At 41.2% G+C, this 288,358-nt stretch overlaps 4 protein-coding genes and 2 long non-coding RNA genes across 6 annotated transcripts; 3 read left to right on the top strand and 3 right to left on the bottom strand.

Annotated features, from left to right (window-relative positions):
- Positions 1 to 19,183: 19,183 nt before the first annotated feature.
- LOC109427608 (uncharacterized) lies at positions 19,184 to 28,438 on the bottom strand. The gene is made up of 4 exons (XR_009996276.1): positions 25,596 to 28,438; positions 22,865 to 25,330; positions 22,680 to 22,791; positions 19,184 to 22,622 (listed from the first exon to the last, which is right to left on the bottom strand). It is a non-coding gene; the product is annotated as an uncharacterized LOC109427608 (long non-coding RNA).
- A 61,304-nt stretch (positions 28,439 to 89,742) lies between these two features.
- On the top strand, positions 89,743 to 93,161 carry LOC134287701 (uncharacterized). Its single transcript, XM_062850268.1, has 2 exons — positions 89,743 to 90,690; positions 90,758 to 93,161. Exon 2 carries the CDS (start codon positions 91,566 to 91,568, stop codon positions 93,159 to 93,161), a length of 1,596 nt encoding a protein of 531 aa, XP_062706252.1. The 5' UTR covers positions 89,743 to 90,690; positions 90,758 to 91,565.
- Positions 93,162 to 98,127: 4,966 nt separating this feature from the next.
- On the bottom strand, positions 98,128 to 99,479 carry LOC109427619 (putative transferase CAF17 homolog, mitochondrial). Its single transcript, XM_019703195.3, has 2 exons — positions 99,336 to 99,479; positions 98,128 to 99,257 (listed from the first exon to the last, which is right to left on the bottom strand). The coding sequence occupies exons 1-2, from the start codon at positions 99,382 to 99,384 to the stop codon at positions 98,227 to 98,229; spliced, it is 1,080 nt and encodes a 359-aa protein (XP_019558740.3). The 5' UTR covers positions 99,385 to 99,479; the 3' UTR covers positions 98,128 to 98,226.
- Positions 99,480 to 115,855: 16,376 nt separating this feature from the next.
- Positions 115,856 to 121,756, top strand: LOC134289830 (uncharacterized). Its single transcript, XM_062856423.1, has 3 exons — positions 115,856 to 119,257; positions 119,564 to 121,513; positions 121,562 to 121,756. Exons 1-3 carry the CDS (start codon positions 115,856 to 115,858, stop codon positions 121,754 to 121,756), a joined length of 5,547 nt encoding a protein of 1,848 aa, XP_062712407.1.
- A 24,161-nt stretch (positions 121,757 to 145,917) lies between these two features.
- On the top strand, positions 145,918 to 252,301 carry LOC109427621 (WD repeat-containing protein 20). The gene is made up of 5 exons (XM_062849471.1): positions 145,918 to 146,518; positions 205,429 to 205,611; positions 245,483 to 246,327; positions 246,393 to 247,344; positions 247,750 to 252,301. Exons 1-5 carry the CDS (start codon positions 146,096 to 146,098, stop codon positions 247,807 to 247,809), a joined length of 2,463 nt encoding a protein of 820 aa, XP_062705455.1. The 5' UTR covers positions 145,918 to 146,095; the 3' UTR covers positions 247,810 to 252,301.
- Positions 252,302 to 273,922: 21,621 nt separating this feature from the next.
- On the bottom strand, positions 273,923 to 280,073 carry LOC115258747 (uncharacterized). The gene is made up of 2 exons (XR_003893801.2): positions 277,297 to 280,073; positions 273,923 to 277,233 (listed from the first exon to the last, which is right to left on the bottom strand). It is a non-coding gene; the product is annotated as an uncharacterized LOC115258747 (long non-coding RNA).
- Between the last annotated feature and the right edge of the window lie 8,285 nt (positions 280,074 to 288,358).

Here is a 288,358-nt window from a genome sequence, read left to right as displayed (position 1 = left end):
AAGTAGACGTTCAGCTTGACCTTCTATATATACAATTGACAAATAAAATACAAATCTCATTACCACAGCATTTCAAAGCATGCTTGTTTGAATCATGGAGTAGAACGATGCTCTTGAAAGACTGCCTTGGGGAAACATTAAATGAAACGGTTGCGCGGAACGGGGTAACAAATTTTAACAAGGAGCTTTTGAATCGCACCTTAGGTCCTTCATTGTTACACAATTTGTCATTGTGAATGCATTTTATCATAAGTGTGTCATATTTCGAGAACCATAATTGCATATTAAATTTTAATTAAAACTCCGGAGAAGCTTCATATTAGAGACTTAAACTTTCTGGTTTTGGCGTTTATGATTATGGAAAGCATGAAAACACACCCAAAATAGCAATTTAACGTGAAATAATAATGAGGGTTCATCACAGGTATACGCATTATTCTGATCTGCAATCTCGTTTATTCCCTTTTCATCCCTTGCTGCTAGCAAAACGTCCACTGATTTGTTTGAGCGTTGGTGTGATAATATAATTACCGCTCTCCTCCTTGTTGTTCACGTTTCACCTAGAGTTTAGACTCGGACTGCCTCACGTTAGTATCCTACATTCATCACTGTAGTAAGTCTAGCTGCGTTATGAGACCGCCCATTTTTGCATATCAATATGTATACTAATGAAATTTCCTTGCACTTGGATTATTGTATTGTCGGCGACGTTGAAAACCGATTTTTTTTTTCCTATATAGAAAGGAAGGGCAAGATGGGTCACACTTTGACCCTTTGACAGTTCTTTCTGCACGATTGGCTCACAATGGTCGCTTCCGCATATCCACTTATCCGCGAGCGGTAATGGCGGCGGCGGGCACAAATAACCGATTCAAATTTTGACGTTTCTTGGGGATAGCAATCGGTTGACGCCACCAAACGGTGTTAAAAATCAAAGAAAAAAATATCAGCGCGTTTTGGTAATCCATCTCTGAGTGGAATTTGTTGAGAGTCGACCCCGCTGTGCTGTCAAAAATTTTCAGGCTCAGTGAACAGTTCACTGTTCTTGTCTTGTTCTTCGTTAGACTGTATTTGTTCTTCACACTTTATCCGGCTCGAAGGACCACAATATGTTGGCTCATTGCCAACATGTATGAAACGTAGGGGTCGAGCCAGCAGAATCAGCCCTATGCCGAAATCTGCTAGCTGCGCGCACTTCACTACGGTTGGCTCACTGCCGACGACGATGACGAAATGACGATGGAATGGAGCTAGCAGTCCGTCTGCACATTGCCGACTACCGCTGCCCCAGTACACACTACGAAAACTCGGCTCACTGCCGACGATGCACTGCGGTGGCCCACTGCCACATACACACACGTACTCACCAGAACGACACACTGCCGCCGATGCGGACGACGACGCAGAGAGGTCAACGACGACGCGACTGTGGCAGTCCTATACTACCACACGCGATCACGCGGAGGACGAATGCCGACGCTGCTTGGTCGACACTAAAGACACTATATGCAAAGACACGAAATGTTCCAATTGGAATTCCAAATTTTCTGTCAATGTCATTCCAATCGAGCAGGAGACCTGTCAAACGTGCTTCAAAGCATTGCTCGTCGGCATCATCGTCATGATTGGATGATCATCATCGACAACAACAATCATCACACTTCGTATCTTTGCTTATAGTATCTTTAGTCGACACTGTGCTGGCTCACTTCCAACACATGCACACGATGACGATGATCACTGACGATGACGACCGTGCTGGCTCACTGCCAACACGACACGAGGAAGCTGTGCCTGACTGTCACACACGAAGATGACGACGACGACTCGCGGTACAGTGCCGCGCTGCGCTTGGTGCCGAAGCAAATAACTGTTTCTCGCTCACCCTGCGAGTAGCATCGCCTACCGTAACTCTCAAGTGGATGGCTCTGAAAAGAGCCTTGTGAAAATTAATTCTCGGTAGCGAGCCAAGATGCTGGGTGACGGAAACCACGACGAAATTGGACACCACGCAGCTGCGCACAAGAACTGGAACTGGCCGGGCACTCCGATGGGCAGAATCTCCGTCGAAATGAGAACACGGTTTTCACCTTAACTACACTTTACTTCTTTACTTGTCGAGGTACAAAAACTTTCTGAGCTACAGGTTGGATTACATCTACTTTTATAGCATCGTTCGAATTAACTAGATTTTTGTTATTGGCTGGAAGAGCCTTAGCCCTGATTGGTCGATTAGTTGACGGCATGACACGGTGGCTGTACTTTTCCTCTCTCGCGTTTCTCGTGACGTCCGCCGGCTGCCGGTAGACATCTCGGATGGCAAAACATGTTGTGACGTGGTGATAGCGAAGCGCGGATCAGCCGGTCTGCGTCGACGACAAATCTTCGCTGTTGCGAACAGGCATCTGTACCGTCGATAACGAAACCGGTGCTAAAAATAGATTTTTGTTATGGTTTTTTTAGTTGCACGTATCAAGCATGTGCAAATGCAAATGTACAGCACATGCATTTATGTTACTTTAGCAATGGCTGTCAGCGAGCTGCAATATGTGGCACTAATTGGATTTTAGTGGGGCCCTTTTCGACTTTAATATTGCTTCAATGAGGTGTTTAAAGTAATGCAGTATTATATTCACAATTTTAATTATCAATATATGGCAAAATTGGTGCACTTATATACGGCTTCGTGGTTACTTGGGTAGGCCGAATGGTCATCAGGACGAATTGAAAGTCAGCCGTTATGAGCCTGTAAAGGGATCTGTTGTAAATTTTGCCAAAAACTAGTTTATTAATGAAACTAGAAAGAATAGCCTATGTTTTGAAGAAGGAAAAATTTATGAATTGAATATCAGCAGTTGCAGCGCCAAAAACCATTTTAGCAATGAGACTAGAAAGAACAGCCTATGTTTAAAGTGAAACGTCAAGAAATCCCATTGCAATTTTGCATACAAACTTTAGAGGCACAAATCTGACGAATGGAGCATCGAACCAAGCCGCACTTGTTAATCCTGGCTTTGCTCATTCGCAAAAAGAGGCAGCCCCAAGTAACCACAAGCATTATATCATAACATTAATTTCATCGTATTATAGTTTAGCTAATGCAACATAACTTTTATTTTACATCTCTCAAGTAATGAAGCGTTTAATCTACATTATGGAAGCATTGAAGCATTACGAGATTTTGACAGTTCTGTATAGTTCTATAGAGCCGTTGTTAAATGCTTCATTGCATTACCATGTTAAAAGCTTTATAGCAATCAATAACGCAAGCATTTATTACTTTATATGTGCCTGTTGGCGGGCAGCCAACTCAGAATAAAGACGGTTCCAAGTTTTTGAATAACAGCAACGTATATTAAAAACTTCCTATAACAATATATAATGTTTGTTAGAAATGGGAATCATAACTATTGGAATAGACTTACGTTTAGTGCTTTATTCTGATTGTATATGGTTGTTTTATGTTGCAGCAAAGTATATAGAGCAAAATGACCTGTGAAATATACGCGATACGATAACTAAATGTTCCGGTTTTCAACAGTCTAGTTAAGGAACTTTACCATTTCTTGATAGCTACAACTCTTGCACAATTTCAACAATTTTCACCTCAGCCTTTGACGTAATCTACTAAAAAAAAGGACTTGTCGGTAACTATTTAATTTTCGCCAAATCAAGACCTATCTTACCACGAATTAAAGATAATCAATTCAAAGTTATTAATTCTGTTGATACGATTTACTGCGTGGAGGTTTATCGTGTTCTAGATTTGATTGGGAAAATAGAATATTAAATTTGGATTTCATTTAAACATCAAATATCACGCACTCGTTATCCCAAGTAAAAAAGGTAGTTTTCCTAGTTTTAGATCACTATAAACTTATTAATAATTCACTTTGACTCCGAATTCAGCATGAGCATCTGGCAAATCAAACCACCTTTTTTCCTGGTCTATTGTTCGTCGCTTTCGACGAACGTCAGTGAAGTATCTTGACATTGTTCCCCAAGCTGTTGAAGTTTCGATTTACCACAGCTGACCATAACGTTCGCTGATGTATTGTGAGATGCGCCGACCGAGGGGTCGTAACAGTGCCTTTACTAAAGCTTCCATCGTTGTAAACAGAAAAATATCGCTCAGTTCGAAAAAAAAATGTAAAACACTTTTAGAAACAGAACCATTCAAAACAAACCAAAATTTTCATGGATTGCTGCGTAGCACTTAGATTATCATGCTCTGATGTTGCTGTGTGAAAATTAAAATTATGTATGGTTTTTTGGGTTTCTGGTTGGGACATGAAAATAATCAGATGCTGAGGGAACAAAAATTATGTGGGATATCGGTTTCCTTGTTTAACCCGATTTCATAAAAGGAAGAATTGAAGCGCTGTTTGTATTGTTTCTTATTTATTGTATTTTAGGTAGAAGCAAATAATAAGAATATCAAGAATGCCCACTCCGCTGATGCTCGGGGGGACACTACCGCAGCGCTATCTGCGGATGAAAGTTCAACCTTCATGCGATAGTGTGCGTTACTGATTGTATGCGGATCAGGGATGCGAAATGTACTGGAAAAAACGGTTACCGACTGTACATTTGACATTTTTCCACACGAACATCACAAGCCCAGCCAAACTCAAACTGTTCGAAAAATAAATGACATAACATTTTTTTTCCTGCAGCCTTCTTCCTCGAAACGGTTTTCAAGCGCGAGAGCGCCAGTACTCGAGCACAACGACGACAAAAATTTCTGTCTCCCAGTTTCGCATTTTTCTGCGTTTCAAACCGCTTCTAGACAAACTTCTTTACATGCATCACAAAGCTAGGAGAGTGCTCTAGCTATTTGTGCAAATAGATTTAAATTATTTATTAAAACAAGTGAGTTATTAGCAGTTGAAAATATTTGACATTTTTCGCAATCACCCGCCTCAGCATGACTGCTCATAAATGTTTTCGTGGGGAAGCGAAAACCATCAAGCGTCTGCTTGACTGCCGTCGGCGCGGCGTCTGATGGTATTGGTGCTGCCGGTGTTTTGTTTTTATTTTACTGCCAGTATCGTTGAACGATTAACAGAAAAAAAGTCTCATTCTCATGCCTGGTTGCGACACTTGTGGACCAAGAAAATGGCAATTTTTGATTGAATGTCAGTCTTGATTCCAACCGGATAGACAATATATAACATTTATGTCTCAGTTTTACATAAAAATTAAAATTCAATCCATGGTCGAACAAAAACAAACAACTATCAAAATATTATTGTTTATTGAAACAAGACTCTGCACCACTACAGCTTATCGCTAAATATTTGTCCTTCCCCGTTCTGCTGGAAACCTGGCAACAATGATTATGCTGGAACTTCACATTCTGGCCTATATTCCGGCTGCTGGTGGAAAGGCCACAGGAGGATGTGCCGTCGTTCCAGGGAATGCTGCAAAAAGAATCCGGCGATGGGATGTAACTTATGCTGCGCATCGAGGAAGGTACAGATGTGAAACATACCGGCGCAGCCTTGGGCGCAACAACCATTGGTTTGAAATTTGATCCTGCGTGTTTGTCTATACCCAAGTAACCACAAGCATTATATCATAACATTAATTCCATCGTATTATAGTTTAGCTAATGCAACATAACTTTTATTTTACATCTGTCAAGTAATGAAGCGTTTAATCTTCATTATGAAAGCATTGAAGCATTACGAGATTTTGACAGTTCTGTATAGTTCTATAGAGCCGTTGTTAACCCGGGAGCGGTCGCGTCGTGTACTGAGTACACGCACCATGAAAAATGCACGCATGTGGTACACAGCGTGAGCGTGACGTCGCTGCAGGTAGTCAAAGACGCGACTGCTCGAGGGTTAAATGCTTCATTGCATTACCATGTTAAAAGCTTTATAGCAATCAATAATGCAAGCATTTATTATGTAAGTGTTGTATAATTCGTGTCGTAAGTACTACCGAGAAGTTAGTGTGATTTTGTGTGAACCGTGAATGTGTATATACATGGCAGGTAGTATTCGTTATGAATGTAGGTTTTTCCCAGCTAATCTCCCGACAGCCGTAGGGCTAGCTAGGATCAGGCTCCACCACCCTACGAGATGACCGCCATCATCCACCCACCGAAGTACCGAAACCCACCGCCAGATGGACGGTTACCATTCTGGGAGCGGCCATGAGGGGTGGCGTAATGGGGCCATTAAGGAATGTACATATGCCCTGAGGGGGCAATGACCGCGGAACGAGGTCAAGAACCTTGCAGTCAACCGATGTTCCAAATCCTTTTCACTTAGAAAAAGTTCTTCAGCGAAGACAGTTTGACTTTGAACGATAGTGAAAGGACGACTTTGAAAGCATAGTGAAAGGAAAGTGGATTAGTGAAAGAGGAGAGTAGTGACGAGAAGTGGATTGCAAGAAGGCGAAGTGGACATCAGGTAACCCCTGAATACTCCCGTTTTGGTTCCAAGCCTGGTATTATCTACGATGTCTTCTCCATTAAACAGAACCCCGCCGTTTTTTGGTTTAAAACCCCGTGCAGCGCCCTACGAAGCCCGTGAGTCCGTGAGCCATTCCGGCAAAAGCCGAAGACCGATCCGTTACAATATCGGTAGGACGCGGACGAGTAGTGAAAGCGCGAGTCCCAAGCCATCCCCAGAAACCGTGGAGAGCGAGCCGAGGATCCACGCCCGCACGCGAGTCACCGTTGGAGACGAGGAAGGAGAGGTGGTGGAGCAGAAGGAGAAGGGGCCCCGCAAAGAACAGGTCAGATAGAATTAAGAAAGTGGGAGTAGAAAGTGCCAGGAATAGCCTAGGAATAAAGCGTAGTTGAGCAATAAACTGGTGTAGAAAGTGTAAAAGTGCTGTGGTTTTCCTCCATTTTATGTGAGAACTACCTGCCCGCGAGTAACGTGTAGTGAACGTGCCGACCCTGAGGCCATTGAGTCGGGGAGTCTCTGTAGTACTCCCGACTGACTACCCAATACTTACACTTTGGCGCCCAACATAAAATTGATTTACTATCAGTTTCTTGTAGGCTGCAGCTGCTTAAACTCACTTGATTAAGTGTAAAATCACGTTTGTACTAGCTGACTAGGACTGAAGTCTCTGGGAAAACATCCAGGCCTTCGCGGAAGAAAGTTATTGGAACGTATTTGGAGGTGAATTCCTGGCATAGATCGTAAAATTTTTCATTGTATTCGGAGGGGTTTTGATAGTCCGAAAAGGAGTAAAAAGCGATTGATTGGAAAACGAGCCAGTACCCAAGCAACCAAAAGTTCGGATTCCACTTGAAGAACGAACTCAGAAGTTCAAGTTTGGTTCAATTTAGGTTTCGTTGAACTTGATTCTCCAAGAAGTAACTCATGTATTGTTTATGAACTTGGAAGTACATGTACAAGCTTTTGATTCTCTTCAAAACGACATTGAAGTCGATAAAAGGTTCAGGAAAAAACTTACTTTGAACTTTAGGGCAGAGTTCGATCAAATTTAAACCGAACTCATGTTGAACTTTTGCGTGCCTCTAAAGTCAGAGTTCAAATGGACATATAAAAACAACTTGAAATTTTCCGTTCCGAACTTATTTTGTACTTGTTTTGAACTTACTACTCCAAAGTTCGGATAAATATTATCCGTACCAAAAGTAAACTTCCCATGAACTTCGGAGACATGAAGTTCGGATAAATATTAACCGTACCAAAAGTGAACTTCACATGAACTTCGGAGACAGCGGAGCCAGGGAGAAGTTCACATTCAATTAAATCACTCGGCAATCGAGTTCTGCAGCCACAGCTTGTGTTAATTCCACAAGTACACTTTGTTTCACTATTATATTGCAACGTACTTACTTGAAATCCACACAAAGAATCCGGATTGTGTGGCTCAAAGACTGCCCTCGCAGCGAGCAACTGTTCCACCCAGTGTTCCGCCGGAGTTTTATTTCGGCTACGGTAAAAGACTTCCAGTTTTGCTGGATGTTTTCTATCCCGTCTCACTAGTCACACCAGCGCACCGGTAATCGACGCAATCGTAGGCTCTGAAAACTTTCATCACTTCCGAATCACCGACATTGGCACTAATTTATTGCTTCGCACTTGCCTAAACTGCGAACCAAAACAAACTGAAAATGTCAAACTGTGTAAGTTCACAAGAAGTTCCACGTAAACTTTTTCCGAACTTTCGGCTTCGAAAAGTTTGTCTCGCAGGGTATTTCAAGTTCAGAGAAAGTTCACATGCGAACCTGATTGAGCATCAATAAATGATATCAGCATATTGAGTAAAATTCCTCAGTGCTTAACAACCCAAACATGGAGTAGTGGTTAGGCGCCGGCATTCAACGAGGAGAACCCGAGTTCGAGTCTCAGTAAATAAAAAACATTATAAATGTATCTCAAGGTATTAATCAATTTGGATTCCACACATGCTAAAGTCTCTCAATAAAAAAAACTTTTGAGGACTAAGCGCCTTTTTTTCATTTTATCGAAGCTCATTTTTAAGCTGAATAGCGTTCCTTTCAGCGGCACAAGTGTACTTTTTGTGAACTCAAGTTCGGTTAACTACTTAAAAAGTGAGCTGTATAGAGCGCTATTCATCTTCCTTTGATAAGCTGATTAAGCCCAAACATGCCGTTTTATCCGAACTTTTGGTTGCTTGGGAGTAGTTCATTGAATTAAAAAGCAGAGCAGACTATTCATCCGTGTGTGGTGCGATTTCGGATTGTGTGAGTGAAACACCAAAGAGAAACGTGGTTTATTTCTGATCTCTTAAAACTAGAATTTCAAATTTTTAGGATTTTCAAATTACTAGGATTTTTAAATTGTTAGGTTTTTCAATTACTTAGGATTTTTAAATTTTCTTTTTCCAGCGTGAAAAACCGCTTACAGTGGATTTAGGTAGAACTTTTTAAATTTTTCAATTTTTTTTTCTGCGTGCAAAACCGCTCAAGCGTACATAGTTTCATTCAAATTTTCAATTTTTTGCTGCTTCATTCGTACGACGACGTTGGATGATGGATTTGTCTCAGTTGCAGGCACAGTACTTTGCGTTGAATGCCGCTCATCTGGCCGATGATGAGTTGGACCACGAATTGTTGATTCGGGATGTCGACATGAGAGACGAATCGCGTAGCAAGCAGGAGAGAGCTTTGAGGACGTTGTTGAAAGCTGAAAAAGAGAATAAAGAGAAGATTACTTACAAATACGACGAAATTGACTTAAACGACGAGTTGAAATGGTGTGATGGAAAGCTACAGGCAATAAAATGTATTTTAGAGGGGAGAAAGGTGCAAAAAGCACCCGATCAAAAATTCAAATCGAAGCTCATCCACATTTTGTTTAGAACTAAACGGTTGAAGTCGTACTTTGAAGCGGAAGAAGATTTGAACAGTGTAGCAATGATAGCAGGAGAGTGTATCAGATTGCTGGCTAAATTTTATTCTATTACATCACCTCTCACAGAAGTGAGAGAGGCGGAACTGAAAATTTTAAACGAAAGCTTAAGACAGATGCGTGAGCAAATAGGTGGACAAGATTTAGGTAATCCGTTAGCCCAGATCGCGACCGGTGAGACGAATGAATATGAGAATAATGAGCCGAATAGAGAGCAGGAGAATGAGAATGGTGATATAGAACCAGAAGGCGCGGTAGGAGGTGTTAGTAGTAGCGAGAAGGAAAAAGTGACGGAACTTGCAGAAGAAAACGCGAAATTGAAAGAATATGTGAATCAGCTGATTCAGCGGAATCACGCTTTGGAAACTTCGTCGGTTCCAAAGCCGCGCGTGGTAGAACCAAAGATCAGTACACCGGTAGAACGTAGATCGATTCAAAGTGAGGATGATGCCTGTGGGAGAGTTCATAATGAGCAGGATTTTTATGAATGGGTTAAATCAAAATACGGTTCCATAGAGAGCGTAGCTGAGAGAAGTAAACTTCCACAGTCATTCCATCAAGAGATCCAGAGAGTTAGAGAGATAGACGTAGATAGACCGAAAACCAGTCGATTACCAGTACATAAATGGTCGGTTAGGTACGATGGGATGGATAACGGGAGAAGGTTAAACGAATTTCTCAAAGAGGTAGAATTCAACGCGAGATCGGAAGGTTTTTCAGAAGCAGAGCTGTTCGTGTCGGCGCATCACCTTTTTACGCGTAAGGCTAGGTCGTGGTTCATGGAGGTTAACGGGAATAATGAGTTGCATACGTGGGGGAATCTCGTGAGAGAACTGAAAAGTGAGTTCCTACCTGTTGATATCGATTTCCAATATGAACGTCTAGCCAACGCACGGCGACAGGGTCCGAGGGAGAAATTCCAGGACTACTATCTTGACATGGTACGGATTTTTCGTAGTATGTCCAGGCAATGGGATGATGATAGGAAGTTTAACGTGCTTTTCCGCAACACGAGAGCAGACTGTAGAACTGCGATGCTTGCAGCAAACGTGAATTCCATTCCTAGAATGAGAGAGTTCGGTAAAAAATTTGATTCTATCAATTGGCAGTTCTACGTGAGAAAGGAGAGTAGATTTGAGAAACCCAAGCATAATATTGAGGAGATCAGTCAGCAGTCACAGTTTCGAGGTCGTAATGAGTCGGTTAATAGGTTCCAGTCTGGTTTCAAGCCAGGGGGATACCAAGGTCGAAATTACAATCCCAATTACAAAAAACCTCCCAACCAATATGAACCCACAACACACAGGAAAGAGGAAACGAGTAATCAACAAAAATTTCAATCGAAACCAAGAACTAGCCAGGGAAATAGTCAGTCGCAAAACAAGAGGCAAGACGATCCGAAACCTTCTTCAAGTGGTACTAGTGCTCTTCAGAGAATTGTAAAAGCATACACCCCTATCAAGCGTGGTTTATGTTTGAATTGCCATGATGAGGGGCATAATTTCCGGGACTGTCCTGAAGAAAAACGTGATTTCTGCGAGAAATGCGGATTTCCAGGCTTTCTCACAAACCTTTGCCCATTCTGCCAATCAAAAAACTTGAAAAAGACTGCTCAGTGAGGCAAAGCAGTCTAATAGTCTCCGAAAGTCCTCAGGCTGAATTGTCAGAAGAACCTACAGTCATTCTTCACCAATTGGGATATTCAAGGGTGGAAGGTGAGCCCAAAAAGCACGAAGAGATTGCTACGTTGCTCGTCAAGCTTAGCGGGGACACCAGACCATTCACGAAAATCGAATTGATGGGGATTGAACTGATCGGTCTTCTAGACAGTGGTGCCGCACGGACGGTTCTAGGCATCGGAGCTACCAAAATCATAAAACAGCTTAATTTGAAACTTGAACCCACTTTTGTCACTTTACAGACAGCGACCGGAGATGATTTGGAAGTTTTAGGTTGTGCAAACATACCAATAACTTTCAATGGCACAACGAAAATCTTGCCAGTAATAATCGCTCCGAGACTGAAGCGCAGATGTGTGCTAGGGTACGATTTCTGGGTAAAGTTCGGCATACAGCCAACGATCCAGAATGACTCTATCGAAGTGCTTGATGATGGTGTGTGTGATGAGTTAGGGAAAGAGGAAGAGCTTACCGCAGATCAGAAAGAGCAGATAGAATGCGTGAAGAGAGAGTTTTTAGTTGCCCAACCAGGAGAGTTCAACAAAACAGGTCTAATAGAGCATTTTATAGAAATCAAAGAGGAGTTCAGGGGAGCGGACCCAATAAGGAAGAATCCTTATCCGTGGAGCCCTGAAATCCAAAGAAAAATTCACATAGCGTTAGATAACATGCTTCGAGACGGAATAGTGGAGGAATCTAATTCGGACTGGGCACTCCCAGTAGTTCCAATCAAAAAGAGAGATAGCGAAGAGATTAGACTGTGCTTAGACGCGAGAAAACTAAATGAGAGAACGAAGAGAGACGCTTATCCGTTGCCCCATCAGAATAGGATTCTTAGTCACTTAGGGACAGTAAAGTATATTACCACCATCGATTTGTCGCAAGCATTTTTGCAAATTCCTTTAAGCCCGGACTCAAGAAAATTGACAGCTTTTTCGATTCCAGGTAGAGGGCTATTCCAATTTACACGGCTTCCGTTTGGGTTGGTCAATAGTCCTGCTACACTGAGCAAACTAATGGATAGAGTATTGAGTCACGGTGCCCTAGAACCGGCAATATTTGTCTATCTTGACGATATTGTTATAGTCAGCCAAACCTTTGAAGAACATGTGGAAAAGTTACGGGACCTTGCGAAGCGTTTGCGGGAAGCAAACTTGTGCATTAATATCAAAAAATCAAAATTTTGCTGCCAGGAATTGCCGTATCTTGGGTACATCCTGTCCCAAGATGGGTTTCGGCCTAATCCGGATCGCGTACAAGCGATTCTTGGATATATGGTTCCTAAATCGGTTAGACAACTTCGTCGATTCCTCGGTATGATTAATTATTACCGTAGGTTCATCGCAAACTACAGTGAAATCACTGCACCTCTCACTGACTTGACAAGCCAAAGAGGGTGCACTGGAACACGGCAGCTGATAATGCATTCAACGTCATCAAGGAGAAGCTTATTTCCGCTCCTGTGATGGCGAATCCCAACTTTACGCTTCCCTTCACGGTCCAGACGGACGCAAGCGACAACGCTATCGCAGGCGTACTTACACAGGTTCACAATGGGCTAGAAAAGGTAATAGCTTTCCACTCCGAGAAACTTAAAGGAGCAGAGTTGAACTACCATGCGGCAGAAAAGGAAGGACTTGCTGCACTTCGCTGCATAGAAAAGTTCCGTGGCTATTTAGAAGGGACAAAGTTCACCCTGGTCACGGACTCCTCCGCTCTGACCTTCATTATGAGAGCGAAATGGCGATCGTCCTCTCGGTTGAGTCGTTGGAGTCTCGAACTCCAGCAATATGACATGGAGATTCGCCACCGAAAGGGTAAAGAGAACATCGTTCCAGATGCGCTCTCCCGATCGATGGAATCTCTCGACGAGGAACCCGAAGATAGTTGGTATAAAAACCTTCTTTCTGCGGTTGAAAACGATCCTGAAACCTATCCCGATTTTAAAATCGTAGACGGATTGCTCTACAAGTTTGTAGCAGCACGATCCGACCTTCTCGATTATCGCTTCGAATGGAAACAGTGCGTACCTGCTTCCATACGTACCCGAATCCTGGAGCAAGAGCATGACTATAATCTCCACATTGGCTTTGCCAAATGTGTCGAACAAATTAAGAAGCGATATTACTGGCCACGCATGAGCGGTGACATTAAAAAGTACATCGCCAAATGCGAGCCGTGCAAAGAAAATAAGCACTCAACTGTGTCGACAGCTCCAGAAATGGGCAAGCAGAGAATCTCTACTCGACCCTTCCAAATAATTTGTATGGATTACATACAATCGCTCCCCAGAAGCAAGCAGGGCAACGCTCACTTATTGGTGGTCATGGACCTGTTTTCTAAGTATTGCCTGCTTACTCCTGTGAAGAAGATTGCTAGTACCTCCCTATGCAAATTATTAGAAGAACAGTGGTTTAGAAGATTCTCCACGCCACAGATCGTCATAACAGACAATGCAACTACGTTCTTGTCTAAAGACTTTCAGCATCTACTCGAAAAGTATGAAGTTCAGCACTGGGCTAACGCTCGACATAGAAGTCAGGCTAACCCAGCTGAGCGACTGAACCGAACTATCAACTCTATGATACGCTCCTACGTTAAACATGACCAAAAGCTATGGGATACGAAAATTTCGGAAATGGAATTTGTGCTTAACAACACAATCCATTCCACAACGAAATTCAGTCCACATTGCGTGATTTTCGGTCACGAGATAGTAAGTAAAGGTTCGGATCATAAATTAGAAGAGGATAGCGATCAAACAGAAGAGCAAAGAGTAGAAAAGCTGAGAGGAGTAAGCAAGAGAATAAGTGAATTGGTAGGAGAGCACTTGCGAAAAGCTCATGAAGAAACTAAGAAACGGTACGATCTCCGACATAAACGGTACTCACCGTCGTTTGACGTGGGTCAGCGCGTATTTAAACGTAGTTTCCGACAGTCATCGGCAGGCGATCAGTTCAACGCCAAACTAGGACCGCAGTACACACCCTGTGTCATCCTGCGAAAACTCGGCACCAGTTCGTACGAGGTGTCGGATTTGCAGGGTAAATCGTTAGGGATTTTTTCAGCAGCGGATCTAAAAGTATAGGTACCATTATTGTATGGATTCATTACACCATTCAGCAAGTCCGATAAGTTAATCAGAAATGAATAACAGAAAAGGTTTTGATAAAAACGTCGTTTCAAGTACTTAGCCTGTTCATTTCGTTAGAATCGGTCGCGCCATGGTATAGTAGCCCCGGGGTAAAACAAGTAAAAAGAAGTAGATCGATGAAGAGTCATCTGCAAGTGCATTTGGTCTCGTCCTGTAAATATTTATGTCCATGGTCAAGTAGTCGACGTCGCATCGTAGTATGTAGTTTATTCATAGTAGTCATTAAAAAGCCGCATGTTTGCCTGAAATGTTTTTAAAAGTTGTTTTTATCGCATGTTTTGATTAGATTTTATTAGTATTTGTCATTTTTAATTTGTTTAGGAAGCGTATGGAAAGTGAATGAAATGCAGAAATGCATCTCATGAGATTGACCTAGTTTCGATCTTGAATGCAAAGTTGCACACAAGTTGCATCAGAGTCAGTAGAGCAGAGAAATAGAGTCGAATGTGTATGTATTTGTGTAAGTTCGTACGTGTAGCAAAGATAGTATAAATTATAAGTCAAGTCCATTGTCCAATAAATCAGTCACTTTGTCACATTCTTCGTCGTTCATAATCCACTAAAACACAAAAGATTCACATAGTACATCACTGATTGAAGCATACCCGCCATACTTACGCTATTGTCAATAGAGATAAGATGAGCTTCTATTAAGGAATTTTAGATGAATTATTTAGCGAAAAATCAAAACCTAATGATTGTTCAATATGCTCAATACTAGTCCGAGCAATTGAAACCACGATTAAGATTTTTCCTAGCCGGCAAATCATTAAAATTCCTTATTAAAACCTCATCGGTACTTACCACATTTTTTCCGCATCTTTTCGGCATGATTAGATGTTGTTTATTCAGATCCAATCCACGCACACACATGAAGAACGATAATGTTGCCTGATGCAACGTACTAGAATGCAACTCCGACAAGCCGATGAAATATTTCACTAGAGCTTCACATGACTCTATTATTGTACAAAAATGTTCCAAGTTCAAAATTATTTCATTATTTTATATATTTTTATTGCATGTTTTATTGAAGATGATGAAAAGTAGTATTGTAATTTTTAATATGTTTTCCAATCAATTGGTGAATAATTGGCTTATTTGTTCAGAGGTTACCGGGGTAAAATCTCACGGTATTTGATCGCAGGAGACCGGAGTCTATGACGCTGATGGTCATTAGTGACAAAATGTCATGAAACTGAGTGGAGTTGACTAAAAGTCAATGATGATAACTTATGACCCCGATACTCGTCATCATTTTGTAACAAATGGCGGTTGCCACAGCTACCGTTGACTGAGGAGAGGGTCACAGAAGGTGACCCTTCCCAGCGGCTAACGAGACTCTGTATTAGGACCTCACATCTCAAGGTCGGCACGCTTATCCTTTCTATTTCGCGGATTCAGGAAAACGCTTGGATTGCCTTTTCACACTCCTGTTTATTGGCTAACGTTTGTGCACTTTCTGTCTATCTTCTAGCTATCTACTTTCACCCTACTCTACCCACTTTCTTATTCTAATCTGACCTTCTTTCTTCGGGGCCCCTTTTTCCTGCTGCCGCCATCATCCACCGATCCTCTTCTTCATCGTCCTTCCTCTTCTCCCATGTCCGTTGCGACTTTTGCCGCCCAATCGAACCGGAGTGTCTGCGACCGCTGGAGAATGGGCCTCAGGTTGGTCCTCGGCCTGGAGTAGCGAATGGCCGGATCTTCATCTGCCCAAGTCTTCGCCGGATGTCTTCACGGCGGAGGGTGACCCATTTTGGGGTTAGGGTTCACCACGGTTAACTACGGTTTATAGTAAAACCTCGGGGTTCTGTGTGAGGGGGGGGTGTGAATTCCAGGTATTATATGGTTCATGGAATTATCTAGATTCTAGATTACCTGTGTCCTTGGAATCCATCATTTACACACACAATAGGAACACATTAGACACTACAAGTACAACGGACTTCACGAGTGTCGATCACTTGGGCAAATGGCCGTTTCTTAGGTCAATTGAAGATCTCCAAGATCCTAATGGCCTCCTTTCGCTACCAACGTCTACGTCCATGATTCAGGCAAGCCAGAGGCATCTGGTGGCTAATGTTGAAGGATGATGGTAGCTGCTATCTATGGCTGCGTCCTTTTCGGGTGACTAGCAAACACAAAGAGTGGAAACAAACAACACAAACACTTTCCTGAATTTTAAATATACAAGCAGACGAAAACTACACTAGACCGCGACAAAATCTCCCCAACCTGCTGAGGGGGTACTACGAACCGTTACACTCTCCCCCAGCTCGGGTAAAAAAATATTCACAAAGTGGATATTTTTTTTGTTTCAATCACAAAATCACAAGACCAATCACACTTAACTCTGAACCACTTCACATTACACATAGCAGTCGACACTTTTATAAATTCACGCAAACTGACGGTAACACGAAACGTTCCACTCGTGACGTACTAGATTCAGTCATACAAAAGACAGTAATGAAATAGTTTGTGGATGGGTAAGTATGATTGTCGAGTATCGGGGTCATAGGTTATCATCGTTGTGTTTCCAACTCCTCACTATTTAGAGAATTACTCTTTACTGACCATCATCGCGTTTGCTCTGGTCTCCAGCGATCAAATACGCAAGCACTAGGCAAGGTAACCTCTATCATCACTCACAATTTTCCACACGATTGTTAAAAAAGCAATTATCAACTATTACAAAATTTACATATTAACACATTTTTAACAAAAATTTTTCACACAAATTTTACTTAACGGTATACTAATAATATATATACAAAAAATTACAAGTTTAAAAGTTGGAGCAAACTCACATGAAAGCACGGTAAATTATCGATTGAAATCTTTCACGGTTTGTCGGAGTTGCAATTGATCTACTACTGCGCGTTTCGAAATTGAATCGAACAATGGTCTATTGGTGTGTGTTACTACTGTGATGTATGGAGCTGTCAAACAGTTATTATTGAAAAATGATTAAAACTGATGAGATGCAGAATATGAGGTAAGTCCAATGAAATTTTATTTGAGAATTATTCTGTGCACTTTGATGAAAAATCACCGTAGTTTGATTGGCCAATAATCAAACCGGAAAAATTGAGTTAACATCATGGAAAATATTCTCAAATAGAAGTTCATTTAGTGAAAAATGATTACTATTCTTCTGTTTTAAAAGTTGGGTTATGTTTTGTTTAGCTTTTACTATTGTTTGTTTGAGTTGCATTATTTCATTGGTATTACTTTTTTGTAATTCTTGTATTCTATTGTTCATATTCTATATTTCCAATCAACTTCTAATCTATTTATAATCCTAGGACAAAATGCATCACAATATATTCACAAATTAATAAAAAATACAGTTTGAAAATTTAAAAAAAAAACTACACATGCTTAAAAATCTAATAATAAATTACGGCCGTCATGCAATTATTTACAAAATTTACAAATCGTGTTTTGGCTGCTTTAACAAAGATTTTGGAATTTACGAGCTTTTCTAGACGAATCATTTAACAGAAAAGGGTCTTCATCTAAATCTTCTACAGCACTCATTAAGCACTAATTGTACTTCATTTCAGGTACTCCGACCTGCATTCCACTGCTTACGTTCCAACGATAGCACCGACCCTGATCAAATGGGTTGTTTACGATCAGGTCAGCCGTTGGGATCGCAGACTGGGATTTGCCATCTCTCACTTCCTCAAGGGGAACTTGTGAGCAGATGTACTCTTAGTTGGGCCCATTCAGCAAATCGGCTGAAACAAACAAATTAAAAACAAATCCTAGGATCCTCAACAATCGCTGTCTCCACAGCACGAGATTCGGCATCGTGTAAACCAAGCAGGACTGGAGCATGTACGATGGCTCAACGAAATAGATCTCCAGAAGAATTATTAACGGAGGTAACTATCTACCAATCGCACTACTCATTGCCTTTCGCTTGTTTACAACTACCTATCTCTTTTAGGGACAAATTGGCCGTCGTGGACGAACCTCCCCTACAACGAACGACACAAACGTGTGTGTTCTCACTCTCGGTATGTCCAATCATACCACCTACACAATTCCACAGCTTCTCGCTGTACCTACACCTACTCCTGTACTAGGGTCAACCCGATCACTTCTCATCTGCTTCCAACCGATGAACTCTGAGAAAGATGAGATATTCACTTCGGCGATCGGTCGGTTTTCTGCATGTGTGAAGAACCGGTACACTAGTACAGCTTTTTCTGCTTTATCAGCAAATCTCCTCTCTTTTGCTCTAAATAGAGCCTGAAAAATATAGGGCCATGGTACTGGAATCCAAATTCACAGTACCAGGACTATTACCAAACAAAAAAACAGTCTGAGACACAGATGACTCAGGACAGGCTGGGGAACAACATTGTTGAAAGATCTAAGAATTCTTACCTAAAAGAATTAGACTTTCTTCATGGTTCAGTGTTAAAAACGGTCTCCAACACACAAACTAACGCTTGTATGCGGAAACCAAAACGCTCCTGCTTCCTGTTTCAAAATTCTACATTAGTGATTCTCTTTACCTACACTCTCAATGCTTGTTGAAATGTTTCAAGATTCATTCATATTTTTCATGGTTCTTTTACTATTCCAGGTTTCAGTCGTGGGTAACTCATTCATTGATGACCTCATCTTATAGAAACTACACCGTTCATCAAAACTTATCACAGAAAATAAAATTGAAAAGAACTAATTATGAGCTAATGAGATATCACATAGAAATTTGATAACCTAGTAAAATTGAAAAACCTATAAAATTGTAAAATCCTAATTGGACACGCTTCAAAAGAAGCACACATAATTTGGGTAAATAAAATCTATCATTCTTTGGCCTTTTTATTGACACATCCGAAAATATCACAGTAACACACAAAAATTGCTCCGTTTTAAATTAAAATGACTAGTTTTGCACTCCGACGTTCTTTTTGAACAATCGTTTTTCGTTCATTATGCTTTTGGACAACAGAACCCCTCCGAGTTGAATGAAAAATTTAACATGCACGTAAGTACGAGTGAATTTGGTAGATTGCTAATCAGTTCTGTGAAGTTTCGGTAGTTTTACCAGAGACTTCGGTAGTGATGGCTTACTCTCAAGTGATTCCCGAGCTGAACCCGTAAAATAGCTGGTAAGACTATTTTGTTTGGGCGCCAAGTGTAACAAATGGCGGTTGCCACAGCTACCGTTGACTGAGGAGAGGGTCACAGAAGGTGACCCTTCCCAGCGGCTAACTCTGTATTAGGACCTCACATCTCAAGGTCGGCACGCTTATCCTTTCTATTTCGCGGATTCAGGAAAACACTTGGATTGCCTTTTCACACTCCTGTTTATTGGCTAACGTTTGTGCACTTTCTGTCTATCTTCTAGCTATCTACTTTCACCCTACTCTACCCACTTTCTTATTCTAATCTGACCTTCTTTCTTCGGGGCCCCTTTTTCCTGCTGCCGCCATCATCCACCGATCCTCTTCTTCATCGTCCTTCCTCTTCTCCCATGTCCGTTGCGACTTTTGCCGCCCAATCGAACCGGAGTGTCTGCGACCGCTGGAGAATGGGCCTCAGGTTGGTCCTCGGCCTGGAGTAGCGAATGGCCGGATCTTCATCTGCCCAAGTCTTCGCCGGATGTCTTCACGGCGGAGGGTGACCCATTTTGGGGTTAGGGTTCACCACGGTTAACTACGGTTTATAGTAAAACCTCGGGGTTCTGTGTGAGGGGGGGGGTGTGAATTCCAGGTATTATATGGTTCATGGAATTATCTAGATTCTAGATTACCTGTGTCCTTGGAATCCATCATTTACACACACAATAGGAACACATTAGACACTACAAGTACAACGGACTTCACGAGTGTCGATCACTTGGGCAAATGGCCGTTTCTTAGGTCAATTGAAGATCTCCAAGATCCTAATGGCCTCCTTTCGCTACCAACGTCTACGTCCATGATTCAGGCAAGCCAGAGGCATCTGGTGGCTAATGTTGAAGGATGATGGTAGCTGCTATCTATGGCTGCGTCCTTTTCGGGTGACTAGCAAACACAAAGAGTGGAAACAAACAACACAAACACTTTCCTGAATTTTAAATATACAAGCAGACGAAAACTACACTAGACCGCGACAAAATCTCCCCAACCTGCTGAGGGGGTACTACGAACCGTTACAATTTAGTGCCAAATTCACATTTTTTACTGTTAATTGGTCTATGTTTAATCTAGTACGTCATGAGTGAAATGTTGCGTGGTCTACAGTCAAGGAAGTTAATACGGTCTAGTGATGGTTTTTCGTGTTGTGCAGGTTCAGAATTAGGTGTAGTCGGTGAAAACTAATGTGATTTGTGAGAAAGAAAAAAATATTTACTCTGTAAATATTTTTTTACCCGAGCTGGGGGAGAGTGTAAGTGTTGTATAATTCGTGTCGTAAGTACTACCGAGAAGTTAGTGTGATTTTGTGTGAACCGTGAATGTGTATATACATGGCAGGTAGTATTCGTTATGAATGTAGGTTTTTCCCAGCTAATCTCCCGACAGCCGTAGGGCTAGCTAGGATCAGGCTCCACCACCCTACGAGATGACCGCCATCATCCACCCACCGAAGTACCGAAACCCACCGCCAGATGGACGGTTACCATTCTGGGAGCGGCCATGAGGGGTGGCGTAATGGGGCCATTAAGGAATGTACATATGCCCTGAGGGGGCAATGACCGCGGAACGAGGTCAAGAACCTTGCAGTCAACCGATGTTCCAAATCCTTTTCACTTAGAAAAAGTTCTTCAGCGAAGACAGTTTGACTTTGAACGATAGTGAAAGGACGACTTTGAAAGCATAGTGAAAGGAAAGTGGATTAGTGAAAGAGGAGAGTAGTGACGAGAAGTGGATTGCAAGAAGGCGAAGTGGACATCAGGTAACCCCTGAATACTCCCGTTTTGGTTCCAAGCCTGGTATTATCTACGATGTCTTCTCCATTAAACAGAACCCCGCCGTTTTTTGGTTTAAAACCCCGTGCAGCGCCCTACGAAGCCCGTGAGTCCGTGAGCCATTCCGGCAAAAGCCGAAGACCGATCCGTTACAATATCGGTAGGACGCGGACGAGTAGTGAAAGCGCGAGTCCCAAGCCATCCCCAGAAACCGTGGAGAGCGAGCCGAGGATCCACGCCCGCACGCGAGTCACCGTTGGAGACGAGGAAGGAGAGGTGGTGGAGCAGAAGGAGAAGGGGCCCCGCAAAGAACAGGTCAGATAGAATTAAGAAAGTGGGAGTAGAAAGTGCCAGGAATAGCCTAGGAATAAAGCGTAGTTGAGCAATAAACTGGTGTAGAAAGTGTAAAAGTGCTGTGGTTTTCCTCCATTTTATGTGAGAACTACCTGCCCGCGAGTAACGTGTAGTGAACGTGCCGACCCTGAGGCCATTGAGTCGGGGAGTCTCTGTAGTACTCCCGACTGACTACCCAATACTTACAATTACTTTATATGTGCCTTTACTAAAGCTTCCATCGTTGTAAACAGAAAAATATCGCTCAGTTCGAAAAAAAAAAATGTAAAACACTTTTAGAAACAGAACCATTCAAAACAAACCAAAATTTTCATGGATTGCTGCGGAGCACTTAGATTATCATGCTCTGATGTTGCTGTGTGAAAATTTATATTATGTATGGTTTTTTGGGTTTCTGGTTGGGACATGAAAATAATCAGATGCTGAGGGAACAAAAATTATGTGGGGTATCGGTTTCCTTGTTTAACCCGATTTCATAAAAGGAAGAATTGAAGCGCTGTTTGTATTGTTTCTTATTTATTGTATTTTAGGTAGAAGTGAGCACATATGAAAACAAAAAAAAACAGAATCAACACAGACGAATTTATATTCGAGAGTAACATAACTGATGGCATTCAGACCCCGGCACATTTTTTAGAGTTGCTGAAAACACAACTCAATAAGGCACTAGCTAAGTATACTTTACTTTATGTTGCACATTTTTCCAGGTGCAAAATACATGGTATCGTAGCACACAGCATTAGCGCGTCCGAGTTTCATCGTGGTCAGTTTCAGCAGTCTAGGTTCAATTCCCGAAATACAATAAAAAGCATCAAAGTGAGAGTATCGGAAGATAAAAATAGATAGAAAAATGATAAACATACTTTTTTTCATTTTTGACATGATGCATTAAGTGTGCATTCCATGCGATTTGATTGCATTAGCTATAAGGTACAAGCATTTTATATGCTTTAGCAATCACCACAGTAAAGCTTGCTGTAAATCAACAATAGTAGCGCCACTTTCGACTTTAAACCTACTTTAATGGTGCCTATATGACAAAACAACTTTATATCGCATGTCATATAATACACTATAAAGCGAAAATAATGCTCTATATAAAGCGTCATGGTTACTTGGGTAGTTTTGGAGGACATAAAAGGATGCTGAAAATTAAATACAAATATCACTCGACGGAATGCGTAATACCAATCAATAATTACCTTCAGTTTTTACGGTGACTTTTCGGTTGATTATATTCACCGGTAATTTTCCGAGTTTCTGGTCCGGAACAGCCGGAACTCGCTTTTCCTATTACCTTTTGAAATGGTACAGCTAGAATGAATAAAAATTAAAAGTTTTAACACAAATTTCACGAAAAAAAGTAGTTAAATTTATTAATAGATACCTTCAAACGACTTAGCCGAACAATTTTCCAACGTTGCTTTTGGCGCGAAACCTGTTGTTTTGTTTCCGAACAGGAGTCCAGGTCAAATCGGTCAAACTTCGAAATTAAGTGTGGAGAAACATAATGTTTTACTATAGCAGGGCATTAATACTTTTTATGTTTGCGCTGTTATGAATAACATAAGGGGTGTGCATAAGTGTTATAGCTAACCGCATACACAGTAATAAAACGGTTATGATTTTCATGTTGGTGTATTTAAAACTAATCATTGGGGAGTCTTATAAATTGTAAATTTGTTAGTTAAATAAAATTTACGTTTGCAATTTTGTCAGTGTACGATATTTTAAAGTTGGCCGTATATCAGCCGAATAATTCGCCAAAAGTGGCTTTTGAGCAGCTCTATAAGAGGATATAGAACCAATTAGCTCTGTTAGCCAGGTTCTACATTCGACTATAGAGCCGACTTAATGCTATTTTTACGGCTTAATGGTTACTTGGGAAGTATACTTTACTTTATGTTGCACATTTTTCCAAGTGCAAAATACATGGTATCGTAGCACACAGCATTAGCGCGTCCGAGTTTCATCGTGGTCAGTTTCAGCAGTCTAGGTTCAATTCCCGAAATACAATAAAAAACATCAAAGTGAGAGTATTGGAAGATAAAAATATATAGAAAAATGATAAACATACTTTTTTTCTTTTTTGACATGATGCATTAAGTGTGCATTCCATGCGATTTGATTGCATTAGCTATAAGGTACAAGCATGTTATATGCTTTAGCAATCACCACAGTAAAGCTTGCTGTAAATCAACAATAGTAGCGCCACTTTCGACTTTAAACCTACTTTAATGGTGCCTATATGACAAAACAACTTTATATCGCATGTCATATAATAAAGCCTGTATCCGCAATAATCGGGACACAGAAATATAGCTGTTACTCTGCAATAGATAAATTAAAATTGCCTAAATTTGACCTGATGATAATATCTTAAGATGTGTTAATTTCACCGGCAAAATTTCATGTGAATCGGTGCAGTACGTTTTGTTGTAGCAATGAAACAGTAGAACGCGTGCAATTGAATTTTGTACAGCCCCTGGTTTAGCTTGTCAACGCTGTAACTTTTGAATTTGATAAAGGAAATGATTGAAATTTTGAACATAAACCTCTCAATCTACTTTACTTCCATAGACAAAATTTCAGAAAAATCGATGCACTATCAACAATTTTATAGTCGAAACATATAATGGGGCCAAACGTGATTTTAGCCCCTCAGACTACAATTAGTCAGCAGCCCGTATTGTTTTGATTATATTGTTGAAAGTACTCTACCAATAATCATCAAATTTTTCAGGCATAATACACACATAATCAACTACCTTCTGTGAAAATTTCATGAAAATTGACAGAGACATTCAAAAGTAATGAATGGGCAAACATCGCACATGAAAAACATGAAACATGTTCACTGACACTACCCCCTATCAACAGCAGTAACTACCAATCCAATTGATAAAAGTTGATGAAATTTTGACGGAAAGTGTCTCTATGAGTATCATAACTGCTTACGAAATTTCGAAATTATCCTTACAGAACTTTGAATTTTAGCCGAAAAGAACCACCTATTATGCAAATGAAATTTGGTCATGATTGTACAAAATCTTAAAAACCACGTCTGTTTGTTTCTCATCCACAGTTAAAAGTAATGCATCGATTTTTATGAAATTTTGCACAAATAATAAACATACATTGAAGAGTTCTCAGTTAATTTTTGGCCAATTTTTATCGATTCAGTATAGAGTTACTGCCGTTCTTCTGTGTCCCGATTATTGCGGATACAGGCTTTACACTATAAAGCGAAAATAATGCTCTATATAAAGTGTCATGGTTACTTGGGGCTTTTGCAAATCGAGCGCATTTGTTTACGAATTTTTAAGATTGATGCTCTTGAAAACGTGAATAGGGGTCCAAGTCGGCCATTGTGCCAGCCATATTTGTATCCTCTGATGTTTCTCCTTAAAAGAAGGAAAAAATCATGGGTAAAATATCAGTAGATTCAGCATAAAGTATCTTCGTGCCTGTCACACGATATACACATGCAAAATGGTCATTTGCAGAGGAAGCTCTCAGTTAATAACTGTGGAAGTGTTCATAGCTGAGAAGCAGGCTTTGTCTCAATGGGGACGTAACGGCAAGAAGAAGACCCAATGACCATTCGGCCTAATGACCATTCGGCCTAATGACCTTCGGCCAAATGGCCTGACACCCTTTTTGAAGTGTGCAGCAGTTTGACGTTTGCGGAACAGGTCTTCTTTGTCTTCTTCACTCCGCCAGGTTGGAAGATTTCTCTGGATAAGCAATATTAGCACCGACAAAGTGCTGTGCAAACGAATTTCGTGGACAATTCCGCAAATGACTATAGTGATGCGAAACCCGATGTGCGCGAGGTGTGTTCGGTAAACACCTAGGGGCAAGACACTGTGCAAACGAGAGCACATCTGAGAGATTCTGAGTTACTCTTTTTATCGATGATCGACGAAATATGTTGAAAGACATCCCCAAAACTGCAATTTTCATTCAGCACACGCAACACTTTGCAGTTTGACATTGGTGCCAGATCACACTTTGGCAAAAAACGGCAGAAATTCTGAGGAGCTGTGAGGAATTCTGAACAACACCTCGAACACAGATTTGCTCTAGTTAGATCTGTCTTGCCCCTAGGTAAACACCATTTCGGACAATGCGAAAATTTGGATGAAAGTGCGCGTGAACGGAGTACCGATGCGTTTCGAGGTGGACACGGGATCGCCTGTCACCATCGTGAGTGCGAACTGCTGGAAGCTAGGCTAGAAGCAAATGTTCCAGGCAGCGAAACTGCGGCAATGCGATGCGAATCTCGTGAGCTATTGCAATACGAACATTAACGTGCTCGGGATAATGGACGCTTGTGTCGAATACGGTTGATAGAACTCGCAGTTACCGTTGTACCACCGACTAAACCGACGTGCCACTCGATTCCGAGACTTGACCGAAAACATTACACGGTAAATTCATTGCAGTGATCGCTAGTATCAAATTGAAAGTGACGTTTAGCCCGTCATGACATTTATACAGCCGGCGTCGTGGCGTCTTGATCAAACGCTGTGTAAACAAAAACACGTGATGCCCAGTATAGAGATAAGTGACATTTCAACACACGAACACTAGCGCAAATTTTTCCTCAAACAAAAGTGCACGCCGATTGAAAGGCCCCAAGTAACCATTAAGCCGTAAAAATGGCATTAAGTCGGCTCTATAGTCGAATGTAGAACCTGGCTAACAGAGCTAATTGGTTCTATATCCTCTTATAGAGCTGCTCAAAAGCCACTTTTGGCGAATTATTCGGCTGATATACGGCCAACTTTAAAATATCATACCAAGTCTCTCACGGAGAAAAATGAGACCGGTTTGAAATAACAAACCTGTTTATTGATTTTACCACATGAAAAATAGTTATTATTACCCAAAATTTTGTTGGTTCAAACCTCCTTTTTCGGTTTGAAACAAACGCCTGATTTTGTTGTTTCTACTAATGGCCATATTTCTATAACAAACGAAATAAAAGTTTTTTCAAACCATCATGTTAGTTGTTTTTCAACAAACATGTAGTTTGTTTTTGCCAATTTCAAGTTTGTTCATCTCCTATGCAAGCTCCTATGAGGAATCAAACCAATCGTGTAGTTTGGTTCAACAAAACGTGCCGGTTGAATCAAACCGACATTTTATTTGTAGAAAAAACAACCGGAGTTTTGGTTCAATACAAACTAATATTTTGGTTCGTTACTACAATGTTATCGTGACATCGATGTCGTCTGTTCTAAGCTCTGTCGACGGCAACCATATTTATTCTCGTAGGTACTTTGTGCGAGTGACCACTGAATCATATTTGGCAAGATTTTAGGACATTTTGGATTTTGTAGTTCTTATGAAAGACGAGCAAGGACATTACTATCTGAACTAGCAGGTAAGTTTTATGGATGTTCTAATGTTAAAGTTAATAATGTTGCCGAACCTTTACCCCCTTTTATTTATTCCCATTAGCCCACCTTTCATTGAAGGAGAAACCCGACATAAAACCACTATGGAGCAAGCCGGGTGTTTTCAGCGTTTCCGCAGTCGAAGAGGAATCCGGATCCCGTTAGATATGACTAATTTAAGGACTGAATTTACATTGTGTAGTATCCAGAGATGACAGAGTAGAAAAAGCGATATATTCTTAGTTTTATTTTGTATTGCATTTTCTTGGCGTACACGCATGCGTTTATCTGAGCGTGCATGAATGGAATTTTATAAAAGTGCTCACGGGCTAACGCCTGTAATGCACCCTAAACGTCAGATACATTGACTCGTGCCTGATAGATGAGGATGCTTCAGTTTAGTGAATATTGTTGTGACGGACGGATGTTCGTCGTCGTGCGCGTTGAAATTTAGAAAACCAATTCGGCTGATGGCGGATCGGCCGAATGGTTTAAAAAAAAAAAGTGACCGGATACCACAATGGTGCAGCCGGTTTGGAGCCGTAGCGCTCCCACTGTATTGTAAAGTAATAATAGGTTTGTATTATTGTGAAAAGGAAAAAGATTCCCCCGGTAAAACTCCCTGACGGAAGCGCCTCGGAGTAGGCCGGGAGGAGAAAACGTAAAGATTCCCCCGGTAAGACTCCCTGACAGAAGATCAGTGGAGTAGGCCGGGAGGTATAAAGAAAAGATTCCCCCGGTAAGACTCTCTGACGGAAGATCAGTGGAGTAGGCTGGAAGGTGAAAAATAAAATATTCCCCCGGTAAGACTTCCTGACAAAAGATCAGTGGAGTAGGCCGGGAGGTAAAAAGAAAAGATTCCCCCGGTAAGACTCCCTGACGGAAGATCAGTGGAGTAGGCCGGAAGGTGAACAACAAATATTCCCCCGGTAAGACTTCCTGACGGAAGGGCAGTGGAGTAGGCCGGTAGGCAAGAACAAATGATTCCCCGGAAAGACTCCTTCCGTCTGGGAAGGAGTCTAGGGGCAAGACAGATCTAACTAGAGCAAATCTGTGTTCGAGGTGTTGTTCAGAATTCCTCACAGCTCCTCAGAATTTCTGCCGTTTTTTGCCAAAGTGTGATCTGGCACCAATGTCAAACTGCAAAGTGTTGCGTGTGCTGAATGAAAATTGCAGTTTTGGGGATGTCTTTCAACATATTTCGTCGATCATCGATATTACGCCTCTCAAGAAAAATCAGAATATGGCGATTATCTGCCTCTGGCTTCTGATATTAGCGCGACAGTCACTAATCATAACAGCGTCACCAGATTTAGAAGTATATAATTCCACTATATGGGGTTTGACAGCAAGAACACTCATTCCACTGAGCTACTCTTGCCGTTCGTCACAAATACATTCAAAAACATCTGTCACTTCGCGAAACCCACGTGCTTTTGTTTTTGGCGGGAACACTTTTTCTTTTGTTTTGCCTTGCGACTGTCATGCGGCGGTATGCATTGCGAGCGTACGACCGCCGCAGGACTCTAATAAAAGATAAGCGCGACAATAAAAAGAGTAACTCAGAATCTCTCAGATGTGCTCTCGTTCGCACAGTGTCTTGCCCCTAGGAAGGAGTAGCCCGAAAGGAAAAACAAGAAGATTCCCCGGAAAGGCTTCCTGACTAAAGGGCAGAGGGGTAGCCCGGGAGGTATGATCACAGACAAATAGACGATGTGTGATGATGATCACAGACAAACAGATGATGTGTGATGATGATCACAGACAAACAGACGATGTGTGATGATGATCACAGACAAACAGAGGATGTGTGATGATCACAGACAAACAGAGGATGCGTGATTATGACCACAGACAAACAGAGAATTTGTGATTATGATCACAGACAGAGAATGTGTGATGATGATCACAGACAAACAGAGGATGTGTGATGATGATCACAGACAAACAGAGGATGTGTGATGATGATCATAGACAAACAGAGAATTTGTGATTATGATCACAGACAAACAGAGAATGTGTGATGATGATCACAGACAAACAGAGAATGTGTGATGATGATCACAAACAGAGGATGTGTGATGATGATCACAGACAAACAGAGGACTTGTGATGATGATCACAGACAAACAGAGGATGTGTGATGATGATCACAGACAAACAGAGGATGTGTGATGATGATCATAGACAAACAGAGAATTTGTGATTATGATCACAGACAAACAGAGAATGTGTGATGATGATCACAGACAAACAGAGGATGTGTGATGATGATCACAGACAAACAGAGGATTAGTGATGATGATCACAGACAAACAGAGGATGTGTGATGATGATCACAGACAAACAGAGGATGTGTGATGATGATCATAGACAAACAGAGAATTTGTGATTATGATCACAGACAAACAGAGGATGTGTGATGATGATCACAGACAGAGGATTTGTGATGATGATCACAGACAAACAGAGGATGTGAGATGATAATCACAGACAGGATCAGTGCTTGAAATTGAGTGAACATGAATGGTACGATCAGTCATCAGCGCCAACCATCACTACGAACGAACACGCACAGGGAGCAAAGAGAAACCGAACCAAACGCGACCACTATTCCTCATCGGTCGGTTGGCTGGTGAAGAACACTGACTGGAAACCATTATTTCTCGCTTGCTGCGGTGAGGCTGAAGATGCGTAAATGATTCAGTAGATTTATTTTTTGCTCAAAACTTGTAAAAACAATCATTTTGTCCATAAGAGAATGATGGACGTGACTACTATAATCGATTTAATTCGAGTTTATGTCATTTGCACTGTTATAACGAGATAAAAATCAAGCATATTCATTGCCGTATACACCGGCGAAGAGAGAGATTCAGAGAGCCGTACGGCGCTGAATCGTCGTTCCTCACTCTCACGCATAATTTTTATTGCTCCCGCTCCCACTTGCTTCAGAAGCATGTTAGTCAATGAAGGCATATTGCTACCGCTTTGGGTTGAAAAGCGCCGGTCAAAGAAGAGCAAATTTTGATTCGTCTGAGGTAAAACGCTTCTATTTTCAAGCGCTGGACAGGATGTGTGATGATGATCACAGACAAACAGAGGATGTGTGATTATGATCACAGACAAACAGAGGATGTGTGATGATGATCACGGACATACATAGGATGTGTGATGATGATCACAGACAGAGGATGTGTGATGATGATCACAGACAAACAGAGGATGTGTGATTATGATCACAGACAAACAGAGGATGTGTGATGATGATCACGGACATACATAGGATGTGTGATGATGCTTACGGACATACATAGGATGTGTGATGATGATCACAGACAAACAGAGAATGTGTAATGATGATGATGATGATAATAATGATGATGATGATGATTTTTTCCCATAAGAGTAGAGAGGAAGGCGGATGTAGTATCCAGAGATGACAGAGTAGAAAAAGCGATATATTCTAAGTTTTATTTTGTATTGCATTTTCTTGGCGTACACGCATGCGTTTATCTGAGCGTGCATGAATGGAATTTTATAAAAGTGCTCACGGGCTAACGCCTGTAATGCACCCTAAACGTCAGATACATTGACTCGTGCCTGATAGATGAGGATGCTTCAGTTTAGTGAATATTGTTGTGACGGACGGATGTTCGTCGTCGTGCGCGTTGAAATTTAGAAAACCAATTCGGCTGATGGCGGATCGGCCGAATGGTTTAAAAAAAAAAGTGACCGGATACCACACATTGCATTGGACAAATCGTCATGATCGCCTTTCGTTGCTGCTAATGCACTCACCCGACAAAAGACAGCATCACCAGGACGAATTCTACCGGTGAAAATTATCAAACATACCTAAGGACCTATCGTTTAATGAATGTTATATTTCAATGAACTTTATGAATAAATCAATATGTAAATTTCATTTATTTATTAATTTTTTTCTTCAAATTTTGTTTTTGTACTAACAAGTAGAGGAATGAACCCCAACGTAATTTCAACAAACACGTTTTTCAATTTAACCGGCAGCATTAGTTTGTTTCAAACTAGATTTTGTTAGATACAAACTAAATCTGTTTGTTGAATCTACAAACATTTCCGTTTCTATCGAAAATTCTGACAATGAAACAACCAACAAAATAGTAAAATGAAACGGATATTTGTTGAAACTAACTCACAACTCTTCAAAACGGTTAACTGAAATTTTGGTTTGTTTTAACCACCGTGGGTAGTAAAATCAAACTACTGTTTCGTTTGTGCCAAATTCAAACCAAAATTCCGGTTGAATCAAACTAAAAAATGATTGTATCTACTAATATTTTTTTCTCCGTGAACAACTCAAAGAACGTTCAGCTGACCAGATGGACCAACGAAACGTATTCGATGCAGGATTACTTGTTGATAATATGATAATATACTTTTAAAAAAATATTAAAAAAGGGAGATGTGCCCAAGTAACCACAAGCATTATATCATAACATTAATTCCATCGTATTATAGTTTAGCTAATGCAACATAACTTTTATTTTACATCTGTCAAGTAATGAAGCGTTTAATCTTCATTATGAAAGCATTGAAGCATTACGAGATTTTGACAGTTCTGTATAGTTCTATAGAGCCGTTGTTAAATGCTTCATTGCATTACCATGTTAAAAGCTTTATAGCAATCAATAATGCAAGCATTTATTACTTTATATGTGCCTTTACTAAAGCTTCCATCGTTGTAAACAGAAAAATATCGCTCAGTTCGAAAAAAAAATGTAAAACACTTTTAGAAACAGAACCATTCAAAACAAACCAAAATTTTCATGGATTGCTGCGGAGCACTTAGATTATCATGCTCTGATGTTGCTGTGTGAAAATTTATATTATGTATGGTTTTTTGGGTTTCTGGTTGGGACATGAAAATAATCAGATGCTGAGGGAACAAAAATTATGTGGGGTATCGGTTTCCTTGTTTAACCCGATTTCATAAAAAGAAGAATTGAAGCGCTGTTTGTATTGTTTCTTATTTATTGTATTTTAGGTAGAAGTGAGCACATATGAAAACAAAAAAAAACAGAATCAACACAGACGAATTTATATTCGAGAGTAACATAACTGATGGCATTCAGACCCCGGCACATTTTTTAGAGTTGCTGAAAACACAACTCAATAAGGCACTAGCTAAGTATACTTTACTTTATGTTGCACATTTTTCCAGGTGCAAAATACATGGTATCGTAGCACACAGCATTAGCGCGTCCGAGTTTCATCGTGGTCAGTTTCAGCAGTCTAGGTTCAATTCCCGAAATACAATAAAAAACATCAAAGTGAGAGTATCGGAAGATAAAAATAGATAGAAAAATGATAAACATACTTTTTTTCATTTTTGACATGATGCATTAAGTGTGCATTCCATGCGATTTGATTGCATTAGCTATAAGGTACAAGCATTTTATATGCTTTAGCAATCACCACAGTAAAGCTTGCTGTAAATCAACAATAGTAGCGCCACTTTCGACTTTAAACCTACTTTAATGGTGCCTATATGACAAAACAACTTTATATCGCATGTCATATAATACACTATAAAGCGAAAATAATGCTCTATATAAAGCGTCATGGTTACTTGGGTGGTAATGAGATTTGTGTTATATTTGTCAATTGTATGTCTATTGTCTGTGACGCATTGGTCGTCTACTTGTCTATGAATACACTGCGGCAAAAATACTTAGGAATTTAATAAGTCACAACTTATGAAAGGACGATGTTTCTGTTTCATTACTCACTTATTGATTTCATAGCTGTCGCAAACGCATTCCATACCTACAACTTACGATTGACATAAGCAACATGGTTGTGAAAAAGCCATAATTGAAATCTATGAAAATCTTTACAATGAGGGTATGGATTCCATCTAGCTTCGTCTTAGACAAGTACGCATTACTCACAGATCTGTTTTCGGAGCTATCGGACTCTAAAAATCAAGTTGATTTTCTTTAAGTGCCCATACATTCTCTGAAATCAACAACAACAATGAAATTATACGTAAGTAAAATAATCGATTTCTCTTAATTGATCCCATCGTTTTTCGCAAAAGTGACAAGAAGCAAGTTTGACTACATTGTGTGGTTATAATAATTTGCATGCTAAATTGCATCCTTGAATGTCGAATACGCTCCTTTTCACTAAGTCCTTTTCAATAAAGTCTTTATTCCATGTTCTCGATGAAAAGAAATCGATCATTTTACTTACGCAGTAATGTAAGATACATGACATGAGTTGGAGCAGAATTATTTCATCAACAAATCTACAACATATGAATACGAATACCATTTTGCTTGCGACATGACATTCATAATTACCAATATTGATTTCTATAAGTTTCAGTAGTTGATTTCAATAAGAGCAAACATACGATAGTTATAGTTTTGATTCAATGATATTCCTAAGCAAAACTTATGATTTTGGTAAGTGTCTAGACATAAATTTTTTTCTCTCTAAATCATAAGTGAAATTTATGGCTTTCAACAATAATCGTAGTGTCGCCAAATCTTAAGGGGATCTTATGCTCTTCCCAAGCAACCAAAAGTTCGGATAAAACGGCATGTTTGGGCTTAATCAGCTTATCAAAGGAAGATGAATAGCGCTCTATACAGCTCACTTTTTAAGTAGTTAACCGAACTTGAGTTCACAAAAAGTACACTTGTGCCGCTGAAAGGAACGCTATTCAGCTTAAAAATGAGCTTCGATAAAATGAAAAAAAGGCGCTTAGTCCTCAAAAGTTTTTTTTATTGAGAGACTTTAGCATGTGTGGAATCCAAATTGATTAATACCTTGAGATACATTTATAATGTTTTTTATTTACTGAGACTCGAACTCGGGTTCTCCTCGTTGAATGCCGGCGCCTAACCACTACTCCATGTTTGGGTTGTTAAGCACTGAGGAATTTTACTCAATATGCTGATATCATTTATTGATGCTCAATCAGGTTCGCATGTGAACTTTCTCTGAACTTGAAATACCCTGCGAGACAAACTTTTCGAAGCCGAAAGTTCGGAAAAAGTTTACGTGGAACTTCTTGTGAACTTACACAGTTTGACATTTTCAGTTTGTTTTGGTTCGCAGTTTAGGCAAGTGCGAAGCAATAAATTAGTGCCAATGTCGGTGATTCGGAAGTGATGAAAGTTTTCAGAGCCTACGATTGCGTCGATTACCGGTGCGCTGGTGTGACTAGTGAGACGGGATAGAAAACATCCAGCAAAACTGGAAGTCTTTTACCGTAGCCGAAATAAAACTCCGGCGGAACACTGGGTGGAACAGTTGCTCGCTGCGAGGGCAGTCTTTGAGCCACACAATCCGGATTCTTTGTGTGGATTTCAAGTAAGTACGTTGCAATATAATAGTGAAACAAAGTGTACTTGTGGAATTAACACAAGCTGTGGCTGCAGAACTCGATTGCCGAGTGATTTAATTGAATGTGAACTTCTCCCTGGCTCCGCTGTCTCCGAAGTTCATGTGAAGTTCACTTTTGGTACGGTTAATATTTATCCGAACTTCATGTCTCCGAAGTTCATGGGAAGTTTACTTTTGGTACGGATAATATTTATCCGAACTTTGGAGTAGTAAGTTCAAAACAAGTACAAAATAAGTTCGGAACGGAAAATTTCAAGTTGTTTTTATATGTCCATTTGAACTCTGACTTTAGAGGCACGCAAAAGTTCAACATGAGTTCGGTTTAAATTTGATCGAACTCTGCCCTAAAGTTCAAAGTAAGTTTTTTCCTGAACCTTTTATCGACTTCAATGTCGTTTTGAAGAGAATCAAAAGCTTGTACATGTACTTCCAAGTTCATAAACAATACATGAGTTACTTCTTGGAGAATCAAGTTCAACGAAACCTAAATTGAACCAAACTTGAACTTCTGAGTTCGTTCTTCAAGTGGAATCCGAACTTTTGGTTGCTTGGGTTCCTAAGTTTTTGTGCCTCAGTGTATGTCAGATTGATGATGCTCATAATAAACAATAATAATAAAATGTATAGAACGTGTTACTTTATTTTGGTTATTGAAATACCACAACTCCAATTGGGAATAATTAAATTTTCGAAAAATGTACGGACAATTGTATGATACACATAATCTTTTGTTTCGGATAAACAAAAAAAACATCAGTTCACGCACCAAACTGTTTTTTAATTTTGCTCTTAATATCTAGCGGGAACATTTTAATGCATGCTAATGTACAATGCTTACAATAAGTGTTTATATAGTAAAAACTACAGTCATTACTTCTACACACGTTTTTCGAGCAAAGTTTACATTTTGCTCCTATCACGATGAAGTGTTCAACAGAAGAAGTTTGCCTAACAGATGGTGGCGAAGAGAAGGGATCTTTCATTACGTAGCAAACCTCATTAAACACGAGATTTCTCACGAATGGTGCTTCTTGGCCGTAGTAATCGAAAAACTCAGTCCATTTGCACAAACCACATGAGAATTCTCTGTTACATTGACTTTTATCCATATCTGAAATAAAAAAAACATAAGATAATAAAAAAAACTAAATGTGTTGGTCATGAACATTAGGGTGCCAATGGAATGTATGGGAAAAATTTTACCATCGAATTTCGAAAACGGGTAGCGCTCAAAAGTTTCGTCTTCCCAAAGAAAGTCACCATGCAAAATTTCAGCTCAATCGGACTTCGTTAAGGGGTGGCCCAAAGCGGTCAAAGTTTGGCTGTTTTGAAACACGAAAAAAGTCCCAAGGTAGGGATACATGAAAATTTCGAAATCGAAAAATTTTTTTTGATGCCAAATGCCTTAAAAGTGCATGAAACGTCGAGATCTGGCGTTATCTCAAAAAATTTTTTTTTTGAAAAAAATTGACTTTTTGGACTTAGAAAATTTTTGAGTTGGGGGAGTGAAATGAATTTGAAATGGAGGATTTGAATTTAGTTGCTGAAATATTCATAGCAATTGTACTGGAACATGTCTTAAATCATCGTTGGCAACTGCTTGCATATTATATATCATATATCGTTAGGGTGGTTCACTTATTTTGCATTAGGGTGGTCCTTTTTGTAGAAAAAATTAAAAAAATAAGATAATAGTATTAAAAAATCTCTTATATAACTGTAAGTCATTTTCAATGTTGAATATATATAAAATATTTCATTAGTGTGGCTCATTTATTTTTAATTAGGGTGGTTCTTTGAGATGGAAATTAAGAACAAAAAAATATTTCCAGAAAATTTACCACTCATATTTTTGTATAGTTTAAAATCATGATCCTTTATTGGCATGTAACACTTTGTTAAGATATTCCTAGACCAACATGTGGAAAGGGCGTAACAACCATTGCGAATTTCTGCTTCTCCTGTCCAGCCCGGGCGTATCCCCAATTATTCATGAAATATTTTATTTTCTTTTTTAAATTTTGAATCTGTTTATTTTTTTGGTGCTTCACTTAATTTGCATAAGGGTGGTCCTTTTTGTAGAAAAATAAATGAAAAAAAACGATAATAGTTTTTGTATTTGTATTGTATTTTCCGTTAGGGTTGCTTTTTTTGGAAATAAAGATCAAAAAATACTTCCAGAAAATTCAACCACGTAATATTTTTCGTATAGCTTCAAGCCTTGATTTCCTACAAATCTTTCGGTGACTTATCTATAATGAGATTATTATCTCTCCTCTCGTTCTATTTCATTAATCACATAGTGATTAAAACCGATTTTTATCTACAGAATTAAATATTGTGGTACGGACTACTAAAGAGAATAATTTACTAGAGAGGTTCATCTCATTGTAAGATTTTGAAAAGTTTTGTGAGACTAAATTCAAAAATTCGAGTAAACATTTATTCACCTGTTCCTATGAGGAAGAAGAGTTTAGTTTGAAGAGTAAACTGTTTTTTGAACCCCTAAGATGGGGAAGTTTTTCATTAATGCGGTATTTGCAGATATAATTTACTTTTGCAATGGTCATGAATGTCCATACTTAGCGGATGAAATTGATGCTCGCAGTTCCGCACGGAGCGTTGAAATTCACCCGAGTGAAATTCTCTCCGTGTGCTCAGTGTGGTACTGCGGTGCGGTTTTTTGACAGTTCGAAAAGACATTTAAATTATTTCAACATCCATCAATCAGTTAAGATAGGAAGATTTAATAAATACGATGATTTCGGTGGTGAAAATCAATAGAGCATAATTTTCATACGCTTAGTGCGAACAAGCCTGTTCGTAGTAAAAGGGAATATTTGGCATAAATCGTTAGTTTACATGTTAATCGACCAATTTACACTTTGATTGCTTTAAAAAATAATTTCCATGCTTAATGGCTTTCAGTCAAAAAAGCCCAAAATCACATATTTTGCCCTATAAATTGAGGTATAGCTCAAAATCCTGACGTGCTGGAGCAAATCTGAACCCGGATTCGGATTCACCGACCCAAAAACTGTCAGAGACACATAAGTTTGCTTTTGAGATAGACCAAAATTTATTTTTTTTAATAAGTTCGCTTTTAAGACAGCTGACTGCCTTGTACAAATGAGTGCAGTTCAAGTGTAGAAATGTCGTTTGATTCGATTATGGATTTACCAGATACATTTTTTGATTATATGATATCAAAATATGGCTGAAAAGATATTGCGATTACTATCCAAAAACTGCAGATTTCAAGAACCCGTTATGTACTGCTTTGGCAACTTCTTCGTCAACAGCCTTGTAGATTTTGAGCGATCCTATCAAACATGTTTGTGCCTATGAACTTCAGACATTACGTATGTCGAACATACCATTTCGGTTGGTTATCCGAAAAACATCAACATTCGAGGAGAAGAACCAGTAATACCCAAGTAACCACAAGCATTATATCATAACATTAATTCCATCGTATTATAATTTAGCTAATGCAACATAACTTTTATTTTACATCTGTCAAGTAATGAAGCGTTTAATCTTCATTATGAAAGCATTGAAGCATTACGAGATTTTGACAGTTCTGTATAGTTCTATAGAGCCGTTGTTAAATGCTTCATTGCATTACCATGTTAAAAGCTTTATAGCAATCAATAATGCAAGCATTTATTACTTTATATGTGCCTTTACTAAAGCTTCCATCGTTGTAAACAGAAAAATATCGCTCAGTTCGAAAAAAAAATGTAAAACACTTTTAGAAACAGAACCATTCAAAACAAACCAAAATTTTCATGGATTGCTGCGGAGCACTTAGATTATCATGCTCTGATGTTGCTGTGTGAAAATTTATATTATGTATGGTTTTTTGGGTTTCTGGTTGGGACATGAAAATAATCAGATGCTGAGGGAACAAAAATTATGTGGGGTATCGGTTTCCTTGTTTAACCCGATTTCATAAAAAGAAGAATTGAAGCGCTGTTTGTATTGTTTCTTATTTATTGTATTTTAGGTAGAAGTGAGCACATATGAAAACAAAAAAAAACAGAATCAACACAGACGAATTTATATTCGAGAGTAACATAACTGATGGCATTCAGACCCCGGCACATTTTTTAGAGTTGCTGAAAACACAACTCAATAAGGCACTAGCTAAGTATACTTTACTTTATGTTGCACATTTTTCCAGGTGCAAAATACATGGTATCGTAGCACACAGCATTAGCGCGTCCGAGTTTCATCGTGGTCAGTTTCAGCAGTCTAGGTTCAATTCCCGAAATACAATAAAAAACATCAAAGTGAGAGTATCGGAAGATAAAAATAGATAGAAAAATGATAAACATACTTTTTTTCATTTTTGACATGATGCATTAAGTGTGCATTCCATGCGATTTGATTGCATTAGCTATAAGGTACAAGCATTTTATATGCTTTAGCAATCACCACAGTAAAGCTTGCTGTAAATCAACAATAGTAGCGCCACTTTCGACTTTAAACCTACTTTAATGGTGCCTATATGACAAAACAACTTTATATCGCATGTCATATAATACACTATAAAGCGAAAATAATGCTCTATATAAAGCGTCATGGTTACTTGGGTAGGCTGAAAATCTCGATAATAAAGATATATAAAAAAAATCAACATTCGAGTTGATTTTATCAAATTAAGGTCATTGTTTACAGAAATTGCAGCACACGAAGACAGAAACCAGTTTTTCAATATATTTTTACAATGAATTCGATAAATCGTGCTAACTTTTTTTGAGCTGGCTTAGGTAACGCAAAAGTGTGTCAGTAATGGAACATTTTTAGTGAATAAATATTTTTTCCCATCTATCTCGTATTAAGTATGGAAAGCAGTGATCATAGAGGTCTTTCTTTTGTCATCGTGTGTTTAATTCCAACGTTAAATTATTGTATGTTTTTGTATCACGTTAGAGTTTAGGTTTACTCACCACTTCGGTATGCAATATGGTAATCTTGTAGCTAAGGTATATTTTGTTTAGATAGATAGAAAGCAACCTACTGTTGTTCTTTCCCCAGTAACGTAACTGTGTTTTCGGAAATGAAGCTGCCCAAGGCCAATAATCTTTTTAGAAAAGATAAACAAAAAACTTTTGTTGCCAATCATCATCGCCTATCAAGCTGTCATAATTTGGATACGTTTAAAATCAGTTTATTATTCCTTATTTCAAACCATAATAACAATCTGGACCAACATTTGTGTTGCGGAACAACCATTGCAAACGCTTACTTTTCTCGTCCATCCTGGGCGTATCTCAATATTTTATGCAAACTTTTCCCATTGACAGATAGAGGAGAGTCAGCTCTATCTGTTACTGGAAAAAGAATCCAGGGACATGAGAAGCAGAAATTGGCAATGGTTGTTACGTCCTTTCCGCATGTTGGTCTAGGAATATCTTAACAAAGTGTTACATGCCAATAAAGGATCATGATTTTAAATTATACAAAAATATGAGTGGTAAATTTTCTGGAAATATATTTTTGTTTTCAATTTCCATTTCAAAAGAACCATCCTAATTAAAAATAAATGAGCCACACTAATGAAATATTATATATATATATTCAACATTGAAAATGACTTACAGTTATATAAGAGATTTTTTAATACTATTATCTTATTTTTTAAATTTTTCTACAAAAAGGACCACCCTAATGCAAAATAAGTGAACCACCCTAACGATATATGATATATAAAATGCTAGCAGTTGCCAACGATGATATAAGACATGCTCCAGTACTATTGCTATGAATATTTCAGCAACTAAATTCAAATCCCCCATTTCAAATTCATTTCACTCCCCCAACTCAAAAAAGTCCAAAAAGTCAATTTTTTTCCAAAAAAAAATTTTTGAGATAACGCCAGATCTCGACGTTTCATGCACTTTTAAGGCATTTGGCATCAAAAAAAAAATTTCGATTTCGAAATTTTCATGTATCCCTACCTTGGGATATTTTTCGTGTTTCAAAACAGCCAAACTTTGACCGCTTTGGGCCACCCCTTAGCGAAGTCCGATTGATCTGAAATTTTGCATGGGGACTTTTTTTGAGGAGACGAAACTTTTGAGCACTACCCGTTTTTGAAATTCGAAAATTCGATTTTCATTGGCACCCTAATGAACATCTTATAATATGCACGATACCATGAACCATAATTTTCTATTCGGGAAGTGAAAAATGGAAAAATTGTCAATCCGAAACATTATTAAAAGTATAAGTTTTGCCTAATATATTTTCGCCATTAGGCAAAACTAGAGACTGTATATATAGAGACACGCAAAGACGACTTCTTTTGATTGTTGTTCTTCTTCTTCGCCAGACTTTGTTTTCATAATTTTGCTGGCGTGCTCGATAGGTAGCCGATTTGACAGATCGATAGGTAGATGCGGGACTGTGTTATAAACAGACTGTAGGCAAAACTTATACTCTTTAATAGAACGTGTTATACACTACATTATGTTTTGTTTTAAAGTGAATAAGGTGTCGTAATAGTGTTTATATGGTGGTGTGGAATGAAATCTATAACTCAAATCTAATAATTAAAATAATTACTTTTCTTTTCGTGTACACGGAGAGACGAAACTACCCAAAAGCCAATTTTGAGTTGATGGAATCGATGTTTTTGTTGGGTTGTTCCCGCTTGCTTCCATGTCAAAAAAAAAATACCTAATTTTAAGCTTTTTTCACCCAATCGAAATTTTGACTAGGTTTTCACTCTAGGGGCAAGACACTGTGCAATCGAGAGCAACTCTGAGAATTTCTGAGTAACTCTTTCTGTCGATGATCGACGAAACTTGTTGAAAGACATCCCTAAAACTGGAATTTTCATTCAGCACACGCAACACTTTGCAGTTTGACATTGGTGCCAGATCACACTTTGGCATAAATGGGAGAAATTCTGAGGAACTGTGAGGAATTCTGAGCAACACCTCGAACACAGATTTGCTCTCGTTAGATCTGTCCTGCCCCTAGTTTTCACTCAAATTTGAGTACTGTGCTAGAAACTCAGTGTTGGGTTGACGCACGGAACTGCAAAAGTAGGGCTGTTTCTCTCTTCACTCTCTGACAACAATAGAAAGAGCGCATGAAAGGGGAGATGAAAAAGAACTCAAAATCGAGTTTAAAAGTACCTAATTTTGAGTTTTTCAGTTTCTCCGATCTCTATAATGTAGATCTGCGGAGGCGGCCATTGTGAGCCCATCGTGCGGAGGAAGGCGTCGTTTGAACGGTATTGCAATCGAAACTAAACAAATTTTTAATATCGAGATATTGGCGGCATGTTTAGTAAAAAGATAAAAAAATATTAATTCTGCTTTCAAAAGCTCATGCCTAGGGGGAAGACAGATCTAACGAGAGCAAATCCGTGTTCGAGGTGTTGTTCAGAATTCCTCACAGTTCCTCAGAAATTTTCCCATTTATGCCAAAGTGCGATCTGGCACCAATGTCAAACTGTAAAGTGTTGCATGTGCTGAATGAAAATTGCAGTTTTAGGGATGTCTTTCAACAAATTTCGTCGATCATCGATAAAGAGAGTAACTCAGAATCTCTCAGAGTTGCTCTCGTTTGCACAGTGTCTTGCCCCTAGGCTCATGCTTACACACTAAGTTTTTTTTGCCGAATCTCAGCAAACCAATTGCCGAGATTGGCACCGCCGAGTGCTCGGCAAAAATCGAATTTGCTGGGATGCTCGGTAATCATGAAAAATCAATGTTGTCATTTTTTGCCGAGATTCTCAGCAAAATTTTTTGCTGATTCTCAGTAAATACATTTGGCTCGAAGGTTTGCCGAATTTCGGCATTTTTCTATTTGTTGTTGTTTGGTCAGAAAATAAAAAATAAAAGATAAATTACTGCTTGGTTGTTTCGAACCAATAAACTCATAAACTAAGTATATATTTCCATTCCTTTACCATATATTTTGACACAGTTTAGTAAAAAATAGAGAACACTAATATTTCGTTCTCGGAGCACTCTTGTTTTCTTGCTCCTCCAGTACGGCACCGGCCTAGGGGCAAGACACTGTGCAAACGAGAGCACATCTGAGAGATTCTGAGTTACTCTTTTTATCGATGATCGACGAAATATGTTGAAAGACATCCCCAAAACTGCAATTTTCATTCAGCACACGCAACACTTTGCAGTTTGACATTGGTGCCAGATCACACTTTGGCAAAAAACGGCAGAAATTCTGAGGAGCTGTGAGGAATTCTGAACAACACCTCGAACACAGATTTGCTCTAGTTAGATCTGTCTTGCCCCTAGGCACCGGCTTCTGGAGTTTGTTGGAGTGGTGTAGTGACAGCCCCCTGGTAAGATCGACAGAGCGAAAAAGAAGTCAACCCCCTGGTCAACATGACAATTATATGAGTGTTTGCATGTGTGTATAAATACGATGACGAAGCATAAGAGCTAATATGCAATGAATGTATTTTTTGTTTATATTTAGTCCGTACTAGTCCGTTGTTGTAAATAGACGTCGTTAAGAAGCGCAATATGTGATTTACTTTCTTTATATCACGCGAACCTCGGGGTATGCTATCTAGTCTGTTTTGTGAGTCCGTGTCCGCCCGCTGCGCCCTGGGATATCAACTGGTTATGGCCCAGTTTCTGTGAAGAAAGTGATCTGAAAATGTTTTCTGTTCGAAGAAGCATTTGTTGAACTGCGCTAGGTGAACGTTTTCGAAAAGTGATTTCTCCCCACGACGAGCAGCTGCTATCGAATTGCAGCTTTTAGAAGAAGGTGTTTTGTTTTGGTCAGGAGTAGCGCTGAAAGATTGGCTAACCACGGACGGAAAAGATTGGATTAGCTACGGGCACAAAGCAAATTGTGTTTGAGGAGGAGTTATGATAGCCATCGCGCCTTTGGTGGTGTTGTAATCAATTGAGACTGACGAAGTGAGATTGCAAAGAACACTCCACAGTAGCTCAGAAAGGTAATTTTTTGCAACAAAAAGTGAGTGATACGAAAATGACTGAAACGAAGATAGTTTTTGATCGGTTGAACGATTTCAACTGGTCAACTTGGCGATTCCGGATGGAGCTCTTATTAATGAAGGAAGATGTGTGGTCAACGGTGAAGGATCCGAAGCCAGGAGCGGCCGATATAACACCAGCCTGGTTGAGAAGAGATGAGAAGGCTCGAGCGTTGATTGGTTTAGGATTGGAGGACAATCAATTAAGTCACGTTATGGGAGTTGAAAGCGCGGCGGAAATGTGGGACATGCTCAGAGGATATCATGAGCGTGGATCTTTGTCAAACAAGATCCACATTTTGCGGAAACTGTGTTCAATGCGTCTAAATGAAAGTGGAAGTATGTCCGAACATTTAGTGGAGGCTACGGAGCTTGTTCACCGATTAGCCAGGATGGGGGAAGCTTTACAGGAGCATTTGGTTGTTGCAGTTTTGCTGTCAAGCCTGCCGAGTTCGTACGATCCACTTGTAACCGCTCTTGAAGGCCGTCCGGAAGGCGATCTTAAGCTGGTCTACGTCAAGGGCAAGCTTTTGGATGAATGGCGAAGAAGAAATGAGGAGCAAAAACAGAAAACAGAGGAAGCATTGAGGTCAACAGTTCAGTATAAAGAACCAAGAAATTGCTTGTGGACGTGTTTTTACTGTGGGAAAGCAGGTCATTTGCGAAGAAATTGTCGTGAATGGTTGGAAGCTCGGTTGGAAGAAGTTGAAACCCCGGCTAGAGAGAAGAAGCAGCAACATGGAGTGAACTCACAGTGTTCGGATGGAGAAAGTGTTGGTGTTAGCCGAAACGTATGTTTCACAACTGCAACTGGAAATGAAAGAATGAATAAGGAAAGATGGATAATTGATACTGGCTGTTCTAAGCATATGACGGGATCAGTGGCATGTTTCAGTAACAGAAGAACGTGTAGTGAGAAGGTATCGCTGCCAGATGGAAAGAGTATGTCTGCTACAGGATGTGGATCAGGAAAAATTATTGGACGTGGACTAGTAGGGGAACCTGTGGAAGTTAGACTAGAAGGCTTGTTGTTTGTTCCCGGACTTTCTGGAAATGTACTGTCAGTCAGCCGAATAACCGAAAAAGGCTACAGTGTGCTGTTTGGTCCAACAGACTGCAGGATTTTTAAAGGTGAAGAAGTTATTGCAGTTGGTGAGAAACAAAACGGACTATACTATTTGAAACAATAGTTAAACAGTGTTTCGAAGCAGGAGGGGGGAGCTACCGGTTACAGAATTTGATGTGAGCATGGGGCTTCACTAAGGAGGAGTGTTGGAGTGGTGTAGTGACAGCCCCCTGGTAAGATCGACAGAGCGAAAAAGAAGTCAACCCCCTGGTCAACATGACAATTGGGTTGTTTAGTGAATAAAATATTGCTATTTTCTGTAGCCCAATCGAAAGAGCTCATTTTTCTGAGTATAACGTGATTTTATTGGATTCCAATACCTTTATTTTGATGGTTAAATTAACAAAATAGTTTTAATTTTCGTGGATAGAATGACAGTTCAATTGATAAAATGACAGTTCGATCCGAACAAAAAAAAATCCCCATACAAACTTTAAATGCATTTTAAAAATAGTTCCCGGAATCCAAAAGTTATGAAATTTTGGATTTCGACTAATTTTTGGGCGGAGAATCCGAACCTGAAATAATCCGGATACCCCTAAAGAACCCAATTATATGAGTGTTTTCATGTGTGTATAAATACGATGACGAAGCATAAGAGCTAATATGCAATGAATGTATTTTTGTTTATATTTAGTCCGTACTAGTCCGTTGTTGTAAATAGACGTCGTTAAGAAGCGCAATATATGATTTACTTTCTTTATATCACGCGAACCTCGGGGTATGCTATCTAGTCTGTTTTGTGAGTCCGTGTCCGCCCGCTGCGCCCTGGGATATCAACAGAGTTTAAATGTATAGCGCATTTAGTTCACCACTGGACTATCGCACTAGTTTTCATGAGTGCGAAAACGCTAATAAAAGTGCGCGATTGCATCAAATCAACTCGGTGTCTTCAGAGCACTTGTTCTCCATAGATTGAAGAAATAGTGCGCCGAAGACATCAACCTGATTTGATGCAATCGCGCACTTTTATTTACGTTTTCGCACTTATAATGTCGCAGTTCGCAGTCCAGTAGTGAACTAAATGCGGTATAGAAAGAGTAGAAAATGCGACGATAAAAAAGCCACATCAAATACGCACGGAACGTCTCATCCAGCACCCGCTGCAACAAATGATCGAGTCCTCTGGAATCTGTAGTTCAAAACTCACTTTACGGTTTATTCCAGCCTGCGAAATTATACTCTTGAGAAAATCAAACGCAAAAGATTCGTTTTGATTCGCGAAACATGGCGGATGGGAAAAGTGACAGTTTTATGGATGAATGCCGAAATCTCAGCAAAATCGTTTGCTGACATCGGCATTAAACCAATTTACTGATAAGCTCAGCAAAAGTTTAAGGTAAATCTCGGAAAACATGTGTGTATTGCCGAACCGTCAGCAAAATTATGAATTGCCGTTGTAGCTCGGCTTTTTTTTTCTGCCGAGCTCGAAAACATTTTTTAAGTGTGTATGACGACACTTTTGTTGCTGAACTTGTCGAAAAAACTTCCATTGCTGCTTCTTGCTTCACTTCTGCCGATATGATTAGCGTAACACTTTTGCAATGAATTTCAGATTTCTTCGATTGCTCCTAGGATTGCTCCGCTATTTCAACAAAAATTTGAAGAAAAAATTCTACCATTATTAGAAAATGTAATCAAAACAACTTGAACCACTACGAAGTCACACACAAAGTTTGAATATCTAGCTTTGTAGCAAGTGTTGGCAGCTGTTGTAAACAAAACAAACAGCGTTGCCGAAGCGACGTATGTAACTTCCGCTCATCTCTATGTAGAGGATTTCTACTACACACTCACTGATGCCAACGTTGGTAGCTTGACAGTTCATAGCACAGATAAACGCACTAAATCAATCGCCTGCTGTGATTAATCTCATAACCACAGCTTCGTGCAGCCAAATATATATATATATATACCTCACATCCTCCCTCTACTCCAAAGAAAAAAATAGAATTATTTGAGAGAAAAGAAAAAAATATGAATTTCCTCTTTTTCAATTCCAAGCACTGCTTCAACTGCTAGTTTTTGTCTCGCTTACATCGCAATTTCAGCAATGATTTTTTTTATAATTCATAATCTATTTCAATGAGGTATCTCGGAGAACCAGACATAAGCAACAAATACAAAAGCAAAGGGAGATTCTCGGCCAATCTTCAAATGTTTGGATTGCTAAAAAAATATTTTTGTTATAATTTATTATATCATATAAACGTTGAATGCTCACTGAAGGACGTTTCTTTAAGTATCATTAAATTTTTTAAAACTTTTTTCAAAATTTCCTTTCTAATAAACAATACTTAACGCTCACTTTAAACATGAACATTGCCCATGGCTTTCTCCATTGAAAACAGCTAGAAAAACTGTTTGACATTGAAGAATTTGAATGCTCTCCCATTGTAGAGGCGCTAGGGGAGTTAAGGTGAAAATCATTTGTTTACAACAAAAGTTCATTTTTTTGTCTTCAAAACTAACTCATATTCTGCTCTTTAATTGACTATTTTGTAATTGGAATGGGTTTAAATATCATCATTCTCGATGCTCACGCCGACAGACATTGGATTAGCCAGCAAACACAAAATCCGGAGGATTGCCCGCCGGAGGTATAGCAAGAGGTCCTCAATTTAGGGGCGATTTCTTCACCCTGGCTTAAGCGTTAAACCAGGTTTAACTATATGGGTAAGCCTGGCTTACGAGTTAAGCCGAGGTGAAGAAATCGGCCCTTAATCACATAAATTGTTCGCAAGTACTCACTGGATCTAAGCGCATCTGTAAGAGAATTCAATTTTCTTTCCAAAAAGTACTCGTTTGGTTCTCTACGATACGGAATTCGATAAGAAAAAGTGAAAAACGTACATTTTGCCTATGCTGCACCCTCGGCTGCACCATGGCACTTTTTGGCGAAGTCAATCTTTTCATTGGGTTCTCATTCTTGCCACCAGATGCGGAGGGATCGTTGGCTTTCGTAAAATAAGCCTATAGGTGAATTCAGATGACTCCCAATTGTAGAGGCGCTAAGTGAGATAAGGTGAAAATCGTTTGTTTACATCAAAAATTCATTTTTTCATTTTCAAAATTAACTCATATTTTGCCTTGGTGGTTGCTATTTTCCATTGGTAATGGCTTCTATTATCATCAATCTCGATGCCTTCGGCGACAGACACCGGATTGACCAGCTAACAAAAAATCCGGAAGATTGTCCGCCGGAGGCATAGCAAGAGCTCCTCAAATTAATCACATAAGTTGTTCGTAAGTACCTACCGGATCTAAGCGCATCTGAAAGAGAATTAGATTTTCTTTCCAAAAAGTGCTCGTTTGTTTCTCTACGATGCGGAATTCGATATGAAAAAATGAAAAAAGTGCACTTTGCCTATGCTGCGCAATGGCAAATTTTGGCGGAGCCCCTCTTTTCATAGGTTTCTCATTCCTGCCACCAGATGCGGAGGGATCGTTAGCTTCCGTTGGAGTTGCCTATAGGTGAATCCAACGGAAGCTAACGATCCCTCCGCATCTGGTGGCAGGAATGAGAACCCTATGAAAAACGTGGTTCCGCCAAAATTTCACATGGCGCAGCATAGGCAAAGTGCACTTTTTTCGCTTTTTCATATCGAATTCCGCATCGTAGAGAAACAAACGAGCACTTTTTGGAAAGAAAATCTAATTCTCTTTCAGATGCGCTTAGATCCGGTAGGTACTTACGAACATTTTATGTGATAAATGTGAGGAGCTCTTGCTATGCCTCCGGCGGGCGATCTTCCGGATTATTTGTTAGCTGGCCAATCCGGTGTCTGTCGCCGTGGGCATCGAGATTGATGATAATAGAAGCCATTACCAATGGAAAATAGCAACTACCAAGGCAAAATAAATATTAGTTAATTTTGAAGACGAAAAATTGCATTTTTGATGAAAACAAACGATTTTCTCCTCATCCCACCTAGCGCCTCTACAATTGGGGGTCATCCGGATTCGCCTATAGGTGAATTTGGATGACCCCCAATTGTAGAGGCGCTAAGTGAGATAAGGTGAAAATCGTTTGTTTACATCAAAAATTCAATTTTTCGTTTTCAAAATTAACTCATATTTTGCCTTGGTGGTTGCTATTTTCCATTGGTAATGGCTTCTATTATCATTAATCTCGACGCCCACGGCGACAGACACCGGATTGGCCAGCTAACAAAAAATCCGGAAGATTGCCCGCCGGAGGCATAGCAAGAGCTCCTCAAATTAATCACATAAGTTGTTCGTAAGTACCTACCGGATCTAAGCGCATCTGAAAGAGAATTAGATTTTCTTTTCAAAAAAAAGCTCGTTTGTTTCTCTACGATGCGGAATTCGATATGAAAAAGTGAAAAAAGTGCACTTTGCCTATGCTACGCCATGTGAAATTTTGGAGGAGCCACGTTTTTCATAGGTTCTCATTTCTGCCACCAGATGCGGAGGGATCGTTAGCTTCTGTTGGATTTGTCCATTAGCATAAAGCAAACCCTAACACAAGAAACTAATATACCAAATTCATTTGTGTTGTTCTTGATGACTCTTTGACAGGATATGAATCGGCTAATGACCCAAGTAACAACAAGCATTATATCATAACATTAATTTCATCGTATTATAGTTTAGCTAATGCAACATAACTTTTATTTTACATCTGTCAAGTAATGAAGCGTTTAATCTACATTATGAAAGCATTGAAGCATTACGAGATTTTGACGGTTCTGTATAGTTCTATAGAGCCGTTGTTAAATGCTTCATTGCATTACCATGTTAAAAGCTTTGTAGCAATCAATAATGCAAGCATTTATTACTTTATATGTGCCTTTACTAAAGCTTCCATCGTTGTAAACAGAAAAATATCGCTCAGTTCGAAAAAAAACTGTGAAACACTTTTAGAAACAGAACCATTCAAAACAAACCAAAATTTTCATGGATTGCTGCGGAGCACTTAGATTATCACGCTCTGATGTGGTCGGCGTTCAGTCAGAGTGGACTACGCGATTTTTCTGGCAGTTAAAGATAAGCCGAGGAATTCGTTAAACCTGTACTTTACGACGTTATTTTGATGCAGATGTGTCATTACATACAAGAATAATAGTATTTCTAAACATAATGCCAGGGTCCGCTAGCTGAACCCCATTTGGAAACGACCAGTTATCTGTATTAGTGGTGGTGGATGGAAGGTTCACTGTGACCCTTGGAAGAACCAGAAAATCCATATCGCGCTCAACGAAGACAAACGTGACCGTACTACCGCATGTATCCTGTGCTTCACTCTTGTTCCAGTTTGTCCTATCCCAAGAACCGAGATGTCTACTCGTTCCCGGGTCACCTTCATCTGCTGACTCAATCTTTCCGTGATGAAATTGCACTCCGACCCGGAATCGAACAAAGCGCGAGCAGGTAGATGATTTCCGTTGTTATCTTCCATTATTACGACTGCCGTAGCCAACAAAACTTGAGTCGACTGTTGATGAGTCGATGCGGAAGCTGCAAACTCCGAGGATGCCATATTAGATACTTGAATGGAAGATGAACTAGATGCCTCCTGCTGATCCGAAGTAGACGGTTGGTTACCCCCAGCAACTGCCGCGACCTTGGCATCCTTTATCCTTTCCGGTTTGAAGCAGACTAGCGTATGATGACGTCCCCTACAATTTTTACAGCTGTATTTAGATGAACAATCTATCGCCTTATGTCCCGTCCTTAAGCAGTTTCGACAGAGTCCCTTTGTTTTTAGTAGATTATCTCTATCAGAAACAGCTAGTCGCTGAAACTCCGGACAGTGGAAAAGGAAATGCTCCGATGAACACACAGCACATCGAGCCTTAGATGTTTGGGCAGAGGTATAGCTGGATTTCATTGGTTGTGGTTTGGATTTAAACTGCTGTTGGATTGACGTAGCACCCTTAGTGTCAGAAGACTTCGACGGCAAACAGTCTAAAACCTGAATTCTACGCTGCAGGAATTCGCGCAAATCCTTAAGCGTCTCTGGGTCCTTCGTTGATGACACCTCTTCCCACCCCCTCCGAGTGACCGGATCCAAACGAATCGTAAGGATGTTTATCAGGAGTAGGTCCTTGTAATCGACTGGCTGAATGATTTGATCGAGTGTTTGGACGATCCTCTCGAAACCTTCCAAAAGGACTTGCAAATCCGCTCCTGATTCCTTGGACAAAGTAGGCAATTGAAAGAGGGCTTGTACCTGCCGCTTCTTCAATTGTTTGCTGTTATTGTACCGTTTCAACAGCATATCCCAGGCCACCTGGTAGTTGGCCTTGGTAATTGGGAGAGGATCTATCAACGACCTTGGTTCCCCTTGAAGGCAGCCTTTCAGATAATGGAACTTTTCCACTTCTGGTAGATCCGGTTTCCAATGGATGAGCGAGTTGAAAAGGTCCCGGAAACTCAGCCATTCATCGATGTTACCATTGAATGACTGAAGGGTGATCTGAGGCAGACGCACGTGATCCATACTGCTATGCGTTGTTCCATTACCCCCTCGGACGGAACTATCCAACTCCTGTGGTCGTTGTCGATCCTTAAGTTTGTCCGACAAAAAGGACTTCAGCTGGTAGTAACGATCGCTGAATTCCATGCGCTCCCTCTCTAACGAAGCACTTTCCGGGTTGTAATCCTCGTGTGAAAAGATGTCGACCAAAACTTCACTGAAGCCATCCCAAAACTCGCCCAACTTACCCAAGCGGATTTCAATTTCGGTAGCAGTAGTATTTTCCTTGAAAATTTGTACAAACCGGTCGATATCGCTGAAGGATAGCTGAATTTCCTTCAACCTTGCTGTCAATGCCCTCATCGTCGGTGATTTCTTAGCGTCGGGTTTCATGGTTTTCATTCGTACGTGTGAATGAAAACGGATGGTAATGTTCCAATGCCGCGGAATTTTGTTGCTAGCAAGCAGCCTCGCGATGAAACACCGAACGATCGATTCCAGCAATTACTCGAGCGAAGAGATGGCGAAGAGGAGAGAATGCGGTGTAGTAACCAAAAAACATCGGCTTCGGCCGGGCATATACTGCAGCAACTCACCTGGAGAAACCAACAGCGGTGCAAATCCCGGCGAAGTCCGAGTATCCGAGGCAAATTTCAATATTGGGTTCAGGTATCAGGTATCAGAAGGCCGGCTCCAGAGGCACGTTATCCTCCATTTGGGACATTTGTGCCATCGCCATACATACAAGCCTATTTCATCATTTACCTGAGGGAATGGGACAAGGGATGGAATGGGATTAGGAAAGGGAAAAGTGATGAAATAGGAAGGAGTGCCCTAGAAGAGGGAATGAACGCATAAGCGCAATGAGAGCTCATAGCCCATACCACAACGGGTTTAATCAGTGCCCTGAAAAGGACACCATAAAACGCATATGCGTAAAGAGAGCCTATAGCTCATTGGAGGTAGCTTGTGACGCCATGCCACTTTCAATATGACATTGAAAGGCACGTCATCGAAAGCATCCTAAATATTCAAGAAATCACCCAAGCAAAAACTACGTTTGAGCGAGTACTTTCTTGAAAACGTATACAACTTTGTGTAAAAGAGTCATCCCAAATTGGGAAGCATGTGAGTTCACATGAAAAGGCATGTCAGCCAGACGAACATCACAGATGTGATAATCGACAATGCGTTTTAAGCATTTCAGAAAGAACGAGGTAACCAGATGAATCTGGAACTCATTCCTTCTTTATACAACGCACGCACCCTTTCGGGATAAAACTATAAAGTAATTTCACGCCATGAAAATACCCAATAGCAAACTACAAGAGTTCAAAACATGTTTGAAATACTCAAATCTCTTTGGAGAAAAATAGGACAAACTCCCATTTGCACCTGGAGATTTGAAGTAAGCAGAGCTTTTTAGGGCCCACTAAGTTGATTATATAGCTATAATTCTCAAGCGGAAGCTAGAGATTCGTAACTATACAAAAGAATGGTTTATCCGAAGATATTTTGAACTTGAACAGATCAGAGTTCCATTCAGGAATATTTCTTACGGTCCGCACAGACCGCAGAGGACAAGCTCCTTTCAAAGCAATAGTTATGGTATACCACAATGGAGGGCATTGTAGGTACAAAACCACAATGAAACTCTCTTGGAGTAGCTATGGAAGCGAGTTATCCATAAAATGTGGTCGCAACCAATTAGTACAGGTTCCCTAGTTTGTTGGGCAGGATCGCCTTTTGCAAATTTTGCGAAGGAACACTTAAAAGTGCAAAGAAGGTCAAATGAAGACTCCTCATCTGACACATGCCAATCAGTCAACTCATGACAAATTCTGCTCATGCAGAGTTTGGTTAGGTGCAATTCTATGTTAAGTTAACTATGAACTGTACTACCTAAGTAATCCATCAAACTGAAGCATCTCAAATTAATGTTTGAGCTACTTCAGATGATGTAATCATCGTAGCAGTACTGCTAAATATCAACAAAAATATGCTGAATACAAGAGCTTGCTTGAAGGCATCCATAAGGAAAGGTTAAAAAATATTGTTAACGTTATTCTAAGATATAGCAGATTGTACGACATTTCCCCGAAAACCAGTTCCCCGAATGAAGTTTCCCCGAAAGTTTTTTCCCCGAATGTACCATTTCCCCGAAAAACGTTTCCCCGAATGTACCGTTTCCCCAAAAGATTATTGCATATTCCATTTAACATTGACCCAATACACAACTAGGAGCATCCGGTCTTTAGGACGAAGTACGCTTAGCCAAAGTACATCAGACCGGAGTACGTTAAGCCGAATGGGTTGCGAAGCTGAAGTTCATAGGGTAGAATGGGTCAGTAGGCCGTCTTCTTAAGTTTCTTCATGAACGATGTTAAAATTTGTTTTCGAAGGCCTAGAAGATGTTTGAGTCCCTTGAGTGTTTAACAATCCTTGAATCTAGGGAATTCTATGGATACTGGGATATACTTCCATGATTTACAAAATTCTTTTAAGCTCTTCACTTTTCTCACATACACGGTGTTCAATAAGTTCGGATACACAGTAAAATTGAATTTATTTCCCATCTGTAATTCAGATTTTTAAAGTGAATGTATTAATTGAAAGCTCACATAATACTGATCAAATACAGTATATGTTTTGAAACAAACTGTCCTTTATCCTTTTGTAATAATTGCAAATGTGTCTCAAGATCCTTTCAGCCGGCACGCACGTCTGTCATTGGTATTTCGTCTAGTTTTTATTGAGTAATGGTGTTAAGTTAAATCAAATTAGGTTGTTGTCCTCAGCATTAGTGGTAGCAACTATGGCCATACGAAATAATATATGAAATTCAGATTGGGTGAAGTACGGACTCAATTTATGTTGATCTTTAAAGTTGCTAAAATTGCTGCTGTACCTGTTTTAATGATTTTTGTTTTGTCAAAAAGCAAGGCTGCGTTATATCTCAGTTTAATCTATCATTATCTTTTCCAAAACTTGATTATATCCCTATTGTGGCAAATTTTAACCAAAATTGGCTTTATATAATGTATTTATGCCTTTTTCATAGATTTAAGCACATTTTTACTAAACTTGCAAATTTATCACCATATCATCACTGAAATAGCAGTGTAAAGCTTTTGTCTATTAATTTAGTTATTCTAATTTAGTATAGTGAGATGTAAACTCAAAAGTCAACGTTTTAGACTTCTGTAGCTTGAGCAACTTATCGGAAATTATTCCAGCGTGCCGGAACTAACAAACTTTAGATACATCTAAGGCTTATAAAAAAAAGTAGAAAAAGACTTTATTCAAAACCATATGGTATATTTGATCAGTGTTATATGACTTTTCAACAAATACATTTACTTTGAAAATCTGAATTACAGATGTGAAATTAATTCAAGTTATATGGTGTATCCGAACTTATTGAACACCCTGTAGATGATTTCATGATGTTATATGTTATACTGTTACTGAAGAGCTGATGATCAACCCAAGTAACATGTTGATAGGCAATTAGTCTTGTAGAGTTTTTGAAAACCGCCATAAATCTTTCTATCTATGATTTTGGTTTTGTTATGGTTCTAAGAACCTCTTCTAGTGAATTTGACTAAACAATGTTACTTGGGAAGTGATCACTCTGCCAACATTCCATCTGAAAATTTCGCCTCTTTTTATAACACGCAGTTGTTTTTAGTTGTAATATTGCATAGCTTATTGACGGTAGTAATTTATCAAACCATTGACTGTCCCATGACAGATTACCCTTCTTTGAGAAGTCGGCTATTCTTTTGAGTATTGGGTTATGTATGATCAAACTGGGTTTTTTCTTTGGCTTTCAACTCAATCGTAATGATGCTCGTCCAGTGTAATATGATACTTTCGGCCTAATGATTGCAGCCTAACGTACTTCGGCCTGACATACTTCTGCCTATAGATCCAGCAGCGTCTTTTTGGCTAGATGGATAATTTTTCATATAATAAAATTTCCCTTCTTTCAAACATAGGTTGTTCTTTCAAGTTGAACTGCTCAATCAATCATCAGTAATTTAACTGCTGCTATATTTATTATTATTTTATTGTGACCGACTGTTCGAGTAGGTATCTATAGGCGTTATAGTAGAAATCTTCATCAAAAATTCTCCCTTCTTTCATCATATACTGTTCTTTCAAAATATTGCCGGCGGCCTAACTACTAGTATGATCTATAGGAATGCCAATTCCAAATGCTATTTCGGTCATGATTGATCCATTGATTTACAAAAAAACTGAAGAGTGCTTAGCTTCAAATCTGTTTGTCAAACAAATTGAATTACATTGACTTTTGCTTTAAATCCTGTTAATAAACATTAAAATTGTGCTCATAGATTTCCTTCGCAAGCAGGAATACTTTAAGACTCAAAGTTGAAGTCATCTGGATCATGTGTTTTACAATGACAATGAACTTTAGCAGATTACTACCACAATGACGATTCAAAGGTATTATGCGTTTAAAGGGCGTTTTCATCGATTGAAAATTCAAAAATAAATAGAAAGAACAGCCTATGAATGAAAGAAGGGAAAATTATTATGAGCGTGTACTTAATTGAGTGCCATGTCATTTTCAATCAGTACAACAGAAAAGAACGACCCATATTAAAAAAAAATCAAACCTCTTTGAAGCATCATGAAGAACATTATATCTCGAAGAATTCATAGTAAGAGCACAGTATCAATGAGATGTGAAAGTTTCCATCGGCACACTTTGTACTCAGGTTAACTTTCCGCTACTTCGTTTCAATGACTAGTTCAGACAATGGAATTAATCAAGAAAATGTTTAGAAACCAGTACTAAAAATAGTATTATAAATATTTCAGGGAAACGGCACATTCGGGGAAACGGTACATTCGGGGAAACGGTACATTCGGGGAAACAGTTCGTTCGGGGAATCGTTTTTCGGGGAAATAACTTTCGGGGAAACTTCATTCGGGGAACTGGTTTTCGGGGAAATGTCGTACAATCATATAGCATGCTCGAGGCACGACACTTCATTTATAATGAAAGAAGCAAAACTTGGTTCACAAGGTAACATATACAGAAGTTGCCCTACGAAAATGAGCTTTTTGAAGTAGAGCCACTTGGGCCACGCACGCTTTTTACGCTAAAAATTGATCTGAGGTTTCCCAGCCGAAGCCACTACCCAAACTAGACAGGATTACACACTTCACAATCACAGCACAAAAAGGAAACATCAACGACAAACCAATCCGGTGTCAATTGAAAAACGCCAATGGCGAAAACGCATTAAGCGAACCCATATAGGTGGTAATGTAAGTTAATTTACAACATTTGAATAATCCCGCCCTTATTTAGCCTCAAATTTGAGACTTAAGAAGGGCAACTGATTATCTCGGAGAAACGCAAGGTCCGCTGCACTATTGCTCCGGTTAGCGCAGTAAGGGCGTAATACTGTGGAGGACGCCCTAATTCTCCACAGGCTCCGTTTGTGGTTACACTGAAAGACGGCTTGCGTTTATGACAACCACACAAATGTTTTCAAATTTACTATGGCAAAACATAATCATCAACCCATAAACACTTCTTGTGTGCATTCTGTTTCCTCTCATATCAGCCGGTTCGATAGCCGAGTGGTAGCGTGCGAGCTTGGTGATCTCAAGATTCTTGGTTCGAATCCGGTTGCAAACAGAAACTTTTTTTAATTGTAAATCGGGTCCATGGTAAAATTGAAAACATTAATCTGTTGAGATAAAACGAAATTCAGTCTGCACAAATCAAGTGGCGTTGTGCATTTATGTTGACCCTCAGAATAGTAATTTCAACCGCAAGCCGTCTTTCAGTGTAGGTTTTCATTAGACCCCCCTAACCATTCATTCTATGGCACGGTAAGCATAAAGCCGCATAACACCATGAATTAGGGGTCACCTGTTTAGTGGACTCTTACCACTGGATCAGGCGATCCGTAGTGTTATTCTTAGCCAATTGAGACAACCGCTACCGACACTACAAGCTATCTAGGCTGATTGGGAAAAGAAGTTAACATTGATGGTTAACTTCCGAACGAGCCCAAACAGCCGTAAAGCTGTTCTATCCAACTCCTGTGGTCGTTGTCGATCCTTAAGTTTGTCCGACAAAAAGGACTTCAGCTGGTAGTAACGATCGCTGAATTCCATGCGCTCCCTCTCTAACGAAGCACTTTCCGGGTTGTAATCCTCGTGTGAAAAGATGTCGACCAAAACTTCACTGAAGCCATCCCAAAACTCGCCCAACTTACCCAAGCGGATTTCAATTTCGGTAGCAGTAGTATTTTCCTTGAAAATTTGTACAAACCGGTCGATATCGCTGAAGGATAGCTGAATTTCCTTCAACCTTGCTGTCAATGCCCTCATCGTCGGTGATTTCTTAGCGTCGGGTTTCATGGTTTTCATTCGTACGTGTGAATGAAAACGGATGGTAATGTTCCAATGCCGCGGAATTTTGTTGCTAGCAAGCAGCCTCGCGATGAAACACCGAACGATCGATTCCAGCAATTACTCGAGCGAAGAGATGGCGAAGAGGAGAGAATGCGGTGTAGTAACCAAAAAACATCGGCTTCGGCCGGGCATATACTGCAGCAACTCACCTGGAGAAACCAACAGCGGTGCAAATCCCGGCGAAGTCCGAGTATCCAAGGCAAATTTCAATATTGGGTTGCTCAATCGAGCATTCAGGGCTCAGCAGGAAATTGGCAAAGTCGAAGAGGATGATTTTTCATTTAAAATGGTGTATTTTCTGCGTCTAGCTTCGGCAGTATACTAATTTATTCACTCACCCGAGAAAACTGTTGACTACGTTGCCTCTTCTTGCCGACGATCCTGAGTCCTAAGCGATTGCAACGAATCCGCAATCGTAGGCCACTTCCACGAATCCAAATGAGTGTTGCTTCTTCCTCACGATTGGAATGTTGAATTGTGTTCAGCATCCGTCCAACGTTCCGTCGAAAAGGCACCGGTACTGGATGACGTTGGTTGGTCAGCACCAAGGTCAGTACTAACTCAAAATTGGCGGAATGCCAAGCCACGTCAGCGTAACAATGTTCCTTGCCACGGTCGAAATATCACAGGTCCAGAGAAACAGTTTGAAATATTGGCATTAGTTTTTTGAAGGTCCATGCTTCGGCTGGACATACACTATTCTAACTTATTTACCTGAGAAAGAAAGCGTTGCGCTAGTCCAGCGTTCGTGAAGCGATCCGTATTCTAAGAAGACAGCAATCTTCCTTCGGTGATGATTTCGTAAGTCGAATCTAATGTCGAGAATTAGATAAAATGCTCCTGGAAGGGTTGATCACTGACGCAGCAAGAGAGTTTCCAACGAAGTTCAGTTCCATAATGGCTATACCAAACAAAGCCAAAGGAAAGTCAGTGCGCGATGGCGCACTGATCCAAACCGCGCCAAGTGCCGAGCGGTAAGGCTTTGTCCAGAAGTCCAATGGCAGCTCTATAGTGTTTATGAGCGAACAATGTCCTTCAGTGCAGTGACCTCCATGCACTAAGGTCCTATGATGGCGGTGTAGAGTGTTCTTCGGCGCAATATTCACGAGAAGTCCTTTCCGTGTAGGTCCAGGATCCGGCTCGAAGGACCAAAATGAACGGTTCTGTCCCCTTACCTTTCCAACTTGGCTTCGATAACTAGTGCGAGATGGGGAAACAGCCAGCCGAACATCGATGAGAGGTAGCATGGAGAGCATGCATCCAGTGCACAATGGTTAATCACCTCCAATTGTCCGAGAATCCTTTCGATAGGCAGCCATCTAAGTCCTGTGATTCTGTAGGCTCATGTTATCCGTCCTTAGGTACACCAAGCACACATTTTATCACAAAATCACATTTATTCGCGGACAAACTAACTTTATTTCAACGAGCACAAGTTTTATTCTTAATCTAACAATTGGCTTACATATCTAAACAAATTAAAATTGAACACTCGGGAGTTGCACCCATTCCGGACTGTGGCCTATATACTTCTGTCTGGGTTTCTGCTGGTAGATGAGTAGCAGACCTCCAATTACTCTCGTTCGGGAGAACTCCGACAACGCCGACCCTCCTGTTATCCTTATCACACGCATAGACGACGACGACAAGAACATCTCTCGTATAATTCCAGGTAGCCAACACATCACAATCGCTCTCTGCAGATCCACGGGATGTAGGATCGTTTGGATGGTTTGTTGATACATCTCGCTTGGTAGAAATCGAAAGTGATTTACCGCACAACGGCGATAACTCTATGTGCAACCAGGGTTGAAGTGCGCTGGGGTGTTTGCGGTTGCAATCCTATTTGTTTTTCCTTGACCTGATTTATAGGTTAATAACTGCCAGGCTTTCGTATAATTAATAAATTACAGTTACAATTACAAACAAAAGGGCGTAGTTTTGCACTAGTGATACGTGAGTAATACGTTTTAAAACGAAGCGAACAAATAATAAATATTGATTCCGTCCAGCAGATATCGCAGGAACACATCCGGCGCAGATGTCCTCACGCGACCAGTACAGTGTTTTAACCAACAAAAGAAGGGAAGGGATAGATAAGTCCGTAAGTCGCATGTCGTCAGTTGATTAAGCTGAAAATAACACACGTGATCCTCTTCAAACAGGATCCCTTCTTTTATCCACCCTTGAGGTCAGTCCCGGAAGCACCCTGAAGGCCGTTCGTCTTGGAAGTGCGTGATCGTCGGAGTCATCGAAGCCTGTTCCGGAATCACACTGAAGACCGGTATTCGTGGAGGTGCGTGATCGCGGAAGCATCCAGGTCTGTTCCGGAATCATACTGAAAGCCGGCACTCGTGGAAGTGCGTGATCGTCGGAAGCTTCGAGGCAGCGGACGTCAGGTGTTGGTTCACGTACCACGGACGCACCGCGTGAAAGTGACGATTTCCACCGTAGCTGTCGCGGCAGGCGGATAACTATGGTCACCGATGGGTAGTGGCGCTGGAGCGGATTCGGAGTAAAAGTTCGAGGTAGAACCGACGTTGGCGACTGTAGTATCTAGTTAGCATAGACTTTAAGCTTCAGGAAATAAATGTCATTCCATAATCAACTGTTGCCCTAGTCACTACATTTGGCGACGACGGAAAATTCGTTGGAGAAGAAAAAAAAGAAGAATTTGGAAATATTGCGGCAGCTCGAACTATTCTCAAGAAGGAATACCTCAAAGATCATTAGGCCGCAACAGGCGCTGATATCGGTACAGATTACGTCTTGAAAAAAAAACATGGCAGAGGAGAATAGGCATCGCCCCGGGATCGCGGTCTGCCGTGGTCGGCCAGTCAGGAAGTCAAGGAGTGCGAGAAAACCGACAAGAAATAGCTTAAGAAGTGCGAAGTGGCTCAGGCTGGGCCGCAGATCAAGATTAAATGGTTTGTGGTACGTATTGTGAAACATTAACGATAATAGAAATGACAAAGAGGAAAAATGGTGAAGTGATGTATAGCCGAAAGCCATTGATTCAAGCTAGGAGGCCCGACGTAATTGGGATGATCCTCCAGGTTTATGGTGAGACCCGGGACGCCGGGATGCGCCTCACAGAAAAACAACTGAACGGAGGCCCGTTTGACGGGATGATCCTCCAGTGAGACTCGGAAGATCCGGGATGGCTCTCACAGTGTCGCGTGTTGAGGCCCGGTAATCGGGATGGCCCTCAATATTTTCGAGAGACCCGTGTAATCGGGATGGCTCTCTCGAAAGAAGTTCAGTAAGAGGCCCGAAATCGGGATGATCCTCAAGTAAATAGAGAAACCTGAAGTGAACAGGATGAATCTCAGAAAGTTCGAATCAATGGCTGAGAAGCTTGAACATTTTACGAGTAAATGAAAATTTTCGTCAGTTTCTATTGTCACTGTTGCTATGGTGAGTAATAAGTAGTCTGCTTGGATTGATAAAAATAAATAATAATATACAGTGAGTCAGATAAACATAATCGAGCTTGAATATTAGAGGACGGGACGAAGCGCCATTAGTCGCCCTTAACCTTCCAGTAGTCGCGTAGTAGTATTTTGTGTAACGCTTTAAAAAAAAAAAGCTTGGGTGTTGTACATAGCACCAGTGCGGTGCTGGTGGTGGTAACTGATCGCACAAGTTACGGAAGGTTAATATGAACATTTTCAAGATTACCTTCGAGGCATACCATGAAAAGGATGTGTGATTGTCATATGTGATTGGGAAGTAGAAAACGTGAAACGTTGTTCAATGATATTGCAGACTTCATCTCAAATTGGACTATCACACTTTTTTTGGCACGCCTAAAAAGTGTGATAAAAGTGCACATTTGCCTCAGATCGTCTCGACGTCGTCGGTGCACTTATTCCTCCATTTACAAGGAATAAGTGCACCGAAGACCTCAACTCGATCCGACGTAACCCTGCGCTGTAATCACACTTTGAAGGTGTGTGCACACTATTGTGTCAGTCCAATTTGGGGTGCAGTCAGCAATATGTTTCTTCACTCTTTTATTGGCATTTTTTCGGGTAAATATAACGCTTTGTAAAGTACGATGGAGTAACGGAATGAGTGAATGAAACAGCCTTTATCTTGAGATGATTGATCTTATAAATGGAGTACAGTATTTTTACTAAATGTCTAACTTGTTAATGCTTTGATGAATCGATTCTCGACTTTCATAAAAATCTTCACCGCATCTAAGAAATAAGTAAATTTTATTACCACACAGTATGATTTTCACGTAGTGTGGATCGGGTATATAATAAAAATTTGTTGCATCGGTAAATCTCCGGATTCACAAGTTATTTTGAATAAAAGTCCAAATTGCTTCGAGAAATAATATGCTAGTTGTAATCAACAGAACAGAATAAACATATTTTAGTAATCAGCTATGAAAACTGAGTCTCAATTTGAATATTACTTGTTTAACAAGTCTGTAGCCAAACACTGTTCACTTGAATGTATTTTCAAGTAACAAATAAAGAAATTCAACGATATAAAAAAAAGTAATCAGTGAAACTCAGATTTGCTAATTTGCCTACATTGGTGGTTATTAGTTGCACATATTTCAAATGTGGTTTGGCTAAAGGATATTTCCCGATAAGTATAAATGAGTTTTTCCTGAGTGAACAGAAAAAGCTTACAACAGAGATTTTGTAGTGTTGACACAAATTTCAAATTCACATTGATTGTTTCACAAATTCATAGAAATGTAGGACTTTAACATATACAACTATGCAAAGGGTGTATCCCTTCATAATTGGGTTGTTTATTGCTATATCCCAATCGAAAGAGCTGAGTATAACGTGATTTTATTGCAATCGAATCCCTTTGTTTTGATGGTTGAATAAACAAAACAAATTTAATTTCTGTGGATAGAATGACAGTTCATTCGATACAATGACAGTTCACCCCGAAAAAAAAATCCCCATACAAACTTTAAATGCATTTTAAAAATAGTTCCCGACCACCAAAAATTATGAAATTTAGGATTTCGACTAATTTTTGAACGGAGAATTCGATTATGATATACAGTCAGGTCTTTTTTTACGCGGTTTTCATTTACGCGATCGCGTAAATGAAAACTCCATACAAAAAAAAATTCATCGTCTTATTTTTGCATGATTCGTCGAGAAACGGTGAGACTTTTTTTACGCGGTTTTTTGAATTTTGAACTGAGTTTTTTTTTTACGCGGTACGTATCCCCCGCGTAAAAAAAAACCTGACTGTAATCTGGATGCCCCCAAAGAACTCAATTACTATTCAAATCTTTTCAGCAAATTTAATTTGCTGAAATCAAATACATATTTATAAATGAGTTTCTAAAATGTTAGCAAAACAGTTCAAGGCATTAAAAAAAAAGTTTCAAAGTGATGCAATCACCGAAATTTAGAGAAAGGTTAGATTGATATACAATTTTGGAAAAATTAATATCAATGATATAATTTTAAAATTCTTCCGTCTACTGGTTTAAGTTAAAATGAGAATGCGACGGAGCCTATTTTGTGATCATTTGTAATTGAAAGTATATTGAACGCACTGTCACCGTGTAAGCAATTGCGGCTTCTAAAAAGACTGATCTCAACTATCTATGAAAGGGTATATATAATACTTAGCGTTAGCTCTACTTTCTTATATAATCGGTAATGAATAACCTGTTAAACGTTGGAATATAAGTATGTATAGAAATATTAGAAGATTTTCTGAAATATATAAACATGTAAAGCAGAAATCGCTTAGAGAACACTTTTAGCTTCTATGAAACGTCTAAGTGGAAATTTATAGTGATCTAGGGTGGATTGTTTGATGGAAACTTGTCGTATACACAGCTTTATGTAAGGTTGGAGGTTTATCACTAAACAATGTTCATGATCATTATTACTGAATGTTTCCCTTATTATTTATTATTATTTTAAGCCCTAGGTTGATTCACCTCGGAGGATGTTTACCTTAAGAGAAACAGGAAAGGAAAGGAAAGATTTCGCAAACCGAATTGTATTAATCATTATTCATTGATATGGTCTGTAAATGAAAATATGTACATTTTAAAACAGTCAAAATTAATACAAACAGCTGTAAGAACAACAGAGAAAGCATTCCAAAAACAAGCCGCAGAATAGCCAGACGACATTTCACAAATGAGAAGAATCTGAAAAAAAATTAATATTCAGCGAATACATCAGGAACGTCTAGTCTTCAGCTGTAAACGAACGTGGAAAATAGAGAACCAAATCAAACTTACACTGAAGTCTACACGTGAATGGAATTCGCATAAAATAAGCGTTATCAAAATATTAAAGACATTATCAGCGACGATGTGCCTCAATTCAAGCTGGTTAGAACAATAACTCTGGCATAATAAATACTGATGTCAAAATCTATAAGAATCAAAGGTTTATAATAAAAAGAAGGGAGAGAATGTAGTATCTAGTTAGCATAGACTTTAAGCTTCAGGAAATAAATGTCATTCCATAATCAACTGTTGCCCTAGTCACTACTGTAACAGCGACTGGGTGCTCGGCGCCACCCCAGTGCAAGACCCGAGCAGGGAATGAGAACTAATTGAAAACAAATTGAGTTATTTAGATATCACGAATTTTGATAACAAAGTGAGTTTTCATTTTGTATGACTTAAGTGTTAACATAACAAAAATGATAACAAAATAATGTACTGGAATATCTAATTGAAATCAGAATGAGTTCTCATTGATAACAAATTGATATCTCATTTTGTTGTCTACATTTTACGACTTGATATCATACGCAGTTCTCAGGGAGTTATCAAATCTAAAGGGTAATAACTAAAAATTAATAACAAATTTAGTATTCATTTTGATATTTTATTAGGCATTAATTTACATGAATAAGTAAAAATTTAAATTAGATTTTATTTTAAATTTAGAAGAATGTCGTGATTGATACGATATCATCAGAATATGGCATAGATATGCAGCATAACTATACCATGATTCAACTAAAAGATTAATGATAGACACTGAAGTGACAAAGAAAAGTAAATTTGAAGTCAAAAGATAACTGCCCTTAACCTTCCGTAACTCGCGCGGTTGACTACCTGCGTCAGCACCACGCTAAAGCTGAGTACAAAAAGCGAGATTTTTTCAACGTGTTGTACAAAATACAACAGCGCGATCGCTCGAGGGTTAATATTTTTGTACAGGTAATTATATTTCAGCTTTTCTTTCTGATTATATGCACTGAAGCAAAACAAATGTGGGAGATGTTCACGACATCCCAGAGCCACAGGCATCGGGACTCAAATTGAATGACATCGAGCAACGAATTGAGTCGCATTTGGCTTCTCAGCTTTTTCCCTCGTTACCCGGGGAAAATGATTACATTGAAAAAAATAAGGCATCCGATAGGAAAATATTTTACTACAATAATTCTATTGGGTATGGCAAAATGTCGTTCGGCATAGTCTTTTGGCATAATGGCCAAATGGCATAATCTGGCATAATAGTCGATTGATGAAATGGCCGTTTGGCATAACAATAAGTGAAATGGCATTCATCATTTTCATGTATGATAAATATCTGTGTTATTTTCAAAACTTCAAACATCACGAGATTCATCATTTTGGTACGGAGCTACGATGAATCCTTTTTCGCGCGAGAATACTTTATAAAGGTAAAATATGTGACCTTCAACTTTTTTTTTAAGAATGACCGTGAATTACTTCGGTTGGCCATATCTAACTTCATTTGCCTTTAATATAGAATTTAAAAATTTAAAAATGTTTGGCAATATGTTTAGATTGAAATAACTGATATCTGGGAACTTTTGTATTCTAAGTAGTTTTGTTCTCTTCGTCATGGAAGGCTTTTTGAAACCTGTTGAATTCAAAGTTGGCCTCAAATCTTTCCCAACCAAGCTATACAACCAAGTTTCAGGCAACTTGGCCGATGAATACCCCCTCATAACGAAGAGAACGAACCTGTCGATAATATCCAGTCACCCTAAAACGACTTACTAAAGTTCAAGCCAATTCAAATGAATAGCATGACCACCATTACCCAGAATCAGCAAATTATAAATTTTGTGTCAATATGTAAGTAAAATACTCTGGTAGATTTAACAAATATTTTGTGAATATAATGATTATTAATAAAGCATATTAAACCTTTTTTGGATTTTTGAAATCAAATCTGGAGCAACATTTGAAAAGGCCATACAAGCATTGGTAAACAATGACTTCACACGTCGCTCCTGAGCCCCCATCAGCTTATTCACAAAAACTAAGACCGTTATCAGATAGAGCAAACTTTGATCTTTCGGATAACGGTGTTCATTTGCGTGGGCAGGCTGCTATTATGCCCTACGGAGCGTTTTCGAAAAAAAAACAAGACCTCTTGGGCCCTTTTTAAATGTTGCTCCAGAAATCTTGTTATAGAGTTTTTTTTTTTTTTTTTTTTTTTTTTTTTTTTTTTTTTTTTTTTTTGAAGAGTGACCAGGTGGAGCTGCAGGACAGCTGATAGCAAAGCCTGGACCCTTTCCCAACTTTCCCCCTACTAGGACCAATACTCACGATGGACTAGACGATGTCGTCAACTTGAGCAAAGTGTGTAGTAATTAGCATTGGGTCGTAGTAGTTTTAAAAAATACTGTTTTTAACTTTTCCCATCGCACTAGTGTTTTGATCGAATGGAAGCTCCAAAGATGATTTGATAATTGAACAATATTTCAATAATCGAAAATCTCCGAGGTCACTGGACAACATTCAGAGATAAAAAAAAAAGGGTGTCTATGTCTATGTTAACGCCTTCAGAGTACTATTCTTAAGAAATATACAGAGAGCAAAAGAAAAAAATGTGTCGTAGCTAATTTTTGAACAATTGATATTTCTGAAAATTATTCGAAGACAGCTACCAGAGCTAGCGTCTTTAGCCGATATGGGCAACTAGTTTTTCTGACAGCTTCCCCAAACAATATTCAGATAATATCCTCAATTATTGTATAATACATTCTGAAAATTATTTCAAGCTGATTACCAATAGTGTCAATAACCGATGTTAGTCATTGACAGCACCAGCATCATCCCCAAATAACTCTCATATTAGTGTTAGATAACACTTTTTGAGCTTCCATTCGATATTGTAAAGAAATTTGTCAAACCCTATTTGTCAAAATATAGTCAATAATGTATCAAAATGTGTTCCTAATTTCGCTAGTCATCTTCTGCATATCTGTGATCATCTCAGTCCAAAGTAATATTATATCCATCGTAACCCTTTACATTGTCAACCGTCCTAAGTCCTAACTAAATTCCTGCTTTTTTTATCAGTGAAATAATACCATCTAAGATATAAAAACAAAATAGTTCAGTCAACTGAAAAATGATAATGATTATTTGTCAACTTTTATAAATTCACAAAACCCATACAAATAAGAAATACAAATATAAACAGTTTCATCTTTACCTAATCAGTCCATAATTTTCAAATTGTAATGAATCTAATCTGTAAGGCTGTAAGTCAACTTATCCTAGCGTCCCCTGTCCTGTGTACTTTCGATTTCAAGTAATGAATGATGAGTGTAACGCAGAGGCCTCCCCTACTCACTCTTGCGTTACGTTAAATTTAACAATTATTGTTAAATTGGAGAAAATTCAATGAATACAAAGATTAGGTCTATGCAAGCTGAATTATAACTTGTCTTGAACTTGTGATAAATGCACAACGGATACTCCTTTGGTTCCCATTAGCACTTACGGCCGATTCCTTCACTTGCGCTCAACTCGTAAACCAGATATATCTAGCTCAAAGTCCAAGCGGTGGTGAATAAACTGGCACTAAAGTGCTAATGGGTTAAGCCCTCCCATCGCGTCAAGATTGAATATCCAGGGGGAGGGAGAAATCTTGTTATTGAGTTTTTGAAATGATAACAAAATGATATCTCAATTTGATATTGAATAAAAACAATTCGGAAAGAAAACTTATTTTGATTTCATTTTGTTATCAATAACAAAATGAGTTATCAATTTGTTATAGGTTTGTTCTCATTCCCTGCTCGGGGATGCGGTCCCCGAAAGTGTCGCTGCGGGCCCCTGAACAAACCGCGTGAGTACTAACCATAGCAAGTAAGCAAAGAAGAGGAAGAATAATGGCCAGTTTGTAGGCCCGATGCGATAAACTGTACACCATCAATAAAGCCTTTTTGATCATGTATGTGGCAAAATTTTGGGCATTTGTTGACAGCTAGCCGAGTGTCTCAAGCTCCGAACTTCGAGTTAAGACTAATCCACAACAGAGCAGGATATAATTGAAAGAGTAAATGAGGCATCAGAATGGGTTTCTCCAATGCTCATTAAGAGGAAAACTGCTAACGAAGTTCGAATAATTCAGTGGCGATTCCCTAACCTCAAATCTACCTGTTCAACAAGTGTAAATTCTTGAATTTTCGCATCAAATTAGGTTGTAAATAACGGAACATGGCGAGATTAGCTATTTTAGCCAATTTTCAATTTGATTCTAATCCTATATTCTCCGTAATAGGAAACAATCAGTGAAGTACTAGATTGAAAGTAGTGAGCTGGATTTTTGTATGGTGAGATGAGCAGTTCTCCGTTTCTGCAATGAAATGGTGCAAACAGCGTGGGTTATATGATTTCTTGCCTAATTTGATGCTATTTGAGCAAAAGTTTGGTTTACTGTGTTGTTGTATTATTTATTTCTTACAACTTCAACAACACAGTTACCCAAACTTTTGCTCAAACAGCATCAAATTAGGCAAGAAATCACATAACCCACGCTGTTTGCACCATTTCGTTACAGAAACGGAGAATTGATCATCTCACCATACAAAAATCCAGCTCACTACTTTCAATCTAGTACTTCACTGATTGCTTCCTATTGCAAATTTTTGAGTCGTTGAACAGGTAAAAAGTGAGGTTACGAGACGCCACTGGAATAATTATTGATTTGAGAGAAGCAAACAAAGCCATTGTAAGAGAAGTGCATCCTTTGTCAACAATGGAGCAAATGATTAGTCGTCTAAAGGGAAGCAAATACTTCACCAAATTTGACATTAAGCAAGCATTTCATCAATTATTGCTTCATGAAGAATGTCGATATATAACTACATTCATTTCACCGTTAGGTTTGAATTTTGAAATATATTTATTTTTCGAATACATATTAAAATCTATTTATTTGATAGGCTTAATGAGATACAAACGTCTTGTATTTGGATTATCTGCTGCCCCCTTAAATATTTAAAAAATGCATGGAAACTATATTGGCAGATATGCCGTGGCTAATCGTTTTCATTGACGACATTTTGCTACACGCTCCTGATCGAGAGACTCTCAAATTAAGGACCGATTGTGTGAAGAAACGTTCGGCAGAAAGAAATGTACTCTTGAATGACGCAAAAACTCTTGAAAGCGTAGAGGAGATAGATTTTCTTGGTTATCACCTATCAGCCAAAGGCGCGAGAGTTTCTAGTTTGAAACTAAATGCTATAAATCAGTTTCGTCAACCCCATTCGGCGGAAGAGATGCGGAGCTTCTTAGGCTTGGTAACTTATTTGTCCACATTTGTCCACTATCGCAAGTCCTTTATACAACATAACGAAAAAAGGAATACCTTTTGTTTTGTAAAAATCTTTCGATGCCCTCAAGTCAATTTTAACACGAAACGAAACTCTTGCGTACTTTGATCCTGAACTGGAAACTTTTCTAGTAGCAGATGCGAGCCCAGTTGGTCTAGGAGCAGTACTGTACCAAAAGACAAGAGAAGGTGTTTGGTATTGGGCTTTGTCATCAGAAAATTTCCGAAACACGAACATGCGAATTTAAAATATAAACTTAGCTTTATTGCGTCCGTTTCCTTTGCCTTCGTGGACTGTACTGAAAATTTATGCTGCACGGTTGTGCGTTATTTCTCTCTTCCGCTAACGATGCGTTACTTCGCTTCCGATTTCAAAGGGTGAAGCGATGCTTTTGACTGAGCGTAGTAGGCCACACTGGTTGACCACACAAAAAAAAAAATATTTCAAATCTGACGTACAGACCATTCGGACGGAAGACCGAACATCCACCCGCCCGGAAAGAAGTGAAGCAATTTTCGATATAGATCGACGAAACACCGAATCCGCTGTTCTCAAGTCCACAACCCTCACAACACCGTCATCCCCTGGGTAAGTTTTTGTTATAACTGCGAGCTTCCAAACTTGTGGGGGTAAATTTTCTTCTCGAAGCAGGACAACCATTCCCTCCCTTACATTTGGTGCCCGGACGGACCACTTTCCTCGAGACTGAAGTTGGGTGAGATATTCAGCGGACCACCGCTTCCAGAAGTGGTCTCTGATTGATTGCAAATGCTTCCAACGGCATGATGTGCTTCGGCTGTCGTCGTACGTAGGCTCAGGGATTGCAGTCAGTTCTCTGCCGATCAAGAAATGACCAGGTGTTATCGCAGAAGGCTCAGTTGGATCGCTGCTGTCGGCAAATAAAGGCCGAGAATTCAGAATAGCTTCTATCTGGGTCAGAATCGTGGCATATTCTTCAAAGCTGAGTGGCGTTTTTCCGAGTACTCTTTTGAGGTGAGTTTTCACGTTTTTTACACCCGCTTCCCAGTATCCGCCAAAATTTGGAGCCCTAGGTGGTATGAAGCTCCAACTTATTTCACGAGGTTGACAAAATTCATTTATCCCTTTCAGTGTCTGTTGATCTTTGAAGACCCGTACCAGCTCTTTCAAATCTTTGTTTGCCCCGACGAAATTCAAACCATTGTCAGAGAAGATTCGACGAGGGTATCCTCTGCGACTCGTGAAGCGACGAAGTGCTGCTATAAAGGCCTCCGCAGTCAAGTCGGACACTAGCTCAAGATGAATCGCTCTGGTACTCATACAAATAAAAACTGATATGTACGCCTTTACAACCATGGGACGCCTTGCTCCGTACTTGATGTGCACCGGACCGGCAAAATCCACTCCTGTAGATTCAAACGGAGCTGTCGGTGAAACTCTGCATTCCGGCAAATTTCCCATTAATTGATTTAATTCAGTAGGCTTGGATCTGAAGCACGCAACACATGCACGCGTAACCTTTCTAACTGCTGACCTGCCATTTATCAGCCAGAACCGTTGACGAAGCGCTGCTAGCAACCCAGATGGCCCCACGTAAAGATTTTCCTCGTGTAGTGTTCTGATTAGGCAGTCTGTCACAGGATGCTTTGACGGTAGCATCATTGGATGTTTGCACTCATATTCCAATTTTGATTTTTGTATTCTCCCACCTACTCTCAGCACCCCGTCGTCAATGAAAGGATTAAGCGATTGGATCTGCTTGCATGGCTCACTTCGTAGAACTCGTTTGTAGTCATCTCCCAGTGTACTGGTGCGCTGCATCAAACCAACCAGAGTCCTCATCGATCGGCGAAGCTCAAGGATGGTCAAGTGATTCGAAACAACTCGATTGTTCCTGCTTTTGCAATTTTGGGCAAATCGAAGTATGTAACCAAAAATTCGTTGAAGTTTGCGGAAGTTGCTGACTTTGGAAAGAATTGGAAAGTCTTCTAACGAAACCTCAACAATTGGTGTGGCTACAACGTTTCTGAGCTCAGGGATTTCTTCATCTGCCAGCTCAGGAGGAACCTCTACCAAGTAGATATTTTGACGAAGGAAAAAAGGTCCGTGCCACCAAAGATCGTCATTCAATAGTTCGCCAGCATACTTTCCTCGTGACACCGCATCTGCTGGGTTCTCCTTGGATTTGATGTACTTCCAAGAACAGTGACTCGTTCCAGCAACAATCTCGGTAACACGATTCCGGACGAAGACCTCCAACTGATGCGGATTTCTTTTTAACCAGGCTAGTACGATTTGGCTATCTGACCAGAGCACGACATCGTCAAAGTCCATCTTCAAAGATTCCGTGGTTTTCAAGATTAAACGAGTCAGCAACTGAGCCGCACACAGTTCCAAACGGGGGATACTTAATTCCGGTCTAGGGGCGTTTCGAGATTTGCTGCACAGAAGATGCATTGTGATGGAGCCGTCAGGATATACACATCGCAGATATACACACGCACCATATGCTCGCTTAGACGCATCCGCAAACCCTTGCTGTTCCACGCGCATGGGAGCCGGGCTGCATACACTTCTCGGAATACTGATCTCGGACACACGACATAATGACGACCTGAACTCGACCCACCGTTGCAGAAGACCATTTTGTAACGGTTCGTCCCAGTCAAGACCATCTACCCAAACATCCTGGATTAGCAGTTTTCCTAGCACAATCACGGGAGAAATCAGTCCCAACGGATCAAAAATTCTGGCAATCGTGGACAGAACCACTCGTTTGGTAGGTATGACATCATCGCAGGAAGAATCAGAATTCGTGCTGAATAGAAATTGATCTTTTTCAGGCTCCCACAGTAACCCCAAAGTCTTCACGGTGTGATTGTTGTTCGAGTACGATATTTCGGCAATCTCGGTTTGTTTCTCCCATTCATCCCTCGGAACTAAATCAAGCAGCTGCTGTGTATTCGAGCACCATTTATGAATTGAAAATCCACCTTCATGCAAGATTCCTCTGAGCTCACCGATGGCCTGTGCTGCTTCTTCGAGTGTTTCAAATCCGCTGAGACAATCGTCGATATAGAAATCGTCCTTTAACCCTTTATAAGGCAGTGGCAACTATATTGCCACCTACTGTTTGTATTTTTTTCTGTTTTATATCAATTTATTTCGAACTTTTTTTTGTTTACGCAAAATTTGGACTACTAACAACGCCTGGAATTTTTTTGGTACTAAACTAAGCTTTATCAACTATTTAGGAGTCATTTGTAGTCTCAAAAATGGCTTATTTTGACCGCGTGAAGAAAATTAGCTCAAACTTATTGTAAAATTATAGATTTGGTAAATATTTTAAGAAATAATTAAATTCTGGGTTGACATGAGCTGAACTACACAGTTTATATTATGGGTTAAGCCCCAATCCACTCTAAAATCTCTTTTCCGGCTTTTTGTCGAAGTCAAAAGAAGAAAAGTACCCTAAACGGGCAGTGGCAAGAATATTGCCACCAGCGCTGGTGGCCTAAACGGGCAGTGGCAACTATATTGCCACCTCAAAAGCTCGTTTTTGGGGTTAACGGGCAGTGGCAACTATATTGCCACCAGCGTTTTTGGCCTAAACGGGCCGCGGCAACTATATTGCCACCTAGATTTTTGAGAGTTTCTTGCATACAAAAATTGTTTTGTACATGTAATCATGTATATAATCATTTCCATAATAGTATGCGTTGACAACTCTTCTAGTTTTCTCGGCCTTATAAAGGGTTAAAATTTGAGCACCAACAGGAAACCTTTCATGTTCATCCTCTGCTAACTGGACGAGAGTGCGGGTGGCCAGAAAGGGTGCGCAAGCAGTGCCATAGGTTACCGTATTCAGACCAAAAACCTTGAGCGGATCCGTGGATTTCTCTCGCCAGAAAATCCGTTGGTAATTGATGCAGTTCTGATCCATACGTATTTGTCGATACATCTTGGAGAGATCGGCACTGAAGACAAACGGGAATCGTCGGAAACGCAGCAGGATAGCGAACAAACTGTCTTGAACTGTAGGACCTACCATTAACAGCTCGTTTAGAGAGACACTAGATGACGATTTGGCAGACGCATCAAATACGACCCTTAATTTAGTCGAGGTACTTGACGGTCGCAACACCGCGTGGTGCGGCAGGTAATATGACTTGCTACCGGGTGCATCCTTCGATTCGTCCACGATTTTACAGTGACCCATATCTTCATATTCCCGCAGAAATTTCGAGTACTCATGCTTGAGCTCAGGATTTTGCTCCAACCGCCTTTCAAGTAGCAGAAATCGTCTCAAGGCCAACTCACCGTCACCATTTTTGAAAGGGAGACCAACAACATAGCGACCAGATTCATCTCGTTTATGCGACTGCTGATAGAATTCTTCACAAGAAACTTCTTCGGAGGAAAAAAGAGAACTGCTAGGTAGCTGTTCCAGCTCCCAGAACTGTTCGACGGTACTGTTGAGATCTTGGAGAGAAAGGACATTACAACTCAACGTTTGAACAGCAGAAAATCCCTTCGAACGAGTCCCGACTACCACCCAGCCAAAATGAGTTTCACGGAGCTCAGGGAATCCAACTCCATGTTTGCGTTTGCCACTCTTCATGGCACTCCAGAAATGCTTTGCCCCGAGCAAGATGTCTACCTCTCCCGGGACGTAGAACGTCGGGTCCGCCAATTGGATTCCGGATGGAAGCTCCCAGGAATCGATGTCATCCGATAAGGTCGGAAGACTGCTGGTCACTTGATCCATGACCAGACATTCCACTTTTGCTTGGAAACCGTCGTATAGGGATTTCAAAGATACGCTTACCTCGTGAGTGATGTGGCTTCGCTTAACATTTACACCGATTACCACAGTGCTCACCGGTTTCGTTGGTAGATCCAGCTTCGATGCCAGTTCAGCACGAATGGTGTTAACCTGCGAGGCGCAGTCCAAGAGAATGCGACACCGATGCGTTCCTCCGGAATTATCCATCACCTGGACGACGGCCGTCATTAGAAATACTTGCGATTCGGATGATTTTTGGTTGCATGTGCACGACGTTACTGTTGAACCACTTGCTCGCTCCTCCGAGGTAGTCGTCGATGCTGCTTCCGGCTTTAGTTCCTCGTTTATTGATTCTTCCGGAAGGGACTCCACAAGTTGGCTCGACGAATTGGACGATAGTGAGTTTTCAAAATGCAGCAACGTGTTGTGGCGTTTTCTACACTGGGCGCAGGATTTGTCTGAACCACATTCTCTGGCACTATGTCCTTTTCGGAGACAATTGAAGCATAGCCTGGATGTCTTCACCTTCTCTGTTCTCTGGCTTGTGTTCAGCTTACAGAACTCCGGGCAACTAAAGTTGATGTGGTCGCCACCACAGAAATCACACTCGAGTGGAGACTTCTCAGACGAAGTAGCCGCATGAGATTTGTAGGCAGGAATCTTTGACGAAGCGGCGGGTTTTGGTTGAATACTTTTTGTCGATTCGCTAGCGGCCTCACACCGCTCTAGAATGTTGCACTGCGTCTTGAGAAACGTAATTGTGTCGTAGTAGTTCGGTAGTTCTCCATGGTCCAGTGTTGACTCCCATTGCTTCCGCGTGTAATTATCCAATGCTCCCGTTAGAAGGTTCACCACCATGAGCTCGGATACTCCGGTTAGCGCTTGACCGTGGAATTTCAGATTTTCCACATATCGGATACACTCATCCAACAGTTCCCTCAGATCCGTGTAGGATTCCTTGGACATCCTTTTCAAATTCAACAAACCACGAATATGGTTGTCCACTATTACACGCTGGTTTTCGAATCTCTCCTCCAATATACGCCAGGCGTGGGCATAATTGTTGTCGCTGATCGTTTTTGGATCCAGCATTCCGGCGGCACCACCAATAAGAGCTTTATCCAGGTGGTATAATTTTATGGCATCGGAGTCCCGAGACCGGCTCATCAAATCCAAAAACATGGATTTGAATTTTGGCCAATTTTCATACTTTCCGTCGAAAGTTGGCATCGGGACTTTCAACGGCTGTTGTTGGATGATGATTTTGTCCTGTCGATCCGCCTGTTGGTTTGCTTCATTCCAATTCGCCGCTGGAAGGGGTTGATACTCCGAGCGAAATGGATACTTCCTCCAGCGCCGTCAGCACTTCCATGTATTTTTCCTCAAACTTGTCGCAATTATCCATGTGGTCGTGCACTACATCGTCCTCGATGAGTTCGTGTATTTGGTCGTGGTAGTAATGCCACTCGGAGTAGTATTGGTTTAGCTGCTTCTGGTAGACCACCAGCTGCGGCTTAGTGAGCTCATGTCCGGTTTCGATGATCACTTTTCTCGCTCTGGTAACTTTAGCCACCGACTGGCCGCGCTTCCGGATGAGCAGCTTCACTTTGCTTTCCACCTCCTGATTGACGTTTTCTTCGCCATCGCCTTCGCCATGGCTTTTTTTTACTTTTTTCACTTTTCTCCGACATTGCTCGAATAGAAATTCCACCACAGAAATAATGAATGCAAATGAACTTGCATTCCACCACTAGTTTACGAGCCACACCAGAAACATTTTATGATTTTGCTTCCACTTTTAGTTTTCTATTTTCAGTCACTCTAGTCCGCCATTTTGTCACCAATCACTTTTGCATCGAACACTCTTCCACCGCAGTGGCTTGTCCAACTTTTCACCACGGTTTCGGAAAAATTCCGCACAAAACCCGTGCTCACGGAGCTTATCCGGTTCGGAACGGACCAATTTGTTTGGTATTGGGCTTTGTCATCAGAAAATTTCCGAAACACGAACACGCGAATTTAAAATATAAACTTACACGGAGAACTAAAACTACCTATTTTTTGAGTTTATTTTACTCAAAACTAAGTATATCGATTAAACTTTCTACCCAAAATTAGGTTGTTTTCTCTTTCTCCCCCACCGATGTTGTCAAAAACGAAGCGAGCTGCATCGACCCACCGGGGGTACTTTGGCCCAATAAGCCAATTTTGAGTAAATGCCGTTTTTGTCAAAATTGGGTTGAAAAAACTCACGTTTAGATTAAATTTACTTACGCTTGAGTATATTTTTTTGCTGGAGTTAAAGGCAAACTACCTAGTGTGAGTTTATTCGATTTACTCAAATTTGAGTTATTGGGCCAAACTATGGGGTTGCGTCAAAAGAACTTAAATTTGGGTAGTTTGGCGGCTCCGTGTAGCTTTATTGCGTCCGTTTCCTTTGCCTTCATGGACTATACTGAAAATTTATGCTCCACGGTTGTGCGTTATTTCTCTCTTCCGCTAACGATGCGTTACTTCGCTTCCGATTTCAAAGGGTGAAGCGATGCTTTTGACTGAGCGTAGTAGGCCACACTGGTTGACCACACAAAAAAAAATATTTCAAATCTGACGTACAGACCATTCGGACGGAAGACCGAACAGAAGGTTTGTTCAAAATCATAAGCTACGCTTCAAAGCATTATCGGATGTAGAAAAGAGATATGCTCAAACTGAGCGTGAAGCCTTGGCGCTTGTATTAGCACCTGAAAAATTTCATTATTACTTGTACGGGAAGTTCTTTTGGCTTATTACCGACCACAAGCCTTTAGTAACAATTTTTGGAGACAGAGCAAAACCATGCGCTCGCATAGAAATATGGAAGCTTCGTCTCATGTCCTATGATTACAAGGTAATTTATCAGCCTGGAAAACCAAATATTGCTGATTCATTCTCACGATTATACCAAGAAATGGGAACGAACATCCAAAGTTATGACGAAGAAAGTGAGAGGATACCCTAGTAGCACACATGTCATACATGAGTCGGTATGCCTCTAATGTGACCAAATTTGGTCATATAGGAGTCATATAGACTCATCTACAACATATGTGTTGCTCGGGTAATACGGTTAGTATCGTTTGACGCATGCCCAATTGCTATACCGTTGGAAGACATTATCGCAGCTACAAGTCAGGATATTGAATTGAATGAGCTTATGCAATAGATTTCGTACCCTATCAGACATCAGAAGTATGGGAAGTGCCAGGCAGAGACGCAGAAGCGGATAGAACCGGACGAAATATCGGGAATCGGAATACGCAAAGAACTATAACAACGCGGTACTCTCAAACACGTTCGTTTATTGTTGTCTCACTTTTAGTTCTGATACAGGAAGTAGATCGGGTGACATATCAAAAATACACTGTAAAATACAATGCGCAGTTTTTCCTCTAATGTTTACACAGCCGTGTTGCTAGTATCTCTACACTCCTCCTCAACACCGGCTTTCAAATACCTACTCTAATCCGCTCAATCGTCTAAGTTGTTCAACTCGTATACGTGCCACCGGCTTGGTGAGCAGATCGGCTACCATTACCTCCGACGGACAGTACACGTATTTGATGACTCCTGTCTGACACAAGTCCTTGGCGAAATTATACCTCGTGTCAATATGCTTTGTCCTGTTACTGAACTTCTCCGACTGTAGCATTTTCAGACAGGACTGGTTGTCCTCGTTCAGCTGCACCGTAGGAACGCTTTCTCCCAGGTCGTGTAGAAGTCGCTGGAGCCAGATCGCCTCTTGAGAGGCCTCCGACAAGGCGACGAATTCGGCTTCCGCAGTTGACAGGGATACGCAGGACTGTTTGCGGCAGGCCCATGACAGGGTACCACCACAGAACTTGAACAGAAATCCGCTGTTGGATTTGCGATCCACGCGGCATTCCGCCCAATCGGCATCAGCATAACCCACCAATCCAGATCGATCTCCGTGATTGCTCAGCCGAAGCTTCAGGTTGATTGAACCCTTCAAGTATTGCTTTTTTCACTGAAAATTTTCCTTGCTTCGCTGAACAACATGACGTTTTCTTCCAGCGAAGGCTTACGCGATACAGAAAACCGCTGAATTTTACACTAACACTGCAGAAAATCTGTCAACAATAACTCAATACACATGCATTTTCAGCGAAAAGATCTATTTGCGTGACAACAATCCACTCCCATGACTACCGGGCGGCCGCCGTCAAATATCAGGATTGCCAACTGTCCGGCGACTGCTGTCAGTTTTCTTTGTCGCCGAATCTGGCGCTGGATCTTCGGCGCGGAAACCCAAAGGTGGGAATAAAATGTTGGGGTTTGCGCGCAATACCGCACAATTGGGTTCTTTAGGGGTATCCTGATTATTGCATAATCGGAATCTACGTCCAAAAATTAGTCGAAATCCAAAATTTCATCATTTTTGGTGGCCGGGAACTATTTTTAAAACGCATTTTAAGTTTGTATGGGGAAATTTTTTTGTTCGGGGCGAACTGTCACTTTATCGATTGAACTGTCATTCTAGCCACGGAAATTAAAACTGTTTTGTTTATTTAACCATCAAAACAAATGAATCGGGACGCAATAAAATCACCTTATACTCAGAAAAATGAGCTCTTTCGATTAGGCTAAAGAAAATGGCAATATTTAATTCACTAAACAACCCAATTCTTCGCAGTTCATTCCAATCACGTTGCGAAGGATTGGAAAGTTTGCGGCTTAGAATCGAAACCGGGGCCGCAATATCGGGCCGGCTATTCACGGCCACGAACAGCAACTTTCCCACTAGCTTCTGATACTCCGAGTTATCCGAGAGAGGTTTGTCTTCAGTATCCGGTTTGAAGTATCCAACGTCAATTGGTATCGCCGAAGATTTCGCGTCCTGCAATCCGGCTGACTTCACGATATCCGCAATGTATCGTCGCTGCGAAATGTGGAAGTCACCAGCACTGTCGCGTTCCACTTCGATGCCAACATAATTCCGCACTTCTCCAAGACAAACGACTTCAAAGTTACGGGCTAGCGTTTGGCTGACTGATTCAATTATCCTTTCATCCTCACTGGCGATTATCAGGTCGTCAACGTAGACCAAGACATAACAGCGCTTTCCTTTGACCACCTTGCTGTACAAACACGGATCCGCAGAACTTCTCTTAAAACCGTCTTCTTCCAGCACCTGATGAAGCTTCAAGTTCCACGAGCGTGCGCTCTGCTTCAACCCATACAAACTGCGTTTTAAACGACAGACCTTGCCTTCAGCGCCCTTGACGACGAACCCCGGAGGCTGGCGCATGAACAACTCCTCCTCAAGGTTGCCGTTGAGAAACGCCGTCTTGATGTCGTACTGTCGTACAACCATTCTCCGCTTCGCCGCAACAGACATGAGAGTTCTGAATGTGGTCTGACGCACGACAGGTGCGAAAACCTCGTCATACTCACTCCCATATTGCTGGTTGTAGCCTTGTGCTACTAATCTGGCCTTGAACCGAGCGATCTTATCATCCGCGGTACGCTTGAGTTGGAATACCCACTTACACCCTAAAACGCGTTTTCCCTGAGGGGCATCGACTAGTTCCCAAGCGTCGTTGCTTTTCATCGAATCCAGTTCATCCAGCATAGCTTTCTTCCAGTTGTGGCTATCCGGACCGGACAGCGCCTCCTTCGCCGTTTTCGGCTCCTCCTGAACCGCAGCTTCCGCCGAACAAGCATACCGAGCCGGCAGCTGCCCCCTCGTTGATCTTGTAAACCTTCTCAAAACTTCGTCATCTGCAGCAGGCGCCGCATCCTCCCAGACGTCTTCTTCTTCTTGATCCGCCGCAGGCACAACGCGTGGTGCGGTTACGACAGGATCCACGGTCGCAACATCCTTCGAAAGAGGTACCAACACTTCGCTACTCGGAGAGACACTATCAGCTTGCGTTACCGAATCGAAACTGTTCAAAAACCTTACGTCCCGACTAATCGTGATCCTTCCTGTCGAAACGTCAATCAAACGGTACGCCTTTGAAACCTCGCTGTATCCCATGAGTTTCAGCTTCCTCGCCTTTTCGTCAAGCTTGCCTCGCTTTTCTCCTGGTATGAAGCAGTACACATCCACACCGAATGGGCGAACATGACACAGATTCGGTTTTACCCCATGCCATCGTTCATACGGTGTCACCGGTATCGTACGAGAAGGGAGACGATTTTGAAGATAGGTAGCAGTTACAATGGCTTCACCCCAGAACCGGTCATCCAGCCCTGCCTGGATTAACATAAATCGAGCCATTTCTACTAGATACCGGTTTTTGCGCTCCGCTGTGCCATTTTGTTGTGGCGAATACGGCGCGGTGAACTGACCGATAATGCCATGCTGTTTCAAAAATCGTTTAAAATCTTTCCCAGTGTACTCACCTCCGTTATCCGAGCGAAGTATTTTTGGCCTCTTACCGAACTTGGTGGTTACCATCTCGACGTACTCTCGCAGCTTATCCAGTGTCTCCGATTTGCGCTTGAGGATATAGACGACCGTGTATTTGCTGAAGTCGTCTATAAACGTCAGAAAGTATCGCCTGCCGCTCAGCGTCGCAGTCCGCATAGGACCACAGATATCCGTGTGGATCAGGTCCAAAACGCCCGACGACTCGCTGTTCGACGCCTTCGGAAACGGCACACGATGCATCTTCCCACGAATACACACTTCACACTCTTCGGCACAGCTGCAAGCCTTAATCTTCATCCCGGATGCCACCAACGGGAGCTTCTTCACTGCATCACTGTCTCTATGCCCCAGCTTTCGGTGCCATTCATGAATGCACTCTTCCGTTTCATTCACCAGCGAAACACTTTCGGTGAGCAATTTCATCACGAATAAATTGTTCGAAAGCTCGGCCACAGCACCAACAAGTCCGTTCCGACTAATGGTTGCACCTTGCGAATCAAAGTTCACTTCGTAGCCCTTGCTCACTAATCGTTTCACCGACAACAAGTTCGCTTTCATTTCTGGCACCAGCAGGACGTCATCGACTGTGATCACACGACGCTTGTTCGCACTGTCCACCGTAATCAGTTTTCCGGACCCTCTTCCAACGGATCCCACTTTCACACCGTTTGCGACGCTCACATCTTCCCTTACACTGCCGTCAAACGACTCGAAAAAATCACGGCTGTTCGCAATATGGCATGTAGCACCGGAGTCGAGAATCCAAATTCCCGGCGCCAGATCACCGGCGGCGAACGCCCAGTCAACCGATTCGACGTCGTTTTGCACTACACTGTGAGCCTTATTGCCGCTTTTCTCTTCCTTCATTCTTCTTCTTATTCTCCCTCCACTTCTTCCACTTGTCACAGCTCGCTTTCTTGTGGCCCGGCTTTTTACAAAAGTAGCACTTAACCTCTTCCCTGCCGGCCGCCGCATGCAAAGCTGTTTCACCACTTTTGTCACTGTCCGCGCGATTTGCCTTTTTCATCCACTCATCAATCAATTTACCCTTCACGAGCTCTAAGGTCAAATCCGCATCAGGCCTCGCTTCCAAGGCTGTCACTACCCGGATAAAAACTAACCATAGGGTGTATGGTGAAAACCATTCCTGCACCATACAGTGTACCAGCTACAATAAAGTGTATTGTAATGAAATGGTTCGCTATACTATACATTTACATTGGATTTTTATGTAACAATATATTATACTGTTTTTCTTACGTTTGAACCATTCACTTTTCCGAAACATTATTTTTCCGTGAATTTTCAATTATTTCTGGTGTTCGATTTGAATAGATCGTATGTTTGCTGTGATTCCTATGCAGATTCGACCTATTCAAATCGAACACCAGATTTATTCAGTTTAAGATTTTATCCGTGCTTTGTTTTGTTGATGTTTGTGACTTTTTTGATGCAAAGGAAAGGAAAGAAAAAAAAGTGAATAAGTTGAAACATCAATTTAACCTTTTGGAATCGATTTTTTTCGCCGCTGTTGACGCAACGTCGCTGGTGTCGAACACATTTGTTATGCTCGGTTTCATCGCCGGGGTCATATATGACCCCTCCGGCTCCAAAGGGTTAATGCCAATAACATGTTTAAATCAGTGGTAAACTGCAGGTCCAAGCAGGGGTCCAAGAGATATGGCGGGCTCGAGGGCGGGCTAGGTGTGTAGAGTGCGATGAGAGAAATACGAATGCAATGTAGGCCAACCCGGAAAGATGCAGGTCAGATTACCGTAAATCAGTAGATGAGTTCAACACTTCAACACTATTCTTTCTGTATTTGCATTTAGGGGAGTTTTCTCCTCTTCTCTCATGTGAACTTGCCTTCGACCACAATCGAATCAAATGCGGTTGACAAACTTTATCTTTGACGTAGAGCCATCTTTAACATATGGACTGGACTGAACACTGAAATGACTTTTAATATCGGTTCGTCTGCGGGTTCGCTTTTTAACCTAACTTATATTTGAATCGAACTTGACAGTTATCTCATGAGTTGTTATGTATTTCAAACTTTAGTCAAACTGGTGCCTCAATATTGCAATAACGGTTAAGCACGCTGTAATGATACTTATGTACCTCGTCACCCACTTCATGCAACTACATTAGTGGTCTAATAACACTTAGCGCGCTCGGCATAGTTCCATCATGCCGCTCAAAGTGTTGCCACAAATAATGCTTAGTTTGCGAAACCCGGTTATCTGGCTGGTGGGGAATGGGAGCCTAAGCTTCAACTGTTAATGCATTCAGAGACTACTCAGACTTAGACGTGGGCGATCCTATATATGAAGGGTTATCCAAAACGCTCTGGGAATTCCCAAAGCGCATTCTAATAAATCTAATAAGCCTAAGATGTAAAGAAATGTAAGAAATGTAAAACAATTCAACATAACAAAAGAGAACCATTCCAAAACCATTTGATTAAATGTATAACCAGTAGTGAAATTACAATTAAAAACAATTTATTTACGGTACATTTTATTGTTTGAAACCATTCATGTACCATACAATGTACGGTATATTTAAACCCACGTATCAGTATTTTGAACAATTCATTAACAATAAAATGTATGGTTTTGCAAAAAAATATATATGGAGAAAAATATTTTTTTATATTGTTACGATACTTAACAACCTGTATAATATATTGTAAAAATCTTATTTACAATTAATGGTACACACTTGGAAAAAATCACCGACTTCGGTAATTTTTTTACCGAAATCTCAACCGTTAAGTTTTTTACCGGAAAGATCGGTGACGTTTACCGAACTTCGTTAAATTTTGACAGATAAACGATAACATTTTACCGAAATTTAGTAATTTTTACAGGATTTCGGTAAAAAACCATTACCGATCGCTCAGCTGTTGAGATTTCGGTGAAAATTACCGAACGCGACTAGCTGTGTATGGTATCCTACATTACTGTTGTAGGTTGCAGTGGGATTGAAAACCGTCTGGTTTGATTGGAAAATGAACAGAGACTGAAGAAAATTTATTTTACTAAGATAACATGATTGCTTTGATTAATTTCAAATTATTTGTAGGTTGCTTCGTTGCACGCGATTTGAATCAGCGCACAACACTCCTCCTCAACGAAGCGAACGGTTAACGCTCGGCGCCCAGGTTGCCACGGACTCCGATTGCGTCACGGTGTCGCTCCAACTTCACGCGTTCCAACGGCTTGGTCATCAGATCGGCTTCCATCTTGTCGGTCGATAGATACTGAAGGCCGATGATACCTTGCTGCTGGAGATCCCGGGTGAAGGCATGTTTGGTGTCGATGTGCTTGGACCTTTTCTGCAACCGATCCGATTCGACCATCTTGATGCAGGATTGGTTGTCCTCCCACACAACGGTCGGGGAAGCTGGATTCTCGTTGAGTTCGTCCAGAAGCTTCCGCATCCACAACATTTCCTGGCATCCCTCGGCGAGAGCCACGAACTCGGCTTCTGTGGAAGAAAGCGCAACGCAGGTTTGCTTGCGAGTGCCCCAACTTACCAGCCCGCCACCGAACTTGATCAGGAATCCGGAATTGGATTTTCGGTCCGCTTCATCACCGGCCCAATCAGCATCGACGAAACACTCCAGATCTTCGTTTCCGGACCCCAAGTGGAGACACAAGTCCTTCGTCGATTTGAGGTACCTCAATACCCGTTTCGCCTCGGTCCAGTCCCGATTGGTTGGCTTGGATACCTTTCTGCCGAGTAGCGATGTGCTGAGGCAGATGTCCGGTCGAGAGTTGACCGCAACGTATAGCAAACTACCCACCAAGCTGCGGTACGATTCGTTGGTAGGCAGCTCTTCCTCCTCCTTTTGCTTTACGTAAGCAGGGTCGAGTGGAATTTTGGACGGTTTTGCGTTTTCGTGCCCGAACCGCTCCACGATCCTGTCGATGTACCCGGCTTGATTGAGGGTGTAGTGTCCGTCTTGCTTGTCAATTCGGATTCCAAGAAACAGCCGTAGTTCTCCCAGACTTGAAAACTTGAACTGCTTCGCCAGTGCCTTGGTAATTGCTTCAAATTCACGCTTCGAATGGCAACATACCAACATGTCGTCGACGTATATTAGAATGTAGCTTACTTGCCGTTGCTTTCCTTCACGTACAGGCAGGGGTCAGACGACGACGGATGGAACCCCATTCTCTTGAACGTGTCGTCTATTTTCCGGTTCCAGACACGAGCCGACTGCTTCAGCCCGTAGATGCTGCGTTTCAACCGGCATACCTTCTCGCCCGTCTTGAGTCCTGGTGGTGGTCGCATATACACTTCTTCCTTCAGATCGGCGTACAGATAGGCGCACGCTATGTCAGAACCAGCAGATTATAAAAATCGAATGTACATCGGGTTTCTTTCCACTAAACAGCACTATTCAAGCTATATTTTCATTTGCAGAAGGTTTCAAAATATTCTGTCGGTGAAAATTTTTCCATACATTTTGTATGGGGGAGAAATTAGCCAAAAATGGGAATTTCATGCAAATTTATATGAAAAACAGCTAAAAAGATGAAAAAATCAAAATTTCCCCGATGAAATATTTTAAAAGTTTCCGCATATGATAATATAGCATGAATTCTGATATTGTGTGGAAAGAAACCCGATGTACATTCAATTTTTATAATCTGCTAGTTCAGACATAGCGTGAGGCGGTCTTGATGTCCAAGTGCTGTACCAACATGTCGTCTCGACTGGCGATGGTCAGCAGCGTGCGAAGGGTGGTTTGCCGCGCGACAGGCGCAAACACCTCATCATAGTCCGTGCCATACTGTTGGGTGAAACCTTGTGCGACCAACCTGGCCTTGTACCGCACCGTGTTTCCGCTTTCGTCCTGCTTCTTTTTGAACGTCCACTTGCATCCAACGGTCTTCCTTCCGGGTGGCAGTGGAACCAGCTCCCACGTTTGGTGCTCCTCCAACGATTGGATTTCTTCCTTCATCGCTTCCTGCCATGCTTCCTTCTCGGGACATTGGATCGCTTCGGTGTAGCTTCTGGGTTCAGCTACGGAATTACTCGTCACGCTGGTGACTTCTCGGTAACGCTCCGGCAGGATTCCCTTTGTGGTTCTTGTGGATCTTCGCGGTTCAATCGGCGTTTCAATGTCCACAGTTGCTTCGTCGTCGCTGTCAGTGAACTCATCATCTGTACCGCCAGCAGCAGTATCGTAGCCGTCGCCGTCGTCGTCTTCATTTTCATCGGGACCAGCGACCTCCTTCGCTGGTGTATTCACTACGTTGTGTTTCAGTGTCGATTGGAACTCGACCGTATTCTCCTCCTGGACGTTTTCGGCGGGCTCTTCTTGTTCGCCCCCGACAAACCTTGCATCCCGGCTGATGTACACCATCCGCGTCGTCTTGTCCAGGAACCGGTAGGCCTTGTGCTCTTGGGAATATCCGACGAATATCAGCTTCTGAGCCGTCGGGTGGAACTTCTTCCTCTTCTGCTTCGGAATGTGCACCCATGCACGGGATCCGAACACTTGGAGATGGCTTACGTCCGGCTTCCTGTTGTACCACAATTCGTACGGCGTAACAGTAACGGATCGTGATAGGGAAATGTTCTGCAGGTATACCGCAGTGCTCACCGCTTCCGCCCAGTAGCATTGTTCCAGTCCGGCATCGAATAGCAGGCACCTGCTCATCTCGACGAGGTAACGGTTCCGTCGCTCTGCTACACCGTTTTGTTGCGGACTGTAGGCCGCCGTGAATTGTGCCTTGATGCCTTCTCGTCGGTAGAATGAACGGAGTCGCTCGCTGGTGTACTCTCCTCCTTGATCGGAGCGCACCACTTTCGGTTTACGACCAAATTGGGTTTTGGCCGCCTCCACAAACTCGATGATCTTGTCCGGTACTTCCGACTTCTCCTTCAGTAGGTACAGCACGCAGAACCTCGAAAAATCGTCGATAATGGTTAGAAAATATCGTTTTCCACTTACCGACGGGACTTCCACCGGACCGCACACGTCCGTGTGCACGAGATCCAGGGGCGCCTTCGAACGAGATTTCGATTCCTTCGGGAAAGGCGTGCGGGTGCTTTTCGCCTTGCAGCAGCATTCACACGGCTCGTTCACATCGCATTGGCGGATCTGCAATCCGTCGACCAGGTTCCGTTTCTCCATTTGATCGATGGCGTGGGGATCACGGTGCCCAAGCTTCCGATGCCACTCATGCTTGCAGTCCTTTGGATGCTTTCCGTCAGCCAGGAGGATGACTTCGCTTGGTTGCTTCAGGTAGTACAGACCTTGTTTGAGCGTTGCCATGGCAGCGGTTTGGTTGCCATGCATCACCCGGCAACCGTTGATGTCGAAAATAACAGTTGCATTTTTCTGCGCCAGCGACGGAACAGACAAAAGGTTCATCGCCAACGTGGGTGTATACAACGCTTTGGACAGCCTCATCTCGGTTTGCTTACCCGTGTCATCGTAGCACTGGATCACGCCGGGACCTTCTCCTTCCACGCTCGCTTTCTTCCCGTCGGCCAACGTCACGTGCTTGACTTCGCTCTCGTGCAATTCCAGGAAGAAATCTCGGCTCGCGACGGTGTGGCTTGTCGCGCCCGAGTCCACGATCCAAGGCTTGGTTCCGTCTTCAGTTTCGCTTCCGCAGGCCAGAAACGCAAACGACACGGTGCTGTCCTGTCTCGGTGAAGGCTTCCCCGGTTTACCTGACTTCGCTTCCTTCTCGTTGTCCCGTTGGTATTGGCGGCATTCCTTCTGAATGTGGCCCACCTTCTTGCAGTAGTGGCAGGCCAGCGGCTTCTTCTTCTTCCCTGGTCCAACTTTCATTGCGGAATCCGAACCGGAACTTTGCTTCTTCGCTGCTTCGTCCAGAAGTTTCCGCTTCACAAGCTCCAGAGTGAGTTCGTCGTCCGAACGGCTTTCGAGGGCGGTAGTCAGCGTGTCGTACGAGCTTGGCAGGCTTCTCAGGATCATCGCGACCATGAGATTTTCCTCCAGCTGCTGTCCGGCATTCGCCAGGCTACTGAACAGCTCCTCCATGCCGAAGATGTGCTCCGCCATATCCTCGCCTTCCGAGAAACGTTTGTCGCAGATTCGCTTCAACAGCGAGACCTTTGACGTGAGACTGACCTTCTGGTGGTGGTTCTGGAGGGCCGTCCATGCTTCCTTTGCGGTTGTCGATGACCGGATCAACGGGTGTTGATTGTCCTCGATCAGTAACCCGATGGTTGCCCTGGCCTTGGCGTCTCCAGCGGACCAAACTGCATCCGATTCCGTTGCTGGTTTCTCACCTGGTGTCACGTAACGCCACAGCTCCTCCCGTACCAGCAAAAGTTCCACCTTGAAGCGCCAGCTTGAATAATTGGCGTTGTTTAGCTTTTGCAGGCTGAATCGGCTTCCGTCCATTTTTTCTTCTACAATTGAAAAAATTCTAATCGCAGGTCCATAACCTGTTGTAGGTTGCAGTGGGATTGAAAACCGTCTGGTTTGATTGGAAAATGAACAGAGACTGAAGAAAATTTATTTTACTAAGATAACATGATTGCTTTGATTAATTTCAAATTATTTGTAGGTTGCTTCGTTGCACGCGATTTGAATCAGCGCACAACAATTACATCTTATTGTTTTTGTATTTTTATTTTTACAGTGGTGTCTATTGTAAAAATATGGTTCTAAATAGTACTGTTACAATATATCGTTCGGTTTTTCTACTGTATTTTTTATTCGGGTAGAGTCTCATATTCTTCTGGCAGACTACTAAACAAAATTGCCACCAGCCACTGATCATCCAAAACGGCATTTTGTTGCAACCCGTTCAGCTTTTCCACCAAATCCGACAACGTCGCGATGTGTGCCTCCATGTCGCCGTTGTGATCCAAACGAAGACGACAAATCTTGCGCATCAGGGAGACTTTCGTGCTGAGGGTTCTCTTCACGTGCACTTTCTCAAGATTCTCCCACGCCTCCTTGGCAGATTTCGCTTTTCGGATGTGAATCAGCTGGCTGTCTTCGACTGCCAATCCAACCGTCGCCATGGCCTGCTAATTTTTCGTCTCCCACGCCGGCGTGACGGGCACAGGGGCCGCCGCACTGATTGCCTCCCAACATCCTTCCTTAATTAGGAGCAATTTCACTTTGAAGCTTCAATTTTCATAATTGGAAGCATTCAACTTCGCGAACGACGCCATCTTGTCACTCATCGCGACCGACCGACGAAAAAAAAAACTAAACCGCACAAAACCGACCGAAAAAAACAATTCCCGAAAATCACTCGCGATTCCGATGTGCTGGGACTACAACCTATGGGAAGTGCCAGGCAGAGACGCAGAAGCGGACAGAACCGGACGAAATATCGGGAATCGGAATACGCAAAGAACTATAACAACGCGGTACTCTCAAACACGTTCGTTTATTGTTGTCTCACTTTTAGTTCTGATACAGGAAGTAGATCGGGTGACATATCAAAAATACACTGTAAAATACAATGCGCAGTTTTTCCTCTAATGTTTACACAGCCGTGTTGCTAGTATCTCTACAAGAAGATGGCCCAAAACGTTATCGAGATACAAGACGATTGCACATGATTTATCAACAGATGGGAAACTAGTACCACAGACAAACAGACGTATCACTTGGAACAAAGTGTGATTAAAATCATCGTCACAAAAGTATAATCGCCAAATGCTAATTACGATGTATTTCGCAAACCCACTGAGTAGATGGCAGTAGTGAGCAAACGTCAAACAGGAGTAAAAACGATGCGAACACCATAAGTGAGAGATTTGCGAACTACAGAATATTGGAATAGACCGTTAAAAAGGAAAACGATGGTAAGTAGGTAGAGTGAGATGTCTGTTTGTCTGTGCTAGTACTGAAAAATGATAGAATAGTTAAACCTAGACTTTTGTAAGGAAATGTTCTACAGCTTGCTCATGAGCCACATCTAGGATGTGAATCAATGAAGAGACGTTTAAGGCAAAAAGTTTGGTGGAATCGAATGGATTTGATGGTTCAAGATTACGTGAAGCGATGTGCAGGCTGTTTGCTAGTATCTGAAGCGAATACCGAACCTATGACCAGAACACCTCTACCAGAAGGACCTTGGCGGAAATTAGCTTTGGATTTTACGGAAGTTACAAATGGAATCCATCTCTTAGTAGTCGTGGATTATTTTTCAAGATACCCAGAAATTGAAATCATGACTTCAACAACGGCAAAAACGACTATTTTCAAACTTCGAACTATTTTCTCGAGATTTGGATTTCCTGAGGAAATTGTATGTGACAACGGGCCACCATTTGCTTCTGTTGAATTTACTCAGTTTTGCAAAGTGAGTGGTATCAAAATCTCGCATTCAATTCCATACGCACCATTCCAGAACGGTTTGGTCGAACGACATAAGGCTGACACAAATTTCGATTTTCTCTTATGTCACCCCCCCCCCCTTGGAAATTTTTTGTCGGAATTCGACATTTTGAGGGGGGACACACATAAATTATTTAAGAAATCCAAAAATTTTACGGTGAATTTTGAGTCGTCGAGAAAATTTCTTAACAAATCCGATGAGTTTGACGATTTCGCCTAATTGTTTGGGTAATTTTTCATCAAATACAGGGGATAGACAAAATGATCGGGACAGGCAAAATTTTCACTTCTCAAAAAAATTTTCAAGTAGCTGTAACTTTTCAAAAAGTGCAGCAAATATTTTCAAATTTTTACTGAAAGTTGATCATTTAGTTGTGTATTAGTGGTCCAATTTTGGAAAAGATCGGGCTATTCTGCACGAAGTTATATAGATTCTAAGAAATAGGTATATTTATCTTATATCCAACTTTGAGCTGTTATATCTCCGGATTCAATGAACCGAATGAAATTAAATTTTGACCAATTATGACTTACATAATGAGCTATGAAAAACTTTTGACTTAACTTAAAATTCTTAACACGAAAGAAAATTATAACGGTTAGATTATTTTTCTAATAAAACACCAAATTATCCAAAACTTCAATATCGTTTCAAAATTCAAGATGCTAATTATAGTTCATTTAAATGCCCTCTAAATGACTTATATATAAATGTGTTTTGAAGGAAAGTAACAACATAGCTGACAATAAATTGAAAAAGTTATGGGATGCATATTAAAAATAGATCAATTTACTAAAAAGTCGTGAAATAAATTAAATCGCTATAACTTTTTCTCTTGTTAAAGATTTCAAGTTAAGTCAAAGGTTTTTAATAGTTCATGATATAAGTCATGAATGGTCAAAAATTCATTGAAATCAGTTCATTGAATACGGAGATATAACAGCTCAAAGTTGGCTATCGGATAATTTTACCTTTTTCAAGAATCTTCATAACTTCGTGGAGAATAGCCCGACCTTTTCCAAATTTGGACCACTGATACACAACTAGTTGATGAACTTACAGTAAAAATTTGAGAATATTCGATGCATTACCCCCTGTACATTTATTATTTATCATCCCCCACCTTGACGAGTCAACGAACAAAGTGACAGAAGAAGAAAATGAGATTTGTTCCGGCCTAATAGGACATTATTAAAAACTGTTAAAATAAGCATTGCAATGGGGAGAAATTGGGAAGATGATCTGCAGGTAAAATGGTCTAACATGTTTTTTTTAATCATTTAATATTTGAGGCAAACATTTTTTCTTTTCTTAGGATTTTCTTCTAGCTTATCGTAACACACCTCATTCAACAACAAACGTTACCCCAGCAAAGCTGTTATTGGGAAGAAATCTTCGAGATAAAATTCCAATGATCCGTGTATCCGAACATTCAAACCCCGAGAACAGAGTACGACAATCTGACAAAACAAAGAAAGAAAAAGGAAAGGAGTATGGAGATTCGAAAAGAAGAGCAAGAGAATCACACATTGACGTTGGAGATCATGTAGTCGTGAAAAATTTGGTGAAGCGAAACAAGTTAGAAACAAACTTCAACCCACAACCTCATGTCGTCGTTAAGAAGAATGGAACCCGGATTACTTTGAAGAACTTATTAACTGGAGTTGAATTCGATCGCCACGTGAATCATGCAAAGCTTTGAATTTCTAGTAACTCGGTCAATACCCGTGGCGGCTCGCCAGATGATGTCCTCGATAGTTGTGAAGAAAATCGTCCTTGTGAAGTCGACAATGGAAACGTTGGCCGAGATGAAACCCGAATACAGAGACGTAAACGTAAACCATGTTGTATTGTCAACCTTTTGTCATCATGAACATTTATAACCCTATTTGTAATGCACACATGAATTCAATAAAGAGTACAGTTACGACACGACACGGTCAACATCAGTAGCAAAACATGGTGTCAGAAATGGGATCAAATCGGTTATTTTTCGCGAAATTCCGATCCGAAATGAACATGGAAGCGTAGACGAGGCTATCGCCGGTCGATTCGTAGTAAAAAGTCGGTTGTAGAAGTGTTTTTCGCGCGGAAAAAGCAAATTGAGTTTTTTTGTTTACAAAATGAGCGGAATTCCAGTACCAGCGCCCCTGAAGCTGGGGTTGAACGATGAAGACGCGTTCAAAGTGTTCAAGCTACAATGGAATTATTACTCGGTTGCTACAAACGTGGCTACCAAACCAGCGAGCCAACAAGTAGCAATGTTGATGTCCATTATGGGTGCGGACGGCGTAATGTTGGTCGAAGAGCTGAATTTGACGGCGGCCGAAAAGGATAGTACCAGTACGATTCTGCAGAAAATGGAAGCTCAGTTGGTTCCGAAACGGGATAAAAGAGTGGAGCGTGCAGAATTCCAAACCATGAGCCAGCGAGAAGCAGAAGGTATTGACGATTACGTCAAGCGCTTGAAGAAGAAAGCCCAAGGATGCAGCTATGCGGCGGATGAGCTTGAGGAACATATCGAGGACAGAATCATTGCTGGGATTCGAGATAATCTGGTTCGAAGAGAACTGTTGAAAGCTGGTGACCTCAGCCTGAAGGATATGGTGAAGAAAATCAAGGATCATCAACAGATTGAAGAGTTGGCTCAGCAATATGAGAAAATGACGTCCTATAAAGAAGAGCCGTCGGTATGCACAGCAGATGCACTGAAGGTTACAGCTACAAAGAAGATAAGTCAGTGCATATATTGCGGCGGAAGACACGCCGCGGACAAAAATCAGTGTCCCGCATGGGGAAAAAAGTGCTTGAAATGCGGAAGGCTGAATCATTTTCGAAAAGTATGCCGGTCGAAGACTTCCAACAAATTTAGACGCAGAAACATTAGGCGAGTGGACGGCAGATCTACGGATTCGGACGACTGCGAGACGGAAGAGGAGTGTGAGTACGTTGACATTGCGAAGGTGGACAGCGATGGAAAGCACGGCGCTGGGAAGATTATGGTGCAACTGAAAGTTCTCGACGGGGCACTGAGCAAGCTTTTCGATGTACAGGTAGACACGGGGGCCCGTGTGAATGTAATATGCGACAACGATTTGAAGCGATTGGTCCCTAAACATGATCTGCAAGCAACCAACGTACGACTGCGATGCAACTCCGGAAAAATAATCACTCCGAAGGGCAAGGTGAAGCTGGATATACAGTTAAAGCATGGATCCAAACAGTTAACGTTTGTGGTAGTTAACAAAACTCGTCCACCACTATTGTCAGCACAATCAGCGATAGATTTGGGGATCATCAAAGTTCACGACATCTACACCATTGATGACTTGCAGGAGGACTGCACACAAACCATGCCGGTACAGCAAAAGCCACGCAGGATTCCGCTGGCGTATCTTCCGGAGCTTAAGGAAAAAATAAGTGAATTGGAGGAGAAGGGCATTGTCGAACCGGTAGATCGACATATGGAGTGGCTGTCCAACCTGGTGTTAGTGAAAAAGGGAGAGAAGCTACGCATCTGTTTGGATCCGTCGGAGCTAAACCAGGCAATAAAGAGAGTGAATCATCAGATTCCGACCATCGAGGAGATGTTACCAGACTTCACAAAGGCAAAAGTGTTTACGGTACTGGATGCGAAGAACGGGTTTTGGCACCTGCAGCTAGACGAAGAAAGCTCAGATCTCACAGCCTTCTGGACACCCATGGGCGTTTACAGATAGAAACGAATGCCTTTCGTAGTTTCGTGTGCACCGGAGATTTTTCAAAAAGCCCAACAACAAGTGGTGTCTGGGCTGAAAGGAGTGAGGTGCTTGGCGGACGATATTATTGTTTTCGGATGTGGAGAAACGGTGGAGGAAGCCATGGTGGACCATAACCAAAACCTGAGGAATGTGTTGCAAAGGTGTCGGGAACGAGGTTTGAAGCTTAATCGTTCGAAGGTGAAGATAGCCCTATCTTCGGTGCCTTTCTTTGGGCACGTGCTGACGGATCAGGGAGTGATGCCGGACCCGAACAAGGTCTCCGCTATCGCAGAAATTCAAACGCCGAAGAATAAGAAAGAACTGATGACGTTTCTTGGATTATCAACGTATCTTGCCAAGTTTTTGCCAAGGCTAGCTGACGTCAGTGCACCTCTTCGCAAGTTAACGCGTGACGAGTCGGAGTATATTTGGAACGATGAGGCCGACGAAGCATTCCAACAAATTAAGCATCTTGTAACAAAAACACCTGTGCTACGCTACTATGATCCAGACGAACAACTCACAATCCAATGTGATGCAAGCAAAATTGGCGTTGGATGCGTATTGATGCAAGATGGACGACCGGTGGCGTATGGATCGAGGACACTAACGAAGACCGAAAGCAACTATGCCCCTATCGAGAGAGAATGTTTGGCGATCGTTTTCGCTTGCAAACGGTTCGATCAATACGTTGCTGGAAAACCTCGGGTTATTGTGGAGTCCGACCACAAACCGCTCGAAGATATTTTTAAGAAGCCTATCACCAGCGCACCACTCAGACTACAACGGATGATGATGGCACTGCAACGATATGACATCGTAGTTAAATATAAGAAAGGTATCGAAATGCACATCGCAGATCTGCTTTCGAGAACAGCGATTGGCAAGGACCGACAGGCCAAGGAATCAGCATCCGCTGATGCTGAAGTACTTCAGAGGAATCGAGTTGACGCAGCCTTTGATGAGATTTCGAACGTCAACGTGATCGAGGTGATCAGTCTATCAGATGATCGATTCAAAGAGATCGCCGACGAAACGAGAAAGGATGAAACCCTGTACAAGCTGTGCCAAGTATTGACTAACGGTTGGCCGGAGAAAAAGGAAGATTTGGATGACGAGCTGCTAAGTTACCGAGCACTACAAGATGAATTGACGATGTGTCAGGGAGTCATTTTAAAGGGTGACAGAGTTCTTGTTCCGAAGCGTCTCAGAAGGCAGTTCATGGACAACTTGCACACTGCTCACCTTGGTATAGATTACAGTTTGCGTGCAGCAAGAGAGTCATTATTTTGGCCAGGTATGACGGAACAAATAACTAATTACATCCGCAATTGCGAAGTTTGCGCGGAGTTCAGCGCAAAGCAACACAAGGCTCCGATGAAATCTCATCAAATCCCAGAGTATCCATTTCAACGTGTGAACATAGACCTAGGCGAGGTCAAGGAGAAAGGAAAACGGATTTCGATGCTTGTTCTGGCGAATAGTTTTTCGGACTTCGTGGAAGTCGATTTTCTCAGCGATACCAGGACGAAGAATGTCATCCAGGTATGTAAGCGACACTTTGCAAGGCACGGAACCCCTGAGGTGGTGGTTACGGATAACGGTCCGCAGTTCGACTGTGTGGATTGGGCGAGGTTTGCAAAGGAATGGAAGTTCAAACATACGACATCGTCTCCATATCATCCCGAAGGCAACGGTAAAGCGGAATCGGCAGTAAAAGCGATGAAGCAGCTCTACTACAAATGCCAGCGAACGAGAGTAGATTTTTGGCAAGCTCTGTTGCAGCATCGGAATACACCCAACTCAGTGGGTTCGAGTCCAAATCAACGGTTGTTCTCCAGAGATACGCGAAATGCTATACCGGTAGTGACGAACAAACTGCAGCCTCCCGGTGCGAAACAAGTGAAGCAACGAATCAGTGAGAAAAGAAAACTTACGAAGGTTAGTTACGACAGGAAAGCGAGAGAACTCCCAGAGCTACAAATCGGTGGCAACGTCTTTGTTCAGCGACGACCAGACCTGGGTTCTCAGTGGGAAAAAGCTGTGGTGTTACGGAAGCTTCCTGATCAATCGTGTGAAGTTGCAACACAAGATGGTGGAGTGTACAGACGAAGTGCTGTTCACGTTAAACCACGACAAGGGAACACAACAGTCACGGCGATTAGCAGCGATAACAGACAGCAGATGGACCAATCACCCACAGCGCAACGTAGAACTGAAAAGACAAAGGTATTTGAACGTTATGACTATACGAAGAGCAGCGATGAGGCAGTTACCCCAAGAGAAACTTCGAGAAGGCCAACGTTAAGCAACGCGAGGGCGACCGATTCATCAGGTATCGACTGTTACAATTCGATGTTTGATCAATCACCGTTCCAGACTGGGGAAGTACTAGTAATCCTACATTATAGAGATCTGCGGAGGCGGCCATTGTAAGCCAATCGTGCAGAAAGAACTGTCAAAGTGTGAGCCAAATGAACAGGCTGATCGTTTGTAAGAAGGCGTCGATTGAACGGTATTGCAATCCGAACTAAATAAATTAAAATTATTTATTTTTAGTATCGAGAAATTGACGGTATATGTAAGTTTAGAAAAAAGATAGAATTTAATTAATTCTGCTTTCAAAAGCTCAAGCTTATGACGAAACTTTTGTTGCTGCACTTCTCGAAAAAACTTTCATTGCTGCTTCTTGCTTCATTTCTGCCGATATTTCATCGATTGCTCCGCTATTTTTTTTTTCAAAATTTTGAAAAAAAAATCTACCATAATTAGAAAATGTAAACAAAACAACTTGAACCACTACGAAGTCACGCACAAAGTTTGAACATCTAGCTTTGAATCAAGTGTTGGCAGCTGATGTAAACAAAATGAACAGCGTTGCCGAATCGACATATGTAACTTCCGCTTATCTCTATGTAGAGGATTTCTAGGAAGTACGACAGACAGAAGGGCGTCCTAAGAGCCGATGCACACGAGCGTTAATTGACGCTGCGTGAATTCACGCTGCGTCGCCGCAGCGTTCCTGTGGGGCATGCGTTGACATTGCGTGCCGCACACGGTGCGGCGCGGTTGCGGTGCGGTAGCGTTGCGTTCTCGTGTGCATCCTCCCATTTGATTGTGTGTAACTCAAGACGCACTTGCGTGCACGCTGCGTGGACGCGCCGCCCGTGTGCATCGGCTCTAAGCGGGAGATTAAAAAACCAGCCAGATTTGCAGAGTTTGTTACATAAACATTTATAAATTGATTCTAATTCAATTGTGAGGGGGGATGTTGTATTGTCAACCTTTTGTCATCATGAACATTTATAACCCTATTTGTAATGCACACATGAATTCAATAAAGAGTACAGTTACGACACGACACGGTCAACATCAGTAGCAAAACAAACCAGAATATTTGAATGATTATGAAATGTACAAGCTAAGCAAACGAGAAATGAATTAAATAGTTGAATAATCTAATCTAAATATATATAAAAATGAGTTTGAAGTTCCTTTGAGGCAACAAAAGTCACGAACGGCTGAACCGATCAGAATGAATCTTGCATGGTTAGATTCGTATTCATGGTGGCTGTGTTTATTATGTTTCCAGTTCAAAACTGAATTAGCGACATTTTTTCTTCGACTTCCGCTGCTTTTGCCTTGCGTTAAACACAATGTCGGAAGTGGGGCGCTGTATTGTACACCTGGTGCTCTATACAGCGCCCCACTTCCGACATTGTGTTTAACGCAAGGCAAAAGCAGCGGAAGTCGAAGAAAAAATGTCGCAAATTCGGTTTTGAACTGGAAACATAATATATGTAAAAAAAGTTAGGAAAATCAGCTAAAAAGGCATGAAAATAGTGAAAGTTGGAATTTTAATGAGCTGGGAAGAAAATCACTCCGATCGAAAATAAAACCAATCTAGAGTGCGGTGCTCCAAAAACTGAACATATGTCAAACCACATCTTGGCAAGACAAAGTTTGCCGGGACAGCTAGTCTATATATATAAAAAGGAGTTTGAAGTCCCTTTGAGGCAACAAAACTCACGAACGGCTGAACCGATCAGGATGACTCTTGCATGGTTTGATTCGCATTCATGATGGATGTGTTTATATGCGAGTTTATATGTACAAAAAGTTACAAAAATCTACTAGAAAAGTAAGAAAATTGAGAAAGTACTGATTTTTCATGAGCTGGGAAAGAAATCAACACGATCGAAATGAAATCAATCTAGAGTGCGGTGATATTTTGAGCTCAACAGTTGTCGAAACCACCACAAGACGGCAAGACAAAGTTTGCCGGGACAGCTAGTTGTTAAATAAAACCTAAACTTAAAATAAATAAACAGGAGGAGAGATGTAGTAAGCTACGACTCTGTATCAGGATTCGAAGTAGGTCATGCCAGGATACGAGACAATAAATGATCATTCTGTATTAAGCTATCACCAAGATAAGTCGTCTTATTTGGAGTTCTACACACGGAACCGCCAAACTACCCAAAATTGAGTTCTTTTGGCGCAATTCCATAGTTCGGCCAAATAAGCAAAAAATTTGAGTGAATCGATTAAACTCACGCTAGGTAGATTGCCTTTTCCCCCAGCTAAAAAATATACTCAAGAGTAGGTAAATTCAACCTAAGACCCCTCATTCAACTCAATTTTGAGTAAACCGACATTTACCCAAAATTGGCTTATTCTGGTCAAGGATCCCCTTTGGGTAGATGCATTTCTGTTTGTTTTTGACAATATCGGTGAGCCAGAGAGGGAAAACAACCTAATTTTGGGTAACGAGTTTATTCGATATACTCAATTTTGAGTAAAATCGACCCAAATATTAGATAGTTTGGATTTTTCGTGTAAGTTGAAGCGAGGCAGGACAAGTCCCAGGTGGACGTAGAGTCAAAAAAATATAATAAATAGCAGGGAATAAAGGAAAACAAATAAAAATAAAACTTGACAAAAAATTAGCAGGTCAAAATAATTTTGAACGTTTTTGTTTTAATTATTTTAGTAGTCATTTGGAATTAGAATGGCCCACATGCATTAGAATTATATACTTTATTTATTTTTTCTTCGACAGTTCCTTTGGCCACCAATTCGGTTTATATGTTTTACAGTGATACTTATCGCCTACAATTAACAGTTGATTGGAAGAAATTTTTTCAACGCGTAGTAAACCTAAACCAAAGGCTTTGTTATAGCCCCGCAATTTGCCCACGAGTTGACCTTCTTTATTTTTAATCTCGGCATCATCAGGAATAACTCCACAATCAACTGGGTGGTCGAAAACCAAAGGCATTAAGCGTTTTCGGACAACTCCCGTGTGATATGTTCGAGCAGTGAGTTCTTGACCAATGTAACATCCTTTATGGAAGCTCACGCCATGTAAGTAATCACAGTTGGCTTCCAAAGGAAAGCATTTTCCAGGGGGTAGATTGCAGACACCTTCTCCAATTCCCAAAACGTACCTGTGCTCTACATAAGACTTGATATTTGGTAAGCTTGTTTCATTGCAGAAAAGTGTTTTCAGCTCTTTAAAATCTATGCTGCTGTCAGCTAATAAACGGTAGCCGAGTTCTTGAAGACGTGCGTCCTTGTAAATCAATGTATTACTGTTACTTGATTCTTTCAAAGCAATCGTTTCATTTTGTCCCTCTGTGTTGTCTTGAGCAGTAAATGCCACCCACACTTTCATATCGGGTTTTGTTATTTCTACCTTTTTCCTTACTCGGAATAGGTTCAAATGTTTTGCAAGCAGTTTCACGACGCTCGTATCGCATTCCACGAAATAGTTTTGTCCCACATCCTTATCAATGCGATATATTAGAGAATCATACAGAACTCGACCAGAAGTGTTAAGGAACATTGTGTAGATAGACGTGGACCCGCGTTGGACGTGATTCATGTCGTTGGTAATTAATCCTTGCAAGAACGGTACAGCATCGCTTCCTTGTACAGCCAGTATAGATCGCGATTCAAGAGGTTCCAGAACAACTTTTCCCAACAATCTCTTCTGGTGTACACTATGAACCGGGCCACTCCGTGGTAATATAAACTGCAATCTAGATAAGCCATTGCGGCATAGCATTGTAACTAACAAACACATTATAATTAGCGATGCAAATGTTTAATATCTTATTATAATTCGTAACATAACACTACTATACTTACTTCTATAGATTGAACAATAATATTTAATATCTTTAATTGAAAACAACATTAATGTCGCAACTACAAAGCAAAAATCTTTTTTTTTTTAAACTGGAACTTGACGTTTGATTTGACTTAACTGTGTGTGATAGGGGTGGCTAACCTTGACGTCAAAAATCGATCACAGTTCCATCGTTAAGTTTCAAATATGGGTCCTCTCTCTCGAAGTTTGGCGCGAAGCAGACGTTGTTGGAAAATATTATATTTTAATAAATATTATAAGTGTTATAAGATTTTCGGGGCGTTTAAGATGGTTTTAGTCTATGGTTTTTAATTCAAATTTTGTTTGACCCTAGGGGCAAGACACTGTGCAAACGAGAGCACCTCTGATAGATTCTGAGTTACTCTTTTTATCGATGAGCGACGAAATATGTTGAAAAACATCCCCAAAACTGCAATTTTCATTCAGCACACGCAACACTTTGCATGCAAACTACAAACTGCAAACTGCAAACTGCAGTTTGACATTGGTGCCAGATCACACTTTGGCAAAAACGGGAGAAATTCTGAGGAGCTGTGAGGAATTCTGAACAACACCTCAAACACAGATTTGCTCTAGTTAGATCTGTCTTGCCCCTAGGTTTGACCTCACTTTTGATTTCGGTCTAAAGCGGTGGTGGATTGTTTTAACATCAGTGAAGTGTAATTATTTGACTCCATAGAATTTTCTTGGTGATCAGTGGCTGGTGGTAGGTATTTGTTTTGTTCCACGAACGATCGGATGATCCTAGGGGCAAGACACTGTACAAACGAGAGCACCTCTGAGAGATTCTGAGTTACTCTTCTTATCGATGATTGACGAACTATGTTGAAAAACATCCGCAAAACCTAGGGGGAAGACAGATCTAACGAGAGCAAATCCGTGTTCGAGGTGTTGTTCAGAATTCCTCACAGTTCCTCAGAAATTTTCCCATTTATGCCAAAGTGCGATCTGGCACCAATGTCAAACTGTAAAGTGTTGCATGTGCTGAATGAAAATTGCAGTTTTAGGGATGTCTTTCAACAAATTTCGTCGATCATCGATAAAGAGAGTAACTCAGAATCTCTCAGAGTTGCTCTCGTTTGCACAGTGTCTTGCCCCTAGCGCAAAACTGCAATTTTCATTCAGCACACGCAACACTTTGCAGTTTGACATTGGTGCCAGACCACACTTTGGCAAAAACGGGAGAAATTCTGAGGAGCTGTGAGGAATTCTGAACAACACCTCGAACACAGATTTGCTCTAGTTAGATCTGTCTTGCCCCTAGGGATGATCTTATTGAACTGGCATCACTGTTCTGACGCCGTTACGTGAATTCAGTCAGGCAGCGAGCGTTACCTTTTGTTTTGTATAACGTTATTAATAAAGTTCAGTGAAGAGAATTGTCAGACAAAAGAGGCACAAAACAAGCAACAAAGAAGGTGCGACGATTACTCTTTATCCCTACTGGTAACAGATAATGACATGATCTCGAAATTTTTTGTTGCAGACAAAACGGGAGCTGAATTTGTTGCGTACTTTTCAACTCGTGAATAATCAATTATTGCTAACCCAAAGTCGAAACTGTTTGATGATAGAGTTTCACCAGAGTTGTAGTGTTTACCGACTCGAAGTTACCGTTCGAAAATCGCAATGCAAGGCTTAAAAATCTCTTAACTCGTGGTGTACGATGTTAATCCCATTATTTTCAAGTTGGGACAAACTTATGTCGCATGGGTTTGTTTGTCGCAACAAATACAGGTTGCGACATTGTCATTATTGTTGCGCGTTGGTTGAATTTTGATTCACTGATAAAGTTACTACGCAATGTCTGAATCGGTCGTGTCGTGTTTTTATTCCGCCGAATTCCGATATATTCCGGGTTGATTAATACTCTGCGAACCGTCCGCCCACAGGTTATGGGCCCAGAGTAATCGTCGCGTAGGAAGTTCCGGTCGAAGTGTTGTTTTTTCGGGAAAATCGAACGGAAAAAGTTTCGTCGTTGATCGCCGGTGTGCGCTAGCAGCCGAAAAACAAAATGGCTGAACAGGCACGATTTCCATTTCCAAAATTGAATAACCACAATTTCCAAACGTGGAAATTCAAGATGGAGATGATGCTCGTCCGAGACGAGTTATGGTACGTCATCGATGAGGCTGAGCAGGTTCCAACAGCGGCGGCAGCTTTAGCGCAGTGGAATAAAGACGACCGGAAGGCTCGCGCTACAATTTGTTTGTGCCTTGAGGACGCCCAATTGAGTTTGGTACGGGGTGCGAATACAGCCAAAGATGTGTGAACTGCACTCAAAAAGTACCACGATAAAACATCCGACGTGTACCTACTCAAGAAGTTGACGAAGCTCGAATTGACCGACGACGGCTATATGGAAGATCACCTGCAAACTACACTCAGAAAAAATAACATATTAAATTTAAAAGTTCTGCACTTAGATTGAGACCAGTTGCTTTTACACTTGGAAAATATGTGCAGCGCAATCAAATCTTTGCCGATTCAATCATGATAGAACTAGGGGCAAGACACTGTGCAAACGAGAGCAACTCTGAGAGATTCTGAGTTACTCTCTTTATCGATGATCGACGAAATTTGTTGAAAGACATCCCTAAAACTGCAATTTTCATTCAGCACATGCAACACTTTACAGTTTGACATTGGTGCCAGATCGCACTTTGGCATAAATGGGAAAATTTCTGAGGAACTGTGAGGAATTCTGAACAACACCTCGAACCTAGGGGCAAGACAGATCTAACTAGAGCAAATCTGTGTTCGAGGTGTTGTTCAGAATTCCTCACAGCTCCTCAGAATTTCTGCCGTTTTTGCCAAAGTGTGATCTGGCACCAATGTCAAACTGCAAAGTGTTACGTGTGCTGAATGAAAATTGCAGTTTTGGGGATGTCTTTCAACATATTTCGTCGATCATCGATAAAAAAAGTAACTCAGAATCTTTCAGAGGTGCTCTCGTTTGCACAGTGTCTTGCCCCTAGCCTCGAACACGGATTTGCTCTCGTTAGATCTGTCTTCCCCCTAGTGATAGAATTAATGTGCGTCGCTATTGGTTTTCAATCGTACAATGCATAGTTTTCATTATGACGAATAACAACATGATTTCCACGTGGGATTAGCTTCGAAATGTAAATAAATAAAAATTTTACACCATTTACGACCAAGCTGATTTTATTAAACTGTATACTTAACACTAATTCATTACGAATTTTAGCATGTGAGTCGCAACTGCAAGCTTCCAGTCGCACCTGTATCCGGCAGCTCCCAAATCGTTCACGAAATCGTCCTTGGTGAGGGTGGCGAAGTGGCCAACATTGTAGTGCAATTCTCTACAGAAAATACAAAAGGGATGTGTAGTTTGAAAAAGTTTGTACAATCAGAATGTTGGCTTCTTACCTTCATAAACAGCAAGCAACTCGGTCAACGGAGCACCACGTATGAAAATGAAATTTTTCACGACAAAATGTGTTTTCTGCGCGCGCCATGTTCGTTCCATGATTGTTATGCTTGTACCGCGTGTTGTACCGTCTACCCTCGTTGGTTTGACCGCACGTAATCTGAACACTTTTTAGTTTGACCCCCTCTAATCTGCACATAGTTCAAACTAAAAATGATTCAAACGTCATTCTGCTAATGGAACGGTGTGAAACGGAACGCAGAACCAAAACAAAACACCAAATCAGGTTGCCAGTAGTGTGTTTTTCGATGCTAACAGAGTTGCTAGACGTTCAAATTAAAAATGAACCCCGTTGGTTTGCATGAGGTGTCGTTCAAACCAACGGGGGTAGACGGTATTTGGATTTTATGTTGACAGGGTTGCTTTTTATGATGCTGCACTCTAAATATATTACAGGAAGAATGAAATTTAATAATGCAACTTTTAAGTTTCATTTGTTGCACATAGAATGATTTTTCTCTCTCTCGTTCTCAACTTATGTGCTTTCTGCACTTAGATTCTATCAGTAAATTAATTTGAGTGAGGGGCAAGACCTAGGGGCAAGACACTGTGCAAACGAGAGCAACTCTGAGAGATTCTGAGTTATTCTCTTTATCGATGATCGACGAAATTTGTTGAAAGACATCCCTAAAACTGCAATTTTCATTCAGCACATGCAACACTTTACAGTTTGACATTGGTGCCAGATCGCACTTTGGCATAAATGGGAAAATTTCTGAGGAACTGTGAGGAATTCTGAACAACACCTCGAACACGGATTTGCTATCGTTAAGCTAGTATGACACTCTTTGACCAATGCCAAATATTTGACCACTTTTGACAGTTAAATTTTGACCAAGGTGTACCTGGCAAACAAAAATATTTGTCACTCTCGAAAAAGGAATAGGGACAAACAAAGCCAAACAACCTACCAAAATTTATCTGTCAAAAGTGGTCAAATATTTGGCGTCTGGGCAAAGAGTGTGTGGTAGTTTGGTGACAATAATCATAACTGAGTAGGCCACGCCGTTGGTGAAGATTATTATCATTCGATCTGTCAAGCCGGAAAGTACCACATTGGCGACGAGAAGAACCCATTTGCTGAACTCAGAAGCGGAAGTGTGGAGAACCAACAAGAAGACCAACTTGAAGAAGCGGATATTCCACTGGAAACACGGTGGCGATCTATCGGCTACACACCTCGTGAAGATCAACTAAAACAAGGAGGAAAACGACAAAAGAACAAGAGAGTGTTTTTCCTGCTGGTTGAAACTGGGTGAACCAGTTGAAGCTTTAGGTAACTATAAGTAGTCTGTTTTCCGACGGATAGCATCTGTTCGGATCAGACATGAGGGAAGTCGAAATATCTCGCCTCGAAAGAGGGAGATGCCGAAACGACGGATGAAAATCCGGCCGTAGACGGCAATAATGTCTCGCCTCAGAGAAGGGAGACGCCAAAGCGGCAGATGAAATTCTGGCCGGGGCTGGCAATAATGTCTCGCCTCAGAGAAGGGAGACGCCAAAGCGGCGGATGGAATTCCGGCCGGGGCTGGCAATAATGTCTCGCCTCAAAGGAGGGGGACGCCAAAGCGGCAGATGAAATTCTGGCCGGGGCTGGCAATAATGTCTCGCCTCAGAGAAGGGAGACGCCAAAGCGGCGCATGGAATTCCGGCCGGGGCTGGCAATAATGTCTTGCCTCCAAGGAGGGAGACGCAAAAGCAAAAACGTCGGTTGACAATTTAATCGGCTAGGCCAGGAGGTAGAAAATAAGGTTAAACTAGAAGAGGGGAGTGAAAAGTCTAATAAGATATATCTTCACTTATATGATAAAAGCAATAGAAATGCTTGTTTAATAGTAAAGATAATTGAATTAGTTATATCTTCCAACACACATGATCGACAGATGTAGTTATTTTTAAAACAAGTGATGATAAATATTATTTTGAAAGATTTTGATAAACAAATTGCAAAAACAGTGCAACTAGTTATACATACTAGAGATAAAAAATCCCATTTGACAATTGACAGATGCAGTGCAAACGGTGACAAAAGGAGATGTGGTAGTTTGGTGACAATAATCATAACTGAGTAGGCCACGCCGTTGGTCAAGATTATTATCATTCGATCTGTCAAGCCGGAAAGTACCACAGAGTGTAATAGCACCCTTAGATCTGTCTTCCCCCTACACGGAGACGAAACTACCCAAAAGTGAGTTCTTTCCACCCAACTTCGGGGTTGCGTGCGTCAAGCCAATTTTGAGTTGATGGAATCGATGTTTTTGTTGGGTTGTTCCCGCTTGCTTCCATGTGAAAAAAATACCTAATTTTAAGTTTTTTCCACCCAACCGAAATTTTGACTAGGTTGTATCTAGGGGCAAGACACTGTGCAAACGAGAGCACATCTGAGAGATTCTGAGTTACTCTTTTTATCGATGATCGACGAAATATGTTGAAAGACATCCCCAAAACTGCAATTTTCATTCAGCACACGCAACACTTTGCAGTTTGACATTGGTGCCAGATCACACTTTGGCAAAAAACGGCAGAAATTCTGAGGAGCTGTGAGGAATTCTGAACAACACCTCGAACACAGATTTGCTCTAGTTAGATCTGTCTTGCCCCTAGGGTTGTATTCACTCAAATTTGAGTACTGTGCTAGAAACTCAGTGTTGGCTTGACGCACGGAACTGCAAAAGTTGGGGTGTTTCTCTCTTCACTCTCTGACAACAATAGAAAGAGCGCATGAAAAGGGAGATGAAAAAGAACTCAAAATTGAGTTTAAAAGTACCTAATTTTGAGTTTTTCAGTTTCTCCGTGTAGGGCAAGACACTGTGCAAACGAGAGCACCTCTGAGAGATTCTGAGTTACTCTTTTTATCGATGATCGACAAAATATGTTGAAAGACATCCCCAAAACTGCAATTTTCATTCAGCACCCGCAACACTTTGCAGTTTGACATTGGTGCCAGATCACACTTTGGCAAAAACGGCAGAAATTCTGAGGAGCTGTGAGGAATTCTGAACAACACCTCGAACACAGATTTGCTCTAGTTAGATCTGTCTTGCCCCTAGCCTGCAAACGTTCAGCGACCTGGTGCAAAGGATTGCAGACGTGGGGGATGAATTACCAGCGAAATTGCAAGTAGCGATGTTGCTATGCTCTCTCCCTGACTCCTACGACCCGCTGACGACTGCGTTGGAGCAACGGCCTAGTGACGAACTGACGTTGGATTTAGTAAAATCCAAATTATTGGCAGAAGCGGAGAAGCGGAAGGAACGGTCCGGAGCTGCTGCTTCGAGCGGCGGTAAAGCGCTGAAAGTTGGTCATCGTCGTTTCCTCGGTCGTTTCCGCGGTGGAGGTGGTGGTGATGTCAGCAACAAGGACTCGCGGGTTTGTTTCTATTGCAAACAACCTGGCCACCTAAAACGAAATTGCCGTCAGTTTTTGAAGGAGTGCAACAAGGTGGAAAACTCGACCCAATCGAAAAAGGAGGATAAATCCAAGGCCAAGGCAAGTCAAGCTCAAAGCGTATCAGATGGACCATTGGCGTGGATGGTCGGCTATGGTGAGCCGGCGGATTGGTACGTAGACAGCGGTGCAACTCGACACATGACGGGAAACAGGAGATTCTTCTCGAAGCTAGAGGAGGCAAAGTTTGCCAGCGTTATCTTAGCGGACGGTGAAAAGTCAGAAGTTCGTGGCGTTGGTGAAGGTAGGTTCCATGTGATCGATGGCAACGGAGAAGCGATCGAAGTCATGCTGCACGACGTCCTTTTCGTTCCCGGATTGACGAGCGGACTGATCTCCGTTATTGCGCTTAGCAAGAAAGGTTTTGGTGTTGTTTTCAACGGCAGCGGATGTGAGATTCGTCGACCGAATGGTGAGGTTGTAGCAGTTGCGGGTTGCCATGGCAATATGTATCGATTGCATACACCTGAGAAGGCGATGGCAAGTATTCAGCCGTCACATACACCAAATTGTTTGCACACGTGGCACAGACGGTTGGGGCACCGCGACCCCGAGGTTGTGCGGTCTATTGCCAAGGACGGACTAGCGGATGGAATGAAGGTGATCGACTGTAATGTGCGTGCGGTATGCCAATGCTGCATCAAACACGGTGTGTCTGGTGGACAACATTAATTAAAAAAAATCGGTATCGCTAAGACACCCACTAAACGAAAGCTAAGGGTCCCCCCTTTCATTTGAGACTTAAAGGAGAAAGTTCTATCGGCGGGTCTAGAACATTTTTTTTTTTTGAAAAAATATGATATTTTTTAATTTTTTTCGAAGAACACATTTATGACAAAACACTATTTTTCCATTGCAAGCATGATTTTCCGATGATATATTTTTTATATTATGTTTGTTATTATTCTGCACATAAAAGTACAACAGTCCCATGTGAATGGGATATTCAGCAGATTACAGATTTGTGTTTATGGACAGTGTGGTGAAAGTACTAGAACAGTGAGTATAAAATCGAGTTATATGCTGTTCCTTTGAATTCCAATCTAGATTCCAATAATGTGTTTGCATCCCATGACAGATGCGTATACGTCTTTAGGGTCTCGTATTTGACTGGCACCAGTAGGTCACCAATCGACCACCTTTACAGCATATACCGTCATTTGGTTCTTCAGATTTGTGCTCTTGAAATTTCGGGGTGTGACTTCGTCATATATTCTCCTCAAACAGCTTCTCAACTTCAATGCGCGTCTGGTACTCAAGACACATGTTTTCTTTCATCTTCTTCTTCTTGGCGAAACGTCCCTACAGGGACAAAGCCTGCTTCTTAGCTTGTTCTATGAGCACTGTAGGAGATGTAATAAAAATAAATGAAATTGTTCGATTTGTTTGAAATTTTCTTATTTTATCTCCTACAAGCACTTTCACAGTTTTTAACTAAAAACTTCTTTTGCCAATTACTATTTTGCATGTGTATAGCGTGTGACTTGCACGAAAATACTGCATGCTCATTTAAGACGAGGAAATTTCCTTCACGAAAAGGTCCTGGACTGACCGGAAATCGAACCCGTCATCCTCAGCATGGTTGTGCTGGGTACTCACGCCTTTGCAGCTGTGGCTTTATGGGCACTTTTCGTTATTAAAAACAAATCTTCGGTGAACAAAATCGGTTTACTATTCTGGTCACTCGTTGACGTCGGTTTCTATCTGGCTGGTAGTTCATGAATATTTGAGAGCTTCATCTGATCAGCCTGATCTCTGGGTTTTGCCCGCAAATACTCAGCAACCTCAGCAATTTTATGAGAAGTCTGAATGATGTTGAACAAGTTTCAATGTACTTCAGCTTTATTGCAAACAAGCTGCTTGCCTTTGATCATCTTCCTGTAGCATCTAGAACACAACTGCAACGAGCAATTTCTTTCTGCGTCATCGGTAGTAGCGCTAGATCTGCAACGTTTGCCCTTTATGAGAAGTTGTAGTTCTTGCAGCATTACATATTTCACAAACAAGGACCGCAACTCCATGTAGAAGGTTTCAAATAATATGTAAGCTCATAGAGAGTAAATCTAATGGGTATATTCGCCACCATTGAATGAGATAAATTCAAATGAGCAAGTCCGAACTTTTTTGTGGGGTAGTACTAACTGCTATCTCTGATATCTTTCAGAAAAAAAAGTTTTCATAATATCAACAACCTGCAAGTAGAAACAAGAACTAGTTAAGACATTTTCAATCCGTTCTGATTAATATGTATGTGCTCAGACATATGTACTTAAATGTAAAACATGTGTATATGTCAATAAAGCTGTAAAATTGAATGAAAAGTTGCTAATTCGTCTAATGCCATGATGCTAGCAGAAGATGTGGAGCGGACCTGGTGTGATGGTTAGACCACTTGACTATCACGCCGAGGACCTAAGATCGTGTCCCACTCCCGACAAACTCGCAAAATATGAGTTCTTCCTTCGGAAGGAAAGTGAAGCGTGGGTCCCGAGATGAACTAGCCAAGGGCTAAAAATCTCGTTGATGCAGATTAAAAAAAAAATAGCAAAAGAACAAACTATCGATAACCGACAGATTAGCACATTTTCTTACTTCATATTCCGTTAAACATGTAGCATTAATTATTATGTTTTTGTCAGTTGAGTAAGGCTACCTTTTCACAAAGATATACTGTTACTAATAGTTTTATGTCTAATTACCCGTTATTAGGTAATTTTACTAAACAAATTTTACAGTGAATATTAACTGCTTTCGTTGATAATTGTGGCGGAAAAACACTTCTCCAAACACAAAACGTACTCTTTGGTTTGGTTTTCCTCGTCTAGGGGGTTCTTGTCGTAGTTGTTTCTTTAAAAGTAAGGAGCTATACCTAACTGCAATAGTCTAAATTAACTAAAAATGTTTAAGTCTTAGGTACCATAAAGGTGCACAAATTGGACAAATACCGGCATGTGATATTTCTATCCGAGCCACGGCATACAAGGATATAAGACAGACCATCACATTGATAAAATTGGTGTGGAGTTCTAGATCGTTTTATTCATGCTTTTGAATGATTTAAAATGCATCATCAAAAAACTTTCAGTTTTCCGAAATGGATTACCTTCCAAATGTTGTGCCCCGTTATCCGAGCTACTTTGATGTATGTTCTATTTTTGTTGACATTACTCGGCCTACTTTGATCGTAAAACTGTTAAATCATAAGACACTGTCAATAAAAAATAAGAAAATTGCAGCCGCAATAACTACTTCCACATGTATAAAAGGCGAAGTTTATTTGTACATATGCCCAGATACTGCTGAAATACTATTCTAAAATATGTTTCTTTTTGCACTTTATGCCTAAGCAATATTTTGTAAGGGAAATTTAAAATTTTTGATTTGCCCCGTTTACTCTTTTAAAAGGACACGTTACTAATGGGCGACCTCATACAAGCCCATTTGGCTACACTCAAGGTTGAAAAAATAAAAAAACACAAGTCTCAAAGATAGTAATATTTAAAAAAAAATGTTCTAGACCCGCCGATAGAACTTTCTCCTTTTAGTCTCAAATGAAAGAGGGGACCTTCAGCTTTCGTTTGGTGGGTGTTTTAGCGATACCGATTTTTTTAAATTAATTTTGTTCTACCAGACACACCGTGCAAAGGGAAGATGGCACGGAAGCCGTTTCCGAAACAGTGCGACAGAGGATCCAAGGCGATATTGGATGTGGTTCACATGGATTTATCCGGACCGATGACAAGTACTCCCAGCGGAAACAGGTATTTTCTGTCGATAGTCGATGATTATTCTCGAATGTCCTTCACGTACCTACTGCGGAAAAAGTCGGACGCGGCGGACAAGATCCGGGATTTTGTAGCTTTCTGTAAGACGCAGGTCGGCAAAACTCCACGTGTTCTGCAATCAGACGGCGGCAGAGAGTTCGTCGGTAACGAGTTGCAGCGGTTCCTGAGAAACGAAGGGATTGTGTGTCAGTTTTCGGCCCCGTACTCGCCACAACAAAACGGCGTGGCCGAAAGGAGAAATCGCTATCTCAAAGATATGACAATGTGTCTTTTGCTGGAGGGTGGCCTGGATGAAAAATACTGGGGTGAGGCGGTGCTCACGTCGACCTACGTGCAAAACCGCCTACCGTCGCGTTCTATTGGAATGAGCCCCTTCGAGCGTTGGTATGGGAGAAAGCCATCTTTCAAACATTTCGTATTTTCGGTAGTGATGCGTGGGTGCAAATACCAGCGGAGCGCAGGAAGAAGATGACACCGAAGGCGCGGCTTTTGACTTTTGTTGGTTATTCCAATCAACATAAAGCCTATCGGTTTCTCGATAAAACTACCGGCCGCATTACGATAAGTCGCGATGCGAAATTTCTTGAGGATACGGAGATGGACCGGAAGATTGGATGCGATGAACGGATTGGACAACGGGAAGAACAAGAAACAATTGTCGAGCTGCCAGCACTGCCAAAGTCCGACGAGGTTTCGATCGCCGAAAAAGAAGAAGAGGATTTTATCCAGCTTTTTACACTATCTTGAGGGGTGATTCGATTTTGACAATTCTTGCCGACAGCCCTTGCAACATCAAAACTCATCAGAGTAGCCGTAAATTTCTACGTAAAACTACAGCAAAATGTCAAAAATTTTCACCTTCGATGTTTTCAAGTTTATCTTCCAGTTTTATCTCTGTATGAATTAAATATTTTAATGCTTTTTCTTTTTTTTGAGGTCCACGATTGCCGCAACCATTTCTAATACCGAAACAAACGGTGTAGAACATGCAAAGGATGTCGAAAAAAGGAATGATTTTGTTCCAATGATCGCAATTCTATCAACTAAAAAGACAAATCCCAATTGCTCTATCGCTTACCCTCAACTTACCCTGCCAACCACCTATCGAAATCCTAGGCTGATGTTTTAAATGAATTAAGCGTTATTATGCGGTGAAATCCTGCAAAATTGGAATGACTTTTCTCTAGCTTTAGCTTGCTGGAAGAGGCTGCACTGAAATAAATTTTGTTGTCGAAACTACCGATTCCATAGTAAAATTACTAACCGTACCTATGATTCTCAACCGACAACCAAATCTGTTAAGGTAACTGAAATATGCTTGAAATTACAATGCATTAAATGCTGGATATAAATGTTAGCGAAAAATATAAATTCTATGGATTTTCAAAAGCGAAAACTGCTTACAAACAACAACAAATATTATTGTATTTTTATTGTAACAACGACCCAAGTAACCATGACGCTTTATATAGAGCATTATTTTCGCTTTATAGTGTATTATATGACATGCGATATAAAGTTGTTTTGTCATATAGGCACCATTAAAGTAGGTTTAAAGTCGAAAGTGGCGCTACTATTGTTGATTTACAGCAAGCTTTACTGTGGTGATTGCTAAAGCATATAAAATGCTTGTACCTTATAGCTAATGCAATCAAATCGCATGGAATGCACACTTAATGCATCATGTCAAAAATGAAAAAAAGTATGTTTATCATTTTTCTATCTATTTTTATCTTCCGATACTCTCACTTTGATGTTTTTTATTGTATTTCGGGAATTGAACCTAGACTGCTGAAACTGACCACGATGAAACTCGGACGCGCTAATGCTGTGTGCTACGATACCATGTATTTTGCACCTGGAAAAATGTGCAACATAAAGTAAAGTATACTTAGCTAGTGCCTTATTGAGTTGTGTTTTCAGCAACTCTAAAAAATGTGCCGGGGTCTGAATGCCATCAGTTATGTTACTCTCGAATATAAATTCGTCTGTGTTGATTCTGTTTTTTTTTGTTTTCATATGTGCTCACTTCTACCTAAAATACAATAAATAAGAAACAATACAAACAGCGCTTCAATTCTTCTTTTTATGAAATCGGGTTAAACAAGGAAACCGATACCCCACATAATTTTTGTTCCCTCAGCATCTGATTATTTTCATGTCCCAACCAGAAACCCAAAAAACCATACATAATATAAATTTTCACACAGCAACATCAGAGCATGATAATCTAAGTGCTCCGCAGCAATCCATGAAAATTTTGGTTTGTTTTGAATGGTTCTGTTTCTAAAAGTGTTTTACATTTTTTTTTCGAACTGAGCGATATTTTTCTGTTTACAACGATGGAAGCTTTAGTAAAGGCACATATAAAGTAATAAATGCTTGCATTATTGATTGCTATAAAGCTTTTAACATGGTAATGCAATGAAGCATTTAACAACGGCTCTATAGAACTATACAGAACTGTCAAAATCTCGTAATGCTTCAATGCTTTCATAATGAAGATTAAACGCTTCATTACTTGACAGATGTAAAATAAAAGTTATGTTGCATTAGCTAAACTATAATACGATGGAATTAATGTTATGATATAATGCTTGTGGTTACTTGGGGATTCATTTGACGCCATTCAATTACTGTCGGAACTCGCTCGTTGAGCCACAACCTCCACCCAACCAACGAATTCGATTCGCTAGTTGGGTGAAGTGACATCAGCACAGGGGGCGTGCGCATTGTTTTTTTTTTAAATCATGTTTAGTTTGGAAGTGTAAAGAAAAATGTTTTACATTTAGAGCAAAACTGATACGTTTTGCAAGATACATATATGGCCAATGCGAGAAATAATTATTTTCACCCATTTTTAGCCGGTGAAGTGAAAATATAGATGTTTATGAAACCACCCGGACCAAAATGCAAGCACAAAACTCTTTCATTGATCGACAAAATAAAGATTGCCGATGTTTTGCATTTGTTTCGAAGTAATTGTACATATTGTTTTTGTTGAATTGAAGTAAGCCATGAATTTAATAATGTCAATAAATCATTCCTTGTTCAAACCTGTTCACAACCAGACGTGTCTTTACTTACAGGTTATGGGCCACACGCACCATAGCTACGGTTGCTAGTTACAGTAGACAACAAGCTTGAAGATGTTTTCAAACGAAGTATTTTTTCAAAATGGCCACTCCCAGGGAAGGTAGTTCTGGACTGCCGGATGGACCCCAAGTACAGTGACGATTCGTTCGTTGAGAGCTCGTTAGATGGGCTGTCTCGATGGTTGAATGTTCACTGGTTGGGGCAAAACCCAACTAAAAAGCACTGTCAATGTCAAAATAGATGTCAAAACGAGTTTGACGTCTGACCGCCGTCGCATCACAGCTCCTGTATACAGAACGTTTACGCAAGTATGTGAGTGTTCCGTGACGTATTTCTCGTCACTTGCGTGTGTCTAGAGCATTTTGATCAGTTGTCAGTTGCCCAAACGAACGAACACGATTCGCTAATCGGGGCGCAGTCGTGACCCAACCAGCGAATCCGGACTGTAGATAGACCCAGAGGACCTCCGCGATTCTCAAGCAGCGTTTCATTACCGGTTACCGAAAAACTCCGAGGACGAGAGAATTACAGTTCTTGGGCGTTTGGCATGAAGATGGTGCTAATACGGGAAGGAACCTGGTATGCTGTGGATGCCGCGGACGACGCAATGGTGGACGATGAAGTTTCGTTACGTGCTCTGGCTACAATTTGTTTAAGCATAGAACCGGTCAACTACAGCCTGGTTCAGGAAGCCAAGACTGCGCGTGAAGCATGGAAGAATCTCAAGAGCGCATTCCAGGACAGTGGAATGACTCGTCGGATGGGTCTGCTGCGGAAGCTCACGAGTATTCGTTTGGCGGATTGCAAGTCGGTTGAAGAGTACGTGAACGATGTGATGTCTACAAGCCACAAGCTAGCTGAAGTAGGATTCAAGGTCGACGATACGTGGCTAGCGAGCCTGCTCCTGATGGGATTACCTGAAAACTACTAGCCGATGATCATGGGATTGGAAGCTTCGGGAACCAGGATAACAGCGGATGCGGTCAAGGCAAAAATACTCCAAGATGTGAAGGTCGCAAGTTTTCCCAAATCCAGTGGATCAGATGGTGCATTCGTGAGTAATTTCCAGAAGAAACCGCCAAAGAAGGACAAATCAAGCGTCAAGTGCTTCAAGTGCAAACGGACAGGACATTTTGCGTCGGAATGCAGTCAGAGAAGCGTGAACGAAGATCAGGGTACTGGATTACATCGTAAGAGGAACCCGAGGAACGCTGCCTTCACTGCCAGTGTGAATAGTTCGAAGGACGGAGGACGTTGGATTTTTGACTCTGGTGCCACCGTTCACATGTGCCGTGATCCGAGCAGTATCGTCGATGGCAGAGAAACGTCGCAAGCTATCAATGTGGCCAACAATGCTGAAGTTCCTGTAGTTGCTGTTGGAAACGTTATGCTGGAAGCTGCAGTTGAAGGTAGTTCATGTGAAGTTTCGCTTTCGGATGTTCTTTGTGTTCCGGATTTGGCCGTAAACTTATTATCGCTAAGCCAGATTTGCAAGAAGGGCCATGAAGTAGTCTTCACAAGCGATGAATGCAATGTGTTCAACGTTCAGACGAATGAGTTGGTTGCAGTGGGATCGGAAACAAACGGACTTTACAAGCTGGAAATGGTGAATTTGGCAACGGCGTGTGCGGCAAGTAACGGAGAAGCGATGCAGTTATGGCACAGGCGGCTTGGTCACATGAACTTCGGCAACATGAAGCGTTTGCGAACCATGGTGACTGGCGTGGACTACACCAATGAAAAGCCTCCAAGTAATCCGTGTGTTCTGTGTATTGAAGGAAAACATCAGCGTCTACCATTCAAATCGAAAGGGAGAAGAGCGACAGAAGTTGTTCGGGCCGATCGCCACGAATAATTAATTTTCTCCGTGCACCTTCAGCCGCAGCCTGCTGAGGTGCGCGATTCCAGCAGCACACAGCTGCGCGAAAAACAACATGTGATGCAAGCAACCGCAACCGCCCGAAAGGATCACGCGAAGGAAGAGTGGGCGCAAAAGGAGGAAAATTCCTATCCTCAGGCAAAATTTATTGTTCGCCGTACGTTCGACGTGTTAAGACGTGTGTCGTCGCAGTAATTAGAAACTGAATTCGAATCAAATCAAAGTAAAACCATGTAAATAGTATATGTAAATAGAGTGTAAAACGTTAAGCCTGGTGTTTTAATTCCGGTTCTGGTTCCCTGGTTAAGTGGTCTCTTCGGGAAGTCGTCGGTCCGCCTATGTCGAGAATCGTAAAATACAGTCCACTTGCGAACATAAATTTGGTCCAGTCGAACCGGATCGTGTGAAGTGAAGTGCCTTTCCGACTGTTCCGGAACCGGATGAAGAATCAGGAAGTGAAGAAGTGAAGCAAAAATCCGAAAAAGTCGGAAATCCTTGGAAAAATCAAACGTTGTCGGTGTGAGCAAAATGGCCGCCGTCGAAGTACAGTGCTGGTGCGACGTCACCATTTTGTGAAGAACAAATGTTAGTGCGCGGGCGCCATTTTGGGAAAGTGCTGATGGTCTAGTCCATCGAAGAAATTGATTGAAGCGAGCAATTAAATGCTCAATTCCCAGGGTGCTAAACCCTGTTAAGTGAAGAAGGCTGTTGTGAAGATAGTGTTTCGGTTCTGCCACTGTGTCCGTTAGTGGAATCCGGTTGCGTGAGCATAGACTTGGCTGTGTTCCCAACCAACGTCGAGCACTGGGCTTGACATGAAGTGGTGTCCACGGTGGCATGCCGGAAAAAAGTGATTTGCAGCAGCAGCAATCGGCGGCGTCTGGAGCTAGTTCTGCACTTGGGCAGTCTACTCTGGATTCTACCACACCGCTAAGCAAGAAGCAGAAGAAGAAGCTAAGGTTGACTGAAAAGTTGGCCACCATGGAAAACATCCAACGACTCGTCCGTCTCCGCGGCGCGGCCAAAGGTAAGCTCACTCGTATCCTTAATACTATTCGCCCAAATGAAGAGGATGTGGTCCAGCTGACGGAAGCTGAGATCAAAGTCTACATGGCGAAGGTGGAAGCAGCCCATAAGGACTACAACGATGCTCACAACCAAATCGTGAACGAGGTGTCGGATGATGACTACGAGCAGCATGAGCAGCTGTACGAGGAGTTCGATATCCTTCACGACACCGTTTCCATTCTGTTGGAGGATCAACTCAACAAGGTCAGAGCCACCGCGGCGGCCGCAGCTGCTGCCACGATTGCGGCGCAACAAGTTCAGCAAGCACCGGTTGTCATCCATCAACCACTTCGCATGCCGGTTCCCACTTTCGACGGTCGGTATGAGAGCTGGCCAAAGTTCAAGGCCATGTTCAAGGATCTCGTGGATAAAGGTCCAGATCCGCCGGCAGTCAAGCTGTATCATCTGGACAAGGCTTTGGTCGGTAGTGCAGCCGGTCTCATCGATGCCAAAACGATCAACGAAGGCAACTACGCCCACGCGTGGCAAATTCTGGAAGAGAGGTTCGAGAACAAACGTCACGCTATCGACTCTCATATTCATGGTCTTCTGAATCTTAAGCGCATGACGAAGAAGAGCCATTTGGAGCTGCGGAGTCTGGTCGACGAGTGTAGCAAGCATGTGGAAGGTCTCAAGTTCCTGGAGCGAGATTTCGATGGAGTAGGTGAGGATTTCGTGATTCATCTACTGGCGGCAGCATTGCACAACGACGTGCGCCATATGTGGGAGTCCACCATTAAGCACGGTGAGCTTCCCGATTACGACGAGATGCTGACGTTCCTGAAGGAGCAGACCTTCATCCTGGAGAGGGTTGAAGCCAGCAATCAGAAGTCATCATCGGTTCCCATTAAGTCCGTGTCTGCATCCAACAAGCCGTCGGTGCAGAAAGCCCACGCAGTCGTTTCGTCAAGCGAGAAGGAAACAAAGTGTGATTTTTGCGGAAAGGCACACGCCAATCACCAGTGCGCTGATTTCAAGGCTCTTCCTGTTCCGCAAAGATTGGTCAAGGTGCGAGAGCGCAACGTGTGCTTTAATTGCTTACGAAGAGGTCATCGAAGCGCCGACTGTTCATCGGACAAATCCTGCCAGAAGTGTAAGCGTCGGCACCATAGTCTCCTTCACGCCGAGGAGAAGCCCAAGCAAGATGCAGATCAACCAAGCAAGTTGGCCCCGCCGCCAGTTCCAGAGCAAGAAGGTTCACCATCATCATTAACGTCGACGACAGCTACGTGTTCCAGCGTGGCCACCCACTCGCAGCAAGTGCTGCTGCTCACGGCGGTAGTGGACGTAATGGACAAAAACTACCAGCCGCATCCGTGCCGAGTATTATTGGACAGTGGGTCTCAAGTCAATTTGGTGACGCAGTCCGTGGCAGATAAGTTGGGCTTGAAGTTGAATTCGTCGAACGTCACGATGTTCGGGGTCAACAGTACGAAGACCCAATCATCCAACAGTGGCACGGTGCATCTTTCGTCGAGGTACAGGGATTTCCATGCCAAGGTCAAGTGTCTGGTAACTGACAAGGTAACATCAGATCTGCCATCATCGGTTATCAATATCAGCGCGTTGGAGCTTCCCGCTGGTGTTCATCTAGCCGATCCGAACTTTTTCCATCCGAGCAAGGTGGATATGCTTTTGGGTAACGAATGGTTCCTTAAGTTGTTGCTACCCGGAGAAATTACTTTCGATGACAAACTTCCTGTCCTTCGCGAGACCCAATTTGGTTGGGTTGTTGGTGGAGTCTTCGAAGAAGGTGCGGTATCTGATGGAGCAGTTTATTCGCACACAGTCACGATGGACGAATTAAGCCAGTCCATTCAACGCTTCTGGGAAGTTGAAGATGTCGCTGATGTCGTCGAGCGTAGCAGCGAAGAAGAGGAGTGTGAGGAGCACTTCAAAGCGACTCATCGTAGGGATGCTTCCGGGCGGTACATCGTCGAGCTGCCGCTGAAGGAGTCCGTGAGCGAATTGGGAGATTCCAGGCCGCTTGCATTAAGAAGGTTTCACGCGCTGGAGCGAAAGCTTTCACAACATCCGGATCTGAAGAAGCAGTACCAGGATTTCATGGACGAGTACGAGAGTCTTGGGCACTGCAAAGAAGTGAACGTTAGTGAAGATCCATCAGGTATCATCAAGTGGTACTTACCTCATCATGCTGTGCTGCGGCCATCGAATACTACCACTAAGTGCCGTGTGGTGTTCGATGCATCGGCGAAGGTATCTGGTCGCTCGCTCAACGATGTAATGAAGATTGGCGCCATCATTCAAAGCGATCTGCAGTCCATCTCTCTTCGATTCCGTCTCCCGCTCCACGTGTTGGCTACTGACGTGGCCAAAATGTACAGACAAGTCTTCGTCGATCGGCGGCATACGCCGCTAACTCGTGTGTTCTGGAGGAAAACTCCTTCCGAACCGCTTCGTGTACTAGAGCTGACAACAGTCACCTACGGAACGGCTTCCGCCCCGTTTTTGGCAACGCGGGCACTCTTACAATTGGCTATCGACGAAGGCTTCAAGTATCCTGTGGCTGCTGACACCGTGAAGAATAGTTTCTACGTGGACAACCGTGTGGACAACGCATTGTTTGGGTTTGACGACCTGAATGAAGCAAGCGAGGCTCAAGTGCAGTTGATTGGCCTGCTCAAGGCCGGTGGATTCCATCTGCATAAGTGGGCTTCCAATAATCCTACGTTGCTGGAGCGGATTCCGGAAAGCGATCGGGACGAGCTGGTCAGCATCGACGAAAGTGGTTCAAGTGAAGTGATCAGAACGTTGGGACTAATGTGGAACCCAACTTTGGACGCTCTGCAGTTCATCTCCATTCCAACAGTGTGTGAAAATAGTGCAACAAAGCGGCAAGTGCTGTCGCTCATATCAAGAATGTTCGACCCCTTGGGTCTTGTGGTGCCGGTCATCGTTATCGGTAAACTTTTGATGAAGAGCATTTGGAAAGAAGAGTTGGAATGGGACGAAGAGCTCTCAGGAGAGCTGAAGAAAAAGTGTGTAGAGTTCCTGAATGCGTTAAGAGGTGTTACCAGTCTTAGGATTCCCCGTCACGTCGTGGTCACTGGAGCTGTTGCCTTCGAGTTGCACGGATTTGGGGATGCAACCTTGGAGGCCTACGGTGCCTGTGTGTACATCAGGTCAATCGCACCTGGTCAAGCTGCAGTAGTGAGGTTGCTGTGCGCAAAATCAAAGGTCGTTCCGAAGACAGTGTTGACCTAGGGGCAAGACAGATCTAACTAGAGCAAATCTGTGTTCGAGGTGTTGTTCAGAATTCCTCACAGCTCCTCAGAATTTCTGCCGTTTTTGCCAAAGTGTGATCTGGCACCAATGTCAAACTGCAAAGTGTTACGTGTGCTGAATGAAAATTGCAGTTTTGGGGATGTCTTTCAACATATTTCGTCGATCATCGATAAAAAAAGTAACTCAGAATCTTTCAGAGGTGCTCTCGTTTGCACAGTGTCTTGCCCCTAGGTGTTGACCATCCCGAGAAAGGAACTTTTAGCAGCGCTTTTGCTGCACCGATTGGTGAAGAAAGTGCTGGCAGCATTAGCGCTCCCCTTTCGTGACATTTTGTTGTGGTCAGACAATCAAGTGGTGCTAGCTTGGCTAGCGAAGAACCCGGAACATTTGGAAGTGTTTGTGCGAAACCGGGTAAGTGAGATTAACTCTACTGGAAATCAATTCAAGTGGAACTATGTAAATACGCTGGACAATCCAGCCGATGTAGTGTCACGTGGCCAGTCTGCCGACGCTCTTCAGAAGAACGATCTTTGGTGGAATGGTCCGTTGTTCCTGCGCAGTGAAGAATATCAGGTGGTGGTCCCTGAACCACTATCCGATGAAGATGTTCCTGATTTGCGGCAGGCCACTGTAGCTTCAGCGGTGGTGACATTGGAGAAGCTGCCTGTGTTCCACAAGTACGAGTCCTTCAGAAAGCTGCAGCGAGTTCTGGCATACGTTTTGCGTTTTTGCCGGAATGCTAAGGAGAAGGCAGTCAACAAAAGAACCACCGAGCGTTTCCCCACCGTGTTGGAAATGCGCCAATCGTTGAAGGTCATCGTCAGGGTAGTTCAATCACTACACTTTGGTAAGAAGGTAGCCATTATGGAGTCCGGTGAGTACTGCAAAAGATTAAAAGCATTAAACCCTTTTTTGGATGATGGAGTGATTCGTGTCGGTGGACGACTGCGACATTCAAGTTTGTCGTACGGGGTGAAGCATCAGTGGATCTTACCTAAGAACGATGAAACCGTCGAACGGTTGATTCAAGCTGTACATCGTGAGAATCTGCACATCGGACCGTCGGCGCTGCTGGCACAGCTCCGCCGGCAATTCTGGATCCTAGGAGCTCGTTCTGCTGTACGCAAGGTGACCCGAAATTGCGTGCGGTGTTTCCGGCTCAACCCTCCGTGTGCTAATCAGTTCATGGGGGATCTTCCCATCGCAAGGTGCGACAAGGCTCCCGCTTTTGTGAAGGTTGGCGTTGACTTTGCGGGACCCATGCTCATCAAGCAACGAGGAAGAAAGGCGTCTCCCCTAAAGGGATATGTCAGCGTGTTCGTGTGTATGGTCACCAAGGGCATACATCTGGAGGTAGTTGAGGATCTCTCGGCCGACGCGTTTATTGCCGCCCTTCAGCGGTTCGTCTCTCGCCGTGGTGTCCCTGAGCAGATATTCTCCGACAATGGGACAAACTTTGTCGGTGCTCGCAACGAGCTGAACGAGCTCTATCGGCTTTTTAAGCAGGAAGCTACCGAGCTCAAGATTTTCGAGTTCTGCCAGGCCCGGCAGATAGAATGGAAGATGATTCCCCCGAACGCCCCACACATGGGTGGGATGTGGGAAGCAGGAGTGAAGAGTGTCAAGACCATCCTGAAGAAGAAGTGCCAGTCAAGCCTCTTGACGATGTCCGAGTTTTCGACTTTGCTCTGCCAGATCGAAGCTCAGCTCAATTCTCGGCCTTTGTACGCTCCGTCTGAGGACCCCTCGGAGCTCGAGCCGTTAACTCCTGGTCATTTCATGATCGATCGCCCTCTGACTGCCATTCCGGAGCCCAGTTACGATGGAATCCCGGAAAATCGGCTTTCCAGATGGCAGTACGTCCAGCGCCTGCGTCAAGAGTTCTGGAAGCGCTGGTCCGAGGAGTACCTGCTGGAGTTACAGGTACGACAGAAGTGGAACAAGAAGAAGGAGAATATTCTACCTGGTACGGTGGTGGTTATCAAGGATGACAACTTACCGCCCCAACAATGGAAGCTGGGTAAAATCGAAGCAGCCTATACTGGAGCAGATGGATTAGTCCGTGTGGTGGACGTTCGAACCAAGGCCGGTATTCTGAAGCGTCCGATCCACAAACTGGCCCCTCTACCAATACTGGACAACCGTGTGGCCAACGAGAACAAGGGTCCCGCGGGGGAGGATGTTCGGGCCGATCGCCACGAATAATTAATTTTCTCCGTGCACCTTCAGCCGCAGCCTGCTGAGGTGCGCGATTCCAGCAGCACACAGCTGCGCGAAAAACAACATGTGATGCAAGCAACCGCAACCGCCCGAAAGGATCACGCGAAGGAAGAGTGGGCGCAAAAGGAGGAAAATTCCTATCCTCAGGCAAAATTTATTGTTCGCCGTACGTTCGACGTGTTAAGACGTGTGTCGTCGCAGTAATTAGAAACTGAATTCGAATCAAATCAAAGTAAAACCATGTAAATAGTATATGTAAATAGAGTGTAAAACGTTAAGCCTGGTGTTTTAATTCCGGTTCTGGTTCCCTGGTTAAGTGGTCTCTTCGGGAAGTCGTCGGTCCGCCTATGTCGAGAATCGTAAAATACAGTCCACTTGCGAACAGAAGTATTGGAGTTGGTCCACTCCGATCTTTGCGGCCCTAAGGAGACGTTATCGATTGGAGGAAGCAAATACTTTCTTACGTTCATTGATGATGCCAGCAGGAAGACATTTGTATATTTTTTGAAGTCGAATAAAGAAGTTCTGGCTGCCTTTCAAGATTTCAAAGCTTTCGTTGAGACAAACCGGTAAGAAACTGAAGCGATTAAGAACCGACAATGGAAAGGAGTATATAGGAACGAATTTCGAGCGCTACGTCCGGGAAAGCGGTATTGCCCACGAGACAACGGTACCCTACAATCCAGAACAAAATGGTTTAGCAGAAAGGATGAACCGATCGATAGTGGAGCGTGCTAGGGCTTTGTTGTTCGACGCGGGATTGACCAAACGTTTTTGGGCAGAAGCTGTCAGTACTGCAGTTTACCTTATAAATAGGTCACCTACCAAAGGAGTCACCGTTACGCCAGAGGAGAAGTTCACTCAAGTACGACCGGATTTTTCACACCTGCGAGCGTTCGGCGCGAAAGCGATGGCATACGTACCGAAGACAAGACGACAGAAATGGGATAAGAAGTCTCAAGCATGCTTGTTCGTTGGATATGCGGCAAATTCCAAGGGCTATCGACTGTACGACCCGCAGACTGGTAAGATTTTCATTAGCCGGGATGTGATCATCACCGATGAAGATGTAAGCAGTAGCGATCGTGGTCAAGGAGAAACAGTTGAAGCGAATCAAATGGAGCTGTTGACTGAACGTGTAGAGGATTCAAACCCAAATGTTGAAGAAGCGATTAATCGAGACGACGAAAGTGAAGATGGAAGCGTAGATGGCTATGAGTCGACCGTTGATGAACTGGAAACAACCGTTGTGGAGCCAGCTAGCAGCACTGCGCTCCCTCCGCAAATTTCAGTGCCACCGATAGAACGTGTGGTAAGGCGCAGCGAGAGGGAGCGCCAACATCCAGGCAAGTATTTCGATTATGAGGTAACGTACAGTGCTTTCCCTCAAAGGCTTGCCCCTTCACAGGACAGTTCCAAAAACCGATGTCGTCGTCCGGGTGCAGGACAGGTTGATCGTCACAACGATAGCAGCGCTAGGGTCGCGCAGAAGGCTCCGGCAATAATACAAGAACCAAGTACGTATCATGAAGCGGTGGAGCAATGATGCAAGGAGCAATGGATAGACGCAATGAACAACGAGTATGAAGCTCTGATGCAGAATCGTACGTGGACTATGACGGAATTGCCAGCGGGACGAAAAGCGTTAAGGAACAAATGGGTCTACAAAATCAAGACTAATTCGGATGGGTCAATCGAACGTTTCAAGGCAAGACTGGTTATTAAAGGCTGTTCTCAAATCGAAGGAGTGGATTATACCGAGACGTATTCACCTGTCGTCCGTTATTCTACAATCCGGTACCTATTGGCCAAGGCTGTGGAGTTGGACATGTCGATTCATCAGATGGACGCGGTCACTGCGTTCTTGCAAGGTGACTTAGGAGATGAAGAAATTTACATGCAACAACCGGAAGGATTTGAGGATGGTACCAATCGAGTTTGCATGTTGAGAAAGGCGCTTTATGGATTGAAACAGGCCAGCCGCGTTTGGAATCTCAAGCTAGACGGCGAATTGAAGAAGATGGGCCTAAAGCGTTCAAAGTTCGACACCTGTGTTTATTATCGAATCGATGGAGATCAAGTTCTGATAGTGACGATATACGTGGACGATTTTTTAATATTTTCAAATAATGCTGGAATGATCGAAGCTGTGAAACGAGATCTTGCGAGGAAATTCCGGATGAAAGATTTAGAAGAGGCTGAGCAAGTTCTGGGAATCAAGATTACGCAAGGAGAAGGTATGATAGCGATTGATCAAGAACGTTACATAAACGAATTGTTGGAGAAATTCAAGATGGTAGGATGCAATCCCGTACAAACTCCCTTGGACCCCAATCAAAAGCTAACCAGCCAAATGAGACCAAAAACGGAAGCAGAACGTGACAAGATGAAGAAAATTCCCTATCGTCAGTTGATCGGAAGCCTGCAGTTCCTAGCCCAATGTTCCAGACCAGATATTTGCCATGCTGTAAACTTGGTGAGTAGTTTCTGTGAAGATCCCGGAGAACCCCACTGGACCGCAGCAAAACGGATTTTGAGATACCTGGAAGGGACGAAAAAGTGGAAGCTAGTCTACACGAGGAATGCTGCTGATCAATTTCAAGGTTACACCGACGCTGAGTGGGGAAACGACGTGGATACAAGGCGCTCCTAGGGCCCATATAGCCGAGGCGGTAAACGCACGGGTATTCAACATGACCATGCTGAGGGTGACGGGTTCGATTCCCGGTCGGTCCAGGATCTTTTCGTAAAAGGAAATTTCCTTGACTTCCTTGGGCATAGAGTATCTTCGTGCCTGCCACACGATATACACATGCAAAATGGTCATTGGCAGAGGAAGCTCTCAGTTAAAAACTGTGGAAGTGCTAATAGAACACTAAGCTGAGAAGCAGGCTTTGTCCCAGTGAGGACGTTACGCCAAGAAGAGGAGAGGAGGACAAGGCGCTCCACAAGTGGATACGTGTTCCTGAAGAACGGAGGAGCCGTGGCTTGGAGTTCGCGCAAGCAGCCTACTGTTGCGCTCTCGACCACTGAAGCTGAATATATGGCGCTTTCGTCTGTGACTCAGGAAGCACTTTGGTGGAGAGGCTTTATCGCTGAACTTGACGGAATCCCAACACCGATCCTGGTCAACTGTGACAACCGAAGTGCAATCAGTCTAGCGGAGAAGGAGATGGGATATTCCCCTAGAAGTAAGCATATAGATATAAGGCATCACTTTGTGCGAGAGCAGATAGAGCAGAAAACTATACAACTGAAGCATGTCGCATCGAATGATCAATTAGCCGATATCCTCACAAAAGCTGTACCTGCCCCAAAGCTAATGGAAGCGAGGGCTTCCTTAGGAGTTAATAAATTATAGCTTAAGGGGGGATGTTGAATTGAAGTAAGCCATGAATTTAATAATGTCAATAAATCATTCCTTTTTCAAACGTGTGTTCAAACCTGTTCACAACCAGACGTGTCATTACTAACAGTTTTTTTTTAAGAAATTTGAAATAGAAATTCTTCTCGATTATCAGTAAAGTTTAAGAAACCAAAACTCATTAGCTCGCCCCTCGGAATTACAGATTGGTTGTCATTTTCAGTTTGACATTGAATTATGACATCCAGGTGCTTTTTAGTTGGCTGACAGCTCAACTAACGGAGCCCCAACTAAAAAGTCACCCAGCTATTAAGCCCCCAACCAGCGGGTCATGACTGTAATTGTATTTGTATTGTAAGAACAATGAAAAAACATTAAGATATATTGTTTTCTTTTGAAAATTGCCCTAAAATGTCTCATAAAAACACAATACATTCTATTGTTTTTCACGAAAAAGTGTATGAAAATTTTCTCAAAATTTTATGGTTAAGATACATAACGACCGCCATTTTTTATTGTAAAAGTGCCATTTACCATTCGCCGAATGGTATAGAACAATAGGGGTGATGGTGAGTGTGCTGCACGGCTAGGGGCAGGACAGATCTAACGAGAGCAAATCTGTGTTCGAGGTGTTGCTCAGAATTCCTCACAGTTCCTCAGAATTTCTCCCATTTATGCCAAAGTGTGATCTGGCACCAATGTCAAACTGCAAAGTGTTGCGTGTGCTGAATGAAAATTCCAGTTTTAGGGATGTCTTTCAACAAGTTTCGTCGATCATCGACAGAAAGAGTTACTCAGAAATTCTCAGAGTTGCTCTCGATTGCACAGTGTCTTGCCCCTAGCTGCACGGTGTGCTGTGTAAATTACAATATGTTTAATGGTGAATATTTTTCGAAAAAATGGTGTTGTAACAATAAAATTTATCGTATTTTTATGATATTTTTTATCAGGGAAACCCAAAAAACCATACATAATATAAATTTTCACACAGCAACATCAGAGCATGATAATCTAAGTGCTCCGCAGTAGTAATCCTACATTATAGAGATCTGCGGAGGCAGCCATTGTGAGCCAATCGTGCAGTGAGAACTGTCAAAGTGTAAGCCAAATGAACATGCTTATCGTTCGTAGGAAGGCGTCGTTTAAACGGTATTGCAATCGGAACTAAATAAATTAAAATTATTTATTTTTAATATCGAGAAATTGGTGGCATATGTAAGTTTAGTAAAAAGATAAAAAAATATTGAGTCTGCTTTCAAAAGCTCATGCTTATGACGACACTTTTGTTGCTGCACTTGTCGAAAAAACATCCATTGCTACTTCTTGCTTCACTTCTGCCGATATGATTAGGGTAACACTTTTGCAATAAATTTCGGATTTCTTCGATTGCTCCGCTATTTCAACAACATTTTGAAAGAAATTTCTACCATAATTAGAAAATGTAAACAAAACAACTTGAACCACAACGAAGTCACGCACAAAGTTTGAACATCTTGCTTTGTAGCAAGTGTTGGCAGCTGTTGTAAACAAAACAAACAGCGTTGCCGAATCGACATACGTAACTTCCGCTCATCTCTATGTAGAGGATTTCTACTCCGCAGCAATCCATGAAAATTTTGGTTTGTTTTGAATGGTTCTGTTTCTAAAAGTGTTTTACAGTTTTTTTTTCGAACTGAGCGATATTTTTCTGTTTACAACGATGGACGCTTTAGTAAAGGCACATATGAAGTAATAAATGCTTGCATTATTGATTGCTATAAAGCTTTTAACATGGTAATTAGTATGGGACACACATCAAATTCTCGCTCCAGTCGACTTTTTCGATTCCATTTAGGTCCCATATGAACTGTGCAAAATTTCAGCGCAATCGGTGAAACTATAATTTAGCGCAAGCGGTTCAAAGTTTGCATAGGATTTACTATGGCAAAAGTTACCCTTTCAGATAAAAAATCCCAGAGGTCGCCCCTTGTCTCCTTAATTCAAATCGATCAACGTTTCTTGTAGAAAAATAATTTATGAAACTTTCCTTCGAAGACCGCGCAACAATTGGATGCTTGTGAAAAAAGTTATTGATTTATTACCGATTAGTGATCCAACGAACGGCTTTTTGTTTTGTTTTATTAGCAGCACTGTTGCTGCTGCCTTGGCTGCTGCTGCTTCTGGGGGTGGTGATGCCTCCCGCCACCCCATGCAACAACGGCAGCAGCAGTGCTGCTGATAAAACAAAACCAAAAGCCGTTCGTTGAATCACTAATCGGTAACAACTCAATAACTTTTTTCACAAGCATCCAATTGTTGCGCGGTCTTCGAAGGAAAGTTTCATAAATTATTTTTCTACAAGAAACGTTGATCGATTTGAATTAAGGAGACAAGGGGCGACCTCTGGGATTTTTTATCTGAAAGTTTAATTTTTCCCATAGTAAATCCTATGCAAACTTTGAACCGCTTGCGCTAAATTATAGTTTCACCGATTGCGCTGAAATTTTGTACAGTTAATATGGGACCTAACCCGCATAACAAAATACAGTTTGCCTTACATTTCAGACAGTAAACGGCTTTTTTCAGATAAGGTCACATAATCTCAAAGGGTTTATTTAATGTTGAACAGTGTTAAACCGAAAGCTGGCGACAATAAATAACACTATGACAAACACATGTCGTTCAGTGACAATATACCACAATGTCCACTCATTTTTATACGGTATGAAAATGGAAATTTGTATTTAATGGTGGCAAAATAAGTTCACCTTATATCAAATCTACCAAGCACAACACACTAACACTTATACGTTTCACTGTATATGACTTTTTTGCAACAGTTTGCTAAATAGTTACACGCATTTGTATTCGTAAGCGACATCGTTGATAAAATCCGCTGCTTGCTGCTTCATATTTCTCGCGTAATATTTCATAAGCGTTGCTCTCACGAGTGCAACGTTTTTTTTTTTTTTGAAAAACATTTCAAGTTCAAATTTTACAGTATTTAAAATAAGCAACTTTATTTCTGTCAATATATTTAGTTAAACTTTTTATTAACACATGAACCTCTACTGAAATGGTGAAAATGTGTAAATTTATTTGATATTTTCTTGTAACTATACATTTTGTAAATAATCCTTTTTAAAATGTTAAGCGAGTTTTCTTCACCCGCGGTCTCGACAAAAGCGGCGAAATAGAAAACATTAAGGTGACTCCCCGTATCACTCCTATTTCAGTACTTCTTTTTCGATTCTTATTTCTAACAATCATCGAGCGCAACAGTAGTGGTGTTGCCTTTTTACATTTGTTCCATAAACAAACAAACAAAAATAGCACCGCTTTGTCTCGCTTCTACCAATGTAAACATTACAAGATTATGAATCCTTTAAAAGCAATTCAAGCAGTACACTACTCAGTTTTGCTAAATCACAATCAAACACGTCTCAATGTTACGAAAAACATTGGATTTTATGTGTAATAAGCTAAAAATGATCGAATACTCTTAGCATGCTCTTCCGCTGTTGATGTTTGCAAGCAGCAGCAGTGTTGGCGGACAGTGCGGAGGAGATTTCACAAATAAAAGTTATGTGCTTTTATTACTATCATGTGTGATTAAAAGTACAACAATAATCATTCGAAGAATAGTTTTCGATTTTACGACGCATAATCTATAAATTTGAGTTGACCATTTCAATGATTTTGATTGATTTTATTGATGAATTGGCCCGCAAGATCGACATCACTGCGTTCAATGATCGATGATTGTGCGCCAGAAGGCACCGTCGCGACGCGCTGCTGCCGTCGTCGTGGGTGGTAAACATTGCCATCGAACTCTTGGTGCGGCTGAGACAAATTTATATGATTTTCAAGTTTAAGGCCTTTTCTTGTGTCATCACAAAATGGCTTCCTCAGAATCATCATCCAAATTCAACTTTACACAGTATTGCACTAATACACCTACGTAAGAAAATCGACGCTTACCTTTTCTCTAAAATTCTCCACTTAACGCAAGATATTTGTAAAAGAAATATAGAACACACTATTCCAATTAAACTTCTCTTTCGAACTATCTATGCCACAAAGAAATATTTTCACTTAAACTTGAAAATCATATAAATTTGTCTCAGCCGCACCAAGAGTTCGATGGCAATGTTTACCACCCACGACGACGGCAGCAGCGCGTCGCGACGGTGCCTTCTGGCGCACAATCATCGATCATTGAACGCAGTGATGTCGATCTTGCGGGCCAATTCATCAATAAAATCAATCAAAATCATTGAAATGGTCAACTCAAATTTATAGATTATGCGTCGTAAAATCGAAAACTATTCTTCGAATGATTATTGTTGTACTTTTAATCACACATGATAGTAATAAAAGCACATAACTTTTATTTGTGAAATCTCCTCCGCACTGTCCGCCAACACTGCTGCTGCTTGCAAACATCAACAGCGGAAGAGCATGCTAAGAGTATTCGATCATTTTTAGCTTATTACACATAAAATCCAATGTTTTTCGTAACATTGAGACGTGTTTGATTGTGATTTAGCAAAACTGAGTAGTGTACTGCTTGAATTGCTTTTAAAGGATTCATAATCTTGTAATGTTTACATTGGTAGAAGCGAGACAAAGCGGTGCTATTTTTGTTTGTTTGTTTATGGAACAAATGTAAAAAGGCAACACCACTACTGTTGCGCTCGATGATTGTTAGAAATAAGAATCGAAAAAGAAGTACTGAAATAGGAGTGATACGGGGAGTCACCTTAAGTGAAAATATTTCTTTGTGGCATAGATAGTTCGAAAGAGAAGTTTAATTGGAATAGTGTGTTCTATATTTCTTTTACAAATATCTTGCGTTAAGTGGAGAATTTTAGAGAAAAGGTAAGCGTCGATTTTCTTACGTAGGTGTATTAGTGCAATACTGTGTAAAGTTGAATTTGGATGATGATTCTGAGGAAGCCATTTTGTGATGACACAAGAAAAGGCCTTAAATAAAAAAAACCGGCAAACTGGAAATATTTTCCTGTTGTGTTTGCCAGTGGCAGCCAGTGAATTATTCCGGCCCAGGAACACCCAGAATGCTGAACGATAATGATTTCGTCAACCCGTTTGTCGGAGAGGCAAACCAGTAGGTACTCCATCGGGGATAATTAATTTTCCTGTTGCGGTCAGGGTTGCGGTGGCTAAACCCAGACTCGATCCGAAAAAGCGGATCTGTAAGGTGAGTTTTTTTATTTTTCATTGATTTTTACCTATTTCAGTGGTATTTGCTTACAGACACCTGGTCAAACTTTATTGCTCCAGTTGGAGCAAGACGATTGCTGAGGAGAAAGCCTTGGAGAAACCCTCACACAGTTCCGGCACATGCCCATGGCGGACTGGGTGGACTGGACAAGGATGATATGAACGGACATAAGGACGGCTGGTGATCGGGAAATGTCGCAGAAACCAGCAGAAGAAAAGTCGAAGCAGAATCCGTTGGAAGCAGTTCCAGAAACTAAGTGGGAGTTAGTTTAGGAAAGGATTCTACTAGGAGCTTGGAGTGCATTTCCTGGAATCGAATGTTAGCCTGCTTCAGCATTAGCAACTGCAGTAGGAGACGGAGAAATTGGAGTTGGGCGTTGCACTTTGCACCAGCGCTGCGCAATTTCTGTTTCTCGCCATCCAGCTTGCCATCCCGTATTTGTTCACTGCTGCGGTTACCTTCTTCGATCAACACTTCGTACTCATCCGAATCTCGAGTAGATCTTATTTGAGTCGATGGATTCCTTCCTTCGCACGCCAGTTGGGTTCCATTTGAGCAATCCCCGCAAACAGACAGTGATAAGTTCAGCAAAGGATTTGCCGTGGTGGTGCTCCAGCTTTGATTGGATCTGCATGGTTTCATACTACACTGAGACAGCTTACATTGAACGATGGTTTGTGGCGCGGATACTTTTATCGAAATGTTTAGCATCAACTTTAAATATATTAACTTTAATTTTATATTTCCAATATATCCCTACCAATATGTTATTTTAGGTAACTGCCTCCGCACATAAAACAATTATCAGATAGGTTACATATTTTATCGTTGAAAGTGTTTCAAATTGTGTTTTAGCAAAAGCACTTATTGTAGAAAATATATATGTAGTAATGTATATGTATAACTTATTAGTTTTATTTTCTAGTTTTGTAGCTATCCAAGCAACACACATGGTCACAAAACAGTCACGGCAGCGTAGGTGAGGGTTGCGCAGTAAGTCCCAATGACTTCTGTGCAACCCTTACATGCGCTACCGTGACTGTTTTGTAACTATGTGTGTTGCTTGGGAAACTAGCTTAAACTAAATGAGTACAATACGGGTTACTGTGCAAAGACCTAAATATTCCCACGCCTTCCTATTCAAAGTCAATTCAACTGAAACAAAAATGCATTTTCACCCCACATTCCCAACAGCTGCCCGGGGGATTTTAGATTCAATTTTCATCGTAGGGTCTACCTACCTCACGCGCGGCATATTGGAAGCAACGAAAATCGCACCATTCGTTACTTACCTAGTTTTTATAACCCATCATCGTCCGGTGGTGGCCGGGTGCGATCGTGTTGCACCGCGTTAGGTCCGGTCGGTGTGATGCAATTTCAATTACGCTTGGGACAACGATGGGTAATAAACCCGAAAGAATGATATGGAACCGCGACATCATATTGATCGCGCTGGAACAAAGATTGTTTATTTTTGTTTCGAAATCAAGGCGCCGAATTGGCCGGGTAAGGTTCTGAACTCAGGTGAACCTTAGCTGGAATGTTCTGAAATTGAGACACCGTATTGGCGGCATACGGCGCCGGACTTGTTTTGCACTCGATTTGTTTTGACTTCGAGTAAACTGAAAGAAAAGAATGTGGGGGTATAATTTCAACCAACATCCGCGGACGGGGCTCGGCTAGGGTTCATTGTGCCCAAGTAAGGTACACTTCAATAACAAAGCGGGTGCTTTGTTTTGGAGAATTTGGTGCCAAATTCCAAAGACGATGAGGATGATGATGGTGACGATGATGATGATGGGGAGAATGACAATGACGTCGATGGTGGGGTTCAATTCTTTCACACACCCAAGCCTTGTATACGCTCAAGTGAGGCGGGGCTAGAAGATGTAGGCCTTGGTGTAAAGATTCTCAGTAGGTTTTGCGCGAACACGCCCAAGTCAGGCGGGGTTAGGAGATTTAAGTTTTTCGTTGGCATTAATATTCTTGGTAGGGCTTGGGATACGCCCAAGATAGAAGAGTCGTGATGTTTTCAAGAAGAGAAGGATTTTAATGATGATAATGACGAGTAGGATAGGTAGAGTACTAGGTTTTGGACTTTGAGTATTTACTTTTGGTAGGGTTTTGGATACGCCCAAGTTGGTTCGGGCATTGTTAGGAAGTATCGTGACTATTTCGGCAAAACGAGAGTGATGGTTGGAGTTTTAGACACGCCCATGCTGGTTCGGGTATTGCTAGGAAATTTAGGCTATAAATACGGAGGCTTTGGCCTCAGTCGGGGTCAGTTGTCGGGGAGTTCGGTGACAACGTTAACGCAGGCAGCACATCGGATAAGTCTTGAGCTCCCATGTGGGACACCTCTAGATACTGTCCAAATAAAGGCTGTAGTTAGTACGAAAGCAAGGACTTAGGTGATACGAATTAAGCGAAAAGTGTAATGTAATTTGTTAAAAAGTTGTCAGGAAAGACTAGAACAATACTAAGGAGAAAAAGTGAATCGTTGTAATAGAAGATAAGTGATGGTTTGTGATACTTCAATATAGTGTATTAAAAATATGTCGGACTGTAATGAATTGAAAGATATCACATTCCGTGTAGTGTTTAATGCAGCCCCTGGACGGTACAGGGCGCTTCATATGGTGACAGCGAAAAACTGTTCGACAATTAGAACAGCGGGACGCCAATTTTCTGACTGGAAGAAGAAATCAGTGTCAGAATCAGTGCAAACCATAAACATTGAACAGTTTTGAACAATTGAGAAGAAAACAATGTTACAGACTGGATGGAAAAGATGAAATTCGTGGCAGCGCAAGTGATAGTGGAATACAACGTAGCACCGAATTGGAAATGGCAACGTAACAACCTGTGTATGGAACCGAGTGTCTGGACCAATGGACATCATTCAGCCTGCATTATTTGATGGTATCGTGAGTATTAACCTTTTAAATGATTAAGAGTTTTGAGATGGTTTAAATTTTTTGTGAGTTGGTTGGAAATGATGAAAAATTTTTACGATATAAACAAAAACGTTTTAATTGAAATACTGTTGTGGGAAACATAAAGAAGTTATTCTAAAAAAGGAAATCATAGTGATTTTCAATAAATAATGGAAAAATATAACAAGAATAATGATTTCAAGAAGAACAAGTGGATGAAAAATACGAACAAATAACACTAGTTAAGGAAGTTAAGGAAAGTCGCGGACTTCTGTTAACGATTAAAATTATTGATGCATAATTACGTGCTGATTTTGAGACCGTCTTTAAAATAAGAAAACTAAGTAGTACAGTTTTTTTTTATTATACGAGACAATCGCAACCAAGTTTTTTTTAGAATTTACTAAAATTCAAATATCTCAAGTTACAATTCATCAAATTTAAATATCTTTATTGCAATAATAGTAAGCTGAATGTAATATGTTTTGAATATCTGATTATTTTTTTTTTTCTCGTCAGATTAGATATTGATGAGTGTTGGGAACAATCTCCTTAAATTGTAGCAAAATATTCAATAAATAAAACAAGATTTGTATTTTTCTTTCAAAAAAAAAAAAATCTTTAGCAGTTGTAGCAATGTTGATTCAAAATCGCCAGCTTTGTATGGGATATCAAAAATATTTTCAGCTCTACTGTATTTTTCTTTCCTTATGCTTTCAAACTTAGGGCATAATTTTACACGAACCATGATTTTCAGTTGTAAACTAGCAATTACAATGGAATGGAATCAATTAAAAGTTGAAAAAAATAATAACAATTTTGTAACTATGCAGCAGACCGGCAACAATTAGGTCGTGTTTATTTGAATTAAAAAAAAAAAAAAAAAAAAAATCAGTAAAAATATCAACATAAAAATGACCACGAATACAATGGATGAAATATGCAACAGTAGTGGAGCGAACAACGCTAGATTTGAATTTCCAATAAATTATGCTATACAGTGTATTCCAGAATTTCATGGTAGTGCGTGTGAATTAGATGCTTTCATATATCAAATAAATTGTTTTTTGAAACCCATAAAACGGATAACTGATGCTAGTGAAAGGAAAAATGCAGAAACCGTACTCATTCAAATTGCACTGTCCAAACTTAAAGGCCCAGCAGCGTTAAAATTTAAAAACATTCTTGCAAATACTTGGGATGAAGTGAAAGATAATCTCCAAAAAGAATTCGGAATTAGTTTACAGTTGGAAGAACTGTTTAATCAAATAGAGACCCTTGAGCAAGGCAAGTGTGAAAGTTTTAAAAGCTACAAAGATCGCGTTCTTCAACTTAAGAAAAATATTGATGAATTTGAAAATGATTATATTAAAGATACTACAATTGAGTCATATGCTCAAAGACATTTAAGAATACATTTTCTAGCGGGCTTGAAAGATAGAAATTTGAAATTTTTGGCAAAAACGAAAAAAGAAGAGTCATTGGAGGATTTGGTAGATTACCTACAAGAAGAATGCATCGATGTGGAACAACAAGAACGCATCGAGCAGAGATTGAGGGATTCCCACACTGCAGAATCTTACAGGCAACAAAATGAAGAACAGAAATTCATTAATCCACAATGTATTGACCACAACTTTCGTAACGATAAAAGTAGATTCAATCAGTGTGAAATAGGTTATGAAAAAGATTTTAACAATTATAGAAATCTAGGACAACAAGAAATTTATTGTGGTGATTACCAGATGCCTTATTGGACCAACAGAACTTTTGATGAACGCAACATGGGAATTCAAAACAATAACATTTACTATGATGAGCGAAAAAACTAAATAACCGGAGGTTCGTTAATTGCGTCCGATCACTCCGTCAATCAGAAAATAATTTAGAAAGGCGCTTATATGCTGCAAGTAATAAGAAAATGATGCCCATGAACATTAATAAGAGTTATAACATACCACAAAAACAAATGGTTCAATTCGATAAATGCATTCCAGCACAAGAAAAAGTATTTATACATTGGACGGGCAACAATCAATTTATGTTAAATATCCCCACTGTAGAAAGACCATACACAAAAATCAATTACATGATAGACACAGGCTCACAACTAAACATATTAAGATGGGATGCAGCCCCTAGAATCGGAGCAACAGACATAGATTATTCTAAATCTGAAAAGTTTTTGATTTCGGGATTCAATGGAAGTCAAACAAGAACGCTCGGATCTACTGAAGTTAGTTTAATAATTGGAAAGTCTAAGTATAAGATAAAATTTTATTTAGTTCACCACTTAAATGTACATGGCATCATAGGAGCAGAATTTTTGAAACAGCACACATTATATATTAGCCACAACTTTGATTATATAGCCCTACGCAAGCCAGATAATGTAGAATATAATATTAACAATATTTCAACAACAAACGTAATGGTATCAGAAAAATCTTGTCAGACTGATCTACAAGATAATAGTAATTGTATACAATATGATAACAATGACAAAAGCTGTCAAGTAAATTTTGATATTGATGAAGTCATAAATGATGAAATAGTTACACAGCCAATCGTACCGAAAAAAGATTATTCATGCAATATGTGCCTTTATGAGAAGTATTATGAGGACGAGGAATGTATAAATCAACATTTTGAAGAAGAATATGATAATAATGGATGTTGGAATAAGAATGTAGAGGCCGGGAATCAATATACGCCGGAAGATTTAGATTCAAATCAAGATCTAAGTTTGATAGATAATTTGAATTATGAACAAATGCAAGGTAAAAATCGTATCGAAAAATTGCTAGATACAATTGATTTGAAGCATTTGAAAAGCGCCAATTACGACGCAGTGGAAAATATAATGGCAAGGTATAGTGATGTATTTTATTTGAAAGGGGATCACCTGACAGTAACAGATGCAGCAGTACACGAAATTGAAACATCATCTAATGTGCCAATACATAAAAGGCAGTATAGGTTCCCTGAATCAACAAAGAAACAAATTAATGAGGAAATTGAAGAAATGCGTCGGCAAGGGATTATTAGGCCCAGTAAAAGTCCTTGGAATGCACCTGTTTTATGCATACCAAAGAAAGATTTAGACGAAGAAGGAAACAAAAAGCATAGAATTGTGGTAGATTTTAGGGCATTGAATTTGATAACTAAACCATTTGTATATCCGATTCCACAAATAAATGAAATATTGGATAGCCTAGGCGATAGCAAATACTTTTCAACAATTGATCTGAAATCTGGATTTTATCAAGTTCCTATAGACCCCAGAGATGCTGCAAAAACTGCATTTTCTACACCCAAAGGTCATTTTGAATTCACGAGGATGCCTATGGGGCTTAGAAACAGTCCCTCGACTTTTCAAAGACTGATGAACACAGTTTTATTTGAAATTGAAGAGGTTAAAGCAATCGTTTATTTGGATGACATCATTGTTTTTGGAAGAACAATTCAAGAGCATAACGAGAATCTGATTAAAGTTTTGAAAGCTCTTCGTAAACATAACTTAAAAATTGAACCAACAAAATGCCAAATTTTGAAAACCGAATTGAAATTTTTAGGACATACAGTTGATAAAAATGGTATTCGTCCGCTTGATGGTAATATTAAGGCTATACGAGAAATGGCAATACCAAAAACTGTAAAAGGAGTGCGATCATTCCTAGGAACAGTAAACTTTTATGGTAAGTTTATACCAGGAATTGCAGAAAAACGAAAACCTCTGAATGATCTATTGAAGAAAAATGTAAAATTTAACTGGACCTCAGAGTGCCAGAAAACATTTGAAGAATTGAAAAACTTTTTAACGTCTGACTCTTTGCTAGTGAGACCAAATTACAAAGACACATTTGTTTTAACGACAGATGCCAGTGAATACGCTATTGGGGCAGTTTTATCGAATGAGAAATCAATTGACAGACCCATAGCTTACGCTAGTAGGGGACTTATTGGAGCAGAACGAAAATATCATACAATTGAGAAAGAATTACTGGCCATAGTATGGGCAGTGAATTATTTCCGTCATTATATTTACAATCAGAGATTTATTGTTTACACAGATCATAGACCATTGATCTCAATATGGCATCTAAAAGAAACTTCATCAGTCCTCACACGTTTGCGTTTGAAATTGCAAGGATTGGAATGCGATATTCGATACAAACAAGGAAAGGATAACGTTGTAGCGGATTTTCTCTCTAGGTTAAATCCAGACAACGAATCAGAAGAGCAAAGTCATCCAGCCGATGAAATTAAAACCGCAAGGTCGAAATTAATTGCTGTGGTCACACGACAGCAAAAGAAATTAGCAGAACAAGAAAACGTATCCAATCAAAAGCACCGCGACCGCGATCATCCAAACAAACAGCTGATGAAAAAAGACACCGTTCCGTGCCGCAGTAACGGGGGCGCGATCGCTGACCGGGACCATGAAAGCGAGGGAACCAAAACAAAAACGCAAAAGATGACCTATATGAATGATAGCGTAAATAATAATTGCACGGGTTCTGACCTACGAGCATGCCTACGCGGCATAAACAAGGTGTCAAATTCACCTCCAGCAAGTACGAGCGCAGTATCGGACGAGGCTGAAATTGAGGAATCCATTATGGCCAACGTTTTCGATTTATGCAATAACACGCACACTAATGACACATTTGCGGCAAGCGCATATGATGAATTTTTAGAGATGTCCAAGAATAATCCAATTGATGTAAATCGATTGAAAATTTCTAGGAATTTGAAAAGTGCAGATGCTAATTGTAACATTGTAATTTTGAATAGCAGATCAGCATTTAATGAAATTTCAAAAATTATTGATTTACCTCATGGACTGAAAGATTTTTGCGAAGATGGAGTTGTTTCTATTCCAGATAGTAATTTATTCGGAATTATTGTGGAAGGCAAAAGTAATTCAATGATTAATACCAAAGCATTCTTTTACAAACTTAGCAACTGCTTCAATCAAAATAAAGCGCCGATAACAGCGTCCAAAAATATTCATTTGATTTCGTTCAGAAAGATTAAACAATTTGAAATACTTGAGATGATTCAATTTTTAGCTTTGAAAAATCAAATTACGTTAAGCCTTTATAACGCAGATTCGGAACGCACTGAAGTACGTAATGAAGATATCGAAACAATTCTTCGAGAATTTCATGATGCTCCCTTAGGCGGACATGTTGGAGCAAGGCGAATGCGGAAACGCATTGGTCTCATTTTTAATTGGAAAAACATGAGAAGGGATATCGAAAATTACGTAAAACAATGTGATTCATGCCAGAAAAATAAAATTTGTAAATCCAATAGAATTCCGTTAAAAGTAACCACAACGTCATCCGAGCCATTTGAAAAATTATATATGGATATTGTAGTTCTCCCAGAATCCGAATGGGGCAACAAATATGCGCTGGTCATGCAGGACGACCTTACGAGATTTTTGGTAGTAGCTCCAATGGACAATCAAGAAGCGGAGACTGTATCCAAAACTTTTGTCGAAAAATTCATTTGTAAATTCGGTACTCCGTTGGAACTGGTGACAGACCAAGGAGCAAATTTCATGAGCAAGTTTTTTAAACACGCATGTAAAATTTTGAAAATCAAAAAAATCAATACAAGTGCTTATCACCCACAAGCAAATTTAGTAGAACGATCAAACAGAGAATTGAAAACATATTTGCGACAATTTGTCGGAGAAAACCCGCAACAATGGGACCAACATCTTGATTATTTTACCTTTGAATACAATACTACAAATAATAGCTCAACAAGCTACAGTCCGTTCGAACTTTTATATGGAAGAAAGGCAAGGATTCCTACCTCCATATATACTCCAACAAATTCAGATCTAACATATAATGACTATTTTTGCGAAATGAAACAAATTCTTAAAAATTTGCATGAAAACGCCAAAAGAAATTTGATTATTTCCAAAGAGAAACGTAAAATTATTTATGACAAGAAAACCGAAGAATGGCAACCTATGTGGGGCGAATTGGTTTTAGTACAAGCGATCCCAACAGGAACAGGTCAAAAACTTCAAAGTAAATGGAGAGGCCCATACGTAGTCGTTGACCTACCCAGCGAACAAACCACAATTATTAAAAATGGGAACAAATTTGAAAAAGTTAATAGGTTAAAAAAGTATAATGATTGATTAGCTATGCGTAGTCGTCAATGTATAAATTGATGTAAATATTGAAAAACCAATTATTTCCTAATTACGAATGATTTTTGTAAATATTAGTTACTAAATATGTTGTTAAAAAAAAATACCATAGGAATAATATGTTAGGATAGAGGCTTGCGTAGGATATCTAGGAATATTAATTGAATTATTATAATAAATAAACAATTAACATATATAATTGTAGTAAGGTTCACAACAAAGCGGTTAACGATTGGAGAGCATACGAATTAACTTAATTGAAATTATATCGTAGCAACTTAAAGGGAATTGAAAAAAAAGAAAATGAAAAAATTATGATAATTGCAATAAATAAATAAATAATTTTTATGAGAATATGGAGAGACATAAAGAAATGATGTTTTCGGGAAATTTGGTACAGCTGAATTATAACAAAAATGCGTCCATCAATTCGGCATGAGTTTGAATGCAAGAACGATTTGAATGTACCGAAGAGCTGAAAAGGGGTAATTTGGGATGAGGAAACATAACTAAGCAAAATGATTAATTGAAAAGGGTATATAGAAATTGGGAATGAAGAATTGGGCAATTGATATATTGGGAATAATATGATGGGAAATACAAAGTAATCTTGAAAGGGGATCATTGGGGGTATATCGGGTAACAATAGCGGGGAATGTATAAGAAGAAAAATAATAACTTTAGAGATTCTTGAATAAAGAAGCAGCTCTATTTAACGTTAATACATATGGGATACATAATAAATGAGGTTTGAACAAACAAACAAAAGACATAAATTGTTGATTGAGAGTATTAATAATAAAAAGAAACAATGACAACAACCGAACGATTATTCTCTGAAATGATAAACCAAAACGGATTAAAAAAAAAACAATTTAGAAACAATTTAGACCCTAATGAAACTACGGAGGACGCTCCTATATAAAATGGCCATGTTACATAACATTTTTGAAAGTATATACGAGATCGGATGAAAATTGAATGATGAGGACAAGGGAGGGCCCCCCAGAATGCTTGTGAATGTTGAGTGTGAATGATGAATGAATAACTAATTTGAAAAAAAAAAAAATAATTATAATATGTGAATGAAAAATGAAGTAATATTTATAGATTCGGAATCATTAGGTGGCGTCAAGAAGCAAAAACTAGAAATTAACATAAATATATTTATATTTTATCAAATCATGAATTAAACACAAGATCTAAGTCTCGTTACAGGTATCCATCCAAAAACCTTATTCGGTAAGGGGGAGAAGTCGTAGCAATAAGGCGATCAAGCCGAGCCTGCGAAAGGAAACGGAGCAAACAGGAATTGAAAGAAAACGCACTGGAGAGAATTCTGCAGTGAGACTTTTTGGAATTGGTAATACAGATGTTTATAGTGATCCTGCAGAAGCTTTCCATTGCTACAACTCACATTTTAATATTTTACGGTTTTTGAAAAAAAAAAAACAGTTTATGACTATTAAGAAAAGTAACGGTAACAGAGCATGATTAATGTAATGGTGCAGTTTTTTTTTATACTATTGTAAAGGTTATGTTTTGCACATACAAGAAAAACAAATAATAATAACATGAAGACTAAAAGTTCAGTTTGCCATGGTAGATCAATATTTTATAAATCGATGGTTTCGACAGAATTAAAAATACAACTTCCTCGAGAGATGACGCGGGAGGACAAGACAAGAAGGCAACACCTGGCGAGAGCAATCAGAGGAGCAGTTCAACGGTACCTCTATGAAAACGTACCACGGCCAATTGGTACGATGACGAGGAATAACAGATCGGATGGAAAGTTGAAGGTCAAAGGTGCTGGTATGGCGGAGGAGAGAATTCAGCGAACATAATTTTTCACCGGAGACGATTCAAGGTCAACTCGGGTGGCACATCGAGACAAATATTATTGTACATCTGCGAATCTGCTAATATGAACCAACACAATGCAGAGCATCGGGAAAAACAACAACAACAACAGCAACAACAACAATCCATACAGACATATGATGAGAGAAGGACGTCTTCAAAGTTTTCCAAATTAACCGACATAATGTAATGTTCACCAATCGCATTACATTCACCATTGGAAAAGCACTTACTCAGTGCTTCATACAACAACAACAACAACAATTAACAGTAAACATAACCAGGAATGCAACATTTCGACATCATCAAAAGCTTTGGAAGTTAAGTCAACTAATTACAAACTCTTTAAAGAGTGTGCAACAGTTCCACAATTTGCACCAGGTCAAAGACAACAATATTCGCATCACTATTGAGATTGATCCAATACCAACAAAATTCAGAAGGAGGGCGATAATTAATCAACCACAATACCGTAAACGACAATGATAAACAATCCAGTTCGGAAGGCACTTTTTCGAGAAACAACAGAAAGCAACAGTAAAACTAGTTCTTCTGTCTGCCAACGACAGCGCGGAAATTACCAGCAGGGAAATACGATTCAACCGAGGAAATATCCGGATACCAAAACTTCATGGTCACGTCACCATAGGAGACGACATCAACAGAATCAACTACATCATCTTCAAGACAAACCAGTACAACAGAGAAGCAACGATACCATTCATCTGAGACCTGAAACTAACCAATTGATCTGGGCATTTAACAAGAAGAGGCAAATATTTATCAAAGGCAGACGAACAACCCCTACGACGAATCAAGAGGAGCAGCAGCGAGTACCAATGAAGTCAATCTCTTGAGGAAGAATGTAAGAGAGTTAATACAAAATTTAATGTTTATTTGGGAGATTTAGATCAGCTAACTGTATTGGAAAACATTTTGAGACACTTTACAGGGAAAATGGAGATTAGTATAGCAGTTTCAGTTTATATATTAACAATCATCGTTAGCATCATCATTTAAATGCTGAGTTTTTTTTTTGGGGATACATTTTACCCACATACTTACATTTGAACGTGATTTTATACACGTTCAAACTCCGCTAAGTGGGAGGGCATGCAAAGACCTAAATATTCCCACGCCTTCCTATTCAAAGTCAATTCAACTGAAACAAAAATGCATTTTCACCCCACATTCCCAACAGCTGCCCGGGGGATTTTAGATTCAATTTTCATCGTAGGGTCTACCTACCTCACGCGCGGCATATTGGAAGCAACGAAAATCGCACCATTCGTTACTTACCTAGTTTTTATAACCCATCATCGTCCGGTGGTGGCCGGGTGCGATCGTGTTGCACCGCGTTAGGTCCGGTCGGTGTGATGCAATTTCAATTACGCTTGGGACAACGATGGGTAATAAACCCGAAAGAATGATATGGAACCGCGACATCATATTGATCGCGCTGGAACAAAGATTGTTTATTTTTGTTTCGAAATCAAGGCGCCGAATTGGCCGGGTAAGGTTCTGAACTCAGGTGAACCTTAGCTGGAATGTTCTGAAATTGAGACACCGTATTGGCGGCATACGGCGCCGGACTTGTTTTGCACTCGATTTGTTTTGACTTCGAGTAAACTGAAAGAAAAGAATGTGGGGGTATAATTTCAACCAACATCCGCGGACGGGGCTCGGCTAGGGTTCATTGTGCCCAAGTAAGGTACACTTCAATAACAAAGCGGGTGCTTTGTTTTGGAGAATTTGGTGCCAAATTCCAAAGACGATGAGGATGATGATGGTGACGATGATGATGATGGGGAGAATGACAATGACGTCGATGGTGGGGTTCAATTCTTTCACACACCCAAGCCTTGTATACGCTCAAGTGAGGCGGGGCTAGAAGATGTAGGCCTTGGTGTAAAGATTCTCAGTAGGTTTTGCGCGAACACGCCCAAGTCAGGCGGGGTTAGGAGATTTAAGTTTTTCGTTGGCATTAATATTCTTGGTAGGGCTTGGGATACGCCCAAGATAGAAGAGTCGTGATGTTTTCAAGAAGAGAAGGATTTTAATGATGATAATGACGAGTAGGATAGGTAGAGTACTAGGTTTTGGACTTTGAGTATTTACTTTTGGTAGGGTTTTGGATACGCCCAAGTTGGTTCGGGCATTGTTAGGAAGTATCGTGACTATTTCGGCAAAACGAGAGTGATGGTTGGAGTTTTAGACACGCCCATGCTGGTTCGGGTATTGCTAGGAAATTTAGGCTATAAATACGGAGGCTTTGGCCTCAGTCGGGGTCAGTTGTCGGGGAGTTCGGTGACAACGTTAACGCAGGCAGCACATCGGATAAGTCTTGAGCTCCCATGTGGGACACCTCTAGATACTGTCCAAATAAAGGCTGTAGTTAGTACGAAAGCAAGGACTTAGGTGATACGAATTAAGCGAAAAGTGTAATGTAATTTGTTAAAAAGTTGTCAGGAAAGACTAGAACAATACTAAGGAGAAAAAGTGAATCGTTGTAATAGAAGATAAGTGATGGTTTGTGATACTTCAATATAGTGTATTAAAAATATGTCGGACTGTAATGAATTGAAAGATATCACATTCCGTGTAGTGTTTAATGCAGCCCCTGGACGGTACAGGGCGCTTCAACTGTTATTCTACTATGAATAACTATAAATCACTAGTTGTGCATACATTATTCGTTTTATTCCATATTTATGGTTGAACTGTTTTCTAACCATTTGCTATGCAGTGAATTGTATGAAAAACTGGATAGTATGTTGACCATATCCTTTACTGTATTGCGAAAAATTTGTTCGAGAAAACGAGCGATTTTTTATGGTAACCAATCTTAACCGCCTATTCCACATACTGTAAATTGACGGATTACCGTTTGTCAAACAAGCAAATCTGTACATGGTATGGTTATCTTACTGTTATCTCGCACAGTCTGAGAAATGGTTCAATGACAATTGCTAATGGTTAACTACAGTATGAGAAACGTTGCGTTTACAGTTAGTGATTATGCGGGAAATGGGATCTAAAAAGTCGACTGGAGCGAGGATTTATTTTTTCCATACAAGCGTGTCCCATACTAATGGTAATGCAATGAAGCATTTAACAACGGCTCTATCAAGGGGCTGGTCACTCGGCACATTGTGCCCGGCACACATGCCGGCACATCTCGGCACACATGCCAGCACAATCCGGCACACATGGGCACAACATAGAAATCCAACTTTTCGGTATGGAATCAAACTGTCAACATACTTACGATTGCAAAAATCCCTTCATACAGATTCTAGACAAGTGTTTTGGGTGGAATTTTGTCGGTAAACACCGACTAGACTAATAACATTCGCCAAAATAGACAGGATTATAATTAGCGCAAAAACATTTAAAGAAAATATTGCGCGCAAACCCCAACATTTTATTCCCACCTTTGGGTTTCCGCGCCGAAGACCCAGCGCCAGATTCGGCGACAAAGAAAACTGACAGCAGTCGCCGGACAGTTGGCAATCCTGATATTTGACGGCGGCCGCCCGGTAGTCATGGGAGTGGATTGTTGTCACGCAAATAGATCTTTTCGCTGAAAATGCATGTGTATTGAGTTATTGTTGACAGATTTTCTGCAGTGTTAGTGTAAAATTCAGCGGTTTTCTGTATCGCGTAAGCCTTCGCTGGAAGAAAACGTCATGTTGTTCAGCGAAGCAAGGAAAATTTTCAGTGAAAAAAGCAATATTCCACTGGGCACATTCGGCACATTTCCGGCACACCTCCGGCACACTTCGGCACATACTGAAAAACAACCGGCACAGTTTTAGCACATATTGGCACACGCTCAAAAATCACGGCACAAATGAAGTGTGCTGAATGACCAACCCCTTGGGCTCTATAGAACTATACAGAACTGTCAAAATCTCGTAATGCTTCAATGCTTTCATAATGTAGATTAAACTCTTCATTACTTGACAGATGTAAAATAAAAGTTATGTTGCATTAGCTAAACTATAATACGATGGAATTAATGTTATGATATAATGCTTGTGGTTACTTGGGTAACACTAGTTCAATTGAGTTTAAAACAAGCTAAAGTTTGTTATCTGAGTAAAACCCGAGTAAAACCCGCATAACCACAAACTGTAAATGCAACGTTTCTCATACTGTATATGACCATTAGCAATTGTCTTTTAATCATTTCTCAGACTATCGGAGATAACAGTAAGCTAACCATTCTATGTACAGATTTGCCTGTTTGACAAACGGTAATCCGCCAAATAACAGTATGTGGAATAGGCGGTTAAGATAGGTTACCATAAAAAATCGCTCGTTTTCTCGAACAAATTTTTCGTAATAGGGCACTGCATGAAATTATCTCCTTCTCTTTCACTCTCACAGAAATTATGTAAACAACAAGGCCAAGAAATGTCAAAATCCCATACTTAATCATAACAATGCAGTGCCCTATACCTAGGGGCAAGACAGATCTAACTAGAGCAAATCTGTGTTCGAGGTGTTGTTCAGAATTCCTCACAGCTCCTCAGAATTTCTGCCGTTTTTGCCAAAGTGTGATCTGGCACCAATGTCAAACTGTAAAGTGTTGCGTGTGCTGAATGAAAATTGCAGTTTTGGGGATGTCTTTCAACATATTTCGTCGATCATCGATAAAAAAAGTAACTCAGAATCTTTCAGAGGTGCTCTCGTTTGGCGTGGAATTCTCTTGCCGTGTGCGTAAAAAATCTCAAATTTGGGTAGTTATGGGAGATACCATGTTGAGTAGATTTTAATGAGTGTGTATTGTGTCACAGAAACTGTCAAAAACTGAACGAAACAATATTAGCAAAAGTTATTTTTTTCTGTCTTGTCTGCAAAAAAATGGATTAAGGTTTTGAAGTGTGTGGTAGTTTTAAAATGAAATTTATATAATTGTATTATTCTCGCATGTTTGAAATTACTATTAGTCCAAACCTCATCAAAAGAAATGTCGGTACAATTGGTAGATTCGAGTGGAAAAGATGATTTGAAGACTCAGTTTGTAACTCGCGAGGGCGAGTATAGGTTGATGACGCTGTCGGAGTACTCACGGCCAAATCGTGTAGGATATCAAAATAATCAGAGCAACCCTCAAGTGAGAGTTTCGTTGGTGACACTTCCATCACACCAAACATCCCAACAAACAGTTATCGAAAATGGTAACAATCAAGGCGGAAATACAAACCCAGTTCCATCAACGAATCCCGGATGCACGACAGCAACGGAGACCTCGAATAGTCGCGAGCAAACCCATGGTGTTGGAGGTGGCGTCGGACTATCCCCCAGCTGTTCTACGCCCATCGGTGGCGACAGAATATGCTTTAACTACGGGAAAGAGCTGTATGTTTATGCATATCGTGGAGTGAAAAAGGTAGGCACTTATACGAAAGTCAATTGATTTTCTTTTTACTTTTTGCATTAAGAAAAACATAATTAGAGGATTACTAAACAAATTAAATAACTGCGTAAACCATGATTATCTGATTAATTTAATTGTCCAGCGGTTTACGTTGTTTTGTGAGGTTCCCTAATGATTTCGCCAAATGGAAAAGTTTTCTCAGAAAAAGAAAAAGAATTTAAATATACATACCTACTGTATATTGTTTCCCTCACATTTCGTCAAACAATAACGTAGACCACATTTTTACTTATAGCTATACACTGTGGTTTCTCAAGGAATTAAAGTTTTTTTTTTTTTAATATTTGTTCGAAACATGGTTATAAAACATGGTTATATCTATACATGCGCAGTGCTGATTATAAAGATTCATCATTCGATTTAAAGGACCAAATTTCGCATAATCTGTTCGATGACTGCTAAGAGCAAATAGATTACGACCTCTTACGGCCGATTTCTTCACCTACCCGGCTTAACGACGTAAGCCTGGTTTATCTTAAACCACACTTAAAGTTAATCCAAATTCTTAAGCCAGGTTTAAATATTTGCATTTCTTCACACCGGTTTAGCAAATAAAGGCGACGGCTTACGCTAAGCCAAGCTTAACGAAATTTCCCATATCATTCCAGTGACTTTCCAATGGAAACGTCATTTTAAGCCTCCGATATTTTGAAATGCCCGTTATATGCAGTATGAGCCTCTGTACGAATTTGCCCTGTCCTGCTCACTCTCACAGAAAATTTGAAAACAGCGCGCACAGTAAAAGTCACATTTGACTTTTACTGTGCGAACTGTTTTCAAATTTTCTGTGGGAGTGAGCAGTACGCCAGATTCGTACAGAGGCTCATGGAGTTACCTCCGCTGAAATTTTAGCAGGAATAGCGGAATCGCCAAGGGAATCGTTCAGTATTTTTTTCGGATACAGAAGGAAATTAACAATAATGATCTACCAAGACCATAGGTTCCCAAACTTTTCGGGTGCGCGACCCCCCTTTGCCAGCAGACGTACTTTTCGCGACCCACCATAGAAATTCCCTCATTTGTTGTCTGTTACAGTAAAATATTCAACTGTCCCTCGCGACCCCCTGGATGAATGCCGGCGACCCCCCTGGGGGGTCGCGACCCACAGTTTGGGAAACTATGACCTAGACTGTTGATGTTTTACCTAACGCTAGTATAGAACATCTACCTACGATTTATTATCGTCGCACCACCAAATCGAAGTCGTCGCTTGAAGCACATGCGAAGTTGCAGCTGCGAAGTAAATTTGAATTAATTTTTTCTGTTGCGCATCATTAAGCTTATTCAGAGCTTTAATATGCACTAATCCAAATTGAGTTGCGACATTTCTAAGTAGGTTAAAAATCAATTTTCGCACCGCCGGTCACTTCGGATTCCAAGCAAAAGCATAATAGTACCTACTACATATGATCGTTCCACAACATTTGGTGTTCGAATTTGTCTCTCATTGTACAAAGTTGGAGTGCCACATTGCAGAAAAGGTGTTGCAATGTTGATTTTATGTTTTGATATCCAGAATCGCCTTCGAATAAATAATCTCGAATGTCGACCTGTTAGAATTGTATTTCGATAGTGAGTTTTTGAAAATGTGTTTGTCGTGAGATGCTCCAGAGTTCAGACAATTTTTCGAATATGTTTAAAATTTTGGACTGTGTACATTCAATGAAAGCCACAGCAAAGTTCAAGTTCAACTAGAAACTGAAATCCCATAATAGAAACAGTTTATTCTACTTTTATTCCATTCGTTGGTGTTTTTTTTTTTTTTTGGAAGGTTCGGAAGGTGCGTTTGCGCGGACAACGATAGTTCACTAGGCCTTTGGATAGGATAGAGAACGTAATCCTTCAGAAGCAGTTCACCAGCCGTGCACGGACATGTCGTCCAGTAAGACACTGTTGCGTACTGAGTCAAAAGGTTACGGTAGAAGGTGTGAAAGTTTCGGTTTATTGTCATTTGGTCGATTTTGTATTTGTTTTTTTGTCATGTCTAGGTTTAAAGAATGTTATTGTTCAAATTTATGGTCTGCCATATAGTTCAGTAATCTTTGGTGTGCCTATGATCTGTTAGATAGTCGATGTGTTTGTTATGTCCATTTTTGTTGATCCTTATTTTAGAACAGTTTTTTTTATCTTTGAAGGTTGTATTTCGTCCACATCCGTAGCACTATCAAAAAGGTCCAAATAGGTCCAAATTAAAAAAAAAACCTTCCATACACTCAGCCGAAAAATGTAAAAATATCTAATTTGTCATAAATAGTCTACGTTAGTCAAAGTCGAAGAAGTCAGTTTTTGTCGATTTCGTCTTGATCACACGTTAGCTTCGAATCTATAAGCAAGCACCATTAAATGCTGCACTTCCCACTATTAGTTTTTTAGTTATTTTGAATTGATATCGCAAGAAAATATCATTAAGCATTAGGCATGAAACATATAAGGGTTTACTCACAAAACTATCAGATATAAAAATAATTAAAGAGAAGATTAAATCACGAAAGCACCTCAAATGTTGAGACCTATGTATTAGGAAATTGAATACACGAGATACTACTAATTATTTCATATTTGAATTGAATTTTTTAGTGTATTTGTTAAAATTAACCAAATAGTGGGAAGCCCATGCAACAGTTCAAAGTCTGCTAACTCAAAAAAGATTCCGATACCCGTCACAAAACACAAATATTTTCATTATGATTCACAACGACTCTCGGTACCCTCCCAGACTCAATCGATCGGAACTGTTTTCTGGGTATAGAAACTACTAGGCCCCAGCAGGTTCCTCCTGTATATCGAGCATTTCTGATAAATCAGCCATACTCCATCTGTAGCAGCCGGTTCGCAATGAACCGTTGGAAGCGCATTAAAGTGTTAAAGGTGATATTTTCATTACAAGAATTACAATTAACATCCTTCACTTTAATACCGTCAAACCCTGTGATCTTGGCCAGGGTATTCCATTCGTTGGTGTTTTTAATACTTTATTTAAAAAATGTTTAGGTGCCGTTCACAATGCTCTAAAGAAAAGGAAAATATGATCGTGCGTTACGGCCCATGCAAAAAATTAGGATTTTAATATAAAAATGTGTTAATACGATGCACGCTGCCTTGTACTAAAATATGAAACAGAACGTTTTTTTGCAGTGCTGAAATAGTTATTTATGCCACAAGTTGCAAAAATGATGATTTTTTCAGCACGAGTTGTACATTAATCCAACCATCAGGCTTGCCGAGTTGGATAAATACAACGAGTGCTGAAAAAATCGAGTTTTGCAACGTGTTGCATACAAAGTTTTTTGTAATTACGAAAAACACCCATCAATCACAACCTTAACTGCACATTCTGAGAAAACATGCAAGCGGGCTTCCACGTGTATTAGCCATCTTAGCCTATGATCCGATCAGGTAGGCGTTTCACTAGGCCTACAGACCAGGACAGACCGAAATGGTCGGTCACAAATTCTCAAGCTCTCGCCCAGTTCAGTCATTAACAAAAACTTTGTTGCTCAACGATCGCTCTAGCTAGTAACGATTGTCTGCTGCCCAAGTATATTTTTGCAGTCGCTTCCCAATAAATCAAAAAGTACCAACATATTTAGAACAAAATGCCATGAAAAATCTGAATTTTTCTAATGAGTTTCCTTTAGACTATTCGTTAATTGCAAAAGAAACAAAATCAGACAACTTTTTATCATAATTGGCAGAATTTGTTACTCTTGGGTGACCAAAGAAAATACCAAATGGTTTTAAGAACTTTTTTGCCCAAAAAGATATTTTAGAAATAGTAGACGGAGTTTTGCTTGTAGAAAATAAAGTAATTATTCCGGAGACACTAAAAATGAAAATTTTAAAACTTTTACATGCTAATCATGGTGGCATGGTAAAAAGGAAAAAAACTGGCACGAACAGTAGTTTTTTGGCCCCGGTATTAATGCAGAACGAAGCTTATCGTCAATCTAGGAAAAGAAAACATATTGCAAGAAGCCCTATAGTGACTCGGTCTAAGTTAAGACGAATCAGTCAAGATTAAATTTTGGCGTTCTGAGCATAGTTAATGTTGATTATTGTATTTTCGATCGACATTTAAGTGCAGCTAAGACTAATTAGTGATTAATTTATTGCAGGCCGATTAAAGCCTGATATTTCTAGAACACATGCAAATAGTTTTGCTGTATCTACATGCTTAACATGTTTATATTTTCTTCTTTATTATATCAAAAATCAAGTTTGAAAATATCTTCTGCTGCCGGGGCAAAATGGACACTCACCTTTTTGAAAGAAGCGACAAGGGAAAAATATAACCTAAATCACAAACCAACCAAATTATTCGATTTCAGTATATTTTCGGTTAAATGTTCGCTATAGTAGACATAGGGTGAAACAAATAGGTCAAAAACGACAGAAGTGAAAAATACCCAAGTAACCATTAAGCATTAAAAATGACATTAAGTCAGCTCTATAGTCGAATGTAGAACCTGGCTAACAGAGCTAATTGGTTCTATATCCTCTTATAGAGCTGCTCAAAAGCCACTTTTGGCGAATTATTCGGCTGATATACGGCCAACTTTGAAATATCGTACCAAGTCTCTGGAGCAAAAGTTGTCAAAAGTGAGACAAAGAAAAAAGAAAAAAAAATTGTTTATCTTCTGTTCTTTTCTAACTTCCTTTGCTTCCATTAAAGTTGCTTTTTTGCTACTTCATCCAGATTCTAGCTGTTGTCCTCCGAGTTCCTGATCAAGTCCAAATCCGTTGCCTTTCTCATCTGCTCCACCAATGCACCATGGGAATGGTGTGATCAAACTAGTATTTAAACCATGAAAAACAAAATAGTTTGGGCATTTCAAGGAAAATTTTGAAAATTGAAAATGATATGGGATGAGAATGATTTAGTGGTAAGGTTGGTGGTGACGAACACAGGAATTGATGCAGGAGAAGCAATGTTTATATAAATGGTCGGGAAGCGTTTCACAAGAAGAGGGAAACGAGCTGGAGTTTGTCTTGATTGAAAAAAATGGAATAATCAAGATAACCAAATTCCATTATCTATTTAACAACACCATTCCGATAAACATGCCAACAACAAAAATAATCCCGTTTCGTCAATCCCGTCCGACATGGATGTTTAAAATGTATTGATCATGACCGACTCGAGTCTGTTTTGGTCGAAATCTATTTTGATTGATATAAACGTCATGTGCTCCAAGCCCTGTGACAGCACTGACAAACTTCTTTACAGCTTGTAGGCTTTATATAGGCTTACAGGGCTTAATTTAGTTCTTACTGGTTATAGTGCCTATAAGCATTAGGAATGCTTATATAGAGCTACTTAGCACTGAAAAGCTGTTTAATGGCCGTTATAATGCTCAGAACAGTGCTTAGTGGTTACCTGGGTAGTTGTTCTAGGCACAGCTGTACATGCCGACAAAAACGAAGCTTTATCCAAAACAGCCTGAATTTAAATAAACTGAACAAAAATGAACTACTTCTGCGTATTATTCATCCATAATAGTTGTTTTGTAATGAAATGACTTTATAGGTGTAAATCCCTGCCCTTCAGTTCAGAGAGGGTTTGGGCAGCGTTCTGCCAACTTGGTCGAGGCAGGATTCTTGGGAGAACAAGTAAGGGGTCGTTGAAAGATTATGTAACAGTATTTATTGTATTTTGTGTGAAAAATTCTAAGCTTTCCCATACAAGTTACGTTATATTTGAAAAACCTCATCAACACTGATATTCTAAAGAGCTGGAATGATGGGTTGAGCTTGTAGTGATCCCTTGAAGATGGGATGCAAATCATTAACTCGCGATCGCGCATCTTCGGTACTTCAGGAAAGCAGTACACTACATAAACGAATGGATTTTAAAACACATCCGATACATTACAAAAATTTAATGATTTGCTATCCATGTCCGTGGAACCATTCTGAATAGCCACTTAGGAAACACACTGGATTTTATTTCTTTTTATTTATGACTATTCTCATTATTGTTATAACTTTTGCCTTTCGCGAAACGCCCTCCCCCTGGATATTCGATCTTGACGCGATGGGAGGGCTTAACCCATTAGCACTTTAGCGCCAGTTCTTTCACCACCGCTTGGACTTTGAGCTAGATATATCTAGTTTACGAGTTGAGCGCAAGCGAAGGAATCGCCGTAAGTGCTAATGGGAACCAAAGGAGTATCCGTCGTGCATTTATCACAAGTCAAAAACAAATTATAATTCAGCTTGCATAGACCTAATCTTTGCAATCTTTGATTTTTCTAAAATTTAACAATAATTGTTAAATTTAACGTAACGCAAGAGTGGGTAGAGGAGGTCTCTGCGTTACACTCATCATTCGTTACTTGAATTCGTTAGTACACAGGACAGGGGACACTAAGATGAGTTGACTTACAGCCTTACAGATTAGATTCATTACAATTAGAAGATTATGGACTGATTAGGTAAAGATAAAACTGTTGATTATAGGAGTTTGTATTTGTATTTCTTATTTTTATGGGTTTTGTGAATTTATAAAAGTTGACAAATAATCATTATCATTTTCATTTTTGACAAAAATCAGTTGACTGAACTTTTTTGTTTTTATATCTTAGACGGTATTATTTCACTGATCAAGAAAAGCAGGAATTTAGTTAGGACTTAGGACGGTTGACATTGTAAAGGGTTACGATAGATATAATATTACTTTGGACTGAGATGATCACAGATATGCAGAAGACGACTAGCGAAATTAGAAACACAATTTGTTACATTATTGACTATATTTTGACAAATAGGGTTTGACAAATTTCTTTACAATATCGAATGGAAGCTCAAAAAGTGTTATCTAACACTAATATGAGAGTTATTTGGAGATGATGCTGGTGCTGTCAATGACTAACATCGGTTATTGACACTATTGGTAATCAGCTTGAAATAATTTTCAGAATGTATTATAAAATAACTGAGGATATTATCTGATTATTGTTTGGGGAAGCTGTCAGAAAAACTAGTTGCCCATATCGGCTAAAAACGCTAGTTCTGGTAGCTGTCTTCGAATAATTTTCAGAAATATCAAATCTTTAAAAATTAGCTACGACACATTTCTTTTTTTTTGTTTTTCTTTTTGCTCTTTGTATATTTCTTAAGAATAGTACTCTGAAGGCGTTAACATAGACATAGACACCCTTTTTATCTCTGAATGTTGTCCAGTGACCTCGGAGATTTTCGATTATTGAAATATTCTTCAATTATCAAATCATCTTTGGAGCTTCCATTCGATCAAAACACTGGGAAAAGTTAAAAACAGTATTTTTAAAAACTACTACGACCTAATCTGCCGCCACTCGCATAACAGTCCCATCTTTGCTGGGTTTCCTATTCATATGGGACTGTTTTGCGAGTGGGGGCAGTAATGCTAATAACTACACACTTTGCTCAAGTTGACGACATCGTCTAGTCCATCGTGAGTATTAGTCCTAGTAGGGGGAAAGTTGGGAAAGGGTCCAGGCTTTGCTATCAGTTGTCCTGCAGCTCCACCTGGTCACTCTTCAAAAAAAAAAAAAAAAAAAGAAATGACTTTATAGGTGTAAATAATGTACGAAATTCGTAAAAGTCTCATGGTATCCATATTGCCCCATGGGGGTGTCCATTCTGTCCCGTATGCTTGAAGACGGTCATGAAAAACTAACATTTTTCAAAACATTTTTTGAAGTGGATAAATCATTTTTCTTCGTGAACATTCTTATGCAATAGATGCTAAATAGACTTTAACCCTCGAGCGATCGCGCTGTTGTATTTTGTACAACACGTTGAAAAAACCTCGATTTTTATACTCAGCATTAGCGTGGTGCTGACGCAGGTAGTCAACCGCGCGAGTTACGGAAGGTTAAAAGGATACATGGTTCAAAAAACTAAACTTTTTTGACATCTTGCCAGGTAAAGTTGGCAAAAACCTTAGGGTGTCCATATTGCCCCGCCTACCCCTACATTGTAATAGCATGTGTTGCTTTCTGAATATAGCTTAGTAAAATAAATTCCTGTAAGAATTAACTAAACAGGGAAGAATTGTTATATCTGAACATGTTGTAAACTGGTCACTCTATATGTTGGGGGTAGTTTCGGACCTCGTTTTGCAGCACGTCTTTTTTTTGGGATTAGACCGAGCTCAAAAGCTGAAATTCATTTTTTATTGGAAGTTTAGTTCATTGGAAATACAATGGTTTAAGACTACTTACAATTTTGGTCAAACTACTGCTTCTACCAGCCAACAATTTATCTCGATGGAAAAGATTCTTCACAATTTAATCTGAGCTCAGATTTACTTAACTCTACCTTCTTTGTGACTTGCAAAAATATGGTTTGAGATAGGATGATTAGCCGAAATCGTTGCTTGACAACCAAGCTGTCACTCAATTGTCATAGCGTTTGAAGTTTAGGTGGACAGTGGCGTAGTGTCCCCAACATCGCCCGACCCGTAACGCTGGTCAGAGGACTCCGTCTGTCTAGTGTTACCCAAGTCCCTTTGGCAACTCCCACTCTGGATCTCCAATGCCGCAATCTTCGATGCAGGTCTGCGCAGAATTCCCGTGGAGGTCTTGATGTAGGCCTGCTTGACTCGCCCGTCCCGGCCTTCAATCACTGATAACACGCGTCCACGTAGCCATCCATTCCTGGTAGTTTCATCCACGACGATTACAGGCTCACCCACTTGCAAATCCTTGGAGTCTTCAATCCACTTCGGACGTAAGGCAATGGTCGGCAAGTACTCCTTAATCCATCGGTGCCAGAACTCATCCACTAGACCCTTCATCAAGGTGTAGCTGTTCCTCAGAGATTCAGCTCGCTCCACTTGGGGCTCAGGACGTTGAACCACTCCTTGAGAGCTGAGCAGGAGAAAATGATTAGGAGTTAGGGCTTCCTGAGAATCATTCTCCAGTGGCATATAGGTTAACGGGCGTGTATTGACTACTCCTTCAGCTTCGGTCATCAGTGTCAGCAATGTTTCGTCATCAGGATTCCTGGTAATCGAAAGTCCGGCGAAAGCGACCTTTACAGAGCGCACAAGTCGCTCCCAGGATCCACCCATATGGGGGGCGGATGGTGGATTGAATATCCATTTCGTGGTAGCGTTCGTGAACACCGCTGACAGCTTCTCATTCATCTGCTTCACCTGTGTTTGGAGCTCGCGGCTGGCGCCTACGAAGTTCGTCCCGTTATCACTCCAGATTTCTAGCGGAGAACCTCGTCGTACCAAAAACCGTCGAATGGCCATCTTGCAGGAGTTGGTAGACAGCGAGTGTGCGACCTCCAAATGGACTGCCCGGATAGTGAGGCAGGTAAATAGTGCCACCCACCTCTTCACTAATGAACGACCAACTTTCACATTAATTGGACCGAAATAGTCCAACCCAACATACGAAAAAGGTCGAACGAAAGGGCTCAACCTTGATTCGGGCAGCGGTGCCATTCGCGGGACGCAAGGTTTCGCTTTCTTCACTTTACAGTGCATACAGGACTTCACTACCTTCCGTACCTGAGTTCGTAAGGACGGAACGTGAAACCGCTGCCTGACTTCGTTGACGATTGTTTCGTTGTTTCCGTGAAGATATGTCCTGTGGTACCAATCCAGCAAAAGGTATGTCAGCGGATGATCTTTTGGAAGAATAATTGGGAACTGAACATCAAATGCAACGAATTTTGCAGAACTGAGCCGAGAATCCATTCGGATCACGCCGTGGTCGTCCAGAAACGGTGACAATTTGTAGATGCGACTCGTTTTCTCCAGTTTCGCTGATCGATTCCCTTCGACAACCTTTTTCAACAACTTCACTTCTTCCGGAAATGCGTGTTCTTGAGCTAGACACCAGAGGCAGTTTTGAGCTTTGTTTAACTCCTCTAGCGTCAGATGACCTCGATTCGGAGTTAGCCCTAATCGTTTTCTGCGAAAGTTTCCAACCAGACGATAGATATGGGCAATGGCGCGCCATAGCCTCTCAAACTTGGAAAAGCGACTCCAATCTACCACGAAGTTTTGTGGTTGGACGTGCAGCACTAGACACGGCTTCTGCTCTTCTAGAGTTTCCACACTTGTAGGTTGTATTGGCCAAGATTCTTGTGCTTCCTTTAGGAATTGCGGCCCCGTGAACCAGCGGCTTTCCGGGTCAAAACTGGGTCCTTTCCCCCACTTCGTAGCTTCGTCGGCAACATTTTACTTCGTGGGGATCCACATCCACTCCTCAGCATTCGACTTGGATAGAATTTCTCCGATTCTACAAGCCAAGAACTGGCGGTATCGACGGTGGTCAGAATTGATCCATGCAAGAACCGTTTTGGAGTCGGTCCACATAAACCTCCGCTTGATTGGCAAGCTGTGACTCGCGCATAATGTTTTCAACAATCTACAGCCGATGATCGCCGCCTGAAGTTCCAATCTAGGTATCGAAAGCGATTTCAATGGCGACACCTTTGATTTCGCGCCAACTAGCGCAGTCTGGAACTGTCCTCGAATGTTCGCCCGAAAGTAGGCGACGCAAGCATACGCCGCCTCACTTGCGTCGACAAAAATATGAAGCTGTAGATCAGTGATGTCCGCTGAAACCGCACTGGGAAAATATGCTCGGGGAATGCGCACGTTCTGAAGATCCTCGAAAACAGCGGTCCATCGTCTCCATCGCTCCTGTATTTCCTCTTTAACGATGTCGTCCCAGCCTGCTTTGGTTCTCCAAATGTCCTGGATTATCACACGGCCGTGAACAAGAAAGTGAGAAAGTAATCCTAGCGGATCATACTGACTCATGACGCAGCGTAGGATGTTTCTCTTGGTTGGAGTGATTGTCGGTAGTTCGTAAGCCGCCGCGTAGGTGAAGATGTCAAGCTTGGGGGCCCACAGCATCCCGAGAACTCTCTCTGTCTGACCCGTTTTGTCCGCGCCGACCTGCATCTGACAGCATTCGTCTTTTGCTGCAGCCTCTGCCCCGACCCGTCGCAGAACTTCGGAAGAGTTGGACAACCAACTCCGAATGGTGAAACCGCCTCTTTTATGCACTATCTTTACTTCTTGCGCTACACGACATGCTTCGTCCTCGTCGTCAAAGCTGTCGAGGTAATCGTCGACATAATGGCGACGTTCGATGGCCTCCGCTGCTCTCGGGAACTCTTGCGCATGCTCTCTAGCGTTGAGGTTTTTGATGTATTGCGCTGAGCATGGTGAGCTGGAAGAACCAAACGTAGCTACATCCATGACGAAAACCGTAGGATTTTCCGTTGGATTCTCACGGTACAGAAAACGTTGCGCTTGCCGGTCCTCGGAACGTATCTTCACCTGGTGAAACATTTCCTGTAAGTCTCCACCAAGAGCCACCCGTCGTTCTCGAAATCCACACAATACAGTTGGTAGCGGCACGACAAGATCCGGTCCCTTCATCAGCATACTGTTCAGCGAAATACCGTTCACTTTAGCTGCCGCATCCCACACTAGGCGGATCTTGCTCGGTTTCTTGGGGTTCTGCACGACGCTCAATGGAAGATACCACACCTTGCCTGGTTCTGCCGATTTCAGTTCTTCTTCCGACGCCTTATGGATGTAGGATTTCCTTTGGTACTCAATGATTTGGCGTCGAACGCTGTCCTCGACTTCCGGGTTTTTCTTCAGTCGCCTCTCGAAACACTGTAGCCTTCGAACCGCCATTGGAAAGCTGTCGGGAAACTCCACATCGTCGTATCGCCACAACAGCCCGGTCTCGAATCCTTCGCCGACTCTTCTTGTTGTTCGTTCCAAGATTGTTCTGGCCCGCTTCTCTTCTTCAAATTCCGGCCCTTTGTCTGCCGAAACTCCAACGCTTTCAACGGTGAAGTACTGTTTAACCAAATCGTGCAGCTTTCCGTCGTCTTCGCATTCGCATATGTGGAAGTTGAAGCTGCCATTTGGCATCCCTTGCTGAACCGGTCCATACACCGCCCATCCAAGTCGAGTTCTGGCTGCGACAGGCTCGCCCGTTTTTCCTTCTCGAAGTTGTTTGGTGGCCGTTAAATGGGCATGTTCAGCGTCAATTAGGATTCCAGGAGTCACCGATTCATAATCCTTGACTGGTAACTTCTGGAGGTGTCGATAGCGCTCAGCTAGCTCGCTATAACGGAGCGATTGCTTCGGCAACGCCAAAGATTTAACGGTGCGAACTTCCTCCAACTTATAACGACGATCAGCTTCACTTCCTGCTATCTCAATCGCAGCTTGATATGAGTCATCTTCGTCGCGGCTGACATTGCCGGTCCAGGTCAAACAGAGCCGTCTCTTGAATCCCTTAACATCGAGTTCGTCAGCAATCCACTTCTCCAGTAGCGTAACAGAAGATCCTTCGTCGATAAAGGCAAATGTTTCGATTCTCCTTCCGTTACCAAAAAGTGTCACCGGCAAAACACGAAATAATGTCGTATTCTGACTATGCCGATGCGCGTTCACTCCTCCAGACTGCTTCGCAACGGTAGTTGCGACTACTCGGCTTGCTGGTTTGATCGCTGAGCTCGCGGAAGATGCTGTTGAACCCGAATGAAGGAGCGGGTGATGGCGCAGTTGACACCCCTGTACCTCGCAGCGTAGTTGAGATCGGCACGGTTTTCGTCCATGTTTACCGAGGCAAATTCGGCACAGTTGGTGTGTTTGCACTGCCTTCCACTTGTCCTCTCCTTTCAATCGTTTGAATACGTCGCACTCTTTAACTTTGTGATTGGGATCACTACAAATTAAACAGCGCACGCCAGAAGCTGCAATCTTCGGTTCCTCCGATGTGGACTTGACTGTCTCGATTACTGCCGATGAAGAGGAATGAACGTTGAGGTATCCTTTTGCCTTCTCTGGTTTAGAAGCTTTCACAGCAGCCGAATCCAATGTTAGAGTGACGTCGGCCACCGCTGATACTAGATTCGCCATGTATGTACCGAACAGCCGGAGATCCACTAGTGGAAACTGCCGTTTGTACACCGCCCAGTCAAGCTTCAAATGCGCTGGGAGCTTGTCGATTAGCTCCTGCAGAAGTACAGGGTTCGAAAGGTGAACCACTTGTCCCGCTGCTGCTAGGTAATCACAGAAGTTCTGCACTGTCATGCCGAACGTCACCAACGTCTTCAGGTTATCGGCTTTCGGAGCAGGAACATCCCGAACTTTCGTGAGGAGCGAGTAAATGATCTGCTCCGGACGTCCATACAAAAGCTGCAAGGTTTGCATCACTTGCGGCACAGCAGACGGTAGTAGAAGACGGCTCCGTACTGCTTCCAATGCACTGCCTTTGAGACAGCGTTGAAGTCGGCCGAGATTCTCCACCTCACTGTAGCTGCATGCTTCCGTTGACGTGTAGAAAGCACTGTGAAACATAGGCCACTCCTCCGGATTCCCGTTGAAAGTCGGCAGGTCCCTGGACATCGCGTGCCTCGCCGCCAGTTGACGAGGTGTTGGCCCACCGAGATCACCAATATTCACTACTGGAGCCGCTTGGTTTGCGGCAGAAACGTGGGGAGGAAAAGGGATGGACTGAGGAATGGAACCGGGGGCGTATTGCATGCTTACGTTTACCTGACTAGCCTGTGGTCTTATTGTATACATCGAATATTGAGGTACCTGACCTAGCCCTAACCCTAGCGACATTTGATTTCCGTAGCTTGAATATTGGTTGTTCTGACTTACGTTTGTTGCTTGCAGTGGAAAGCTCCCAAGTGGCCCTACCGTACTGATTGTAGGTGGCAACGATTGGGTGAGGTACGTGTAGCTCGTCGCCGGGTCGCTCCAAGGCACTGACGTTGCCGACGTGATGGGTGTCGATGATCCGGGTTGACTTCTTCCACCACTGGGCAGAAAATCGTGGATGTAGCTTGGCGTCGGTCCCATAGTGTAGGGGTTCGATGTTAAACCTGATTGGACGTCTATCAGGGCAGATCTTGTGATAGCACCAGCGGAAGCCACTGACTGCTGAATGTTGTTTGTTACAGGCGGCAGCACGGTATGGAATGGTACGGCGCTAGTTCCTTGGTGGACATTAGTCGAACTGGTGGGCCACGATGAAACCGGAGCACCAGTTTGAGGGCAGACTACACTGGTAGAGATGAGGGGTGTGGGAACGGACACGTTGGTGTTTGCTGACGTGGGTGTACTGCTCGATGCCCCAGACGTGGGGATGAAGCTGCTAGCGACTAGCGATAGACGATTCGCCCAGTCTACAGCAACCCCCGGCTCGTTGACATCTCCTCGCATTTGGCCAGTCTGCGCATTCAGCAACTCATACCGCACTCGCCACGCTTCTTTCTCCAGCTGCAGCTTCTTCTGCTCAAAATCCCGCTTCTGCTCCAGCTCGATCTCCCTCAGTAGGAAGGATTGCTGTTCCTCAAGCAGTTTGAGGTTACGTTTCACTCTCTCTGCTGCCAGGTCCGGAGTACCGGATCCACTGGTTCCAGACGTAGTGGTGAAAACCGGTTGTTGGAAACCTGTCGGATTACCTCCTATTGCTCCCGCTGGCGGTGCCGTTGCCATATCCCTCGCAACACAACTCGAGCACCTCCAATTCTGTTCCTTCTTTCCATCATCAAATCCTACGCAGCCGTAGTGGAACCAACCACCGCATCCACCTTCGCATTCGACCATATCGTCGATGTTATTGGCCAGGCTGCAGCTACGGCAATCGAAACGGCTTGTTTCCGGCATTCTTTGGCCCGCAATCGATGGTTCCAACAAAATTCTTTTGAGAAATGTTGGGGGTAGTTTCGGACCTCGTTTTGCAGCACGTCTTTTTTTTTTGGGATTAGACCGAGCTCAAAAGCTGAAATTCATTTTTTATTGGAAGTTAAGTTCATTGGAAATACAATGGTTTAAGACTACTTACAATTTTGGTCAAACTACTGCTTCTACCAGCCAACAATTTATCTCGATGGAAAAGATTCTTCACAATTTAATCTGAGCTTAGATTTACTTAACTCTACCTTCTTTGTGACTTGCAAAAATATGGTTTGAGATAGGATGATTAGCCGAAATCGTTGCTTGACAACCAAGCTTGACAACCAAGCTGTCACTCAATTGTCATAGCGTTTGAAGTTTAGGTGGACAGTGGCGTAGTGTCCCCAACACTATAAGTTCCAATTATAAAATTATATACTTACCCATACTTATCTACCTTCTCTCAGAAGCTCTGTATGCATGATGAAAAGAAGAGGACCACCGTTTAATTCGTAAGAATTTATGGATTTTTTGAGGCACCAAGGAGTCAAAGTACTTAAAAGCCCTCCATATAATCCGGCCAGTAATGGCCAGGCCGAAAGGATGGTGCGAGTAGTTAAGGACGTTTTAAAGAAATTTTTAATAGACAATCAAACGAAATCTTTGGACATAGAGGATAAGTTAAATCTCTTTCTCAATAACTATGGAAATAGTTGTCTTGGTGAGGAAGGGGCTTTTCCTTCTTTCCCGAAAATACCCAATAAAGGTGTATACCTTAAACCTTTGTCCGAATAAAAACTTATGAATTTTTTTATTACGCAATCTAACGCAAGAGCCTCTAAATGAAGTATAGGGTATCTTTTTTGTGCATCGTTGAGTGAGAAGGATGTAAAACATACTGGTCTTCCTGTGTTGTTTTCAACTTGAGCAAGTACACCCCCTAAACCATAGGAAGATGCATCAGTAACTACAATTAAAGGTTTCCTTGGGTCGTGAAACGTAAGCAAATTTGCATTCAAAAGGTTTTCTTTACTGCTTTAAAGTGTGCATTTTTCTTAAGCAAGGCATACAAACATTTAAGTTTTGAACTCAAATTAGGTATAAATTTGTTGTAATAATTTACTAAGCCAAGGTATGCTTTGAGCTCCGTAACATTTCGAGGTACCTTTGCATCTTTGATGGTTGAAAGTTTCTCAGGAGAAGGAAGCAAACCTTCATCTGTAATTAAATGTCCCAGGTATTGTAGAGAATCGACGAAAAATTTACATTTCTTAAAATTATCACTGATATTTGCAGCAACCAGTCTTTAAAGTACCTGTACTACTTTGTCTAAACATTCACGAAAAGTTTTTGCTGCAATGAGCACGTCGTCTAAATAAATGCTAACATTTTCTAGTCCTTTCAGGACTTGGTCCATGACCTGCTGAAACACAGCAGCACTGGACGACGCACCCTGTGGTAGACGGTTATACGTATACAAACCCTTTTCTGTATTGATTACAACATATTTCCTTGATCGTTTTGATAGTTTTAGTTGAGTATAAGCCCCTGTCAGATCCAATGAACAAAAAACTTTGCTGCCTGCTAAAGAAGCAAAAATATCCTGAGCAAGCGGAAGAGGATAAGTGTTAGGCAAGAGTACTATATTTCAAGAGACTTTGCAGTCAATTACCATTCGCAAATCGTTGTCCTTTTTAATAATCGCTATAACTGGTGCCGCCCACTCGCTGGCTTTTATCGGTGTTATGATGCCTTGTTTTACTAGGCTATCCAAATGATTTAAGAACTTATCTTTGATTTTGTATGGGACTTGATAGGGTTTTCGAAAAATTGGCTTTTACACAAATTGCACACTGCATTATTGTGGGACCCCCATTGGTTAGTATCTCGCTGAAATCTGTAAGCATTTCTATCTCTGCTGTTGCTACGTTCACCGCTCCTACTACGAGACCTAAATCGCCCGCCTTGATCATAGCGCTTACCTCGAGTGTCTTCATTCTTCCTGCCTAATCTGTGCTTTATCGACAAAAATTCGGACTCATTTTGCTCAACCATCTCTTTTGCTCTCTTGCCAGCCAGCTCGCTACTGATTATCGTTTTTTCAACTGCATCCAAAGTTATGTCGTCCTCCATGAGTAGTTTTGGCTGTAACACTTTATCACGCAATCCAAGAATAAGTTTATCCCTTATAGCTTCATCTTTAAAATCTCTAAAGTTACAGTTTTCAGCAAGAAGCTTTACCGCTAAAACAAAATTTTCCGAACTTTCAGAAAAGCCTTGAGTACGATTATAGAACTTATATCTGTGCATCAAAGCTGGTTCCGTTTTATCAAAGCGTGCTTTCAATTTCTTGATAATTTCATCATAATTTAACTCATTAACGTCTTTTTTAGGGAATAATAGCTTGATCTCGTCAAAAAACCTCTTCACGGCTCAAAGAGATGAACCATGATCTCTTCGTATCCACTCCGACATTATGTAATGCACACAAGATTTCAAACCGTTCTACCCAATTGCTAAAGCACTTTCCTACGTGATACACATCGATTGAACCAATCATAGGTGTGTTCTGCACCATACGAGTGGATGGGCCTGGAATTGTAGACATGATGCTGATATTCACAGGGATCTATACAAAAAAGTTACTCACGGTTTCCAAATTTGAAATGTTGGCGACTTACAGTTCCTACAGCAACGATACCAAAGGTTGTCGCCGTCGGTTAACAGACTGCAGTTGAAATGCTGTGGGTTGAGATGGCTTTAGATGATATATCGCTGAAAACAACGATCACTGAAACACGAAGTATTTCCCACGACCGAAATCCAACAGCCGTCACTCGCCAGCCGCTAATCACCAGCCACCACTCGCCAAGCACCACTCGCCAGTCACCACTCGCCAGTCACCTCTCGCCAGTCACCACTCGCGAATCGCCACTCACCAGCCGCCGCCACTTTGCAATTCAAGTTTCTCTCAAACTCTCGTTCTTTCTCTCCGTCTCGTTGGTTCCAATTTCAACAACGTTCCATCAAATCTCCAACTTGCCGATTATTAACAATTCCATTGGACACTCAAAGATGCCGAGAACGACTCTTCTCACCACTGGGCTCTCCGTAACCTGATTGTTCTCACCGTCGGGATCTTTGTGGCACAGAATCAAACTTCCTAGGGGCTGTCCGTTAATTACGTAAGGGAATTTTAGCGATTTTCTGACACCCCCTCCCCCCCTTGTAAGATTTTTTGTATGAGAACCCTGAAACTTTTGTATGGCGCGTAAGATTTCTCAAACCCCCCCTCCCTCCATAAACCCTTACGTAATTAATGGACAGCCCCCTATCGCCGGACGGCTGAAGCACTTCCAAACTTGACTATAGTTCAGACTGAGTACTGAAAGCTTCGGAGACTACTCACTCTCTCGCGCTCCACGAGAAGTGAGTATTGAATAATAGACCTATAGGAACAAAGAAAAGCAAATGGCGTTAAATCACGCACCCAGATGATATTTTTTACAGTTTTAAAATAACTTTTAAAGTTAAGTTTTTTTTTGCTTATTAACAAAAACTTTGTTGCTCAACAATCGCTCTAGCTAGTAACGATTGTCTGCTGCTCAAGTATATTTTTGGAGTCTTACCAATCTTCAAATCAACTCTGCTTTAAACTTACGATTTGCTCACTCTAGAAACAACGTTTCCGTTTGAGGCAATAAAACGAAAAATATCGCTGTTTTTTCTTCAGTTTTGATGACCGATAGTACAATCACGTTTTCCTCGTTCGCCACTATAAAAATCACTTGAAAAAGAACACTTTTAGTTTGGCTCCGTTACCGAGTACGGCTCAACTTCGAATGAATATTTATTCTTTTCATCATGCATACAGAGCTTCTGAGAGAAGGTAGATAAGTATGGGTAAGTATATAATTTTATAATTGGAACTTATAGAGTGACCATTTTACAACATGTTCAGATATAACAGTACTTTTTCTTCTAAGGGGAGAAGTTTTTGGAAGAGGAGATCGCAGCAAGCTGTGCGCGCGCGTAGGTGCTTTTTGCATTTGCTGTCAAGTTTTTTTTTCGATTCCGCGTTACCTCCAATTGGGTTCTTTAGGGGTATCCGGATTATTTCATAATCGGATTCTCCGCCCAACAATTAGTCGAAATCCAAAATTTCATATTTTTCGGAGTTCGGGAACTATTTTTAAAATGCATTTAAAGTTTGTATGGGGAAATTTTTTTGTTCGGGTCGAACTGTCACTTTATCGATTGAACTGTCATTCTATCCACAAAAATAAAAACTGTTTTGTTAATTTACCATCAAAACAAAGGTATTGGAATCCAATAAAATCACGTTATACACAGAAAAATGAGCTCTTTTGATTGGGCTATAGAAAATAGCAATATTTTATTCACTAAACAACCCAATTCGAACAGTGAAAAATGAACTAACGATTGCGCTACGCCATCCGGAAGTGATTCGGGTGAAAATCTTTCACGAGTTTAGTGAATATCGCAACAATTGGGATCCGAGGTTTAAGGAAATCCATGTAAAGTGAAGCATTTTACGTACCTAAAGTTTGTGCCTCGAGTGGATTCAAGCTGCGGAAAAGAAATGAAAAAAACAGTTCATGGTCCAGTGGCCGCCGCGAGTGTGGCGCATTCCAGTGCATGGAACGCGAATCGTTCCCGGCCAGGATACAGATACATTACGCCGAGCACCTATAGCAACTAGTCGTGAAAGTGTTTTCGGAGACCAGCTGGTTTTCTCGATTTTGTTAGTTTGTGCTGCCTTGGAAAGGGAATAAGAAGCCCTGTGGGGGAAAACCGAGGGAAAAAATGAGTAGGGAAAGGCATGCTGCTATGGCACCAGTGGCGCCGTGCGCTACTGTACTGAAAAGCTTTCTGAAGGACAATGTTGCATTTGGCGATTTTCCACGGAGCTTTCTGGCGAATTGGTGAGATCGTTTCAGGCTACATATTATTTTCTTTTCTTTCCTCTTCTTTCGGAACTTCTTGAGGAACTTGTTTTTGTTACGTCACAGCTCCTCAATTTTTAGAAATCATTGTCTTGTTTCATTTCAGAGAGCGAGCAAAGGCGCTTAAACCTAGGCACAAGGGCCAGGACACGGACCAAATACCTGTGTTCCATCCCAGGATTCCAAGGACTAAGGGGTGACATTAACCTTCTTAGCAACGTCACCCCCACCGATTTTTCACGTAGTTAGCTTTCTCTATAAAACTGAGCGGTTGGTACGAGATGTCCCCGCCTCAATGGTTTTATTGTAGAATCAACAACGCTGCACAGTAGGCCTGGCCGCTTTAATGCTTGTAATGTATTGCATATTCTTAATGTATTGCAAGCATTAATAATGACAAGAAAAATGGTAGAAGTAGTCGATTCTATCATTTTCCAGGATTCTTTCAATGAATGGCTGTGTATGTGTAGACTAGACTAGACTAGACTAGACTAAGGGGAGAAGTTTTTGGAAGAAATAATACAGGAAGTGACCGAAAGGACGTGCGCGGACATAACATTTATAGATTTCCGGCATATTAACTTTGTTAACTATGAGAAATTAAGCCAAGCTAGGAGCAAATTGTCCAATCAAACAACAGTGCCGTAAAGTAGTACTTTTCGGCACACTTGTTAAAGTTTGGAAAAGTAGGCCAATTCGCTGCCTTTTCACCGATTGAAAAGTAAGCACTTTCGAAACGTAATTACAAAAATATAATTACGACGTATCTAGATTCAATGCCATCGAATATCTTCGAAAAGGGCATTATAATCCTTCATGAAAAAATGGGATTAAATGTGCGCTTTAAAATAGAGTTTTGCAACGAGTTGCAAAGCATTTTTGCAATGAAAAACAAATCACTAGAATATGATCATTTCTATCAGTACCATCGTGCTTCGCGGTGGTTCGATGGGAACAGTCATGTGTTCTATCATGCTAGACACTAAATTTTGATCAAGCAAGCTGTACCATAACCGTGACAATTTGGCAAGCTCTTGCCGTGACAACTCTGGTTGTGGATCAAACAATTGCATTATGATTCATAATGTTGGCACCCCTAGCGCCGACTCTGTTATTCTTCTACTGTCAAAGGCTCGGGTCTACCTTCCACGTATACCGAGACTGTCAACGTTCGTTCACCACGAGTAGAAGTACCGCAACGTGCGCGTCCAGTATATTTTAATTCGTTATATTTGTATATTCGCTTAATAAAGTTATTGTTTGTTACGAGTCATAATTCTCGGCCTTATTTCCCATCGTAACAAAGTGGCGACGAGTCCGCGGAATTTTCGCGTCGTGTCTATTTTCGCGTCGAAAGTTTAGACAATAACCGCCGTGGGGGAAACATGTCGCAGTCGCAACCACCTCAAGCACAATCATCGATGTCGGGCGGCGGAGAGCAGCCATTCAAGGAAACGATCTTGCAGATACTCAGCAATCAGCAGGCGCTGATGACACAGTTATCGCAGCAGATATCGGCAATCCGAGGGAACGTCCAGAATGCAAATCGCAATGAACTGATTTTGGACTCCCTAGCGACGAATATCACTGAATTGAATTCGCCTATGACCTTGAGAAAGGTTGTTCATTCGATGCCTGGTTTTCGCGTTATGCTGACCTTTTTGAGAAGGACGCCGCTCAGCTTGCGGACGATGCGAAGGTGCGGTTGTTATTGAGAAAATTGAATCCCTCAGCGCACGAACGGTACACGTCATTCATCCTCCCCAAACTGTCGAAGAAGTTTACGTTCGAGGAAACCGTCGCCAAATTGAAGATTATCTTTGGCACACCTGTCTCTACGTTCCATCGACGTTATCAGTGCCTTCAGACGATGAAGGACGAAGATGAGGATTTTATCAGCTACTCGTGTAAAGTAAACAAGGCTTGTGTTGACTTCAAGCTCCAAGAACTGAAGGAAGATCAGTTCAAATGCCTTATCTTCGTATGTGGACTGAAATCGTCCAAGGATTCGGACATCCGAATGCGCCTTCTATCCAGAATGAACGAGACCAGCGATATGACCCTCGAGAAGATCGTCGAAGAGTGTAAGAGTCTCATCAATTTGAAGCGGGACACGGTGCTTATTGGGGGAAAACCACCCTCGTCAACTGTGGTCGCATCGAATGCCGTTCGGACGCAGCCGAATCGAAAGGAGAAACCGAACCGAGCGAAGGATCCAGCACCGAAAACGCCATGTTGGTCATGTGGCGGCATGCACTTTTCAAGCCAGTGCAACTTCAAGGATCACAAGTGCCGGGATTGCGGTAGAACGGGCCACAAGGAAGGCTATTGCAGTTGTTTTTCATCCAAGCCTCGGCCAAAGCCGGGAAAAGGAAAGCACGTAAATTGGAACAAGCATTCAACGAAAATTGTCGTCGTTAAAAATGTCACGCGCAGCCGGAGATACGTCGAGACAACCATCAACGGTGTTCCGGTCAACCTTCAGCTAGATTCCGGCTCCGATATTACCATCATATCCAGACAGAACTGGGTCAAGATCGGAGCGCCCAAAACATCGCCACCGGACTGTGAAGTGCAGACAGCATCTGGTGACAAGCTGGGGATCGACGCCATGTTCCGTGCCAACATTTCGATCAGTGGCGACCAACGAGAAGGTAACTGTTACGTCTGTAGCTCTAATCTCTCTCTAAACGTTTTAGGCTCAGACCTCCTCGATGAGTTTGGGCTGTGGGACGTACCATTCTCGTCCTTTTGCAAATTGGTGGACACCAAACAAGAAGACCACCAAGTCGCCGAACTGAAGGCCAAATTCCCGACCGTTTTCACCGGCCAGTTGGGGTTATGCTCCAAAATGCAGGTGCACTTGTCGCTCAAGAAGGACGCCAGGCCGGTGTTCAAGCCAAAGCGACCGGTTTCGTACAATATGGAGGCCGTTGTGGAAGATGAACTGAAGCGACTCCAGGACAACGGTTTCATCACGCCAACTACGTACGCAGATTGGGCTGCACCAATCGTGGTGGTACGTAAACCAGACCGCACTGTCCGGATATGCGCCGATTTTTCCACCGGACTCAACAACGCACTGGAGGCAAACAATTATCCACTGCCTCTTCCGGAGGATATCTTCAATCGAATGGCTAACTGCACAATGTTTAGCCATATCGATTTATCCGATGCGTACCTCCAGGTCCAGGTGGATGAAGAAAGTAGGAAGCTGATCAATATCAACACTCACAAGGGCCTCTACCAGTTTAACCGGTTGTCGCCCGGTATCAAGAGCGCCCCAGGAGCGTTCCAACAAATCATGGATGCGATGCTAACCGGACTAGACTGCACTTGTCCGTACCTCGACGACGTCCTCGTTGGGGGACGCACAGAAGAAGAGCATAGGAAGAACCTGTACAAAGTGCTAGAACGCCTCCAGGAATACGGGTTCACCGTGAAAATTGAAAAATGCCGTTTCTTCATGCGCCAGGTGAACTATCTGGGCCAACTTCTGGACAAGGAGGGCATCCGCCCTGATCCCGAAAAGGTGAAAGCGATAGTGAACATGCCCCCGCCAAACGACGTCCCGACGCTGCGGTCGTACTTAGGTGCGATAAATTATTACGGGAAGTATATTCGGGAGATGCGACAACTTCGTCACCCACTGGATGGACTGTTGAAGCAAGGAGTCAGTTTCGAATGGACAGATGAGTGCCAACGGTCATTCGATCGTTTCAAGGAGATTTTGCAGTCTCCACTCATGCTGACGCACTATAACCCCCGAATGGACATAGTTGTATCAGCAAACGCATCAAATGTGGGCATTGGCGCCCGCATAGCTCATCGGTTCCCAGACGGCTCCGAAAAGGCAGTGTACCATGCTTCCAGAAGCCTCACCCCTGCTGAATCCCGATTCAGCCAAATTGAGAAAGAAGCACTGGGGCTGGTTTACGCGGTCACCAAATTTCATCGAACGGTCTACGGAAGACGCTTCACCCTACAGACCGACCACAAACCGCTGGTGGCGATTTTTGGTTCCAAGCAAGGAGTTCCCCCGTACACTGCCAACCGCCTACAAAGGTGGGCCCTAACTATGCTGTTGTACGATTTCCAAATCGAGTACATTTCTACGGATCACTTCGGACACGCAGACATTTTGTCACGACTAATTAATTCTCACATCAAACCAGATGAGGATTTCGTGATTGCTTCCATCGAAATCGAGAAGGTTATCTGCAACATCGTCGGCCAATCTATCGAGTGCCTACCAGTGTCATACAAAATGATAGTGGAGGCGACATCCGAAGACGACACCCTCCGCACGGTGAGGGATTACATCAGGAAAGGTTGGCCAAGTAAAGCAACATCCGAAGATCCAGGCGTACAACAGTTTTTCGCTCGACGGGAATCGCTGTATGAAGCCCAAAAGGTCCTGATGTACGGCAATCGAGTTGTCATTCCCAAGAAGCTCCAACAGAAGGTGCTTCATCAGCTACACAAAGGACATCCGGGGATCGATCGAATGAGATCCTTGGCGCGAACTTTTGTGTATTGGCCAAACATAGACGACCATATCACCGCTTTGGTCCGAAACTGTCAGGAATGTGCAGCTGTAGCGAAGACGGACACAAAAACGAAATTGGAATCCTGGCCAGTCCCCGAGAAACCATGGCAGAGGGTTCACGTGGACTTTGCCGGACCCGTCAACGATACCTACTACCTTGTGCTAGTTGATTCACTCTCCAAATGGCCGGAGGTAGTACCAACCAAGCGCATCACATCAGAAGCCACAATAGCAATTCTTCGCAAAATCTTCAGCCGATTCGGCATGCCGGAGGTCCTAGTCTCCGACAACGGTGCCCAACTTACCAGCGACGTTTTCGAACGGTTCTGCGAGTCCAACGGTATCACCCACTTGAGAACAGCGCCTTTCCACCCACAAAGCAATGGGTTGGCAGAAAGGTTCGTCGATACCTTCAAAAGAACAATGAAGAAAATTCAAGCAGGAGGGGAAGATCTAGAACAAGCCATAGATACTTTCTTACTCTGCTATCGCTCTACACCCAGCCGAAATGCACCAGGAGGAAAATCACCAGCCGAGATCCTTTTCGGCAAGCCGCTTCGAACATCGTTTGAGCTCATGAGACCACCAAGCAAGTTCTACAAGGACGTCAACTCCAAGCAAGCTAGCCAGTACAACGAGAAACATGGGGCTAAGACGAAATGCTTCGAAGTCAAGGACAAAGTGTACGCGCAAGTACACCACGGAAACGATTGGAGCTGGGTACCAGGAGAAGTACCCAAGTAACCACAGTGCTGAAGCCTTTTTACATGCAGATATACGGTGTATTTAGTGCAATCATTACTTTACATGCAAACTTAAGGTTGATTTAAAGTGGAAGAGGGCAATTATAGAATCAAATTAGGATTATACTGGTATAATCTTGAAGCAGTCGCATAATTGCCCATTTCCACTTTAAATCAACTTTAAGTTTGCATGTAAAGTAATGATTGCTCTAAGTACACCGTATATCTGCATGCAATAAGGCTTCAGCGCCATGGTTACTTGGGTAGTGGAGCGTATTGGGCAAGTCATGTACAACATTTGGCTGCCTGATCGACAACGGCTCATTCGCTGCCACTGTAACCAGTTACGAAAACGCTACGATACTAGCAGCAGCCCGCCGGAGGTTAACGGCCCTCAAGTTCCGCTCGAGATCTTGCTCGACACTTGGAGTTTGAACCCATCCAGCTCCGGTGCTGCAGTAGAAACAGTTGAACCGCCTGCGGAGCCTGAAGGACTGGACGAGTTGCAGTTGGAATTCTTGCGTAGCTTGATGGAGCCTGATCAGCAACGACGTCGACTGCGTACTCCGGTTAGGCAACCTGAGTTAGAGGAAGTTATCCAGCGAAGATCGTCCCGGCAGCGACGCGCACCAGTTCGGTACGAGCCGTATCAGCTTTATTAAACAGGGGAGGTGTTGGCACCCCTAGCGCCGACTCTGTTATTCTTCTACTGTCAAAGGCTCGGGTCTAACTTCCACGTATACCGAGACTGTCATCGTTCGTTCACCACGAGTAGAAGTACCGCAACGAGCGCGTCCAGTATATTTTAATTCGTTATATTTGTATATTCGCTTAATAAAGTTATTGTTTGTTACGAGTCATAATTCTCGGCCTTATTTCCCATCGTAACACATAATACAACCGAAATCAGTTGCATTTTGAATCATATTGCAATTGTTTGGTATAGTACGATAAACTAGTCCGTTGTGATACGGCAAGTATTAATCAAATTTCATAGTGCTGAGTTGCAAAAAGATATTTAAAATCCACTTGCGTTGTATTTTCGGCAGTTTTGTTCTCTTCGTCACGGGGGGTTTTTATAAACCTATTGAACTCAAAGTTGGCCTCAAATCCTTCCAAAGTAAGATGAATGTTATGGAAATGTTTCAGGCATTTTGACCGTCAAAACCCCCTTACGACGGAGAGAACACACCTGCCAATAATATCCAACGTCACCCTATTAGGTATTCAAAATAAGTCATGTTTAGAAGTACACCACGAATAATACTTTTTATATTTAGAGCCAAAGTGTTGAATATTCGATGGGCTAAACGTGCTTTGAACTAAGTATTTATAAGAAATCAGTGTATAAAAAGGTATTAGAAGATTTTTTTAGTGTCATCCTAAGCCTGTTTGTAAAAAAAATAATATCTCTTGAACCATAAGAGACGAAAATATGTTTATTGTGACCTGAAATTACGGAAGGACCGGGTTAAAATAAATAGAAACTTCAATGCAAATGTACTTTCGACTTCCAAATCAGTATGACAAATTTTCAAAACTATCAACACGGTGCCTTTTTGAAGACTTTCAATCTAATGTAATAACTTGATTATCCCAAAAACCGATGTGAATATTTTATATTGACGTCCCGCCGGCTATAGGTTATCATTTTCTTTGTCATCGTCTCCATCCGAACGTTTACAATTTTATCGTTCCTAAATGTACATGTTTCATTAACAATATTTTCTGCTGTTTCAAAAATGTATTTATGAAGCAGGTGAAGAAACCCAAACTCTGCAATTTACGGCTAAAGCCTGTCTTAGCGCTGCTAAGCCACCTCAGAGCACCGCTTAAAATAATCCACACTTAACGTAAACCGTAGCTTTATTAAACCGGATTTAATGGTTAAGCCGAGGTGAAGAAATTGAAAAAAGCCCCAAGGGCCGATTTCTTCACCCGGGCTTAAATTTTAAACCAGGCTTAGCAACATTTTAAGCCGGGCTTAACTTTTTTTCAATTTCTTCACCTCGGCTTAACCATTAAACCCGGTTTAATAAAGCTACGGTTTACGTTAAGTGTGGCTTATTTTAAGCGGTGCTCTGAGGTGGCTTAGCAGCGCTAAGCCAGGCTTAAGCCGCAAATTGCAGAGTATGGGTTTCTTCATCTGCTTCATAAATAATTTTTTGAAACGGCAGAAATTATTTTTTAAGAAACATGTACAGGGACGATAAAATTGTAAAACGTTTGGTTACGGATGGAGACGATAATAATGAAAATGATAACCTACACTCCCGTGCAAAAGTTTGGGGTCACCCCCTCAAAAACATTGAAATGTTTTTCGGTCATATCTCAGTCATCTTTCATTTAATCCACTCATTCTTAGACTCTATCGAAAGATAAAGAGTTAGATTTGATTCGTAAGTACTTTTCACAAATTTTATATGAAATTTTTAGTATAAAAAGTTTACCTAAACTTACATGTTTTTCCTAAATCTGTACGATAAATTGTTTTGCGTGTAATTCAAAATGGGGTCGACCAAATTTTAAAATTAAAGTTGCATTAGAACCCTATTTCTATCCTGTTTGAAAGCCATTCACTAGATTTTAGCGGAAAAATTCATAACATAAATTAAATTATCGAGTTAGGTTTACAAGTCATCGTGCAAAAGTTTGGGGTCACCTTCCAAATGATGTCTGAGTCGGATTTTTGTTCAAATCGTCATTTCTTTTTGGTGCAACTTCAATTCTTTTTTTGATAGTAGAATGGCAAGACACAGAAATAGTTATGAAATGTTCATAAATTAAGTTTTCGACTAAGTTAAGGTAGAAAATGGTATATAAAATCCATACTAAATTAGCTAAGTACGTTGTAAAACGTGCCAAAGAGGATGGAAGTGAGATAAAAATGACTGATTCGCGAATTGTACTCTAATAACAGTAAGGACCGATTTCTTCACCTAACCGGCTTAACGACGTAAGCCTGGTTTATCTTAAACCACACTTAAAGTTCAGCCAAATTCTTAAGCCAGGTTTAAATATATGCATTTCTTCACACCGGCTTAGCAAATGAAGACGATGGCTTACGCTAAGCCAAGCTTAACGAAATTTCCCATATCATTCCAGTGACTTTCCAATGGAAACGTCATTTTAAGCCGCCGATATTTTGAAATGCCCGTTATATGCGAGTATGGAGTAACAACAACAAAACATTCGTTGAAATTTTAGCAGGAAAAGGGAACGTTCAAAAATTACATCCAACATTTGGGGGAGTGGGGGGGGGGTCTAAGAAAGTGTGACAGTACGTGTTTTAGGTATATGAAAATAGCGTGACAGAAGGAGGAGGGGGTCTAGAAATCCCAAAAAATGATGGACGTAATATTTGAATCTTCCCAAAACGGAATCACTCGGTAAATTTTTCGGATGCAGAAGGTAATTAACAATGATGAACTACCTAGACTATTAATATTTTACCTAATACTAGTATCGAAGATCTACGATTTGGTACCTACTTCATATGATCGTTCCACTACATTTGGTGTTCGAATTTGCCTTTCATTGTACATACAAAGTTTGAGTGCCACATTGCAGAAAAGGCGTTGCAATGTTGATTTTATTGTCCATTGCAATGAAAATTGTCGCGCAAAGATATTCCCCGTGCAGTTGAAACCCGGAATTTTCGACTAGCGAAGTTGGATTTTTCTCCAAATCCGTGCGTCGGACCTCACTTCGGAAGTGGTACGCTGTATAGCGGACCAGGTTTACTGAACAGCGCACCACCTCTGAAGTGAGGTCTGACGCACGGATTATGAGAAAAATCCAACTTCGCTAGTCGAAAACTCCGATTTTCAACTAAATTGAGAATATTTGAAAATGCCAATAGATGTGCGCAGTTGCATTTAATCACTTCGATATTTTCTGCGCGGTTAATCCTTGGGTAATTTCGGTAATTTCCGCATTTATTGCAAACACACGAACATGATATTGTGGACCATCTATAAGCGATTTTGCTCATTTTTGGGCGAGAATCTACGGCGAAACACGCAATATGTTTGATATCCAGAATCGCCTTCGAATAAATAATCTCGAATGTCGACCTGTTAGAATTGTATTTTGATAGTGAGTTTTTGAAAATGTGTTGGTCGAGAGATGCTCCAGATTCCAGCCCATGTTTTGAATATATGTTTAACTGTTTGACCTGTGCACTTGCAATGAAAGCCACAGCAAAATTCAAGTTCAGCTATAGACTGAAATCCTTAACTCTAGATTGAGTTTAAATAAGGGCGAAAGTAACATGAGAGAGTTCTCTTCATCGACTCTCTCTTCTGCAAATTAAAGTGACAAGATGCAAATTCAATCGAACTTTTTTACACTTAGACGCTAGATTGCATCGCAACCTAGCGATTTATGACCAAAAAATTCAACCATACTTACATCTTGTCACTTTAATCTGAAGAAGAGAGAGTCGATGAAGAGAACTCTCTCATGTTACTTTCGCCCTTATTTAAACTCAATCTAGAACTTAACTTTAAGCCTGGTTTATCTTAAACCGCACTTAAAGTTAAGCCAAATTCTTAAGCCAGGTTTGAATAATTGCATTTCTTCACTTCGGGTAAAGATACTATAAGCAAAGATACGAAGTGTGATGATTGTTGTTGTCGATGATGATCATCCAATCATGACGATGATGCCGACGAGCAATGCTTTAAAGCACGTTTGACAGGTCTCCTGCTCGATTGGAATGACATTGACAGAAAATTTGGAATTCCAATTGGAACATTTCGTGTCTTTGCATATAATGTCTTTAACTTCGGCTTAGCAAATCAAGGCGATGGCTTAAGCTAAGCCAAGCTTAACGAAATTTCCCATATCATTCCAGTGACTTTCCAGTGGAAACGTCATTTTAAGCCGCCGATGTTTTGAAATGCCCGTTATAGTCAGTATGGAGTAACAACAACAAAACATTCGCTGAAAATTTAGCAGGAAAAGCGGAATCGCTCGGTAATATTTTCGGATGCAGAAGGAAATTAACAATGATGAACTACCTAGACTGTTGAATTTTACCCAACGCTAGTATCGAAGATCTTCGATTTAGTACCTAATACATATGATCGTTCCACAAGATTTGGTGCTCGAATTTGCCTCTCATTGTACAAATTTGGAGTACCACATTACAGAAAAGGCGTTGCAATGTTAATTTTATGTTTTGATATCCAGAATCGCCTTCGAATAAATAATCTCCATTATCGCCCTGTTGGAGTTGCATTTCGATAGTGGGTTTTTGAAAATATGTTGATCATGAGATGCTCCAGAGTCCAGACCATTTTTCGAATGTGTTTAAAATTATGAACTGTGTACATTCAATGCACAAGCAAGTTCAAGTTCAACTAGAAACTGAAATCCCTTAATAGAAACAGTTTATTCCACTTTTAATCCATTCGTTGGTTTTTTAATACTTCATTTCAAAAATGTTTAGGTGCCGTTCACAAATTACGCAACTCCCTAAAGGAAAGAACCGTACGTTACGGCCCCATACAAGATCTAGGATTTTAATATAAAAATGTGTTAATAGGATGCACGCTGCCTTCCCAAGTAACCATTAAGCCGTAAAAAATGGCATTAAGTCGGCTCTATAGTCGAATGTAGAACCTGACTAACAGAGCTAATTGGTTCTATATCCTCTTATAGAGCTGCTCAAAAGCCACTTTTGGCGAATTATTCGGCTGATATACGGCCAACTTTGAAATATCGTACCAAGTCTCTGGAGCGAAAGTTGTCAAAAGTGAGACAAAGAATAAAGAAAAAAAATATTTTGTTTATCTCCTGTTCTTTTCTAACTTCCTTCGCTTCCATTGAAGTTGCTTTTTTGCTACTTCATCCAGATTCTAGCTGTTGTCCTCCGGGTTCCTGATCAAGTCCAAGTCTGTTCCCTTTCTCATCTGCTCCACCAATGCACCATGGGAATGGTGTGATCAAACTAGTATTTAAACCATGAAAAACAAAACAGTTTGGGCATTTCGAGGGTTGAAAATGATATGGGATGAGGATGATTCAGTGGTAAGCTTGATGGTAACGAACGCAGGAAATGAAGCAGGAGATGCAATGTTTATATAAATTTTCGGGAAACGTTTCAGAAGAATAGGGAAACGAGCTGGAGTTTGTCTTGATTGAAAAAAAATGGAATAATTAATATAACCAGATTCCATTATCTATTTAACAACACCATTCCGATAAACATTCCAACATGGATGTTTAAAATGTATTGATCATGACCGACTCGAGTCTGTTTTGGTCGAAATCTATTTTCATTGATATAAACGTCATGTGCTCCAAGCCCTGTGACAGCACTGACAAACTTCTTTACAGCTTGTAGGCTTTATATAGGCTTACAGGGCTTAATTTAGTTCTTACTGGTTATAGTGCCTGTGGTAGATTAGCAGACCGCTGAGTAGGCGGTGTATTTAGAAAGATCATTATTACTAGAACTGTCAAGACAGAAACACCACATTGGCGACGACGAACAAGAACCCAGCGCAGAAAATTGAAGCTAATTGGGATTTAATTTGAATTGTCGATGGTAAATATGCACAGTCTGATCCCGACGGATAATATCTGCTCGGGTCAGACAAAAGAGGAATAAAATGCTCCACCGGCGGATGAAAATCTGGCCGGTGCAAGTAAAAAAAAAGCTCACCTCAAAAGGGGGCTGCCGTAGCGACAGATACGATCTGTCGGGTCCGGCGGAAGCTTGCCTTTCGAAGGGAGTTGGATGCTGAAGCGATGGATTCGATCCATCGGGTCCGGCAAAAAAAAAAGAATGCTTACCTGTGAGGGAAGCAACCGAAGCGACAGTTTCGAACTGTCGGGTCCGGTAGTTGAAAAAAAGCTCGCCTTTCGAAGGGAGCTGCTGAAGCGGCGGATTCGATCCGTTGGGTCCAGCGAGAAAATGCTCACCTATGAGGGAGCAACCGAAGCGGCAGTTTCGAACTGTCGGGTCCGGTGGTTGAAAAAAAAGAAGCTCGCCTTTCGAAGGGGGCTGCTGAAGCGACGGATTCGATCCGTTGGGTCCAGCGAAGTAATGCTCGCCTAGGAGGGAGCAACCGTAGCGGCAGATACGATCTGTCGGGTCCGGTGGTTGTAATAAATTCCATCTGCCGGGTTTGAAACATAGTCAAAATGTCAGCAAAAGACGTTGAAACTGGAGAAGATAGAAAAAATTGCACGCGAAGCAAAATGACGTCGGTCTAGTGCAGCGTACCATCAGAGTTAGAACTGCCGTAGAAGCCGAAGTGGTCGGAACAGCAGCACTCAATGCGGAACCTAATCGAAATAGCACTTCGGGAGAAACCCAAACGAGAGACTCTGTAACGACGGCGCCGACGATGCATGGCGTTCCATCAAAAAGCGATTGGTGTTACAGGGCACTAACGACGGTTGATCGGGCAAGATGGATGGATCTTTCATGGTGATGCTACCAGCACTTAGTGATGAGCTTTTCAAGGATACTTTAACGCGACGTTTGTTAAAGTTCGTAGCATGGCTACATCGTACATACCTATACTTCACGTCCTAACTCTCTTAGAGGACAAAGAGGAATTCCTTACCAAGGCATCCAAGTTTGTACGAAGACGCGCGCCCGGATCGGTTGGAAGGGCTCGGCAAAAGCCAGCTAATACAAGTAAAATTAGCAACTGGAGGCCTGCGCAAGTCAGAGACACTACAACGCCGTCGAATCGCTAACAGATGCGATCTGTTGAGTCCGTCAGAAAACGGGATGAGGAGCTCGCCTCACAAGGGAACTCCTGCATATCGTTCTCGGTGACATACAACCACTACTAGAAGAAATCAATCACAAAATCAACATCTTTCGTTGAAGAAAAGGAGATGTGGTAGATTAGCAGACCGCTGAGTAGGCGGTGTATTTAGAAAGATCATTATTACTAGAACTGTCAAGACAGAAACACCACAGTGCCCATAAGCATTAGGAGTGCTTATATAGAGCTATTTAGCACTGAAAAGCTGTTAAATGGCTGTTATAATGCTCAGAACAGTGCTGGGTTGTATTAAAATATAAAACGGAACGTTTTTGCAGTACTGAAATAGTAGGTTACGCAACAAGGTGCAGAATGATGATTTTTACAGTACGAGTCGTACATTTATCCAACGAGGCTTGCCGAGTTGGATAATTACGACGAGTGTTGGAAAAATCGAGTTCTACACCGAGTTGCGTACAACGTTTTTTGCAATTTCATAAATTACCCTTGAGGATAGTTTTTAACAAAACTTTTTCATCAAACTGCACACTGATGTTCATAGCCATGTTTAAGAAAATCTGAACATAACAGGTTATACTGTGCAGTTGTCACAATTTTTCAAAACTGTGCCCAGAAAACATCAAGAAGTTGACCAAAACTAAAAACAGTGCTGTAATGGTTCATTACGCAACGCAAATCAGTGCTGTAATGAACCATTACAGCACTGTTAATTTGGTGTGGGAAAGTAGGCCTTTTCCTGTCAGATTTGCGTGAGATAAAACAGCCTATTACGATGAGAAATTGCAAAATAGTAGTTTACGCAACAAGGTACAGAATGAAGATTTTTACAACACGAGTCGTACACTTATCCAGCGAGGCTTGCCGAGTTTGATAATTACGACGAGTGCTGTAAAAATCGAGTTCTGCACCGAGTTGCGTACAACGTTTTTTGCAATTTCATAAATTACCATTTGAGGATAGTATTTAACTAAACTTCTTCATCAAACTGCACACTGATGTTCAAGCCATGTTTAAGAAAGTCAGATCGTAGCAGGTTATACTGTGCAGTTGTCATAATTTTTCAAACCTGCGTCCAGAAAGCATCAAGAAGTTGATCAAAACTGAAAACAGTGCTGTAATTGTTCATTACGCAACGCAAATCAGTCCTGTAATAAACCATTACAGCACTGTTAATTTGGTATGGGAAAGTAGGCCTTTTCCTGACAGATTTGCGTGAGGTAAAACAGCCTATTACGATGAGAAATTGCATAAAAATTTTTTGCAATGATAGAAAAACTTTCGTTAGAATATGATAGTTTCCATCATTATCATCGTGCTTCGCGGTGGTTGAATGGGACCGGTCACGTGCTCTATCGTGCGAGACATAAAATTTGGATCAAGCATGCCGTGCTATAACCGTCACAGTTTTTCAAGCTCTAGCCGTGGAAACTGAGGTTGTCAATCAAACAATTGCATTATGATCCATAATGCAACCGAAATGAGTTGCATTATGAACCATAAATGCAATTGTTTGGTATTATAAATTAGAATATTTTAGTGCCGAGTTGCAAAAAGATATATAAAAACCGCTTGCGTCAATTTAAGGTATGGGAACAGACAGTTTTGTTCTCTTCGCCATGGAAGAACTCTAAGTTGGCCTCAAATCATTTCCAAAGTAAGCTGTAAGTAGCCCCCCCCCCCCCCCCCCCTCCACACCGACGAAGAGAACAAACTTGCTGATAACAGGGTGGCCGCTCAATTTTAGTTTTGGAATTCCCGTCTTTTCCCGGTTTTCCCGGTACGATTTTTCAACATTTCCCGGTTTTAAAAACTTAACATTTTTGGAGTATGTAACACCCAACTCTTGTTTTGCGTAAAAATTGGAACAATGTAAAAAAAATCTACTCCAAATTATGCATTAGTAAATACTAATTATTTTCTTCAATAAACGATATTTAAGAACGATTACAGTTTAAAAAAAAATCAAACTGTTTCAGCACTGTCTTGCACCATCGTTCTAAATGATGATAAGATTTCAGATTTTTTAAGCTTTTCTCCTACGTGAATTCTAATTTAAAGCTTGTTTTTCACACTGCAATGAAGAAGCACTCTACCCTCTCCGTCTTTTAAGAATGATCACTAACCAATTATTAAACAATGTTAGGTCCGCCACAAAAGCTCAGCTTATTGGACGCAGCTTAATTTCCTCTAATTTCTCCCTAAAGCGGGGGTAAAAATAAGAAAGTTTAGTTGAAACCAAGTGTAATTCTGAACAAAATGTTTTACTTAATTTACCATCAATCACTTTACATCAGATGTGGAGTAATTCGAGTAATATGTAATCAAACGAATGGATTTTAGGACCTTACAGTGTGACAGTGTGAGTAAAGTACTGTCCACGTACATACTGTAGCTCCTGTATATACTGTAGGCATCGTAAAGTGAACGTTGAACAGAAAAACATGGCTGGTACTTTTCTGAACACTTAAATTTTACTTGAATAGCTTTCTGGAAATTTTAGTCTTTAAACGAGCCGAAATAAATTTGACCAATTTTAAAGATCGTTCTGTGATTAGAAGTCTGAAAACCATTTTGGACTAAAGACGTAGTCACGTGCTTGCTTCCAGAAATATCTCTCTCTCTTCTTAGCGTTACGTCCTCATTGGGACAAAGCCTGCTTCTCAGCTTAGTGTTCTATGAGCACTTCCACAGTTATTAACTGAGAGCTTCCTCTGCCAATGATCATTTTGCATGCGTATATCGTGTGGCAGGCACGAAGATACTCTATGCCCAAGGAAGTCAAGGAAATTTCCTTTACGAAAAGATCCTGGACCAACCGGGAATCGAACCCGTCACCCTCAGCATGGTCATGCTGAATACCCGTGCGTTTACCGCCTCGGCTATATGGGCCTTCCAGAAATATATGAAATATTAATCTTTTATTTCTTACGACTTTGGACAGCCAAAAAAGCGAACCCGAAAGAAACCTGAACAACATTTTCTGCTAATTGGCTTACTTTGAAATAGTTGTAAATTAACCCTTAAAGGCGCACGACAATAAAAACTGATTTAAAAAATAAATTAATAATTAATAATAAAAGTGAAGGTCAATTATTTTGGAGCGTTTTTAGGTATGTTGTTTTAAAACAACATTGCGCTTTTAAGGGTTAATAGTGTTTTAATTTTTTTCTGATAATGGTTACACTATTTAAACAAGTAGTAGTTAATTCAAAACTAATTAGGTTACAAAAATATTCTGAAAACTATTACATCTAATTCCGATTGTCTCAAGTTTGTTGAAAATGTTAAATATTCTGATCGAAAGACACAATTCTTTCTCTTCAAATTCACTTTCAATATTTAACCCTCTACTTCCCATGGTTGCTCTAGAGCATCATCGATGTTCGACAAACTTCAAACAAACGGAATTAAATAAATATGATGGAATGGTTTTTACAATACAATTGTAATCTCCTTAGGTAAACCCAACTAATAACACACGTTTCAATAGTAGAACTATTGATAACCATTAAAACAACTAATGATTTACAACTGTAAAACTTTTTCGTTGATTTCGGAAACTTTAGCCTGTTCAGAATAAGTTTTGTTCAAGCACTTTTTTTCGAAAACGCTTTCTTGACATAGAAATAGTCTTTCAAAATCGTGGGAAGGAAAGGCTTAATCCTTTATGAAATTGTTTATGTTTGAAATGATGCTGAAGTTTACTTACAAATTCGATAATGAATTAGCAAAATTTCGAGAAAAGCAAGGTTGTAGGATCAGAATCGATAATTTGAATTTAGCCTGCTTATACAGATTACACTAGTTTACAGCATTTTTGAACTCGGTAAGCTGATGATCATTTTTGGTGTAGAATCATGCCCTGAGTTCGAAAACGCGAATGAAAAAAAATACAGTAGAGCAGAAATTTTTTCGACTTTCCATACAAGGTTGATGATTTGAAATCGATTTTTGTTCTATTTTTAAGCAAAGTCGCTCACTTCAAACATCTCATTTTCCGTAATCAATGCTCCGATTGAGCTGAAATTGTTACTGTAACTCGGCTACATATTATATGTCAAATGAACGTCGAGAAAGAATTTTTATGTTGGTTTTTCTTATTGAAAAAAATACATTTCTTCAAAAAAATTTGGGAATTTTGCTAAAATTTAAGAAGATCGTCCCTAAAACTCACCAATATCTTGAATTTTCATCAATCTGACGCAAAACCTGTATTCAGATGATCGAATGGTATTGTATTCAACTTTTAATTTATGGAAAAATATTTAAAATTGTTTGAACAAATTGCAATATATTTGAATTTCAGTAAATTACATATTTTGAAAAGTTACAAAACTCGATATTGAGCTAAAACTTAAAAACTGTTCTACTTAAAATTTTTTGAAGGTCGGTTTCGAAATCAGCACTAAATTGTGCTTCAAAAATTTCGAACGAGAACAAAGGGAACAGCAGCGACATTCGTCCTCTATAGTTTATTAACTCTATTGCTTTTCCTGCTAAATTTTCAGCGAATGTTTTGTTGTTGTTACTCCATACTGACTATAACGGGCATTTCAAAACATCGGCGGCTTAAAATGACGTTTCCACTGGAAAGTCACTGGAATGATATGGGAAATTTCGTTAAGCTTGGCTTAGCTTAAGCCATCGCCTTGATTTGCTAAGCCGAAGTTAAAGACATTATATGCAAAGACACGAAATGTTCCAATTAGAATTCCAAATTTTCTGTCAATGTCATTCCAATCGAGCAGGAGACCTGTCAAACGTGCTTTAAAGCATTGCTCGTCGGCATCATCGTCATGATTGGATGATCATCATCGACAACAACAATCATCACACTTCGTATCTTTGCTTATAGTATCTTTACCCGAAGTGAAGAAATGCAATTATTCAAACCTGGCTTAAGAATTTGGCTTAACTTTAAGTGCGGTTTAAGATAAACCAGGCTTAAAGTTAAGTTAAGGATTTCAGTCTATAGCTGAACTTGAATTTTGCTGTGGCTTTCATTGCATGTGCACAGGTCAAACAGTTAAACATATATTCAAAACATGGGCTGGAATCTGGAGCATCTCTCGACCAACACATTTTCAAAAACTCACTATCAAAATACAATTCTAACAGGTCGACATTCGAGATTATTTATTCGAAGGCGATTCTGGATATCAAACATATTGCGTGTTTCGCCGTAGATTCTCGCCCAAAAATGAGCAAAATCGCTTATAGATGGTCCACAATAATATCATGTTCGTGTGTTTGCAATAAATGCGGAAATTACCGAAATTACCCAAGGATTAACCGCGCAGAAAATATCGAAGTGATTAAATGCAACTGCGCACATCTATTGGCATTTTCAAATATTCTCAATTTAGTTGAAAATCGGAGTTTTCGACTAGCGAAGTTGGATTTTTCTCCAAATCCGTGCGTCGGACCTCACTTCAGAGGTGGTGCGCTGTTCAGTAAACCTGGTCCGCTATACAGCGTACCACTTCCGAAGTGAGGTCCGACGCACGGATTTGGAGAAAAATCCAACTTCGCTAGTCGAAAATTCCGGGTTTCAACTGCACGGGGAATATCTTTGCGCGACAATTTTCATTGCAATGGACAATAAAATCAACATTGCAACGCCTTTTCTGCAATGTGGCACTCAAACTTTGTATGTACAATGAAAGGCAAATTCGAACACCAAATGTAGTGGAACGATCATATGAAGTAGGTACTAAATCGTAGATCTTCGATACTAGTAGTAGGTAAAATATTAACAGTCTAGGTAGTTCATCATTGTTAATTTCCGTCTGCATCCGAAAAATTTACCGAGTGATTCCGCTTTGGGAAGATTCAAATATTACGTCCATCATTTTTTGGGATTTCTAGACCCCCTCCCCCCTCTGTCAAGCTATTTTCATATACCTAAAACACGTGCTGTCACACTTTCTTAGACCCCCCCCCCCCACTCCCCCAAATGTTGGATGTAATTTTTGAACGTTCCCTTTTCCTGCTAAAATTTCAGCGAATGTTTTGTTGTTGTTACTCCATACTCGCATATAACGGGCATTTCAAAATATCGGCGGCTTAAAATGACGTTTCCATTGGAAAGTCACTGGAATGATATGGGAAATTTCGTTAAGCTTGGCTTAGCGTAAGCCATCGTCTTCATTTGCTAAGCCGGTGTGAAGAAATGCATATATTTAAACCTGGCTTAAGAATTTGGCTGAACTTTAAGTGTGGTTTAAGATAAACCAGGCTTACGTCGTTAAGCCGGTTAGGTGAAGAAATCGGCCCTTACTGTTATTAGAGTACAATTCGCGAATCAGTCATTTTTATCTCACTTCCATCCTCTTTGGCACTTTATACAACGTACTTAGCTAATTTAGTATGGATTTTATATACCATTTTCTACCTTAACTTAGTCGAAAACTTAATTTATGAACATTTCATAACTATTTCTGTGTCTTGCCATTCTACTATCAAAGAAAGAATTGAAGTTGCACCAAAAAGAAATGACGATTTGAACAAAAATCCGACTCAGACATCATTTGGAAGGTGACCCCAAACTTTTGCACGATGACTTGTAAACCTAACTGGATAATTTAATTTATGTTATGAATTTTTCCGCTAAAATCTAGTGAATGGCTTTCAAACAGGATAGAAATAGGGTTCTAATGCAACTTTAATTTTAAAATTTGGTCGACCCCATTTTGAATTACACGCAAAACAATTTTTCGTACAGATTTAGGAAAAACATATAAGTTTAGGTAAACTTTTTATACTAAAAATTTCATATAAAATTTGTGAAAAGTACCTACGAATCAAATCTAACTCTTTATCTTTCAATAGAGTCTAAGAATGAGTGGATTAAATGAAAGATGACTGAGATATGATCGAAAAACATTTCAATGTTTTTGAGGGGGTGACCCCAAACTTTTGCACGGGAGTGTAGGTTATCATTTTCATTATCATCGTCTCCATCCGTAACCAAACGTTTTACCATTTTATCGTCTCTGTACATGTTTCTTAAAAAATATTTTCTGCCGTTTCAAAAAATTATTTATGAAGCAGGTGAAGAAACCCATACTCTGCAATTTGCGGCTTAAGCCTGGCTTAGCGCTGCTAAGCCACCTCAGAGCACCGCTTAAAATAAGCCACACTTAACGTAAACCGTAGCTTTATTAACCCTTTCCTTCCCACGACTTTGAACGACTATATCTATGCTAAAAAGCGTTTCCAAAAAAAGTGCTTGAACAAAAATTATTGCAAATTGGCTAATTTTTTCTAAATCAATGAAAAAAATTTTGGTTGTAAATCAATAGGTTTTTGATTGTTTATCAATAGTTTCACTATTGAAACAAGTAGTTAGTAGTTGGATCAACCTTATGAGGTTACAACCATATTTTGAAAATTATTACATCATTATAATCTAATTCCATTTGTCCCGAGTTCGCCGAAAACCGATGGTGCTCTAGAGCAACCATGGGAAGTAGAGGGTTAAACCGGGTTTAATGGTTAAGCCGAGGTGAAGAAATTGAAAAAAAGTTAAGCTCGGCTTAAAATGTTGCTAAGCCTGGTTTAAAATTTAAGCCCGGGTGAAGAAATCGGCCCTTAGGGCTTTTTTCAATTTCTTCACCTCGGCTTAACCATTAAATCCGCATTAATAAAGCTACGGTTTACGTTAAGTGTGGATTATTTTAAGCGGTGCTCTGAGGTGGCTTAGGGGCGATTTCTTCACCCTGGCTTAAGCTTTAAGCCAGGTTTAACTGTATGGGTAAGCCTGGCTTACCGGTTAAGCCGAGGTGAAGAAATCGGCCCTTAGCAGCGCTAAGACAGGCTTTATCCGTAAATTGCAGAGTTTGGGTTTCTTCACCTGCTTCATAAATACATTTTTGAAACAGCAGAAAATATTGTTAATGAAACATGCACGCTCAGAAAACCGTTCTGATAAACGTGAACAAACAATCGCGAATATGAGAACAAGCAAATATACACCGTAAACTGGAACTAGTTCCAGCTGTCAATATGGGCGTTCTCGATACTAGTTCACGGTGTACATTTCTTTTTGTTGTTATCGTTGCTATGCATAGTTCCCGTTTGTTCTCGTTGCCGTGATTGGGAGTTCACGTATATCGGAACGGATTTGTTTGCGTGTGTACATTTAGGAACGATAAAATTGTAAACGTTCGGATGGAGACGATGATAAAGAAAATGATAACCTATAGCCGGCGGGTCGTCAATATAAAATATTCACTTCGGTTTTTGGGATAATCAAGTTATTACATTAGATTGAAAGTCTTCAAAAAGGCACCGTGTTGATAGTTTTGAAAATTTGTCATACTGATTTGGAAGTCGAAAGTACATTTGCATTGAAGTTTCTATTTATTTTAACCCGGTCCTTCCGTAATTTCAGGTCACAATAAACATATTTTCGTCTCTTATGGTTCAAGAGATATTATTTTTTTTACAAACAGGCTTAGGATGACACTAAAAAAATCTTCTAATACCTTTTTATACACTGATTTCTTATAAAAACTTAGTTCAAAGCGCGTTTAGCCCATCGAATATTCAACACTTTGGCTCTAAATATAAAAAGTATTATTCGTGGTGTACTTCTAAACATGACTTATTTTGAATACCTAATAGGGTGACGTTGGATATTATTGGCAGGTTTGTTCTCTCCGTCGTAAGGGGGTTTTGACGGCCAAAATGCCTGAAACATTTCCATAACATTCATCTTACTTTGGAAGGATTTGAGGCCAACTTTGAGTTCAATAGGTTTCTAAAAACCCCCCGTGACGAAGAGATCAAAACTGCCGAAAATACAACGCAAGTGGATTTTAAATATCTTTTTACAACTCAGCACTATGAAATTTGATTAATACTTGCCGTATCACAACAGACTAGTTTATCGTACTATACCAAACAATTGCAATATGATTCAAAATGCAACTGATTTCGGTTGTATTATGTGTTACGGCTGTATTATGTGTTAATAAAGCTGATACGGCTCGTACCGAACTGGTGCGCGTCGCTGCCGGGACGATCTTCGCTGGATAACTTCCTCTAACTCAAGTTGCCTAACCGGAGTAAGCAGTCGACGTCGTTGCTGATCAGGCTCCATCAAGCTACGCAAGAATTCCAACTGCAACTCGTCCAGTCCTTCAGGCTCCGCAGGCGGTTCAACTGTTTCTACTGCAGCACCGGAGCTGGATGGGTTCAAACTCCAAGTGTCGAGCAAGATCTCGAGCGAAACTTGAGGGCCGTTAACCTCCGGCGGGCTGCTGCTAGTATCGTAGCGTTTTCGTAACTGGTTACCGTGGCAGCGAATGAGCCGTTGTCGATCAGGCAGCCAAATGTTGTACATGACTTGCCCAATACGCTCCACTACTTCTCCTGGTACCCAGCTCCAATCGTTTCCGTGGTGTACTTGCGCGTACACTTTGTCCTTGACTTCGAAGCATTTCGTCTTAGCCCCATGTTTCTCGTTGTACTGGCTAGCTTGCTTGGAGTTGACGTCCTTGTAGAACTTGCTTGGTGGTCTCATGAGCTCAAACGATGTTCGAAGCGTCTTGCCGAAAAGGATCTCGGCTGGTGATTTTCCTCCTGGTGCATTTCGGCTGGGTGTAGAGCGATAGCAAAGTAAGAAAGTATCTATGGCTTGTTCTAGATCTTCCCCTCCTGCTTGAATTTTCTTCATTGTTCTTTTGAAGGTATCGACGAACCTTTCTGCCAACCCATTGCACAATGGGTCCAGAGCCGTGTTTACGAAGACAAAAATGTTTGTGCCTAAACCATAAGTTTTAGATACATGGTGTCTTTGGGAAACTTTCTTCTTATTTTTCGACCTTTTTTCTCATTATTGTGAAATTAGGGTGGTCCCTCTAGTTTCGCTGATCCAAACATCTGCTTTTTAATAGTTTTATGTACGTTCACAAAATGTTCTACAAAGTTGTAAAAGAACTTATTTGGAGCAAGTTTGCCGAAGAAACCATTATTCTATCTCTTTTGGTTCTTAACTTATAATTTTTTAAAAGATTCATGTTAGGGTGATCCATGAATTTCAGTTTTCGTGAAATAACATTTAATTCGTTCGTTTCTCGTAAATACTTTGTTCCGAGCACTTTTAGAACTATCAACGACGCATATTTTTTCCAAAAAGCTCAAAGTTCTAACTCTCATAGTTAAAAAGATTATGGCATTTTTCTTCGAAAAATCACTATTTTTCAAAATGTCATATCTCAAAAAGGAGCAAATGGATTTTCAATCTCCCAGTTGCATTGGAAAGATCGTACTCTGTTCTATTTATGGTTGAAAAACTGAAGGTATCTTTTTTGTTTAAAGCTTTTTATTGAATTTTGAAAATACGATTTTTTTCATGGAAAAGCAGTTGTAACTTTGAAAATCGATGAGATACAAACTTGGCGTCTTCGATAAAATTGTGAGTTTTTGGCTGTTATAAAAGTGCCCAGAACAAAGTATTGCGAAAAAATCAACACTTAAAATTATATTGAGTAAAAAGTGATTTTCATATGGAACAATTTCAGCAAACTCTAGTCTTTGTTAGATAGATCGAAGTAACCATGTCGAAAATGTTTAATTTTGCTTATAATCCATAATTCGTCAATAAACTCAACTTAAAATGTGATTTTGAGCTGATTTCCATCAATTTAATTTCAATTTCATCACTTCAATGTATGGATAGTGAAAATGTCAATCACTAGCATATGTTTATGTTAACGTAAAAGCCTATCAAAGTTACATGATTTACAATATCTTATCAACATTGTGCTTAAATGGTGATGACAGTATAGATTAACATTGGTTCTACAATGAAATAGATGACCATTTACCAAGCTACTTTGATCTATCTAACAAAGACGATTTGAATTTGCTTGAAATGTGTAATTTTTCATATGAAAATCTGTTTTTACTCAATATAATTTTATGTGTTGATTTTTTCGCAATACTTTGTTCTGGGCACTTTTATAACAGCCAAAAACTCACAATTTTGTCGAAGACGCCAAGTTTGTATCTCATCGATTTTCAAAGTTACAACTGCTTTTCCATGAAAAAAATCGTATTTTCAAAATTCAATAAAAAGCTTTAAACAAAAAAGGTACCTACAGTTTTTTCACCGTAAATAGAACAGAGTACGATCTTTCCAATGCAACCGGGGGATTGAAAATCCATTTGCTCCTTTTTGAGATATGACATTTTGAAAAAAAGTGGTTTTTTGAAGAAAAATGCCATAATCTTTTTAACTATGAGAGTTAGAACTTTGAGCTCTTTGGAAAAAATATGCGTCGTTGATAGTTCTAAAAGTGCTCGGAACAAAGTATTTACGAGACACGAACGCATTAAAAGATATTTCAGGAAAACTGAAATTCATGGATCACCCTAATATGAATCTTTAAAAAAAATATAAGTTAGGAACCAAAAGAGTTAGAATAATAGTTTCTTCGGCAAACTTGCTCCAAATAAGTTCTTTTACAACTTTATAGAACATTTTGTGAACGTGCATAAAACTATTAAAAAGCAGATGTTTGGATCAGCGAAACTAGAGGAACCACCCTAATTTCACAATAATGAGAAAAAGGTCGAAAAATAAGAAGAAAGTTTCCCAAAGACACCATGTATCTAAAACTAATGGTTTAGGCACAAACATTTTTGTCTTCGTAAATACGGCTCTGGACCCATTGTGCATTGCTTTGTGGGTGGAAAGGCGCTGTTCTCAAGTAGGTGATACCGTTGGACTCGCAGAACCGTTCGAAAACGTCGCTGGTAAGTTGGGCACCGTTGTCGGAGACTAGGACCTCCGGCATGCCGAATCGGCTGAAGATTTTACGAAGAATTGCTATTGTGGCTTCTGATGTGATGCGCTTGGTTGGTACTACCTCCGGCCATTTGGAGAGTGAATCAATTAGCACAAGGTAGTAGGTATCGTTGACGGGTCCGGCAAAGTCCACGTGAACCCTCTGCCATGGTTTCTCGGGGACTGGCCAGGATTCCAATTTCGTTTTTGTGTCCGTCTTCGCTACAGCTGCACATTCCTGACAGTTTCGGACCAAAGCGGTGATATGGTCGTCTATGTTTGGCCAATACACAAAAGTTCGCGCCAAGGATCTCATTCGATCGATCCCCGGATGTCCTTTGTGTAGCTGATGAAGCACCTTCTGTTGGAGCTTCTTGGGAATGACAACTCGATTGCCGTACATCAGGACCTTTTGGGCTTCATACAGCGATTCCCGTCGAGCGAAAAACTGTTGTACGCCTGGATCTTCGGATGTTGCTTTACTTGGCCAACCTTTCCTGATGTAATCCCTCACCGTGCGGAGGGTGTCGTCTTCGGATGTCGCCTCCGCTATCATTTTGTATGACACTGGTAGGTACTCGATAGATTGGCCGACGATGTTGCAGATAACCTTCTCGATTTCGATGGAAGCAATCACGAAATCCTCATCTGGTTTGATGTGAGAATTAATTAGTCGTGACAAAATGTCTGCGTGTCCGAAGTGATCCGTAGAAATGTACTCGATTTGGAAATCGTACAACAGCATAGTTAGGGCCCACCTCTGTAGGCGGTTGGCAGTGTACGGGGGAACTCCTTGCTTGGAACCAAAAATCGCCACCATCGGTTTGTGGTCGGTCTGTAGGGTGAAGCGTCTTCCGTAGACCGTTCGATGAAATTTGGTGACCGCGTAAACCAGCCCCAGTGCTTCTTTCTCAATTTGGCTGTATCGGGATTCAGCAGGGGTGAGGCTTCTGGAAGCATGGTACACTGCCTTTTCGGAGCCGTCTGGGAACCGATGAGCTATGCGGGCGCCAATGCCCACATTTGATGCGTCTGCTGATACAACTATGTCCATTCGGGGGTTATAGTGCGTCAGCATGAGTGGAGACTGCAAAATCTCCTTGAAACGATCGAATGACCGTTGGCACTCATCTGTCCATTCGAAACTGACTCCTTGCTTCAACAGTCCATCCAGTGGGTGACGAAGTTGTCGCATCTCCCGAATATACTTCCCGTAATAATTTATCGCACCTAAGTACGACCGCAGCGTCGGGACGTCGTTTGGCGGGGGCATGTTCACTATCGCTTTCACCTTTTCGGGATCAGGACGGATGCCCTCCTTGTCCAGAAGTTGGCCCAGATAGTTCACCTGGCGCATGAAGAAACGGCATTTTTCAATTTTCACGGTGAACCCGTATTCCTGGAGGCGTTCTAGCACTTTGTACAGGTTCTTCCTATGCTCTTCTTCTGTGCGTCCCCCAACGAGGACGTCGTCGAGGTACGGACAAGTGCAGTCTAGTCCGGTTAGCATCGCATCCATGATTTGTTGGAACGCTCCTGGGGCGCTCTTGATACCGGGCGACAACCGGTTAAACTGGTAGAGGCCCTTGTGAGTGTTGATATTGATCAGCTTCCTATTTTCTTCATCCACCTGGACCTGGAGGTACGCATCGGATAAATCGATATGGCTAAACATTGTGCAGTTAGCCATTCGATTGAAGATATCCTCCGGAAGAGGCAGTGGATAATTGTTTGCCTCCAGTGCGTCCGGTGGAAAAATCGGCGCATATCCGGACAGTGCGGTCTGGTTTACGTACCACCACGATTGGTGCAGCCCAATCTGCGTACGTAGTTGGCGTGATGAAACCGTTGTCCTGGAGTCGCTTCAGTTCATCTTCCACAACGGCCTCCATATTGTACGAAACCGGTCGCTTTGGCTTGAACACCGGCCTGGCGTCCTTCTTGAGCGACAAGTGCACCTGCATTTTGGAGCATAACCCCAACTGGCCGGTGAAAACGGTCGGGAATTTGGCCTTCAGTTCGGCGACTTGGTGGTCTTCTTGTTTGGTGTCCACCAATATGCAAAAGGACGAGAATGGTACGTCCCACAGCCCAAACTCATCGAGGAGGTCTGAGCCTAAAACGTTTAGAGAGAGATTAGAGCTACAGACGTAACAATTACCTTCTCGTTGGTCGCCACTGATCGAAATGTTGGCACGGAACATGGCGTCGATCCCCAGCTTGTCACCAGATGCTGTCTGCACTTCACAGTCCGGTGGCGATGTTTTGGGCGCTCCGATCTTGACCCAGTTCTGTCTGGATATGATGGTAATATCGGAGCCGGAATCTAGCTGAAGGTTGACCGGAACACCGTTGATGGTTGTCTCGACGTATCTCCGGCTGCGCGTGACATTTTTAACGACGACAATTTTCGTTGAATGCTTGTTCCAATTTACGTGCTTTTCTTTTCCCGGCTTTGGCCGAGGCTTGGATGAAAAACAACTGCAATAGCCTTCCTTGTGGCCCGTTCTACCGCAAACCCGGCACTTGTGATCCTTGAAGTTGCACTGGCTTGAAAAGTGCATGCCGCCACATGACCAACATGGCGTTTTCGGTGCTGGATCCTTCGCTCGGTTCGGTTTCTCCTTTCGATTCGGCTGCGTCCGAACGGCATTCGATGCGACCACAGTTGACGAGGGTGGTTTTCCCCCAATGAGCACCGTGTCCCGCTTCAAATTGATGAGACTCTTACACTCTTCGACGATCTTCTCGAGGGTCATATCGCTGGTCTCGTTCATTCTGGATAGAAGGCGCATTCGGATGTCCGAATCCTTGGACGATTTCAGTCCACATACGAAGATAAGGCATTTGAACTGATCTTCCTTCAGTTCTTGGAGCTTGAAGTCAACACAAGCCTTGTTTACTTTACACGAGTAGCTGATAAAATCCTCATCTTCGTCCTTCATCGTCTGAAGGCACTGATAACGTCGATGGAACGTAGAGACAGGTGTGCCAAAGATAATCTTCAATTTGGCGACGGTTTCCTCGAACGTAAACTCCTTCGACAGTTTGGGAAGGATGAATGACGTGTACCGTTCGTGCGCTGAGGGATTCAATTTTCTCAATCACAACCGCACCTTCGCATCGTCCGCAACTGAGCTCATCTTCGTCCTTCATCGTCTGAAGGCACTGATAACGTCGATGGAACGTAGAGACAGGTGTGCCAAAGATAATCTTCAATTTGGCGACGGTTTCCTCGAACGTAAACTCCTTCGACAGTTTGGGAAGGATGAATGACGTGTACCGTTCGTGCGCTGAGGGATTCAATTTTCTCAATAACAACCGCACCTTCGCATCGTCCGCAAGCTGAGCGGCGTCCTTCTCAAAAAGGTCAGCATAACGCGAAAACCAGGCATCGAATGAACAACCTTTCTCAAGGTCATAGGCGAATTCAGTGATATTCGTCGCTAGGGAGTCCAAAATCAGTTCATTGCGATTTGCATTCTGGACGTTCCCTTGGATTGCCGATACCTGCTGCGATAACTGTGTCATCAGCGCCTGCTGATTGCTGAGTATCTGCAAGATCGTTTCCTTGAATGGCTGCTCTCCGCCGCCCGACATCGATGATTGTGCTTGAGGTGGTTGCGACTGCGACATGTTTCCCCCACGGCGGTTATTGTCTAAACTTTCGACGCGAAAATAGACACGACGCGAAAATTCCGCAGACTCGTCGCCACTTTGTTACGATGGGAAATAAGGCCGAGAATTATGACTCGTAACAAACAATAACTTTATTAAGCGAATATACAAATATAACGAATTAAAATATACTGGACGCGCACGTTGCGGTACTTCTACTTGTGGTGAACGAACGATGACAGTCTCGGTATACGTGGAAGGTAGACCCGAGCCTTTGACAGTAGAAGAATAACAGAGTCGGCGCTAGGGGTGCCAACATTATGAATCATAATGCAATTGTTTGATCCACAACCAGAGTTGTCACGGCAAGAGCTTGCCAAATTGTCACGGTTATGGTACAGCTTGCTTGATCAAAATTTAGTGTCTAGCATGATAGAACACGTGACTGTTCCCATCGAACCACCGCGAAGCACGATGGTACTGATAGAAATGATCATATTCTAGTGATTTGTTTTTCATTGCAAAAATGCTTTGCAACTCGTTGCAAAACTCTATTTTAAAGCGCACATTTAATCCCATTTTTTCATGAAGGATTATAATGCCCTTTTCGAAGATATTCGATGGCATTGAGTCTAGATAGGTCATAATTATATTTTTGTGTTGAAGTAGCAAAGATTTCCAATCATAGTAGCAGTTGCTAATCAAAGTAACAGCTGAAGTATTCAGTTTTTGACAGTATAAATAGCTGTAGTCATTAGCCAGTAAGTCATTCTTCAATAAACCATCAAGCGAGAAACATCAATCTTTCAATAGGTTGTGGGCCCAGTCTCGCCCACGGAAGAATCAAAAACCAATCAATTGGAGAAATTGAAGAGCCTGGAACCGATACCAACCGGGACGGAGAAGAAATTCACTACGGAGAACCTGAAACCCGAAGAGCCGTTGAAGTTCAAGATTTGAATTGGAATCCGGGAGCAAGAATGACCACCAGTGCGAAAAAGGCTGGAATAGTTCAGTTCTCCGGAGACGGGTTCGACACCTGGAAGTTCCGTGTCGAGACCCAGCTGGCGGCTCAATGCGTTCGGGATATCATAACGGTCGATCCACCAGCGGATGCGGCGTCCGATGATGTGAAGAAGGTTTTCCGGGAGAAGGATGACAGAGTGAAGGCGTTGCTGGTTACATTCATTGCCGACAGTCACCTGGAATACGTCCGGGACAAGCCGACAGCGAAGATCATGTGGGAATCCCTGTCAAACACGTTCTCCAAGAAGGGATTTGCGTCACAATCCTACATTCGTCGATCCCTGGCTCTCCTCCGGATGGATGAAGGTACTGCGTTGGCCGATCACTTTCGGCGATTCGATGAACTCGTGCGGCAGCTGAAGGACGCCGGGGCAACGTTGACAGAACTCGATCAAGTGAGTCAACTTTTCATTTCGTTACCGGCCTCCTATGATGTTGTGACAACGGCGAAGGAAAACCTAGCGGATGACCAGATCAAGCTGGACATGGTGAAGGCTCGTTTACTGGCAGAGGAACGGAAGCGATTTGGAAGGGATGGCAGTGCGATGAATAGTTCTGAAGGAATGGTTCTGGCGACAAAGGCGAAGAATACGTCGGAGGATGGTCCCAAATTTTCCGGAAAATGTTTTGGATGTGGATCATTTGGCCACAAACGTGCGGCCTGTCCTAAAGCAAGAAACTATGCGCGAGCTCAAGCGGCAGAGATCCCGGTGGACCGAGAGGTGGCTTTGGTCTCTCCCGATGAACTGAACAAGTCTACGCGATACAAGGTGGAATGGATACTCGACTCTGGAGCAAGCAGGCATATGGCAAACTCGGACAAACTTTTTTCTTCGATTGTGGAGTTGACCAACCCGGTAACCATCGATAGTGCCAAAAATGCGGAATGTATGGAAGCCCTAAAGGAAGGAATCGTGAAGGGTAGGGTGGTCACTGAGAGCGGAAGACTGTCATTGAAGATCACTAAAGTGTTGTACGTCCCCAATCTCCGGTTCAATCTACTATCTGTAGCGGCGTTGCTGAAGGTTGGTGTACACGTGGAATTTCTACAGGATCGAGCAGTTCTGAGCAAGTTTGGAAATATTATCGGTGAAGCCATGATGCGCGATAAATTGTTTTATCTCACGATGGATGTGGAAACAGAATCAGCTCTAACGGCAGGACCTGGAGAAATCAGTAATGTAGAAGGCTGGCAACGGCGGTATGCTCAACCGAGATATCAAAACGCGGAGAAGCTGCATCGTTCGAAAATGGTCCAAGGAATGACGTTTACAAAAACCGCCAAAAAGTTTGGCGAAATGCATGCGGAAAACGGATTTGTAAGACCAGCGGCAAGACCATTGACCCGGATCCACCGAAGTCCAACGAAGGCCATCAGAAGCAAAACTCCGCTGAAATGTGGAACAGAGAAAAGCCAAAGGTTGATCATTTGCTCACATCCGGGAGTCAGGCGTCCTCTCGGATTCCGGAACAGAAGCGAACGAAATTGCATCCCATAGGACGCACAGGACAACGTTGCAAGATGCTGGGATATGCGCCATGTAGCGGTAATCGACTTTGTAATCCTTCAACAAGAAATCAGTTTGTGGCTCGAGATGTTTGGAAGAAGACTGAAGATAAAGACCCAATGACACGCACAGTTGTTCCCCAAACGATTCCGGAAACACAAGAGAAAGAGGGGGAAATAACGCAAGCTGTAGGCGAGGTAAATCCCGATGAACAGCCTGAACAAGCAGAAGCGATAGCAGAAATGTATCCCCTTGAGCTTCTAGATGGAACTGATGATCATCATGAAGCAGAAGATCGAGATACTGAGGACACCCTATCGGAAGATTCGACTGGCGATCCGAGTGACACGGAATCAGGAGCATCGGCACTCCCACCACAACTTGACAGGAGTAACTTTCAGACTGAGACTGCTCCAAGGACTAGTGGTCGGGAGTGCAGGAAATCAGGTGGGTTAGAAGATTTTATTACTTCGTGTGGGTCGTTTTCTGCTGCCGATCATCCTTCTCAGGTTACCGAAACGTTTTACCCCTATGATGAAATGGAGCACGATACGAACAGTCTTGGCCATCGCAAATACCAGAGGAATAAAAAACAATCAAATGGACGTGAGGACTTCGTTCCTGAGCGGCAAATCGGAAGAGAAGATACCAGGATGTCATGCCAACCCAGGAGAAGTAAAGAAATCAGCAGCGATAGCAATGTCATCAACAGAAGCAGAGTATATTACCATTTGACCGAGCGGATTGATGGCAGACCTTGGAGAAACGAAGTTAAAATAGCCACTCCAAAGACAACCAGGGCACAGAAGGAAGTCACGCAAAGGGCAGCAGAACGAATTCAGTTTGCCAACGGGCTCAACTTCAATCATCAACCTTCGGAGCAAAATGGGATTAGAATTAAGCAACTGAGAGGGGGTGTTGAAGTAGCAAAGATTACCAATCATAGTAGCAGTTGCTAATCAAAGTAACAGCTGAAGTATTCAGTTTTTGACAGTATAAATAGCTGTAGTCATTAGCCAGTAAGTCATTCTTCAATAAACCATCAAGCGAGAAACATCAATCTTTTAATATTTTGTAATTACGTTTCGAAAGTGCTTACTTTTCAATCGGTGAAAAGGCAGCGAATTGGCCTACTTTTCCAAACTTTAACAAGTGTGCCGAAAAGTACTACTTTACGGCACTGTTGTTTGATTGGACAATTTGCTCCTAGTTTGACTTAATTTCTCATAGTTAACAAAGTTAATATGCCGGAAATCTATGAATGTTATGTCCGCGCACGTCCTTTCGGTCACTTCCTGTATTATTTCTTCCAAAAACTTCTCCCCTTAGAAGAAAAAGTACTGTTATATCTGAACATGTTGTAAACTGGTCACTCTATAAGTTCCAATTATAAAATTATATACTTACCCATACTTATCTACCTTCTCTCAGAAGCTCTGTATGCATGATGAAAAGAATAAATATTCATTCGAAGTTGAGCCGTACTCGGTAACGAAAGCCGCAGTGAACAACAAATCACAGTGCAGGTAACGCAGCTGAACCTGAACCACTGTGATGCGGCTCAGCAACTGCTTTGTCAGGCGGTTTCTGAGTGGGACACGGATATCGCCATCATTTCGGACCCATACCGAGTACCCGCCGGCAACGGCAACTGGGCCTCAGATGGGACCAGGAAATGCCGGCGATATGCAGGAGTTGGTGTCTACTACCTACGAGGGCTTCGTGGTCGCCAAAGTAAACGGGGTCTTCTTCTGTAGCTGTTATGCGCCTCCGCGGTGGCCGATCGAGCGGTTCACGCAAATGCTGGACCGCTTAACGACCGTGCTAACAGGGCGAAGGCCGGTGCTAATAGCGGGTGACTTTAATGCCTGGGCTGTGGAATGGGGAAGCCGTTTCACGAACCAGCGGGTCAGATCCTGCTAGAAACACTGGCCATCTTAGATGTCGACTTGGCTAACGTCGGTACCAAGAGTACCTATAGTCGAAACGGAGCGGAGTCAATTATTGACGTGACCTTTTGTAGTCCTGGCTTAACAAGTAGTTCGAACTGGAGAGTAGATGATGGCTACACTCACAGCGACCACCTGGCGGTTCGCTACAGTATCGACTACAACAACAGCAGACAGCGGATAGAAGAAGAGGCGGCTAGGCCAAGGCCAAGCCCTCGTAGGTGGAAGACATCATACTTCGACGAAGAGGTATTTAGGGAAGCGCTCCGCCGTGAGCGAAACTTAATCGGTCTAGACGGCGACGAGCTGGTAGCGGTGCTCTCACGTGCGTGTGATGCGACCATGCCTAGGCGAGTCCACCCTAGAAATGGGAGGCCACCGGCTTACTGGTGGACCGACGCGATTGCGGACCTGCGCCTACGGGCTAGGCGGCGGATGCAGCGAGCACGATCAGAGGAAGAGCGAAACGAACGGCGGGTGGTGTTCGCCGCTGCAAAAGCCGCGCTCAAGACCAAGATAAGAGCAAGCAAAAAGGCCTGCTTTGAGGGTCTCTGTCAGAGTGCCAATACGAACCCGTGGGGTGATGCCTACAGGATCGTTATGGCGAAGACGAGAGGTGTGATGGCTCCTACAGAGCAATCTCCAGAGATGTTGGAGGGGATCATTGAAGGACTTTTTCCGCGTCATGATCCTAGTCCTTGGCCTCCTTTCGTAGGACAGCCGGGGACTGGGGCTGGCGATGAGGAAAGGGTCACCGATGTGGAACTTGCGGGGATAGCTAAGTCCCTTAGCGTAGGTAAGGCCCCAGGTCCGGACGGAATTCCGAACCTGGCCTTAAAAGTAGCTATTGCAGAAGCTCCCGAGATGTTCAGGTCTGCTATGCAGAAATGCCTGGACGAGGGAGTTTTCCCAGAAGCTTGGAAGAGGCAGAGCCTGGTACTATTGCCAAAGGCGGGGAAACCACCCGGAGACCCGTCGGCATATAGACCAATATGCTTGATTGACACGGCGGGGAAGGTGCTCGAAAAGATCATCCTCAATAGAATGTTGAGGTACACTGAGGGCGTAAATGGTCTCTCGAGCAACCAGTATGGCTTCCGGAAGGGGAGGTCCACCGTAGACGCTATCTTGTCGGTTACAAAAACCGCCGAGAAAGCACTCGAGCCTAAGAGGAGGAGAATTCGCTTCTGCGGGGTAGTGACTCTGGATGTAAGGAATGCATTTAATAGCGCCAGTTGGGCTGCTATTGCCGATGCGCTCTTGCATCTGGGGATACCGGAGTACTTGTACAAGATTCTCGGAAGCTACTTCCAGAATCGCGTACTAGTGTACGACACGGAGGTGGGTCGGAAGTGCTTTCACATAACCTCAGGAGTCCCGCAAGGTTCCATCCTGGGTCCGGTGTTATGGAATGTCATGTACGACGAGGTGTTGAGGTTAGAGTACCCAGTGGGAGTGATGATTGTCGGATTTGCCGACGATATTACGCTCGAAGTCTACGGTGAAACGATCGAGGAGGTGAAGTTGACTACCGACCACTCGATCAAGGTTGTGGAGGCGTGGATGCGGTCCAGGAAACTGGAGCTGGCTCACCACAAGACAGAGGTGACGGTTGTTAACAACATGCAGTCGGCGCAGCAGACGGAGATCAGTGTAGGAGAGTGCACTATCCTGTCGAAGCGCTCTGTCAAGCACTTGGGCGTGATGATCGACGATAAGCTTACCTTCGGTAGCCACGTCGATTATGCCTGTAAAAGAGCCTCCACAGCTATTGCGGCACTGTCCCGGATGATGTCCAATAGCTCTGCGGTGTACGCCAGTAAGCGCAAGCTTCTGGCTAGTGTTGCTACGTCCATACGGCGTGGGGCACCGCGCTAAGTACTAAATGCTACCGACGGAAGCTGGAAAGTACTTACAGGCTTATGTGCCTGAGGGTTGCGAGCGCGTACCGTACCGTGTCACACGACGCTCTCTGCGTCATTACTGGTATGGTGCCTATCAGCCTTCTTATCAGTGATGACATGGAGTGCTTCGAAATGCGCGGCACAAGAGGCATACGCAAGACTGTCAGGATGGCCTCTATGGTCAAATGGCAGCGCGCGTGGGACAGGTCCACCAAAGGAAGGTAGACCCATAGGTTGGATTAATAGGCGCCATGGGGAAGTTACATTCCACCTGACACAGGTCCTTACAGGTCATGGTTGCTTCCGACAGTATCTACACCGTTTCGGGCATGCGAATTCTCCCGAATGCCCAGTGTGCAATGGTTTAGAGGAAACGGCGGAACACGTTTTGTTCGTGTGCCCGCGTTTTCGCACAATGCGTGACCGCATGCTTGCCACATACGGGGAGGACAACTCCGGACAACTTGGTCCAGAGAATGTGTAGGGATGAGATTAGCTGGAATGCCGTTTCAACGGCTATCACCCATATCGTCTGGGAGCTACAGAGGAGGTGGCGCGTGGACTCGGAGAATGGCTAGTCCAGATGCAGTACAAGAGGTGGTCCAGGGGTTCGAAGTCGGCTTCGTAGGTCATACCGGTGCCCTGCGGTCGAGATCGACCCTTACAGCAATAAGTGGCCGCGGAGAGGAAGTCCCGGTAGCGGTGCTGTCGTGGCGTCGGTCTACTGGGTTGGATCCGAGCCCGCGGTTGGAAAGGGGTCCCCGGCAAGGGTCGGGGTAGGTGAGATCCTACTGTCTGCAACCTACGGGTGCATCTGATAGGGCCTGATGGGTAGTGATACCCTTCCTTACGGGCAGGTCAGATCGGGTTGCACGTGGGCATCAGTTCTTGATGTCCGCTCAGCAGTAGGGCGCGGGCGGGGTTGACCCTGCCCGCCTTCCGAGGACAAAGGGAGTGGCGAGGACCACTCGGGAAACTGGCTAAGCGCCAGCATGCTATCGTGATGGACTCTCCAGAGCGAGTCATCGATGTTCGTTGCTGCTAGGCTACGGCAGCTAACCTTGAGGGTGCGATATGCACTAGTCCCTCTCTGAAGCAATACCTTCTTGGTGGTTCCGGAGAGACGTAGGGTTTGGCGACCATAGGAATGTGTTTTAGTGGGTCGAGGAGAGAGTAGTCCTGGCTTCTACCGGCGTTGTAGAAGACGGCCTTAACCCCACACTACCCTAACCTTCCTGTTAGGGTGTCTGATGAGCAGATTTATCCCCCTATGGTTTAGAAGAAAAACACACACACACACACACACACACACACACACACACACACACACACACACACACACAAAATATCGTCGAACGTATGTGCAGCGACGAAGAAAAGTGGAACGTAGTTAACAGGACTGTAGTTCAGATCATGGTTGTACTACAGCAAAGTTGGCGGGAGGAACAACGATCGGTTTCGGGAGACATTCCTTCGCCGGGAAACTCTCTGACGGAGTAGAGCCGAGGGCTAGTAGAATAGAACGCGTCGTAGCACCGGTCTGGGTCGTCGGAGCGCCAGTGAACTGGACGCCAGGACCCACCGGCATCGCTGGAGTGACTTCGGCACCCTGCCGGTAAGTTCGTAATGTCCGCAAGGCGTAGAAGATGTCTGCCTCCGAGCGGGTCTGCGCTGAATGGCGAAAAATGTAGGAGATTAACAAATTACTAACAGGAGCTAAATGGTTCAGCATAACGCATGTTGCTTGCTGATTGGCGAAACCTAACAAATTAACAACAAGAGATAAATGGCTTAGCATGGAGGTAGCGAAAGAGCATAGAAAATTTTAACAATAACAGCGTAGAATAACAAATTGGTGATGGTGCACAAGGCACATAACGCCTCCCCTCCGAAGAAATACTGCATGGTGGTACCGGAGGGGAATTTAAGGTGGAGGTGAACTAGGAGAGTGTTTTTAGTGGGTAGGCGCACATTCGAATCCCACACAGCGTCTTTTGAAGATTTTTGGACTCCTAGAATAAAAAAAAAACACACACACACACACACACACACACACACACACACACACACACACACACACACACACACACACACACACACACACACAGACATTTGCTCAGTTCGTCGAGCTGAGTTGATTGGTATATGAGGGACGATTTTTTCCATGCAAAAAATGTATGAAAAAAATCATAACGCTGATAAGATTTTTTTTTGCAAAATGTTGATCGTTCAAGGACACGACTCATGAACAGCGAACACCCAAAAAAAAATTGGTAGAAATCGGTTGGGAACTGGGAACTGTTTCCGCAATCGTATAAGATTATACGATACTATTATAGTCACCGCATCGGCCCATATAGCCGAGGCGGTAAACGCACGGGTATTCAGCATGACCATGCTGAGGGTGACGGGTTCGATTCCCGGTCGGTCCAGGATCTTTTCGTAAAGGAAATTTCCTTGACTTCCTTGGGCATAGAGTATCTTCGTGCCTGCCACACGATATACACATGCAAAATGGTCATTGGCAGAGGAAGCTCTCAGTTAAAAACTGTGGAAGTGCTCATTGAACACTAAGCTGAGAAGCAGGCTTTGTCCCAGTGAGGACGTTACGCCAAGAAGAGGAAGAGGAGAGGAGTCACCGCATCGACGTTTGGAAAAACATGATTCCGAGCAGGCTTTCCAAATGTACATCCTTCTCGCAACAGCCCGCACAAGGCTGAGTCGACACTCTCTTATGTGTGCAGACCATCTCTCTTTACCGTGTGCAACACCATCAGTGAGAAATGTATCGCCAACAGCACGCACACGCATGAGCGAAAGATGTATTGAAACAGCCGCTGCTTCGGCTGCTTGCCTGACAGTTGCATACTCGAGTCGTATCGAGCCGAGTGGGAAACGTCGTGAGTATTGTTGGCCGCATGGCAATGACAATATTCGGCTAACCAAGCCAGCTGTCGCGTAAAGCGTGTCATAGGCTGTCACGGGAGCACATGGCTTAACGCTAAAAGTTATTCACAAAATATGTGCTCAATAAATATTTTTTTACAAACATGATATGCCTTTCACAAGATGCCCCAGGGGCGAAAAAAAGTTTATTCCAGCGTTTGTCAAAATTGTAATCTGGCAAAAATATACCACTGATGTGAGATTCAACTCTCTTTTATATTGAAAACATGGCAGTGCATTCCACATGCCAATAAAAATAATGCTATGCAAAATACTCTACTAGAATAAGACTTACAGCGAAGACGGCTAATAACAAGACAGACATCTACCCTCTTGCTCCATATACTTTGGGAACTACAAGCACACTAGCGCCTCGAGCGACTTCAGGGAACAACATCATGAATGAGTGTGCGTGCGATGCTACAATTTCCGTGTACGTATTAGCATGCACACGCACACAATCATGTTTTAATGTTCCTGTGAATCGTTGAGGGCGTTTCAACCATGTCGCCTGCGACAGGGTGGGAGCTGTCTCTCTCACGGCGTGCATATGGTGAAGGTTTACCACAAAAAATTAGGCAAAGCCAAATCCGCCGTTTTTCGAAAATATGGACTTCTAGCTTTCATTTAACGTGTTCCCCAAAAAAATCCACCGAGGGATCCCGAACAACTTTTTCAGAATACTGTTTTTCCCCATACAAAATGCACGGTTCCAAATTAATCCCTATTTCTACTTAACAAACATACTCAATTTTTGTATGAAAAAGTTCCCCCGATGGAATATTTCGATGTTGGGCTTGAATGAAAGCTGGTAGCGTCAACTTTCACGTAGCGTAAAAATTAGCGATGCCCATTTTTTTGTAATAAATTTGTTCTACCAGACACACCGTGCTCTTGTTATTAGTCGTCTTCGCTTACAGGTACATATTCTCTATTTGAAAAAATACATAGGGTTAGCCCCCCCCCCCCCCCCCCCCTTCTATTGACTGAGTTATAGCAGCAAGTGCCCAAAATAGGTGCCCCTGCCAAATGGTCACCACTGCCGCAGCCACGGGGGGCAAAAAATTGTGGAACAAATTTACAGTATAAAGCGCTTTATGTTATAAAAAAATTTCGGATGCGCCGCAATTTTTGGTCTGGGAATACAATTGCTCATTGCTGTTCACGAAATGTTAGTGTAAAATCAATAAAGGTATCATTGACCATTAAAAACCCCTCCCAGAGACAATTTCTAGCTACGCTACTGTCCCAGACCCTACTTTAAGATAAAAAAAAAATTTAAAAAAAACGATTTTGTGCTCGACCTCAACATATACAACCCCTTATATGTATGTGTTCAATACATATGATTTTGTTTTATTTTTTGTGAGAGTTAAAAGCTAACAAGTGTCAGATGTTGTTTCATACTTATTAAGACCTACTTTTATTTCCAGGCTTCGGATTTGAGCAAACCAATTGATAAGAAATTGTACAAAGGTACAAATCCAAGCTGTCACGATTTCAATGCAGCCGCAGCTACGTTCGAAGGTGCTCCACTCCTTGTAGGATTTAGTACAGGACAGATTCAGTTAGTTTATCCTGGAAGACGAGAGCAAGGGAAGCTGTACAACGAAGAGGTAAGTAAAGATGATCAATTAGTATTTATATTAGTATTTAACCCTTTCCTTCCCACGACTTTGAACGACTATACTGCCCCCACTCGCATAACTGTCCCATATGAATAGGAAACCCAGCAAAGATGGGACTATTATGCGAGTGGGGGCAGTATATCTATGCTAAAAGCGTTTTCAAAAAAGTGCTTGAACAAAAGTTATTGCAAATTGGTTAAATTTTTCGAAATCAATGAAACAATTTTGAGGAAATCACTCAAAGGGGCTTTTCCCTCTTTTAAAATTTTTAGTTAAAAATAAATAACAATAACAATAACAATGAAACAATACTGGAGCAACATTTGAAAAGGGCCCAAGAGGTCTTGTGTCTTTTTTCGAAAACGCTCCGTAGGGCATAACAGCAGCCCGCCCACGCAAATGAACACCGTTATCCAACAGATCGATGGTCGCTCTATCTGTTAACGGCCTTAGTTTTTGTGAATAGCTGATGGGGGCTCAGGAGCGACGTTTGAAGTCATTGTTTATGTTTACCAATGCTTGTATGCCCTTTTCAAATGTTGCTCCAGAATTTTTGGTTGTAAATCAATAGGTTTTTGATTGTTTATCAATAGTTCCACTATTTATTTATTTATTCTTTAATAATTTAACGGACTTCTTTAGTCTAATTGAATATTGAAAAAAAAATTGGTTCAAAATTAATCAAAATAATCATAACAGACACTGTACATTGAAATTTGTCGGTGAATATTATCGGGCCGCCACTGTTAGGTGTGATCATAGCACACCGCGCAAAAATTCAAATTTGAATTCGTTACCATAGCAACACGTTTTTCCATCACAGCAACCTGTGCGTTGCCCGAGCCTCACTCGGTCTCTTTTGTGGTGAACACTAGCCAAGTATAGACGCAATAAAATTAGCTCGTAATTGAATTAGTAAAACCACGTTTTTTCACTGTTTCGGCTGGTTCCGAAATTCAACGTTTTTGGCCGAAACACAACATTTTTGGCGACGAGGTAAAACGCAACGAGTTCCACAACGGCACAGCAGCGAAAATGGCGACAAATTCGTTTTCCGCACACGGGAAGGAAATGCAGCAAACGATTCTGCAAATGGCTCAACTGCTCCAACGATTGGCCACGCCGACGCCGATCAGCCAGGAGAAAGTGCTAGAGTCCCTCTCCACGAACATCAACGAGTTTGTGTACGACCCCGAAAACGGCATCACCTTCGAAAAGTGGTTTGCACGTTATTCGGACCTTTTCGACAACGACGCCCGGAATCTCGACGACGCGGCCAAGGTACGTCTTCTACTGCGGAAGCTGGATCACGCTTCACACAGCCGCTACGTGAACTACATCCTGCCCAGGCTTCCGAAAGACATCGATTTCGACGAAACGGTTTCCACGCTGAAGAAAATTTTCGGCACACCGACATCCGTTTTTAACAAGCGCTTCCAGTGCCTGCAGCTGGTGAAAAACGAGGCCGACGACATCATCAGCTACGGTGGAAAGGTAAATCGTGCTTGCGAGGAGTTCGAGTTCGAAAAAGTGAACATCGATCACTTCAAGTGCTTGGTTTTCGTGTGTGGTCTCAAGGCACCACGCTACGCCGATATCCGAGCACGACTTCTTTCCCGCATGGAGGGCGAGACGGCTGATGCACCAGTGACTCTCCAGACGCTCATCGACGAGTTCCAACGACTGGTCAATCTCAAGGCGGACACGACGCTCATCGAAAAACCATCAGGTTCGAAGCAAGCCGTCCACGCGGTCTCGGAGAAAAAGGAGCACCAGTCCCAACGTCCACCGAAGCCGAAAGGTAAGCCACTTCCATCCACACCATGCTGGCAATGCGGTCAGGTCCACTACGTCCGTGACTGCCCGTTTTCCGACCATCGCTGCAAGACATGTGATCGCGTCGGTCACAAGGAAGGTTACTGCGGCTGCATCAAGAAATCGCCCGGCGGTGATTCCAGCCCAGCTCATCCGACCGCGAAGAAGCCTGCAAAGAAGAAGCAAAAACATTACGGCGGTTCCAGTTCTCAAACCCGAGGAGTCTCCGTGGTGAACAACATCGCAAACCGTTCCAGGAAGCGAAGATTCGTGACGACAACCATCAACGACGTCACCACGTCGCTGCAACTGGACTCCGCAAGCGACATAACGGTGATCTGCGAGCAAACCTGGCATCAGCTGGGTAAACCGGAAACGACACCTGCGTCGATCGATTCCAATTCAACCGCCTCGCTCCAGGGGTGAAATCCGCACCAGGGGCATTCCAGCGGTTGGTCGACGGCATGACTGCCGACATTCCAGGCGTGCGCTCCTTCATCGACGACGCCATAGTTTTTGGTGCTACCTGGGAGGAACACGCTAAGTCCCTCAACAAGCTGCTGACTCGGCTGGCGCAGTACGGGTTCCACGTCAAGGCGGAAAAGTGCAAGTTTTTCCAGACTGAACTCGGTTATCTGGGTCACATTGTGGATCGTCATGGCATCCGCCCAGATACAGAGAAGCTGCAAGCCATCGCCAACATCCCAGCACCAACCAACGTGACCGAATTGCGCTCGTTTCTCGGGGCCGTCAACTACTACGGTAGGTTTGTACGCAACATCCACGAGCTACGTCACCCGCTGGACCAGCTGCTGAAGAAAGATGTCAAGTGGCAGTGGAACGACCGATGCCAGCAATCGTTCGAAAAGTTCAAAGCGGTTCTGCAGTCCGAGCTGCTGCTGACACACTACGACCCAACGCTGCCTATCATCGTTGCAGCAGACGCCTGCAACACCGGCATTGGTGCGGTGATACTGCACAAATTTCCGGACGCCAGAATGAAGGCAGCTCAGCACGCTTCTCGTTCGCTCACACCAGCCAAGCAAGGTTATGGTCAACCGGAGAAGGAAGCATTGGCTCTCGTGTACGCGGTGACCAAGTTCCACAAATATCTGCTGGGACGCCACTTCACCCTGCAGACAGACCACAAGCCGCTACTCGCAATTTTCGGCTCGAAGAAGGGCATACCGTTGCACACTGCCAACCGACTGCAACGGTGGGCGCTGATTATGCTGAACTACGACTTCGACATCCAGCACATTTCCACCAACGATTTCGGTTGCGCCGACATGCTATCCCAGCTCATCGATCGGACCGCCTGTCCGGAAGAGGAATACGTCGTGGCAGCAATCAACCTGGAAGAAGACATGGTGAGTATAGTTAACGACTCGCTAGACAAACTTCCAGTATCATTCACAGCGCTACAACATGCGACAAAGGAGAACAGGGTTCTGCAATCGGTGGCGAGTTTCATCGAGAAAGGCTGGCCACGCGACTCGAAGCCAGTGAACGATCCGGATCTCTTGCCGTACTACAATCGGCGGGACTCGCTCAGCATCGTCAATGGCTGCGTGATGCTACACGACCGTGTGGTGGTTCCTGACCAATTCCGTAAGAAAATCCTGAAGCAGTTCCACCGAGGCCACCCAGGAGTGGTTCGCATGAAGGCAATCGCTCGCAGTTTCGTGTACTGGCCCGGCATCGACGACGAAATCGAGGAGTTCGTCCGCAACTGCAATCTTTGCTGCGTAGCTGGCAAAGCGCCGGTCAAAACAACCCTCGAATCCTGGCCTGCACCGTCGAAACCATGGTCCAGAATACACATCGACTACGCCGGACCTGTCGATGGCGTGTATTTCTTGGTCGTGGTGGATCCATTCTCCAAGTGGCCAGAGGTTTTCGCTACCAGGACAACAACAGCGAATACCACTATGCGTTTGCTCTCCGAATCTTTCGCTACTTTTGGCATACCGGAAACCATCGTTTCGGACAACGGTCCCCAGTTCGCCGGACACGAATTCCGGACATTCTGCCAAAGCCTAGGAATACAACACCTTCGGACAGCACCGTACCATCCGCAATCCAACGGGTTGGCGGAACGATTCGTTGACACGGTCAAACGGAGCCTTCGCAAAATCCGTTCGGGGGGAGAATCACTGGACAGCGCACTTCAAACGTTTCTGCAAGTGTACCGTACCACTCCGACCAGCGACCTCGACGGAAAATCCCCGGCAGAAATCATGTTCGGTAGGCCAATCCGGACAATTTCCTCACTCTTACTCCCGCAGACTGAATGCTACAGTCCATCGTCAAGCAAACCTGAAAAGCAAAACGAAAAGTTCAATAAGAAGCACGGTGCAATTGCGAGGATTTTCGAACCTGGTGACTCAGTCTACGCTCAGGTTCACCAAGCAAACGCCTGGTAATGGGAAGCAGCCACCATCATCGAGTGCATCGGGAAGGTTAACTATAACGTTTTCCTGGTGGACAGGCAACGATTGATCCGGTCACACGCGAACCAACTGAAGAAGCGTGCGGCTGATCCAGTCCGTACGATCGATTCCACACCGCTCTCCGTCTTCGTGGATGAGTTCAGACTATCCTGTCCGACACCGGTTCGTCATCCAAATCCAAGCCAATCCAAATCCAAGTCTAAGCATTAAGTTGGACATTTTAGAAGAAGTTGGGGATTTTTAGGGAACATTGGGGATTTTTAGAAGATATTGAGGATGTTAAAGGAAACTTAGGAATCATGAGGGTCTTCATGGAAAATGACGGCTTTGTGAAGTCTAAGTATTAAGTTGGACATTTTAGGAGAAGTTGGGGATTTTTAGGGAACATTGGGGATTTTTAGGGAACATTGGGGATTTTCAGGAGATATTGAGGATGATAAAGGAAACATGGGAATCCTGAGGGTCTTCATGGGAAATGACGCCTTTGTGAAGTCTAAGCATTAAGTTGGACATTTTAGGAGAAGTTGGGGATTTTAGGGAACATTGGGGATTTTTAGGAGATATTGAGGATGTTAAAGGAAACATGGGAATCATGAGGGTCTTCATGGGAAATGACGCCTTTGTGAAGTCTAAGCATTAAATTTGACATTTTAGGAGAAGTTGGTTATTTTTAGGGAACATTGGAGATTTTTAGGAGATATTGAGGATGTTAAAGGAAACTTAGGAATCATGAGGGTCTTCATGGGAAATGACGCCTTTGTGAAGTCTAAGCATTAAGTTGGACATTTTAGGAGAAGTTGGGGATTTTAGGGAACATTGGGGATTTTTAGGAGATATTGAGGATGTTAAAGGAAACATGGGAATCATGAGGGTCTTCATGGGAAATGACGCATTTGTGAAGTCTAAGCATTAAGTTGGACATTTTAGGAGAAGTTGGGGATTTTAGGGAACATTGGGGATTTTTAGGAGATATTGAGGATGTTAAAGGAAACATGGGAATCATGAGGGTCTTCATGGGAAATGACGCATTTGTGAAGTCTAAGCATTAAGTTGGACATTTTAGGAGAAGTTGGGGATTTTTAGGGAACATTGGAGATTTTTAGGGAACATTGGGGATTTTTAGGAGATATTGAGGATGTTAGAGAAAACTTAGGAATCATGAGGGTCTTCATGGGAAACGACGCATTTGTGAAGTCTTAGCATTAGGTTGGACATTTTAGGAGAAGTTGATTATTTTTAGGGAACATTGGGGATTTTCAGGAGATATTGAGGATGTTAAAAGAAACTTAGGAATCATGAGGGTCTTCATGGGAAATGACGTCTTTGTGAAGTCTAAGCATTAAGTTGGACATTTTAGGAGAAGTTGGGGATTTTTAGGGAACATTGGGGATTTTTAGGGAACATTGAGGATTTTTAGGAGATATTGAGGATGCTAAAGGAAACTTAGGAATCATGAGGGTCGTCATGGGAAATGATGTTTTTGTGAAGTTTAAGCATTAAGTTGGACATTTTAGGAGAAGTTGGGGATTTTTAGGGAATATTGGGGATTTTCAGGAGATATTGAGGATGTTAAAGGAAACATGGGAATCATGAGGGTCTTCATGGGAAATGACGCCTTTGTGAAGTCTTAGCATTAAGTTGGACATTTTAGGAGAAGTTGGGGATTTTTAGGGAACATTGGGGATTTTTAGGAGATATTGAGGATGTTAAAGGAAACATGGGAATCATGAGGGTCTTCATGGGAAATGACGCCTTTGTGAAGTCTAAGCATTAAGTTGGACATTTTAGGAGAAGTTGGGGATTTTTAGGCAACGTTGGGGATTTTAGGAGATATTGAGGATGTTAAAGGAAACATAGGAATCATGAGAGTCCTCGGGAAATGATGCTTTAGGGAAATCTAAGCATTGAGTTGGACATTTTAGGAGAAGTTGGGGATTTTTAGGAGATATTGAGGATGTTAGAAGAAACATAGGAATCCTGAAAGTCTTCATGTGAAATTATGCCTTTGCGAAATCCAAGCATTAAGTTGGACATTTTAGAAGAAGTTGGGGGTTTTAGGGAACATTGGGGATTTTTAGGAGATATTGAGGATGCTAAAGGAAACTTAGGAATCATGAGGGTCGTCATGGGAAATGATGCTTTTGTGAAGTTTAAGCATTTAGTTGGACATTTTAGGAGAAGTTGGGGATTTTTAGGGAACATTGGAGATTTTTAGGAGATATTGAGGATGTTAAAGGAAACTTAGGAATCATGAGGGTCTTCATGGGAAACGACGCCTTTGTGAAGTCTTAGCATTAAGTTGGACATTTTAGGAGAAGTTGGGGATTTTTAGGGAACATTGAGGATTTTTAGGAGATATTGAGGATGTTAGAAGAAACATAGGAACCATGAGAGTCCTCGGGAAATGATGCTTTAGGGAAATCTAAGCATTGAGTTGGACATTTTAGGAGAAGTTGGGGATTTTTAGGGAACATTGGGGATTTTTAGGAGATATTGAGTATGTTAAAGGAAACTTAGGAATCATGAGGGTCTTCATGGGAAACGACGCCTTTGTGAAGTCTTAGCATTAAGTTGGACATTTTAGGAGAAGTTGGTTATTTTTAGGGAACATTGAGGATTTTCAGGAGATATTGAGGATGTTAAAGGAAACTTAGGAATCATGAGGGTCTTCATGGGAAATTACGTCTTTGTGAAGTCTAAGCATTAAGTTGGACATTTTAGGAGAAGTTGTGGATTTTTAGGGAACATTGGGGATTTTTAGGGAACATTGGGGATTTTTAGGAGATATTGAGGATGCTAAAGGAAACTTAGGAATCATGAGGGTCGTCATGGGAAATGATGTTTTTGTGAAGTTTAAGCATTAAGTTGGACATTTTAGGAGAAGTTGGGGATTTTTAGGGAATATTGGGGATTTTCAGGAGATATTGAGGATGTTAAAGGAAACATGGGAATCATGAGGGTCTTCATGGGAAATGACGCCTTTGTGAAGTCTTAGCATTAAGTTGGACATTTTAGGAGAAGTTGGGGATTTTTAGGGAACATTGGGGATTTTTAGGAGATATTGAGGATGTTAAAGGAAACATGGGAATCATGAGGGTCTTCATGGGAAATGACGCCTTTGTGAAGTCTAAGCATTAAGTTGGACATTTTAGGAGAAGTTGGGGATTTTTAGGCAACGTTGGGGATTTTAGGAGATATTGAGGATGTTAAAGGAAACATAGGAATCATGAGAGTCCTCGGGAAATGATGCTTTAGGGAAATCTAAGCATTGAGTTGGACATTTTGGGAGAAGTTTGGGATTTTTAGGGAACGTTGCGGATTTTTAGAGAACATTGAGGATTTTTAGTAGATATTGAGGATGTTAAAGGAAACTTAGGAATCATGAGGGTCGTCATGGGAAATGATGCTTTTGTGCAGTCTAAGCATTAAGTTGAACATTTTAGGAGAAGTTGGGGATTTTTAGGAGATATTGAGAATGTTAGAAGAAACATAGGAATCATGAAAGTCTTCATGTGAAATTATGCCTTTGTGAAATCCAAGCATTAAGTTGGACATTTTAGGAGAAGTTTTGGATATTTAGGGAGCGTTGGGGATTTTAGAAGCTATTGGAAGGTCAGAAGCAAGCAAGGAATCATGAGAGTCTTCATTGAAATTGATGTCTTTGTGAAATCTAAGCATTAGTTTGGACATTTTAAGAGAAGTTGGGGATTTTGAGGGAACGTTGAGGATTTTCAGAGAACGTTCTCTACAAATCCTTAACTTCTCCTAAAATGTCCAACTTAATGCTTAGATTTCACAAAGACATCATTTCCCATGAATACCAACATGATTCCTAGCTTGCCTTTGACCTCCCAATATCTCCTAAAATCCCCAACGTTCCCTAAAATCCCAAACTTTTCCAAAAAATCCCAAACGTTCCCTAAAAATATCCAACTTCTTCTAAAATGTCCAACTTAATGCTTAGACTTCACATAAGCATCATTTCCCATGACTCCTAAGTTTCCTCTAATATCCTCAATATCTCCTAAAAATCCCCTACGTTCCCAAAAAATTCCCAACTTCTCCTAAAATGTCCAACTTAATTCTTAGACTTCACAAAGCCGTTATTTCCCATGAAGACCCTCATGATTCCTATGTTTCCTTTAACATCCTCAATATCTCCTGAAAATCCCCAATGTTCCCTAAAAATCCCCAACTTCTCCTAAAATGTCCAATTTAATGCTTAGACTTCACAACGGCGTAATTTCTGATGAAGACCCTCATGATTCCTTAGTGTCCTTTAACATCCTCAATATCTCCTTAAAATCCCCAATGTTCCCTAAAAATCTCCAATGTTCCCTAAAAATCCCCAAATTCTCCTAAAATGTCCAACTTAATGCTAAGACTTCACAAATGCGTCATTTCCCATGAAGACCCTCATGATTCCTTAGTTTCCTTTAACATACTCAATATCTCCTTAAAATCCCTAATGTTCCCTAAAAATCTCCACTGTTCCCTAAAATCCCCAACTTCTCCCAAACTGTCCAACTTAATGCTTAAACTTCACAAAAGCATCATTTCCCATGAAGACCCTCATGATTCCTAAGTTCCCTTTAGCATCCTCAATCTATATATATAAAAATGAGTTTGAAGTTCCTTTGAGGCAACAAAACTCACGAACGGATGAACCGATCAGCATGACTCTTGCACGGTTCAATTCATATTCATTTTGTCTGTGTTTATATAGATAAAAAGTTACGAAAATCATCCAAGAAGAATAAAGAATGTAAAATTACTATTTTTTCATGAGCCGAGAAGAAATTTGGCGTGATTGAATTGAAATCAATCTAGACTGCGTTGCTGCGATGTCTTCAACAGCTGTCAAACCACCACAGCTTGGCAAGACAAAGTTTGCTGGGACAGCTAGTATCTCCTAAAAATCCCCAATCTTCACTAAAATCCCCAACTTCTCCTAAAATGTCCAACTTAATGCTTAGACTTCACAAATGCGTCATTTCCCATGAAGACCCTCATGATTCCTTAGTTTCCTTTAACATCCTCAATATCTCCTAAAAATCCCCAATGTTCCCTAAAAATCTCCAATGTTCCCTAAAAATAACCAACTTCTCCTAAAATGTCCAATTTAATGCTTAGACTTCACAAAGGCGTCATTTCCCATGAAGACCCTCATGATTCCTAAGTTTCCTTTAACATCCTTAATATCTCCTAAAAATCCCCAATGTTCCCTAAAAATAACCAACTTCTCCTAAAATGTCCAATTTAATGCTTAGACTTCACAAAGGCGTCATTTCCCATGAAGACCCTCATGATTCCTAAGTTTCATTTAACATCCTTTAACATGCCGGCTGTTCGGGCTCTAAAGAAGTTGATCATCAATATTAATTTCTATTCCCGATCAGCCTAGATAGCCGTGTAGTGGCGGTAGCAGTTACCTCAACTGGCTAAGAATATCACTACGGATTGCCCAATCCGGTGGTAAAAGTCCACCAAACAAGCGACCCCTAATTCAATGTGTTAAGCGTACCGTGCCTAGGAATGAATGGTTAGGGGGGTCTAATAAAAACTTAACCGTGAACGGAGCCTGTGGAGTACCAGGGCACCCTCCACAGTATGTTGCCCTTACTGTGTTAAACGGAGCAATGACTCAGTGGACCTTATTTGTCTCCGGGATAATCGGCCACTTTTCTTACGTCTCAATTCCGAGGTTTAATAAAAGTGGGTAAATGAAATTATTTTATGGCGGGAATTAAGTTCATACAGGTAAACCTTCATCACGCAAAAGGTGCTTCTGCTGTGTTGAGTCGAAGGTTTAAAAAAGAAGGACTGGAAGTGGCGCTTATTCAAGAGCCGTGGTCCAACAAACGAAAGATTCTTGGTGTTCTGACACAAAATAGTAAACTATTTTATGATGAGCAACAAGATTCTCCCAGAACCGCTGTCTTAGTACGCAAAACGTTAAAATGCTATCCTATTACAGAGTTTATCAGAAAGGACATTGTTGCGGTCATGGTAGAGGTACCAACCACTAGAGGTAAAACTGAGATCGCTGTGGCTTCAGCTTACTTTCCTGGTGATGTTCCTGAGGTACCTCCTCCTGAGATCGCATCATTTGTTCAATTCTGTAAAGAAAACAACAAATCGTTTATCATTGGCTGTGACGCCAATGCACATCACACGGTTTGGGGTAGTACGGATATTAACAGTCGAGGTGAGTCACTATTAGAGTATCTGTCTTCTAACAATATAGACATTTGCAATAATGGTGATAAACCTACTTTCTCAAATGTAATCAGACAAGAGGTCTTGGATCTAACACTGTGCAATGCTGCAATCTTTGACAAGATCACAAACTGGCACGTGTCAGATGAGATTTCTCTATCTGATCATAAACACATAATCTTCAATTGGAGTGGTGGAGATTACTCTAGAACCGCATTTAGAAATCCCAGGAGGACAAACTGGGATCAATATGTAGAATTGTTGAATACGCATTCATTTACAATGGGAGAACCTATTGATTCAACCCAAAAGTTGGAATCATTTTCTCAAAGGGTAAATGAAAGTATCATCAATTCCTTTAACGGAAGTTGTTCCACCATACAATCGTCTTCTACTAGAGACGTGCCATGGTGGAACTTTAAACTGGATCGCCTTAGAAAATTTTCTCGTAAAATGTTCAATAGAGCGAAACAAACGGGAGATTGGACTCAGTACAGGAAAGCCCTGACTGAGTACAACAACGAAATACGAAAATCTAAAAGAAAGTCTTGGATGCTGACATGTGAAAACATAAACAGCACTCCTGTAGTTGCAAGACTACAGAAAACGCTCGCAAAAGATCATTCAAATGAATTGGGAAACCTGAAGCGCGACGATGGAGCTTTTACCAAAACTCCTCGTGAAACTTTGGATTTGATGATGGAAACCCATTTTCCGGGTTCGGTTCTAAGTGTGGATTCCAATGATACTATATCTCTGGAAGGTGAAGGATGTCCTAGTATAAACTCTTCGGAGTCAACTAGGACAATAAACACCACCTCAGATTTAGCTGATGAAATCTTCACGAAGGCCAGAGTGGAAAATGCAATTAGATCTTTTCAGCCTTTTAAATCTGCAGGAGTTGATGGAATATTTCCAGCACTGATTCAAAATGGAGAAGCGGTGTTGGTACCATCACTAATTGAGATGTTCAAGGCTAGTTTAAGATTGAATTACGTTCCATCAAAATGGAGACTTGTAAAAGTTATCTTTATACCAAAAAAGGGGAAGCGAGACAAGACGCATCCCAAAGCATACAGGCCAATTAGTCTTTCTTCAGTTTTGTTGAAGACTATGGAAAAGGTTTTGAAGGATTTTATCAATTCTTCTTACATAAAAGACCATCCCCTATCTGACTTCCAGTTTGCTTATCAATCTGGTAAGTCAACGGTTACAGCACTTCATTCGCTAGTAACAAAAGTGGAAAAAACGTTTTCAGCAAAAGAAATAGCTCTATGCGCCTTTTTAGACATAGAAGGAGCATTTGATAATGCCTCCTATTCATCTATGAAGCGTGCCATGGAGAACAAAAACTTCGACCAATGTATCATACATTGGATTTATACTGTGCTTGCAAAAAGAGAAATCACCTCTGAGCTGGGAAGTTCTTCTATAACAGTAAGGGCAACGAAAGGTTGCCCTCAAGGAGGAGTCCTCTCACCACTATTGTGGTCCTTAGTTGTAGACGATCTTCTAAGAAGCTTGAAGGAAAAAGGTTTCGAAGTTGTGGGCTTTGCAGACGATATAGTCATAATAGTGAGAGGAAAGTATGACGAAACTGTTTCGGAGAGAATGCAAAGGGCCCTAAACTATACACATTCATGGTGTATTAAGGAGGGCCTTAGCATCAACCCGTCAAAAGCCGTAATTGTCCCTTTCACTAGGAGAAGGAAGATCAACCTAAAAGCTTTTCGGCTTGGAGGGATACAAATTCATCCTAGTGATCGAGTCAAATACTTAGGTTTGATACTGGATGCTAAACTGAACTGGAATGCTCAAATTGAGTCCGTGATCGGTAAGGCAACAAGTGCGTTCTGGTTATGCTCCAAAACTATTGGCAGGAAGTGGGGCTTGAAACCAAAAATGATAATGTGGATTTATACTGCCATAATCCGCCCAAAAGTGACGTATGCTTCGTTTGTCTGGTGGCCAAAAACGAAAGAGGCTACCACACAAACAAAGCTTGCGAAAATTCAACGTCTTGCGTCCATTGCTGTTACAGGAGCGATGCGAAGCACTCCATCAAAAGCTTTAGATGCGATTCTCAATCTGCTACCTTTGCACGAGTACGTGCAATTAGAAGCAGAAAAGGAATTGCTGAGACTTGAACGAGTTGAAATGTTTATGAGTCAAATACTTAGGTTTGATACTGGATGCTAAACTGAACTGGAATGCTCAAATTGAGTCCGTGATCGGTAAGGCAACAAGTGCGTTCTGGTTATGCTCCAAAACTATTGGCAGGAAGTGGGGCTTGAAACCAAAAATGATAATGTGGATTTATACTGCCATAATCCGCCCAAAAGTGACGTATGCTTCGTTTGTCTGGTGGCCAAAAACGAAAGAGGCTACCACACAAACAAAGCTTGCGAAAATTAGGGCATGGGAAGTCGGAGGTCCCACTGTTCGTCAAGGGTCAATCAAATTCTTCACAGATGGCTCAAAAGTTGGAATAAAAACGGGAGCGGGAATCTACGGCCCTGGAATACAAATTTCAGTGGCGATGGGACACTATCCTACGGTGTTTCAAGCAGAGATTCTTGCTATTTTGAAATGCGCAAATATCTGCCTTGAGAGAAAATACAGATACGCAAATATTTGTATTTTCTCAGATAGTCAAGCTGCACTAAAAGCATTGTGCGCTTACAAATGTACTTCAAAGCTTGTCTGGGAATGCATTCTTTCACTGCGCAGGCTGTGCCAAGGGAATTCAGTAAACTTATACTGGGTTCCAGGTCACTGTGGCATTGAAGGAAATGAAATGGCAGACGAGCTTGCTAAAAGTGGTTCCAATTTACAGTTTGCTGGTCCAGAACCATTCTGTGGTATATCAAACTGTACAATTAAAATTGACCTGAAACGCTGGGCTGAGCAGAGGGTGATATCCAATTGGATGGACGTCAAAAATTGCAATCAGTCAAAACGATTTATAACACCAAATGCTTCTAAAATTAAAAAGCTCTTAGAGCTCAACAAGAGAGCTCTATGTACAAGCTTTGCGAGACTTCGCCGAGACTTATAAAAAAAACATTTATTCAAAAACACTAAACCTAGATTCTACAATTCACACTTAAAACTGAAGTCATTTCACTGTGCCCTAGCCTTTTTATCACTTCGTATACCTAGCGTCAGCGTTTGCCATCCGGTCCGTTGGTGCGTCGTCGGTCACGTTGTCTCCGTTTCGATTCTGCTGCGTTGACGATTGCGTATCGATCGGTGTCACTGCCGGTCGATCAGCCAAAATCCAACCTGTTGGTTGTTGCTAAGCGGTGCATGCCTATGATGATGAATGTGTGGCACCGCCTGGGTTGAACGATCGGTGCGGGTTGTTTATGTTGATGGACGAGGAGCGCCGCCTGGGTGTAAGGGGCGGTGCGGTAGCCTATGTTGGTGGAAGTGGGCGCCGTCCGGGTGTAACGTCTCCCCCCTTAGATTCAAGCGTCCTCGGTTGAAGTTTTCGGCATGCCGATCCTTGGAATTGGGATGAATTTCTGGTTCGCCTTCTCGGGTTTGCTTTCGGTTGGCCAGATGTCCTCGTGGATGTCCTTTGTTTGTATCACTGTGCGAAGCTCCGGTAAAGTTCCCAAAGCTTTATCTTCCATTCTCGATGTTGCTTTCTTGTAGAAGAAAAATAATGTAAAGAAACAAAGAATGGTTAATGCGAGGAGTGATCCTCCTCCGATGGTTAGCCGTCGCTTGAAGTTGTTCAGAGAAAGTTGAACTTCGTTAAGATCCTCGAGATTTTGAAACTGTAATCTATCATCTTCGGTGTCAATCTCTGATAAGTTTCCGTTTTGGAGAGGTTTGCTGTATATTGGGATGAGGTACTCTTTCTGGTGAGTTACGTCAGGTTTTCCGTTGAATGTTAAGTTACGAATTTTGATGGTACAATTCGTGGTTTCAATTATTATAGCCTCTCTTACCATTCTGGAGTTTCCGCAGGAGTCCTTTATTTCTACGTTTTCGGTAGGGTCGATTAAAATGACTCCTAGAGTGATTTCCTTGACTGTTGTTGTTTGCTTTGTCTTCATCATTTTGCATGTGGGTGTTTGTTGTGTCAGTATGTTGTAAATGCAATCGTCCTCGATCAAGTTGCTGTTGTCGCAGATGTTGCATCTAGATTGTTGATAGTAGACTGTATTCCCGTGTTTTGCGACCAAATTGATATACGTGTCGATACGCGTATTGTTAACTCTCAGGGTGTGGAGTTCTAGGAGATCGAACGCTCTTGGGTCCAGGATTGGGGTTTTCACTAGTAGTGTTGCTTGGGTTTTGCTGATGCCAACGCTCGCTGAGGTATACTGAAATAGCTCATCCAAATAATAAAGATTCAAGTTTTGCCTCCTAAGTTTATCAAATAAAAACTGCTTTTCTTCTAAAGAGAGAATGTTTTTGTTTATAAGGCCCAATCTTGCAAATTCGATCTGTTCTTCGATATCTTCTAGTATGTGAATTATTTTATCAACGTTCCAAATGAGGTTGATGAATTCTAAATCTGCTTTCAAATCTTCTACCGTGTTATACTGTTTAGAAATCCTTGAGCTGATCATATTTAATGAATTCGAAATGTTATTAAGTTTGTTGGCGAAAAGTTCGTTGATACGGATTTGTTGCAGTTGGTTGGTTACAAGCTTATTTCCCTGCGTTTTTAGTATTCCTAAGCTACGGTGCAAGATCTCAAGGTCATTATTATCTGGGTTACCCGCGATGAATTTTATTGCTGTGCCTAATGCGTCTACTAGACCTCTTTTTGTTCGGTGTGGTATAAGGCTATAAAGTTTATCTTTAGCAATTTTGATTTTATCCCAAAGTGTTTGTTCTAGGTGTTCTATCGTCCTAAATGATGTGATAATATTCTCTATGTTTTGTAGATGGGCTTCCAAGGATGTGAGATTAATCATATGCAGTGTCCGTTCGTATCCGATTTGGACTTTTACTGTTTGTAATTTAAATGCTACCAATCCATTGCTGTTTGGTATTTCTTTGTAGTTGGTGGCGATTACTGTTTTGATGATGATTAATCTGCAAGAAAGATGATTTGATTTATATGGCATTATTATTATTATTAATGTTTAGCGTTTTGTTTTATTTTTTTACGCGGTTTTTGTGGATTTTTATATCATTGACATCTTTGAATGTCAGTTCGTTGTTTTGTTTAACTGATGTTAATTTATTTGGGTTTTTATCTTTAGTTAAACGTTGTGAAATTTTTATGTACTTAGTGTCGCCGGTTTTGAATTCTATGGGTTTTTCGTTATCTTCGTTTTGTTTCTCGTATTTACTTTTTCTTTTGTTTAGTTCGACTTTTACTGCGGATTGAAGATTTTTCGATTTTTCCGCGATTTCCTCTACGTTTGTACATCCCGAATTATTGAATACTACATTTCGCGGTTGGTTTTTAATAGCGGAGTGAAAACTGTTGTTGTAAATGTCTACCGCGACGTTAACTTGATCCGAGATTGGTAAATCATTAAATTTTGCATTATTTGTCCGAAAAATTTCGATAAGTGTGGAATGGAATCGTTCCACGATACCGTTTGAATTTGAACTACTCGCGAAATGTATTTCGATTCCTAAGTCGTTGAGAAAACCGATGAAGTCTATCGATCTGAAAGCAGGTTCTTGGTCACTCACAATAGTTTGCGGTCTTCCGAATTGTCTAATGTGTTCGGTTATCGCTTTTTTGATGTCGACTATCGTTCTACTTTCCAAAAAGATTGCGTTTGCAAACTTCGAGAACGAGTCAACTATGGTAAGCCACTTTGAACCTTTTAAGAAGAAAATATCAATATGAACTCGATCGAACGGTTTGTTTCCAAAAGTGCTTTTTCTTATCAAATTTGGTGGCTTCCTGTTATATTTGGCTTTTTTGCAAATATCGCAGGAGTCAATGAAAATTTTGATTTTTCGTTCGAGTTGGGGAAAATAATGTTTTTGTATTATTTGATTTTTGTTTTCTTTGATCCCTCTGTGTCCGTAGTTATGCGTGTTTCTAACAATTTCGTCCTGTTCCTCGTCTACGCGTACATCATCTAGGAGGATTTCTGAAATGAAAACTTTATAGGATCGATTAGAAGAGAAGTGTTTCTTGTATACTTCTTGTACCAGTTGGATAAGCGATATGGGGACTCTAAGGCAATTTACGCCTCTTGGGTTTAGAGTACGTTTGAGATATTCGACGATTTCTTCCTCGGTGTAAAGATTTTTAGTTATTGTATGCCGGTGATATTTTGGAAATATTTGTTCGTATGCTGTTAGATCAATGTTCCCGATCTTGAAAATAATCTGAGTTCTAAAAGTATTTATCGGCTTTTCGGTACAAGGGATAAAATAGTCGTCGCTTGTATCTGCTGAGTGTACTGTCATACCATCGCTTTCGTCGTCTGATGCATCATCTTCATGTTCGGAGGGTTCGACGTCAAGTGATGATTGAGAATTTGCGTTAGCGTCTAGTTCTCTTACTCGAGATAAAGCGTCGGCAACTACGTTTTGCTTTCCGGGTTTATAAATTAATTCGTAATCAAATTCTTCAAGTTTCAGTTTACCCCTGATAATACGGTGATTAGCGTTGGTAAAGGAAAAAGTCAATGGTTGATGATCTGTAAACATCTTGAATTTTCTTCCGTAGAGGTACGGTCTGAAATGGTTCACCGCCCAAACAATCGCAAGAAATTCTTTCTCTGTCGCTGAGTACCTTTCCTCTGTTTTACTCAATGTCCGCGAAGCGTAAGCAATGGGCCTATCTTTGCCTACAGGGCCTTGGGATAATACTGCGCCGATAGCAAAATCGCTTGCGTCGGTTGTCAAGATGAACTCTTTGGTGAAATCAGGGTATATCAACACTGGATCGAGAGTCAAAAGTTGCTTGCATTTTTGAAAGCATGCTTCGGTTTCAGGTGTAATTTCGAAATCACAATCTTGTCTTAAAAGTTTTGTCAATGGTTTCACTATTTTGGCGAAATCTTTTATAAAGCGCCTATAGTAACCCAAAAGTCCTAAAAATTGACGAATTTCTTTTTCCGAACGAGGTGTTGGCCATTGTTGAATGATTTTAATTTTGTCATTGTTTGGTCGAACCCCTTCTTCCGAAACCGTATGTCCTAAGAACTGAGTTTCCTTTCTAAAAAACTCACATTTGTCAAGTTGTATTTTCAACCTAGCATCTCGAAGTCTTTTGAGAACCTGAGCTAAGTTGTACGCGTGTTCCTGAAGTGAGCTGGAATAAATTATAATATCGTCCATGTAGACGAAGCAACACACCCCAATCAAATCTCTTAGAATGCAATCCATGACTCTTTGAAAAGTAGCCGGTGCATTTTTCAAACCGAATGGCATACGCGTGAATTCATATTTGCCACCGTTTACTGAAAACGCCGTTTTTTCCATATCGTTTTCCTCCAATTGAATCTGGTGGAACCCAGAGACTAAATCAATGGTTGAAAAATATTTGGCTTTTCCCAATTTGTCTAAAATATCCGTGATTTCCGGGATAGGATATTTGTCGTTAATTGTTTTCTCATTTAGCTTTCGGTAATCGATAACTAAACGAAATTTTTTCTTTCCTGATGCGTCCGATTTCTTCGGAACTACCCACACAGGTGAAGTGTAGGGCGAAATCGACTCCTTTACAATTCCATCTGCTAGCATTTTCCGAATTTGTTCTTGTACTTCTCTTTCATACACATAAGGGTATTTGTATGACTTGCAATGAATCGGAATGTTGTCAACAGTTCGAATGTTATGTTTGATTTTATGTGTGAACGTAAGTTTGTCCGTTTCCACATATAAAACTTCCTTGTGTTCTTTGATCACTTTCTTGAGGGCACTTTTTTCTTCCTCGTTCATGTGTTCATCTCGAAATGCATAATTTGTGAGGTCGACGTGGTTCGGTAATTCGGCCAAGTCGAACGGGTCATCTTCCATATTTTGTTTTCGCTGACTAAGCGCATCAACTCTGTTGTATGAATCGTTTCCAATTTCAATCTCGTTGGAATTAATTTCTATCGGTGCATTCGCGTGGTTATGCACTGCTATGAAAGCTGTGTTGTTTGAACTTCTATATAGGCCTGGTAACATTGTAAAACGATCATATGGTTTTTCTTCACTTATGCAAAAATCGCCGTTTAGCTGTGTTCTGATTTTCACCATTTGAAATCCTTGCTCTGTTAGATTGATTTTATGGTTCTCCGGAAATTTTTTTAGCATATGAAATGTTTTCTTGCCAATTTTCAATGAATTTTTGCTGATATCAATTTTGGCGTTCAAGTCTCTTAGGGACTCGTAACCAATTAGCCCATCAAAAAACTTGTGGAATTTGAAAATGTAGAACTTTAACTTTTTATTGATTTGGAATGGGTCGAAAGAAGCTGATTTAGATATTGTATGGGTGCCACTGATGTTTGTAACCTTAATCCCTGTTTCCGTTTTGCAATTTTGGATATTAACATGTTCCGGAGAGATATAGTTTTTATTCGCTCCAGTGTCGATTAAAAACTTCATTTCCCCTTTCGTTGTATTTATCGAAACGTACGGAATAAAATTATTATCTTTTACCTTTTTATTGCCTCTGCCGCGCCCACCAGAAAATTTAGTTCATCATCGACGAGAACGTCGTCGTCGTCCGAATCTAGTATTGCATCATTCAGCTGCCCGCGGGTGTCATGTTCCCGTTCGTTCGCCTTAGTGCAACGGCATTCTGTTTCAGGGTCGTCGTTGTGGTTATTTACCTCCGTTCTAGACTTAGCGGTACGCATTGAGACGTCGTCGTCCGCGTTTGGTTTTGAATTTCTGAATTTGCCTGAGCCGCTAGGTTTGTTGGTATATGGAGGATTGAACTTGGTTTTCTCCATCTGGTTGGTTTTAATTTCTGGATATTTGCCAGCTGAAGGGCCTTTATCCATTCTTTGCCTAAAAGCGGCGTTGGAATGCTGGATTGAAATGTCTTGCGCTTCTTCTAGTGTTTTAGGCCTGTAACTTCTCACGTACATGGAGAGTTGTTCCCCGTTCAAGCCGTCTATATAACGCGTTAAAGTCATGAGACTGATCAATTTGTTAACAGCCTCAATGGATGATTTGTAATCCGTCATCTGAGCGGCGGATGTTTTAATCGCGGTATCGATTGATTTTAGTTTATGATAATATTCGTGTAGTGTTAATTTGCCTTGGCGGATGTAAAATAGACTTTGTATGTGTGAAGTTATATCTCTTTTGTCGCCAAATGAGTTCAGTAATATTTCTTTAATGTCCTCCCACTCTTTTGGGTTGCCGGAAGCTATCAAAACTTCTCTGGCGTCCCCGGTTATTTTTGATTTTATGACGCGGATGATTTGTTTCCATTTAGGGAAATCATCCTCGTATTCTAATAGGTCTTCCAAGGTTTGGTCGACATCCTCAACCCATGCGAGGGTTTCTTTCCTGTTTCCAGAAAAAGTCGGAATAATTTTGATTTGGTCAGGAATGCTGAAAGTTTCCGACCGTCTACTATTTAGAGAATTGATCGTGTCGATCAATGAATTTTGATTTTCGGTTAATTTCTTAACCTGGTATATTAGTTGCTCCTTGGTGATTTCACCTGAGACTTCACCGCTTGACTTGACGTCCGGGTTCATTTTTTAATTTAACTTTTTTTTTTAAATTAATTTCAGACGTTAAAATATTGCTTTTCCTAAGAGGTTTTAAAAGATATCCTCTCTTTTTAAAACTTTAGGTGTGGCGAATATTGACGACTTTAGTATTTAGACAAATGTAAAAACTTTGTCTGTTTGTGTGTGTGTGTGTTTTTTTTTTATTATTTTACCCTATTCCGAGGGTCACTTTTGTTCACTTTTTGTTCACTTTTATTCACTTGAGTGGGGAAAAAAGTTTTCTACTTACAGTAGGATATTCTGCATCCTCCTGGAGTTTAAGGTATCCTGTAGAATCCTGGGGGTTGGTTCGTCAAGTGGGTCCTTCTTCGTTCCTGATGCTCGCAACTCGGTGGTTTTCTTTCTCCGATGGTTTCCCGGGGCACCAGCTGTTCACTATGAACTTAACTCGGTTGGGTTTGATGCACTACGAATCACTTTTCGCGACACTACTTCCACTTTTTTTTCCAGACTGCGCCAGCTTTGCGAGACTTCGCCGAGACTTATAAAAAAAACATTTATTCAAAAACACTAAACCTAGATTCTACAATTCACACTTAAAACTGAAGTCATTTCACTGTGCCCTAGCCTTTTTATCACTTCGTATACCTAGCGTCAGCGTTTGCCATCCGGTCCGTTGGTGCGTCGTCGGTCACGTTGTCTCCGTTTCGATTCTGCTGCGTTGACGATTGCGTATCGATCGGTGTCACTGCCGGTCGATCAGCCAAAATCCAACCTGTTGGTTGTTGCTAAGCGGTGCATGCCTATGATGATGAATGTGTGGCACCGCCTGGGTTGAACGATCGGTGCGGGTTGTTTATGTTGATGGACGAGGAGCGCCGCCTGGGTGTAAGGGGCGGTGCGGTAGCCTATGTTGGTGGAAGTGGGCGCCGTCCGGGTGTAACGTACATACACTGGCCTAGTAACTGGACACTGCCCGAGCAGGTATCACTTGAAAAATATTGGCCATATTCAGAGTGATATCTGTCGTTTCTGTAATACGGAACATCTGCTTTGCAGTTGTGGTGCTTTATACACGCGCAGGCAAAGATTTCTAAATAGTGGTTGCTTGCAACCCAGTGAGATCTGGTCTGCAAAACCTGGGAAGGTCTTGGAGTTTATTAATTCCATTGCACCTGACTGGGAGACGACGCGTCGTGGCAGTAGCTGATTACTTGACACATGGTAATTAGCTGGCTAGATGCGAATATCAAAACGGGACATGCCACAAAAGTTCAGCCTATTGGACGCAGTGGCTTAATTTCCCCAACAGGGGAGGAAAAAAAAAACATCCTCAATATCTCCTAAAAATCCCCAATGTTCCCTAAAAATAACCAATTTCTCCTAAAATGTCCAATTTAATGCTTAGACTTCACAAAGGCGTCATTTCCCATGAAGACCCTCATGATTCCTTAATTTTCTTTAACATCCTCAATATCTCCTAAAAATCCCCAATGTTCCCTAAAAATAACCAACTTCTCTTAAAATGTCCAATTTAATGCTTATACTTCACAAAGGCGTCATTTCCCATGAAGACCCTCATGATTCCTAAGTTTCATTTAACATCCTTAATATCTCCTAAAAATCCCCAATGTTCCCTAAAAATAACCAACTTCTCCTAAAATGTCCATTTTAATGCTTTCACTTCACAAAGGCGTCATTTCCCATGAAGACCCTCAGGATTCCCATGTTTCCTTTATCATCCTCAATATCTCCTGAAAATCCCCAAAGTTCCCTAAAAATCCCCAACTTCTCCTAAAATGTCCAACTCAATGCTTAGACTTCACAAAGGCATAATTTCCCATGAAGACCCTCATGATTCCTTAGTTTCCTTTAACATCCTCAATATCTCCTAAAAATCCCCAATGTTCCCTAAAAATCTTCAATGTTCCCTAAAAATCCCCAACTTCTCCTAAAATGTCCAACTTAATGCTTAGACATCACAAATGCGTCATTTCCCATGAAGACCCTCATGATTCCCATGTTTCCTTTAACATCCTCAATATCTCCTAAAAATCCCCAATGTTCCCTAAAATCCCCAACTTCTCCTAAAATGTCCAACTTAATGCTTAGACTTCACAAATGCGTCATTTCCCATGAAGACCCTCATGATTCCTTAGTTTCCTTTAACATCCTCAATATCTCCTAAAAATCCCCAATGTTCCCTAAAAATCTTCAATGTTCCCTAAAAATAACTAACTTCTCCTAAAATGTCCAATTTAATGCTTAGACTTCACAAAGGCGTCATTTCCCATGAAGACCCTCATGATTCCTTAGTTTCCTTTAACATCCTCATTATCACCTAAAAATCTCAAATGTTCCCTAAAAATAACCAACTTCTCCTAAAATGTCCAATTTAATGCTTAGACTTCACAAAGGCGTCATTTCCCATGAAGACCCTCATGATTCCTAAGTTTCCTTTAACATCCTCAATATCTCCTAAAAATCTCCAATGTTCCCTAAAAATAGCCAACTTCTCCTAAAATGTCCAATTTAATGCTTAGACTTAACAAAGGCGTAATTTCCCATGAAGACCCTCATGATTCCTTAGTTTCCTTTAACATCCTCATTATCTCCTAAAAATCTCCAATGTTCCCTAAAAATAACCAACTTCTCCTAAAATGTCCAATTTAATGCTTAGACTTCACAAAGGCGTCATTTCCCATGAAGACCCTCATGATTCCTAAGTTTCCTTTAACATCCTCAATATCTCCTAAAAATCTCCAATGTTCCCTAAAAATAACCAACTTCTCCTAAAATGTCCAATTTAATGCTTAGACTTCACAAAGGCGTCATTTCCCATGAAGACCCTCAGGATTCCCATGTTTCCTTTATCATCCTCAATATCTCCTGAAAATCCCCAAAGTTCCCTAAAAATCCCCGAGCTATCACTTTTCATTGATGGCTAGGTGGCTACTTTTTTGTAGCACCGCCATCCTGAATGCCGTTTGCGAGGGAACTCTGTTCCCTAAAAATCCCCAACTTCTCCTAAAATGTCCAACTTAATGCTTAGACTTCACAAAGGCATAATTTCCCATGAAGACCCTCATGATTCCTTAGTTTCCTTTAACATCCTCAATATCTCCTAAAAATCCCCAATGTTCCCTAAAAATCCCCGAGCTATCACTTTTCATTGATGGCTAGGTGGCTACTTTTTTGTAGCACCGCCATCCTGAATGCCGTTTGCGAGGGAACTCTGTTCCCTAAAAATCCCCGACTTCTCCTAAAATGTCCAACTTAATGCTTAGACTTCACAAAGGCGTTATTTCCCATGAAGACTCTCATGATTACTAAGTTTCCTTTAACATCCTCGATATCTCCTAAAAATCCCCAATGTTCCCTAAAAGTCCCCGACTTCTCCTAAAATGTCCAACTTAATGCTTAGACTTCACAAAGGCGTCATTTCGCATGAAGACTCTCATGAGTACCAAGTTTCCTTTAACATCCTCAATATCTCCTAAAAATCCCCAATGTTCCCTAAAAATCCCCGACTTCTCCTAAAATGTCCAACTTAATGCTTAGACTTCACAAAAGCGTCATTTCGCATGAAGACTCTCATGAGTACTAAGTTTCCTTTAACATCCTCAATATCTCCTAAAAATCCCCAATGTTCCCTAAAAATCCCCGACTTCTCCTAAAATGTCCAACTTAATGCTTAGACTTCACAAAAGCATCATTTCCCATGAAGACCCTGATGATTCCTAAGTTTCCTTTAACTTCCTCGATATCTCCTAAAAATCCCCAATGTTCCCTAAAAATCCCCGACTTCTCCTAAAATGTCCAACTTAATGCTTAGACTTCACAAAGGCGTCATTTCGCATGAAGACTCTCATAAGTACTAAGTTTCCTTTAACATCCTCAATATCTCCTAAAAATCCCCAAAGTTCTCTAAATACCAACAACTTCTTTTAAAATGATTAATTTATTTCCCAGATTTCTTATGAGCATTATTAACCTTGAAATCCCGCAAATTTTTGCTGCATGTTTATCAGCTGAGCTGAGAAACAGGCTCTGCTCCATTGGGGATGTTATACCAGTAATAAGAAGAAGAATAACGCTACACATAATACATTTAGTACATTTGAAAATGCATTTAATAAGTGCATTCTCTAGTGCATGCTCTAAATTCCCGCACGCATAGACCTCCCCATCTGAACAGCACCGCAGCAGAGCTACGAGTGCGAAGGGGATGCTCTTGTTAATACACTTTTGTCAGCGCTTTCGCTTCGTCCAAAACAAGTGTATAGTGCACGTCAAACTGAATATGGCACAGAAGCCACACTCCGCCTCGAAATCTTCCACAGGCGGGGATACAACGCGACAAAGAGCGAACTCGTTCTCTGTTCGCGACGGCAGCACCAGCAGCAGTCATTAGCTTTCAATTCGAGCGTTGACATTGATGGTGCGACTGATAGTTTAGTAGATAGAGGGTTTCAAAGATGAGCTATATTAAAAAAACTTAAAATGTGATTAACTCACTTAGCAGTGATTTCCGACCCCATGTTCCTTGGGCACTTTTTCATAACTCATGGAGACCTATTCACCCTAAAAATATCTGCACTCCGGAAACAAACACTCCACAGTGTTCGAAATCGATGATTTTACGATCAAAATTAAATAACTTTTTTTAGGTTGGTTCTAGAGGTTTGGCGTGTTCTACAAAGTTTTTCTGCATGTTAAAAGGCGTCTTTTGATAAAATGTAATTAATGATCAATCCCCCTAGAAGTGAGATAAAATTTTTATTTTTTCAGAAATTTTTTTTTTGAAGTTTGATGTCTTCGGCAAAGTTGTAGCTCATAATAAGAGAAAAAAATTCGTAGAACATGTCAAAGCTCCACCTCTTACGGTTTTCGAGATATGGAGCGTTTTGTGCGAAGTTCCCCTAAAACTAGTTTTTTTCAGTTTAGCTTCAACAGATAAAATCCTACAGTTTTGTGACCTTCTACAAACTTGTTCGGGACGTCAAAATACACATTTCGTCCGAAGATATTAAGTCATTATATCTTAAAACAAAAAAGTTATAGGCAAATTTATCATATTTTAAGGTGTACTTTCACCTTAAGTAACTATTTCCGGCGCAAAATGGCGCAGATGGCTCAGTCGGTAGGTGAAAGATTAGACTTTTTACTATCTCTTGAGGGTGAAAACCCTCGTGGGCAATAGTGGGAAAAGTGTTTAAAATACAAGGCAAAAACATATTATTTTGCCTGTCATACAAAAAAAAATTAAAAAAAAAATAAGAATTTCGCAGTAATTTTTAATGCCCTGTGTTGCTTCCGGCAAAATCTTTACAAGTTTTTACAGAAAACGGTGAGTTTTTATCACTGAAAATTGAAAAAACATAAGAAAAGTATTGTTTTAACCCGAGAGTTATAGTTATAGTTATAGTTAGTTCTAAATAAAAGTATTGAATTTTTCAAACTTATGACAACATATGCCCAAACGCTTAACTACCTACCCAATTTAATAAAATTGAATGTCTACAATGGTTAGAATAGTAAATGCGTTTTGATAAATACCTTCGCAGCTCTAATTGTCTTCTTTAGCGATGTTGAGATACTTCCATATTCTGAATCTGAAAGCTGAGCCGAAATCCAAATTTTCATTAATTTTGGTGCCCGGGAACCTATTTAAAAATCAGCTAGAGGTTTGTATAGGGGCGATTTGTCGAATCACCCCTCGTCGCAGTTTGTATTGGGCGAAGCTGTCAAGCAATTGCCCAGCTGTCAAAAGGCGATTTAAAAAAATCTCTTTGTAATTGATTTGAGGTATCAAAATAAAGTTCAAAAAATCTGAAAAAAAATCATAGTGGCTCAGAAAGAGGTGCTCTTTCGTATAAAACTAAAAATCAATCAATTTTACAATATTCAAAAACCGTATTAAGATAGTTTTTATATTTTGACGATTTTCTGGTGAAAATAAAGCAAATCGTTTTTATCAAATGTTCAATTCTGGCTTCTAAATTATTATTTTTATTTATTTTTCTTGTTCTTCTTCTTCTTCTTCTTCTCTTGGCGTAACGTCCTCCTGGGACAAAGCCTGCTTCTCAGCTTAGTGTTCTATGAGCACTTCCACAGTTATTAACTGAGAGCTTCCTCTGCTAATGACCATTTTGCATGTGTATATCGTGTGGCAGGCACGAAGATACTCTATGCCCAAGGAAGTCAAGGAAATTTCCTTTACGAAAAGATCCTGGACCGACCGGGAATCGAACCCGTCACCCTCAGCATGGTCATGCTGAATACCCGTGCGTTTACCGCCTCGGCTATATGGGCCCTTTATTTTTCTTGTATTACAGGCAAAATAATAAGTTTTTGCCTTGTATTTAAAACACCTTTCCCACTACTGCCCACGAGGGTTTCCACCCTCAAGAGATAGTAAAAAGTCTAATCTTTCAACTACCGACTGAGCCATCTGCGCCATTTTGCGCCGGAAATAGTTATTTAAGGTGAAAGTACACCTTAAAATATGATAAATTTGCCTATAACTTTTTTGTTTTGAGATATAATGACTTAATATCTTCGGACGAAATGTGTATTTTGACGCCCCGAACAAGTTTGTAGAAAGTCACAAAACTGTAGGATTTTATCTGTTGAAGCTAAACTGAAAAAACTAGTTTTAGGGGTACTTCGCACAAAACGCTCCATATCTCGAAAACCATAAGAGGTGGAGCTTTGACATGTTCTACAATTTTTTTTCTCTTATTATGAGCTACAACTTTGCCGAAGACATCAAACTTCTAAAAAAATTTTGAAAAAATAAAAATTTTATCTCACTTCTAGGGGGATTGATCAATAATTACATTTTATCAAAAGACGCCTTTTAACATGCAGAAAAACTTTGTAGAACACGCCAAACCTCTAGAACCAACCTAAAAAAAGTTATTTAATTTTGATCGTAAAATCATCGATTTCGAACACTGTGCACCCTGTATATATGTATATATATATATATATATATATATATATATATATATATATATATATATGTATATATATATATGTATATATATATATATATATATATATATATATATATATATATATATATATATATATATATATATATATATATATATATATATATATATATATATATATATATATATATATATATATATATATATATATATATATATATATAATATATATATATATATATATATATATATATATATATATATATATATATATATATATATATATATATATATATATATATATATATATATATATATATATATATATATATATATATATATATATATATACCTATGTGCCTATGTACCTATGTCTACCTTTAGGTACAACAAATATTGTTTCCTCATACATACCTAAGGTCACTATAATCAGTGTCAAATAAGGTACAAATTAGTACCAAACATTCTAGGCACACAATAATACAATTTCAGCAAACAGAATGCTGTTTTAAGCATTCAGATATCAAAACAAGCTGAGAAACAGGTTCTATTCCAGTTGGGATGTAACGACAAGAAAAAGGCACCCAATCAAACAAAGTTGTAATGCCCATTGAGTGTTATTAAATGGGTATAAGGATTCTTGATACATCCTGTACGAGTTAATGCACAACACGCTAAAAAAAATAACATGAAAAAGTTTTTGTTAGAAAAACTTTTTTTCCTTAAAAGTGCCCATCTTGTGATGTATGGAGGAAAGTTAGGCAAAATTGTCTTTCTTGGGAAAAAATTTCAAAACAAAAAAAATGGGCTTTTTCTGTAAATTGACTTTTAATTTTGAAATTATATTTTTAGCGTGTAATTTTTGTTTTATATATATTTTTTTTATTTTTTCATGAAAGCTTGGACAATTCCCTAAAAGTCCCCCATACAACACTTTTCTATAGGTCTTGTCATTTTTGAGTTACATCGATTTAAAAAAAAATCTTCGAAAAAAGTTAGGCCCTCTTCAAATGTTACTCTTGAAAATTTTCGAAAATTTAAGTATGCAAAGTTGCTTATAAAAACCTAGTCTTTATGCCCACCAAGTTTCATTCGATTCTGAGAGGGTGTTGCCAACCGCTGGTCGAGTTGGCGCGAAATTCGTCTATAGTTTTGTTCTCATCCCCAGCTTCTTTAGCTCTTCCTTCCCACGACTTTGAACGGCTATATCTATGCTAAAAAAGCGTTCCCGAAAAAAGTGGTAGAACAAAAGTTATTGCGAATTGGCTAAATTTTTCGAAATCAATGAAAAAACAATTGGTTGTAAATCAATAGGTTTTTGATTGTTTATCAATAGTTCAACTATTGAAACAAGTAGATAGTAGTTGGGTTAACCTTATGAGGTTATAACCATATTCTAAAAATTATTGCATCATACATATTCATCTAATTCCGTTTGTCCGGAGTGTGTGTGTGTGTGTGTGTGATCCAACTAACACCCACTGTCCGGCAGTGATAGGGTTCATTCACAAATGTCATAACGCCAAAATTAGCCTTTTTTGATACCCACCCACCCCCACGTTACACTGTTTATATGGAGAAAAAATATTTTTGTTCGAGCTGTAACACCATGAAGGACACCCATGGGTGCCCCATGGGTGCACCCACCCCCTCCAGCGTTATGACATTTGTGAACAAGCCCATATTATGGAAGAAAGTTATCTGCAATGCCATATTGATGCTACTGCAAAACGCTTTTGCAAACGAGTTAGAAGGTGATAGCTCTATTGCAGATTCAGAGACCCATTTCAGAATGGCTGGAGAGACACGTCCATTCAGAAAACACTTTCACTTACAATAAGCCCCGCATGTGTGCATTACCGTTATCAAATGGATAATGATACTGCAAACACACTTCCTGATTCAAAGATAATCTTCGAAACTGGCACGTATTTAGTTTAATTTGTTGTATATTCAATGATCAGAACCATCTCACCGAAAACTATCCAAGGTAGCGCTGCCATCGCCATGGTAACGTCTTTACGTCGCAGTCAGGCTTACTCCTCCTCTCGCCACCGTCAGGTCACTCCTCGTCCCACCACCTTCGCGCATGCAATTAGTCATCATTAGAACACACGTCACTTTATCTCTTTAAAAAATATGGGCATGAGGCCGAAATGTTTGTTTAGAACAACTCTCTAATCACTGCACTGACTGATGGCGTGGTATATTAGCCGAAAACGTAAAAAACACAAAAAAACGAGATGAATACTCCAAACATGGAAGTTATCGGTTTGCAAAACGCGGAATAAACGAAAATTTCGACACTCCCGATACGAATTCCGGCCCCGGCACCGCATGCGTCATCCGACCTGCTAGCAGCGGCCACACACACAAGATAATAAAACGCCTCCGTATGGCGTAGCGCTACCAATCGTACCACGATTTGTCAGATAAAATTCTTCAGCAACGTGGAATTGATTTTGAAAATAATTCTTCATAATTCTTCGCCAAAACCACTAATCACTGCACATTTTACACCGCACAAAAACTCTTCCACACGTGAATCCGGATGGCGTAGCACCGGCCAAACCGTCAGCATAATCACGAAGAAAGAAAAAAAAACAAGCGGACGCGAAAAAAGTTGTGCCGAGCAGCTCTAAACACGTCTGCACGCGGCAACGCCTACCAATGAGAGTCTAATTCCGTTTGTCCGGAGTTCGTCGAAAATCGATGGTGCTCTAGAGCAACCATGGGAAGTAGAGGGTTAAGGCGCTTGTTGATTCCGATTTTGAACGACACATACGGCATCGAGAACGTCTCTTTCCAAGCAGGAACAAGTATCTTAACCACCACATTATCGGATCCTAGCGTGTCGGTAACAAAGTTTTGAATCTGCTGCTCAGTAACGTTATTCTTAACTCTTTGTGAAAAAGAACCAAAATCTATCGTTCGAGTCCCTCTGTTCTACCACTGCAGAGCTACGGCGGTCTGTGTTTATCGTGTTATTTCGATCATCAGACACTAACAATAGCGATGATGATTCCGCAAGGAGACGATGCTCATTTGTATCTACGGCTTTGTTAGCTTCAGCACGAGACGCGTTGGATTGCACAAGCGAGTGATGAAGGAAAGAGATTTCTTCTTTCAGCTTGACTATTTCTCCATCAATACGAGTAATACCGGCTGCTTTCGGTGAAGTATTATTTGCATTCCGTAGTTGGTCAGACATCGGATTAGGACTATCGTTACGTTGTTTATATTTTCGATACACTGATTGCACAGCCAGCAGAAGTTCGACATAGTGTTGCGGTGCCGTATGAGGTCTTCGTGGCTCAACTTCACACATGCAGCGTGGAAGAATTCTTTGCAAAAACCTTCGCATGCAATGTAGTCGACACCAATAGCAATAACACACGAGCACTTTTTACACGATGATGGTTTGTGTATGGAGGTAATCGCAGCCATATCGAATAGAATCGACCCTAATTCTTAGAATTATTATTTTTTTTTTGTTTTTTTTTACCCTCCGCTGACCCCCACACCAAAAAGCTCACGTGGAGCTTCCTGGTTGTGGACACAAAGTACAAACAAAAAAAAACGCGGATACTAAAAAACTAAAAATTAAAAAACTACTGTGAAATCCCAGTGGAGCATTTGCTCCTTTGAAGGGATTCACGAATAAAATCAATAATAATTCTTAAATAAAATTACATTGTGATAACGATTGTGGCTTAAGAATGAACTAAATTTAAAATATACTAAAATGCAGGAGAAAAAACTGACAGAAGCCAGACAAAAACCTACATTCACAAAAATGTTGACACGCTTAAAGAATAAATTCATTTACATTCCTCCGTATGTGATGCTTCAGCTTGCTTTTGAAAATGATCGAATTTGATATTTCTTTTAATTCATTGGGAAGTGCATTAAACTTTAATGGTCCGTAATTGGTGATACGCGTTAGGCCTAAATTTGTACTTGCACTACTCCTCATAAGTTCATTGGCATGCCTAGTGTTATGAAAATTTACTCTAGCAGAAAAGACAAGATTATGATGGAATTTCCTATTATTCAATGTATTATGTACAAATGTGATTGTTTGAATGTCACGCAAGGCTAATATGGGCATAACATTGTGGTTTGAATAATTATACAGTGCAATAGTTGGGAATAAATGTGGCAATTTGAAAATTAATTTTAAACACCTATTTTGCAAGGATTGAAGTTTTTTTAGTTTGGATTTAGCAGCATGACCCCATGCTACTATTAGATATTGGAGCACAGAATGGATACAGGCAAAGTAAAAACGTAGCAATGCTTCATTTGGTACAAAAGAGCGGACCCTCTTCATTAGTCCACACAAAGATGACACTTTATTCGATACTTGTTGTATATGATTATTCCAAGATAGACAAGAGTCTAAGTGAAGACCCAAGTATTTGAAAGACGAGACTTTTTCTATAGGGTAACTCTCGCTGAGACCGTCCCACTATTTACACCATGTCTTCAAAAATGTTTAAGGTGGCGATTTTCTGAAAGTCCTCCCCAAAAAAGTAAGGAAAATGCATTTGGTTAATCAAATTGGTGGACCGTTAGTAAGAGCCACAATCATTTTGGCGGACCCTTCCATTTTTGTTAATTGTTGGTTCATTTAAACCGTTATAACTCAAAAGTTTCGCCAGAAACCACCTAGAAACTATAGGTTGTTGAAATGAGAGAAGATAGGGCTACTATTTACAGTTATAAAAAGTTGGGTCGGCCATATTGATTTTGGCCGCCATCTTGGATTTTTATATCAAAACTGTTTTTTCACCATGTTGGCAACCACCGATTTTCAAAATTTTTGCGTCAATCGAAAGCGGGGACATTTTTACACAACATATCAAAAATTTAGAGATGTATCTTTTTCCTATCAAAAGTTATCTGCACTTTTGTGAATCATGCCATTTTTGCGCACTGGGCCAGGTGCCGATTATTTACATAAATGCAGCGTTATTTCACAGTGTTTACGAACATTTATTCTAAATCTGAATCCACTAATGAAAAGTTGAAAGTTTCAGCTTTTCAAAACACCAAAAAAGTTTAAAAAGCAATGCCCGCATCGTTGAGAAACAGATAAAAATGAGAACGATCCTCCGATTTGCCCTAATTTTGCTGCAGGTGCGTTTGTGTATACAAGCAGGTGCCAACTTTGATGCTGTTGCGTGTCATTGCCGGTGCGCATGGAAATGTATGGAGAAAACGTGTCATGATTTACAAAAGTGCAGATAACTTTTGATAGGAAAAAGATACATCTCTAAATTTTCGATATGTTGTGTAAAAATGTCCTAGCTATCGATTGACGCAAGAAGTTTGAAAATCGGTGGTTGCCAACATGGTAAAAAAAAAGTTTTGGTACATAAATTGAAGATGGCGGCCGAAATCAATATGGCCGACCAAACTTTTTATAACTGCAAAGAGTACCTCTATCTTTTCTCTTTCCAACAACCTATAGTTTTAAAGTGGTTTCTGGCGAAACTTTCGAGTTATAACGGTTTAAATGAGCCAACAATTGACCAAAATCGAGGGGTTCACCAAAATTCTTGTGGCTCTAACTAACGGGGGGTCCACCAATTTGATTAACCAAATGCATTTTCCTTACTTTTTTGGGGAGGACTTTCAGAAAATCGCCACCTTAAACATTTTTGAAGACATGGTGTAAATAGTGGGACGGTCTCAGCGAGAGTTACCCATACGCAGATTTCCTACACAAGGATCGGGATAACTAAAGATTTTTTTTCGTGGTGAATGGAAGACATGTATTTTGTTTTAGACAAGTTCAAGGAGAGAAGATTGCCATTGAAATAATTCGTCAGACTCGCAAGGTCTGACTCAATGTCTTGTACAATAGACTGAATATTGAGGTGTGGATAAAACAAAGCCGTATCATCAGCAAAGAGCCTTGGCACCCATAATTATTTATTGCCGGTTGATCTGTTTCACGGAAGTTTTTCACAAGAATCTCGAGATGCTTTACAACGACCGCGATAAAATTGAACGTTAAAGCAAAATCGACGATTTTACCATGCAGTTTACATGCAAGAACGATTAGCTAAAAAGCAGGACGGGCTTGGTGGTCTAGTGGCTACCGCTTCTGATTCATATGCAGAAGGTCATGGGTTCAATCCCTGGCCCGTCCCTTTCATCCTACTTTGTATCTTTCTATCCACTTCCTCTCTCTCTCTCTTCTCTATATATACAACTCATGTATATTCATATGTTCATAGCCATCGCTAGAACCAGAAACGAATTGGAAAAAAAGTCGTTTCCCTCACTTCCAATTTCCACTCACAGCACAGTGTATATAACGCCTACAAGTTATGCAACCAAAGCGTGCTGTGCCGCTTCACTTATTCACCTCATTCACCACACAATCTATCACCTTACGAACACAATAAATAACCCCCTATCCATGGATCGCATCACCGACCCAACGGTGACTCCCAGATCTCCCATCCTTTCCGTCTAACAAATACCCCAGTCCGTGCTGGATGTGGGGCTGCAGAGGTGATCTCGGTCTTTAGTAGCAACAACCAGCACATTCTAACATTCCTTTCCCTTCCCAACTGACTATAAGGACGTGGCCGGCGCCGTTATCGATCCAAAATGTATGAGCTGCTAGAATTGCACTTTGAGAATAAGTGGAGTGTCCCAGCCCTTATTCATTTGGATCTCAGTGCAATTGGTACCAGCTCAGATCAATCACGGAGTAGCAACCATTGACATGTATAGTCAGATTTGATCGTTTGATCGAAGAACGATTAGCTAAAAAGCAGAGCAATTACGATCCACGCTGAACAACGCAAGATTCACACACACACACACACACACACACACACACACACACACACACACACACACACACACACACACACACACACACACACACACACACTATTGAAACAAGTAGTTAGTAGTTGGATCAACTTTATGAGGCTACAACCATATTTTTAAAATTATTGCATCATATTCATCTAATTCCATTTGTCCCGAGTTCGCCAAAAATCGATGGTGCTCTAGAGCAACCGTGGGAAGTAGAAGGTTAAGGGCGATTCCTTCACCATGACTTAAACATTTAACCAGGTTTAACTATATGGGTTAACCTGGCTTAGGGCCGATTTATTCACAGGTTTGACGTTCCTCAACAGCTGAACAGCTCCCAGCCATCGTCACTTAAATTTTATAGTCAAGGCATATGACCGAAAATTGTAAGCTTTTCAGCAAAAAGATGTTCAATTTGCTGGTTTTCAGGATTACATATTTATGAACGGAGTGCGAATTCCGAAAAAAGCTACTGATCGATAGAACTTGTGATGAAAACAGAACAATACATAGGCAATCAGAATAACCAGCTTGACAGCCGTATCGAAGCTCTTCGAAATCATCGTCAGTGAAGTTTTTCTTAGTAAGTCGAAACACTACATTTCAACTGATCAGCATGGCTTTATGCCTGGAAGATCTGTTGCTACGAATTTGCCCAACTTTTATCAACACCTGCTTAACTGCTATGCAGGACCATGCTCACTGCTCAGGTTGATGTTATATACACTGATCTGAAGGCGACCTTTGACAAAATTGATCACAACATTCTACTGGCCAAGCTATTTCGTTTGAGTGCATCCAACCAGCTTGTATCGTGGCTCGCCTCTTGTCTGACCGGGAGACAACTTCGTGTTAAAATTGATTCCTGCGTGTCGTCGACATTCTGCAACTCATCGGGTGTTCCTCAAGGAAGTAATTTGGGCCCCTTGCTGTTTGTTTTGTTTTTCAACGATGTCGCTTCGAAATTAGGTGTAAACTGTCGGCTTATCTATGCTGATAATCTGAAAATCTATTTGGTGATTCGATCGATAGAAGACTGTCATCGTCTGCAAAATTTTATCGATCAGTTTGTTGAGTGGTGTCACCTGAACAAATTAATTATCAGCATTCTGAAGTGCTCCGTAATGACATTTCATCGTTTGAAACATCCGTTTCAGTTTGATTACCATATCAATGGAACCATTCTTCAACGGGTGGAAGAAATAACAGATTTAGGAGTGACACTGGATCCGAAATTGACGTTTAAGCTTAGTTTCTTGTTGCCAAGTAGAGCGCTCAAGTAAAATTCCACCTTTTTCCGCAAGTAATTTTGACAACTGATCCAGTATGGGGAGAAACGTCACTTTTCCTAGCTAAACTGCTGGTGAATGACATTGATTCCCCTCGTTTGTTGTCAATGCTAGATATTTGTGCTCCACAACGATCTCTACGGAATTGGTCATTGCTACAGTGCAGGTTTCACCAAACTACTAATGAACCGATGACATCAATGGTTCGAACGTTTACGTTGGTAGAGAGCATTTTTGACTTTGGAGAGACATAAGTGCGTTTTAAAAATAAGATAAGTCGTTCTTCCATTTTATAACTTGTGTTTGTTGTGTGAATCTTAGGATTTTATTCATTAAGACTATGTAGTCAGATGGATTATAATAAATAAATAAATAATTATAGATTTAAAAATTAATCAATCATGGTAATTTGTGTCAGTTGATGCGATTGCGTTAGCATTAGAAATGGGATTTTTTTAGTGTGTGAGCTTAAATTTTAAGCCAGGCTTAGCACAATTTTAAACCGGGCTTTTCTTTTTTTCGATTTCTTCTTCTCGGCTTAGCCATTAAACCCGGTTTAATAATGCTATCCCAAGTAACCATGCCGTATTGCATAATATTATTTAAAGCGATTTTTTTGTATTCGGTCATCATCCACACTCGATCCAAACCTAGCTACAGTGTTTCTAAAAAAACAGTGTTCCACCGGCAAGTTTAGACCATACGTATCCTAGATTCGCACCAAACCACCCTTACATCATATGCACCATCCAACCAGCTGTAACCCTCTCGAAACTGACACAACGAAACAAGATTTTCATTTTTTGACCAAAGTTGATTAGAATCGAGCCCTGAAGAAGGTCCGATCCAAGGACCGAAATGCCGGCGAAGAATAAGTAGAATCAAAGCTTTCATTAAAGACTGCACAGCCGAAACAACAAAATTTCGTAATACCAACAGTCGTTCCCAACAATTATTTAAAGCGCATATAATGATATGTATTGCCCTAGGTACATTAACAATTAAAGTTGAATTAAAGTTGCAAGTGGCGCCCACGTATATGCCATCCCTATTCCCACCCAATATGATTGTTTGCAGCCAACATCAATTGGGTTCCCGCGGGAATCTAAAACGTGACGTCATCGCACCCTGCTGGTGGCGCTACTATTGCTGACTTATGATTATACTGGTGTAATCGTAATTCAGCAATAGTGGCGCCACTTCCCACTTTAATTCAACTTTAATGGTTTATATTAGTAATCCTACATTATAGAGATCTGCGGAGGCGGCCATTGTAAGCCAATCGTGCAGAAAGAACTGTCAAAGTGTGAGCCAAATGAACAGGCTGATCGTTCGTAAGAAGGCGTCGATTGAACGGTATTGCAATTCGAACTAAATAAATTAAAATTATTTATTTTTAATATCGAGAAATTGACGGTATACAGGGGATAGACAAAATGATCGGAACAGGCAAAATTTTCACTTTCCAAAAAATGTTCATTTAGCTGCAACTTCTCGAAAAGTGTATCAAATATTCTCAAATTTTTACTGTAAGATCCTCAACTAGTTGTGTATCAGTGGACAAAATTTGGAAAAGATCGGACAATTCTTCACGAAGTTATAAATATTCTTGAAAAAGGTAAAATTATCCGATAGCCAACTTTGAGCTGTTATATCTCCGGATTCAATGAACCGAATGCAATGAAATTTTGACCATTTATGACTTATATAATGAACTCTGGAAAACATTTGACTTAACTTAATATTCTTAACACGGAAGAAAATTATACTGATTAGATTATTTTTCTAATAAAACACCAAATTATCCAAAACATCAACATCGTTTCAAAATTCAAGATGCAAATTATAGTTCACTTAGTTTCCCTCTTATTGACTAATATATAAATGCGTTTTTAAGGAAAGTAACATCGTAGCCGCCAATAAATTGAAAACGTAATGGGATGCATATTAAAATAGACCAATTTACTAAAAAATCGTGATAAAAATAAAATCGCTATAACTTTTTCGCTTGTTAAAAATTTCAAGTTAAGTCAAATGTTTTCCAGAGTTCATTATATAAGTCATGAATGGTCAAAATTTCATTGCAATCGGTTCATTGAATCCGGAGATATACCAGCTCAAAGTTGGCTATCGGATAATATTATCTTTTTCGAAAATCTTTATAACTTCGTAAAGAATTGTCCGATCTTTTCCAAATTTTGTCCACTGATACACAACTAGTTGAAGAACTTACAGTAAAAATTTGAGAATATTTGATACACTTTTCGAAAAGTTACAGCTAGTTGAACATTTTTTGGAAAGGGAAAATTTTGCCTGTCCCGATCATTTTGTCTATTCCCTGTATGTAAGTTTAGTAAAAAGATAGAATTTAATTAATTCTGCTTTCAAATGCTCAAGCTTATGACGAAACTTTTGTTGCTGCACTCCTCGAAAAAACTTTCATTGCTGCTTCTTGCTTCATTTCTGCCGATATGTTTAGCTTAACACTTTGCAATAAATTTCAGATTTCATCGATTGCTCCGCTATTTTTTTCAAAATTTTGAAAAAAAAATCTACCATAATTAGAAAATGTAAACAAAACAACTTGAACCACTACGAAGTCACGCACAAAGTTTGAACATCTAGCTTTGCAGCAAGTGTTAGCAGCTGATGTAAACAAAATGAACAGCGTTGCCGAATCGACATATGTAACTTCCGCTTATCTCTATGTAGAGGATTTCTAGTTTATATCAAGCTTGATAATCCTCCTCGAAATCAAAAGAGTTTTGCAACATGCTGTAGAGCGGTGTTTTGCTTCTGCTTCGTCGCGAGGGAGCGAACGAACCCAAAGCAGAGAGGCAATAAAAACTGAGCGAGGAAGAGCGAAACGAAAAAAGAGCCGATGATCAAGGAATTGGCATCCCTATCCCACTAATGCAATGTTTTCGTAGCCAACATAACTGTGGCGCAAGCGAGAGGCTCAAGCTGACAACCTATCTTTTAACACAGCAGCATAGTGTTAATATATTTTGGTCATCTGACGAACTGCATGGGGATGCTGTGCGATTGCATACTTGGAGGCGTATTCTGTGGGTCTGTCGATATTCTCTAGATTTTAACAAAAACTATTAGTTATCAAAATAGATGCCTGTTAAGCGGAGAAATTTGATTATTTGTTAATTTATACTACTTCCATTATTTAGCAGTACACACGGCTAAACATTGAGATAATTGCCCTGTCCAAATTATATTCCTGAGGGTGTCCAAAACATATATCCGGTGTCCAAAATGCAATTCTAACAAGCGATTGGAAATTTTATTTTTTTTTTCAGCTTAAAATGCTTTCGTTAAGCTTTTTTGTCACCTGGAGAGAGCAATCATATTATAAGCGTATTAGTAACTTTGCAAAATGACAAGTCCAAGGCTTGTGCAGTCTCTCCTGTGCGGTCCAATGACCACACGTATTTATACTACCATAGGTAGACATAATGAATCATACCTAGACATTTAGGTACTGTAATGAATAGTATTTCATGTAGGTAGATATCCTATGCACACAACCATTAGGTAGACACTACAGCCCTTTCCCCTTTAGAAATCTCAGAAAGTCATCACCAAATTAATAATAGCACAAATAAACTGAACTGAAATAATCTGTTCGCTAACAAAACTACAAAAACAAAAAGACGATCTCGTCATCTCAATATCGGCAACTTTACCAAAAAGTACAAATAACACAAATTCATTCACCAAAACATAGCATACGACAATTCCGCCACAAAAGAACAATTTGGTTCACCACAAAAAATAACATTTCGTTATTACCAAAACAAAAGGACAATTTCGTCAATGCAACATCGGCCAAAACGAACATTCTGTTCACAACATAATGGCAACCCATAAAAGAACAATTCCGTTCTCCACAAAAATCTTAATTTGTTATTACAACAACCTGAAAACCAAAAGGAAATAATTTCGGAATAACTCAAAAGAAATTACACGTTCCTTGATCCTCGTCGCCACTTTTATATTCTTCAAAAGAAGAATGATAAAGATGTTGACAAGTCCAAGGCTTGTGCAGTCTCTCCTGTGCGGTCCAATGACCACACGTATTTATACTACCATAGGTAGACATAATGAATCATACCTAGACATTTAGGTACTGTAATGAATAGTATTTCATGTAGGTAGATATCCTATGCACACAACCATTAGGTAGACACTACAGTCCTCAGCCTGTCCAAAATACATTAATTACCCTATCTGGTGTCAAAGCCAAAATGGAAGTTGAAAACATTGTTTCCGAGAATGATCTAGCATGCGCAGTTAAAAATAATATGAAGACCACTTGAACAAAATGTGAGTTCTTCCTTCGGAAGGGAAGTAAAGCGTGGGTCCCGAGATGAACTAGCCTAGGGTTAAAAATCTCGTTAATAAAGATAAAAATAAAAAAAAAAACATGTGTTTTAATTCAATTTATTACAACAAAATAATGAAAATGATTTGAATTTCATAAACATTATTTGCTGCTGCTGTCGAAACGTTAGCCTTTTGTTGACTTTGATATTTTCGCATGGACAAAAATCGTTGCGTCAGTGTTGAATTTGTTAAAAATAAGAGTGAATATTTTTGTCATGTCGGTCGTATGCATAATGAATCTATATTTTCTTTTTTCTTTACAGAGATTAATTGATAAGACAAAAGTTACCTGTTTGAAATGGATACCGGGCTCTGAAAACCATTTCCTGGCGTCTCACGCTAGTGGTTGCTTATATGCTTATAACGAAGAACTGCCATGTACACCCACTACGCCGAGTTATCAGCCTTATAAGTGCGGTGATGGTTACATTGTTCATGCAAGTAAATCAAAAGCAACGCGTAATCCATTGTTCAAATGGTGCTTTGGTCAGCAAGAGAATGCCAGCATAAATGAGTTCTGTTTTTCTCCCTGTGGTCAGCACTTGGCAATCGTATCACAGGATGGATTTCTTCGAGTCTTCCATTACAGTAACATGGAGTTAATTGGAATAGCACGGTCGTATTTCGGAGGTTTTCTCTGTGTATGTTGGAGCCCGGATGGCAAGTATGTTGTTGTTGGTGGGGAAGATGACCTCGTAACTGTATATTCCTTGCTTGAACAACGTGTTGTTGCACGTGGCCAAGGTCATCGCTCATGGGTGTCAGTAGTTGCATTTGATCCATACACGACGTCATATTCAAACTGGAATGGAGATGACTATTCAGACGATGACAACCCAATGAATGATGGTTATAAAAATTACTACGGTCATAGCAAATATGCTGGCAGTGAATCAGCGACAGCAACTGCTTTGCGTCGTCCTACTTCAGCTTGTAGAAATAGTGTCTCTACATCGGAAAAACTTGCCACGTGTTACAGACTAGGCTCGGTAAGCCAGGATACCCAGCTCTGTTTGTGGGACATCACCGAGGACGTTCTGCGGCAGTCCATAGGTCACCTAAGTCGCAACTTAAGTTTAGCGGAACACACATCTTGTAATGCAAAAAGGTATATATTTGTAAACAAATATTCTCCACCTCTTGACTAAAACATTGTTTTTTTTTATGTTCTAGTGAATTTCCAAATAGTGCAAATAATAGTAATAGTGGACAAACAGTGACAACTCATAAGGACTTATCTAAATCAATAGCTAACGCAACTTCAATCGAGGAAAGCGATACAGTGGATAATGCTAATTATAATTTGAAAAAAATATCTTTTACTAGTAATAATATAACTGCTATAAATTGTGATGATAGTAATAGCAACAATAGCAGTGGAAAAGGTTCAACAAGTAGCGTTGATGGAAAGCATGCTAAGAATCACGTAACTAGAGAAAGTAGTGTTGTTATTACGAGTAATATATCTGCCGTTGTCGGAACTTCAAATAAGAAAGAAAAAGATAATTACGGTGACAAAAACTCAAAGTATGATTTAAATCACCAGCACCACTCAGCGTTTAATTCAATAACGCAACGGTTTTCCAATCTTGGATTTGGCAGCAACAGCACCAATAACAGCGAAAAAAGTGAAAAATTGGGCAAAAGCAGCAAAAGAAATATCATATCGCTTGCAGGCAAATCCAGTATCAGCAATAATATTCACACTAGTTCAAATAATAATCATTTCCAGCATTCTAACTCTTCGAGCAACAACAACCAAGCCAACAATTACGTTGATCAGACTATTTCAACTTCTTCGTCTAGCAGTGGTGGCGGTGGCGGTGGAGGCGGAAGTATATCTAATACAATAACATCAATTATGACTGCATCGTTAACGAAAAATAAGCGCAACGATGGGAATGGAACCACTGGCAGTGGAACAAGTATAATTTCATCGTACGATCCAATGAAATTGATTGGAACTCCGGCGTGCCCGAGATTCGACGATTGTCCAGTATTAGAACCTTTGGTGTGCAAGAAAATTGCGCACGAACGATTGACGGCATTAATATTTCGAGAAGATTGCTTACTCACAGCGTGCCAGGATGGATTCGTATACACCTGGGCAAGGCCTGGTTACATCGTAAGTATAATTTTTATTTTTAAACTATTTAGGTTAATATTGCAAATTGTAATGGTAGAAATCACAAACATGTGTACAACTCACTCATTTTTGTATATGGCTGTGTCAAATGTGCTAATTTACTTTTCTGATTACACCCGATTTTTTTTTTTTTTTTTTGCACGGGGGATGCGTACCTACCGGTCAAAAAAGTTTTTGGTTCAAATTTCGAAAAACCCGTGCAAAAAGTAATATGATTTCTCGACAAATCATGCAAAAATAAGAGGTAGAAGTAGCAGCTTTGACCAGTTGGATATTTTCGCATAAAATTGAAGCAGCACACGAAAGAGTTTTATAATGCGTTTATTATTTTACAGGCGTAAAGAGTTTTAATGAATACTATCCAACTTGTACTTTTCTTTTCAGAATCTACCACAGCATTTACCTCCAAGTCCTACGGCACCACCCGGCGGCACGGTAGTGTGAAAGCATCACTAGTTCAGGTTTTAAACGCAAATGTACATTTTATTTACTCTCATGATTGTTAGAAACGTTTTAGTTGTTTTGTTTTCGCACGTATACTGTAAAAAGCTAAAAAAAGTACACGGTAAAGTGTCATTATTCAACGTACTGTCTCGCGTATCTTGTCTCAAATTTAAGTTGTATACAAACGTATTCATTTACCCTTCCAAATGTATTATGAACATTTTATGACACATTCTACCATGACGTTACAACGTTTTGACGCCTTTTCTGTCAGATTTTCTATTATAACTCGTAAATTCGACCGTAAACCCTAAAAAAATTGCACATTCGGATTCCTTGTAAAATTTCCAATAAGTTTAATCTGTTAAACAGTTAGTTTTCATTGGAAAAGTATGTTAAAAATGGGAATTAGTAGCGTGACGTTACAACTGTACAACTTATTAAAAAAATTTACAAGGAATCCAAATATGTAAACATATTTGAGGGTTTACGGTCGAATTTACGAGTTATTGTAGAAAATCTGACAGAAAAGGCGTCAAAACGTGTTAACGTCACGGTAGATTGTGTTATATCCTTTTTAGGTCCTGATGCATTAATAGGATTTATTAGAAGAAAAAAAGGCAGCTAAAAAAACTGCAGATTTGCTGCTGTATTCGTATTCCGATCGATACATAAAATTTTATAAACTTGCTGATGTGATATATATGTTTTTTTTTGCGCGATATCGTATAGTATAGTAAACTAAGCTCAGAGCTGGCTCTATCTCAGTTTGAACTAATGTTATGAAAATGCCTTTTTTATGATTTTGCTTGCATTAGAAAATATACGGCGATATAAAAGCTAGGCAGCATTGAATTACGGCACTTTACGGTAAGCGCAAATGCTCAATCAAAGAATAGTGGTGAACAATGTAAAAGACAATTTTATCAACTCTAAAAGAGATATCTACCTAATACTATCCTAGCAGAACAGATTTCAAGTTGTCATGCTGTATACATGAGAAATGTTAGAACTTCTTTCTCAGCCTGAGTCAAGTATGTAAGTAAACTATGAAAATAAATGTTTGCTTATACATATGGGATTAACACAAAAGGCCGAATCACGAAAGGCCGAAACCAGTGTAACTACCACAAAAGGCCGAATCACATAAAGCCGAAGGTAACGAAAGGCCGAATGTAACAAAAAGCCGAAGGTAACGAAAGGCCGAATGTAACAAAAGGCCGAAAATAACGAAAGGCCGAATTATGAAAGACGCATATTAACTCGGTTTCCGTTTAGTTAAATGATATATCAATTAAAAGAGTGGTCTCCAGTTAACCTAGTGGTTAAGGCTATGAATCGCCAATCCGGTGACGGTGGGTTCGATTCCCGTTCCGGTCGGGAAAATTTTCTCGACTCCCTGGGCATAGCGTAGCATTGTGCTTGTCTCACAATATACAAATTCATGCAATGGCAGGCAAAGAACGCCATTCAATTAATAACTGTGGATGTGCTCAAAGAACACTAAGTTGAAGCGAGGCAGGCCAAGTTCCAGTGCGGACGTTGAGCCACAAAGAGGAAGAAGAAGAAGATCAATTTTAAGGGTTGTTTAACCTCAAATTAATTAGTTGTGAATATAAGTAGTGAAATCGATTCGCATATAGCGTCCGACTGCTAAAGTTGGGTATTAAAAAGGTGTTCGATAGGATGCTAGCGAAGTGTAACGTCTGTTTCTCTGAGCTTATACTAAGATTTTATAGCTGCATATCTGGTGTCAAAGCCAAAATGGAAGTTGAAAACAATGTTTCCGAGTATGGTCTAGCATGCGCAGTTAAAAATAATATAAAGACCACTTGAACATGTGTTTTAATTGAATTTCTTACAACAAAATAATGAAAATGATTTGAATTTCATAAACATTATTGGCTGCTGCTGTCGAAACGTTAGCCTCTTGTTGGCTTTGATGTTTTCGCATGGACAAAAATCGTTGCGTCAGTGTTGAATTTGTTAAAAATAAGAGTGAATATTTTTGTCTTATTCGACATGTCGGTCGTATGCATAATGAATCTATATATTCTTTTTCCTTTAGTCGTCCTATTTTTTGTTATCTGTATTTACGAGATTTTAGCCCTAGGCTAGTTCATCTCGGGACTCACGCATTACTTACCTTCCGAAGGAAGACCTCACATATTGCGAGTTTGTCGGGAGTGGGATTCGATCTCAGGTCCTCGGCGTGATGGTCAAGTGTTCTAACCATCACACCAGCTGCGCTCCTTTAGTCGTCCCACTCCAACATAAAATGCACATAAATGTGAATCATGCTGCGTAGCTGCATGGAGGATTGAGGAACCGAGGCGGCAGAATGCCGCCGAAGTATCCGATATCCGATGCACCGTAATAGGACGTAATCGGAGAAGTACTAGATTGAAAGTAGTGAGCTGGATGTTTGTATGGTGAGATGATCAATTCTGCATTTCTGCAATGAAATGTGCAAACAGCGTGAGTATTATGCTTTCTGGACCAATTCGATTCTGTTTGAGCCCAAGTTTTTGTAACTGTGTTGTTGAATTATTTATTTCTTGCAACTTCAATATTACAGTTACCCCAGCTTATGCTCAAGCATCATCAAATTAGGCAAGAAATCATATAACCCACGCTGTTTGCACTATTCCATTGCAGAAATGGAGAATTGAGGGCCCATATAGCTGAGGCGGTAAACGCACGGGTATTCAGCATGACCATGCTGAGGGTGACGGGTTCGATTCCCGGTCGGTCCAGGATCTTTTCGTAAAGGAAATTTCCTTGACTTCCTTGGGCATAGAGTATCTTCGTGCCTGCCACACGATATACACATGCAAAATGGTCATTGGCAGAGGAAGCTCTCAGTTAATAACTGTGGAAGTGCTCAGCAGGCTTTGTCCCAGTGAGGACGTTACGCCAAGAAGAGGAGGAGGAGGAGAATTGATCATCTCACCACTGTACAAAAATCTAGTACTTCACTGATTGTATTATTTATTTCTTGTAACTTCAACAACACAGATATCCGAACTTTTGCTCAAACAACATCAAATTAGGCAAGAACTCATAATACCCATGCTGTTTGCACGACTTCATTGCAGAAATAAAGAATTGATCATCTCACCATACAAAAATCCAGCTCACTATTTTCAATCTAGTACTTCACTGATTGCGTCCTATGCATCGATTCAAATTCAAGGAAAACAGTAGTTCCAATAGTGCTAGGTATAATGTGAACAGAAGTTATTATCTTTTTTTAGTCCAACTAGCGTTAGCTAGTGCGGACAGCAAGCGTTTCCCGGATATATATAGCAAACGTAGTTATTCGGCCAGCGCTGTGACCTTTCTATCATTATTTGCAGCCGTTATAAGCATATTATTCCATATTATGTATAATTATCACTATACTTGTCACATTTGTAGACAACATTTCCAACTACAAAAAAAAAGTAAAATGAATTTATGCGGAACAATATTTATTTGCTTCAGTGTTTTTTTCTTGTTATAGATATAATTGGTATTGGAAAGGAAAGGGTTAAGTAATAAAATTGCTACTTTTGCAATTCGGCCTTTCGTTACCTTCGGCCTTTTGAGATTCGACCTTTCGTAGAAGTTCCGGGTATATTAAGATAATTCTCAATTTTAGGGTTCATATTGCCGATGTGCTTTAGGTTCGGTTCAGGAACTTTTCGTGATGAAAATGTCCTTGGCATACCTGGACAAAGAGTCTAGGTATTTAGCAGGCTCGATATACGAATGAAAAAATGCCAAATGGCAAAGAAAGCTCTCAGTTAATAACTGTAGAAATGCTCGTAGAAGGTTTTGGTAAAGCTTCGGATGTTTTTGAGGTCAATATCCAACCAAAACTGCATGAGGTCAATATCCAACCAAAACTGCAAAATGAAATGAAAAGGAATTTCATTGACTTTCCCAAGTATTTTTCATACAATAAATGAATACCAATAGTCTCGAGGGAAAAACAAACTTTTCAGTAGACAAGGTATGGTAATGCTCAGATGTTGCATAAGCCGAAACGGAATTTCCCGTCGTGCACCTGGATAACGACCTCCGACTTCGATCAAGTATGACAACCTCTGACAACCAACATGTTCATCAATATTCAAAAAGTGTGCATTTGCTCCACTATTTTTATAAATACTATTTTATGTTAAAATAAATCAAATAATTTATTGCAAAAATCACAACAAAAGTCATAATAGTTGAATATTGTTGCAAAGCAATATAGTTTGGCTGTAACACATATTATTGTTATTGAAGTTTTGCCATGTGCTAGGCAAATATAGGCACCAGAATTCAAAACAAGAAAAGCATCCATCTTTCGAGAGCTCATTTGTATTGTAATTGATGAAGAGATGTATAGATAAAGTACACGTATAATGTATTTGGAATTAATTTATCCCAAACTGACTAGTGAAAAAATATGTTCAACATTGTGCTTACATTACTCTGTATACAAAATAACGCAGCAGTTATAGCGCATTTAGTTCACCACTGGACTATCGCACTAGTTTTCACGAGTGCGAAAACGCTAATAAAAGTGCGCGATTGCATCAAATCAACTCGGTGTCATCAGAGCACTTGTTCTCCATGGATTGAAGAAATAGTGCGCCGAAGACATTAACCTGATTTGATGCAATCGCGCACTTTTATTTACGTTTTCGCACTTATAATGTCGCAGTTCGCAGTCCAGTAGTGAACTTAATGCGGTATATCGTTTTCACAAAAAAAAAACTACACTGCAAATCTTTTTTACTGGTACTCAGCAAACTGTAATGATTTTTTTTGTGCTGATTGTATTCAGCAAAACGAATTAGCCTGTGCATGCCGGCAGGATCGACATACGAATGACACTAATGAGTGGAGCTTTTTTGTCGATCATTTAAAGCTTTCAACAGCGTTCGACATTCGGTAAGAAAATCTTATTGGAATCTAATTGGAATCGTAAACAACAGCCTTTCCCATTGAACCTTCATTGACTGAAATTCAATTGAACCGTTACTTAATTTTCAGGTTATAATATCTCACAAATCGCAAAAATCGCAACCTGAAATTTTTAGCAAATACACATCAAGAGGTATATTTTGGTGTTTTTTGAAATATTTGATCTTTTGTAATAGTATTAGTATAGGTGGTGTCTCTCCAAATTTTCTATAGTATGTTTGCCTAGTATTGATGTGTATTTAATAAAAAAAAATCAGGTTGTGATTTTTTGCGTTTTGTGAGATATATAATCTGAAAATTACATCATTTTTTCGATATTTTAATTTTTCTCTTCATTTTCTATTATTTTCTTCGTTTCTCGTAAAAACACCAAAATAAGCTCAAAAGCTGATTTTTGACTACTGAATTTTTCTTTTTAAAAGAACTCCAAAACAAAACAGTAGGCTGTGGAATTTTGATGTCTAAGAAAGTGTTGTTTATTTTGTTAAAATGTTCAATTTTGCCGATGGCGCACCCTATGCGGAATAGTTACGAACTACTAATTTCTTCACAATTGGGTTTTTAAATTAAGAAAAAATCAATGATTTTTTATCTTTAAACAAAAGAGCACCTTTTTCTGAGCCGCTATGATTTTTTTCAGATTTTTAGAACTTTATTATGGTACCTAGAATCAATTTCAAACAGATTTTTTGAAATCACCTTTTGACAGCTGGGCAACTGCTTGACAGCTCCACTCAGTACAAAATGCGACGAGGGGTGATTCGACAAATAGCTCCCATACAAACTTCAAATTGATTTTTAAATTGGTTCCCGGACACCAAAATTGATGAAAATTTGGATTTCGGCTCAGTTTGGCATGCAGATTCAGAATATGGAATTATCTCAACACCACTAAAGAAGCCAATTGGCTTCTTTAGCGGTGTTGAGATAATTCCATATTCTGAATCTGCACGCCAAACTGGGCCAAGATCCAAATTATCATGAATTTTGGTTCCCGGGAACCTATTCAAAAATCAATTTGAAGTTTGTATGGGAGCGATTTGATGAACCACCCCTCGTCGGATTTTGTACACTCGTTGCACTATGGGTTACACATAATTATTAGTCACTTTCCACTTTAATAGATAAATACTAATTAATTGCAAGCTTTTGTTAGCCATTATCATTTTTTATTCATAAGTTGATTTGTTTTATGTCGCTATACGTATCGCACACGGGCTTATACGTCAAAACATACATATTTTCAATATTTTTTTGTTCGTCACAAAACTATCTGTCAAAATAACGCTTCATTTGTGAATATCGAAAAGTGCGTGCGCTGCTTTCGTAAGCTCTGTGAGTTTCAATGAAGAGAATATAAAATAAAAATAGTGATTTTTGTATGAAAAACGAATGATGTTATGAAATGATTGTTCCTTGAGTGACCCATAATTGTGCAATGAGTGTACTGGGCGGAGCTGTCAAGCAGTTGCCGAGCTGTCAAAAGGTGATTTTGAAAAACCGCTTGGAAATTGATTTTAGGTATCAAAATAAAGTTCAAAAAATCTGAAAAAAAAACCAAACTGGTTTAGAAAAAAGTGGTCTTTCATATGAAATTGAAAAATCAATATTTTTTTCTTAATTAGTGCTCCTAATTATTACAAAATAAACGTTGTTGAAGACACTATGGGCCGGAAATGCTTTTTAATTAGTAATTACTTTTGTCCCGCTAGATTGCTATCCTGGCCTTCAGTGCATTGTGACAGTAGTCGAGTTTTGTCAAACACACAAGGCTACGGTGGTGCTATCTATTCATTTCATAGCGACCGTTTTAGTTATTTTAATGATCCATTATAAGGTTCAAAATGGAATACACTCATTCGAAAAGGGTATTCTGCTTAGAGGAGATGCTGAGGAAGATTACAAGTGGTAGTCGAAATACGCGTATCAGTCAAAGGATAAGCATTAGAGGGCAGAATCAAAATATACAGTACAAAATTAATACATTATTTAATTAATTTAAGACATTTTGTTAGATGGAGGTCTTTACAATGAATAAATAATTAAATTAAACTTTCAACCGTTGAAAAAAAAAACGTCTTTCTAGTTTGTAGTTTTGCATTAATTTAACGAAAAAATGTATTAAGAAGGATTTAATTTCCAGCTGTTGTTATACTTGCAGTAACTGTTTATATTTAATTAATTTGGTTAGTTCTAAGGTAATTTGATCATCGATTACTTTTTCATTTAACGAATAATAATCTTTGAAGTATTACTTACCTTCATGTAAGTCTATTATCTTCGCGGTTGAAACATGTTTTTTTTTCAAATAAATATGTAAAACATATTGCGCTGGACAGCAAATCTGGTCCTCTATCCAGCGCAATATTTCCGAAGTACGTCCAACATACGGTTTACAAAAAAATCGAATTTCGCGTGACAAAAAAAAATAAATTTTTAACTTCAAAATAACGGTTGGATTGAACTTCAGTCAATGAGGGTTCAATGGGAAAATCTTATTGGAATCTTATTGGAATCGTAAACAACATACAATTCCAATAAGAGTTTCTCATTGAATGTCGAACACTGTTGAAAGCTTTAAATGATCGACAAAAAAGCTCCACTCATTAGTGTCATTCGTATGTCGACTACGCCTGCGCAATTATTTTTCAACTTTGTGACCCGACAGCCTTACGAGTTTCCCGGATGAAAGTTAAATGGCTTAAGCACCACTCCTTACGGAGACCATTTACCGTTTTTAAGATTGCCCGACCTGGTGAGACCCTTTTAGGGGAGGGGAAAAATATTCCCAAAAATGATTGGGCGGGAAACGAATTGGCTGATCAAAGGAACAGAGTGCTTTACGACTGGTTAGTCGTGAAAAAACTAGAAATTAATGTGCGACAAGGTGATTTCGCCGAGGACAAAAATAGGTTTCGCGATGGTTATTATCACTGGAAGATTTTATTCCAAAATATTCAATTCGGCCACAAAAGAAAGGAGAATATCCTTGGTTGATTAATAGGGCCAACCTCCCCAAAAGAATTACTTAAAAAGAACCAAAAGCAACCGAAAATGCCTCTTAATCTACCACTTCAAACTTCTCCCATTACAGTGTTCAAATACATTGGTGTTCAAATACATTGGTGTTGCAGTGTAACTAAAACTCATTTATTGGAATCAATTCAGCATCTTATCTATATTTACACTCCTGCTTTATCGACATCGAATTCATGAATACTTAGTCTAGGCCTATCTAGTTCATTTCCCTCTGTCACTCGCTAGCTAATGTTCATTCGGGCGGTACTCAGGAAAATACGCGGTGCGGTGTTCATTTGCCAAAGGGCAACACAAATTTTATGCTGCAGTCTACTGCCGGGTGCTTACGTGTATGGCTAACGGTAGAGGCTAATTTTCAGCGGCCATGCTCTAGCTAGATTGGCTAAGGCTAGGGGCAAGATCTCATCATGCGCATGGAAAAAGAAAAGTATCCATTTTCAGCTACGATGTAATTCGGCGCGCGTTCCACACGCGCTCTCTCGTTGACTCCTGGTGGGAATCTCCTACTTCTCTTCGCTGGTGTGGCCGTTCTCAAACGGCACCTCCCACGGGGATCTGTGGCCTTCTCGGTCGTGCTTGCCACGCTGGTCGTCGCCGGATCGAATCCGATCGAAAAAACTTTTTGATCACTGGTTTCCACTCGGAACACTCTCGTTGATGAAAATGGCCGGCTCAAAGTCGGACCCGTTGCTACTGCCCTGCCTAGGGCGCGGGAATAACGTGCGCTGCCCTCTCCGACCACGTACCGCCGGGTACACATCTTCGTAGCAGGACGGCGAGACGAAGACGGTCGTTTATAAAACGTGGGAGGTGGTGTGCCGGGCTTCCGCAACTTGCCACAAATCTAACAAAAAGCCATCAATGCCGGGTATTGAACACCGTACTTGACACTACTATGCACATATGCCTTACCCCGGCTTATCCACAAGTCTACGCTCGCACCTGAAAACCGCCAAAATTGCAATATGCACTATCTGCCTAGCTAAACTAACTATTTAGAGGGAAATTAAACGGGATAATCTATATTAATAAAGTAGAAGCACTTTCACACTTGAACTATTAGTTCACCTTCTTGAACACACCACGGCGCGAATTACTGTTCGGACCGTTCTCGACTCTTCCGCGGACCTGAACGAAGTGATCGAGTTAAGGCGAAACTGGAAGCATTTTCTCATTTTTTCGGTTTTTGATTTTCTATTAAGGACAAGGTATTTGGAGTACATTGTTCAAAATTTCTAGAGCACCATTTCTTAGAACCGTTGAACGGATTTGGATTAAAATGCATCACGCTGTTGACAACCACTGAACAATTAACATGATGCATTTTCATCCAAATCCGTTCAACGGTTTAAAAAAAACGGTGCTCTAGAAATTTTGAGCTATGTACTCCAAATACCTTGTCCTTAAATGACGAAGCAATATTTTCAAAATCGGTTTTCGTACACATGTAGAGTATGGATCAAGGTATCTTCTGAATTTTTTTGAGGTGGAAAATGTTTTCCATTTTTGCAGAAACCATTTTTTTGTGAAATTTTATTCAAAAATGGTTTCTGCAAAAACGAAAAACATTTTCCACTACAAAAAAATCAGAAGATACCTTGATCCATACTCTACATGTGCACGAAAACCGATTTTAAAAATATTGCTTCGTTATTTAATAAAAAAAATCAAAAACCAAAAAGTGAGGAAATGCTTCCTGTTTCACCTTAAGTCTCAAGGTCCTTAGATAAAGTGCGAGTTCTAAAAATATTCGTCTCCGGATATTACGTGAAATTAACGAAGTTAATTTCGCGAAGAACTAAAATTCGCCTTTACGCAACCAAATTCCTGAATTGTCGGGAGAAAGCATCCCCTTTCCCCAAAGTTGATCCGAACTTCCAAATCATTGCCCACCCGAAGATATTCAAAGGCAGGTCGGGTCAACGATACTTGAATAGAACTTGGACAGGTCGATGTCCATAGATCAACACATTGTCGCTTGGCTAAAGGTTTCTAATTTGGCACCAGAGATCTCTCAGGAACTCATTTAAGTTTGTAATCTGCGGTTTATGGCAAGGGAACGCAGTGAGTTCTACGCTACTCAGATAACCAAATTCAAATACTGATTTCAAGGGGTAATTCAATAACAATTCATTTATCTCTGGTGGTCTGTACAACTTTTATTTCAATTAATTCATGGTACAGTTACAACTCATGCTGAGCCATCAAGCAATATTGACAATTGCACAATGGTCGGAAAAAGATAAAGTTCGGCCAAAACTCTTTTTATGTGTTAAATCGAAGTTATAGGTTGTCTAGATATGTTATATAGTATTTTTAGTGTTTGAAAAGGGGTATTAAAAAAATACGTAACTTCAATAATTAAAAAAAAACGGTAAAAATCAGTAAACCGCACGTTTTTTTTTTGCGTTTTTTGTTAGAAAATCAATTCGAATTTAACTAAATGGTCATCTTTCGATCAAATCCAATCAAGTTTGTTCAAAACGTGTGAAAAATGTGGGAAGATAAATTTTATTTCAGTCAAAAATGGAAAAAAATAACGTAAAATATATGAAAAAACTTGACTTTTTCAAATAGCTCTAATTTGAAAAACTGCAAATTTCTGCAAAATATTTAAACGTTTTTAGGCAGCTCTAAGCATGATGTTTAAGATGTACTATTCGAAATTGCGGCGACACGTGACGACACGAACCGTTTTTAAACTTAAAAATAATCAAAATTTCTAAGGTACCATAATATGAATATAATATATTATATGAAAATTTGAAAAGTTTTGTTACATTTAAAATTTGCACCATACGTGCATTCATACAGTCCAATAACAAGCTTTCATATGCTGGATAACTTAAAACATATATTCCATTCTCAAAATGTTAATATTTTTCTTTTTTCGAATAATTCATTTTTCAATTTTATGACTTAGGCCACTTTGGCAGTGAAAATGTCATTGAAATACAAAAGCTGGTATGCTTTTAATTAGGAATCACAAAACTACAATGCATTAACTTTGTTATAAGGTGAAATAAAGTTTGAAAATATCAATTTCGTTATTTGAGAGCTTTGGCCGCCCCTTTGTATGGAGCCCGACCAATGTGAATTGATCAGAAACGTTAACATCAAGTTTGACACGCTCTTACAGCATCAGTATACTACACTAGATATACCGGTACTAGATGTGTCAAATAAATTAAGTTTACTAAACAGAACAAAAATGAGTGAAACGGAATTAGATGAATATGATGATGATATAATAGTAAATGAAATATGATTGTAATCTCAATAATAGATAAACCCAACTAATTACTACTTGTTTCAATAGTGATTTTGAAACTATTGATAAACAAGGAAAAACTATTGAATTGCAAGTATTTTTTTGTTTATTTCGAAAACTTTGGCCAAAATAACTTTTGTTTGGAAACGTTTTCTTGTCACAAAAATACTGCTGTGAATCGCAAGTCAGTCCCATATGTAAAAAGTAGGCATTGAGAAAATGGCCTCTGAAGTTTTCAAATTCGATTTCTATACGAAACTCTAAAAAATCGCTATGAATTGAAAACTTCTGCGATCATCATGAAACTTTCACATATTGTTTCAAACGTTAAAACATAACAGTGAAAAATGTAAAACTAGCTAAAATAGTGTTAGGTCTTGTACTGGAGGGCACACAAGTTCGTAATGGGACTGACTTGCGATTACATTTCATTATGGGACAATCTGACTTGGTGTTGTTTTTCAATTTTACTGAACAAACTATATATTTTTATGCACGCAGCTGAAAGATCATCCGAAGAAAGCTCGAAAGCGGTCATTAACTCATTTTTGCCCAAAATGCAGATGGGACTGACTTGCGATTCACGGCAGAATAGTTGTCTAAATTCGTGGGACGGAAAGGATTAATATAATAAAATACGAGAAGTGACGACAGCGCCATTACAGTACTAGTGCATTTATATTTTTGGTGCACTTAAAAGAGAAACATATTAGAATTGTGCATGAATCTTCTAATAGGATTTTACTGACACTGTCTCCCTGTAAGATCCAAAAATTGATTCGTTTGCCTACATATTACTCGAATTGCTGTATCCCACAAAAGAGTTGATGTAAAACTTGTCATAAAAATAAATTTCTGAAATATTATACTACAACTTGTTCAAAATTGAACTTGGTTCTGTATGACCTAACATTGATCAAGAATATTTTTCATCAAGGGTTCAGAAGGCCGGCTCTAGAGGCACGTTATCCTCAATTTCGGACATTTGACATTTGTGCCATGGTTGGCGGTAGACGCACCAACTTTTTTGTATGGAAAAATCGGAAAATCGTCAAATATGGGGGAGGGGGATCAAAACCATGCTTGTACCTAACCAGATTATATGACTTCTCCCAAAATTTGAGCTCATTTAGTTGAAAATTGAGACTGCACAAGCCCTTCAAAGTTTGTATGGGAATTACTATGGGAAAACGATGTTTTCATTCAATCCACCGTAGCGTTTCCCCAAGTGCCCTAGTCGGTTAGTTGACCCTTGGTAATCTTTGGTTACTCTATCAGCTACAACTTTGCTGAAGACCGCATTTAAATCGGACGCCTCATTAATTAGTTATCGGTTTGTATCCAACTGGACAAACTTTAACAGTGATCCTCCAGCTTCCCAGCAGGCAACATTGCTGCATATAGCGCCAAAGATAGCACACTGAAACCATGGCTACTATGTTTCACTGCAAACTGCAGTGATGCCCACCGAATAGTTTAAAAATCATGAGTAAAGATTTCGGTTCTGGAAAAAAATCGGTAACTAATTAATGAGGCGTCCGATTTAAATGCGGTCTTCGGCAAAGTTGTAGCTGATAGAGTAACCTACAATTATCAAGGGTCAATTAACCGACTAGGGCACTTGGGGAAATGCTACTGTGGATTGAATGAAAAACGGCCTTTTCCCATAGTAATTCCCATACAAACTTTGAATCGAATAAGCGGTGTGGAGCAAAAACGATTTTTTGAACCACGCTAATACATATAGGGTGCGGGCACCGGTTTTGGCCAGTCTAAGGGAAATCATTTTTATAAAAATAACCAATAATCCAATGAAAACTACCAATGTGTTAAATGAAAGGTTTCAATCTATACTTTATTAGAAAAATGCAGAAATCAAGCTAATACATGATTTTCGTATTAAAAGTGGCGCTGGCCAAAATAGAAGCATTACCGCAGTTTTGGCCATATTCTCAGCTTTGGTTTCTATGTTGGCCAATCGCGTGTATTTCTTATGGGAGTGGCCAAATTAGAAGCACCCTGGCCAAAATAGATATATGGAAGCTGATTTTTTAAGAAAACATATTTTTTTCTTCCATTTTTTAATCAAAATGTAAGGTTTTCACAGCTGTAATCATCATATTATATTAGAATCTACTAGTAAAACATAAATTTATGCCGATTTAGATCGTAACAGGCTGAATACCGCACTATGGCCAAAACTGAAGCTTCTACCCTATGGAATATGTACTAGTTTGGAAGCCATCTAAGATATTATGTTTCAGTTCAAAACCGAATTAGCGACATTTTTTTTTACTTCCTCTGTCTACCTTACGTTGAACACAATGTCGGAATCACAGAACAGATATGTACCTATCTTCGAACAAATTGGAATTTTCGAGGTGGAAGACGCGAAATTGTCACCTGGAGAACTAGATTGGCATGAATTTACATGGAGAAATAAAAAATCATCAAAGCGTGATACGCCGCCTCCCTATGGAGTAAAGCTTGACTTTCACCACCAGGTTCGCTAGTGCTCAGGTATCAACTAAAGACACTATATGCTTATAGTATCAACGAGCAGCACTTTTCGGGATGAAGATTCACCCCCGTGTCGGAATGCAAAAGCAGCGGTAGTAAAAGGAAAAATGTCGCTAATTCGGTTTTGAATTGGAAACATAATATTTATGCAATTTAGAATCATAATTTATACATTATATAACTCATTTCGGTATCATAATAATCAATTTTTCCGAACCTGTTCATTACGCAACTGAAATAAATTGCATAATTAAAAATAGTTTTATAATGATGATTAACCTGGGCTTGTTAGGGGAATATCTGTAAATAAAAAGAAAATCGGGTTAAGTACGGTTCCTTTGAATTCCAGTAAGAATTTGCATCCTTTGACAGATACGTATTTCGACCTCAACTGTAAGGTCGTCTTCAGTGTCTTGTACTTGACTCGACTGAAGAGATCCATCGCATTCTACACGTCTTATACATCTTAGGTAAAAATAATAGGTAACTCTAGGTAGTTTTTTTTTCCGAGTATGCAAAAACTTATATCTATAATAACCTCCACCATAGAATAGGTAAAATTTCTCTCCACCACCGAATAGGTACATTTCCCTCCAGCACAGGATAGGTAAACAAAGTTCATGTATCACAGGTACATTATGAGACGCACGCCATACGATAGTGCTTAGGGGGTAACAATTTGAAAAGCCACGAACTTCCATTGCCTTGATCTTTATTCAACAGCGTGTTAGGTACCTGTTTGTATATCTCTAGACTCTCAGCAACGTCCAATTTCCAAGGTGAATTTACATTTCGCAAAATTTGAATATCCTCTGTAGTTACAGGGTGGCCCTCCTCAAAGACATGTTCAGCAACTTTCGACCTGAAATCGTATTCCAAACCTCTAATCACTGTCCTCTGCGCCTTTCCCACCTCTGCCATGTGTTCCCTGAATCTAACCTCCAAAGACCGTTTTGTTTGACCAACGTAGACCTTATCACAATGGGAGCAACTGATTTTGTAAACGCCAGCCTTGTTTAGGGTGTTGACCGGATCCTTTGTAGAGCCTAATGAAGTCTTCAACTGATTGCTTCTGCTAGAAAATACTAAATCGATCCCGAAATTTCTGAACCTAGAACGTAAATTATTTGTGATGTGTTGATCGAAGGGGACTGATACTCGCTTCAAAGATTCCGAAATAGGGGTAAGAGTTGTTAGGGATCCTCGATATCGCAACCTCTCCTTTTTGTCGATGATGGCCTGAATTGTCCTCTCCTTATATCCGTTGATTTTCGCTGCTTCGAATATGTGAGTGAGTTCCTTATTCTTCCCGTCATCGCTTAGAGGTAGAGTCTGCATTCGGTGAACCATGTGGTGAAAAGCTGCCATCTTATGTTGGAAGGAGTGATTCGACGAATAGGGGATGACACGCATGGTATTGGCAGGTTTCCTGTAAATCTCGAATTTGAACGACGAACTGTCTTCCCTCTTAACTAATAGATCCAAAAATGGAAGTTTTCCCTCCTTTTCTTCCTCGTGAGTGAACCTGATATCCTTATGTACATTGTTGATGACCTCTAGAACCTTACACGGAGAAATCAAACTACCTTATTTTTGGGTCGATTTTACTTTTTTTAAAGCTGAGTATATCGAATAAACTAGTTACCCAAAATTAGGTTGTTTTCCCTCTTTCCCTCACCGATGTTGTCAAAAACAAACAGAGATGCATCTACCCAACGGGGGTCCTTGAGCCCAATAAGCCAATTTTGGGTAAATGCAGGTTTACTCAAATTTGGGTTGAATGAGGGGGGTCTTGGGTTGAATTTACCTACTCTTAAGTAAATGTTTTTGCTGGAGGTGAAGGCAATTTACCTAGTGTGAGTTTAATCGATTTACTCAAATTTGACTTATTGGGCCGAACTATGGGATTGCGTCAAAAGAATTCAATTTTGGGTAGTTTGGCGGTTCCGTGTAGATAAAGCTTCCCGTTTGATCACACTGAAAATATCGTCGACGTACCTCCACTATTTCTTCGGATGTAAACCTTGCTCCGTAAGCTTGGTTTCTAAATTCGCCATGAAAAGCTCGCATAAAAATGGGGATAGGGGATTTCCCATGGGGGCACCTTTGGTGTGCTTGTAGAACTGTCCACGGAATTGGAAGTAATTCTCATCCATGCACAATCTGGCCAAACGTAAATAAGTCCTAACTTTTCCTTTCCAAGCTGCGTCAGACTTTTGGGGTAGTAACCAATCCTCGAGAAGATTAAGAGCATCCTTTACAGGGACACTTGGGAATAGTGCTGCGACGTCGCAAGAAACCATAATCTCGTCCTCCTCGATGGTTCCTGATTCCAACAACTTTTGGGTGAATTCCTGAGTGTTTTTGACCGTACTGGTGGGGAAGGGTTTTGGCATACTTTGGAACTCTTGAACTAACCATTTAGCCAATTTGTGGGTAGGGGATCCCTCAGCTGAAATAATCTCTCGCATCTCTTGACCGGGTTTGTGAATTTTAGGAAGACCTTTGATCCGCGGAAGAATGGGATTTGCTTCCTTCAAACGAGCCTCTCCGATGATGGGTTTACAGTCTTTCAGGGTCTTGTCTGTCAGCCTAATTAGTCCGGGTAGTGGATCTACTCGTAGATGTCTGTATGGTCCTTCGTTTATCTTCTTCTCCATCTGTTCGTCGTAGTCCTTCTTGTCCATAATAACAACCGCGTTACCTTTGTCTGCCTTCATGTAGTATACTGGTTTCTTTTTAAGTTCCGTTACAATCCTTGTCTCGTCTGAATTTACCTTACTGCGCTGTCCTGTTTTGATGGCGTCTGCTACGATGTTCCTGGCTGTATTTTGGTCTTTGATGTTAACGTTCTGTGTGATCGCTGTTTCCATGTCTACGATGATCTGTTCCACGTCTGGCTTCGAAGTAACCGCATATCCTAACCCCTTATTGAGGTGTGTCAATTGTTCCTCTGTGAACTGTTGCGTCGAACGGTTTACTACGAATCCTTCAATGGGTTGAACCATCGGAATTGGAGTGTGGGTGTCCTTTGCCGCTCTGGTCTCGTTTCGTAGATTCGTCAGCTTCTTTTTGTGTAGTCGTCTCTTCCTATCTGCTTCACATTCCTCTGCTCGCTTTACCTTGGTGAGGAACAATGGGAAACCTTCCGGATATTCGTTGGCCAACTTTAAATGCAGGGAATAGCACTTAAGTGTCAGCTTGTCCAACTTGGCGTAGTGGCGTTTGATGGTGTCTGCGATGTACTCTGCTTCGGCCTTCCTGGTGACGCTGGGTGGGATGTGCTTCTTGACCTTAATCCTATGACTAACGGGTGTTAGTTTCTCCTTTTGACACTTCTTCAGAAATGCCACGTCCTTCTGAATGCTGATGATGGATCTCTTCAAATCGATGAAATAACTCTGCTCCGTCCGCTTGGTAGCCATGATGATGATGATTAACCTGGGCTTGTTAGGGGAATATCTGTAAATAACTTAACCCGATTTTCAGTTTTATAATGTTCATTATGCAACTCATTTCAGTTTCATTATGAACATAATGCAATTCAAATGAGTTGTATAATGAAAAAATCATTGCATAATTTTTTTTATGCAATTCATTTGAGTACGACTCGTGATGAAAAAATAAACTTTTTGCAACTCGTTACATAAATAACTAGTATGTAACTCGACGACTCGTGCTGCAAAAATCATCTTTCTGCATCTCGTTGCATAAATAACTATTTTGCAACTTGGCACTATAATATTGAATTTTATACTTGCCGTTTTAGTGTCACTACGGCCTACTTTTCCTCACTAAAAAAAAAAACTCATTTGGGTTGCATTATAAATCATAATGCAATTGTTTGGGCAACAACCTGTGTTTCCACGTCAAGAGCTTGAAAAACTGTGACGGTTCATAGCACAGCTTGCTTGATTCAAGCTTTGCGTCTAGCTTGATGGAACACGTAGGTGATCCCGTTCAACCACCAGGAAGCATGATGATACTGATGGAAATGATCATATTAAAGTGATTTTTGTTCTCATTGCAAAAAATGTTGTATGCAACTCGTTGCAAAACTCGATTTTTACAGCACTCGTCATATTTATCCAACTCGGCAAGCCTCGTTGGATTAATGTACGACTCGTGCTGTAAAAATCATCATTTTGCAACTCGTTACATAAATAACTATTAAACAAGAAGAGTCTTATGTGGTATTTTTGGTTTGCTCTCGTCGGGGTAATTTTGCCAAAAATATTGTCGGGCAGCCACCAAACCGGACTTCGCACAATCAAGTTGCGACGCGACCCAACTCGCGACGTTTTTTTAATCATGTCAAAAATAGTGCGCATCCTTCCCGTTGTTGTCAGCCACACAGTGCACTAGATGCGAAACAGTTGCGACAGTTGTGGACCAAGAAAATGGCAATTTTTGATTGAATGTCGGTCTTGATTCTAACCGGATAGACAATATTTGAAAAAAATCAACATGAACTTGCTGTACTTCATTCTAGCATCTCAATCGCTTTAATATCAGTCCGGTATTAGAGCTGCAAGGTAAATGTGCAGAAATTGCTAAATTTTTATGTGTTTTCACGTTTTTCATGAGGTGTTCATATTTTCCCATTGACCAAATTACTCCGACTAACCCTACATTTTTGATGCAATACTATTTTGTGAGTCTATATTTATAATAGGTAGTATATATGATTTTGGTACAAAGTGTCAAATGTCTCATGTCACTGTTGTTTTCATTTTCCGGGTCAGCCAGGCGGGTATTGAATCCTACACATTATACGCGTACTTAACACTTTGCATTGCATTGTGAAATCTCTATATCTTTATTGCACCAAAGACTAATATATTGGTAAATTCTGGAAAATAAACGATAAAATATTAAAAACCGCAAAACATGTTATTTTGATTTGGAAATTGTTCATAAAACATTGCTGAAATTAATACAATGGAAAATAGTAAAAACTGTGTTATTAGGATTATTATTGAAATACTTCATGGAGTATCCTTTTTTATAAAAGTCTATATCGCCAAGAAGGGAAAGACAAGAGCATGAAATCGATGATGGTTTAATTAACGATTAAAGTAATAGAAAGTAAATAGTTCACGAATCAGAAAAATAAAGCTGACATAAACTATACGAATGGTTTATTAAAATATTGCTTTGTTATTTTCTTTTTTTCTGTTTGACTCGCCCATTACAATATTATTACTCATTGAGGTTCAATTCGCCCCGGTGTTACCATAGACTAATTTCAAGACCTCGATGTACCAAAGAAAACGATCAAATTTTCGGTGACCAGTCCCGTACCCAATAAATATTCATAACCGTGTATTTTTTTCCGTGTAAATTGCCTTTTGTGTAAATTTTATTTAGCGTGTTACACTGATCTGACAGCTCTGACAGTAAGGGACTAAACATAAATTACGTAAAGTGAGTACCGAGGATTGTTCACAATCTGCGAACTTGACTGCGGAAAAAATTGCGACCATGACGCCGCTGGTGTTACCACAGGAAGCCACAGACAAGCATTTATTCATCTCACTATTTCAGTCTGCTGTGTACAGAGGAGAAAATTGTCAGACAAAAGAGGCACACAACAAGCAACCAGGCTTCCCAAAAGTACCGCAACATGATAGCATTTTGATGGCTGTCACACTCTTATTTCCATGACAGCCTTGTGAATGCATGGTTCATGACAGCCCACAGAATAAAACTCATGCGACGTACAACATCACTGTCGGGAACTGCTCACATCGTCTGTTTTCGCTGTGCGTTTGCTCGCCGATGACAACCTCGGCTCTCACCCAAACCGTCTCTCGTTGGGTGTACACGAAGTGACGAAAATCGCTGCGCTCGGCTCGAGCATTTTACTGCGGTAAAATAGAAAAAATCCAACGGGGTTGCGGTGGTTTCGACCGCCGCAGTCGTTCCGCAAACGTCAAAAGTGCTCGGTTCACGCTAAAAAGCTCTCACTCATTTGGTTGCCATAAAATTCAAAAATAATGAAAATTGTTTCATTTATGGTTTATGTAATCGCAATTGCTGCCACAACATGTAACTTATTTCTAAACTATATTAGGTGTAGTTTTAGCACTTTAGTATGCAGCTGTACGCCATTAAACATAATTTAGATTCTCAACTATTTATTTTTGTTTCAAGGTTGTGTGCATACTTTTTGAAGTGTGCAGCAGTTTGACGTTTGCGGAACAGGTCTTCTTCTTCTTCTTCTTATTTCTGGCGAGCCGACACCGTTCGGCATCAGCTCTAGTTTAACGTCCGCCTATTTCTGGTACTAAGCCTAAACACGGACGGTCAGGGAGACATCCACACACACCTGACACCCTACATATCGAACCCATCAACACATGGGCCGGGACCTACGGCTTTACTTCCTATCCGAGGGAAGGCGTGATCAGATATTTTTGTCTCAGAAATACCGACGGCGTCGACTAGGATTGAACCTAGACCGACTGGGGTGAGAGGACAGGTCTTCTTTGTCTTCTTCACTCCGCCAGGTTGGAAGATTTCTCTGGATAAGCAATACTTCTGTTGAACGTGTCGAGTATCGTGGTATTGCGGAGATTCCACCTGTTTAGACTCCTGCGCGAAAATTAGTTGCGTGGATTTTTCTTGCGTGGGCTCACAGATATAAAACCAGACCGCGTCCTGGTGAATATTTTACGCTGTGTTGTTAGGTACACATTTGGTGCTAGTTTTACATTGTAAACAAACATTTCTAACGCACCTACGCTGAAAATGCGCCTAATCATTTATTTGCGTCTGAATCTATAAATCTTCACAACGGGCAATATATCCCACGCTCAAAATTTTCGACGCATTTAATGTATTATGTATTTTTTCAAATAGAGAATATGTACTGGTAAGTCTTGTTCTAGTAGAGTATTTTGCATAGCATTATTTTTTATTGGCATGTGAAATGCACTGCCATGTTTTCAATATAAAAGAGAGTTTAATCTTACATCAGTGGTATATTTTATTCAGATTACAAATTTGAAAAACGCTGGAACAAACTTCTTTCCGCCCCTGGGGCATCTTGTGAAAAGCATATCATGTTTGTAAAAAAATATTTATTGAGCACATATTTTGTGAATAACTTTTAGCGTTAAGCCATGTGCTCCCGTGACAGTCCATGACACCCTTTATGCGACAGCCGGCTTGGTTAGCCGAAGATTGTCTTCGCCATGTGGCCAACAATACTCACGACGTTTCCCACTCGGCTCGATACGACTCGAGACGTATGAGTGAGAGCTTTCGTAATTGTGCGAGAGACGATCGCAGCACTAGTTCTACGGCGCAGGGAGTAATGCACGGTGCTTGGGACCAGGCTTTCCAAATGTACATCCTTCTCGCAACAGCCCGCGCAAGGCTGAGTCGACACTCTCTTATGTGTGCAGACCATCTCTCTTTACCGTGTGCAACACCATCAGTGAGAAATGTATCGCCAACAGCACGCACACGCATGAGCGAAAGATGTATTGAAACAGCCGCTGCTTCGGCTGCTTGCCTAACAGTTGCATACTCGAGTCGTATCGAGCCGAGTGGGAAACGTCGTCAGTATTGTTGGCCGCATGGCGATGACAATCTTCGGCTAACCAAGCCAGCTGTCGCGTAAAGGGTGTCATAGGCTGTCACGGGAGCACATGGCTTAACGCTAAAAGTTATTCACAAAATATGTGCTCAATAAATATTTTTTTACAAACATGGTATGCCTTTCACAAGATGCCCCAGGGGCGAAAAAAAGTTTGTGCCAGCGTTTGTCAAAATTGTAATCTGGCTAAAATATACCACTGATGTGAGATTCAACTCTCTTTTATATTGAAAACATGGCAGTGCATTTCACATGCCAATAAAAAATAATGCTATGCAAAATACTCTACTAGAATAAGACTTACAGGTACATATTCTCTATTTGAAAAAAATACATAATATATGAAACGCGTCGATAATTTTGAGCGTGCGATATACCACGATACTCGACACGTTCAACAGAAGTAAAATGCTCGGGCCGAGCGCAGCGATTTTCGTCACTTCGTGTCCAGCCAACGAGAGACGGTTTGGGCTAGAGCCGAGGTTGTCATCGGCGAACGAACGCACAGCGAAAGCAGACGATGTGAGCAGTTCCCGACAGTGGTGTTGTAGGTCGCATGAGTTTTATTCTGTGGGCTGTCATGAACCATGCATTCACAAGGCTGTCATGGGAATAAGAGTGCGACAGCCATCAAAATGCTATCATGATGCAGTACTTTTGGGAAGCCTGCTTGGGACTGCGCTTGTCTCCAAACAGAAAAAATCAATTAATAAATTAATTGAAGAGTTTGTGTTTTCGGCAAAGTTGTTAACCCGTATCGGCCTGAGTCAGCGCATATGAACTAAAAATGTCGCCGTTCAGCGAATACACAACGGATTTGAATAATTTTTTGACAGTGCACTCGTACATATGTCTAGTTTATAAAAGTGGACAGAGAACGTCGGAATGGTCCCTATGGCCGGAGTTATTCCGGTGGGTCACTGGGTCAGATTCGTATAAAAAGGGCTGTTTTTTTGGTACACAGAGTGTTTTCCATTATGATTCGCTATTAAACTCACTCTATTTTCACTAAAACTTATACCTCTGTAACCAAACATTGTTTCCACGCAGTTTTTGACCATTTAGGAACTACCGGATGTGGCCACCGGACATAATCTCCGGAGGAACCTGCCACATACTGTATACTGGGGTACACAACCATAACCCATTTTTTGCAGCTCTATGTATTGACTTTAGCGGTATAGTGTCTTAGAAGAATTTGTTCTGTATACTGAACTCTTTATTTTGGGATTTTCACTTTTGTGATTAATCCACCTAAAAGTGCGACAGAAATTCACTGTTTTCAAAAATGAAGATAGAGTGTTGGTGTCTTCTGCAAAGTTGTAGAAAAATGTATTGTTGGAAAGTTTGCCGAACAAACTATTACCTTATTTGCTTAATTATAAGAGATATGTGTCGTTTTTTGTGATCGACCCCTCAAAATAGTTTTTTTCGTTATATCTTTTTCAGGGGATTTTTGGTAATTTTCGTGTGTTCTACAAAGTTGTTCTTTGTTATGAAAACACCTCCTTCTGCTTTTTTTATCATTGGAATAACACTCCAGGTGGAACAGAGCCTGCATCTGAAGAAATTCTTACTTGTATTACTTCAGGAATATTGCTGGGATTTATTTATAAATTTCTGGTACAAATCATCAGGAACTTTTGCTGGGATTACGCAGGTATCTCTCGCTGCAGATCATCCTGGAGTTCTTTCAGCTGAAAATGCTTGAGAAACCCCAGCAGTAATTCTGGAGAAGTCCTAGTAGTAATATCTGTTGCTATTCTAAGACATAGTCCTGCAGGAATTCTTGAAGAAATCTCTGGAGACATAGCAAGAGGATTTTGTATAGGACCCCTTAGATAAATCTCTGGAGAATTCCTTGTAAGGATATGCAAAGGAACTATTGCAGACACCTTTGAAGCAATCCCAACAAGAATATTTAAAATAACCCCAACAGGCATTTGTTGAAGAATTTCAAGGTAATGTTTTCATAAATTTCTCTTGGATTGTCTCCGGAATGCCTGTTGGGTTCCTCTAGGAATTGGTGGATTGCCATCCAGAATTCTTGCAAGGAGTCCACTTGAAGTTCCTCCAGGAATTCTTTCTGTGATTTGTCAAGTGATTTCTCCAAGTATTTTTTCATGAATTCCTTCACGGATTTTTCTAATAAATCCTGCAATAGTTCTTCCAGTGATTCTCTATAGATACATTCAGAAATTGCTCTCGAAATTCCTTCATAAATTTCGCCTGTAGTTTCAATGATTCCTTTATAGTTTATTCCTCAGATTGCTCCTGCAATTTTTGCATTTTCACTAAAAATTCTTGCTGGGATTCCTCCAGCGATACCAGTATGGATTTCTTTAGAAACTAAGTACTCCTACTAGGAATCCTCTTCAGATTATTTTTGGAACCGGGCCCCGGGCCCCCACATTTTAGGGGCCCCCACAAAAAAAATTTTTTATTGCTAACATTAACTTTATTTTTCATATTGCTCAAGTACTGTTCGAAAATAAGGAAAAACATTTTTGGTCATCTCTCCGAGGGGCCTCCACATCCGCTCGGGCCCCGGGCCCCCACAATCCTTAATCCGGGCCTGGGTATTGTCTAATATACATTAGACGTCCCACAGCACAAACAGAAGTGAATAAGTAGTAAAAGTGTTGGGATGTTTGTTTCTGGGGATGGTAGATAAATACTATAATGTAAGTGATATTTAAGATTAATTTAAGAATGTATTTAAAAGGAAATTAATAAAATTACAGCATTGAAGCTGACCACAAAAAAAGGCTGCTCTCAATATGTATGTATTCATTCCGGAGCTAAATCATCCCAACAATGTTGGGAAGAGTTGCAGTCACCTTTAGCACGAACACAAATATTGAGAGCAGCATTCTTGATGTCAGCTTCAATGCTGTAATTCACTTTATTATTTGAAATATTCAGCAATTATACAAATCAATATATACATACAGTTTGGTATTTTCCGTGCTTATTCAAGGGAACATCCTTCCAACCTAGAGAATTAACGATTTACTTCTGATTTCTCATTGTATTCAGTGTTGCCAGTTTCACTGACAATATCACCACAACAGATTTATAGCAGAAATTTCTGGAAGAATTACAAGAGATTCCCTTGAGGAATCCCAGGAAGAGTTTTCAGAGACACCCCAGCAGGCTTCCCAAATCTTTTGAGAAATCCTCTTGGAATTCCTCTAGAAATGTCTGATGGGTTCTCCTGGAAATTTCTGGAATTTTTTCATGGATTTCTCCTAGGATTCCTCCGCAAATTGCTTCGGTCATCCTTTCAGGGATTTTCCCAAGGATTCCTCCAATAATTTCTCTCGGAATAACCTTAGAAATTCCTGCACGGATTCATTCATGAACTTCTACCAGGATTTCTCCATGTATTCTTGCTGAGAATTCTCAAGCACTTCTAGATGGTATTTCTGAAGTTTTTGCTCTTGGGAATCCTCCTGAAGTATTTCTAGCAGGAATTGCTAGAAGAATTCCAGCAACACTTCTTGTAGGATTCCCACCACGAAAGCCCGGAAAAACCACAGTACCATTTCAGGACCATCAGGAATTCTCAAGGAAATTTGAAGAGGATTTCCAGAATACGAAGAGGAATTCAGAGAAAAATCACTAGAGGAATTCGGCAAAAAAAAACCCTGGGTGAAATTGTGAAGAAATTATTTGATAATTTTGAAAGAAATTCCTGTAGGAATCATATGAAGTATTCTTGGCGGAAACTCAGCACGCATTCTTGAGTAATCTTCATGATGAATTTTTGGAGGTACCTTTAAAACATCTCTGTAGCAATCACAGAAGGAACTTCTGCAGGAATCACTCACTCACTCATGTATCCTGAGCACCTCTGGGGGTACATAGGGCCAACGTAAAAGATCTCCATCCTGGGCTGCTGCTGGCTTCTGCTTTGACCTCGACCCAGGGCAGGTTCGCCTTCTTTGATTTCCTTGTTGAGGCTTCGTCGCCACGGGCCCCTGGGTCTGTCTCTGCTGCGATGTCCTGCCGGATTCCAATCCAGCGCTTGCTTGCCGATTTCGTCTCCGTTCTTTCGTGGTGTGTGGTCGACTTCCTCCATTTACGTTTTCGAATTTCTGTTGATATCGGTTTTAAATGACATCGTCGATGGAGCTCAGTACTCGGAATTCAGTTGTGAGGCCACCAGGCCCGAATTATAAACCGCAGACATCGGCTGATGAAAATCTGTAGCTTTTGTATGGTCTCTGCTGAAACGCACCACGTTTCGCTGGCATACAACAACATAGATTTCACGTTGGAGATGAAAATTCGAGTTTTGATGCGATGACTGATCTGATTGGATCTCCATATATTTCGTAGATTCGGAAAAGCAGTCCTAGCCGTCTTGATCCGTGTTGATAGACAACGATTTGGTCTTGCTGACGTTGATGGTGGACCCACCGTAGAGGAGCGTTCGGTCTGGTCGTCGAGCTTATTCTGCATGTTGTTCTGTATCGTTGGTCTAGTATGCTCCATTGCAATGGACTGCCAAACTAGTCTACGATTTGGTTCACGGTCAATCGCCCGCACCATGATCTTGTCGATTACGATGAGAAACAGTAACGGTGAAAGTACCAAACTACCCGGATGGGATCCGACAAAGCTACGGTATGCAGGAATCTGCATGTAAAAGCATCGTACTGTGCTTCCATGAGGTTGACGATTTTATTCGAAACTCCTTTGCGTCTCAGGGCGCCCCACAGATTTTCATGGCTCAGACGATCGAAAGCTTTTTTGTACTCAATGAACACCAAAAAGAGGGACTCTTGGAATTCGTTCACCTGCTCCAGTATAATACGGAGCGTGATAATATAGTCAACTGCCGCCGGAGAGCCGCGTCTGTTTTCTTTTGTATCCGATTCAGGATAACTTTGGCACAGAACTTTGAGAACAACACACAATGGATCAATGCAGAAATCACGGTAGGTATCCTAGAATATTTTCTAGAGGAATTCCTGAAGAAACTCTTGGAGAAATCCGCTGAAAATGTCAAGAGGAACTCTTGGGAATATGAAGTAATCTTTGGATAACGTCCCAAGGAATTCCTGCTGAAATGCTGAAATTCTTGCTGAGATTGCTCCAGAAGTACAGGGGATAGACAAAATGATCGGGACAGGCAAAATTTTCACCTCTCAAAAAATTTTCATGCAGCTGTAACTTTTCCAAAAGTGCATCAAATATTCTAAATTTTTTACTGTAAGTTGATCATTTAGTTGTGTATTAGTGGTCCAATTTTGGAAAAGATCGGGCTATTCTGCACGAAGTTATAAAGATTCTAAGAAAAAGGTATATTTATCCGACAGCCAACTTTGAGCTGTTATATCTCCGGATTCAATAAACCGAATGAAATGAAATTTTGACCAATTATGACTTACATAATGAGGGATCAAAAACTTTTGACTTAACTTAAAATTCTTAACACGAAAGAAAATTATAACGGATAGATTATTTTTCTAATAAAACACCAAATTATCCAAAACTTCAACATCGTTTCAAAACTCAAGATGCAAATTATACTTCATTTAAATTTCCTCTAAATGACTTATATATAAATGTGTTTTGAAGGAAAGTAACAACATAGCCGACAACAAATTGAGAAAGTAATGGGATGTACATTAAAAATAGATCAATTTACTAAAAAATCGTGAAATAAATGAAATCGCTATAACTTTTCCTCTTGTTAAAAATTTCAAGATAAGTCAAACGTCTTTTAGAGGTCATTATATAAGTCATGAATGGTCAAAAATTCATTGAAATCAGTTCATTGAATTCTGAGATATAACAGCTCAAAATTGGCTATCGGATAATTTTACCTTTTTGAAGAATGTTTTTAACTTCGTGGAAAATAGCCCGATCTTTTTCAAATTTGGACCACTGATACACAACTAGTTGATGAACTTACAGTAAAAATTTGAGAATATTCGATGCACTTTTCGAAAAGTTACAGCTAGTTGAACATTTTTTGAAAAGTAAAAATTTTGCCTGTCCCGATCATTTTGTCTATCCCCTGTATGTCCACGTTATCATATTCAAATCCATTCTGTGATTTCTCCAAGGATTTCTATAGATATTTCCAATGATTTTTCCTAATTTCTCTCTTTAAGAACTTTGCTTGAAATACTACTGGAAATCCCTGAAGGAATCACAGCAAGAAATTTTAAAGAAATATCTGGAGGATTCACAGCAGCACCTTCATAGGAATCTCAGTTGTAAATACACAAGACTAGGGACTTGCCCTTTCCTTCATCCCGCATTTCTTAGTATTTATCAAAAAGAATTAATGAAAAAAAGAAAAGGCTGCCTACGCTAGTGGTTGTTATTGCAAGGGGAATTCCTTCAATAAATTCTGGAAGAGACCTATTATCATTCCAGGTATTTCTATAATATTCGTTCCATGATTCCACCAGGGATTTCTCCAAGGACTCATTAAGAACATCTATTTATGTTTTTCTTGAGATGCAGGCTCTGTTCCACCTGGAGCGTTATTCCAATGATAAAAAAGCAGAAGGATGTGTATTTCATAACAAAGAACAACTTTGTAGAACACACGAAAATTACCAAAAATCCCCTGAAAAAGATATAACAAAAAACTATTTTGAGGGGTCGTTCACAAAAAACTACACATATCTCTTATAATTAAGCAAATAAGGTAATAGTTTTTTCGGCAAACTTTCCAACAATACATTTTTCTACAACTTTGCAGAAGACACCAACACTCTATCTTCATTTTTGAAAAAAAGTGAATTTCTGTCGCACTTTTAGGTGGATTAATCACAAAAGTGAAAATCCCAAAATAAAGAGTTCAGTATACAGAACAAATTCTTCTAAGACACTATACCGCTAAAGTCAATACATAGAGCTGCAAAAAATGGGTTATGGTAGTGTACCCCAGTATACAGTATGTGGCAGGTTCCTCCGGAGATTATGCCCGGTGGCCACATCCGGTAGTTCCTAAATGGTCAAAAACTGTGTGGAAACAATGTTTGGTTACAGAGGTATAAGTTTTAGTGAAAATAGAGTGAGTTTAATAGCGAATCATAATGGAAAACACTCTGTGTACCAAAAAACAGCCCTTTTTATACGAATCTGACCCAGTGACCCACCGGAATAACTCCGGCCATAGGGACCATTCCGACGTTCTCTGTCCACTTTTACAAACTAGACATATGTACAAGTGCACTGTCAAAAAAATATTCAAATCCGTTGTGTATTCGCTTAACGGCGACATTTTTAGTTCATATGCGCTGACTCAGGCCGATACGGGTTAAGCTTGTCAAGGGTTGACAAGTGATGGGTCGTTTGATTCAAAATATTTTTCCAATCGTGCGTAGTATCAAGCCAAGTGCCAAGCACGGAGACAAGCACCGAGAGAGTGCATACGAAAAAGCGTGAGAGACAGGAGAGCTCCTGCGCGCGGCAAAGTAAGCGAGCAACACACAACCGATTGCGCGTACACTGAACCAAAGCTTCATCCTCTAAGCGACTGAAAATTGATACGGTCGAGCCCTTTGACGACAAGCAGTCGAAAATCGGATGATGACCATACGCTCCGGTTCACCACCGGATGGTGAACAATCGTATGCATGTCATCCGATTCCAGTAAGACTTTCAAAATCATAGTCAATTGAAAATCTTATTCGATTCGTATGCTTTTTATTCGTATTATAACTAAAAAGAAATTGGATTGTGAATGAAATTCTTATATTCGATTTTGTATTTTTCTTAAAAAAATAAACCGGGCATGCTTTTATAGAAATGAAAGTTAAGTGCTTTTTCCTGTAAAATTCAGAAATACTTTATTTGTCTTTTGGTATGTATTTATAATAATATCAACAGCACTTTTCACCAAGAATTTGGCATTTGTATATTCAATCTGGTCTTTAGGTCTTTATTAGGCTCCGTCGTATAGCTTGCGACGCAGTTACTTGGCGGGTAGACGGATTAGGCAATTGAGGATGATCCATCGCCGCACGCATCGCCGTCTTTTTCGGTCGTCGAGGTGCTCCTGCAAGTCGCACAAGTTTCAATAATTATGCACAAAAAATACTGATTTGAATGTATTTGTTACCTTATCATCACAGCAACGATCGAAGGTATATGACGAATATTTTTAATCACCCAACAAAAACTTGAAATATTAAAATAAACTTAAATGAAATTCGACGAACACACCAACATGGCTGCCGGACAAGACAAAATTATGCTAATGAACCATCAGCACTTCCATGCAAGCGAGGTGTTTCACTCATCAGATGATAAGCAATGAGAAGCGTGTGCGAAAACTGGATGATGCGCGTCATGGGGCACGCGTGAATCAAACATCACCCAGTTTGAAGATGATCCTCTCTTGCTTGCTCCTCACTCAATTATCGTATGACGGTTTATGCTGTTTTTGTTTTGATTGTGTGATAGTATTAAACTGACAATCATTCGGAGAAGCTGTGTTCCGTCATTCGGTTGTGGCAGTCATATGGAATAGCGTGTATTCTAATTCGTATGAAAGGGAATGGCAATAAGCTATTTTACGAGACGTTCTACCGGTGGGCCGCTCAATGTTATTGTTTACATTTGATGTTTTTGTTTTCGCAAAAAGTAGCATAACATGTGGTGAGCGCCAATCAGATTTTTGCTGGCAGAGATGTTTCGGTTTCTAATGCGGCATGTATCAATCCCCCGAGCTGTATGATGTCACTAGCAGATGAAAAAACATTCTCACGGTCTACGGATATTAATTATAGTGGGCGGATTGACGCATTTTTGCAGATAAATGAACCCCGTTTATTGGATGGGTCCGTATCACATGTTATGCTAACGAAAATGTAAATAAATGGGCCCACCGGGTGGGCTTCAAAGCTGGTAAACATTCAAAAAACAGCTGATTTGAAACGTCTCATAAAATGCCTTATTCTTTCGTTTTCAGGAGGATGTTTCCGTTCAGTGTACTCGTCTCCTTCTAGTTTGTTGTGCTGTCTCGTAGCAGAGTGTGCGGCACGCAAAGAGTTTTGAGTCGCACCCTATCCCTGGTTTTGCCGTGAATTTAGAGTGTACCGAGCGAATATGACGTCACGCAATCCATTGTTGCTATTGAAATCGTGACGTCATGCTCGTTTGGCTACAGTTGTCTTCGCCTCCACGAGTCTATGGAATCTATAGTGTCTATAATCTGTACTTGGGCTTATGCTGCCGGTGCTGCCAGCTGATGGAGGTAAAGCTTAGTAACTGTTTCTTGTTGCCAAGTAGAGCGCTGAAGTAAAAATCCACCTTTTCCAGCGCTGACGTAAAATTCCACCTTTTTCCGCAAGTAATTTTGACAACTGATCCAGTATGCACGGAGAGACGAAACTACCCAAAAGTGAGTTCTTTCCACTCAACTTCGGGGTTGCGTGCGTCAAGCCACTTTTGAGTTGATGGAATCGATGTTTTTGTTGGGTTGTTCCCGCTAGCTTCCATGAGAAAGGAATACCTAATTTTAGGGTTTTTTCACCCAACCGAAATTTTGACTAGGTTGTATTCACTCAAATTTGAGTACTGTGCTAGAAACTCAGTTTTGGCTTGACGCACTGAACTGCAAAAGCCCACTGTTTCTCTCTTCACTCTCTGGCAACATTAGAAAGAGCGCATGAAAAGGGAGACGAAAAAGAACTCAAAATTGAGTTTAAAAGTACCTAATTTTGAGTTTTTCAGTTTCTTCGTGTGGGGAGAATCGTTACTTTTCCTTACGGAATACTGCGGTAAAATAGAAAAAATCCAACGGGGTTGCGGTGGTTTCGACCGCCGCAGTCGTTCCGCAAACGTCAAAAGTGCTCGGTTCACGCTAAAAAGCTCTCACTCATTTGGTTGCCATAAAATTCAAAAATAATGAAAATTGTTTCATTTATGGTTTATGTAATCGCAATTGCTGCCACAACATGTAACTTATTTCTAAACTATATTAGGTGTAGTTTTAGCACTTTAGTATGCAGCTGTACGCCATTAAACATAATTTAGATTCTCAACTATTTATTTTTGTTTCAAGGTTGTGTGCATACTTTTTGAAGTGTGCAGCAGTTTGACGTTTGCGGAACAGGTCTTCTTTGTCTTCTTCACTCCGCCAGGTTGGAAGATTTCTCTGGATAAGCAATACGTGCGAAGTTGAAACTAGTCATACACGCAGAAAAATGGCGCTTGTTTAAAACAATAAAACGCATGGTTGATTTTCAAACTGAGAATTTACTTATTCCAAAGTTATATTTAATTGTTTTCATTTAGAGTTTATCGATAAAAACAACCGATTACCATCATTTCATATAATGTCAAAAATTTCATTTGTTTCAACAAAATAAAAACCATAAACATGGTCCGAAAGCACTCACACATCTATAAAATGCTTACCCCAACATCGCCACAACGAAGAAGGTGTAGCAATCCATCACGCCAACTTCCAAGTGCAGCTTTGGCAGTGATGGATAACGCGCAGGTACTCACGACAGCATCCACAAAAAGTTGATCGGTTTCGCATTTTTTGTCTTATTTTTAGTCGGTCTCCTCCCCATCCGCTTACCGACGGTCTAAAAATAGATTTCCGAGCTGCCGCAGTTGCTGCCGTCACCAACCCAATCACATTCCGGGTTTGTTAGTGGCAAAAGTGCAGTCGTTTGAATCAATCCATTATCTCATGTTGAAAATACCATATGTCTGTTTGTTTTAACAAACTGTCAAAAATTCCGACAAACGAAAATATTTGTATTATCAAACAATAGAACAGTTCAGTTTTAACTAGAAATCAGTTTGTCGCTATAGTAAACTGAAAAATCGGTTGATTTGAACTAGAATTTAATTGTGTTTACAATTTATTTTTCTGCGTGTAAGGATCAATATCAAATGGGTTCAAATACCGTCTACCCTCGTTGGTTTGACCGCATCTAATCTGAACACTTTTTAATTTGACCCCCGCTAATCTGCACATCGTTCAAACTAAAAGTGGTTCAAACGTCATTCTGCCCATGGAACGGGGTGAAACGGAACGCAGAATCAAAACAAAATAACAAAAATGGATACCATAAGTGCGTTTTTCGATGCCCACAAGGTTACTAGAAGTTCAAACTAAAAAATGAACCCCGTTGGTTTGCATGAGGTGTCGTTCAAACCAACGGGGGTAGACGGTATTACGTAACGCTTAAGGGGGAGGGAGGGGGTCCAGCGCTGTGTTACGCTCCATACAAAATTCCAAAATTTCCCATGCAAAACTTGTTACGTGGGGGAGGGAGGGAGGCTAAAATTGTAAATTTTTTTCGTTACGTAATATTTGAATGACCCCTATGACATAACATCCCGTTTTTTGGAGCACTCGACATACCAACAAACAACCAGTCAAACACAGAATGATGCTTGCTTCGATCACGCCCCAAAACAATAATGCCTAACTAACATTTTCAGCGCCATAAGCTTCAGTAATTTGCTGTATGTTGTGTAACCATCGAATTGAAGCAGTTAACGTTCTGTAAAAAGTACTAGTAAAAAGCTAGTCAAATATTAATCATAAGCTAAATAATACATTCAAAACAAGCTCCATACAACTATCAAACTCGATTTTCTGAAATCCACAACTTGTCACTGGGGCTGCCTTTACGGCACTCTATTGGCTTCTTTGGCGGTGTTGAGATAATTCCATATTCTGAATCTGCATGCAAAACTGAGCCGAAATCCAAATTTTCATGAATTTTGGTGCCCGGGAACCTATTTAAAAATCAATTTGAAGTTTGTATGGGAGCGATTTGTTGAATCACCCCTCGTCGCATTTTGTCTGGGTGGAACTGTCAAACAGTTACCCAGCTGTCAGAAGGTGATTTCAAAAAATATCTTTGAAATTGTTTTTAGGTACCAAAACAAAGTTCTAAAAATCTGAAAAAAAAATCCTAGTGGCTCAGAAAAAGGTGCTCTTTCGCATAAAATCAAAAAATCGAAACATTTTTCTTAATTTAAAAACCCAATTCGAACTCCGGGAGATCTCCCGGATGATGTGCAAACTTGAACAAATCTAAAAGGAGTCCCCACTAACAATACAGTAAAATTCGTAATAATACTGGCAAATCTACAAACCAGCAGCGCTTTGAAAGCCGTTATGCAATATCATTACAACTAGAAGCTGCAATGAACAAACTGTTGGTGTATCAACACGGCTTGTCGGATGTAAACATTATTGTCAAAACAAACTCCAAGCGGGATATATAGCAGCTACACAACTACTTTACAGCGAAGACCACTTTATCGAGAAGACTTGCAGCACTGCCGAAGATCAGGAGTAACTGTTACCAGCGCCACTACGGATGAAGGTGGAACTTTTTTTGATAGTGTGTGTTAATCTTCATACTCGCACCAATACACTCTTACACTTTTATACAGTCCCGATTCGTTCGTTGGCGGCTCGTTAGATGGGCTGTCTCGATGATTGGATGTTCGCTAGTTGGGGCAAAACCCAACTAAAAAGCACTGTCAATGTCAAAATCGATGTCAAAACGAGTTTGACGTCTGATCGTCGTCGCATCACAGCTCCTGTATACAGACCGTTTGCGCAAGTATGTGAGTGTTTCGTGACGTATTTCTCATCACTTGCGTGTGTCTAGAGCATTTTGATCAGTTGTCAGTAGCCCCAACGAACGAACACGATTCGCTAAACGGGGCGCAGTCGTGACCCAACCAGCGAATCCAGGCTGTACAAGGGTACCACCTAAACTCAACGGGCGGCAGTGCCGTCTGTGACGCTTGCCGTTAGTATGGGAAAATAACAGAGTTGCATGTCTTCTTGATGAAGTAGTCTTCGTTTACAGGTATCCATCTCTTTGTGGTGAAATTATTTGGGTTACTTTTATTGTGTGTGTGTGTGTGTGTGTGTGTGTGTGTGTGTGTGTGTGTGTGTGTGTGTGTGTGTGTGTGTGTGTGTGTGTTTTTTTTTCCTTCTAAACCATACGGGGATAAATCTGCTCATCAGACACCCTAACAGGAAGGTTAGGGTAGTGTGGGGATGAGGCCGTCTTCTACAATGCCGGTAGAAGCCAGGACTACTCTCTCCTCGACCCACCACATTCCTATGGTCGCCAAACCCTACGTCTCTCCGGAACCACCAAAAAGGTATTGCTTCAGAGTGTGTGTGTGTGTGTGTGTGTGTGTGTGTGTGTGTGTGTGTGTGTGTGTGTGTGTGTGTGTGTGTGTGTGTGTGTGTGTGTGTGTGTGTGTGTGTGTGTGTGTGTGTGTGTGTGTGTGTGTGTGTGTGTGTGTGTGTGTGTGTGTGTGTGTGTGTGTGTGTGTGTGTGTGTGTGTGTGTGTGTGTGTGTGTGTGTGTGTGTGTGTGTGTGTGTGTGTGTGTGTGTGTGTGTGTGTGTGTGTGTGTGTGTGTGTGTGTGTGTGTGTGTGTGTGTGTGTTTTTTTTATTCTAGGAGTCCAAAAATCTTCTAAAGACGCTGTGTGGGATTCGAATGTGCGCCTACCCACTAAAAACACTCTCCTAGTTCACCTCCACCTTAAATTCCCCTCCGGTACCACCATGCAGTATTTCTTCGGAGGGGAGGCGTTATGTGCCTTGTGCACCATCACCAATTCGTTATTCTAGTCTTCGTACTGAGCCGTTTGGCTCCCGTGTAATTTGTTATTCTACCGTATTACCCCGCTAATACGACACCGACTGTTGTCGTATAACCGGGGTAAACTTTTAATTCGACAAACTGGTCACCCTACACCACCATGCTCATTGAAATTTGGCAACTCTATTTTTGTTTTTGTTTTGATTTCCGGATTTGTTATGAAACATAATTTCATCAAATATTGCGGTGGCGCGAATGAAAAGCTCATTCTTTCTACGATTGTTGCCATCCTCAGTTCATTCCGGTTGGTCTCCAGGCGGTTTGGGTGTTGAATAGCACCAACTCAGAGCTTCCGAAATTTGCGGCTGCAAGAGGAGTTTCTGCGGATGCGAGTATAAGCGCAATATCAAACTGTTTTGCATTTACAGTGTACATCGCTGTGACATTTGAACACTTTTTCATTCGACATGTGTCGTATAAGCGGGGTACGAATTAAAAAGTGTCGTATTAAAACGTGTCGAACCAGAGGGGTAAGACGGTATTTTGATTGCCATTTAGCGACCTTCTACTGTGTTAGCCACATTTACCATGCCACATGCCGAGCCATTTAGCTCCAGTTAGTAATGTGTTAGTACTAATTTGTTCGCCATTTAGCGATTGATTACGGTTACTAACACTCCTCATGCAGTTCTCTACTCCGCTGATAAAACAGGTCTTCTGGAAGCGACCATGTAGCCTTTAGCACTCTCGCGTACTACTCGGGTAGTCCCCGGCGGTGAATCTATCCTACTCCGACGAAGAGTTCCCCGACAGTGGAAGATCTTCCGAAACCGAACTTCCCGGGTAGGTGCCGAGGTCGGTTCTGCGATTCCGGTTGAGGTCGGCTTCCGGTTCACAGGCGCCCCGACGACCAAGCTCCGGTGCTTTTTACGCGGAACTACTCGGTCTAGTCCCCGGCGGTGGACCTAGCCTACTCCGACGGAGACAACCCCGGCAGTGGAAGTTCTCCCGACACCGAAAATCCCGACCAGTGAAGTGCCGAGGTCGGTCTGGCGATTCCGGTTGGTGGTTGGCTTCCGGTTCACCAGCGCCCCGACGACTCAAAACCGGTACTACGCCACGAACTACTCGGTCATGTCCCCGACGATGGATCATGCCTACTCCGTTCGCGATCAGCCATCCTCTGATCCTCCCGCCATTTTCGCTGCAACGACGACATGATCTGTACAACTGACCTATTCACCGCGCTCCACGTAACTTCGTTCTGGCACATCTCCGTAATGATGTTGTTCGCGTTCAGATTGCCAACGCTACTCGCTTGCATCTCGCTATGTTCCGCCATGAACCGTGGGCAGTAGAATACCACGTGCTCCGGTGTCTCCTCCTCGTTCGGACAGGCCGGGCAAAGTGGGGACTCTGCGTGGCCGAATCGGTGCAGATACTTCCTAAAGCAACCATGGCCTGACAGGAACTGTGTCAGATGGAAGTTAACTTCTCCGTGTTTTCTGTCCACCCATACCGAAACGTTTGGAATGAGCCGATGGGTCCATCTTCCGTTTCCGGCGCTATCCCAGTCCAGCTGCCACTTTCTCATCGAGTCAGCTCTCGCATTCTTGCGGGATCCTGTCGTTCCTCGGCGGTTGTAACATTCGCAGTCTTCTTCCAGTACGATTTTTATGGGGATCATTCCCACTATGATGCAGACCGCTTCCGTGGATATGGTTCGGTATGCACTGGCTACTCTCATAGCCATCAGCCTGTATGTGCTATTCAGCCGCGCCAGGTTCCTCTTCGATAGCTGTCCAGCTGCCCAGACAGGAGCGCCGTACCGAAGTACCGACGTCGACACGCTGGCAAGGAGTCTCCTCGTACCGCTACTGACTGCCGATCTGTTTGACATGATCCTGGTCAACGCTGTGATTGCTTTGGCCGCTTTCTCGCAGGCGTAGTCGACATGACTGTTGAAGTTTAGCCGGTCGTCGATTAACACCCCAAGATGCTTCACTTCTCGTCTCGAGTCGATGGTGAGTTCTCCGACTGAAACTTTAACATGCTGTACCGCCTTTCGGTTGCTGATCATCAGCACTTCGGTTTGAGCACGACGTCATCCGCGAATCCAACAATCTGCACTCCTCTTGGTAAGCTTAACTGCAGCAATTCGTCGTACATCGCGTTCCACAGCATCGGGCCCAGGATAGAGCCTTGAGGAACACCCGCTGTTATGCCTACACTCTTCTGTCCCTCACGCGTTTCGTAGACCAACGTCCGGTTCTGAAAGTAGCTCTTCAGTATTCTGCAGAGATACTCGGGAACCCTCATCCGGTGTAGGGATCTAGCTATTGATTCCCAACTAGCGCTGTTGAATGCATTTTCACGTCTAGAGTGACGACCGCACAATAGCGATTTCCTCTTCTCTTTTGCTTCATGGCAGCATCGGCTGCTTGGACAATTAGCCGGATAGCGTCAACTGTACACCTTCTTCTTCGGAACCCGAACTGCATCCTCGATAGTCCGTTCTCGCCTTCTGTGTAATTTCCGAGTCTGTTGGAGATCACCTTCTCCAGAAGTTTTCCAGTCGTGTCCAGCAGACATATAGGCCTATACGCCGATGGATCTTCGGGTGGCTTGCCCGGCTTCGGCAGCAGAACCAATTTCTGCCGCTTCCAACGATCGGGGAAGTTTCCGTCGTCGATACACTTCTGCAATGTGGTTCGAAACATATCCGGGTTTTGTTGGATTGCTGTTTTCAGAACCAAGTTGGAGATGCCATCTAGTCCTGGCGCTTTCTTTGGTTTTAAGCTCTTCGCTACCGTGATGAGCTCCTGGTTGGAAATACGGGATTCCTCCATATCAGCGGCGTGTGTGTGTGTGTGTGTGTGTTTTCCTCCCAACCTCCCGAGCAGAGAAAACCGATTGGAAAAACTCTGCTACACTTTGTCGCCTCGATCCCCCTGGTACCACTGATGCGACTGCTTCAGGGGGGGCAATGCGCTCATGCGCTCTTCTTCTTCTGTGCTCATGCACATTTTGTCGCTTCTAAATTTGTTATTCTAATCTTTTTAGTGTTCGTACCTAACCTATCGCCATTCAGCGACACAGTTGGTACAAACATACACCAAATTTGTTATTCTAATGCCGTCCGTGTGCCATTTAGCACTCCGGCTTTTCGCGCACGACTCGGATAGTCCCCGACGGTGGATCTACCCTATCCGACGAAGAGTTCCCCGACACTGAAACTTCTTCCGTTACCGATACTTCCCAGGCTGGTGCCAAGGTCGGTTCTGAGATTCCGGTTAGAGACTGGCTTCCGGTTCACAGGCGCCCTGACGACCAAGCACCGGTGCTTTTTCGCGGTCTACTCGGTCTAGTCCCCGGCGGTGGACGGACCTAGCCTACTCCGACAGAGAAAGACCCCGACGGTGGAAGTTCTCTCGACACCGATGTTTTCAACCCGACCAGTAAGGTGCCGAAGTCGGCCCGGCGATTCCGGCTGGTGGTAGACTTCCGGTTCACCGGCGCCCCGACGACCTATAACCGGTACTAGGCAACGAGCGACTCGGTCAAGTCCCCGGCGGTGGATCAAGCCTACTCCGACCGCGACCCAATACTCTTTGTACTTCGCGCCATCTCCGCTGGAGAGCTGACATGATCCGCGTGACCGCTCTGTTCACCGCATTCCATACGGTTTCGTCCTGACACATTCTCTCTACTACGTTGTTGGGACTCAGATTTCCAGCAGCGCTCGCTAGCATGTCACCACGTACTTCTTCAAATCGCGGACAGTCGAATATCACGTGCTCCGGTGTATCCTCGTTGTTTGGGCATGTCGGACAGAATGGGGACTCTGCATGGCCGAATCGATACAAATACTGTCTGAAGCATCCATGACCTGACAAGAACTGTGTTAGGTAGAAGTTCACATCTCCGTGTTTTCTGGACATCCATACCGACACATCTGGGATAAGCCGGTAGGTCCATCTACCCTTCTCCGCGTCATTCCACTCTTGCTGCCACTTAGCCAACGAGTCCGCTCTGATTGTCTTCCTCACGTTTGCAGTGCCCCTTCTCCAGTAACACTCTACATCCTCTGCCAGGGTGATGTGTATGGGAACCATCCCGGCGATAATGCAGACTGCTTCCGACGATATCGTCCTGTACGCGCTCGCCACACGAATAGCCATGAGCCGGAACGTGCTCGAAAGTTTTGTTCGATTCCGCTTCAGTTTCAGCGCTGTAGCCCAGGCCGGAACTCCGTATCTAAGTATCGAAGAGGATACTCCCGCCAGAAGACGTCTGCTGCTGCTGCTCGGTCCACCGATGTTCGGCATAATCCTGGATACAGCATTAACAACTTTCGCTGCCTTCTCACAGGCATAGTCGACGTGGCAATTGAAATTCAATCGGTCGTCCACCATCACGCCCAGGTGTTTTAACGCACGCTTTGACGGGATAACCTGTCCGCCGACGTTAATTTCAGCCCGTTGAACTGATTTACAGTTGCTGACTAGCACTACCTCTGTCTTATGGTGAGCCAACCGCAGCTTTACTTCACTCATCCAGACCTCGATGGAACCGATCGTCTCCGCCGTCAGCATCTCTACTTCTTCCAGGGTCTCACCGGTTATCGAAAGGACGACGTCATCCGCGAAACCGACGATCTCGACTCCTCCGGGTAGTTCAAGTCTTAACACTCCGTCATACATAATATTCCACAACGTTGGGCCGAGTATGGAGCCCTGTGGCACACCCGCCGTGACTCTAACCAATCTCTGACCCTGGTTTGTCTCGTAGACCAAGACTCGATTCTGGAAGTAGCTTTTCAGAACCTTGCACAGATAGTCGGGGACCCTCATGTTGTGTAGTGCAGTGGCGATGGCTTCCCAGCTGGCGCTATTGAATGCGTTCTTCACGTCTATAGCTACCACGGCGCAGTAACGATTACCTCTTCTCTTCTGCTTTGAGGCTTTCTCCGCATTCGCAATGACTGTCCGGATTGCATCCACAGTCGACTTCCCTTTCCGAAACCCGAACTGCCTATTAGACAGACCGCTCTCGCTTTCCGTACACTTTATCAGCCTGTTCAGGATGATTTTCTCCAGGAGTTTGCCAAGCGTATCCAGCAGGCATAACGGTCGATACGATGCTGGGTCTCCTGGCGGCTTGCCAGGCTTTGGCAACAACACCAGCTTCGAGAGTTGCTTGCGGATGTGTGGCTTTTTATAGAGATCCAACAGAGCCCACTGTTGAAACCCCGCCACATCCTAGGCATCCTCTGCTTGAGCTATCTGGAAACCAGAAGCTCGGTCACTCCCCGAAGGAAGAGCCAAAGGTGGTAATCCACACGGATGTGTGAACGATTTTCGCTTAGGATGAATTCCCAAGCTGCCACCCGACTCGCAGAAGGGGGGGTTCGTCAAGCCCCTGGACTCCTGTCCCTGTTGCCTCTTGTGTGTGTGTGTGTGTTTTTTTTTATTCTAGGAGTCCAAAAATCTTCTAAAGACGCTGTGTGGGATTCGAATGTGCGCCTACCCACTAAAAACACTCTGCTAGTTCACCTCCACCTTAAATTCCCCT

Source organism: Aedes albopictus, chromosome 1 (assembly GCF_035046485.1).
Source record: "Aedes albopictus strain Foshan chromosome 1, AalbF5, whole genome shotgun sequence".
Lineage (NCBI taxonomy): Eukaryota > Metazoa > Arthropoda > Insecta > Diptera > Culicidae > Aedes > Aedes albopictus.
Note: the sequence above shows the minus strand (reverse complement) of the source record. Positions and strands in the feature narration are given on the sequence as shown.

Bases quoted from the DNA above. Each gene is read 5' to 3' on its own strand.
- LOC109427619 (XM_019703195.3), bottom strand. From the start codon at position 99,384: ATGTTGTTTTCAATTAAAGATATTAAATATTATTGTTCAATCTATAGA. The intron at 99,258-99,335 runs GTAAGTATAGTA...TGTGTTTGTTAG, and splicing joins TTATTGTTCAATCTATAGAA to TTACAATGCTATGCCGCAAT.
- LOC134287701 (XM_062850268.1), top strand. From the start codon at position 91,566: ATGAGCGGAATTCCAGTACCAGCGCCCCTGAAGCTGGGGTTGAACGAT.
- LOC134289830 (XM_062856423.1), top strand. From the start codon at position 115,856: ATGCCGGAAAAAAGTGATTTGCAGCAGCAGCAATCGGCGGCGTCTGGA. The intron at 119,258-119,563 runs GTGAGGTTGCTG...TCTTGCCCCTAG, and splicing joins CACCTGGTCAAGCTGCAGTA to GTGTTGACCATCCCGAGAAA. The intron at 121,514-121,561 runs GTTCGGGCCGAT...GTGCACCTTCAG, and splicing joins AGGGTCCCGCGGGGGAGGAT to CCGCAGCCTGCTGAGGTGCG.
- LOC109427621 (XM_062849471.1), top strand. From the start codon at position 146,096: ATGTCGGTACAATTGGTAGATTCGAGTGGAAAAGATGATTTGAAGACT. The intron at 246,328-246,392 runs GTATATATTTGT...TTTATGTTCTAG, and splicing joins ACATCTTGTAATGCAAAAAG to TGAATTTCCAAATAGTGCAA. The intron at 247,345-247,749 runs GTAAGTATAATT...TTTTCTTTTCAG, and splicing joins GGGCAAGGCCTGGTTACATC to AATCTACCACAGCATTTACC.